We start from the raw sequence: 233,934 nt of genomic DNA, 5'->3' as shown, positions 1-233,934 counted from the left end.
GAGGAAAGCTCAAGCGATTTTCCTGGGCCAGAACCAAGCTTAGTTGTGATAGGGACCAAGTTTGCCCTCGGTGTCCAGTGTCTGTCACCTGGACCTTTGCCCCTGTCAGTTCTACCTGTCCCTGGGGTGGCATCCACGCCATCATATCCTTACTGTTCTCCAGGGTCATCAAATGCATCCCGCAGTTGCATGCTCTTGGAGTTAGCTGCACTTTAAAGGAGATCATAGTTTCACCTGGCTGGCTTGGTGGGTGGAGTATGAGACTCTTGATCTTGGAGTGGTGAGTTCAAGCCCCATATTGGCCAGAGAGATTACTTTAAAACAGCAGCAACAACGAAGTAAAAGGGATCAAACTTTAAAAATAAAAAGATGAAGTTGGTCAAAACAAGTGGCTTCTGCATCTTCTGGGACCACCTTTGAGGCTCCAGAGCCTCACCTGACTTTCCCAGAGAGAAGCAACAGACTCTACTGCTCTTAATGATTTTTTTTTAAGATTTTATTTATTTGAGAGCAAGAGAGAGAAGGAGCAGGGGGAGGGACAGAGGAAGAGACAGAAGTGGGCTCCCTGCTCACCGGGGCTTGATCCCGGGACCCCAGGATCATGACCTGAGCCGAAGGCAGACACTTAACTGACTGAGCCGCCCATGTTTCCCTCTTAATGATATTTGGATAGAATTTACAATTCTTCAAATCTCATTAATTCAATTTTATTTTCCTTCTATTTTGCCAACTTCCAGGAAGGTGAGGGAAATATACTATCATCTTCATTGCCTGAGAAGCAGGCAAAGTGAGCCATTTTAAAAACTGAAAATAACTGCTCCCACCTTGCGGGGCCTTTTCCCCCTGATAACTTTACACTGACTGAGAAAATTCCTGCTGGGGAAATTGATGCATCACCGCTTCTCATGTGAGCCTCACCTGCCTCTGAATAAATATTTAATTTCCCCAAAGCCATTCCTACAAATTGCCTTTTCATTTGCCAAGGATCTAAACCATCTTCCAGAGCAAGCCCGCACTCTCCCCCTTACTGATAACTGGGCTTATCTGTTTGCATTTCTACTTATCATCTGCTAGTCTGGCTTATCTCCTTATCAGATTGTGTGCTCTTTAACACACTGGACACCAGATGGCCCCCAGCAGAAGTGACTGCCTTATTACTCACCTATGGGCACAGTTTATGTGCCTCTGAACCCTAATCTATAAATATCAGGTCCCTAGTACATCTGAAATTTGTTTGGACTGGGCAAATAGGAAAAATTTAGTTTCTCTCTCCAGTTTTTAAAATCAAAATGTATAATATACTCCTAGAATAATTAACAAATTGTATATTTACACACAGTAAAACTGAATTATAGCTAGAAGCAACATCACTGAATCTTAATATTGGGGGGGGGGAAGCAAATCCCAGACTATATAGACCATAATTACACTTTTTCTAAAATTTAAAAATATTAAATCTACATCTTATTGGGGAGTTCCCTAAGCCACACTTGTTCATGTTCATGCTTGAATTCAATCCCTCTGGGCACAGCTAGTATTTATCCTTTCATTTCTCTGGCAATGAAATCATAGGTAGGTAGAACTGGTCTCACCAGGTTCCCTGAGTCCACTCTTCCTCAGCCCCTGATTCCTGGATGCCCCCCTTTCCCACACAGACCCCTCTTCATTTCCTTAGTGAGTACTGACTGAGGCTGAATCAACCCAGGATTCACCTGAACCTCCCCTACTCCGATATCACCTGCCCAGTTGGAATTAGGAAGCAGTGCCTTCTCCATAGCTCCCTCCTCACTGAAGTTTCCCTATTCTAGCTCAAGGCTTTAGGTTTTGAGGATCTAATTCTGGGTTTCTTGACTCGTGCTGTGGACCTCTTAAGATACCCCACTAACTCCTCTGGGATTGCTTGGTGCTGATTATATCCTGTATCTCAAAGGATTGCAGTCCCTTCCATGCTGTTCCATACACACCTGGTTTACCTCAGATGAAACGTGAACAATAGGACAGATCCCCAAAGGCCACCCTACTCAGTGAGTCTGGCCAAATCTGGACCCTCTTTCCTGACAGCCCAGAATCTTGCTACTGGGTGCCTTTTGCAGGCAAATTCACTAGTATGTTCCCCCTGCCCTGGCTCTTTCTGCTCATTTCCAGTCTCAGCTTATCTGTACCTTTCAGGTATGAAAGTTCTTCAGTAATAATTATTGTCACACACATCATTTCCAAAGGCTAATTATGTGCCCGATCTGCAATGGATGCTCTACCTCATTTTGCCAGATTCAGTGTACTTCTCCACTTCATTTTGTAAGTTAATTTCTTAAAGTCTTGTTTCCCGCCTCAGATTTTAAGAATGGTCTGCATTTCAAAAACAAAATCCAAAGGAATTTTTCACTTTCAAGATTATGCATTAAAAATGTCTCATGGTAACTACTATTTTCTCCAAATCAGTATTTAAGATTCTTTTGAAGCTCTGAAATGTTTCTGGACAACAAATGATAACCATCTGCTTCCAATCTTCCCTTCCTTTCCTACAGGAAACAGCTTTAACTTGTAGTGTAAATTACTGGGATTAGAGAAAATAAAGTATTTCCTGACAACGAGGGCTGCAAAAAAGTTGCACAAGGTAACTGAAGAGTCTCTGGATTAAGGATGCTAAAGGCCTTGATGAGGCATAGTCTCATGAATTATGTTTCCTCTTGTGTTAAATTCATTTCAGTTTTCTTCCAGAAGCCCAAATAATAAAACAAGAACTCTCCTCTCCTCCAGTTTGTTTTGTTGACTCAGCACTTCCATTTATTTGCTTTCCCACTGCCAGAATCCCTTAAATCTGAACAATTCCCACTATCAACATCCCTTGAATCTGAACAATTAAGCCTGACTTTTCTTTGGGGAAAATTTTCCTGCATTTTGCTTACTTTGCTTCCCTTTAAGGGGTGTGTGTGTGTGTGTGTATGTGTGTGTGTGTGTTCTAATTATTTCTCCAGTGAATAATATACACTTGATCCCTCCAAGTGTTGCATGAACTCAAGAATTTAAGCCTTCTAAAGACCATCAGCTCCATGAATAGACAATGTAATAGGTATGTTCAAGAAATCCCATGAGCTCCAAGTCCTCTCATTTTCAGGCTGCTGTGGCATCTGTTCCTGTAGTTTCTTCCCATAAGGGTGTCAGCCATGGGTACCTGGAACCCAAGGGGCTTCCAGACCTTGTCCCAGACAGGAAGGCTGGATTTCTCCTGGGAGCTGCTCCTGCAATCCAGAACCAGAGTGAGGAGGAGGCGAGTTTAGGTTTCCTTCCTTGATGGAGAAGTGTGTCCTTAGATACATGTTTTCGGTGAGGAAAGTGAGTCTGGAGAAATGTGGAGGCTTTGTTAAGTAAATTTCTCCAAAGAGTTTAAGTTCCTTTGGCTGGATTGGTGGGTTTAATGATTAGATCAGGGAATCTGGTGGTGTCTGCTGTGGTAGAAGGAAACAAATTTCTCCAAGACTATGCAATATCCTTAGGAGAGATTTGTTTCTGACTGAAACCCTCTCTAAGTTTGCAAACGAGTTAAAAGGGATATATATTCCCACCTTTAAACTTCAGACTGAAAAAATAAATAAAAATAAATAAATAAACTTCAGACTGCCAGGTCTCCGTTGTCCAGTATGGATTGAATTACTGGTAAAAACATCCCAGTTAAGAGTCCAAGGTGGCGGCTCCCGGTTAGGCAGACCTTCCTGTTTTCTTGCTCCTGGCTCGCTCCCCTTGGAAGGGATGCTGATACGAATGGGCGGCTTCTGCCTCTCCTGGGACCGCCTTTGAGACTCCAGAGCCTCACCTGACTTTCCCAGAGAGAGAGAGAGAGAGAGAGACAGAAGGAGGGAGGGAGGGAGAGAGGGAGGGAGAGGGAGGCAACAGACTCCTTCCGCTGTCCGCAGAGCAGTGTCCTGGGGCCAGAACGTTAGGGAGGGAGTGAGACCAGAGCTGTTGCCCAGAACCCGAGGAAGCGAGGAGTCAATTTGCCAGATAGAGGCGCGTCGCGGAGAACTCCAACTTTGGCGGGTAAGGATTGCGGGGCTCTAGGGCTGGGAGTGCCTGGGGCGCTGGGACGGGTACCGGGTCGCGGGTGCCATCCAGCCGGGACGTGGACTGAAGCCCGTGCGGGGCCGCGGGGCGCGGAGCTCTCCCTGGAGCGGGCGTGGCGCTGTCCGCAGCCCCCGGTGCTGAAACCGCACGGGCCGCGTCTAGGCGAGAAAGGGGCGGAAGCAAGGGCCGGCTCCGGCGTCTGTTCCCACCCCCGCGCACACACACCCCTCCAGCCGGGATCACAGGACAAAGCCGTCCCCTGTCCTAAGTTCATCGCACCCCTTACACTCGCGTCCGGCACCCGCGCTGGGCGGAGCCGAGCCGGGCTGAGCCGTCGGGGCTGGAGGCAAGAGGAATTCGGCTGGCTCTCGCTGGGGACAGGAGGGGGTCTGGGCCTGACACCACTCCCGGAGCGCCTCCCTAAGACATCCTGCGACCCAGAGGCCGGGCCCCATACCTCCATGGCCGCCCGTCCTGGAAGAGGCTCTTTGGCTGCCTCGTTTCTGCGGCTTCAGTTTGGGGACTAGCAGAGTGTCCCCGAGTCCACGCCGCGCCTGGGGAAGTTGTATCCGTGGCTTGGAAGGAGCGGGAGCTAGGGAGATCGGCGGGCCAAGGACAAGGGACCGCCTCCGCTAGACCCTACTCAGCCCGGGGGATCCAGAGACAGCTGGGCTGAGGAGAAGGTAAAGAGTTCAAATTATTTGGAGAAGTGGGCATTCACAGTTTCTCTTCTTTCTTCTTCTTTTTTAATGATAAAAATCATAATCCGCGGTCTTGGCCACGCTGGGCCTTGGGGCTTAGTGCTTGGGTATTGAGAAGAAGGGCAGCGGGCCCTCTGATCCCTTGCAATCCCCTAACCGGATAATCATACGGGCTCTCTGTCCTGGTCCTAGGGCTTTTCTCCGTAGCTCAGCTCCCATCCTCAGTCCGATTCCCTAGGGGGCTCTTTGGTTGTCCTGGCAATCCTGGACAGGAGCTGGGGCCGGGTGACTGGGGAGCTGGGAGGTTGTTTCATTTTTCTCCCCTTGTAACCCCTCAATTCACAACTGCCCTACTTTATGCTGTTTCAGAGATTTTAAACTTTATCTTTCTAAAGCGGGTGTCTCCAGCTAGAGGAGAAATGTGGCCTAGGATGAAGGGGAGGGAAGAGCAGAAAGGACCTGAAGCTGGCCCCTGGGACTCTCTCTCCGTGGGTCGGGTGCCTCCAACAAGCAATTTGCTTGCTCAGGACTCCCAGTGAGAGCTCTGCAACCTCTCTCCTGGAAACCAGGGCCAACGGTGAACACTCCTCACCAAATCTTCCAGAAGGGCTAACTGGGGTCAGCATGGTCCTTGGTACCCCAAACCACTGCGCAGGGGTGCTCCCACCTGGGTTTGGGCTCTCTCCCGGACTAGGCTGTCCAGATCCGTAACTTTTTCTAGGGACCTTGCGCCAGCACTGCCCTGCCCGCACTCCCTCCACCCCCCTCTCAGCTGCCTCCTGCTTGGTGGCAAGCACACCACACACACACACACACACACACACACATACACACACACTTTCATTCATAAAACTCAGTAACAATATCATCGTCTGGGCACGATGTCACTTACTCCCTTGGTGAGAAATCATTGGAAGGGGCGGTGAAAATTTGGGCCATGAGAGGGAAGGTGACTACAATTGCTGTTGCTCTCTGTGCCAGGTCTTGTGTGCCAAAGTCTTGGATTCTTGAAAATTCTGCCAGCCCAGGGAACCCAGCTGGGATTTCACTAAGCTGGTGGGAGCTCCTTTGGTAGGGATAGGGGTGGGGAAGACACAAACTGCCCTTCCTTCACGTGAATGCCCAAGCACAGGCACCTTTCCTTTTCAGCCTCTGTTCAGCCCTAAATGGGGTCCTTGCTGGCACGGGATGCCAGGCCAGGTGAATGGCTGCTCTGTGGGTAACTGACTGGTCAGAGCAAGATCTCAGTCGCTTTAGCTGGGACTTCGTCCAGGACTGCATGTGCCCCTTGTCTTTAATGTACCCGTTCTTATGCCTTTTCTATCCTCATTCACTATCTGCCAGCGATTGCTGCGTCTGGTTAATAATGAGGTTGCCATGGTGACCAATCTCCCATCCCTATGGTCCCCAGGAGGTAAACACTTGGAAGCTGCAGAGGCTCTTTGCTAGCTTCCCCAGATTGTGCATGGACTTTGGGTTTTCTGGGGGCATGGGGGAGGGATGGCAATGACCAGGCTCTGTGAACAGCACTCACACACACACACACACACACACACACACACACACTCCCTGCCTAGAGGCTAGTTCACCTGAAATCTTTTCTGATCCCTGCCAACCACTGTGCCCTCCTGATTCAGATGGTCAAACTTTTATTTTCCATCTCCAATTGCGTACACTGAGGCCAAGGGGTAAATGGTTTTCCCTCTGACCTAATTAATATTAGGTACACACTAACTACTCTTGAGTACAAATCACAAAGCTAAGTCCAGTGGGAGATAGAATTAATTAAACAAACACAAGCCATGCTCTCCGGATCTCATGGTGTTGGTGATAGACAAGCCTTTACAGTCCCTGTCAACTGGGCTCTGCTCTGGGCGGAAATAGAGGTAATTGATAGTGCCCTGACGGTAGAGAGAGGTGGGAGTGACTAACTCCCAAGGGCAGTCATATGGAGTTAAAATGTGAACTAGGAATTTCAACTGGTGAGAAAGAGGAGAAACCTCTAGACAGAGACTAGTGAGATCAAAGATGTGTGAAGCAGCCAGAAGAGGATAGATCCTACTGTGGTAATGTATAGACTTGGAACTTCGCAGAGGCTAGCCCATCCATTGTTTATGCAACATCTGAGGTTAGGAGGAACTGGGGGACCCTACATCATGGGAGGAATCTACTGGCCAGGACCTGTTATTCAGCCCTCACCTGGCCTGGAAGGGAGACTGAGAAATACAGGAAGTCCAAGGTGAAATTTAGTGAGTCAATAGGAGGGACAAGAAAATTCACAACACACTTAAGGAAAGCATGAGTAATTTGGTTTGAATGGAGCTTCCCTTTTAGGCTGACATGATCAGGGTTATGAAAAGCCTTGAATGTCAGTCTAAGACTGCATGCTTGAGAAAATGGGCAACCTCTGAAAGTTTCTGAGTGACATAATTCAAACCACCTTTTAGAAAGACCCTGCTACTGGTGCAGAAGATTCATTCATTCATTCATTCCATACTCACTGAGCACTTCTTAAGTGCCAAGCCTTGGAACCATTACAGAGGTGAGGCAACTATTTCAACAATCCTGGGGAGGGAGGCCAGGACCCCCATTCTCACTCCATTTCTGAATTAGTGAATGAATGATGGAAGAGGACAGAGGGAACAGACAGTTGGCAGTGTAATTGAGAAGACTTGGGGATTTTGGATCTGGGGAATTGAGGGAGAAGGAGGACTAGAGGCTTATTCTGGGTGATCAGTTGGCTTGGGTGTTCATAGTGTTAACCCAGACAGGGCTCCAGGGAGGAAGAGCATATTTGAGAGTAGTTGGAGTGGTGCCATTCTGGATAGTTTTGTACTAGTGATGCTCTTCGCTGCCTATGCTGCATCTCACACATTGCACCCTGGACTTAATCTCGTACTCAAAGCACTTTGTTTGCCCTCCTTTGCAGGACTTCACACATTACCTCTTGCATTATAACAATGCAGTGTAGGGGTTAAACTCAAACAGGCTTTTACTCCCTAGTTCTGCCACTGGGTGACTTTGAACAAGTTATTCAACCATTCTGAGTCTCAGTTTCTTCATGTGTAAATTGGAAGTAATAGCTATAATACCTGCTTCAGTGGGTTGTTGGGAGGAGTGAGTGAAGTAATTGGAGTGAATTTCTGAGCACAGCACCTGACACACCAAGTGCTCAAAGTTAGATATGAACATCTTATTACTTTTCATAATGACACCATACTTTATAATCACATCCCCAAAATTAATTTTCAAAAAAGAACACTCTACCTTTGTACCTGCAGCTAGGCTAATGAAACAAGTCCTTGGGGAAGAAAGGGAGGTTCTTTGCCTGACCATGTTGGTCCTGGGTGTGTGTGTGTGTGTGTGTGTGTGTGTGTGTGTATGTGTGTGTTGGGGGGAGAGATGGAACTCTGAGGAGAGTATCTATAGGGCTGGCTACAGAGATGTGGGTTCTCCAGCTCTAGCAACATCTGTAAAGCAATTTCATCCTCTTGGAGTCTCAACCTGAGCAGCTGAATCTTCTTGCAAAGCAGTCACTTAGAAATTGCGTACACATAGAGCAGAGGAAACCACTGTCACATTAATTCCAAGTCATCTCTGCGTAAAACCAAGACACTTTCTAGGCATGGGACACGCCTCTGTCTGGTGGTTGAGTAATATAATTGATAACCTTGTTACAATTTCAATGCATTCTCTTTCACCTCAAATTTCTTCCTGTTCTTGGGAACAATGTTAATTTTTTCTCAGACAAGAATTGAAAATCTGCAGCTGGCGTATTCGTACTTCCTTTTGCTTGTGTTATAAAAAGGCACAGAGTTCAGAAGAGAGAGAGAACTCTACCCCACAGCCATTCGGTGGTTCCTTGAGAAACCAGACACAACAACCCTAACTTGGACGCCTTTCTATCTTGGTGTGGGGACATTCCTGGGTTTGCCTATCCTCCACTCCACAGAAAAGGAAGAACACACATTCTGATCTCCGTTTTCCCTCATCACCTAGAAGTTCAATCTGACCACAACTAGACACAACCTCATGGTCTAAAAACTGAGCTGCTCTTCTGGACATTTATTGGGAAGATAGAAGCAGCTTTGTTACCTACTGGTCCCCAAAATTAACCTTGTTTCTTGCGAGACAGAGGATTGACTTTGTAAGCTCTAAACTAGATTGCCTGCTATAGTGCTACCTGTGTGAAACATGTGCCTTGGTTTGCTCAACTATAAAATAGAGATAATAAGAGTTCTCCTCATAGAGTTCTTATAAGGGTTAAAAGAGTTCTGATTTATGCAAAGCTATAGAACAGTGGCTGGCGCCCTATGACCCAGCAATTGCACTGTTGGGGATTTACCCCAAAGATACAGATGCAATGAAACACCGGGACACCTGCACCCTGATGTTTCTAGCAGCAATGTCCACAATAGCCAAACTGTGGAAGGAGCCTCGGTGTCCATCGAAAGATGAATGGATAAAGAAGATGTGGTCTATGTATACAATGGAATATTACTCAGCCATTAGAAACGACAAATACCCACCATTTACTTCAACGTGGATGGAACTGGAGGGTATTATGCTGAGTGAAGTAAGTCAATCGGAGACGGACAAACAGTGTATGTTCTCATTCATTTGGGGAATATGAATAATAGTGAAAGGGAATATAAGGGAAGGGAGAAGAAATGTGTGAGAAATATCAGAAAGGGAGACAGAACGTAAAGACTCCTAACTCTGGGAAATGAACTAGGGGTGGTGGAAGGGGAGGAGGGTGGGGCGTGGGGGTGAATGGGTGACGGGCCCTGAGGGGGACACTTGACGGGATGAGCACTGGGTGTTATTCTGTATGTTGGTAAATTGAACACCAATAAAAAATAAATTTATTATAAAAAAAAAGAACAGTGGCTGGCATAGTGTAAGCTCTCAAAAGTATGATCAATATCATTATTACTATTGTGATATTTGGCACTTCTCTACTTTTTACCCTTATATAATGTGAGTTTCTTGTAGCAGATACTGTTAGTTTTGCATTTTAAAAGAAGTTATTATATTAGATTTAATATGACTTCTGTAGATAGAATTCAGATGCCATAAAAGTCTTCCATTTAACGTATACATTTCAGCACTTTTAGTAATATTCACAGTTGTGCAATCATCACCACAACATGATTTTAAAACTTTTCGGTACTCCCAAAAGAAATCCTGTAGCTATTAGGAGTCGTTCTTTTTTTTGGTCACCCCCCATCTGAATCCCTTCCCCCAGTAACCACTAATCTATTTTCTCTCTCAATGAATTTGCCTATTCCGGACATTTTGTATTAATGGAATCATACAGCATGTGGCTCTTTGTGTCTTGCTTCATCCACTTAGCATGTTTTCAAGGTTCATATGTTGTAGCATATGCCAATATTTTATTCATTTTTATTCATTTTATTCATTTATTATTTTATTCATTTATTCATTTTCATTGCCAAATAACATTTCAATATGTAGACACACCACATTTTGTTTATCCAGTTATCAGCTGATGGACAATTAAGTTGTTTCCACTTTTTGGCTATTACAAATAATGCCGATATGAATATTCATGTACAAGTTGTGTATTTCATTTCTCTTAGGAATAGACTCAAGACCAAAATTATTGGATCATATGGAAACTATGTTTAGCATTTTGAGGAACTTCCCAACTGTTTTCCAACATGGTGGCATCATTTACATTCCTACCAGTAGTGTGTGAGGTTTCCAGTTTTCTCCATATCCTTTTCAACAGTTGTTATTATCTGCATTTTTAATAGCCTTTGTAATTGGTGGGCAGTAGAATCTCACCATGATTTTGATTTGCATTTCCCCATGACTAAATATGTTTATATTCATGTGTTAGTTGGCTCTTTGTATATCTTCTTCAGAGTCACGTGTACTCAAATCCTCTGCCCACTATTTAATCGGGTTGTCTTTTTATTATTGAGTTGTAAGTGTTCTTTATATATTCTAGATGTAAGACCCTTACTTATATATGATTTAGAAATATTTTCTCCTATTCTGTGGGTTGCCTTTTTTACTTTCCTTTTTTTTAATATTTTATTTATTTATTCATGAGAGACACACACAGAAAGAGAGGCCAAGACACAGGCAGAGGGGAAGCAGGCCCCATGCAGGGAGCCTGACGTGTGACTCGATCCCGGGTCTCTAGGATCAGGCCCTGGGCTGAAGGCGGCGCTAAACCGCGGAGCCACCAGGGCTGCCCCTTTTTTACTTTCCTAATGGTATTGTTTGATGTAGAGGCTTTTCATTTTGATGAAGTATAATCTATTTTTTCTCTTTTCATTTATGTTTTTGGTATCATATCTAAGAAACCATTGCCTAACTGAAGGCCTTAAAGATTTATTACTGTGTTTTCTTCTAGAAATCCTATAGTTTGAGCCCTTATGATCCATTTTGAGTTCATGTTTGTGTGTGATGTATATTCTTTTGCATGTGGATATTCAATTTCCCTAGTAATATTTGTTGAGAAGGCTGTTCCTTCTTCCATTAAATTATCTTGTTATCCTTATCAAAAACCAATTGATTGTAAAAGTGGGAGTTTATTTCTGGACTCTGAATTCTATTCCATTAATCTGTATACCTATCCTTATGCCAGTACCACACCATCTTGATTACTGTAACTTTGTAATACGATTTTGAAATCAGAATGTGTGAGCTTTCCAACTTTGTTCTTGTTTTTCAAGATTTCAAGATTGTTTTGGCTATCTGGGGTCCCTTGAATTTCTATGTAAATTTAGGATCATCTTGTCAATTTCCACAAAAATTCCAGCAGGGATTTTGATAAGGTTGTGTTGAATCTGTAGATAATTTGGGGAAGTATTGCCATATTAATAATATCAATCCTTCCAATCTGTGAACAGGAAATATCTCTCCATTTATTTATACCTTCAGTTTCTTTCAACAATGTCTTATAGTTTTCAGTGTACAAATCTTCAGTTTCCTTGGTTAAATTTCCTAGGTGTTTAGTGCTATTAAAAGTGGGATTGTGGTGGCTCAGCAGTTTAGCACCTGCCTTCGTCCCAGGGCATAATCCCAGAGTTCTGGGATCGAGTCCCACATCAGGCTCCCTGCATGGAGCCTGCTTCTCCCTCTGCCTGTGTCTCTGCCTCTGTGTGTGTGTATGATGAATAAATAAATAAAATCTTTTTAAAAAAATGAGATTGTTCTCTTAGTTTCATTTTCTAATTATTCACTGCCAGTGTATAGAAATACAATTGATTTCTGTATGCTGATCTTGTATCCTGCCATACCATTAAACTCATTTATTAGTTTTAATATTTTTTTAGTGAATTCCTTAGGATTTCCTATATCCCATATCATGTCATCTGCAATATAGTTTATTTTTTCTTTTCCAATCTGGATGCTTTTTTTGGTTTTTCTTGTCTAATTGCCCTGGCTAGCAGTATAATGTTGCATGGAGGTGATAAGAGTGAATATCTTTGTCTTGTTCTTGGTCTTAGGGGAACGCATTCAGTCTTTCACCATTAAGTATGAAGTTAGCTATGGTTTTGTCATAGATGCCCTTTATCAGTTTAACGAACTTCTATTCTTATTTGGTTGGTTGTTTTTATCATGAAAGCATGTTGGATTTTGTCATACAATTTTCTCATGTCTGTTGCATTCATCATATGGCTTTTGCCATTTAATTAATATGGTGCATTACATTGATTGATTTTGGATGTTAAATCAAATTTGCCTTCTTAGGATACATATCATTTGATCATGATGTAAAGCCCTTTTTATATATGGGTAGATTTTGATTGTAGTATTTTGTTGAGGCTCTATGCATCGTAATGTAATTTTCAAAGTGTCCTCTCATGTAAGTTCTGGGATTCAAGTTGTTTTTATTTATATTGTACAATGTCCAGTGAATTTTAACATTATATAGTTTTTCCGTTCTGTTTTTGAAGCTCTGGAATACTTTAATTCTTCCAGTAGGATCACATTCACACACAAACCAGGAGAGGACTGTAGGCACAATATTTATGCTCTACAGTTATATTTCATCATGGAACTTTTGGAATGGAAGGACCATTAATAATCAACCGAGGCTTGGTTTTCAGCTCTATTCCACAGAGTTCCCTAAGGAGTTCTGTGCACGTGTTAAGATTTTTAAATGTATTTTCCCAAACTTTAGTATACTGGATACCATGATCAAAATTAATTTTGGTGTCCCACTGATTGTCTTTTTTTTAAATTGTAGTATAGTTGATACACAATGTTACGTTAGTTTCAGGTATAGAACATAGTGATTTGACAACTTTATAGCCTATGCTATCCTTACCACAAGTGTAATACCATTTGTCAGGTGTACAACATAGTAACTTGACAACTGTATATCCTGTGCTATGCTCACCACAAGTATAATACCATCTGTCACCATACTACACTATTATAGTACACCCTTGACTATATTCCCTATGGTTTACCTTTGCTCTCCATAACTTATTCATTCCATAACTGGAAGCCTGTGTCTCCTACTCCCCTTTACCCATTTTTTCCCTACAACAACCATCAGTTCTTCTCTGTATTTATGAGTTTCTTTCTTTTTTAAATTTGTTTGTTTTTGATTCCATAATAAGTGAAATCATAGGGCATTTGTCTCTCTCTGTCTTATTTCAGTTAGCATTATACCATGTTGTCACAAATGGCAAGATGTCTTTCTTTATGGCTGAGTATCTATTGATGGTCACTTAGGTTGCTTTTGTATCTTCGCCATTGTAAATAATGCTGTAACGAACATAGAGGTGCACATAGCCTTTTGGATTAGTATTTCCACTTTTGAGGAGGAGGTAAATACCCACTAATTGTCTTTGTAAATGTTTTCAAATACATTTAAATAAAATAATACAAGTAAATGTTTTATTCATTGGGTTTCTGTGGAAGTTTTCACTTGCAGTAAGTCCGTGTCCATCATTAGATGAATAAACCAAAATGCTGGATCACTTGCCCAAATTGGAGGCTGAGCTAAGAAGAGAATCCAGCTTTCCTTTCACTTAATACAATGCCCTTGGCCACCTACATTGTCTTTCCAATACCATTTGCCTCAAACAAAAGATATTTTACTAGAGTTTCCCCCTACATAAGCCTAGGACTGCTTGAAAACACACAGGTCTCGTCCTTGCCTATAGTAATGTGTGTTCTGTTCCTTGTATTTGTTCTGTGGGCTGATTCACAGGTCTCAGAGTGATTAAGTAAGTGGCTTAGCATTGGATAGTTTCCTTTCATCCTGCAGTTTCCAGATTGGATAGGGAAAGAAGGGAAAGACAATTTGAAATGTACTTTTAAAAAAAGTTCCAAGGCATGTAGACCATGTGGGAGTTATTGACTTCTCTTTGGAGTTTAATTTGACAAAGCAAGGCTGTCCAACCTCACATTTACTGAGAATTTGCTGAGTGCTTTTGCCCAGAATGATGCTGAGAAAGTTGAGTTGTAGAGAACTGAAATGGATGAAACCCAGAGAGAAAATGGATGGTGCGTCACTAATGGGACCTGACAGCTAGCTGCTGGCCATATAGGAGTCATAACCTAAAACAATGATAATCAGAAAGTCCTGCAGTGAGTCAGAAGAGTATGCATTTCGGGCTCTTGGCACCCCTTTATTGTCTCAGCTACATTTAGGGATTGGAAAATGATAATGTTTCAAATGACACAAACTGAGCCAGGACTGGTTTTTCATGTTTAAGTCTTGTCTTAAAGACAAAAGGACAGAGCATGGACAATATTTTTTTAGTATGAAGAGAAAAGGACAGAACATAAACAATATTTTTTTAGTATGAAGAACTAGTCATCATAAGAAGGGACGAAGATTTTTTTTCCAGAAGCACATTTTAGTTTAGAAGAAAGAGATTTACATGTTTGTTCCTTTGTTGCTTACTTGCTCTCTCCCTTATAAAGTTCCATCCATTTTTAAGTAAGATAGAAATGTTCAGTGTGACTTATTCATGGAGCATTGTGAGAATCAAATGAGTTAATACACATTTAAAGTTATTGGAACAATACCAGGCAGAGAATAAATAGTAAATATACTGTTATCATTAGTATCATCATTGCAATTACTCACCTATTCCTCCTCCATTTATGCCACCCCCTTTTTATTACCCATCATGTGTATATACGCTGGTGTTTAAGAGGATAAAATATTTTTTAAGTAAAAGGAAATAGTTCTTGCCTTCAAGTCTTTTGGAGTTAATAAAGAAATGAGAAAAGTATGAGAATAACTGGAGTGCAGGTGAGCTGTGTTAGATTCCTGGCCTACTGGTGTCCAAGCCAAGATCAATGGAGAAAGTTAAAGATATGCACTAGAGCACAAAAATCACAACGAAATCCTTTAAGGTGCATAGCACAATGGCTAACACACGGTAAATGTTGAATAATGTCAAATAAATATTGTGATCACCTGAGAAGCCTCCTCAGACCTCCTTGGCCTCTGAGGCAGAATCAGTGTCTTCTCCTTCCACTTTGCTCCCCACCATGCCCCTACCTCTATTTCAGCTCCTCTGCACCCTACACCCCCCCACACTCTCCCCACCCCCATTTCCATTCCTGTTTCCCTCACACAGTTTTGTGATTTCAAAGACAGAGACCTATCTTCCTCACCTTCGTAATTTTCAGGGCCAAGCACGATGCCAAGTGTGCTTGAGGGTGGAGGCAGGGGGGAGAAAGCATGCTGGATTTAGTAATACTGTAAGGAAAATGGGAATTGTCTGAAATGATGTGCTGTTAGTTCCCTCCCCAGTTGAGCTCTAGAAAATTCACATTCATTTGAAAGATGCTCATAAACCACTCTTAGACTCACGCCTAGGATCCACTTCAAGGTCACCCTGGTAGTTGGCAGGATATATCTTCTTCCTGTGCTTGAAAATTAAAATTATAATCTAATCTCCTGCATTTCTAATCTCCTGCAGTGGGTGTGATAATCAAAACAAACCATGGACTTCAGGGTCAGACAGACCCAAGCCTGCAAAATCCGCATCACTATTACCTCTTGGGGCTCTTGAGGATTAATGAGTAATAGATATACAAGTGCCTTACACTCCAGGGGGCCTGCCTGGATGGCAAGTTTCATTTTCAACAGCATTTTCAACAGCCGCCTCAGGATCTTTGACTGTAATTTCACGATCTCATTTGTGAGTTCTCCCAGAGTTTGGGCCAGGAAATGTGAAAATTCATAGGGCAGTTGGGGAATCACCGAGGCTGTCAGGACTTAAAAACTGGTAAATAAGAGGGAAAAAATGTTTTATCCTACCTTTCCTGTATGAATTGAAGAGCCAATGTACCACTGAAGAGCCAAATAATAAAATTTTCTTTAAGAATATAGCAGCTAAGTGGTAGAGAAGAAATGATAGAACATCACCAATTTGCAACTTGAAATGGTAGGTCCAGGCAATGATTATCAATGGCTGTGAAATGTTCTTCCCAAAAAAAAATTTTTTTTGAACCCACGCTAGTCCAAACCTCTGAGTACAACTACCAATTTACAAAAAACATCATCAATTTGGAATTTGGCAAAAATCCATACTGTAGGAAACTCTGGAGTACAATTGTTTCTTCTATAAAGACAAAGAAGAGAAATGCATCAAAACTTTTGATTAGGGGTACCTGGGTCACTTAGCTGATTAAGCCTCTGCCTCTTGGTTTTGGTTTTGGCTCAGGTCATGATCTCTTGGGTTGTGAGATCAAGCCCCCCCCCCCCCCAACCACCACCACCACTGGGCTCCTGCTCAGAGTTGGAGGGTGGTCCTCTTGAAGATTCTCTCCCTCTACCCCTTCCCCCCTGCCCCTCCATGCACAAGCACTTTCTCTCCCTAAAATAAATCAATCTTAAAAAAAAAAAAACACTTTAGATTTAAAAATGCCAGTCAGCCAATCAGAATATGTGGACCTAGTTTGGATCCTGATTTTTAAAGGTATTTTTTTAAAAAAAGACAATGATTATGAGGTTTATCAACAATTGAGGGAAAAAAGATCTTATGACTTATCTTTAACATTTCTCTTTAATCACACACATTTTGCCTTGTCCTACCTGTTAGGGGCCCAAGTCAGGAGTACACATAACCCACATACCATTGTACCATTTGTCTAAATATCTAAAAAATATTCTCTTAGCTAAGGTAATTACCTCCCACCAAAACAAACAAAAAACCTAGAACCTTGGACAAGGACATTCCAGGGAGTGATTGAGGAGTGATTCCAAGGAAGAGAAGTGAGGGTCTTAAAAGAGACAATAAGGCAGGAAGGGAAAGCCACCCCAAGTGTACTTTATCAACTGATCAACCACTCTGAGCAACTGGCTTGATCCTTCAAGGACATCTCCAAACAGCCATGTAGAGTACCACTGAATTTTCTTCCTGAGGAATAGAAGATGGGAATATTTACTGCCAGTTCCTGAGTTCTGGTAGTCAAAAGTTGCCCAAAGGGGAGTTACTAACACTAGCACTTCTAGGTTTGTACATGTATCAGAATGGCACAAGCATCCTAGCATATGTTCTCTGGGGGAAGCAGGGAAGCCCCAGGAAAGGTGAACAATCCATGGTGTAGCTGAGGCAAGGTGCTGCTGGGTCACCCCACCTGCAACTGGTTTCCATAGCAACAGCTGGACTGATAGAAGGGCAGGAAGGATATGAGGTTAGAGAGCCAGAGATGACTGTGACAGAGACCAAACTAGTACACTGTCTATTCAAACATGCCTTATCCTCCTATCTTGACAAATCACTTTCACAATGACTAGAACGCCAGATTCAAATAACAATCTCTCAAGCCCCTTCGAGTTCAGCCTCAGAACATAGTGGCAGGGGGAGATTTGATCTCTGGTCTCCCAGCCATGGTCTGCCTCCTTCTCTGCCCAGCTCTGAGTCCACCCCATGTCACAAGGGGTCTTTCACACATGCCTGTGGACATGCTGCCCGCATCTCTGAGGTCCACATCCCTTCCCTCCAAACAGCTGCTCCTTGGCCACTTGGAGCTCTAGGGGAGTGCACACTGATGCCTGTCTCAGGCGAACAGATGAGATAAGAGGCCCACAAGGCCCTAGAATCAGCTCAGAGTCTCCTAAGCACAAAATGTGGGAGTCTTGGGCTTCCAGAGCATAGACTACAGCAGTGGGCAAGATTGTGAATGGGCAAGTCCCCTTGGCCTTATGGCTAGAAGAAACTCAGAGTAGAGTCCTTTATAGCCTGGGATCCCAAGCAGAGACCTCTCTTGCCCAGGCCAAAAGGCAATGCCAGTTCTTTGTCACCCATTAACTTTACACTATCAGGTTCTGGAGTCAGAGAGAACTTTGTCAATCCTGGCTCAGGCTATAAGGAACATTATGGAAATTATGTACCTGCTTCTCCACTTGTAAAAGGGAAGGAAGGGGGAGGCTATTTGTGAGTTAAAGGAGCAGTATTACACGAGCACCTACCCTGTTTTTGGCATATAGTAGCCCTCAATAAGGACCCCAGAAGAGCTGCCTCCATACAATAGCATATGAAGCCAGGGTTTGTACACCTGGGGATGGCTGAGGGAAGGGACACAGGCTGGAGCAATGAACTTTCTCTGATGCAATTTTCCTGGAAATGTACAAAAAGAATAATTTAATAGATTTCCTGCAGAGTCCCAAAACTTTTTTAAGACTTGCTCTAGATTCCACTGGATTGTAAGCTCCTTGAGGTCAGAGATGTATATCCTTCTCTGTAAAACCCCAGCTCTTTGCATATTGTCTCACATATAGTAAGTGCTCAATAAAAAAGCATTGGAAAGGGGCAACTGGGTAGCTCTGTGGTTAAGTGTCTACCTTCAGCTTAGGTCGTGATCCTAGGGTGTTGGGATCAAGTCCCACATTGGGCTCCCCGCAGGAGAGAGAAACACTCTCTGTGTGTTTCTCATGAATAAATAAATAAAATCTTTTTCTTTAAAAAAAAGCATTGGATGAACAATTTCAAATTGGCTTGTTGCTTTTTTAAAAAATATTCACCTCAGCTGAGGTTTTTAAAAAATATTTATTTATTCATGAGATACACAATACACACACACACACACAGAGAGAGAGAGAGAGAGAGAGAGAGAGAGAGAGGCACAGAGACACAGGCAGCGAGAGAAGCAGGCTCCATGCAGGGAGCCCGAGGCGGAACTCGATCCTGGGTCTCCAGGATCATGCCCTGGGCTGAAGGCAGAGCTAAACCACTGAGCCATCCAGGCTGCCCCTGGCTTATTGCTTTTAATGGAAGACATTTATTTCCTATGTTAGCTCTAAAGTTTCCATAGACGCCTCAAACTAGAATCATTCTCTTTCTCAAGCCTGCTTCCTCCTCCTGGATCCCTGCCTCAGTGTACAAGACCATCAATGCCCTAGACCAGCAGTCATGCATCATGCTCAGCACCTCCCTCCTCATCACCTTTTATACTTGATTAATTACCATGTCCCAGTGATTATATCCATTTGGTAGTTTTTTTTTAATTTATCTGATTCATTACCACAAATCTAGTTCAGGCAACTATACTCTCTCTCTCGAGATACTGCATCAGTATCTGCTTATCTCACATCAACTCATATTCCCTGAATATGTCCTCCTCAGTGCATCCAGAATGGCCTTTGCATATCTGACCACATCCCTGCTGAGCTCAGGGTAAAACTCAAGCTCCTTAACACAGCCTGGAGGACCCTCTGGTATCCATCATCTGTCCTACTAGACCATAAGACCCTTGAGAACAGTCTTCATCTTATAGTTCTTTGTATCTCCTGCAATCAACCAGAAACTCGCTGTTATATAGTGAATAAAGTTTTTAAAAACCAAAACAATTTTTGATCTATTGAGAAAAGTAAAAAATTTAAATCACAGACTTAATTCTCAAACATCAGAGATGAACCAAGACCACTGTACCGACAATTGCCCCCTGAGTAAACACACAGTGGGTTGACTGTGGTGAGCAGGACTATATCTGTGCTTTGGCATAGTATTCTAGGCTCCTTTCATTGTCCTTCCTTTGGATATGGAATTAATTTAGTCTTGGAGTGTGTCACTGGACTATTTCTCGAAATCACTTTCTCTGGAGCTGTCTCTACTGAGACAAGAATCCCTTGATTCTTTTGATCAAGAATAAGGGAACTGGCCAAGCTTTGTGTTCATCACACCAGCCCTGTGCTCACATCAGCTTTCTTTTCTCATCAATAATAGGGGCACCTTTCAGTGTCTGCTGAAGGGAGAGTATTCATGGTCTGATTTCTAGCACCAGGATCATGCCATTAACAGGTTTTACCTATTTCTTTGCTTGATCATGATGCTTAATATCTCTGAGTCTCAATTTAGTCATCTTTAAATGGGGATAAAAATTGTAAATATCTGATGAAGTTATTATGCAGATTAAATGAGATGAAGCATATTTGAGGATAACATCACATTGTAAAGGTTTTATGAATGTCAAGTATTGTTTGATTTTATGCTTTGTTTTAAAATGGTATTTGGGGAGCTACTAAAATATATGAAAACTAAGTGATAAAAATAAGTAGATGAGAAAACCAGGGCACTTGAGTGGCTCAGTTGGTAAAGCATCTGCCTTCATCTCAGGTCATGATCCTGGGGTCCTGGGATCGAGCCCCACATCAGGCTCTGCTCAGTGGAGAGTCTGCTTCTCCCCCTGACCCTCCCTCTGATCTTTCTCTCTCTTTAACTCTCTCTCTCAAATAAATAAATAAAATCTTAAAATAGAGAGAGAGAGAGAGAGAGAGAGAGAGAAAGAGAAAATGAAAGACAAGAGGAACATCACAGCACTCCACAGAATCATGAGGATTTAACTTGCTTAAATCAAATATCAACTTGGCCAATCCTTCATTCATTGGCTGGATCAGCATTTAGCTTTGAGCAGCTCTTCAGTATCACAGCATACACAGAGGAGTGAAAGACCTTGTTTGTGCTTCAGGCTGGGAAGAAGACCCCAAAGATACCCAATTAAAGTGCAATGTAGCTGGAACTATGGGAGAAATGGAAGAGGGTATGTGTGTGCCAAGGCTTGCCTGGGGAAATAGCACCGACCAACAATGAGCTGGGTTTGCAGCTGCTTCCCTGTCCTGATGTGATCTGCTTTGTGTTCATGTTTCAGCAACCACCTTGGGACTGAACTTGACAAAACAAGATGGCCAAGATTAACACCCAAGTCTCCCACCCTGTGGTAAGGACCATGGACAGAGATCTCGACCACGTTGAAAATGGCCTCAGCAGGTAAGACAGGCTTTTCATTTTATGCCCTTAAAATGAGTTGTTCCCATAGCTGATCTAGACAGTGGAGTAAAGAATGCCTTAGCCTGTGGCCAACCACAGATTGGAGGGTGCTGACTATTCACAGTGCTCCTTCTGACTTAAGCCATCTCACTTAAGCCTCATAAACCCACTGAAGTAGTTTTTATTCTCATTTTAGAGAGGTGGAAAATGAAGCTCAAAAGGTAATGTAACTTCTAAAAGGTAACAAAATGAAGACTCAGGGCACCTAGAGGCTCAGTCAGTCAAGCATCTGCCTTTGGCTCAGGTCATGATCTCAGAGTCCTGGGATTGTGCCCCACATTGGGGAATCCCTGCTCAGTGGGGAGTCTGCTTCTCCCTCTGTCCTTCCCTCCACTCAGGCACTTATCTCAATATCTCTCTTTCTCTCTCTCTCTCTCTCTCTCAAAAAAAAAAATAAATAAAAAATATTTTAAAAAATGAAGATTCAAATGCAGCATATAATTTTACTGTAAAAATTTTTCTAAACTGCCATACTTTCTTATGAACACAACAGACATTCATTGGACTCTCTGCACCAGCCATTATCCTCAGCGCTAGGGATGGAATATGCATCAGATGCTTTGTCCCTTGCTTCCAGCGGAAGGTCAGGATTCATGCTGTGTTCATGGTCTGCAGGGAATGGGCCACGCCTTGCCAATGAAGCCATTAGCCCCATCAATGACATCCCCACACAGGCAGCCATAGAGAAATCTGGGGCTTGAGTTCTACTTCTAGCCCTGTTCATAACTAACAGTAAACTGGGTAAAACCTACTTAATTTCTCCATGCCTCAGTTTCTTCAACTGCAAAATAGAGTAGCATCTTTTCCAAGCTCCTGGCACAATAGTGAGGAAGTGGGAGTGTATCTTTTTGGTGCAAATGGACTTACATTTTTATGTTCCTTAAATTCTCAGTGGGTTGCTTAAGTTGAACCATGAGAAACCTTATTTCCAATATTTATGTTATTGTTGTCCTATATATATAACAATGAAAACTTCTCGCTTCCATAAAAACTTCTCCCTCCCATGATAACTACATATTATCCAATGACAACAAACTGCAATGACAGTCTCTTGGTTCTCACTTCCCTGGTACTGGGCCCTCATCCACCATTTCTGCTCAGTTACCAATGTATATCACTTCCTCTCTCAGATGCACATTTTTTTTGTCTACATTATTTTTTAAAGATTTTATTTATTTATGTTTTTATTTATTCATTTATGAGATACACAGAGAGAGAGGCAAAGACATAGGCAGAGGGAGAAACAAACTCTCTGTGGGGAGCTGATGCAGGGCTTGATCCTAGGGCCCTGGGATATTATGACCTGAGCCAAAGGCAGATGGTCAACCACTAAGCCACCCAGGTGCCCCTCTGTCTAGATTCTTGGTCCCACTCCTTAGCTAATTCTGCTCATGAGTAATGGACAATCATTTCCAAAGAGATTGAGTTCCTATCATCACAAACTTATGTAGTCCTAGGACCCCACCTTTGGAGATTCAAGCAAAGAGAGGAATATCTCAAAGCATCCCAACAGATATTTATTGGCTCCAGTTATTTTAACAGGGTGCTGGGGCCCCAGGAATTTTTTCTTAAGGATTTTATTTATTTATTTATTCATGAGACAGAGAGAGAGAGAGAGAGAGAGAGAGAGAGAGAGGCAGAGACATAGGCAGAGGGAGAAGCAGGCTCCACGCAGGGAGCCCGATGTGGGACTCAATCCCGGGACTCCAGGATCATGCCCTGGGCTGAAGGTGGCACTAAACTGCTGAGCCACCCAGGCTGCCCGCCCCAGGAATTTTGATGTGACTCAGGACCATCCGAAATTCTCACTCTACTCAAATTTCTCCCTCCTAATTGGCCGACTGTCAATATACCATTGTCCCACCACTGGGGACTTATTCCTTTAGGTTAAGTCATTGCCCCTAATTTAAAAGAAGAAAAGAACACTCTTAGGACAGCTATCTGTGCATTGTGACTTTTGTATGCATTAATAGCTTCTTTTTCACACCTGTGCTAATAAACCTCTTGGGGCAGGGTATTCAAAGAAGATTTTGTGGAGGGGGAGGAAGGTCTATACATGTGACAAGCAGTAAAGTCAAGCCCCGTGGGCAGTACTGGGTTCCTGGGACCTGGGCCCAGTGGGAGAAGGAGAGAGGCTGTTAGGATCAGGGGGAGTTTGAGGCAAAATGGTGCCTCATTTGCTCCATTGCTCCTTTTGTGTTGAGTGGGATATAATCCGAGCATCTCATGGAGCTTCCAGACTCCCTGGGACTGAGAACAACAGGGTCTTAGTTTGGCTCTTTACAGTTAGATACTCAAGAAAAGGCAGGCCTGGTTAGAGGGCCGGGGCTCCTGCCCAGAATGCCTACTTGACCAGGTACCACTGTGGCCCAGCTCTGTCCTTTTCGTCTTGGCTCGGCCTCAGCCAGCAGCCTACAAGCCCAGTCCGGCATGTGGGCTATTCAAGAGAGCTCACTGAGTCTCCTGGAAGATTACCCTTTGCAAAATAAATGGCTAGCTCGATCAGTGGAAGCCACACAGACCCCAGCGACGGACTGCTGGATTCCAAGAGACTCTCTGTGAGCTCATGCTGGATTCATGCACACTCGGAGGGTCAGTCAGCCACACAGTCAGGGCTCTGAATTGATACCCCTCGATAATTCTATCTGCCATCTTCATGGATGGGAAATAGCCCTTCAGTCTCCTTCCATCCCCCACCCCCAACCAGCATGGTGACTAAGAGGCTCAGAGTCAGGCTGGGTGAGTTTGAACATTGGCTCTGCCACTGACCAGCTCTGGAAAGTTGTGCAACTGCTCCAAACTGCAGTTTCCTCATCTGAAAAATGGACTAGTCCTGACCTCATAGGGCTGTGGTGAGGTTAAAACAGGTGAAAGCTCTTGGCACAGTCCCTGCTGCGTAGGAAGTGCTCAGTCAGTGCTCTGTCAGTCTTGGAAACAATTCCGCATCCCGTGGGAGCTTCCCTGGTGTTCCAGGCTGCAAGCCTTCTCCTCCTCTGACCTCAGAGAGCTCCAGCTATCCTGACATCTGGATCTGGCCATTTCCTGCCTGTGACCAAGTCATACTTTCTCAGCCTGACTACTAGTCCAGTCTCATTAAGCCTCACTTGGAGCCTTGCCCAACCTCTCCCGTGGAAATAGCTTGTTGACAGATTAATACAGAATCCATAGAGATGCTGTGGAGATTGCAAAAGGAGAGAGAGAAAGAATGCTTCCTTCATGAGAGAGATGTTTGCTTTATGTTATGGAAGCAGGACTGTATTAACAGGTGGAAGTTTCTAGAATGGGTTCCTTGGTGTTACCAAGGATTGAGCATGCGTGTACAGGCTGAGGGTAGAACAGCCTTGGACCAGAGGTGGGGTCCAGGCCCCTCTTCTGCTTCCCAGCACAGCCCAGCATCTACATGCTGGCAGACTAGTTTTCTCTATAAGATCCGTTTGAACAAGGGACTCTGGCACATATACATAAGAATTTTAAAGTTTCAAATCACTACTTTTAGGGAGGAAACAGTTTTCAACAAACTATAGATCTTTAATTTAAAATTCAAATCCTTTTTGAGACACCTGGCTGGCTCAGTTGGTAGAGCTTGTGACTCTTGATCTCAGGGTTGTGAGTTCGAGCCCCACACTGGATGTAGAGATTAAACTTTTCAAAAATAATAAAACACAAAATTCAAATCTTTTTAGAAAGCTTATGGGAGAAATAATTGTGAATGTTTGTCCTTAAATATTAATCATTCTTTGTCCTTGATGATATTAAGAAGCTATGCTGAGAATCTGTGTGTCACTGTGACCCTTTGCTGAATGCCCCTAGGAGGGAGGAGAGATCATGTCCCCATCCCCTGAGATGTCCCCCAAATCTTTCACCAAATTGGAAATCCAGGTTTCTGTTTCTCCTTTTAAATTATTGGGATCACTCTCCTAGTGACAAGCCATAAGGAAGGATAGAAACGTGTCATTTGAACCAAAAAAGTCAAAATGCTGGAAATACCAGAAATAAAAATGTCTTGAATTTTTCTTTTCTATTTAGATCTGTTTAGTTGACTTGATTAGTTAAGAGCTGTCAGGCATATTTGAAAAGATAATGCAGTAGGGAAAGACTTCAGAATCTGCTACAGAGGAGTGCAGCAAGGACCGAGGGTACCTCAAATCTCAGATCAATCTCCTGGTGTAGCTATTTTAGGCGAGCTTTGGGGCACAGGGGTTTGTATCCTACAGAAAAGAAGCCTTCTTCATGCTGCTCTCTGAGCAGAGCCCAAAGCAATTATCACCAAAGAAAACCATTTTCAGCCTGCTACCCCAGGACCAAAGACAAAAGTGCACTCACTTCAGTTCCCTGGTCACATGTGGCCAGTGGCAGTGTATATCGGTCATTCATGTTCCTCAGGGCTTGCGAGGAGGGAAAGACAAGGGATCATCTTCTCCAACGTGTTCTCCAAGGTTTGTTTACGTCCCCGAAGTCACCGGGTGCTCCACAAAGTGCAAAGCTAATGACAAGTTGCATTTCTGATGAGTACCCCTGTCTTCTCCCAGTGACAGGGGAAACCTTTACCTCACAGACATGAGGTTCCTCTTTGTAAGAAAACTTAGAAGATGAACAATTTTCACAAGTTGAAATTACCTTGTCTTTGGAAACAGTCACACCATTGTGCTGTGCTGGTTGCTCTTGTTCCTGCTAATTACCACCTTCACGGAACTGCTTCCTGCACAGGCGTCATCTCTGTCGTCACCGCTGACAGTCGGAGTTGGCAAGCAGGAGGGCAGCTTCGGGGTTGTCCTGGCCTGATCAGTTCACTTGTTTTGTTTTGTTTTGTTTTGTTTTGTTTTGTTTTTAACAGAGAAGTCCCCGTCAGGTCCTTGCCCCCAGCCCCTCCGCCAGCTCTCGGCAGGACAGGGCCTGGCCCCCAGTCTCTCCTGCCTCTCTATTTCTCTGGAAGATTCTGGATCCCCATTCCTACTTTGGTTGCCAGAAGGTGCTCCCTTTATTCCGTACCTGTGTGTCCCTGGGGACTCAAAGTGTCACCTCAGACATCTGGTTCTTCTCTCTTCCCATCTCGTCTTCCATCTGCTTCATAAAATCCATGTCTCTGAGGAGTAACTAATTGGGTTTACTATCTAAATACCCCCACACACTTAACAAGGGAGAGCCTCAGGAGCTAGGAGACATCAGAGAATTTCAAGCATCAGAAACAAGTGGCAAGATGCGTTGAAAAGAAAGGCCCCTTTGGGTCCCTATTCTTCATGGCTAAATATGCCTTTTCTGGACTTGGCTGTTTGAACGATGCTTAAGTTGAAATGAAATCAATTATTCCTTTAGTTCCTTTTTGAAGACTATAAAACTTCAGGGAGGGTAGGGCACTTGGGTGGCTCACTGGTTGAGCATCTGCCTTTGGCTCAGGTCGTCATTCCTGGGTCCTGGGATCGAGTCCCACATTGGGCTCCCACTAGGATCCTGCTTCTCCCTCTGCCTATGTTTCCGCCTTTCTCTGTGTGTCTCTCGTGAATATATAAATAAAACCTTAAAAAAAAAACCTTCAGGGAGGGTAAGTGACCCACTCACAGAACACCTAGCTAATAGATGTTAGGGTAGGGATTTGAACCCAGGCCTCCTGGCTCCCCACTCTGCTGCCTGTCCTTCAGGTGAGTGTCCTAGCCCCCACATGCCAGCCCTCATCACCACCAGTAACGGTGCTGCTTTGGAGCTGCGTTGGAGTCTGGGGTGGGTTTTGCCCTCCTCACATCCTCATCAGCTCTGATGTCATTGATTCCTTTGCCACTAATGCAAATAAATCTGATCTCAGGATGTGCCCTCACGTAATTAACAGAGCGCAGACGAGGCAGGAATGCTGGGCCGACTTCTTGGTGCCCAGAGCTCCCTGAGGAACTGCAGGTGGGGACAGAACACTTTCACCCTTGGGATTGCCTCCGTGTCTTCCGGGCACACATACCCTGATGGAGCTGCAGCCCAGTGTTTGGTTGTTGCAGCCCTAACCCCACCAGATGCCAGCTGCTAGCATCCAGGGACTAGAGATATGGACTCACTCACTTGTCCCACTGCTCCCTCTTCTGGGAATGACCCTGGCACCTTGGAATGTGCATTCCACCTTCCTGGTATGCAGATTATTAGAAAGGCAAGGGGATCAGAGCTTCCTAACTGCAGCAGGACCTCTGGCAAGGTTTCTCATATGTGTAAGGACAAAACGTGAGTGGTCTTTTAAGGGTAGAGAGGGCCAATTCAAATAGATGGCTTGAAAATAAAGAGCCATGCCCAAATTGTATAGCCCGGTGGACCAGAGCCATGTCTAGTGGCATGCCGCAGGGCTCAGTCCTCAGCCATGTCCTATTAAATTTTGCTTTGACCAGTGCCATATGTGAAAATACAGAGAGTTGCTTCATGGAGTGGGTGAGACCAGGCTCTGACACGGGATGGAATGACATTCAAATATCAGCTTTGCCACTTGGCTGTATGGTCTTGGGGAAATTATTTAACCTCTCTGAACTCCAGTTTTCTCTCTTATAGAGTGGTTATGTGGATTAAATGACAAGATCAATGTGGCTGGCATACAGTAGATAGTCAAAAAATGGCATGTTCCTATGATTGCATGTGAATCAGATGGAGTTGGGAGGAAAGGCTAGTATGGCACCCCTGCATACCAAGGGCCCCAAAACATCCACCAGGGACTCAGATAAATGGAAAGGTCTAATACTGACTTCCAACAAATCAATTGTACATGCACAAGATAGGATCTTCTGGCTTAGCCGCAACCCATGTTCCAAGACTGGAATCAAACTCACAAACCTACAATGACCTCTGGCTTAGAGTCCAGGAACAGCAGAGTGGCCTCGGTCTCCAAGCCCAGTCAGGTGGGAATGCAGGAATCTGCTCACAGGAGCATGACCATTATGGGGAAGAGCCTTGAATCTGATGAGGCGTGGCCGGGTAAGCTAGGGGGTTCCAGCCTGGAAAAACAGATGTGGCATGGGTGTGAGAGGTGTCCCTTCCATGTCCCAGCTACACGAAGGTGGTCATATAGAAGATGAGGTGGCCTGACTCTGGTTCCAGCACCAAAAAAAATTAACCTTGGTCTGAGGAAGCTGAGGGAGGGAAGAACCTGCTACAAAGATGGCCCATGTGGGCCGTGGGACAGTAGCGAGTGCCCTGCGGCTGGAGATGGCAAGGATGTCGTACAAAGAGGGGTCAGCAGATCAGCGGCTGGGATGCAGGACTCTGCCTTCTAATCCCTCACCGAGGAGAGAAAGGGAGAGAGAGAGAGAGAGAGAGAGAGAGAGAGAGAGCCTTTTCCTGACGTTAATTATTGCTTACTTCCTCAACTGTGTTGCCACCTTGTTAAGAAGGCTGATTAGGTTGGAATAGGTCACGTGATGGAATTAATTTGTCCTGCCTGGGCTCTTCAAGACTCATAGAATGAAGTGTAAATCCCTAGGGGCCAATGCCTGGATGGCTTTTAATCAGGCTGATCAAATTTCAGCCCTGGGAGATTTTAAAAGACAGGGAACGAAAGGAAAATATGTCCAAACACATTGGTCTTATTCCAGGCAGTTTGACAAACACCAAGGCTCTGCTGGTGTGACCGGTGCTCGTACTGAATTGTGGGCATCGGTTCTATGTGTGCTCATGCTTTTCGCCCTGCGCTGCGCAGGTGAGGTCACTGGCACTGCAGGGGACAGAAGTTAGGGTTTGACACGAGGGCACAGGGGAAATGAATTTTCATGCAAAAGCAGTATACAAATGCACATGGAGGGCTAGGCCAATGCCATACGATATTCCAGGACACTCTTAAACACATACGAACTGGGCTCCTGGGAGGGCTGCCGGACAGGCACACAAATAACTGTGATTGTGGCGTACATGCGGTCTGGCCTTAGCAGATAGATCTCACTATGCAGACATGTGTTTGAACCAGAATCCTTTTCTGGAATCCCTGGGTAGAAACAGCTGCCGTGGCTCCCGCTGGCGGGCACCAGGCCACCCCACTCTGAGCTCCGATGGGGAGCATGTGCTGCTGGCCTGCCTCCTTAAGTCCACAGGCAGCAAGTAGCTGGATGGGCTACCTTCCTCTGTCAGGCTCGCTGGAGAGGAAAGGCCACGTTTATCCTAAAAGCAGGATCTGCTGGATCCTGCTGGTGCATGGACAGAGAGAGTGAAGACCGGTGCTGGCGGCTTTCCTCATTAAGTGGGACATCTGGCCATCTCATCCCTGAGTGTGTCCAGGAGGGGATGAGCTTGAAATCAATTTAGCCTGCTGCATATTTGATTTCCTAGGGTCCACTCGCGGGGTGAGGAGACTTCGTCAGAACTGCAGCAGGAGATCGCCATGGAGACCAGAGAACAGGCTGAGTCCAGGCAAAGCTCCTACACCAGCCAGGGGCAGGCCAGGTAACCGAGCAGGCTCAGCGCTCACCTTGGGAAGAGGGAAGCTGAGGCAGGAGGAAGGGAGCTGAGTCTCAGGAAGAAATGGGGGAGCAGTGGTGGAGGTGGGGTTGAAGATGTGGAGAAGAAAGGGGCAGGAGAAGAGCAGTCAGAAATCTATCACTGAGTAATAACCTCTCAGGTCAAGTGTCCTGAGCTGAGAAAAACCTAAGAAAAACTGTTATCTGAAATTGCTTTCATACAAAGTGATATCGAGGTACTTGCTTTCAAGTCTGGAAGAATTTAGAAAAAAGCCAAACCCGAAGGGTTCCAGAAAAAATTGAGAAAAAAGACCAGCCAGCTGCAGGAGACCCGTGGTGGACCTCTGTGGCGCCGTCTGAGGCAGCCTCTAGCAGGCCCTCACAGGTGCATGTCTAGGCTTCTGAGCACACGTCCTTGCAGGAGGATTTGAAAGATTATCTAGGCTCTGAGCTGTTGACGTCTGCACTCCAGCTTCAAGAGCCATGCCACCTCGAAGAAGTCATTTTACCTTTCCAGATCTCATCTGGAGACACCTCGAACAACGTAAGGGCTGCATCAGAGCCAGGTGCTGATTCACAACAGGTGCTCAACAAATGTGGGGCTTGTTATTTCCTTCCACCAAATTTTTTTAACCAATGCTATAGTTTTATATAGTCACGTGTTCTGCAGTTTTTGCTTAAGATTGTTGCAAAAATTAATTCTTCTAGTTATTCTCTGTATTTTGCATTGGAGAAATATTTATTTCCCTAGCCCCTTGTTGCTGGACATTTACATAATTTCAGTGCTTTTGTCTTACTAATAAAATGCTATCTTAAGGCTCATTGATTGCAAGGAAGAGGACACCTTCAAACCAGCTCATATTGAAAGGGCTGGGGGAGGGCCGAGGCAGGAGGCTGGTGCAAACTCAGACAGACCACCTCATGGAAAGGGAGCCAATGGGGCTCATGACAGGGGAGCAGGGGAAGCACCTGCCCTCTCCCTCTCATTTTCTCCTGGAGTGTCATGATCTTCCTGATTTTTTTTTTCTGCACATCTCTGTTTTGGGCTTTCTCTGTTCATATATCACCAGGCACAGGCTGAAAATAGGCTTTGCTATTTGCTATTTGAAACACCCAACCCCATCTTGGAATGGCTTTTAGTTCAGAAGCTTGAGTGACTCTCCTGGGCCTGTCAGCTGAACCTGGAGTTGGGAGTGTGACCTCGGCTCCAGCCCCTCAGCAGAGGGAGATTGGGGATGGGAGGAGTGTCCAGAGCAGAGTGGCTGAGCTGGGCAAGAACTTCAACATATGTCTGTAGCAGCAGCTGTAAACATCTCTGTGCATGGAACATCTTCTCTCTTTAATGTATTCTCTTAGGCAAAGTGCCCATGTATGTGATTAGGGTCAAGGCACGTGACAGCTTATGACCTCATTCTAGGCTGCTCAGAACTTATTTTATTGGAAACAGTGGCATGCACTGTAGGTGCCAAGTCAGGGCAACCAGAAACCAAGAAAACAGAGTTCAGGTTCTCTTCTCATTCCCCTTTTGAAGGATCAGGGAAGGCAGGAGGCACAGCTGAGGGAAGGCTGAAGCTAAGACAGGCTCTGGGGACAGGGACAGACTAGTACCAGGTGATGGAGACCACAGCAAGGTCTGGCTCCAGGAGAAGGAACTTATGCACAAGTCTGAGGAGGAAACACAATAAGACAAGGGTTAGGGAAAAAACGTACGTAAGTCATATCTGGGTACTTATTCCTCTAACCTTGTTCTAAATTTGATCACCATTTGCAAATTATTTTTTTTCCTATTCCTATGCTTACTAGTCATAACAAAGAGCTCTACAAAAGGAATGATAAGCAGAGAAGCTGCTAATGCCCATTTGAAAGATCATGCCTTTGGCAAAGTCCTAGTGTTAAAAGGGCAATGTTATATTGAAGATGATGCCCCCTATCTAGAGATCTCTGTCTCAGGCTGCAGATGATGGAGGAGAAGGGAGAGGGGAGGTGCACAACCAAGCCCAGGGCCCCCAGGACCTCCAAGACCTGTGTCCTGCCAGCCATCTCTGCTTCTGCCCCAGCCCTGGAAAAGAGGCCTTTCTATCTCTTTCCTCTCTGCACTGGCTGCCTGTCCACGGCCTTCCAGGGTATCTCGCCTGATCATCTCGCTGCGAGCATGGGCCACCAGGCACTTACATCGTGAGGCCCAGAGACCAGATTCCTTCCTGGAGCGTTTCCGCGGAGCCGAGCTCAAGGAGGTGTCCAGCCGAGAAAGCAATGCCCAGTCAAATGTGGGCAGCCAGGAGCCACCAGACAGGGGGAGAAGGTAAGGAACCAAATGGATGGGCCACCCGCACCAGGTGGGGTGGAGCAAGAAGCACTTCTTTGCTCCGGCAGCTTAGATCCACTGCGTGGGTGGCTCAGAGCACCAGTCTCATGACCCATAATTTGAAGAAGGTGTCTGTGGTTGGGGAATACTGCATGCTCTAACAGTTGCTGCCCCAAGTCTAAGATGGACCGCAGGAGAGGGAACCCCCTAACCAGAGTCCTCAGCCTCATTTGACCCTGCACACACTTTCCACCAGCACCCCATGGAACTAGAGCTTTTAAATGCATCTGGGGATGCCAGCCTCACCCATCTCTCTCCATCAAACAGGAAGCTTCTTGCTCAGAATCTGCTTTCTGAAAAGGGGGGTTACAAAGATCTTTGGGCTGAATTCTCTAAGTAATGCCAAGATTTACAAGATGTAAAGGTGAAAACAAGCATACTTGTTGCAGAAAAGATGATCCCTATATAATTGCTAGAGAAAATCCTGTGTTTTTTGTGTCAAATGAGCCAAGGAAGGGCTCAGGTGTGTCTCAAACAGGCATCCAAGGGCCCCTGGGAAGGGAAGGTCATGAAGCCTCCGAGGAAGTATGTGTAGGTGTGTGTTAAAGGTTTATTCTGGATTCTGCAGTAGATTGCAAAATATACAAGCATATTTAAGATAAAATATGAGAGTTCAAGGAAATTTCTTGCTAGCAACCACTCTAGGAGAGCCACATTTAGTCTTCCTGCTGGGAAAGGCCTAAGAATTGCTGGCTGAGATGTAAAGGCCTAGCATTCTTGGGCTCACATTTTCACCTGAGCGTGGACCACAAACTATTGGGATTTCTGGGCTTGGGAAGGGACCACAGAGGGCCTGGGTGCTGGTGGGGATGTGTGTAGGGAGATTCCAGGTTCCCAGGGTCAGGCATCCTAGACTGAGAGGGAGCTCCAAAGGTCTGCTGAGCCAGAAAGAAAGGAGGGATGACAGATAAGGAAGAAGAGAAGATAGAGGAGGAGGAGGAGGGGAGAGAGATTTGCTATGGAGCCAGTCAGACTGGCTTAGTTGCTGGTGGGCAAGCAAAACCTTCCTTTGCTAACTTGATCAAATTATCTTCTCTACAACCTTAGCCTAATGAAGATGAACATTGGCTTCTTTGTCCTTTTCCCAATGTGACCAGAGGAGCAGAGAGTTGAGCTAGGACTCCATCAGGGGCAAGTCCCTACTATGCCTCAGATGCCTGGTCACTCACCCAAGGGTTCAGAGTGGGCAGGTGCACGCAATGGTGTAGGATCATGGCTGATCAATCAAGGAGACTTCCTGGGGGAGGAAGACTTTGGATTTTCCAGGCGAATCTCTTTGGCATAGCAGTGTATGCAGAGACAGGTCTTGGTTGTTCTGCTGGCTTGCCCTTAAGAGATACCAGACACAGAAATGTGGTGAACACAGGCCACTGCATCTCAAGGAGCAACACTTTCCCAATTTCACAGGAGTTGGGAAATTCCCTGGGGGACTTTCCGATGATCAGAACCAACCCCCAAACAAGGAGTTAGAGCCACATCCTGGATGATGAGAGGGAGACTTGAGCAGGCGTGAGCAGAAGAACCAGAATGGCATTTGGTTCGGTGTTCAGCATCATAGAAGAAGAGGTGCCCTGAGAGCCAGGCAGGAGTACCATTGGCCACTGGCTTCGGTCCTGGCTGTCTTCTGTGAATGGTCTACAGTGGCGACAGGCAGCTGTGAGGCCAACTAGCTGTGTCAAAAACACATGTTTAGCAATTGAGCACTAGGAGATAATACCTTTTCCTAGAGAACACCATGAAGGACCATGGGATTTGGCTTTAAATAAACATGCAGTTTGGGTGCAAAACCAGCCTCTTGCTTTCTACCCAATCCTCATAGAGACCAGGGATGGCAGGCCCAGAAGTGTTAGGATTAATGCAGTGACAAGGGCCTAGGGCAGGATAGAGCCTCAAAACTGGGACAGTTCTGCCCACGGTCTATTTTTTGGCCCTGCAAGTCAGAAGCGGCTGCTGTGATTGTTTTCGGCAGGAGGGTTGGGGTGTGTGTATGTGTGTGTGTGGGGGGGTGGCTTCTGAGAGCCCTGCCTGTGCAGGTGAGGGGAGCAGGTTGCTGGGGCTGCTGAGTATGTGCATTCTGAAGGCACTCAGCCCGCATCACCTAAGTGCACCCCAAGGCAGGTGCCCCTCAACTTCACGTCTGTGCCCCTTGTAGCTCCTGGCGCCCTGCCGGGCATATGGTTAAATGGAACGAAATTGCGTGGAATATGAGGCTGGGACTGGGTGGGATTCACATAGCAACTCTCGTTTATTCAGAAGAACTCAGTTTAGCCAAATGTTCATCCTCTCTTCCCACAAAGCTTTATTTACTAGGGCTAATTAGTCCCCCAAATTTTTGTTGCGGATCCTTCAAGCTGTGTGGAAAGACCCAGGGGACCGGGCATGGGGGTTGCCTAGAATAACCACCTGGGGCTAATGATTCCCAGCAATTGGAACTGAGCTCAGATTCCCATGCTGCATTCTCTCTACTTTTCTCTAGTGGCTGGCCCCTGGCCAGAAACAACACCAACACCTGCAACAATTCAGAGGAGTGAGTACCTCTGCTTCCCAGCAGAGCCCCCTGCCTTCTCTGGTCCCACTGGCCACCTGCCTCCCTGTAGATGTCCCAGCCTCGCTCCCCCTGCTTAAACACCCTCCCCAAACACCACTAGATTAGAATCCTGTACCTTTCACCAAAATTCCATCCCCGTGGAAAAATGGGGAAGGGACCTGGTCCATTATGACTTTTTGGAGCAAGTCATTTTCTCTCTTTCCCTCATTTTTCTCATCTATAATGCAAAGGGGTTGAATTGCATAAATGTTTTAAGCTTTGATGTCCTCTAGCACTGTGTTTGAGGGTGCAAAATCGGAGTTCCTTTATGGAGCACGGATGCTCTCCTTCATGATGAGTATGCATTTTCCATTCTATGACCTCAAGCTCCAGGGTCCCCCAGTGAAATGCCCTTGTCATCAGGTCAGTCCAGGCCAATTTGGAGGGTGCGATCAAGACAGTGGGAAGAGGAAATTTAAATACTTCCAGAAGATAGCCTCTTGAAATGGTGGCCTGCTGTACTTTTTTTATCACCAGATGCTGAGCTGGAAGATCAATATGATGTGTGATTCTGGCAAGTGCCACTCAAGAGTCCAAGGAGGATGTGTGTGATCATATACGTGGGTTAGCACGTATGTGGGTGCACCATTCTCCAGCCTTCTTTATGGAATACCATGGGGGCAGGCGTGGGAGGAAGTCTCAGTTGAAGCTTAGGGAAAAACCCAGCAATATCAGCAGGAAGAAATCTGAATTTCCTGACTTGCAATTGAAAGAGAAATGTGCCAAGGCTTTTTCTTATTTTCCTTTGTTTCTTGGATAGAAGTTTCCCCCATTTCCCTCCGTGAAACTTAGTTGCATTTTGTTGGGTGGATATCAGATTCAGAGACCCAAAAGCCAGCAATCAAGGTAAATGAGATTATTTAATCTGCAAAACAGCAGCTATGTGCTTGATCTAAAGCCAAACTTGATATTAAACACCCTGGAAACCCCCAGTGTTGAGTCCCCGTAGTCAGAGATAGGCTCTGGGCACTGAAAACCACAGATGGAGGTCCTGCAGGCCTCTAGCCTTTTCTGTTCTGGGGCTGGGATGTGGGTGAGGATGGTGGTGGGGGGGTGGGGGTAGTGTTGGCTGCATCAGGCTCCTATACATCTTTTCAGATGGGTTCGGATCATGGATCCATGCTGCAGGCCAAGGACTGAGGGAGAAAATTGGGGACTGTCCCAAAATATGACCAGTTGGGCAGAGAGTTACAGAAATAATTCTTATGGATGCCCTTCCCCATTCTTCCAACACGTTTCTGGCATTTTCACTTAATCCTATGGGTCCTGCATAATTTTTCTCTGTTCCAGAGCAAACTGTACCCAGCCCAAACTGGCATTGTTTTTGCAGCTCTGTATAGGTCCTTCAGGGCAGAGCTGGGTGGATTCTGGGGTGCAGTGGAATGGTGCTGGGTTTTTCATAGGCCCACAGCAGGCTGATAACCAGGGGAAAGGCCAAGGCCTGTAACCCCCATGCCATACATCCTGGCCAGGTGTCAACTCCCTGCTGGTCTAAGCATACTCCATGAGCTTGTGGGCAGTGCCCTCTGCTGGTATCATGCATTAAGACTTCAGTGGCAGAAAACCCTTCGAGGGACACTTCATGGTAGATTGAAGAGGACAGGAGATGGGAGACTGTCCTTGCTCTTCTCATTTACCAAGTTTAATAACCTTTTCTTTTGATTCAATTCATTCATGTGTTCACTGTCAAAAACTTGGAAAACACAGAAAAGCACCCGTGAGCATATGCTTCATTTTAGTAATAGAATCCCATTATCAGAGATAACTCCTCTTAACATGTAGGGAAATATCCCTCCAAGTTTTTCTATGGATACTGAATAGATAGAAAGATTATATTATATATAAATAGATAATTATATACTGGTATATATTATAGTATAACTGTTATATGTTAATTATTTTTATTATTTAAATTATACATAATTACACATATGATATATATGCTATCAATTACAAGTACATATATATGATATATATGTTATCAATTTTTATACCATATACACATATAGTATATACATATATCATTATATATATGCTGGTTAAGTGCATTTGTATCCCTATTCAGCCACAAAGAGCTTTGTGACCTTAGGCAAGCTACCTGACCTTTCTGTACATTAGTCCCCTGATTTGTAAGATAGGGTTTGTACTAATGTCTTATGAGGTTGTGCAAAGACTATGTAAATACATGTACAGTGCTTAGAACAGAGCCTGGTATATAGTAAGTGCCCAATAAATACTGACTAGGGAGGTAAGCAGAACAATTTCATCACCACCTCTCTAAAATGGCTACATCCTAATCCCTGGAACCTGTGGAGAGGTTACCTTATATGGCAAATAGGACTTTGCAAATGTAATTAAATTTAAAGACCTTGGAGATTATCCTGGATTATCAGGTGGGCCCAATATAGTCACATGAGTCCTTAAAAGCAGAAAGAGGGGAAGAAGCGTGGGTCTGTGAGACAAGATGGAAGGAGGAAGAAGAGGAATTTTCATTGTGAGAAGAACCCAACCAGTAACTGCTGGCTTTGAAGAAGGAGAAAGGGTGACACAAAGCAAGGAATACAACAGCCTCTCAAAGCTGGGAGTAGCCTTCCATTTTTAGCAGCAAGAAGACAGATACTTTGGTCCTATAGTTTCAAGAAACTGAACACTGCCCATAACCCCAGTGAGTAGGAAACAGATTCTCTCCCAGGGCCTCCAGGAAGAAATGCAGCTTGCCCGCCCCTTGATTTTTGTCCAAACTTTTTCCAGAATTTTCATCTAGAGAACTATAAGATAACATATTTGGGTTGTTTGAAGCCTCTAAGTTCGTAGTAATTTGTTATGGCAGCAGTAGCAAACAAGTAATATAGCTTTTGATATCAGGAAGGGGGTTCTGCTGAAACAAATACCAAACAATGCAGGACTGGCTTCAGAACAGACCCCAGAAGAATTCTGAAAGCATAATTTAAAAATAAATAAAAGCCTAGATTGCTTTGAATAGGCTGGTAGTAGAAATATGGACATCAAAGCCTCTTCCAGTGAGGGCTCAGAAGGAAATGAGGAACATTACAGAGAAAACCTTAATTGGCCAACCACCTTGTGGCTTGAACCATTAGGAGGACCCAGGGCTTTAAGGATGCTGCTGGTGGAATGGTTCACCAGCAGCATCCTGCTGGGTAGCTCAGTGGCTGAGCATCTGCCTTTGGCTCAGGGTGTGATCCTCGGGTCCTGGGATTGAGTCCCATATCGGGCTCCCCACAGGGAGCCTGCTTCTCCCTCTGCCTATGTCTCTGCCTCCCTTTTTGTGTCTCTCATAAATGAATAAATAAAATCTTTTTTTTTAAAAAAAAAGGATGCTGCTGCTGAGGATTTGCAAAAAAAATGAGGAGAAGGCCATTGGAAACTGGAGAAATAGGACTATTGTTTTACGGTGGCAGAAAGCTTAGCACAACTACAACCTGCAGGCGGGTGGGAAACAGGACTTGTGGGCAATGAACTTGACAAAGGAGCTGAGGATATTTCCAACCAAGGTGTTGAAGGTCCAGGCTGGTGTCTTCTTGCTGCTTATGGTAAAACCCAAGAGGAGAGAGAGATAAATGGAAGGAAGAATTTGAAAGAAAAAGGAAACAGGACTTCATGGTTTTGCAAATTCTCAGCCTACTCAAAAGGGAAAGTTACTAAATTTAAAAAACTGTCAGGAAAGTGTGCTTTGAGAAAAAGTCGAGGGTGTGGCTTAACAGTCATTTGCTAATACCTCAGAAAGTTCAAAAGTTCTGAGTAGGGAACAAAAGACTCCCAGAAGAATTTAAGGATGTGACTCATAGCTCCCCTCTGCCATCCCAGCAGAAGCTAAAAATAGAGAAGGGATTTCTCAGACAGGTCTATGGAAGAGCCTCTTGTCTGGCACAGTGATTCCCTCTAATATACATGACCTGCAGTGTTCTAGAAGATTTCCTGCCAGCAGAAACACCACCAGCTTGGACCTGAAGGGACAGAAACAGTATGAAATGGAGGGAGATTATGGGACCCCTAAATTCTAGCTGCAGGAAACAGGTTGATTAGAATACTCAGTTATAAACAGGTGATTCCTTTAAGGAGGAAGAAAGGAGGGCTCAGAGGGCAAAGCTCTGAGCTCAGAGGGTGGAGGCATGAAAACTACCAAGGATTATTCTCAGGCCTTGAGACAGAATGGCTGGTGCCCTGCTGGATTTCAAAATTGCTTGGGACCAGTAACACTCTTGTCCTTTGGTTTTCTCCCTTTTTGAACTGGAATATCTATAATTAATATCCTATACCTGCCCTTGAATTGTATCTTTGGAACAGGTGATTTGTTTTAGTTTTGCAGGTTCACAAGTAGAGTGACTCATGCCCTAGGATGATTCACAGACAGAGTCTTGCCCCTACCTGATTTAGATGATAAGATTTGGGACTTTTGAGCTGATGAGATTTTAATAATACTTTCAGATTCTGAGTTGATGCTAGAATGGGATGAAACTTTGGGGGGGTCTTGGAATTAGGGTGAATGCATTTAGCCCACGGGATGGATGTAAATCTTTGAAGGCCAAGGGACAGACTGCAGTAGGTGGCATAATGGTTCCCCCCCCATGTCCATGCCTTAGTCCTCACCTCCTGTGACTAGGTTACTTCACACAGCAAAAAGGACTTTGCAAATGTAATTAAATCTCAGGACCTTGAGATGGGGAGATTATCCTGGACTATCAAGGTGGGCCCAGTCTAATCACGTGCATCCTTAAAAGTGCAGAAGCTTTCCAGCTGCAGAGAACCAGAGAGATGGCATCTTGAGAAGGACTCCGCCTGCTGTTGCTGGCTCTGAGCATAGAAGGAAGCCTCTAAAAGCTGGGCATGCCCTCAGCTTACAGCCAGCAAATAAATGAGGATATTGGTCCTCTACTTGCAAGGAATTAAATTCCACCAATAATCCAAATGAGCAGGAAACAGATTCTCTCCTGGAATCCTCAAAAAGAATCACAGAGCCCTGCCGACAACTCAATTTCAGCACGAGGCTCAATTTTCAGCCCATACCAGATTTATGACCTACAGATCTGCAGTTTGGGTTGTTTTAAGCCACTAAGGTGGTGACAGTTCTGGCAGCAATAGAAACCTCATGCAGCTGTTATTCTGAGCTTTTTTGCAGTCTGCTTTTAACTTGGCAAAATATTAGAAATGTTTTCCCATGTCCCCAAATACTCTTCCACATTACTTTGAGGAGCCTTGTAGAATTCCATTGTTGATGAATCTCCTCCTGTTGTAGGACCAGATTGCTTATGCTTTTGACCATTACAGCTAATGGTAGTGATTATTTTTCTGTACGCCTGTTTGCACACATCTTTGATTATTTCCTTAGGAATTGCTGTGTAAAGTATATTGGTCTTTTCCAATGAGTGTTTAATTGGCAGGTGCTTATTTCTCAACCTGTGCTTCCTCCAGGATGTGGAACAGGAAGATCAGAGAGGGGTCTCTGGATGATTCTCTATGGGCATTAATGCCTGCCTTGAAGAACTAATATAATTATTAACAGGCAACCTTTTTAAAAGTGTTAACCCTTAAAGATATGCCATAAAGAAGAGGAAGCCGAGTAAAGTCATGTGTTGAGGAGACACCTGCACTCATAGGACCTTCCTGTAGATGTGGATGGAAGGGGGCCATGCAGCCCCCAGCCTCACGGTCCAGAAACATCTGGATAAGTATCTGAACATGACTGCGTTTGCCTCAGATGACTCTTAAGATTTGCTGTTAATGGGGCAAACCTGTTTCTGCCTGTGTGTATTTTGCTTCCCTTCTCCTCCCTGGCTTCCTTATCAAGGGCCAGGATTTCATCTGCTACACGGGCGGGTTTTGAGAACAGCTACCAAGCCATCCCCTTCCCTTCAGAACAAAGAACTGTACATGAGCCTCTGAACCCCCAAGTGACTTTTCCGCTCTCAATATGTGGATGTGGGTTCATTTCCCATTACCTCAAAGTGTCTCTGGTCTCAAGCTCTTTGTGACTTCCCAGGGGCTCACGAAAGTCAGTCAGAAATGCTAGAACATTAGATTGGACCACTGTGTCTACCTGACTGCGTATGACATATGCTTTAATGGGGTGCTTTACCTCAAGCCCCAGGAATAATAATAGCAATAAAAGCAATAACCTCGCTTCATCCCAGTGTGCTAGAAATATCCATTTCCCACACCATACCCTCTCCTCCTTGTGACTGTGGCCCACTCTCTCCACTGTGGTAGTGTCCTTGGCCTATGAAAATTGCTAAATGTCCCCCCTGTGTCATCCAGTGACAAGGCGAAAAAGGAGGAGAAGGAGAAAAAGGAAGAGAAAGAGAAAAACTGCACAAAACAAGAGGAGTAAGTACTGAGAAGAGCTGCCTCCAACAAAGGGGTGTAGTGGTCCCCGCAGGCCTGACCTCTTCCTGGCTCCTGTGAGTCTGAGAACCATGTGGTCAGGCCTCAGCATCGGCCCTAGAGAGGGGCTGCCTAGCGTTGTGGGAGCACAGTGGTGCCAGGTGGGGATCAGGCTTCCTGAGATGGTGTGAGGGGCCCACCCCGCAGGCAGAGTCCCGCCCCAATTCAGAGCACCCAGAGGGGCTGTCCCTGTGAGCCCACTCCTGTGCAACCCCACCCCATATTCTGTTTGCCTGTCTGTACAGTTGGGGTGAGCTGAGGTCTACTCCCTGGCACTAGGAAATAATATATTCACAAACTTCACTCCACACCCAGGGGTGATATGTGTTGTGAACATTCCAAAGCCCTGTCAGTGAGCTGTTGATCCTGTACCTGCTGAGTCAAGGCAAAGGCAGAAAGGCATCCCAGGGTCTTCTCTGGGGCCTGGGAGCAGCTCTGCGGGCTAGGGCCAGCTTGTGGGACCTATGGGGCCAGGGAGAAGACACATGAATCCAAAGGAAACGAAGAATCTCCAATACTACCTATAAACACTAATCCTCAGAAAATCTTGAAAATAGAAACAGAAAGCACCCTAAGCTATTGCTTCCTCCAGTGTTGGCCCACATAACCTAGATGATTCCCATGTTAGTTGTTTTTTGATGAAGAGGCAGGATCCAAGTACTTGGATAGGAGTCTTCAGATCATCTGCGCAGATGCAGTTAGCTCCCGAATGCAGTCCAGAGAGGAGCTGGACTGCAGAACCAGTGGGCAGTGTTTAAATGCACATCTCAAGTCCCAGCCCTGGAGGGAATCTGGGTGGGCCCCAAGAATCAGTGTTCTCACAGAGCTCCCCCAGGTGGCTCCAACATTACCGTGCTATGCTGCAATTTACTCCCAGCATGCTGAAGGATGTAGGTTATACCACAGGCACATGGGAATGTTAGCACCATGGTTTTATGGTCAACTGTGGCTTTCTGGGAAGCTGAGCTAGGAGGGAAGGCCCTCCAATCTGCCCTCTCCCAGCCTGTCCTCTCACGCAGGGATAACCCATGTGTCCTTGAGTCTCTTGAGTTTAGCCTGCAGCTACCCTAGGGTCTCTAAGCTAGTCCAAATCTCTAAGACTGCCCAATGCTGTGATCTTTCAATATACTGCATTGTTTGTGTGTTGGTGTTTCCAGAAACAAGAAGGCCACCATGGTGATGGACCCCTCCAGCAACATGTACTATCGCTGGTTGACTCTCATTGCCCTGCCTGTCTTCTATAACTGGTGTCTGCTGGTGTGCAGGTAGGGGCATGGGGCAGGGTCACCATACAGGGAGGGGTGAGGGTGGAGGAGCAAGGAGGGGTGAGGCAGTCAGGACTCAAGATAGAGCTCTGGGTCCCACTCAGGGGCTGGATTTCTGGTCCCCACATGGCCACCATCCAACTGAGTGTCTTCATTTTTCCATCTCTGAGGAGGATCTAGAAGACCATCAGAGTTCTCTGAAGCACGGTGGGGGATCTGTGCTTGCTATGGGCAGCAAGGGTCCTGTCACCTTGGAACATTCTTAATCCAGCTGTAGGAGGAAGATGGAAGATGCAGGGGCGATTAGCTACTCTTCTGCAGGGAAATGGGTGGGGGCAGGGTGTTCCTGAGCAGCCTGCAGGACAAGGATGCAGGGGAAGGGCATAGTTCTCTGATTGTAAGCCCAAGCAAGTCGGAGTGCTGGGGTGCAAGCTGCTGCTCTTGTGAGAGCAGCCAGGGTGCTCCTGAGAAGGCCTGCAGGACAGGGATGAGGGTAGATGTGGGCTTCGGGAAGTGCCCCACAAATGCATTTCTGAGGTACAAGGCAAGCTGTTACTCTCCTGGGGAGAACTGGAGGCTCTGGAACTTTTCTAAGCAAACTATGGGAGGGAGGTACAGGGTGAGCTGCTACTCCTCTAGTAAGAGATTGGGGGAGGGAGGGGTTTAGGGTCTCAGGAAATCTGCTGCTTGGGAATACAGGGGCAGGATGCTGCTTCTCTGAGGGCCAGCTGGGGGCTTGGGCTTCTCTACAGGATTTGGGGTGCCAAGGGGCTATGTTCTGAGGGCAAACAGGACCCCCGGGCATCCCTGAGCAAGCTGCAGAACAGAGATGCAGGGTAAGCTGCTTGTTCTCTGTGGACAAGCAGGGGTGTTGGGGGCAGTTTATGAGTAAGTCCACAGGAGAGATGTAGGGATACCTGCCTCTCCTCTGGGGGGGTTGGTGGGAGTCTGTGTGGCATATCTGAGTGAGCTGCAAGGCAAGGATGCAAGGACGAGAGACTGTGTCCTAAGCATTAGGCTCTAGAGCCTTTCTGCGCAAGCCCATAAGACAGGCATGCAGGGGTGAGCAGCTGTTCTTCCCACAGTGGGTGAGGCTTTGGGTGCTCTGGAGGGGGAGGAGGAGGCTACTCTTCTGAAGGGGCAGGGGTTTGGGGAAGTTCCTGAGCAAGCAGTTTGAGGACAGAGGGGCAAACTGCTACTCTTCTAGAAGTACACAGGAGGCCTTGGGGGTTCTCTAAGCAAGCTTCGGGGTAGGATAAGGGGTGAGCTGCTACTCTCTGAAAACAAATGAGGGGGCTCAGGGCCCTTACGAGCAGCCCTTCTTCTGCAGTTGGTTGGGAGCGGTGCAGGGGAGGCAGGGGGCTTTGCACCAATCCTGAGCAAGCCTGCAAGACGTGCTACTGAGTTTAAGTGCGGGCTTTGGGGATTATCAGAATGAGGAAGGGAACTCCTGCTCTTCTGAGGATAAATGTGGGAGTGAGAAGGGGGAGAATTTGGGGCCCCTCCTAGCCCACCTGCAAGATGGGGATATGTGGGCCAGTTGCTCCTGTGTGAGTGGGGCTTCTGGGGATGCAGGAAAGTTACTATTCTGAGGAGGCAGCAGGGCCTCAGTTTCCTGAGTGAGCTGTAGGGTGGGGATGCAGGCACCAGCTGCTGGTCTTTTGAAGTGAAGAGGGGTATTTGGAGGGTATTGTCTATATGAGAAATAGTGAGTATAATGATCTAGAAAGTAGAAAATATTTACTGGCTTGTCCAGTTATTAGTTTCTGAGAAATTCTTCTAGTTTTGTTGGCATTTGACCCCAGAAAGGGCAAGTGCTCCATCTCTTCACATGACTCCACCAGTGAGGCCTAGACGCACTGCCCCTCCTGGGATCTCAGAGCATATGATCGAGAGGCAAAAGGGTTCATTCTTTGGGACAGAAAACCTCAGAGCTGGATCTCCTCATCAGAGCCTGGGGTGATAATGCTGGGGCCCAAACCCTGCAGGTGGGCTAACACAAAGATGAAAGCTGCAGGATTTAGCACAGAGATGGACCCTGCCTTAGACCAAGGCCTGGACATGCCCACTCCTTCCCTCACTTGCTTAGGGCCTGTTTTGATGAGCTGCAGTCTGAGCACGTGATGCTGTGGCTGCTCCTGGACTACTCGGCAGATTTCCTCTATGGCTTGGATGTGCTGGTGCGAGCCCGGACAGGTGAGTGGGCCCAGGCCCAGGGACTTCTCTGGGCCAGACCACAGACCCACCTCATGCATCAGGAGGGGGACCTTGGGGACCACAAGGTGGGTTCAGGAGATCCAGAATGGGTGACATTACCTCCCTCTGATTGCAAGAGTCCAGGCAGGTCTGGGGTAGCTCAAATAGTGAGGCGTGGTACTGCTCCCTCTACGATGGCCCTTGAGTAGAGGTCAGGATACCTGGGTACTGGTCCCTGCTGTCCCAACAAGCTGTGTGACCTTGAGCAAGTCAAGTTGTCTCTCTGGACCTCATTTGTATCACCTGTGAAATAAGGCCAAACTGTCATCTCTCAAAGGACCCCCTCCAGCAGTGATGGTTCAATATCTCAGGAAATAGGAGGGAGAACTCCATTGATCTTGGAGTTCCTTTTCCTGGACAGTTGGAGGATCCAGGACATGTTACTCTGGGGCTTTCAGATATAAGGAGGAAACAGGACCCAGGTTAATGATGACTTCCCTCAGATTGCCTCTGAACAAAAGTAGGGTTAAAACCCCCCGTGTCTGAGGGTCCAAGCTGTGCATCCTGTGGGCATCTTTTTGTAATCTGCACAAAGACATCACACCAGCTGGCAGAGGCCTGGCTTGTCACTTTCCAGATTTTTGAGCTAAAAACCATGCCATAGTTGTCAATAACCATCATCACATCACGGCAGCAAGCCTCCGTGTGGCTTCACAGCGTACAGAGCATTTCAAGCACCTTGTTTTCTCATTAGAACTGCTGCAGGAGATAGGAAGCACAGGCGTAATTATCTCCATCTTGCTGATTTAGAAACTGAAGCCCAGAGACACTGAGTGACTGGCCCAGAGTCTACAGTCACTACCCCACAGGGCCATACTGACACCCCCCACCACCACCGCTTCCACACACTGCACAGCATAACAACTTAGAAGACCTCTGGGGAGCCTGGGTGGCTCTAGCAGTTAAGCATCCATCTCTAGATTTCAGCTCAGGTCATGATCTTAGGGTTCTGGGATGGAACTATTCCTCACTCCTGGTTCAGAAGAGAGTCTGCTTGTCTCCCTCTCTCTTTGCCCCTCCCCCTGCTTATGTTCTCCCTCTCTTAATAAATAAATCTTAAAAAAAAAAGAAGGAAGAAGACCTCAAGTATGCAGCTTGAGGATTGCATGGGTAACTTAGCTAGTCCTGGTGGTCTGCCAATTTGTGGTCACGTAAGCCTACTAAGACACAAGAGCTCCCTGGGTGGCCCGACTCATTGAGCCAACTAACCTTGTTTTAACCAAGCTTCAATGGGACAAGTTATCCCCAGTCAGACAGTGATCTTGTCCCTTTTTGTTCTTGGGTACTGTCCCTGGTATTCTAGGATTCCACAGGAAGCCTCCTGTATAAGGCAGGTAAGTACAGAAACCAAGTGGCCATGGATCATACCTGAAAGGGAAAAAAAATCTTTAGAATCTAGAGAGGATATAATTAAGGAAGTAGGGAGGACCTATCATCTAACACCAGTCCACATTCAAATTTACCCAATTAATCTACATTTTTAACTGAATAAAAAAGGTAGGATATCATAAATGAGAAGTGCATTTTCATAGTAAGAGGTAAATGTGGTTTTTGAAGTTGTTTCTGTCATATATGTATAACTACGCCTTCTTTTTTTTAAGATTTTATTTATTTATTTATTCATAGACACACACACACACACACACAGAGAGAAGAGAGAGAGAGAGAGAGAGAGGCAGAGACATAGGCAGAGGGAGAAGCAGGCTCCACACAGGGAGCCCGACCTGGGACTCGATCCTGGGTCCTTAGGATCACAGCCCGGGCTGCAGGCAGCACTAAACCGCTGTGCTACCCAGGCTGCCCTAACTATGCTTTCTTTAATCACGGTGTAAAATATTTTCCTGTGGGCCATGGTCCAAAAAAAAAGTAGCCTCTTTAATGCCCAAGTGACCTCCATCTTTTTCTTTAGGCTTCCTGGAGCAAGGCTTGATGGTCAAGGATGCCCAGAGGCTGTGGAAGCATTACACAAAGACTGTGCACTTCAAGCTAGACATATTGTCCCTAGTTCCCACAGACCTGGCTTATTTTAAGTTGGGTGTAAACTACCCAGAACTGAGGTTCAACCGCCTACTGAAGTTTTCCCGGCTCTTTGAGTTCTTTGACCGCACGGAGACGAGAACCAACTACCCCAATTTGTTCAGGATCGGAAACTTGGTCTTATACATCCTTATCATCATTCACTGGAATGCTTGCATCTACTTTGCCATTTCCAAGTTCATTGGTTTCGGGACAGATTCCTGGGTCTATCCAAACATCTCAAACCCAGAGTATGGACGCCTCTCCAGGAAGTATATTTACAGTCTCTATTGGTCCACCTTGACCCTGACCACCATCGGAGAGACCCCACCCCCTGTAAAAGATGAGGAGTACGTGTTTGTGGTCATAGACTTCTTAGTGGGCGTCCTAATCTTCGCCACCATTGTTGGCAATGTGGGCTCCATGATCTCGAACATGAATGCTTCACGGGCCGAGTTCCAGGCCAAGATTGACTCCATCAAGCAGTACATGCAATTCCGCAAGGTGACCAAAGACTTGGAGACACGGGTGATCCGGTGGTTTGACTACCTGTGGGCCAACAAGAAGACGGTGGATGAGAAGGAGGTGCTGAAGAGTCTCCCAGACAAACTGAAGGCCGAGATCGCCATCAATGTGCACCTAGACACTCTGAAGAAGGTCCGCATCTTCCAGGACTGCGAGGCAGGGCTGCTGGTGGAGCTGGTGCTCAAGCTGCGGCCTGCAGTGTTCAGCCCAGGGGATTACATCTGCAAGAAGGGCGACATTGGAAGGGAGATGTACATCATCAAGGAGGGCAAGCTGGCTGTGGTGGCTGATGACGGGATCACCCAGTTCGTGGTCCTCAGTGACGGGAGTTACTTTGGGGAGATCAGCATCCTGAACATCAAAGGAAGCAAGTCAGGGAACCGAAGGACGGCCAACATCAGGAGCATCGGCTACTCAGACCTGTTCTGCCTGTCCAAGGATGACCTGATGGAGGCTCTCACTGAATACCCGGAAGCCAAGAAGGCCCTGGAGGAGAAGGGGCGGCAGATCCTGATGAAGGACAACCTGATCGACGAGGACGTGGCCAAGGCCGGGGCAGACCCCAAGGACATCGAGGAGAAGGTGGAGCACCTGGAGTCCTCCCTGGACACCCTGCAGACCAGGTTCGCCCGGCTCCTGGCCGAGTACAACGCAACCCAGATGAAAGTGAAACAGCGTCTCAGTCACCTGGAGCGCCAGGTGAAGGTCTCTGGGAGCGAACCCCTATCTGATGGGGGTATTCCTGGGGATGCCGCAAAAACAGAGATCAAAGAGCAATGAAATGCAGAGGTCTGTGTCCTGCTTCCCAGAGTCCGCCGTTGCTGCGATGCACTGTGGCCACCGCCGAGTGGCCCAGGACTCGGTGGGGTTGCATTCTTATTCTCCTTACCCTTTGCAAGATGTGTGGCCCTGGGAGAGAGCCTCAGTTTCTTCATTTAGGAAGGGGGACTCATCGCGTCAGCCCCCGTTAAGTGGCAGGTTATTGTGATGTCCACACGGGACGCTGCACAAGGCAGGGCTTTGTGCGATGTGAGGTGTCCCCAGTCCACGCATATGAGTGTGGGCACAGCACAATTATGTTTTTAATCCATGAGGAATTTTTAGACTTTTGAACTTTATTTTCTTGTAAATGGAAGATTATTTAGTCATCCACCCCCTTGCACACCCCACGCCACCACCTTCTGATAAGGGAGCTGTGACAATTTGAGTGCAATGTGGGATCTCAAATTCAACCTTACACGAGACAGTTTGGGGCACATTTCTGAATCTGGTCTCTCCTCGTGTGCTCTTTGGGATTCTAGAAATCCTGGCCTTTGATCGTGCTGTGATAAGCACAAGAGATGAAGCTAAGTCACCCCATTTGAGGTCAGTTTGAGCCCATGAAGCAAATCCAGATTCCCTGTCATCTGGCCCCCATGAAACTGGAATCTGTTTCATAGAAAAGATCATCTCGATGAGGGAAAGAAACATCTTCTATTTCACCAAAGGGGTTTGAAGACAGCCTCTCGCCTGATTCCTGAGTCAGGAACAGGGGCAGCCTGTTCTGGCTTGAGAGTTATGCTCAGGGGAGAGCCTTGCAGGTTGCAGGTTGGGATAGGGTCCTGAGTTAAGCAGAGCTGACTACTAGAACTTTTAGAAGATCAAACCCGTAGGCTGTCTCTGCAAACTGCCCCTCCACTCAGAGAGGAAGCCTCACTCACCCCTGGAATTATGTCCAGTGTGGCAAAGCTCTCAGCTTGCCAGTCACCGGAAGTGTACCCACTGTAGGACCTAGCTTTTTCTTTTTTTAATCCAGTAAATAGAATTCCATTTCCATTGTATATGATATTTCTATATTCAGTTTCTATGATTACAAGTTATAACCTTACTGGTCCATCCTTCACTTAAATACACATTGTAAATTACCGAAAGGTGAGTTATTCTTCTGATGCAGAGAAGCCATATGTACAGGTTTCCTTCTCTTTTTTTCTCCTCCCTTCCCTCCCTCTTTCTCTTCTCTTGTCTTCTTCTCTTCTCTTCTCTTCTCTTCTCTTCTCTTCTCTTCTCTTCTCTTCTCCTTTTCTCTTCTCTTCCCTTCCTTCCCTTCCCTTCTCTTCCCTTCTCTTCTGATTTCTCTTTCTCCTCCTCCTCTTTCTTCTCAGAAAAAAAAATGCCCCATTTTGCTTTAGGAACCTTGAAGTCTCTGTGGTCTGATGTTATAATCCATATGCTATATAACTGGGCCCTAATGTAGTTCATACAAAAGGTGCTGCATTTTCAAGTATGTATTTTGGATTTATATGAGTCTCTTCTGTTTTTAATATAGATCATTTGGCCATTTTAACGTTCTAAAATGAACTTAAAAGGACTATTAAAGGAAGATATGCTCTAAGCTCATATCATCAGCAAAGTGTAACTAGCAATGTATTCTCAAAATGCGTATGTTTTAAAAGCCTTAACTATTAATTATGCCTATGTTTATATTTGCACAGGAAAAATAGAGACCTGGATTAAAAATATATTGAATGACTCCTGCTTCATATTTTGTCAAAGGGAATATTTAGCTCTGGGATATGTGTCTAAGGCAGTGAGCCCGCTCTCCCCAGTAAAACAGGCACCAGTGTCTAGGGGACGGCACACACTTCATATGACGGGACATGCACAGCCAGAAGCAAGTGAGAAAAAGCAACCAAAGCTGCAACATTTGTCAGAGTAAATGAGTCAAACCATTCAAATATATAAGAAGTGGATCTCAGGCAGGACGCTAAGTGGCCTGGTATCATTCGTCCCAGTTTGCTGTGGGGGATAATCGGGCAGCTTGGAAAAGTATGCGTGGACAGAAAGCAAGAGGCAGACTCTTCCCAGAGTCTTCCTCTGTTTATGCCCAGGGAGTTGGGGTGGTGTGTAAGAAAGTGGCGCTTGGGGAGTTGGGCCTGAGTTTGTTCAAGTCCCAACACTGCCACTCAGGCAAATTACTTTACTTTTCTGGGCCTCACTTTCCTCATCTCAGAAATGGGAACGTTACTGCCCACATCACCTCACAGGGAAGGATACTGTGAATAAACTTTCAAACAGCACAGTATAAAGGGAATGGCCTGTGCAACCCCTTGGGTGCAGAAAACACCACATTGTTCTCCTTAAGGAATAAATGAAAACGATTTCATCTAGTTAGTCTCCAGCTGCCAAGATTGTTGGGAGGTTGAGTCCCTGGAAGTGTGTGTGTGTGTGGTGTGGTGTGTGTGTGTCTCAGGAGAGAAATTCCTTGAGACAGGAAGGGAGGAAAATATTGTTGAGCATCCCTCCAAGTATGGATGGATGCAGGCTGCTTGGCAGAAACCCAGGATGGTGGAAGGTGGCAGGATCTCAGATGAGAGGACTGGACTTTGGCTCTGAGGAACCCAGCCTGGCAAAGATCCCAGTGCCCCACGTTTGGAAATTCCCAAAGCTGCCAGAGAGCCAGGAACTACACAGAGCTGCACAAAGGGTTTCTTGTCAGTAACCAGTAAAAAATGGTGTCTGAATATATTTGTAACTCAACTGATTCATCATGAGGGACACCTGCTCCATTCCCCTGAAGCACGGGCTCTCAGAGATCTGATGCTACCAACTCACAAAGTTAAACAGGGCCAGGGATCTGTTATGGTTTTGTCAGGCAAACTCTGGTCTATCTCAGACCCTTCTTCCAGGAATGTATCAAAGAGAAGCCAAGGCAGCTCCCTTCTCTGGGTCTCAGGGCCATTAATAATACCCTGAGGAAGAAAAGGTAAAATGCAAGCTGTAATGAACAAAATGGAAAATAAAAATGCTTCTTTGAAGTGCAGGGCATGATTTTTGTCTAATAACATTGATTCTTATACCTGTGACCTAGCAGTGCTACTTCTGGCTCCATATTCTTGGAAAAATTTCAGATATGTGTACCCAGAGGCATATACAAATGTTTATTGCAACATTGTTTTTCATAGAAAACAGGAAATAACCTAAAGATCATAATCTAAGGACACATTAGGAAAATATATAATATTTTAGGTATTTCATCAAAGAGAATTTAATAGAGGGAATTAACCGAATGTGCTTTGGAGGGACGAGAGGGCAGAAAAGGAGCACCGAGGTTACCCAGAGAGAATAACTGCAGAAAGCAGCTGTTGCCCTTAGGGCTGGGGGAACAAAGGAGAAGGGGTGCTCAGAGGGGAGCCCCTCAGAGCTCAGAGCTGCAACTGAGACCTCTGAAGGGGAGTGCAGCTGGTGGTTACTGGTACCATAGGAGCTCAGGAATCTGGCAAAGATAGGACTGGGGACATTATCTGAAGAGGGGCGCTGCATGGTGGGACTGGTCCTGGGGCGTCCCTAAAGAAGTTCCCAAAGGCAGCTGTATGCAACTGCCAGGACAATCTGCTGCTGTTATGACTACATAACCAGGACAGCCAGCAACCAGGAAAAAGAAAGTCCCTTGTCCCCTCCTCTTCCTTCCAATAGTCCTCAGCTGTTGCCTAGTAGAAACTTCTAGGAAAGGGAAGACAGAGAGGAGGAAGTCTTGGATTTCATGGACCGAATATCTGCCACAGACTGGAGGCCCTACCTCGGATGTCTTGGAGGAGGTGATGAAGACCCTCTCCCCGCCAACAGATGTTTAAAAGCCTATCGTCAAAGTGTTTTCCTTTGTCCCGAATCTTTTTCCTTTTGAGAATGCAGAAATCCCTGAGGAAAGGCAGGATAGGAACAAGGGAAAGTATCGTTTCTCAAGCATCTCCTGTGGGAGGGCATCGTTCTTCATGCTGAAGTATACATTTCCTCAGTTAATAATCACTCCTGTTGGGAGTAACGTCTCTCTTTAGGCATTTTCTCTTTAAATATAATCAACATCATTCATTAATTGATTTTTAAAATGTACGCCTACTCTGTGCAAAGTAGTTTAAGAATTGTTTTTTTTTTGTTTTTGTTTTGTTTTGTTTTTTGGATGCCTGCGTGGTTCAATCAGTTAAGCAGCCAACTCTTGATTTCAGCTCAAGTCCTGATCTCAGGGTAATGAGATTGAGCCCTAAGTGGGGCTCCCCACTCAGCTTAGTGTCTGCTTGTCCTTCTCCCTCTGCTTCTCCCCCTGCTCTCTCTCTCTTTCAAATAAGTAAGTCAAATCTTTAAAAGAGAAAAGAATTGCTTTTCTAAAATTCATCTTTTAGAATGGCTAAATACAAGAAACTGGCGATGCCAAATGTTGTCAAGGATGTGAAGTGCCAAGAATTCTCATTCGTTGTCTGGTAGATATGCAAAATGGTACAGCTACTTTGGATAACAACGTGGTATATTTTTTAACGTTAAAAATACACTTAACATATGAGTACAAAGGGGACACATAAGGGAAATTTTAGAATGATGTGTGATACTGAGGTGGTGAGTATATGACTCTATGCATCTGTCCAAACTCATAGAACCATACATCACAAATAACGAACTTTAATGTATGCAAATTTTAAAATGTCAACTAAGATGTGGAACGATCCCGGGATGGAAAGACAATTGTGACAAATAGATTTAACTGCACTAAAAAATATATGATATAACCTCACTAAAGGATTTAGGGTAAAATGACCTAAGTAATTTTTGGTCAGGATAAGTCCTCTAACATTGTTCAACATTTACAAGATTGTTTTGGCTCTTCTGGGTCCCTTCCATTTTCATAAAAATTTTAGATCAGCTTGTCCATTTCTGCAAAGAAGGCAGCTGGGTTTTTATAGGGATTGCACTGGAGTATAGAACCATTTGGGGAGATATCACCATCTTATAACTAACTATTGAGTCTTCTGATCCGTAAATACTGGATGTCTTTCCATCTACTTGGGTTTTCTTTCTTTCTTTGAACAGTGTTTTGGATTTTCAGCATGGGAGTCTTGGACTTCTTTTGTTAAATATATTGCTAAGTATTTTATTACTTTTGATGCTATATTAAATGGAGTTTTCTTAATTTCATGTTTGGATTGTTCATTGTTTACACAAAAAAATATTGATTTTGTATCCTGTGTCCTTGCCGATCTGGTTTCCTCTAATTCTTTTATTTATTTATTTTTATTTTTTTCCCTCTAATTCTTTTGAATGGATTCCTTAGCCTTTTCTAAAACAAGATCTTGTTATCTGCAAATAGAGATGGTCTTACTTTTTCCTTTTCAGCATGAATGCCTTTATTTTTTTCGCTTGCTTACTTGCTATAACTAGAATCTCCAGTAAAATGTTTCATGGACATGATAGGAGACATCCTTGTCTCCTTGTTCCTGGTCTTTGGGGTAAAGTACTCAGTCTTTCATCAAGTAGAATATCAGCTGTGAGTTTTCAAAAATGCCCTTTGTCAGCATGAGGATATTCTCTTCTATACCTTGTCTGTTGAGTTTTGGGTGTTGAATTGGCTTGAATGAGTTTTCTGCCTCTCAGGAGATAATCATATGCTTTTTTGTCTTTTATTAACATAGTACCTTAATTGGTTTTTAGATGTTAAACTCACCTTGTATTCCTGGGATAAATCCCACTTGGTCACAGTGTATAACCTTTTCCATGTTACTAGATTCAGTGTGCTAGCATATTTTTTGGAGGATTTTAAAATCTATATTCATAAGAAATACTGGGCTGTAGTTTTTATTATTCTGAGTCTATGTCTTGTTTTGGTATTAGCAATACAGGGCTCATAGAATGAGTTTGGAATTTTTTTTCTCCTAATTTCTGTAAGAGTTTGTAAAGGATTCTTTAGATATTTGTTAAAATTTATTAGTGGAGACATCTGGGTCTAAGGATTTTTTTTTTATGGAATGTTTTAAAGTTACTAATTCTTTTTTTTTTATTGGTCTATGCGGATTTTCTATTTCTTTCTTGTTTCATTTGTTTCTTTCCAGAAATTTCTCCTTATCTCCCCAGTTATGTAGTTTGTTGAAATAAAGTAGTTCAGTTTCCTTTATAATCCTTATTATTTACCTAAAACCTAGGTAATGTCGTGATGTCTCCTCTCTCATTCCTAACTTTATTTTATTTCTTTTTAAACTTTTTATTTATTTATTTAAGAGAGAGAGAGAGAGAGAGAGAGAGAGAGAGAGAGAGAGAGAGAAACATGGTGGGGAGGGGCAGAGGGAGAGAGAGAAGCTGACTTCCCACTGATTAGGGAGCCTGACTCCATCCAGGCTTGATCCTAGGATCCTGAGATCATGACCTGAGCCAAAGGCAGACACCTACATGGCTGAGCCATCCAGGTGCCCCTCTCATTCCTGGTTTTAGTAATTTGAATCTTTCTCTCTCCTTTTTTCTTGGTCACTCTAGCTAAAGGTTTGTCAAAATTGTTAATACTTTAATCAATTTTTAGTTTTATTGAATTTTCTGTACCATTTTTCTACTTGTATTTCATTTGTTTCCATTCTAATTTTTATTATTTCCTTCTGCTTCTTTAGGTTTTGTTATTTCTCTAGTTTCTAAAGACAAAGTTCAGTGACTGATTCTAGTTCTTTCTTCTTTCTTAATATAGATGGTTCCAGCTATAAAATTTCCTCTAAGCACTGCATTAGCTGCATCCCAAAAATTTTCTTATGCTGAAGTTTTATTTTATTTTTCTTATGTTAAGCATGGAGCCTACTTTAAAATAAAATAATAAAATAAAATAAAATAATAAAATTAAATTAAATAAACACAGAGTGCCTGGGTGGGTCAATTGGTTAAGCATTTGACTCTTGATCTCAGCTCAGGTCTCGATGTCACAGTCATGAGTTCAAGCCTCACTTTGGGCTCCTTGCTGAGCATGGAGCCTACTTAAAAAAAAGAAAATAAAATAAAGTAAAATGTTTTCTCATTTTCCTTTTGAGTTCTCTTATGGCCCCTTGTTATTGAGGGCTGTGTTGTTTAATTTACGCCTACCTGTCATTTCCTTCTTTTGCAGATGTTTATTTTAGTACCATTGTGATCAAAGAACATACTTTGTATGACTTTGATCCTTTTTAATTTATTGAGTTTTTTAATGGCCTGCCACATACTCTATCCTAGAGAATGTTTCATGTATAATTAAGCAGTATGTACATGTGTTCTGATACTGTTGGGTGGAGTATTCTATAGATATATGTTAAGGTTAGTAGGTTTATAATGTTACTCATGTCTTCTATTTCCTTGTTGAGCTCCTGCCACATTGTTTTATCTGTCACTAAAATTGGAATATTAAGATCGTCAATTGTTATTATTATATTGTCCCTTTCTTAAATTCTGTCAATTTTGCCTCATATGTTTGGATGCATGATCTTTATGATTATTATATCTTCCTAATGGATTAACCCTCTTGTAAAATGTTCCTCTTTGTTAATAGTTTTTGTTTTGTTCTGTTTTAAGGTTTATTTTGTCTGATGTTACTGTAATCACTGCAGCACTTTGTTGGGTAGTGTTTCCATGGTGTACTTTTGTCCATTATTTTACCTTCAACCTATTCATACTTTCACTGAATTTTCAGTTTGTTTCTGTAAACAGCACATGGTGGGATTAAAAAATATCCACCAATCTCTGCTTTTGGTTAGAATGTTTAGTTTATTTAGATTTAATATGACTTGTGATAAGGTAGGACTTATGTCTGCCATTTTGCTATTCATTTTCTATATACTTTATATTTCTTTTGTTCCTCTCTTACTGTCTTCTTCCTGGAACATGGCTATGTTCTAGGATACTATTTTAATTCCCTTTTTTCTTTTAATCTGTAGCTATATCTATATCTGTATCTTTATCTATGCCTAGTGTTTGTCCTGGCCAATTCACCTAATTTCAGTGGTATGCACAAACTCTGCTCCAATCAATCAGTTTTATACTTGCTCCTTTATGCTGTTACTGCCATATACCATTATATCTTTTTTCATATTATGATACCGGCAGCACAGATGATATTGTTGTTTTATGTAGTTGTCTTTTAACAGAGAAGGGGTACAAACTGACTTTTACCTTGTATTTGTCTTTAGTTTTTATTCCTTTGTGTGAATTTGAGTGACTCTCCAGTGTCCTTTCATTTCAGCCTGAAGGACCCTCTTTAGTATTTCCAATAGGGTGGAGCTTCTGGCAATGAATTATCAGTTTGTTTATTTGGGAATATTTTGATTTCTCCTTTTTCAAAAGAGCTTTGCTGAGTATAGAATTCTGTATTTACAGCCTTTTTCTTTCACTACTTTGTATATGTGATCTTACTGTCTCCTAGCCCCCGCAGTTTTTGATGTGAAGACAGTTCTTAATTTTATTGAGGATCTCTTGTACATAACGGGTGGCTTCTTTCAGAGCTTTTAAGATTTTTTCCTTCCTTGGCTTCTGATAGTTTGATTATGATGTATCTAGGTGTGAATCTCTTTGAGTTTATCCTAGTTGGAGTTTATTGAAGTTCTTGGATAAAGAGCTTAGTGTTTTTCATCACATTGGGACATTCGTAGCCATTATTTCTTCAAATATTCTTCTGTACCTCGTCTCCTTCAGGGACTTCCAGTATGTCTATGTTGATATACTATATGGTGTCCTACAAACCTCTGAGGTTATGTTAATATTTCTTCATTCTTTTTGTTTTATTTTCCTCAGAATAGGCAATATCAATTGACCTATCCTAAAGTGTGAATTCTTTCCTCCACCAGCTCAATCCTGCTGTTGTACTTCTCTGGTATAACTTTTACTTCAGTTATTGCACTTTTTAATTATGGTATTTATGTTTGGTTCCTTTATAATAATTTCTATATCTTTATTGATATTCTCTTTCTGTTGCTCTTGTACTTTCCTTGAATTTTTGAGGTATGGTTTCCTTTAATTCTTTGAAAATATTTTCGTTCTTTGGACATATTTATAATAAGTGACTTAAAGTCTTTGTCCAGTAAGTCCAACATTTGTGTTTTCTTATGGACATTCTATCACTATGTTTTAGCCTGGTTTCTTTATTTGTCTCACAAATTTTTGTTTAAAACTGGACACTTAAAATAATACAATGTGGCAAATCTAGATATCAGATTTCCTCCTGCCCCAAAGTTCATTGTTACTTTTTGTTTGTTTAGTGACTTTCTTGGAATAATTCTGTAAAGTCTATATTCTTTGTCATTTTTAGCCACTAAAACACTTGCCTGGTTAGATGAGTGATTCACTAATGATTAGACAAATGTATTCTCAAATGCTGGAACTGATATGTCTTCCTGCCTTGATAGAGAGGGGTTGTGTGTGTATGTTGAGGCAGGTCTTCAATGCTTAGGCAGGCAGTTTACAATTCTGCCTGGGCCTTCACTCCTTGTTTGCTCAAAGTCAGCCAAAAATGAGAGATTATGGACTTTTCAAGTCTTTCCTGAGCATGTGTACAGTTGCACACGTGTGTGTCCTTTTAGATTCCCAGGATCTAAAGATTCTAGAATCTTCCCAGAAGCATGTCAGATCTTTCCAAAGTCCCTTAAGGGATAGCACTTCCTGATTATTTCCTCTTAAGTTACTTGGTCAATCTTTTCTTGGCTCCAATCAGTGTCACTACCTTAGGCAGCTGCAGTGTTAAACAATTGCTGCTGATTGCTTTTACGAAACACTTTGTGGTTGGGACCATTCCACGAGAGTAAGCTCTGAGTCAAGTTGATTAAAATCAAGTCCCAAGTGTGGAGCTTTTCAAATAGTGACATGTCTCTGGGGATACAGCTTTTTGAGGTGCTCCAAATCCCTTTGCCCCCTCTAGTAGCTGCCTGACTGTTGTTTTTCACAGCTATTATGGGGGCAAAGCTGTTGGTTTTCAAGACTACATATATTCTCTAATGAAAACACATATAAATATAAATATATCAAATTTAATGACCCAAAAAGGAATTGTGAAGTTGGCTGGTTCTAATCGCCAAAGTAACACTGTATATAGAGTACCTAGGTCCACATGTTTACAGAATCCCCTGGAAGGCTTATTGAAATACACATTGCTTGGTCCCACTTTCAGAGATTCTGATTTAGTTGGTTTAGTGTGGGGCCTGGGCATTTGCATTTTCTAGTAAGTACTGAGAGGATGTTAATGCTGCTAGTTGATGGGAAGGATACTTTCCCATCAGCACACTTCTAGGATACTTTCTTCCATCACACTGTGATGCATAGGGAATGCATAGCACCATATTTACTAACAAGCTTGGTGCCTTTTTCTCTTGACAATGTTCACTCTACAGTAGGATTGGGGCCCCATTCCTTATTATACTAAAACGTGATTATTAGAGGATCTGGAATTACATACCAGTCAACTGACAAATATTTATTGGAAGCCTGATCTTCATTCAGTGTTCATTACTATGCTAAATGAATTTTTAATAAGATTTTATTTTAAATATTTGAATTTTTATTTTAAATATTTTAAAAAGATTTATTTTAAATATTTAAATTCATGACAGACACAGAGGCAGATACATACGCAGAGAGAGAAGCAGGCTCCCTGTGGGGAGCCTGATGCAGGACTCGATTCCAGGACCCTGAGATCATGACCTGAGCCAAAGGCAGATAGATGCTCAACCACTGAGCCACCCAGGCATCCCTGTTATTCCTGTTCTTACAATGGCAACAACTACACTTACCTTTCATCTAAGTACACCACAATGTTGCCTTATTTTTGTGTGTGTGAGGTTCGCCATGATCCCTAGATCCTTTTCTTTTGTTATCTCAAATAGGAGGAAATTCCTAATTGTATTTTTCACAGTTCCTCTTCCTCCCCTTCCTCCTCCTTCTTTTGTTGACCTTTCTTTTTTTTCTGAGCGTTGAACCCGATGTGGGATTCAATCCTGGGACTCCAGGATCACACCCTGGGTGGAAGGCAGAAGCTCAACCGCTGAGCCACCCAGGCGTCCCTAAATGAATGAATTTTTGAAATTGGACTGACATCTATTTTTAAATGTTTGTGGGTTTAAATTTGTTTCTTTTTTTTAAAGCTTGTGATTAAAAACACTCTTGGCTTGATTAATGCTAATACGGCCATAGGGTTATCTGAACACTTTTGAGAACACTTGTGAGATACAAAGCAGGTCTTATTAATACTTTTGCTGGAATACAAGGTGTAAACTGGGGCTATCTCAGGTAAGCCAGGTATATTGGTCACCCTAATTTTAGAAAATAAGACATAAAAACATTTTCACATTCCCACAAGTTTGATTTTCTTGGCTTTAATTTTATACTAGGGTTAAGTCAATCTTTTTTTCTATTTATCTGAAGAAGTAGTAAAACGTGTTTTGTTAATAAATTCCTTTACTGAGGAGAAATAAAAGTCAGTAAATAAATTGAGCTTTGAACATAGTTTTATATTTATTTTTACTCCAAACTATTGCATCTCGTTTTTGGTGACATGGGGAGGCTTAAATCTAATTCTAAATGAGATTAGAGGATTCTTGTTTATTTTTTATCTCTAGTTAATATCTTTTCTTTTTAAAGCAAATTATAAATGCTTGCTTTTACACCTGAGGAATGTGAACTCTGGTAAGTGTTCTGTCTTATGGAGTTAGTTTTCATTTAAGAATTTTTTAAAAATAAAATTTAGGCTTCAAAATAAAATACATGCTTATAGTCAGTCCAATCTTTATCCTTGCTCAAGCAGAAATATTAAGGCTTACAGTTATATTAAAATCGGAAATTTCCTCCAAAACTTTTATTATATATATTTTTCCTATGAAAAAAATAGGAATCTGGGGAAGAAGTGTAAGGAGCTGATATGTGTTGAGTCTATGAATGCATATTTGTACAGTTTGTACAGTTGCAGGTCTGCAAGGGTGTTAGTAGTTTCTTCTTTTTGCTTATCTGTATTTTCAAAGTAGGGTTTTTTTTTTTTTTTAAGATTTTATTTATTTATTCATGAAAGACAGAGAGGCAGAGACCCAGGCAGAGGGAGAAGCAGGCTCCGTGCAGGGAGCCGACGTGGGGCTCGATCCCGGGACTCCAGGATCAGGCCCTGGGCTGAAGGCAGGCGCTAAGCCGCTGAGCCACCCGGGCTGCCCCCAAAGTAGGGTTTTAATTTTCGCTTGTTTCTGGTTACCTGTTCGGTTCCCTAAACGTCTCCTCGACACGCGGACTTGCACCACGGGAAGCGCGCTCGCCGCGGGGCACACGGCCCGAGCCTCTCACCCGGTGGCCGCTCTTCGGGGATAAGTCAGGGCCTCGGAAGACTCGGGATACTGAGGGCGAAAACGCCATCGCCCGATTAAGCGCAAAGTTCAAGAACTCCGCGCAGGAGACTCCCGCCGGGCTGAGAGCGGGGTCTCGCGGGAACCTCGGGGCAGAAACCAGCGCGAGGCCCTCAGGCGCCCCACTCCGCCGCCCGGGAGGCGCACCCCGAGGGGCGGGGCGGCCCGGCCGGGGCTCGCGGAGCGCGCATGCGCGGCGAGGGGGCGGGGCCGGGGCGGGGCTGCGCGCGACCTCCGGAGCGGCGGCGGCGGCGGCGGCGACAGCGGAGTTCGGGTTGCGGCGCGGGCGGCGGGTTCGCGGCCGGCCGGCTCAGGACGACCCAGACCCCGGCCACGGCCCGCGACTTGGTGACCAAGCGGCGGCGCTACTGCTGCGGGGCTCGGGCGCGCGGCCCGGCGGGACCGAGGACGGCGGGGCAGCAGGGCGCGGGCGCCGCGGGCCGGGGCGCGCCAGGTAGGTGGGCCAGGCTGGGCGGGGGGCGGCGCGGCGGGGCGGCAGCCGGGCGCCGGGATGCACCGGCGGGGCGCGGCGCGGCGCGCATCTCTACCGGGTGCACCGGACGGAGACGGCGCCCGCGGTTGTCATGGAAATCGGACAGCCTAGCGGTTCGCCGGCGGTTGCGTCTTTGGAGAACAATCCAAGCCTGGCCGACCCCTAGCTAGGAGGAGACCTGGGCGGTCTCGCGCTGAGGGGAGTGCGGAGCTGGAGCGGGTGATGGGGAGCCAGGATGCAGGACGCGGCGACCCCGAGGCCGCGTCTTGGCTCTTGCTTGGATCTAGTGACTTCAGACGCTGAAGGCCTCGCTGTGTCTCGGGTGTAAACATAACCGGGTAAAAATAAGCATGCATCTCAATCTCAGTAGGACATCTGGTCTCCATCCTCTCAACTCTTTCCTTTTCTGCGGGCCCATGCCCACCCGACCTCCGCCCCCCCCCCCCCCGCCCGATATTTCTGGCATCTTTGCTTTTTGTGTATTATTTCTTTCTGGCTGTGCTAGGCAGTTAGTTGAGGCCTGAGAAATTTGCAGGGAATCTGTGACCATCTCTGGAAAAGCCAGTCATGAATGTGTAGGCCATAGAAGATTGAAACACCCAAAACGTCAAAGGTAAATTTATGTCTTTGTGGGCGAAGGGATCGGGGATGGGCTTGCTTTCCCTTCCCCTTGTCGTCTGCCCTCTGACATTACATAATGTTGTGTTCCTCCCCGCCTCGAGTTCATCCATAATGACAGATCATGAAAGTATTTCTCTGGCTGAGAAAGAAGTGTAAGCATTTGCAAAGCCCATTTTCTTGTCTTTTGCTTTGCTACTGAAGGTGTTTTGGTTGAGAGGCTGCTTAAGAGTAAAATGCCCACAGGGCATCTAAACCGGGGGACTAGGGGGTGGGGTGGCAGTTTGAGTGTTGCAGTGAAATTCTGCTGGATTCGTCTTGGTTCATGGTGGGTTGGGTGGCCTGTGGGCAAGCCAGTGGGGGTGGGGCCTGAACAGGCTGTCTTGGGTGAATCCTGGGTCTGCCACTTGCTAACTTTGGTTCTTAATTTTCTCAACTCTGAAAGGTGAGAACAGAACCTGCCCTGCCATTTGTTTTGGGATGTAGATGCTGTTGGCATTGGTAAATGCACATAGAATAGGTTGTCCTAGAATTAAACTTGATTTTTCATTGGTTGAAAACAGGCTTTCTTTAAGAGAAATTTTGGTTTGGGATCTAGGCTAAGGCCTTGGTTTTGGGGGATTTTTGGTAAAATGTTTACATCTGGAAGATTCAATTCATCGATTTCTCTGAAGAAAGATGAATGATGGTGCCCATGTGGGGAGGCCAGTGTAGTGGTTCTGTTGGAGGGTAGCTGTCAGAAGACCATGATGCTGTCCCAGGGGTGGTTGTTGATTGTGAATGGAAACCCGCAAGGCCCTGTTCCTGTGGGGTCTTGTGAACACACCTCTGTAGCAACAAGCCAGAGTTCCTGGGAGGGTGTGCCCTGAACACAGGGCTTCAGTGAAAGGAAGCTGGACAGATGCAGGGAGAAAAGACGGCTTGTTTCTCCTGGCTTCAGCATCAGAATTGGCTCTGCTGATTCTAGCGGCTGCTTTACTTCTCAGGTTTTCATTAGGCTTATGCCATCTCAGTGTTTATCTGCTTTAGACTTGAAGTTGGGTAGGTTTGTGCCATTGTTTGGGAACCTGGATATGTTCTTGTATTGCTATTAAACTGAGTATTAGGATTTTTTTTTTAAAGGTTGCCTTAAGGAAAGGATGAAATAGAATAATATACACAAGAGGTTGTTGTGAATGGTAAAGCACCAGAGAGATGGGGTGTATATGGCTGAGAGAACCACTGACCCTGCAAGTTCTTTTAGCCAGCGGCCTACCTGGGAACATTTTGCTCAGTCAGCAAGGAATGGACAGAAAGGCACGTGGGACCAACAGACCCCTGACCCCCACCCCAAGCATCTCAAGAATCCAATAAGACAGAGGGGTGAGGAGACTTTAGACTGAGGTTGGACAGGAAGGACAGAAAGGCATGTGGGACCAACAGACCCCTGACCCCCACCCCAAGCATCTCAAGAATCCAATAAGACAGAGGGGTGAGGAGACTTTAGACTGAGGTTGGACCTGGTTTCTTATGAAAAATTCCTTTATTGATTATGTATTCCAGCAAAGTCCTCAGCATCATCAGCTACTCATGGTATCAGGATGTTTTGGCTTTCACTGAGGAAAAAAGAGGACAGATCTGCAGGGAAGGAGGCTTGATTATGTGGTTGCTTCTTTTGTAGAACTTGATTAATGGTCTGGTCTTGTGAGATCCTTCAAAACATATTTTTCTAGTGTTCTGGAAGAGAAGGTCTGTGAGGAGACTGTATTCTGGGGAGACCAGTATTAACACCAAGCAGTCCTGCTTTATTTTGTCTTTCTTGTGCTTTTAAGGAAAATACCACCATGAACTGAATACACAGAAATTTACCTATATTTTTATACTATGTACACCTTGCTTTTTTTAATTGTTAAAACAGTATTTCAGATTTACTGAAAAGTTGCAAGATTATTTCAAAGAATTTCCAGATATGCTTTACCCACATTCACCAAATGTTGACATTTGCTACATTTGCTTTATCCTTCTCTCTCTCTCTCTCTTTTTAAAGATTTTGTTTTTATTTATTCATGAGAGACACACACACAGAGAGAGAGAGGCAGAGACATAGGCAGAGGGAGAAGCAGCCTTCAGGCCGGGAGCCCAATGTGGGATTCGATCCCAGGACGCCAGGACCACGCCCCGGGCCAAAGGCAGCGCTAAACTGCAGAGCCACCCAGGCGTCCCTATCCTTCACTTGTATTTGTTTATGGGTGATTACTTTTTTTTCTGAACTGTTTAATGGTAACCGGCAGCCATGATGCCCTTTTACCTCTAACTACTTTATTGTGTATATCTTAAAAACAAGGACATTCTCTTACATAACAGTATAGTTATTAAAAATAAGGAAATCAAACATTGATACCAAACTATTATTTAGCTTACATATCTTTTTCAGGTTTTGTGAGTTGCTCCAATAATGTCTTTTGGAGCAAAAGAAAATCCAAGATTATACATTGTGTCAAATTGTCCTGTCTCTTTAGTGTCCTCTCATCTGGAACAGTTACTGAGTCTTTGTATTTTATGAAATTGACATTTTTAAAGACTGCCACCTGCTTTTTTGGATAATGTCTCCCAAGTGGGGTTTGCCTGCTTCCTTATGATTAGATTAAGATTATGTGCTTTTGGCAAGAGTAGCACAGGGATGACCCTGCAGCCATCTCAGCATGTCCCATCAGGAGGAGGCATATGCTGTTGATTAGTCCCATTCACTGGTCACGTTAACTTTGATCACTTGATTTAGGTAGTGTCTGCCTGGTTCCCTTAACAGAAAAATTACCATTTTCCCTTGGTAATTAATATGTATCTCATAGTAAGATAACTTGAGAATCTGTAAATATACTGTTACTCCCTGTACTTTGACTCACTAGTTTTAGAATCTGTTGATGATTCTTACCTGAACCAGTTATTATGCTGGCTGACAGATGGTAACTTTCTAATTCCATATTTCTTTCTATACTTACCAGAGGGAATTGTACTGAAAGGAAGGACATTTCTTTCTCCCTTGTTTATTCTTTGATTTACACCCCTGCTCTCATGAATTCCTGCTTTAATGCAATAGATTATAGTCTCTTACTCTCATTATTCATTTTTTTTTTGCTAAAATTGTCCCAGACTTGGCCTGTAGGAGCCCCTTATGTCCTTTTGACATGTCCTCATCATTCTTGAAGGACTTCTTCACTCTGACACAAAACCTTCGACACTCAGCTTACACCTTCCAGCCCTGGAATTAGCCATTTCTCCAGAGTCTTTGTTCCTTTTGATGGAGAATGGTATTTAAAAACCAAGATCTGGCTTCCAGGTGTGCTCATTGCTACTGAGGTGTTGCTGCTTCTAGGCCTTTTTAGTGGATATGTGTGTCTGTCCATTCACACATTGCAGAAAATTGTCTCTGATTTGCATTTTAAACTTAATGCATGAAAAGGTTTTTGTTTTTATTTCATTTTGACTTTGGTCTGTATTCCAGAGTTTGGGCTTATCACAATTTATTTAATTGTCCTTTATCAATGGACATATAGGTTATTTCCAATTTCACACTCTAAAGGTAGTGGAGAGGGGCACCTGGTGGCTCAGTGGTTGAGCATCTACTTTCGGCTCGGGTCATGTTCCCAGGGTCAAGTCCTGCATCAGGCTCTCTGCCTCTCTCTCTGTGTTTCTTGTGAATAAATAAATAAAATCTTAAAAAAAATGAAAATAGTGAAGAATTTGTGAATCAAATCATTAGGATTTGATGATCCTAATTTGATGATCATTTGAATGATCAAACAAATCATTTGTTAATACTTGCAAATATTGGGATCCCTGGGTGGCGCAGCGCTTTGGCGCCTGCCTTTGGCCCAGGGCGCGATCCTGGAGACCCGGGATTGAATCCCACGTCGGGCTCCCGGTGCATGGAGCCTGCTTCTCCCTCTGCCTATGTCTCTGCCTCTCTCTCTAGCTCTGTCTCTGTGTGACTATCGTAAATAAATTAAAAAAAAAAAATTAAAAAAAAATACTTGCAAATATTTCAGTCTTCTAGATCCCTAGAAGTAGAATTTCTGGGTCAAAGAGCAATTTTAAATGGACAGCTTTGCCAAATTGCCCCCATTTCCAAGAGGCTTTCACTTTGTACTTCTTCCATTAGAATGTGAAACTGCCTGTTTCTTTTTAACTCTGCCAACACTGAGGAGTATAAATCTTGTCAATTTTTGCCAATCTAATGGATAAAGAAGGCATTATTATTTTAATTACATTTCTCAAATTATCAGAAAATTGAAAACCTTTTCATATTTATACTTTTGCTTCTGTACATTATGTGTGTATATCCTTTGCATACTTTATCTTATTAGATTATTCTTTATATTACTACATTGTGGAAGTTACTGTAACTTTAGACTTTATTCCTGGGAGCCTTAGACATCTCCTTTAAGCATTATATATTTTTCATCCTAGAGGAAAAGGAAACTACCATTTTCTGAGCACCCTCTATATCCTAGGCCCTGGGCCAAGTGTTTATATGCATCCCCTGCAAGGTCTTGTTAGAAGGTGAGCTGTGGTCTGGAGGAGTCAGCTGAGTGAGATGTGATTAAGGTATCCACTGAAGAGTGGTTAGAAGAGCTTGGACTGGGGTTCAGACCCAGGCCTGTCTGGATCTAGTGCTATTTCCATTAAATCACTTAGCTTCTTCCACAGGATTTAAAAAATAAATATTCTACTTTATTGTATCAATGTAGGGATGGGGATTAATTACTCGGAGCCCCCAATATCAATAACTTCTATTTCTAGTATTTTGATTTATAGGGAAGGAACTTTGAGCATGCATTCACATCTTTCAAAACCATTTCTTTTATCTCTGGAATTATTGTGGACTCTGGAACCAAAGTCCCTGTGAGCCTCCAGCAGCTATGGGACTTTGGGCAGGTAGCTTCATCTTTCTGTATCTTGGTTTGTTCATCTGCAACTGCAGAGGCTTGTTAGGGGGTTGGGTGAGTTAATACACATCAAGTGCTTGGAATGACACCTGTGCCTGCCAGCACTCAGGGACGGGAACCTTTCTGATGAGTTCGTGTGGGCAGTGTGGAAGTTGGAATGAGAGCAGCCTTTTCTCTTCAGGTTTCACCATCCCTTTTTCATAAGCTGGCTGGGAAATGGGGAATCAGGGCCCCTGGGTGCCATGTGTTTGTCTCGTCAATATGGTCTCTGTGCACACCTTACGCATGCTCTTTCACATGCCTGCCAGCCCACCCAGCCGGCTCCTAGTGTTTGCTCACAGTTCTGCACCTAGGGCGGGTGAAACGCAGCAACCCTTTCTGCCTGGAATCTGAAAGTTCCCCTGGTGAAGGCCTTAGAAGCAGGAAGTCTCCGGGGGAGTGTCTACGGTGATAAAGACAAGTCCATTTTCTGCTATGGAGTCAGAAAGACGGAGGGGTGTCCCCTGGGACAGATGTCTGGAGGAAAGCATTTGGTGCCTTGCGGCTCCCTTCCTGGGATCAGTGCCTTTCCCTCAGACATCTGCTAATTCTCCTGGCCTGGAGTTGGTGCAGTGCCCTTCCTGTTGCCCTTACTAGGTAGAATTCTGAGGTCGGAAATCCTCTGCCACTCTTCCTGTCCACCACGCCCTTACACAGTGGCCCTTGCACTGCTGGGGTCAGCTGCCGTCTGATAAAATTCATTCACTCCAGGATGTGGGACTCCTTCCCTTGTCCCGTGTTGCCTGCATTTCAAATGGTTCATCCTCTAATCCACCAGTTAGAGTTTTCAAGCAGGATGACCTAGGTGTACAGATTCTGGAAGTGGCAGGTATACATTTCTGAAGAGTAGGGTCCTTTTAGAAAACAGGGATGCCTGGTTCAAGAGTTTCCTGGATTGTGGGGTGTGTCTCTTGGGGTACTTCTGGTTGCCAAGTAGACAGTAAGGTCATTTATTAATCTCCAAGAACTGGAGGGTCTACTCTATCAACAGTTTTGCAGTTTCAACAAGGACGTAGATTCTTCTCTCTCTGGCCATCACTGCTGGTATCATCCCAGAATCAGCCTTCTCATGTTGATGAGATGGTCCTTATGGTCAGTGGGACTGTGTGTTTCCCGGCTCCTGACACCAGCCCCTCCCTGGCCACAGCCCCTACCAGCTCTCCCTCTGGTCTGTGGGAGCAGTGAGGACCACATGGCTTCCCCGGGACCCAGGGCCGGAGGCTGTGAGAGTGCTGTGTGCTGATTGGCTTAAGAGTGTTCCTCGGTGTCTGGGCCCCAGGCCAACGGCATCAGCATCCCCTGAGACTTATTAGATGTGCAGGCTCAGGCCCCTCCCCAGCCTACTGGATTAGAAACTCTGGGATGGGGCCTAGCGCTCTGTTTTAGCAAGCCCTCCAGGTGATTCTGATGCAAGCTCCAGTTTGAGAATTGTTCGTAGTCTAATCAGGAACACCCCCATTCCTCACCTGGAGATGGGGCTGGCTTTTCCTGAATCCAGAGAGGCTTATTCCCAGAGTAGGAAGAAGGGAGATTGAGTGTTGGGTGGTCAGCCTGTAGTGTAAACAGAGGAGCCTGTGGGTGTCTTTACTCTTCATGGCCCCCCATGGCCTGTGCCCCAGTTCACTGGCGCAGCTGTTTCCCAGCCTCCATGCCTGCAGCCTCTCCAGCTTCTCTGAGAGTGGCTCACATCCTCCATGCAGGACTAAAAGGAAGCAACATGGTGATTTCCCAGCCCCAGGTTCTGTCTCTGGCCCAGTGGGGATAGGAGTCCCCTGGGCCAGCTGCTGAAGATCTAGACTGGCCCTTATGACTCACTCTCCAGAGCTATTCTGGAAGTAGGTTCTGATGTGTAGAGTGTGCTTACTCTGCTACTCCTTGCTCAGAAAGAAGTAGAAAATGGTACAGTTAGTAGGGACTTGGGAATGCTTCAGGAATTGCCCTGGAGACAGCCTAAGGGACTCCTTTCAGTGGCAGTTTATAGTTCTCTCTGGCTCCGCCCAGTGTGACCTTTTTTGCAAGTGCAACTCCAACTTTTAGGTGAAGAGAAATAGCCACCTTCATGATATTTCTTTTTTTTTTTCATGATATGATTTCTGAGCTCAAAATAGTTCAGTGTTTCAGATTTTTCCAGAAACTAGTGAGCTGAGATATTTTGGATTTTCTTGACTTTTCAAGGCTTTCCAAAGTATTTCTAGGTTTTCTTGACTTTTCAAGGTTCATCCTAACCCAAGAAGTCTCTGCTGTACCACATCAGTGCTAATTGCTGAGGAAGAGCACCTGAGGAAGAGATGGGGTGGGAAGGGTCCAGAACAGTGTTTTTCAAACAGCAGCGGTTTGTGAAATTAATTTGAGATTGTAACTAGCATTTAAACATTTTTTAAAAAATTAAAATATGCAAATACATGTCTTATAGGAATAGTAGGCATTTTTTGGTAAAACATGTCGTTATTTGCATGTGTTTTATGTTTGGGTATTGTTCCAATGTCCGTGTTTCCTACTGTGAGTTTCGGCAAAAATGTGTCGAATCTAAAGGTTGAGAAAGGAGAGGAGGGGGCTTCCGTGACTATGTAAGCACACACACATGCTGGGTGTTTTCCTGGGGAGAGGGCCTCTGGTCTTCATCAGAACCCTAGTGGAGGGTTGGGGGGTCTATGACTCACCATAAATGGAGAACTGCTGATCTGAAAGGGGACTTTTAGCAGTGTGGACCAGTGGGAATGAAGCTGGAGCCCAGGAAGACAGCAGGACAGAAAGTGTAGATGTTGTGGTCTTGCTCCAATTTACTGTCTGTGGTGTTTGACCACCTGGGCCAGATCCTCCTGGTGATGTTGAGGATCCTTGGCACGGCTACTCTGAGTGATGGGGAGGCAATGGCAGGGAATGGATGGATTTGTCAGAGGCTTGCAAGTTAACTCTGGATACCTGACCCCTCGTTCTCCTAACAGGGTGGATCAGCATGTCTGCCTACACCAAGAGAGTGAGAGAGAGGGAATGAGATGAATAGGTTGGTATCTGAATCCACCTTGTTTTGAAGCCGGCCCTGTTGGAGCCATTGCTAGCTGTGATTCCCTCTGCAATCCTTTGTGGCTTACCAGGACAACTTCCATGTTACTTTGGTTGCCTTTGGGATGCATGTGTTATACATTAATGCAGGTGTCCGTCTGGTTTGTGTCACAAAACATATGCATATCTTTGGGGTGTCTGTGTCTGGTTTTGAGGGGGACAACTTGGATTATGAGAAGAAAAAGTGATAGACCTGAACCTAAATCAGCTTTCTTCTTTGGGATATGGGGGAATTGTCTGGCCCACAGAGGGTTATGTGAGTTAAATAATGTAAGTAGGAGATTGTGCACTGTGATGCTCTGGGCCGGTGTAGTTGGCAAGTTACTATCCTGTGCGAGACTCAGTATTTTTCCTCTCAATTCTATGGTCTTGATAACCCTGTTTTCCCCATTTTTGCCCCTATTTTAAAAAAATGTAAAAAAAAAATGTATTCAGTTTTCTCAATATCCTTCAAGTCATGTCCATGCTTTAGAAAGTTTCTCTGTGGAAGAAAAATGGGATTTATAATATTTGAAAATTCTCTAAGATGAGATATCTTAGCTACTTTCCAGGGTTGCAGCCTGTTAAGCCACTCAGCTTGCTTATATGTTATTGGAAATACTTTTTTAAAGATTTATGAATTTTTAAATTGAAGTATAATTAATATAGGCGTTATATTAGTTTCAGGTGTACAACATAATGATTTAGTAATCCTGTGCATTATTCAGTGCTTACCATGATAAGTGCCATTACCATCTGTCACTAAGCAATGTTAATATGGCACTTCTAAAGTTTGTGATGGGGTCCTCTAGAACTTTCCTTTTGGGGAAAGTTCACTGCCCTACAGTCATTGCCATACCAATTCATTAGAATTCTTGAACTATAGCAGGAAAGAGCCTCCTATTATTTTTTCCATCCTCCCCACCCCCATCCCAAATACCATTTAGAACTTTCTTTAATAATAGAGGTGGCACATCAGGGAAATACAAATCAAAACCACAATGAGATACCACCTCACACCAGTGAGAATGGGGAAAATTAACAAGGCAGGAAACCACAAATGTTGGAGAGGATGCGGAGAAAAGGGAACCCTCTTACACTGTTGGTGGGAATGTGAACTGGTGCAGCCACTCTGGAAAACTGTGTGGAGGTTCCTCAAAGAATTAAAAATAGACCTGCCCTACGACCCAGCAATTGCACTGTTAGGGATTTACCCCAAAGATTCAGATGCAATGAAACGCCGGGACACCTGCACCCCGATGTTTCTAGCAGCCATGTCCACAATAGCCAAACTGTGGAAGGAGCCTCGGTGTCCATCGAAAGATGAATGGATAAAGAAGATGTGGTTTATGTATACAATGGAATATTCCTCAGCCATTAGAAACGACAAATACCCACCATCTGCTTCCACGTGGCTGGAACTGGAGGGTATTATGCTGAGTGAAGTAAGTCAATCGGAGAAGGACAAACAGTGTATGTTCTCATTCATTTGGGGAATATGAATAATAGTGAAAGGGAATATAAGGGAAGGGAGAAGAAATGTGTGGGAAATATCAGAAAGGGAGACAGAACATAAAGACTTCTACCTCTGGGAAACGAACTAGGGGTGGTGGAAGGGGAGGAGGGCGAGTGGTGGGGGTGAATGGGTGACGGGCCCTGAGGGGGACACTTGACGGGATGAGCACTGGGTGTTATTCTGTATGTTGCTAAACTGAACACCAATAAAATTTAATTTATTAAAAAAAATAATAGAGGTGGCAGGTAAAAACATAAGGAGCCTTTTCCATTATCTTATGTTGCAGGAAACCTTGTAGTTTTTGAAGTTGAACACACTGTGTATTCCTAAATTTACATTAATCACTATCCTATTAAGTATGTAAAACATTCTTTTGCACTGATGCACTTTCTGTCTCCCTCCATTAAAAGCATACCAACCATTAAAAAAAAATGTATTCAAAAGGCTAGAGCACATCCATCTCTGACTCCTGCCCAGGGTACCTCTGAGGGGAAATATTGCAGAAGAAGGTTCTGTGACGGGAGTGCCAGCAAAGGTCAGAGAAGGATGTGGGCAGAGGGGGAACAGGGAAGTGGGAGGGGCCCAGGTTCATAAAGTTTTGTGAGGTGGTCACTGACCCAGCTAAGCCTTCTACTGACACTTTTTTTTTTTAAAAGCACATAAAAACTTGTGATTGTGTGAATTGGATGTTGAATATTTTCACATTTCTTATTCATTGCTTTGGCTGTGTTCTGCATATACAAATGTTAAACAGTGATCACATTATATAATTGGGTGATAATCTAATGGCTGATAAAATGCAATAATAGAGCCCAATTAAGATGGGACTGTGTGCCAAGAAATGTTGAGATACCCCAGAATCCTCCAAACATTGTTACTCCCCTGGTTCTGAAGAGGAGGGAATGATGGGTGAGTACATTGGTCTAAGGGAAACACCTTGCTGGTAGTTTCCCTAGGGCAGCAGAGAAGCATGCATTTGGATTTTGCCCCTGACCTGTCAGTGACTTGGTAAAATCCTGCCCGAATCTGACCTCTTCCTTTCTTGCTCATCTAGGGAAGACAAATCCCTCATTTCTTTCTCCCTTGGTCACTAGTCCAACAGTGAAGCAGAGTCATGATCATGTCTGAGAGCCACAAGTTGGCATTGGGGACCCCCCCCCCCCACAGACACAGTGTTTAGGGAAGTACTTTTTTGGTCTGTGGCCTTGGAAATCAAGCTCCTGCCTCTAACTCATTCACTTCCTGGCTCTCCTGTGCAGTGGTTCAACAGCAGTTTCCTAGAGTACATACAAGTACATACACTTAATGCCAGAGACCCTGGAATACCCCAGATATGTCCATGGAGGTCGAAGCTGTCTGTATATCATGCAGACTAAACTCTTCCTGGTCAAGTAGAGTGCCCGGGGCCTTTCCCTGGCTCTTCCTCCCTGGACCCCTCCCCATACCTCCCTCCTGAGGCTGTTTGTGTATGTATAGTCCCCCTAGTACAGCTATGGGTTTTATGGTGACACTCAAATCTTTCCCATTTTCTGTGGACTGATGGAGGCTACTTTACTTCATAATGTTTTCCCCTGATAATGTATGCACTGCAGTTCAAATCTGGATTGTCTTTCTGGCAGTTTGATATCCTTCCCTAACTTCTTCACCTACCTTTCTGACATCCTTTTACTCTATTTTTGACCTTTTCATTTCCTGTTATCCATTCCTGACCTTTTACACAAAGGGTGCGTGGATTCAAGGTTATTAGTTCAAGCATAAACTGATGAAAAAGAATTGAAGACGGAGCTTCAGATGGATACAACTGTTCTGAATGCCATCCCTCCAAGAAGAGCCCTGAACAGATTTTGGGGATGCTTCCATCACTAGAAGCTGTCACATTCTTCATTTGTGTGTCTTTCTCCTTGAAACACTGCAGAGCCCATAAGACCAAGAACCTATCTTACTTGATAGGGCAAACAGTCTTCCACATAGTTGGCAACATACCAGTGATTTCCTAAGATACACATTTTGTGATGGTTGTTGTAGGCACCTTTAAACTAGATGGTAAAAACAAAACAAAAAAAATCCCTAGATGGTGTTTTGAATCACTTTACAGAGGAGAAAGATGTGTTTGCATTTTGAGTCAACTTGATTATTTAATCATTCCTTAAGTAGTCAAATATCTCAAATATATATAGTATATATATATATATTTCTCAAATATACTAAGAAATATATATATTCTTAGAAATATACTAAGTATATTCTCAAATATACTAGGAGTCAACCTTGTTGGTCACAGAAGAAAAGCCAGCAGAGTTTGTGAAGCAGTGAAAAGCCTTTTGCAGATTGGTTGCCTGGCTTAAAGAGAAAGGGTACTTCCACAATGGCAGTACCACTCCTACACCGACTTGGTTGTTAGGAAGCATCAGGCTACCCTGTCCAGTGTTCAGGTCTGTCCTCATTACCACAGCCAGCACAGCTTCAGCCCCTTCCACAGCAGAGTTTTCAGCTGCAGTGGAACAGACTCATTCCAAACAGGATTAGATGAGATCTTAAATGCCAGGGCAGTGATCACCATGTCATTCCTCGGAACTGGGAATCACAGGGTCTGACCAGCATTATATATCTATAGGTTGGCTGTTTTGTAAACTGTTAAAGATTGTACCCATATTTATTGACTCCTAGCAGCCCGTGGCTTAGACTGTGAACTGCATTTAATGGACTAACTGTAAAGGATAAAAACAGGGACTGTTTTTGCCTCATAACCTAGATTTGTCTGCACTAAATACACAAGCTGAGCTATTAAATGGTTGGGGCAGTAAACAGGAATTCTGTATATTAAAGCTTTTTGAGCTTGCTACTCAGGCCTACAAATAGGGTTGGTTGCCTTTTTTTAGGATTATAAATGTTGATTATATTGGGGAGAAACTGTTTTATAAAGTAACTCTACAACACCATGATTTCTATTATGCTTTTAAGGTCTGGTGAGAATGTACTCACTCTAGCCTGGAGCCCATGGTAAATTTGAGAATGCTTCATTTAAAGCATTCCTGACTCCTTCTGGAAAAAGGAGATTGTTAATGAACTTAAATCTAAAATAGTATCCTCCTCTATCCCTAGCTCTCAGCATTCCAGGATGGTGACATTTTCCACCATTGGATATAAATGGGGAATGATAAAATTGTTAGTATTAACATTTGGCTGCATATAACAGGAAAAAAAAATCTGGTGGAAAAGAGACTTAGTCAGGACAGGCATGTGTTTCTCACAGTCAGGACTTGTGTCCTACCTTCCCTGTGACGAGGCCCAGTGCCTCCTGTCTAGCGTGGTGGCTAGAGTGCAGCCAGCTCATGGGTCTTCCAGACACCAGACTGGAGGAAGGCAGACGTCCAGAGAACTCCTCATCAAATTTGTCTGTACGTCTTGTTGGCAAGTCCCGAACCCCTGGCCACACCTAGCTGCAAGGGAGGCGGACAACCCCAACTAAACATCAGAGTCCTGGGCCTGTCACTAAGGAGCAAGCAAAGAATAGACAGTGGAGGCAACCAGCTATGTCTTTCCTGCAAGTTGTCTTTTTTGGAAGGTTTTTATGCTTGTTGGTAAAATGTTGGCAGAATTTTTGGGAAACCTCTGGGGAGGCTGTAGGCATGGACAGCTAACTGAAAAGCTGAGTGCTTGAGACCTTTCTCATTTCCACATTGCTTTTATACCAGAGGCTGAAAGAGGTCACTCGATCCTCCTTCATTTCCTCATTTAAAACACAGAAATGTTTTTAAATTCTCAGAGTTCTGAATTAAATTTTCAGGGCCAGTGCTGAGGCTTACAGACCAGAGCTGCTTTCCACCAGTATTCCCTCTGGTGCCTCTGGACCTGTGCGTGCATCCAGAGGGAAGGGCTGCCTGTATGTAGGGGGGTGAATTTCAGGCAGCATGTGAGATTCAGGCAAGGACCTGTGTGGACAGGATACCCTGAGTGGGAAGGGGGAGGTCCGGGAGGAGGCAGGTAAGCTTCTCCCTGCACCCTCACCCCCCTGTGGTCTCCAGGGCTGGCTCATCCTTCCCTACCCTGATCCACCATCGACAGGTCCCCTCCCAAAGTATGGGGAGGGACAGTCTCACTAGATGAATTGAGGGTAGCACCTGGGTCTGTGTTTCTATCCTGCCTCTTTCCTTCCTTGTCCTGCTTTTCCTTTCAGGAAGGTGATCCTAAATGTCCACTCTCTTTTGGATGAAAGGGATTTAATAACCAATTTATTCTAGGTGTCCATAAAATTGGACGTGTTCTTCTTTTTGAGGCATTTGGGTTTGTTTTTTTTGTTTTTTGCTGTCTTTTTTTTTTTTTTAAGATTTTAGTTATTCATGAGAGAGACAGAGAGAGGGGCAGAGACAGAGGCAAGGGGAGAAGCAGACTCCCTGCAGGGAGCCGGATCCGGGACTCAATCCCAGGACCCCGGATCACAACCTGAGCTGAAGGCAGATGCTCAACCACTGAGCCACCCCAGGTGCCCTGAAGCATTTGGATTTTAAGAAGGATAAATATGCTGGCAGTTCCTAAACTCAAAAGAGAGCCTCTCCAACGGTCAGATATCAGACCAAGGAATAGGCATGGGTAGGAGAAGTTTGGGCCATTCTTTGCCTGTCATCGACATGGATGTAAGCATTTGTAAAGGTGGCTGGGCCAGCTGTTCTTGTCCTTTTCCTTCTACCATGATCTAGTGCATGGGCTCGACATACATGCCTCTCGTGTGCTCACACTCCACTCATGTGCTCGCACACACCATTCATGCATGTACTTACAGCTGCCACTTGCACATGTGCATACACATCTTTTCTGTACCACAAACACACCTTGCAAGGCAGTAGCTGCAGGAAGTTGAGCTCCCCTTAGGAGCCATGCTTTGCTTTCTGTCTGACTAGAATCCCTGGGACTTAGGGGTGTATATGTGCACGTATTCAAGAATTTTTACAAAGAAACACCCTAAATTCATGCCTCTGAAATGAGGAAATTTCTTTTTGTGTTTCCAAAACTAACAATGAAAATTTGCTAATCTGTAGTAATTTTTTCAAACCTTTAAAAAAAATTTAACTTCACATTTTAAAAAGGCAAGGGTTATCAAATGGCCCTTTCTCACCTTCTCTACCCCAGGAGTGGCTGCTGTAGGCAATGCATGAACATAATACCTTTCCTCACATCCCAGCAGGAATTGTTACTTCTTGAGCTATTGCTTCTCTTCCAGATTGTTTTGCTAATCAGTTCTTATTTGGTATGAACATAGGTTTTTTTTTTTTTTTCCATCTTTGAGAGTGAAATGTTCTACTTAAGGGAGGTGTCCATCAAACTTCATGGAACTACTTTCCTTCATGGGTGTCCATTTGTTATGTGGGACTTGTCTTCCTATTCCACAGGTGCCCATGCTGAGTTTCTGGCCCCAGAGAGCTAGATGCTGCACTTTTTCAGGGGAAACAAGTGATCGTTGGGACACCCTCTGTCTGCAGTATGAATGCAGAAAGTGAGGCCCTGGCAGTGGAGGGGGTGGGAGGAAGTGGTTTTGATTTCCATGTTTCATCTCCCACTCTCAAGGGAGTATGGTGGAGAAGAAAAGTACAGGCGAGGCAGAAGTTCTTGAAATATCACTGACTGTAGAAGGTGGCTGTCAGCACACTTCACTCGGCCACTGGCCCAGGTAACTCTTGCCAGGGACATAGCAGGCATTTGGGCAGCATCTGAGTTCAAGATGGCAACCACCAAAGGCCTTGAGATGCCTGACGTGGAACATCTGTGAAGCACAGAATAAGTCCTAGGTCAGGATTGTCAGCACTCAAGCTGTGCTCTGCCCAGTGTGAGTGACGCTCACTGTGAGACAAGATGGACGGATGGTGCAGATCTGGACTATCCAGGGGAAGGAGTGACACAAAGTGGACCTCGGTCAGGTGCTCACCCTTGGTGTTGGGGAACTTGATACTTCAGTTATCTGGCCTGGGTCTTTTGACCACATGCGCCCCCAAGTTGAGTGGCCTGAGAGAGCAGGTGCATGCACAGTTTTACCAGTGGAGTGTAATTAGGGGGTGAGTGCCAGGCCACCAAAAGGAATACAGCACCAAGGTGAGCTAATTTACTCCAGGCACCCCGAAGGGCTGGCACGTGTGGGGCTCAGTGCCTGGCTCACTTGCACCCCTGTTTGGGAGCCCTCTTACCTTCTCCTCCTTGGTGTGTAGTGCCTTGAGAGTAAATCCTTAGAAGTCTAGAGGAATCACTTAAAATGTTAAATTCTGCTTTACTGTGTTTTATGGGGAGGGGCATTGTGTCCCACAGTGGCAGTCACATTTATGAAGAGAGTTCTCTGGAGACGTGCCCAATGAACCTAACAGATCTGGGGTGTTGAAGGACACAAATGTCCTTCAGGGCAGGAACAGTAGCTCAGTTTTCTTTGTATCTCTAAGTATCCCACAGTGCCTGGTACAAAACAGGTGTGTAATCAGTGTTTCTTGAGTGAATGAATGAACAAAGCTATGATTTCATTGTCAAAAGTGTAAGAAAAGCCTCAGCCTGTCCCAGGAAGACAGCCCATTTCCCAGAGGTCAAGTTGGAGTTCATTCTAACTTAGGAGAGGGAAGTGAGATGGCAGCTTGTGGCACAGCTGTACCTCCAGTCACTTCTCAGGGTGAAACCGAACCTAGCAGCTTGTGTTCCTGGGCCTGGTATGTTCTCTCTGTGGCCTGTCAGTGGTGTCCTTGGCACACAGGCCTGTCAGCCAGCTGCTGGAACCTAGCAGCTGTTTCTGCTCCTCCGAGAAGGGACCACACCTTCTTTGGGCTTGATTATCTTGGATTTTTTTTTCTCTCTAAACCTAATCAACCTTTTTCCCGATGCACAGGGTTGAAAGTGTAGTACTAAAAGAGAAGCCCAGTAGGGTGCCCCCCTCCTTTCTTGGGTCTTAGGGACATCTCAGGACTTCATGGAGAGTTATGTGTCAAGAGTGGGGCGATAGCTCGAGCTGGGAATTTCAAGAGAAAAGTGTGGGGAGGACTGAGGGTAACGCATCAGGAAGGAGGCTGAGGAGAGGCAGCCTCAGCTTACTGAGGGGCTCAAGGTCCATCAGGCCCTTTAAAGTTTGGGACTTCATCCCGCACAGGAGCTTTTTCAGACTTTTTAAAAACCTTGTCTGGGGAGGGAGGGGCAAGATGGGGGAAGAGCAGGGTCCCCGAGTCACCTGTCCCCACCAAATTACCTAGATAACCTTCAAACCATCCTGAAAATTTACGAATTCGGCCTGAGATGTAAAGAGAGACCAGCTGGAATGCTACAGTGAGAAGAGTCCGCGCTTCTATCAAGGTAGGAAGACGGGGGAAAAGAAATAAAGAAACAAAAGGCCTCCGAGGGGGAGGGGCCCCGCGAGGAGCCGGGCTGAGGCCGGGGCGAGTGTCCCCAGGACAGGAGAGCCCCGTCCCGGAGGAGCAGGAGCTGCACCAACCTTCCCGGGCGGGCGGAAAGGGGCTCGCAGGGAGTTGGAGCAGGACCCAGGAGGGCGGGGATGCCCTCGGGCTCCCTGGGACACTAACAGACACCTGCGAGCGCAGGGGAGTGCTCCGAGCTCCCTAAGGGCTGCAGCGCGCACGGCGGGACCGACCGGAGCAGCTCGGAGGGGCTCGGGCGGCGGCTCCGCGGAGGGGGCTGCGGGGCGGGAGCGCGAATCCCACAGCGCAGGCCCCGGAGCACAGGGCGCCGGGACACAGCCCAGGATCCGGCCTCCCCCTGGGACAGGCAGAGGCCGGGAGGGCCCAGGACAGCGAAGGACGCTCCTGCCCCGAGCTGAGCAGATCAGCGGCCCCGCCCCGGAGCCTCCAGGCCCTGCGGACGGAGAGCCGAGAGCCCCGAGCCCCGTAGTTCCTGCGGAGGCTGAATCCAGGCTTCCAGAGTTGCCATAGCAACTGCGACTGTTCCTCCTGGGGCCTGACGGGGTAAACAACCCCCGCTGAGCCCTGCAGCAGGCAGGGGCAGAGCAGCTCCCCCAAGTGCTAACACCTGAAAATCAGCACAGCAGGCCCCTCCCCCAGAAGACCAGCTGGACGGACCAGTGATACTCCCCCGTGTTCCAATACAACTTGTTTTTGGCCACTCTGCACTGAGCAAAATGACTAGAAGGAAAACCTCACTTCAAAAGAAAGAATCAGAAACAGCCCTCTCTCCCACAGAGTTACAAAATCTGGATTACACTTCAATGTCAGAAAGCCAATTCAGAAGCACCATTATACAGCTACTGGTGGCTCTAGAAAAAAGCATTAAGGCCTCACGAGACTTCATGACTGCAGAATTTAGATCCAATCAGGCAGAAATTAAAAATCAATTGAATGAGATGCAATCCAAACTAGAAGTCCTAACAACGAGGGTTAACGAGGTGGAAGAACGAGTGAGTGACATAGAAGACAAGTTAATGGCAAAGAGGGAAACTGAGGAAAAAAGAGACAATCAATTAAGGGACCATGAAGACAGATTAAGGCAAATAAATGACACTCTAAGGAAGAAAAACCTACGTTTAATTGGGGTTCCCGAGGGCGCCGAAAGGGACAGAGGGCCAGAATATGTATTTGAACAAATCCTAGCTGAAAACTTTCCCAATCTGGGAAGGGAAACAGGCATTCAGATCCAGGAAATAGAGAGATCCCCCCCTAAAATCAATAAAAACCGTTCAACACCTCGACATCTAATAGTGAAGCTTGCAAATTCCAAAGATAAAGAGAAGATCCTTAAAGCAGCAAGAGACAAGAAGTCCCTGACTTTCATGGGGAGGAATATTAGGGTAACAGCAGACCTCTCCACAGAGACCTGGCAGGCCAGAAAGGGCTGGCAGGATATATTCAGGGTCCTAAATGAGAAGAACATGCAACCAAGAATACTTTATCCAGCAAGGCTCTCATTCAAAATGGAAGGAGAGATAAAGAGCTTCCAAGACAGGCAGGAACTGAAAGAATATGTGACCTCCAAACCAGCTCTGCAAGAAATTTTAAGGGGGACTCTTAAAACTCCCCTTTAAGAAGAAGTTCAAGTAACTCTGAACGTGAATGGGCTTAATGACCCCATCAAAAGGCGCAGAGTTTCAGACTGGATAAAAAAACAGGACCCATCTATTTGCTGTCTACAAGAGACTCATTTTAGACAGAAGGACACCTACAACCTGAAAATAAAAGGTTGGAGAACCATTTACCATTCAAATGGTTCTCAAAATATACCCTAAAAACTACAGAACACTTCTGAAAGAAATTGAGGAAGACACAAAGAGATGGAAAAATATTCCATGCTCATGGATTGGCAGAATTAATATTGTGAAAATGTCAATGTTACCCAGGGCAATTTACACGTATAATGCAATCCCTATCAAAATACCATGGACTTTCTTCAGAGACTTAGAACAAATTATTTTAAGATTTGTGTGGAATCAGAAAAGACCCCAAACAGCCAGGGGAATTTTAAAAAAAGAAAACCATATCTGGGGGCATCACAATGCCAGATTTCAGGTTGTACTACAAAGCTGTGTTCATCAAGACAGTGTGGTACTGGCACAAAAACAGACATATAGATCAATGGAACAGAACAGAGAACCCAGAAGTGGACCCTGAACTTTATGCTCAACTAATATACGATAAAGGAGGAAAGACGATCCACTAGAAGAAAGACAGTCTCTACCTTGTCTGTTTTGCTTATATCATTATTTTAAATGACAAAAGCAATTCCAGAGTCTTTTTAAGGGTTTGAGGAGACCCTTGCTTAGATGGTAATAGTTTTTATAACCGTACCTGTACTCTAGCCAGGTTTGTGGGCCAAGATGGACTCCCTCATTTCTGTTCAGTGGCATGGGCACTGCAGCTCACTGGGCCCAGATACAAGGTCCCCAGAACTCACCATGATGGCCGGGGAGCCGTGTCTGTGAAATGATAGAAATGAAACAGGATTAGGGAAGGATATTCTAGACCACCTGTGAAAACTGCGCCGGCTGTGAGGAGGCGAACTGTAGAAATAGGGGTTTCTAGAAACAAATATTAATTGTGTCAGGGTCTTCTCCCTGCAGTGAAACAGCTTCAGTTGGCCCTACCTCCTCCACAGACACACGCTCTCCTATGACCTTGTAGGGTCTTCACAAAGCAGTGCAGTGTAGACAGAAAACATAGTCAAGCCTTTTGGCCAGTGGCTGGGGGAGAGGGGTTGGTAGTGGTTGTGCTAAAACACTCTCCTCCTCCAACAGTTTGTGACTCTGGGGCTGGGAGCATAAATGTTACTGTGCCATATAATGTGGTGATGTAGTCAGGGAGAAAAACATGATGGAAGAGCAAGGCTGGGGAAGAGGGAAGTGAAGGGCAGAGAGTGAGAGACGCTGGCAGGGGCAAGGTGATGGATATTATTTCTAGTAGCAGGTGCAGCCTTAAAGATTTCCTCACCTGCTGGAGGTGATATTGACCTAGAGAAGCACCCCTTTAAAACCTCTACCCTCTTGTTAGTGGCTATAATACATTAATGTTACTTGGTGGGAGTCCTCAAAACCTCTTTGTATTTAGCTTTATGACATATTTGAGAACATTTTATGTTATGTTTCACAATAGGCATACCTGTTCATGGTTAACAAATTATAAGGTATAGCAGGATATATGGTAAAGTCTGCCTCCTACCCCAGCCATGCAGATCCAGCCACGCAGGTTCCCTCCCTGGAGACACTAATGCCATGTGTTTTTTCTGTGTTCTTCCCAAGATATTCCATGTATGCCAGCAGACTTATGTATGTACACAGTAAAAATTTTTTTTCACGCCCGCAGTATCACATTCCATGTCCACTGTACTCCTCACCATCTCCCCTTACTGTGTCTGGGTACTTACTGCAAAGAGTTTCTCTTTGTTTTGCCTAGCTGTACAGCATTCCCCTGCCAGGCTTTAACCAACACTCTCTTGAGCATGGTAGTCTGTTCCCGACCTGTGCTGGGCACTACTGTGTTAGCTCTTTGAAAGAGGCTCTTCTCCCCACCCTCTGTGCACCCTCTAGCTCTCAGGTATGGATCGAGTATTGCCATGGCTGGAAGGAGAGTGTGAGGTTGGGTGACATTTGGAAGTTCCTCCCCATTGATTGCGATTTTCATCTGGGCTATAACTTTTTCTTTGGAGAGTGAAGGGCTGCTAATGGTTAGATATTACTGTTTATAAGATATGCTTCTTTAAAATATTACCTTTAATTCTACACAGACCTTTTAAATCAATCCATAGCATCCTGAACAAGGCTAGTCAAGGCCTCCTTTGACCCCAGCTTTAAGAACAGTGGCTCTAAGGGACTTTGTGGGGCCCATCGCAGATCCAAGCTACCAGAGGTGCTGCAGATGGTTCTGGAGTGATGTATCAGACAGCCAGGACTGGGAATGCATTGTGCTTATGGAATGGAGCAGACTTCTAGTTGTGGCAGTGTCAGGCTGGGGCTGGTTCCGGCCATTCCCATCCAGCATATCGGTTGCTCCCATCACCGTGCAGTGTATCTGAGAGGGAAGTGAGCAACCTGGACACAGGCATTGTAAATACGTCTTGGAGTCATGTTGGATGGTCCTTGTCAGCTTCTCACTCTGGAAGACAGTCCTGGTAGTTCACCACAGTGAAGTGGGTGTGCAGTTACTCCCTGTGGCAACATTGTACAGGTGGAGGACATCTGGGAGGGGTCGTGGTGGGCTCCTCGGAGCATGCCCCCTTGTTAGCATTCATTTCTGTAGATTTCGGGGACACATGAAGTGACCATTGCCACACTGGCTCTGGGGATGCTCCAGAGCGCGAGACTTGATGGTAGCCCACCCCCAGAGGGTTTCTAGGTATATATGTCTTTGAGGCTGCTTACCAACCCCTGGGCAGGATTCAGCAGGATGCATCCAAGCCGTGAGGCCTCTGTGGGGGGAGCCAAGGGCTGGCGGATGTTAGATGATAGCCCCTGGGGTCAGCTGTGTGCAGTGCCAGTGGCTGAGGAGCACGAGGTGGGTCTTTCTTCCGGCCATGGCTCAGTCTTTATATAGTGCTGTCTTCTTTCTGCCCTGTTAGCTGTCAGCCAGTTCAGGGCCCTGGTCTCTGCTGGGTAAGCCCAGCTATTGCAGGAGATCAGAGAAGATGGGAGCAAAGAAGGCAGCTCTGGGGCCAGCAGATGACTGCTTTCAGGAAGTGAATGGGCTTCTTCTTTTTGTTCATATTTTCTCTAAAATACTTTTGAGGTTTTCTGGCTCCACCCTGAGTGCCTTTGTGGCTAAGGGCTGCTTGGCCTGGTGGAAAGTATGCTTGGGCAGGCCCAAGTCAGGGTGGCAGGGTCCTGGGGCAGCGCAGTCCTGACTCTGAAACTTTATGGGGGCAGAGAGGAGGCCAAAGAGCTGTCAGGATCGCGGGGCCTCCTCCACACAGAGCCCAGGAGGAGGCTGCTAAGAGCAGAGGAAGTGGAATTGTTGCACATTTTGCATTTCGACACTGGGACTCAACCCTCAAGAAGGAAAACCAAGTGTGGGGGTGCATGGTGCCAGGGCTGTAGAAATGAAAAGAAGAGGTCAGAGGGCCAGACGTTAACCGCCCTCTCTTTTGCTTGCCCAGCTGGCTCTTCTGGGCTGGCCCTGGCAGGGCAGAGTTCTCGGCCCCACACCAACTGCAGGGCCTATTGCTGTGGGCGATGGCCCTGTGAAGTTCTCGTGCTGTGTTTATTCAAGGTAAGAGGGCCCTGATGACAGCTCATGACCCCTAAGGCCAGGAGGGTCTAGTCTGTGAGATGTGACATCAGTAAAGCTAGCCATATGGATATCTGAGTTAATAATTGTACAAGGTGTTTAAGACAAATGCCTGTGACAGTATTGTACTTATATGGCAGGAGCTAAGAGTCCTTGCATAGCCCGGGAAACTCCCTTTGGGATGCAATTGAGAGAAGCAATAAATATGAAGGTGTTTTTTTAATGGAAGCAGGATAATTGCAGCACAAGGCTGTAGCTCTTCACACCACTTGTGGAGACTGGCTGGTGGTCCAGGGAGGATGGCACAGACCATCCTTCAGTGTTTGTGATTGTTTTAGTTTCTACTCTGCTGGGCGCCTTGCTGATTGCTTCACATGCAGTTCTCATTTAATCCCTTGTATTAGTTTCCTAGGGCTGCTGTAGCAAATTCTTGCACACTCGGTGGCTAAAAGCAACAGAAATTTATTCTTTCACAGTTCTGGGGGCTAGCAGTCTAAAATCGGTATCACAGGGTCCAAACCAAGGGTTTAGCAGTGCTGTGCTCTCCCCAGTAATGTTAGGGAAGAGGCTGTTTACCAGCCCCTATGCAGGATTCAGCAGGACACATCCAAGCTGTGAGGCCTTTCTGCAGAGAGCCAAGGGCTGGCAGATGTTAGAAGATAGACCATTCCTTGCCTTGTCCGGCTTCCCATGGCTGCTGGCATTCCTTGGCTCCTGACCCCCAACCCCCCATCTTCAGTGCCAGCTGTATAGTATCTTCTCTGTGACTTCTTTCTGCCTCTGTTTCATGGCTTTCTTCTGTCTGAAATCTCCCTTAGCCTCCTTCTTGTAAGGGCGTTTAAGATTGGAATTAGGGCCCACCCATGTAATCCAGGACAATCTCCCTATCTCAGGATCTTCAGTTAATTACATCTGCAAATATCTTTAGTTAATCACATCTGTGAAATAATACTCGCAGGTTCCAGGGATTGGAATGTGGACATCCCCATTACTTGCCCCACTTATGGGATATGGTATCCCACATCAGCCTTCAGAAGACATTCAGGGGATGTGTGAGGAAGCCAAGGCTGGGAGAGGCTGAGTAGCTCTTGGGTGGCCATGGTTCTTTTTTCTCTCTGCCTCTGCAGTAGGGGCCATTTTGTGATGTTGCTGGAAATGCTCTTGATAAATAGATAAGCCCTGTCATTTTCCTATGTTGTTACCTTGGTTTGAAAAAAATAAGAGCTTTGCGGCCAGGTGCCATGGGCTGCAACTTGTTAGGGACATGTTTGTTGAAAGAATGAATTTGTTTCACTGTGGCTGGGATGGTTTTGGGCAGCCTTGTTCTCATCTGTATGTTGATGATAGAACAACCTGGTGAAAATTAGTTGGTATCCCATGGGTGAAATGGCCCAGCATGGATGTCCCAACAAAGGCATGCGTGCTGAGTCCTTATTCAGTGTGAGTTCCCAGTCCCAGCCAGGGAGAAGTCACCTGAAGAAGGCCAGGTGACATGTAGCACTGGCGGTGTTAATCCCTGAAAGAAACAGTGCGTTGGGAGATGTGTAAATAGTTAACTCATTGATAGGACAAACATCAGTCTGATACCTACTTGTGCCCAACAGTCTGGAAGGCAGAAGGGAAAGAACAGCAAACAGAACATACTATTCTTGCCCTGGGTTGGGGGCTGGGGAGCCAGAGGACAGACATTTGAAAAGTCATTCCACTATTGCGGACTGAGGAAAGTTGCCTTGATATGAATGTGAACATACATGTGTATCACATATTTGTTAATATTCATATGTTATAAATAATGTGAAAATTGACAGTAATTCATGTTCCTGAGTCTGATACATATCTTCAGCTCATTCTCCTTCTTGCGCCCACCTCAGTGGCAGTTCAGAGTCCCCGATAACTCCCTGGGCCCAGTTAGCTCCTTCCCCAGAGTGGAGCCTGTGTCCTACTTCCTCTCTATACTGAGCCCCCTGCTCAGGTGGGTGTAGCCCTGGCTTCTGCCCAGCAGCCTGGCATCCGGGGCTCTGACCTCCCTTTGGTCATTTGGCTCCACGTCCAGCTCTGCCCACCTTGCTTAGTCTGTACGCTGGTCCCCCACAAGTCTTGTTCCTGCCTTTCCCCAGATGTTCAGGGAGGTCCCTTTCTTGTTGTGTTTCTTAAGCTAACCTTGTTGAGCACTCACTGTGTACCAGGGCCTGTTGGCTCAGGTGGGGTGACACATATTCCCTGTCCCGATTAGAAGCCACTAGGACTAGTGGAGCCTTGCTGAGTGCTAATCACTGTGCTCTGTCTCCATGTGCATCATTTTGTTTAATTCTTATAAGACCCTCGTGGATTTTTGTCTATCCTCCCATCTTGTGGATGAGAGAATTGGGCTGCAGAGAAGTTAAATTACCCAGCTGGTCAGTGGGAGAGCAGGAGTCACAGGTCTTTCTGTCCACAAAGCCCCTTACTCACCCTTACTTAAGTCAGATAGGCCTTGCTCAGTGATAGATCAGCCACCAAATGCACAGCAGCAAGGAAGTGCCAACCTCCCGCTGACAGGAGGTGACAGTGTCTGTCTGCATGCTTTTTGATGGGGACCCACAGTTTTATTTTCATCTCTCTTTTAAATACTTGTCTCACACTTGCATATGTTCTGGCAGTCATTGAGGGAGCAAGCCAGACTTTTGGACTCAGCCTCTTTGAGTAGAGCTGGGGAGACAGAGTTGCTTTGTTTTCTCCCTGGATGCCCAGAGCCCATGCTTACATTCCCCACCTTCTCCTTCATCTGTTGATCAGTCACCACTCTGTTTCCTTGATCTCTCCATCTGCTTATCTCCTTTCTCCTTTCCCTGTCTGTGTTACCAGTTAAGACTAAGAACCTGCAATGTTAGTGACCAACCCCCACCATGTGGTTGTGTCAGGTTCAGTAGAGACGCAGCATCATTGGTTGTCCTCCACTCTTGGAAATGAGCAGAAAGTCTCTTCTCAATCTCCATGGATAGTATTTGAGTGTTTGATGTAAAGCTTCTTTTTCTTTTCTTTCTTTTTTTTTTTTTTTTAAGATTTTTATTTATTTATTCATGAGTGACAGAGAGAGAGACTGAAAGGCAGAGACACAGGCAGAGGGAGAAGCAGGCTCCATGCAGGGAGCCCGACGTGGGACTTGATCCCAAGTCTCCAGGATCAGGCCCTGGGCCGAAGGCAGCACTAAACTGCTGAGCCACCTGGGCTGCCCTAAAGCTTCTTTTTCTTAAGTAACAGAAGATGTTTTTGCATATACCCGGCACACATACATTCATATTTGATATTCTTGTATATATGCATGTGGAAATACACACTTGATTTTTCTTGTATTAGCATTTTCCTTATTTTAAAATAGCAAAAGCCAAATGAGTTAAAAAAGCATTTGCCTATTTGCTTAGAAACTTAAATATCATCTTAAAGGTAATTTTTTATGAAAAGAATTATTCTCTAGGTTCCATATAACTTATAAATGGGCTTTTGGAATGCAGCCTGTTGATTGAACTGCCCAGAAGTTCAACCTCATCTTTGTGGAATTCCAGAACTGAGTTTTAAAATATTTCTCAGTGATAATGCTTTGTTCACTTTCCAATGCAATGAGACCATGAACTAACTTAATATGTGATTGCCCTAAATAAGTGGAATAATAGTAAAACATTGAGGTTTTATAGTAAGGAGGTGAGATACCCCAATTTTGATATCTCAGTAAAGAGAATAGAAAATCTGAAGGTGCCATGAGGGAAGTATAATAAAGGAAGGGAGGGAAATAAGACCCATACCAGAGTTATACCATGTGAGGTAAGGCTGGTGGGTCACATTTTTGGTCCTGAGATCTGTGGCATTTCTTTTCTGTTGGTCCTGAGCCTGAACCCAGCCTTCAGTTTGTGAAGGAGAAACAACACACACCCTTTTAAAATATATATATTTATTTTTATTTGAGAGAGAGGCAGAGGGAGAGGGAAGGAAGAGAATCCCAAGGAGCGATATCGCTGAGCATGGAGCCCAACTTGGGGCTTGATGTCATGACCCCAAGATCATGACCTGAGCCGAAACCAAGAGTTGGACGGCTAACCAACTGAGCCATCCAGGTGCCCTGAAACAACACACTCTTGAAAGCCATAAACCAAAGTCTCCAAGCAACTGGGCAAACCATTAGCTACTGTCATGAGTCAGCAGTGATCTATAGCTTAAGCTCTTGCTTGGTCCATGTCAGAATCAGCACTTTCTGGTTATTTGATGTCCTTATCTTTCCTGATAATCTTGTAATAAAGATTTCTCGGGAAGCATGGTGGCAAGAGCACTGGACCAAGAGCCCAAAGTTGGAAGACCTAGTCAGTAGTGTGACTCAAGGCAGGTCATAAAACATCTCTTTGCCTCAGGATTTTTCTCTGTAAAATCAGTAGACTGAAATTGAAGTTTGAGATACAGGAATCGGTTTTTGTGGTTGTAAAACGTGGCACCTATGAATTTAAGATAATTTGAAGAATAAATGTGTTTATATTCACCTCAGCTACAGCCACTTGGGAATTTGAATAATTTTGCATTTTACATTGTTAGTAAATACAAGAAAATCTGCATTATAATAGATGCATATTTCATGTAGTTATTCATGATAGAAATTCTAATGTAACATCGATTGTATAAAATTTGTGATAATAATTACCATTAATAAAAAAAAAGAAAGCCATAAACCAAAGGTCCACGGAGAATATCATTCTCTTTTTTTTAAAATATTTTTTTTATTGGAGTTCGATTTGCCAACATATAGCATAACAGCCAGTGCTCATCCCGTCAAGTACCCCCCTCAGTGCCTGTCACCCAGTCACCCTGTCCCCCTGCCCACCTCCCCTTCCACTGCCCCTTGTTCATTTCCCAGAGTTAGGAGTCTCTCATGTTCCATCACCCTTACTGATATTTCCCACTCATTTTCTCTCGTTTCCCCTATAATCCCTTTCACTATTTTTTATATTCCCTGAATGAATGAGACCATATAATGTTTGTCCTTCTCTGATTGACTTACTTTACTCAGCATAATACCCTCCAGTTCTATCCATGTTGAAGCAAATGGGTCGGTATTTGCCATTTTTAATGGCTGAGTAATATTCCATTGTGTTTGTGTGTGTATCTATATATCTATATCTATATCTATATCTATATCTATATCTATATCTATATCTATATCTATATCACATTGCCATATCACCCTGAATGCGCCCGATCTTGTCTGATTCCAGAAGCTAAGCAGAGTCGGACCTGGTTAGTTCTTGGATGGGAGAATATCATTCTCAATGGGGAAAAACTGAGAGCTTTTCCCTTAAGGTCAGGAACATGGCAGGGATGTCCACTATCACCACTGCTATTCAACATAGTACTAGACATCCTAGCTTCAGCAATCAGAAACAAAAAGAAGTAAAAGCCATCCAAATTGGCAAAGAAGAAGTCAAACTCTTACTCTTTGTAGATGACATGATACTCTATATGGAAAACCCAAAAGACTCCCAACCCAAACTTGCTAGAACTCATATAGCAATTTAGCAATGTGGCAGGATATAAAGTCAATGCACAGAAATCAGTTGTATTTCTATATATCAACAATGAGACAGAGGAAAGAAATTAAGGAGTCAGTCCCATTTACAATTGCACCCATAGCCATAAGATACCTAGGAATAAACATAACCAAAGAGGCAAAGAATCTGTACTCAGATAACCGTAGAGTGCTCATGAGAGAAATTGAGGAAAACACAAAGAAATGGAAAAACATTCCATGCTCATAGTTTGGAAGAACAAGTATTGTTATAATGTATATGCTACCTAGAGCAATCTAAACATTCAGTGCAGTCCCTACCAAAATACCATCAATTTATTTCATAGAGTTGGAACAAATCCTAAAATTTGTATGGAACCAGAAAAGACCCCGAAGAGCCAAAGAATGTTGAAAAAGAAAACCAAAACTGGAGGCATTGCAATTCCAGACTTCCAGCTCTGTTACAAAGCTGTAATTGTGAAGATAGTATGGTACTAGCATAAAAACAGATGCATAGATCAGTGGAACAGAGAACCCAGAAATGGACTATCAACTCTATGGTCAACTAATCTTTGACAAAGCAAGAAAGAATATCCAATGGAAAGAAGATAGTCTCTTCAACAAATAGTGTTGGGATAATTGGGCAGCCACATGAAGAAGAATGAAACTGAACCATTTTCTCGCACCCTACACAAAAATAGATTCAAAATGGATGAAAGACCTCAATGTGAGACAGGAATCCATCAAAATCCTAGAGGAGAAAACAAGCAGCAACCTTTGTGACCTCAGCCAGAGCAACTTCTTACTAGATGCATCTCCAAAGGCAAGGGAAACAGACAAAAATGAACTATTGGGACTTCATCAAGATAAAAGGCTTTTGCACGGCAAAGGAAAAAGTTGGCAAAACCAAAAGACAACTGGCAGAATAGGAGAAGGTATTTGCAAATGACATCAGATAAAGGGCTTATATCCAAAACCTGTAAGGAACTTATCAAACTCAACATCCAGAGAACAAATAACCCAATCAAGAAATGGGGAGAAGACATGAACAGACATTTCTCCAAAGAAGACATACAAATGGCCAACAGACACATGAAAAAAATACTCCATGTCACTCCACATCAGGGAAGTACAAATCAAAACCACAATGAGATAGCACCTCACACCAGTCAGAATGGCTAAAATTAAGAAGTCAGGAAATGACAGATGTTGGCAAGGATGCAGAGAAAGGGGAACCCTCATATGCTGTTGGTGGGAATGCAAGCTGGTGCAGCCACTCTAGAAAACAGTATGGAGGTTCCTCAAAAAGTTGAAATTGGAGCTACCCTATGACCCAGCAATTGCACTACTGAATATTTACCCCAAAGATACAGATATAGTGATCCAAAGGGGCACCTGCACCCCAATGTTCATAGCAGCAATGTCCACAATAGCCAAACTATGGAAAGAGCCCAGATGTCCATCAACAGATGAATGGATAAAGAAGATATGGTATATGTGTATGTGTGTGTGTGTGTGTGTGTGGACACACACACACAATGGAATACTACTGAGCCATCAAAAAATGAAATCTTGCCATTTGCAATGATGTGGATGGAACTAGAGGTTATTATGCTAAGTAAAATAAGTCGATCAGAGAAAGACAATTATCATATGATCTCACTTATGTGGAATTTAAGAAACAAAACAGGATCATAGGGGAAGAGAGTAAAAAATAAAACAAGACAAAATCAGAGAGGGAGACAAACCATGAGAGACTCTTAGTCATGGGAAACAAACTGAGGGTCGCTGGAGGGGGGAGGTGGGTTGATGGGGTAACTGGGTGATGGACATTGAGGAGGGCACGTGATGTAATGAGCACTGGGTGTTATATAAGACTGATGAGTCACCTCTACCTCTGAAACCCAGACTACATTACATGTTAATTAATTGAATTTGAATTTTAAAAAATTAAATAAAAAATATTTTTATTTGAGAGAGACTGAGATGGAAGGAAGAGAATCCCAAGGAGTGTCCCCACTGGGCATGGAGCCCGACTCGGGGCTTGATGTTATTACCCCGAGATAACGACCCAAGGTGAAACCAAGAGTCAGACGTCTAACCAACTTAGCTACCCAGGCACTAGGAAACAACACACCCTTGAAGCTGAAGAAGTCTATAACCCTTCATGGGTTCACAAGGGGGCCATAAATTCAGCTAAGACCAGTTGCAGGGCTCATGCCTGGACATTGAGGGCAGGAGGGACCTCTTGTCATCACAGACCCCTGTCACTAGGAACTCCCAGGCTTTGAGGATGCCTCTGGAGGTGGTGGCTGAGATGGCCGAGGAGCCAGCCCTGCAGAACACCTGTAAACAATCTGTGGAGAGGAAGTTCTGGGGGTTAGGGAGGGACCCAGACAGTGCTGCAACTTTCTCCACCACGGCAGCATATTACACTCAGCTGGGGGCTTTCGAGAAACATGGAAGGCTGCTTTCCACCCCCTACCCCCCAGTAAAGTAATGTGGAGGTAGGGCCAGCATTGGCATTTGTCACCTTTCCATTAGATGATTCTGAGGTGCAGTTGGAGTGGAGCAACTAGGCCCTGGGGCTTTGGAACTTGGGCTTCTGCACTGGGCCAGCTTGTTTTGAATCCCTGTGGCTGTGCTGAGCCAGTCTCTTACGTCCTGAGTCTCAGTCTTCCAGTGTCTCAGGCTAGAAAGTGAAACGAGGCCACGGGCACTGGTGCGGTGTACTCTGCCTGGCACCGGGGATGGCTTTGTGGTAGTAGTGGCTGATGATTACAGAACAGGCCCCTGGCCCCTCTCACTTGACGACTCACTTGCTGAAACCACGCTCTGGTTGTAGGTGCATCTCGACTCAGTGGCCTGTGGCTAGAGAGGACACTACCACATTGACAGGTCTCTAACTTCATAACCACAAAGCGTTGTTAGGGACCACTTGGCACCTGGAGCATATTTCCCCACTGTCCTAGCCCAGGGGTTGGCCATCTTTTTCTGGAAAGAGCCAGATAATATTTTAGGCTTTGTGGGCCATACAGGCTCTGTGGCAGCACCACCCAGCTCTGCTGTGATGGTGTGAAAGCCACCATAGACACTAGGGAAACAATTGGATGCAGCCATGTCCCATTAAAACTCTCCAAAAACAAATGTTGGGCAGGATTTGGCTGAGCCCTGTCCTAAATGGTCATTTCAACCTCTTGTCTCTACATCACCTCACCCCACTCCCTGCTGCTGGTCTTGCTTCCAGCAGCCTGGATTGCACTTGTGTGGACCACCCACCAGCATGGGTGCCACTCACGTGTTCTGAGGCCAGCCTCTCATACACCGCTCCCTGTCCCCAACAGTGGCCAGTCCCCAGGCTTCATTCTTCGGTGGCCTCTCACTTCCTCCCATGTCCCTGAAACATTCTCCTGACAGCTCCCAGAACTCCTCACTTTGGATTGCTCTCCTGCTTCACCCAGTCTGCTGGCCTAGTTTCTCCTCTACTCCCTGATACCTTTGGGACCCAGTCCTGGGTGGGACCTTTGCTCTGTTCCCTTCTCTAGTGCTGTCGTCCCCTCTGGTGGCTTACTTACCACTTCCAGGCAGCCAGTTCAGCAGTGCATTGCTCCAGTCTAGACATCTCCCCTGGACTCCAGGCTCTTGTATCCACTGCCTTCCTCACAGTAAGCACCTCACATGTGATATGTCCCAGACCAGACTCATTCTCGTGCTCACCCACTCTTCCTCACCTCAGCAAATCACCACACACTCTTGTGTTGCTTAGCTGTTCGGTGAAGCCTCAGAAGTGTCCTTGACAGCCCTTCCCTTTCTGTATCCTCTGTCAGGAAGTCCTGCTGGCTCCACCTGCTGAACACACATGCGTCTCCTTTCCCTGTGCCCTCACCTTTGCCTTCAGTTCTGCACCATCTGCAGGGCGTCTGCCCTTCCTGCTGCTCTTGCCCCTGCTTGGGCACTTTCTAGTGGAGCAGCCAGAGGACTTTTCAGAGCAAAATCACATGAGCTCACACCTCTGTTCAGAACCCTCAGAACTTCTCATGGATATGAAGCCATGGTCATGAGGCCCCACAGGGCATCCCCCTACCTCCCCCACCACCGCCCCCTGCCTCTATGCTCTCTCCTCCTACTGTCCCTATTCTAGCTTCAGGCAGGTTGCCCTGGCTTGCCTTCTGCCTGCCATCTCTTCCCCTAGATACCCATATGGCTTTCTTGCTCTCATAGCTTCCTTGGGTCTCTGCTCAAATGTCACCCTCTTAGAAGGCCAATCGTGACAACTCTGTTTAGAATTGCAATTCCCCCACCCCCTGTTTACCCTAGCAGTCTCTTCCACGATGGCTTGGGCACTCGCCCTGGGTACTTTAGAACCACAGCATTGGCACAGGATGAGCCCCTCATGAGACCGACACACCGGCAGCTGTTTACAGATCCCCAACAATAGGGTGGGGGCATATTTGCAGCAGGCCTCCTGTAGTGTAGCCAAGTGCCTGGTCTGGTGAGGGAGGGTGAGGGGGACGACTACAGGGAAGGCCTACTTGCTTCTTGATAGCAAAGGCTACTTTATTTCTTGTTAGGAACTTAGGAATTACAGCCACAAAGTCTTCTTAATGGCATTGATTATTAAGATTGTGTTCCTCTTAAACACATAAAGGAGTAACACATGGGCTGAGGCTGTGAGGCATTAACCCATCTGGAAGGATCTGTATCAGACCCACTGCCTCACATAGGATTTGTGACTGCCACTAAGACTTTCCTCAACCTTTTCTTTTTTCCTTTTTCCTCTCCTTTTCACTTCTTGAGGTTCTAGAATCCTACTTTTTGCCTTGTCATGTCCTTGGATTTTAAGGAGCCCAGCTCTGGACTTGGGGGCATGGTGGGGGAGTAAGGTGGGGGGTGATGAAACACAGGCGTGCCCCACTCTGAATGTCTCCTGAACTCATGACCTCCATCTGGATGCCTCCTGACAGGAGCCTTGCATGCCTGTACACACCCACTGCATAAAGGGGAGCAGGAAGCTCACCTGCCACCAGCTCTGAGCTCTAAGGGAACTGAGGGCCTGCCTGGTAGCTCTGTCCCCAAGTGGACAACCCTTCCCTTCCCCTCCATTGGAAAGCATGGCGGGAACTGGAACCCAGCACCTTGGGCCCATGCAAGGAGAGTTGATGGGGTGTTTCTCCCTTCTTGGCCAGGCACTTAAGGAGCAGAAGGAAAGAAATGTGATTCCAGGATTGTGGAAGAGGTGGTGGTCGATTGGGTGGTCACTTCTTTGGATATTGCCTCTGGTCAGGTGTGGTGCAGGGCCAGGCTGCAGGAGGAGCTGAAAGACATTTCCAAGGAAACCTTCACGGGTCTTCTTTGAATAGGTTTCTTTCTTTCTTTCTTTTTTTTTTTGAATAGGTTTCAATATGCTTTTCCTTCTTGCTATAACCCATTCAATCCGTAGTATCAGAAACCAGAATGATTTGGGCAAACTTTTTTTTTTTTAATTTTTATTTATTTATGATAGTCACACAGAGAGAGAGAGAGACAGAGACATAGGCAGAGGGAGAAGCAGGCTCCATGCACTGGGAGCCCGACGTGGGATTCGATCCCGGGTTTCCAGGATCGTGCCCTGGGCCAAAGGCAGGCGCTAAACCGCTGCGCCACCCAGGGATCCCTGGGCAAACTTTTGATTGGAGGTCACATTAAAACAGTGTTAGCGGGGCACCTGGGTGGCTTAGTGGTTGAGTGTCTGTCTTTGGCTCAGGTTATGATCCCGGGGTCCTAGGATCGAGTCCTGCATCGGGCTCCCCATGGGGAGTCTGCTTTTCCCTCTGCCTATATCTGCTTCTCTCTCTCTCTGTCTCTCATGAATAAATAAATAAAATCTTTTAAAAAATAAAACAGATTTAGCCATGAGTGTTAGATGTGTGCATATGTGTGTCTATAGCTCCACTGCAGATGGCCAATTGAATAATGTCCTGACCTAAGCCCTGTGAGAGACACTTTTTCGTTATTTTACAGCCATTTTGTGTAGGAGGAAAAGATGAATGCCTTTGTTGGGTTAAAAAGAAATATTTGAACTTTGAAAAGCTTTTTTTTTTTTCTTTAAACTTGGCAATCTCACTAAGCTTTCAGGAGAAAATGTAGAATCAAAATATATAATAGGTGGGAGTATGTATGTGCATTTTTTTTAACTTAAGATTTCTGTGGTATCTCGTCACATTTGGAATATTCTTATTAGGCCATCTGAGAGGTTTAAAGTCTTGCGGATGAAGGTGTGGATGATAGTGGGTGCTTTTGGACATTAGGCCTGTGAATCTGCTGTTTCTCAGAGGCTAAAACCTCAGGTTGAGCTTTTGGGAATCAGGGACAAGCTCAGTGTTTGCTGAGTGGACTGCAGGTGTGAAATGCTTAACCCGGGGATCTGCAATTTTCTTCTCCACCCCACCCCCAGTATCCCATAAACGTTGACGCTCTCAGCATGTTGTTGGCCCTATTAGTGGATTTGCCCCAGACTCCTCAGCCCCCAGGAGTGCCCAAGAACCCCTGTGTGGCTGAAGTCACAGCACGTGGAGATCAGGTTATAGATCTGCATTTCCACCCCATGCCAGGCAAACTGTTGGAGGGTCTGGCCGGGGTGCAGGGTGACTTAAGCGGGGACCACCTTGTGTGATGTTGAAAGTGCTGAGGAGGCCCCACTGACTGCGGCATCAGTACTGAGCTTGTATTTGAGAACTGCCTGTCCTTGTCCCTCCTCTGTGCCCCACAGGAGTGTGTTGGGAACCAAGAGTATCACCTGGGCCATGGCTCCTCCAATGAGAAAATAGAATTCTTTGTGATTCTATTTTTTTCTGTTTCTGTCCATACTCCCCTCCCCTCTGGACATCAGTAGAGAGCTGGGGGCTGTTGGCAGTGATAAGTAGGAGCCACGAGTGGGGTCCTTCATCAGGGGAGGAGGGTGCAACATACACAGCTGTACTGGAACCCAGCAGCCCCTGACAATTCCTCCAAAACCTGTCCAGAGCAGAAGGGTCAGTGGTGTGTATGTACACAGCAGCAGCACCGAGGCCAGGTCATGGCCGCAAGGCTAGTTGCTGCCTCTTGAGCTTTGGTGAATCAGTGGGTGCCTGTGACACCTTGCACCTTGGAGTGTCCTCCTGGCCCACTGACCATCCCATCTTCCCTGTGTTCATCCACTCATTCTTCATCTGTCCTTCTCAGGTCCAGGAGGGTCAACAGCTCCTATTTGCGTAGTGCATGGGGTGCTTTTTGTCTGTCCTTCTGTCTGTCTAGTCTCCCCTGGAAACAGAGAGGCATAGTTTACTTGTTTCTCAGAAGCTGAAAGCGACAACTTTTGTTAAATGCCTGCCCAAGGTCACACTGTATTAAAAAGCTGATCTGGGTCTTAAATATCTTGACTTCCCACTTCACCAGGAAGTGGAATGAAATGTTTGAGAGTTAATATTTATGATACTGGGAAAGATACAATTTATTCACTGGGGGACAGTTTCAAAACTTATTTGAGGCTATTACATGTCTTAAATAGTTACACACTATGAGGGTGTTCCTTACTTGTGGCATCACTCAAAAATTACAAACAGGTATAGAGACAAAAATCATGGCTTCTGTCTTGTCTTCCAGTTCCGCTCTCCAGAGGCCACCAGCAGGCCCAGCATTTTTGTGCATGCTCTTGGAGATGGTCTGTCATATATAGACATGTATGATTCTGGGTTCTCTTTCTTTGAAAACATGCATTAATTTAGGCTTATGTGGAAAGCCATACACATGGGTTATGAAATCACTGTGGCTTTATTTTAGTCTCTTTATTCTCTCTTTGTATTAATAGTATCTAATATTACCTTGCTGGCCTCAAGATCAACCTGTGGCTGAGTTGGATTTTGGTGTCCATGGCAGAGCAGTTGAGGGCTATCTTGCATCCTTCTAGGTGCTTGGTGGGTCTGTGGCAGGTTTTATTTTTTTAAGCAGGACTCCTACACACCAGGATATCCTCCAAGGTAATTAGAGGTGTGTTGTGTTCTTTGCAACATGGAAATCCCTTAGAAATCTTGGTGTTCTGTGCTCTGAAGAGCTTGGGGTGAGATGAGCCCTGACTGGTGCCATGTCACTGTTCACTCACTCCACAGATATCATTGAGGGTTGGAGCAGATAACTGGCCTGACTACTGTCTCCTGGCTGGTGAGTGACAGCTGAGATCCAAACCAGGCTCCTGACCCCAGGTCTTATCCTTCTTGTATTCTGTAAGGTACTAGGAGCCTGTAGACCCATTCAACCAGTCGTGGCCTAGAGTGCCACCACTCGGGCAGTTTGCCTTGTCCCTAGCAGTTCATAGACTCTCTTTGCACATTGCCATTGACATCAGCCTAAGTGAAGAGCAGAAAAATTGGTTTCATTACTTTAGAGTTATGGCTTTTAAGAAAACATTTATTTTATCGATAAAAAGCACTTCCAAATAATTTTTCTTATGTACTGAACTTGTCTGGTGCACTAGAGATAAAAAAATTTATGTTTCTTAGTCATTTAATCATTTAATAAAAGCTTGTTTGGGGCTGCTTCCATGGGTCAGCTCTGTGCTGAACACTAAAGGGTTAAAGATGGAGATGATTCAGTCCCTTCCCTTGAGGAGTTCCTAGGAGATGGAGATTTAGAGTGTATTAAAGGTGTTTTTCTTTATGGCTATAGGGAGGGCTGTGTCATAAAGAGCAGAGGGTGTTTCTGGCTGGGTGTGGGAGAAGCTTCACAGAGGAACTGTTATTTAAACTGGGCAAGCATGAGTAGGAATTGTCAAGCCCAAGCCCACAAGAACAGGAAGGGCATTCTAGATGGAGAGGAGACCAGAGTAAAGGCATGGAGATGTGTACGTGAAAGCCAGAGAGAAACTGCTTTCTCAGAGAGGTGGATGGTCCATGCCGGGTGAAGGGCTCTGGAGCGCATCCCCTGTGTGCTGAGAGAGCGCTGGAAGGGATTTCATTTAAGTCAGAGAGTTAGCCCGTCGGATCTCCAGGTTACAGAGAGCCTTCTAAAACCGGGTGGGCGGTACTTCAAGTACAAATCCTCTCTCTCCCCAGCTGTTGAAACTCAATTCTTGATCAACCAGGAAAGCAGAAGAGGTTGGAGAGGGAGGCTGGGCCTTGGATAAAGCAAAATCACAGGTGACACAAAAGGAATCAAAACGTAGTGCAAAAGGAGTTTAATCTGGGAAAAGTTATATGTAAAATTTAGCACATTGGACTATTACAGATATGTTGCTTTTCTGCTTTAAAGTGTCAGTGTTCGATTGCATGACCAAAAATGGTTATAGCTGTGGCAGACAGGGCTGTGTGGCGTGGGGGTGAGCCCAGCAGCCCACTCTGGGCTCCCTGTTTCCTTACTGGGGTGGGGGTTCCGGGAGGAAGGGAACAGCTCTCTTCATGGTGGGGAAGGGCCTGCTTCTGTAGGGGGCCCTGCGTGTCCCCCTCTGTTGCCAGCAGTTACAAATAACCGTAGAGTGCAGTTATCATGGTTTTAATTTTTTCCCACAGAAACCTCCTCATGGTTTCCCAAAGGCGAATCCACACGTTTAACCCACCCACGAGTAGTCAAGATTTGATGGTGGAATGGCTTTGTGGTAACAAGCCTGCCTTGCCATGAGGTTTTGCCCACGTTTTTCTCCTTAATAAAATGAGTCAGACTTGCCACCTGAATTTTTTTTTTAAATCTCAAAACTTTTGAAAGAATTTAATTAGAATGGGCACATAGGATAATGAAGATTCATACCATAGGAAACTTTTTTTTTTTTTTAAATCAAGATTGCAGAAAGCTTTTAAAGATTTGAGTCTTGATGGTTCCTAGAATTTGAATTTTGCTTATTCAGGGCTAGGTAACCCCAGCCTCCTGGTCAGGTATCGCTGGGCCGCATGCATCAGTGCCACCGGCACCTGGGCTCTGAGGTTCTGTATACACACACACTTGACTGGCTTCAGTCCAAACACCTCTCCACATTGGCAGGAGGTTGCCCTGCTTGTCTGAGGAGCACCTCGGGGCAGGAACTATCTCCAGCTGGGTCACACCCTTTATTGTGGGGACAAGCAGCACCCTTACCCTAACCCCCACCTCTGCCCCCGGGTTTCCAGTCCCCCACCCTGGAGTCAGGGAGGCCTTCACCAAAGCACTGTGGCCCAGCCCTGGGTGTGTGCAGGGAGGAAATGTCTGGAGGCTGAATTCTGCTGAGGGTGGGGTTCCAGGACACCTCCCTAGCGCCAGAGTAGAGTGGGGCCCACCTCCCTCTGAGTTCCTGGTTGCCAGGGTAGAAATTCTCACAGGGCCCTCTGGCCCATTCTTTTCTAGCCAGGTTTTTAATGGGTGCTTTTAATAGATTTATCGACCTTCATCAAGGCCTTATTTCCTGTTGTAAGTTTTCTCTGTTCTCTGGGTAGTTTTCAGCCCCTTCCCTGTTGTCTTGATCTAGTGGGTTGGCACAAGTGCTTCCAGAACCCTTATTTCTGAATGGATGGAAGTGTCAACAGGGATTTGGGAGTGTCACATGGCCTTGGTAGTAGTGATAGTAATAATGAGTAGCAGCAAACACTTGAGTAGCTTTTTGTGTGCCTCATAGTTTGTGGGGATGAAATTATAATGTCGTTGCAACAGCCAAAGTAGATGCTTCTTTGGCCAGTTTCAGACAGGGAAACTGAGGAGTAGGAGGTTGAGCCAGTTAGTGCTCGTTACGCCTAGCCTGGTGAGTGGCAGAGCAGGGATTGGAACACAGATGATCTGGCTCCAGACTGTGCTCCTGACTGTGGGGCAGGCCCCCTTCCAGGGATAGGAGGCATGCTCTACCCCTCCGTCTGCCATCTTGCCTCCTTCAGGTGCCCACATCAGCACACTCTTCACCTTTTGTCATGAGCAGGTGTGGTGGCATGTTCTGGTCATCCTGCTTGAGCTGGGGAAACCATGGTCTTAGTGACTGCTTCAAGCCCTGTTCCCCAATTCTAGGGGCATCTTTGCTTGCAGCCTTTCTCAAGGGTACTCAACACTGTTCGCAGACCACAGCCTAACAAGAAAGGTTTAACCAGGGCCTCAATTCCAGCAAATCTTGAGCTGTTTGGGCTGGCCATCACCCAGGACACAATGTTGGTGTTGAGGGAGCTTCCCTCCCTTTGTAAGACCTTGGTAGTCATAGTCCCTCCAAGAGTGACTGACTCTTCAGCCCAAAGTCTGGCTGACAAGCAGAGGCTTTCTCCCTCCACCACACCCTGCTCCCCATCCCCCACCTGTGACGATTTATGGAGGAGTGCTCTCCTGCCCAGGAGATCACAGTGGTGAGGGAGGACAGGCTGCAGACTCCTCTGACTCCTGTGGCCTGAGCCCCTGTATGGGAGGAGAGATCAGAGGTGGAGGATGGAATTTGAGCCAAGAGGACTAAAGCAGCCAGTTTAGCTCTTAGGGGTCCCAGTCTCTTAGGCCTTAAATAGGCTGGAGTAGGGGGTGGTTAAACACCATCTGCAGCCTCTAACCCTAGGTTATTATGCAGCCCTAATCTTCCAGACTCTAGGCTGGCTTTGTAGCCCATTTAGAAACTCCTTTGATCTCCTTAAAATAGGCTGGACTATTTTGGACATTGCTCTGTGTGAGAGGGATATGTGTTTAGTGCTAAAATAGGGTGTACTTTTTAATTTGTGTGTATTTCCTTTTCCTGTTCCATGCACACTGTGTTTAAGTCCCAGTGTCCTCCCTCCCACCCAAGAGGACAGCCTCAGGCCAGCTGAACAGACTGGTTTTGGTGAAGGCCTCCCTTCTCGTGGCAGGACCTGCTCGGTCCAGACTTGGGATGTCTCTGTGTCCAGGGGAGCTTTTACAACATTCCATTTCTTGTCTGCTGATCGAGGGCTCGGTCATTTGTCCAAGAGTCTGAGGGATTCCAGAGCAGAGGTGGCCAGCTGCAGAGTGGCTTTCTACCTGGCTCTGCTGCAGTTCCGGTCACAGTGGGGGTGGGGCAGCCCTCAGCCCAGATTCTGAATTAACTGTGGGCAGGTGTTGAGAGAGAGAGAGAGAGAGAGAGAGAGACACACACACACACACACACACACACACACACACACACACACACACACACACACACACACCCTGCAGCCCAGATTCTGAATTAACTGTGGGCAGGTGTTGAGAGAGAGAGAGAGAGAGACACACACACACACACACACACACACACACACACACACACACACACACACACACACACACACACACACACACACACACACACACACACACACACACACACACACACACACACACACACACACACACACACACACACACACACACACACACACACACACACACACACACACACACACACACACACACACACACACACACACACACACACCCCCTGCACCAAATGGTGGTGATCTCTCCTGACCTTTTTGTTGGTCACTGACACAGCTGTGAAGAGGGTGCCGCAGTAGAGGGGAGAGTGGGAGGCTGAGGAAGATGCAGCTCTCTGACTCCATTCTTCTGTCACTGAGTGTGGACATAGCTCACACCCTGGTCTTTCTCTTGTGCTTTTTCAGCGTATTGAAAAGAAGGAAGTCTGAGTTTTCATAGAGCATGAGGACTTCATTGGACACAGTTGTGTCAAGCTTCAGGCCTCTTTCTCAGCCAGGAAACTAGATCTAGAACTCACCTGGACAAATTGTTCCAGGCCTGGTGCTGGGCTCCGCCCCCAGGGAGGCAGCCCTAATCCTCCAGGCCCGTCCTACAAGCACCCAGGTGATGCTCATACTGGTCTCCAGAGTGCTCTTTGAGTTGTCTTGGACACTTATCCCTCTTCCACCCTCCACTAGAGATACTACTTCATTTTTATTACCTTCTGAAAACTAGGCTACTTCTTTCAGTGTTAACTGATAGCCTGGCTGACTCTAAGAGCGTGGGGTGGGGTTCGTGGCCCTGCTCTACTTGGCAGTTCTGATGGGGACACAGAATTTGCGGTGCTCTGGCAGGAGCTCCTTCCTCCTGCTTGTACCTCATGAGATGTCCCAAAGCTATCCTATCATGATGAGTTTAGCAAGGTGACTCAAAAACCAGGAGCCCAGCTGTTTCACCATTAGCTACATGCCAGTTCTCATTTACAGAGGCCTCGGAGATGAATGAATAGTTTGGTTGTTGGCATCTCTTCATGGGAATAACTGGCCTGAACCAGCTTGTTCCAGCCATGGGGACCAGAGTTGTGGTCCTGCTGTTTGTAAATTGGAAAGGTATGATGTGTTAGGATCTTCTCAAGTGTGCCAGGAGGCACAGAACCCACTTATAGCCCGTAATCCATATTGTCTATGACACAGGCAGGTGGTGAGGATGGGGTCCCATTTGGTTTACTTTGGTCCATAAAACATCTATCATGTGCCAGCTTCTCTGAAACAAATAACAGTCACAAATGGAATCTGAGGTACAGAGGATGCCAACAAACTTCTTTCCCCTTTTCTCTTTCCCAAGGGAGAGTCACCTAAAAAAGAAAAATGAACCCTGCCCAGTCTTCTTGGCTTCTGGTTGGCCACGGGGTTGAGCTGTTGCCATGTGGTGATCTCTAGGGCCCTTCATGCTTGGCCCTGGGCTAGACCAGGTTCTAAAACTGCCCCTCAGGCCTGTGGTTGGTGACTTCCTAGAAGGCCTTTCCCAGAGATGCTTTTATCTTCTCATGGCCTTAGAAATTGCATCCAAATAGCCTAGAGGGCCGGAGAGCTGCTTCCAGGGGTCTTGCCTGAGGTCAGTCTCTTCCAACAGGAGCTACAGGGCTCTCTCTTCCAGCAGTGCCAGCATCCTTCCCTTTGGGCTACCCTCTCAGCCTCTGGGAAGCAGAAAGCCTTTTTTTCCTGATTTGTGAGGGTACCTGGTGGAGCCCCCAGAGGGTCCTGCTCTCTCACTGTCTTGGACAGGTGGAAGACTCATCCCTAAGAGGTTGGCTCACATGCTAGGTATCGTGCCAGGCATATTTAAAGGATTTTGATTCACCAGCTACTGGTAAAGTGGTTATTATTCACTTCCAATTGCAGAGGAGGGAAGGGAGGTTCAGACATGGGTTCAGAATTTATCCAGTGTCCTGTCATGGTTTCTGTTGGTTCAGTGTAGATTTTGCTGTGGAAGGATTGTTTTTGTAACTTTACCTGTTAGTGCAAAGGAGCGCAGTCAGCGAAAATGTCGCATTGCTATCAGCTGTGGAGAGCAAGGCCCCAGGGTGGTCTTCCTCTCCTTTGGCTCTCTGTCCTCTCAGGCTGTCTTAGACCTAGGTAGGCTCCTGTTATGCTGGAGAGCAAGTGACCAAGGTGACCAGTCAGCCACTGTGCATTTACACATTTGGTCCCTTGCTTCTGGCCAGCAGCCTTTTTAGGCAGATTGTGTCCCCCCTGAGTAGCCAGTGCAGCCCCAGGCCCTCCATGGAACTGAATCTTTAACCAACCTGCCTTGTTCCAGGTGTAGTGCATGGTGCCCGTGTGTCTGTCTCCAGCCACATTCCCCTGTGCCAGCCTGGGGAGGGTGAGCAAGCAGATAGGGCCACTGCATGCCTTGGATCTGGACCCTTCTGGCAATAAGAATGAGGAGTGGTATGATGTGTGCCCCATCCTCACATGCCAGTCAGTCCATGGCTATGTGGGAGCCCTGGCAGGTGCATTTACAGCAGGCAGCACACCAGGTATTTGCTAGTTCACTTATTAATTACTTTTCAACTCCAAACTCTTTTGAGTTGGGGATCCTAACAAAACAGAATTTAAGTAGAGCACCTGTGACATTTTCTTGCATCTGGTGCTTCTATGGTGAGGTCATCGATGTCACTCAGTGTAAAGCCTCACCCCACAGGCGCCAAGGGTTTGTGAATAGGAGGGGTTGGAGGAGCATTGATGGACATGGTGTGGGGTCAAGATATCTTCTGAACATGCTCTAGAAGGAAAGAAACTGTGTGTCTTTCCCAAAAGCCTCAAGGCATTTGATGTGCTAGTGCCAGCTCGGTCAGTTGGCATGTCTCAAATGTACTGCAGTTGGTGATATGGGAGAGCTTGGTTCTTGTCTCATGGAGTTGAAGAATGAATATCATGGACACAGGAGAGTGAGTAAAGGGTTAGAAGTTTATTAAGTAAAGATACAGAGAAAGCTTTCAGGAGTGAGAGGGGTCCCGACAGGGTTGCCACTGAGGGCTTGTGGGATTGGTCTTTCATTAGGAGCCTAATCAGGGAACCTAAATCCTTTTAACATTATCTATTGACATCACCATTGAGTAAGGACTATTGATAACATCTTTAATGGCTTACTTCTTCTTTGGGGTCTGGTTGTTCTCTGTTGGTCATTAAGTAGCTGTTACAACAAGACACCCTCCCCACCCACACCTTAGGGCAGAGTAGTCTGGCTTATTCCCTTATCTCTAGTTTCTTTACACTTCATCATTTTGGGGATTTTTGTGAGACTGCTTCCCATGGCCCTATATCTAGCCCTGCCTAGCCCCATCTGTCCCTAACTCATTGACAGGTGAAACCCTCTCTTGTTTAGAGTCACTTATTCTGGTTGCCATCGGCCCCTGGCTAATCCCTTGGGTTCTTTATGGAACTGCATTTATTTGCCTTAAAGTTGGCATGTTTTACCTGTCTAAAGTGATTTTAGGTATAAAGATTCAATGACACTATTCCCTATATAATTTAATGCCATACTTCTCCATATGAAATGATCTTACTACATGAAGCCTCAATAGCAAATTTATGAGGAGACTTTATTATATCTCCAGGTGATCCAGCGTAAGCAAGCAGGCTTGTGTTTGGAGAGAATTCTAGGCATTTCGCTGTCCCTCCTAATAAACTGTGCTTTGCAGAATCCCAGGAAGGGGAGGAAAGTAACCACAGTCTGTAATGGGATGCTTGCTGGGCTTGAGCATTTGGTAGCTGGACCTCAGGGGTGTACCACCCCACCCCTACCTCCGGGCCAGGTTTTTTGTTCTATTTACTTGTTTGTTTGTTTGTTTGTTTGTTTTCTAGGTAGGCTTCATGCATAGTGTGGGGCCCAACACAGGGCCCAAACCCTTGACCTTGAGATTGTGACTTGAACTGAAATCAAGAATCAGACACTTAATCAACAGAGCCACGTAGGCACCCCCAGGCTTTCTTTTCTTTAGTGAAAGGTTGCAGCAACAAGCGCTTTTGCCTTTTTTTCCCCCTTTGCTTTGAGCCTACCATACTGGAGTTGGGTTATGTGAAATCTTTTGCTGGTTTATTAGCTCAACACTGTGTACTTTAAAAGCTTAATAGTTTTATTTATTTTTTCTTTTTAAAAAGATTTTGTTTGTTTGTTTGTGAAAGATAGGCAGAGGCATAGGCAGAAGGAGAAGCAGACTCCCTGCAGGGAGCCCAATGCGGGACTCGATCCCAGGAACCTGGGATCATGACCTGAGCCAAAGGCAGATGCTCAATCACTGAGCCACCCAAGTGCCCCAAAGCTTGAACAGTTTTAATACACAGAAGCAGCAGTAAAGAAAGAGGCAAAGCGGGTGATGTGAGGACCCTGTGTTCTGGTCCCTTTTCTCCCTGCTTTGTGCTTGTGACTCCTACATGATCACATTTTGGGGGTGAAGATCTTGGGGGTCTGGGTAAAATCACCACCCTCCCAGAGGAATGGCAAGTTGAGTTGCTGCTGAGCGCCGTCTTGGCCAAGTGTGGTTTAACTTATTGGTGCAAGTCACAGGTGGGCCCCAGTGGATGTCAAGGATCAGTCACGCCTGGTCCAGGCTGTGAGGGCCCCGCAAGGAGGGCAGGCTGGTGGGGGTTAAAAATGAAAGTTGTGCACTTCTGGACAGGTATAACTGCCTCTCTTGCAAGGTGGAAAGGGGCAGGCTGTGGGCAGCTGTGAGGTTCCCCCCATCATTTCTGCCTGAATGGAGTTATCTCCCAGTGGGCCTGGCTTGGGGGATGGATACCAGCAACCAGCAAGTCCACACTGATAGTGGGCAAGTGTGGTTGACATCCAGGTCTTGATCTAAAATGATAGGTGCATATGCTCTCATTTAAAAGAAATGGCATGGCTTCTGATTGAAGATTTAAAATTTTATTACACCTACTTTGCTTTTTTGAAAAGAAAAGTAAAAAGGTACATGAAAATATAAAGCAGGGATTTTGGATCTACTTCATTTTATTTTATTTTATTTATTTATTTTTGGATCTACTTCATTTTAATAAAAATTTTTGTTATGCGATACTTTATATGAAAACCCATAGGAAGAATAATACAAATAATGCCTTCAGCTTGACATTTTAATTCCTAGTAAAACTGAAACTACATGTACCTGCATCTCTCCCTGAGGTTACTACCATCTTCAATTTGCATTGTATTCTTTTTACCCACTTAAACCTTTGTATTTTGTGACTCTGTCTTCACAGAGTCTTGTTGATGGGGGATGAGAAGCAAGCACTACTTATTAATTCTCAGTTTGTCTTCAGACACTTGGGGTCAGAAACAGCTGTTCTGAATTTGGGCTTGTGGCTGCCCCAGGTGGTAAGGCAATGAATGGTCAAGTTCAGGGTGGAGCCAAGTCCTGATGGACTATGCTCCCTCCTCTTACTCTTCCCTCCTGCCTTGCTGTCATGGGAGCATGCTCCAGTGGGTGTGGGCCTTTCCAGGTTTCCATTGCAGAGCACAGGCTGGCCTTGTGTCCACCTTTGCTGCAGAGTTGGCTTCATTTGGGGAATTTCTATCTGCCACTGAGCATCCCCATGGTCTCTGCTTTAAACAACTTGTCTCTAACATGGCTCATGAGTCCTGCCCTAAAGATAGAAGCCCAGACCAGCTCTCTGTTTCCTCTCTTCCTGGGCTGTCCCAGCCTCCTGCTGGCTGCTCTGGTCCCATGGAGGGTAGGACAGGGATACTGTCTGCTGTGTAGCCATCCAGGATTTGGTGACCAAATGGCCTCTCTGTCAGATGGACTGTGTTTATGTTCAGTGAAGGCCTCCTTTCCACTCTCTGCTGGGAGCCTTTCCTTTTGCATAAAGAAGCTCTTGCTCCCCACTCATTCCCCCCCTTCATAGATGCCCCTTTGCCTCCTCACATAAACTGAAATATGGCTGGTTCTCCCTAGAAATCCAGAGGCCTCAAAATGGAGTAGGCATTCTTTTTCTCCTCATCCTACATCTCCTTCCAGAAGTGGACTTGACCCATGACTGTGCTGTTGTTTCCACTTCCTTTCACTGCCCTCTGTCATTCTAGGTTACCCTGGTCTCCAGAAAGGACTTGGCACCTGCCTCTGAAGTCCTGTTCCCTCCTTAATATCTCTCATGTCTCCAGGGATGACTAGCGTCACCACACCCACAGCTTTCTGTTTCCTGCCCTGTGGTTATTCCTGAAACTGCCCCCAGGTGACCTTCCCTGGGTCCCAGCCTTCTGCATTCCCACGTCCCCTTCTCCTGTGTAGCCTGGTCTTTGCTCCCTCTTACTCCTTGTCTGCCAGGCCTACTGGAACCTTGTGTCTGTTGGCCCTGTGGTGTAGAGATGGTCAAGCCGCAGTCACTACCCTATGAGCTGAGAGTGTGAGGTGTGACACATTTCATGTGATTAGGGTGATGGAGGGGATGTGTGCAGAGGACTGTGTGAGATTGGGGGAGGGGTGAGGTATTGCTTTCCCAGCAGAGTTTGGAGGGAGGCCAAGAAGAATTAGCCCCAGGAGCAGGGTGAGAAGGGTACTGCAGGAGGGCCCAAAACACTGTGTGTGTGTGTGTGTGTGTGTGTGTGTGTGTGTGTGTGTGTGTGTGTGAGAGAGAGAGAGAGAGAGAGAGAGAGAGAGAGATTGATTGATTTACTTATTTCCGTATGAGAGAGAGAGAGAGTGTGTGCGTGCAGGGGGAGGAGCAGAGGAAGAAAGAAAGAGAAACTCAAGCAGACTCTACACTGAGCAGAGCCTGATGAGGGGCTTGATCTCACAATCCCAAATCAGACCCAGGTTGATACCAAGAGTCAGACACTCAACTGACTGTCACCCAGGCACCCCTACAGCATGGTGATACTAAATAACCTCATGTGGGTACAGTTAATAAAATTTTGCATGCTTATTATAAAGAGTTTAGAAAAACATGGTCCAATAGATAAACAAGAAAATTACGGTACAACCACTAGTAGTGTTAACATTTTAATATATTTTCTTCTCATGTCTTCCACTTTGTGTGTGTGTGTGTCTGTGTGTTTGTGTACATCTGTGTATTTGTATTGGTAGATCTTAGAATTTTTTTTTTTGCTTGTCAGTCGTTGTAAACTCAGTGATTTCCGTTTAAAATTCTGCATAATGTTTCACCGTATAACCAAACCATAATTTACTGTGTCCCTAACAGGCATTTACGCTGCTATTAAATCTTGCAATTTATGGTGTAAAATACGTTACTACAAAAGTAGTGCTGCAAGTGAGTGCCTCAGTCTGAGATCCTGCTAGAGAGCAAGGACTTCAGTCTTCTGATCTCACTGTGGTGGAGCTCCTCCAGCAAAGGTTCCCCCACCCCTCCAACACATATACACAGTGGCTGAGCACATTCATGCTCTACTGTGCATCTGCTTTGTGCAGGGATGGCCTGGCCCAAAGGGGTGTGACCGCATTCCATTAACACTTCTTGCCTTTGCACCAGCAATGGCTGACCACTGCCACAACCACAAAGGGTTTCTGGAGCTTTGCCAGCCTCACCCTTGGCTGTGTAAGAGCTGGAGACATAGCCACATGGTACCTCCTTTGTAAGATATATTTTGGATTAAGTTAAAAAGTATGTGTCCCTGAAGGTGCTGATGCAGCAAATAAGATCATCATGCAGCCTGGCAAAGCATGAAATATGTTTACAATCTAATGTACAAATGAAAAAGCAGGATATGGTATCTGTTGTACACACTGATCTTATCTATAAAAACAAAAAGAGTTAACTTCAGTAAAGGTGTGATTATGAGTGAGGATTTCCTACTTTATTGTCCAGACTTAAACAGTAAGGGGACTATGGTAGTTTTTCTTTTTATAGTTCCTGAGCTTACTGTCCTTGGCTCACTACAGGGTCAGATTCCTTGAAAGCCACCAGGGCCGGTGGCACCACTAGGCTGCTGGACAGTTGGTGTGTGGTTGTCCCCCTGACCTGTGGGGTCAGCTGTCACTTAGGGACCACTGCCACTGCTCTTCTGGTGATGGGAACCCAGCTGCTTAATTTTGTTGATTTCAGAGTATAAGCATCTTATTAATGTTTGAAAGCATGTTGATTTTTTACATGAGGCTTTTGAGAACTTTCTTCATTCATCATCCTTTGAATGGGTTAATCCAGAGTTTTGTTGTCCTTGTAGAATATTCTTTACTTGAGGTAAGTCTGTAACTGAGGAAACAGAAATCTGTTGGGAACACCTTGTCTGAAGGACTAAAACAGGGCGTTTGCTAACCACCTAAATTCTCTCGTCTTCATAAAAATTATTTAAGTTTCATTGAAAGAGTGCTCTCTACAATAAGAGGAGGGGCACCTCCTGATGAGAAATCTAAATCAGAAACAGGACCACGTAGAACTTTTGAATCCCCACCTATGGTGGGAGATTTGCCACAGTCCCACAGAGTGGGCCACACTACTTTCCAGGGTCCCTGGCAGCAGATTTCTGGTCCCTGACTGCTCCCTCCAACGGAGGGCTCAGTTTCTAGCTTTTTCGTGTCTTTTTCTGGGGATCTTCATGGAGAACCGTAATTGTGTTAAGTGATTTGTCATTTCCTGGAATATTCTGTATGAATTGGGCCAAGTTTAAGGAAATGCCCATACATTGTGGGTGCTCTCTCAAGATGACCTAAGAATCCCATGCATCCTGGTGACACTTTGTGGAGCAGCAGGCGTGCTGTGAACTCTCCTGGGGCACTGAAAGTCTGGGGAAGTTTGAAAAATATTCCTCCTCGTCCAGCACCTTGCTTCCCTGTTGTCTCGTCTTCCCTCTTCTGCTCCCTTTTTTCCTGTCCTGCACCTTTCCCTGCTCTTAATTGCCTTTGGAAAGAGGAACCCCTTCCGTGTTTTCATCAGCCTGGTATCCCTTTCCCCCAAGCAGTGGTGCACCTTGATGGCCTGAAAGGTGGAAACCAGTAGATTTTTAGGGGAGCTGGAAGAAGGAAGACCTGGTTCAGGCCGGGCAGGAGCGCCCCAGGGTCGCCCAGAGGCCCTGCAACTTGGGCTGGGTAAATCAGGCCCAGCCTGCAGAGCTTTTAGATCACTGACTGGATTCCTGCAGAAGAGTTACATCAGAGGAGTCTAAGAATAGAAGTCAATTCTTAGAAGGCCCGGCTGCATGAAGGGCAAGGCAGCTGCTTCTCAAATGTCTGATTGCTCTACTTCTGACGGCCTCAGCCCGGTGGGAACTGTCATGTGAGGAGAATGTGTGCCTTGACCTGGAGCCGCTGCACTGGGGACCTCAGCCACCTGAGGTGGGTGTGGGGCAGACTGGAGCATTGGCCCCTAAGGAGGCTGTGGGGAGATAAAGTATAGGTTACCATTCCGGTTGAAGGAAAAAATGTAGGAGGGATGGGGAAGGTTGTTGACTCAGAGCTAAGATTATTTTTTTTAAGTAAATTTTTAAATTTTAGAATAGTTATAGGTTTACAGAAAAGTTACAAATACTGTTAACTAGCTCTGCCTCCCGACCCCCTGTGAACCCTGTTTCCCATATTGTTAACATCTTACATTGTTATATTAGTCACAGCTAATGAACCAATATTGATACATTATTTTTAACTAAACTCCATGCTTTCTTTAGATTTCCTTAGTTTTTTTTTTTTTTTTACCTAATGTCCTTTTCCTGTCCCCAGATCCTATCTAGGACACCATGTTACACTTGCTCGTCTTGCTTCCTTAGGATCCTCTGGGTTGTGAGAATTTCTGACTTCTCTTGCTTTTGGTGACCTTGACAGTTTTGAGGAGTACCATTTAGGTATTTATCACCCACCCTCCTTCTGGGTTTGTCTGGTGTTTTTCTGTTATACTGGGCATACGGATTTTGGAGAAGAGCACCGAGATGTAATGCTCTTCTGGTCATGTCACAGCAGGGCACACACTGTGGACGCTGAGGTCAGGTTTATCAGATTTCTCCCCTGGAAAGCTACCCTCCCCTACTCCTCTACAATGTTCTCTGCAGAAGGCAGTAGCCCTGTGTCACCCCCAGGTAAGGGGTGAGAGGCTTTACCTCTTTGAAGGGACAGGGGCATTTACATAAACTATTTGGAGTTCTTCTGTATAAGCGATTTGTCTCTTCTTCATTCATTTATTAATCCAGTCTCATTCATTTATATTAGTGTGGACTCATGGATATTTATTTTGTACTTAGGTTTATAATTCAGGTTTAGGTTATTTATTTTTTTATTCGCATTGTTTCAGCGTTGGCCGTTGGGAGCTCTTTTGTTGGCTCCTTTGACATACTCCCAGTATTATGGGGTTTTTTACTGGTTTGTTGTTTGTTTGTTTGTTTGTTTGTTGTCGTCGTTTTAGCACATCTTTCCTTTTTGATACCACAGAATACTCCAGGCTGGTCTTGTACATTTCCTGCCCCCGCCCCAGAGTCAGCCATTTCTCCAAAGAATCCTCATCCCTTTTACCTGAGATTGGTATTAGAAACTAAGATCTGGGCACTGAGTGGCAAAAAATATTGTAATTTCAGTTCCTATCTATTTAAGCAACAAAAGCAAAACATGTAAGTGGAAATATTAGCAAGGAATAACTGCAGATCTTTCTCCATTGACCAGCTCTGCCTCCTTTGTGGGCTCTACAGACACCATCTTATATTTGTAAACTGATACAGACCTCAGTCTGAGTTCCATTTCTGATATTGTCTCTGCAGTGGTGATATCTCTGTGCATAGGTTCTCACTCTGACTCTGAAGTCACACATTCTCTTGCTGTGTCCCAAATGAATGCTTCATGCTCCTTGAGTCTTGTAGTGGGTTTTGATTGAAAGCAGTGAAGTCTAAACCGAGAAAAGAACTCAGTGGAAGAGAAGTTTTAGACACATGATGAGCTGTGTAAACAGGAAGCAGAGCCAGAGCTCCTTAGAGGGAGGGTTGTTTGAGGCAGGGGTTCAGGGAGAGAAGTGTAGGGGTTGGAGCCAGCTCCTGCATCTGGGTGTGGGGGAGTGCTGTGGGATCTTGACATGAAAGCTACAAGTTCAGGGGACTGGAAGGAAGCCTTGCACCCCAACCTAAAGATTCCGGGCCCTTGCCTTTAAGTGAGTGCATGCCTGTGCATGTGTGTGAGTGTATATGTGATGTAGTTTTGGCTCTCAGCCTCATGGGGAGGCAGTTCTGAGCCTATTGCCCTAGCCCTGTGTGGGGTGCCAGTGGTATTAGAGAAGAAAGTGATGAGAGCAGAGAAACCTCAGAGAGAGAGAGAGAGGACAGAACTGAATGACCAGTTTGGTTGATGGATGGAAAGTGATGTCAGATCTGTCTGAGCACAGTGGGGCCCCAAAGAGAATCCAGGAGAAGCCAATTCTGAGGAGAATGTGTTCTTACGCTTCAGTAGGTGCCATGAGTCCACAGCTGGTGGCTAGTTGCCTTGAGGATGCTACATTGGGCCTCAAGAGAGTCCTTAGGGCCAGGGGAGAAAGATTTAGGCATCAGCTATTGGATGGCTCTGTGGGTAAAATTGGCATGGTGCAGGAGAGTGGAGGCACACACTGAGGACCAGGCCTGGCCTGCAACCCATCCCTGTCTTTGTGGTTGTCCTTGGTCAAAGGTCCTGTCACGCTGAATGACTGATGGGCACTGGTTCACTGAAGCACCAAATGGAGCTGTCATTTACACACCCTCTGTAGACACCATCAGTACCAAGTGATTTAGTGTCTTTTATCTTGGTGACTCTGGACCCTGTGTTGCAATCCTGAGGTGCCTGACTCCTTCGACAATCTCACTCGGAGGGAAATTTGGCCCTAAAGTTTTCTTCTTGGCAGAGAAAGAAAAGAGAAGTGGTCCCCTTTCTTCCTAAGGCTGAGAGGATGCACAGGAATGTGCCCTCCCCCCCCCCCTTTGGGCATATAACTTGCTTCCAGAAGGGAGATGGTTGGGGCATCTTTAACTATTTGAGTTTTTGTCCTTGGATGACATGGCATTTTGTGTAGGGTTTTTACATCTTTCCCTATGCAGCTGCCAAATTCAGACTGCCTTTTCCACTCCTTCCATTTGGAATTAGTATCTTCATAGGATCCATGTACATGTGGAGTGACATGGATAGTCAAGAAAGGCCCAGAACTCATTATAATGGTGGAGTGCAGTTAGTGGAATGTGATAGCTTTGGGGATAGTGTGCAAGGCTCCAGTGTGGGTGTGTCACCAGGACTTGTTGGTGGATTAGATGTGGGGGAGGGAAGGGCTCATAGAGGAGACCAGGAAGACTCCATATTTTTGGCATGGTGATGCTATCTGCTAAGGTGGAGGGAAGCTTAGAAGTGGAGCAAGAGGAACGAGGAACAGCACTGACAGCCCTAGAAAGTCAAGAATGTCCTATTGCAGTATTGTGTTTTCTGCTGGTTTCCTTTCTCTGACCATGCTGCACTTCACACAGAAGTCTCTAAAAAGAGAGAAAGTTTGAGATACAGTATCTGGCTCTGGAGGATGGAACCCCATGTGATGATGAAGACACCCATGTGGGAGGGGCTGTGTCCATGCTATGGTGGTCTTCTCAGTTGGGCCTCATAGAGGTACCCCAAGTCCTTGCACCTGTGGCATTATGGTTAAACATGGAGGGAGTGCTTGAGGATTCATACTCATTGGTTAGATATGAGGTACTTCCCGAGGTATCTGTCTGGTTTGGTCCTGACCCTTCATTGTCCTTGTGAGGATGGATGCCTTCATCTCATTCTGTTTGAAACTAGGATTTACTTCTCCTTGCCCTAGACTTACCGCTACCCTGTGACACAATGGCCTCCCAGTAGACAGGGTGGGAATCTAGAGACCCCTGTCAGTAATGACAGCTAGGTGCGGGGTGGACAGGTTGTGCCTGCCACAGGTCTGGCCAGAAAATGCTTTGAGATGAAAAATTCAGTCCTTTGAGTTTCACAATAGATCATGTAGGGTTTGTTTGTTTTCCAAAATTACTGTTTTACAATATGTGGACCCTTTCTTCTTAGAACAAAATAAAACACTTCCCAAAGAAAAGAAATGTTTGATGCTAATTTCACAATTAAAGTTATAGTTGGGGGGGAAAAAGTAAAATGAAGTTGTATTTCTTTATGGAGATGGAGGAAAAAAAATCAAAACCTAAACTGTATCATTCAGACAGTAGTAGTAGGAACAATAAGTTCTATCTGTATCTAATTGTAGCTGAGACCCTGCTAATCAAAAACAAATTGTATTTCCAAAAGGGAGGAGGAAGTGAGCTTTGTGCACTTCTAGAAGATTTTCACATTGAGTAGTAACATAGTCAGATGGTGGATTTTTTTTTCAAGATTTTATTTATTTATTCGTGAGGGACACAGAGAGAGAGGCAGAGACACAGGCAGAGGGAAAAGCAGACTCCCTGTGGGGAGCCTGATGTTGGACTCGATCCTAGGACCATGGGATCATGACCTGAGCCAAAGGCAGACGGTCAACCACTGAGCTGCCTAGGAGCCCCCTCTCCCATTTTTTTTAGTTTGGGGTAAAATCTCTATTTTCAGCAACTACCTTCCTAAAAGTATGCTGCTCCCTGACCTGGTAGCCCAGTAACATGTAAGGCAAGAGGGTTTCATGAGCAACCACCATGGACCCAGTGCAGGGTGGGGTCTGGGAAGCCAAAGGTAAACCAGGTGTCTGTGAGCTTGTATGGCCCTCATCCATTGGATGTTCTCTTTAAAGCATTCCCTCATATTTTCATCTGAATGGTTTGGTTTCCAAGCCAGCAGAGGGGAGCCAGGGAGAAGCAGCATACTTAAGTTGACAAAAACATTGAAACCTGATAACCTGATTACAGGTAAAGAGAGGAAAGCTGTCATAATGGGTAGATGTAACAACAGAAAAAGAGCAGCCAGCCAAGTGCATTTAATATAGAGATAAGCCCTGCACCCTGATAGAAGGCACATTTGTGAACAGTCACATACCGAGTTCCTCTTTATCCCCATACTATAGATGGGAAAGAGGGCCTCAGGAAAGGGACTGTCGGGGCATGCAAGTTAGGGACAGGATTGGATCTATGTTGTAGATCTCTTATTCAGGATAGCCCTTATTGTCAGGGAAGAATATATTTTATAACATTTTCTTCTAGCATGGTTTGCTTTTTTAAAAATTGCCACCCAACTGATATCTCACTGGCCAGAAGCAAGCAACTGCTAGAGATTTCCCTACTAGAACATCTCTCTTACTGTCTGAAGGGGTGGGCCCTGTTGATATGCTATCTTTGGGGGCCAGTACATCATGTCCCTTAACACTGATTTCCATCTCATGCCTAGAATTTTCCCTGCTTCAGCCAACTGGGAAGAAATCTCACAGGGGTGTGAGATTTCAGGGGACCCTTCAGGGATGACTCTTTTGGTAGCTTTGTGAAGGTTAGCAGTCAGGTCCTTGGGGAGTTTGAGGCATGGGCTGACTCTGGAAAGGGTGCCCCTGGGGCCTGTATAGAAGCACAGCCCTTGGACCTTTTGGCATCAGTTTGCTATCTGGAGGGACCCATAGGGGAAGCAGAGCCTATTGAGGAACCCTGTCCAGAGTAATGGGTTTGCTAAGTATTGACTTTGGGCTTTGTAAGTGATTGAGGATCTTTATTTTATAGATGGGGAGTCTGGGGCTGGGGGCGGGGGGCGGTGTTCCAGAGTCCAGTCCAGTTCTCAGCTGCTGCATGTCAGAGCCAGCATTGGAGCCATCCTACCTACTACCCCTGTCCATCAGGGAGAGATGGTTGGCTGCTGTTGTCACATTTCTAGCCCTCTCCTCAATTTGGATTCTGAGAATGCCATCTTTTTGCGGACTGGGCAACACTTGGTGACTTCTTCCAAGAATGTGCTGGCGACAATCTTTTCAACCATGCCTGGTTACCCCAAGCTAGTTGTTTTTTGGGAGAGATAAATACATTGCTCTCAGCTGTTGACTGGAATCCTTTTGGCCTTCTCAGCTGAGTGGTCCAGAATGAAATGAGCCTCTTATGTGTAGAGAGGGTTACTTGAGGGGTATTTATTTTTGAGGAATGTATGTGGTTCATCTGCTTACTTTGACCTCCTGATGATCTGATTTGTGATTGCGTGCCTGCCATGCATGATAACATTTCCTTACATTTACAAATGACTTGGTAGTCATGATATACATCTGGGTGACTGTTATTATTAATAAAAAGTGTATTTTTAAGGTATGGCTCCAGTTCCTCCTGGGGGAAGTTTCCTCTTAGAGTGTAAAATTCATATTCTGCTGGTTGATGCCACTTTCTTTTTTTTTTAATAAATTAATTTTTATTGGTGTTCGATTTACCAACATACAGAATAACACCCAGTGCTCATCCTGTCAAGTGTCCCCCTCAGTGCCCGTCACCCATTCACCCCCACCCCCCGCCCTCCTCCCCCTCCACCACCCCTAGTTCATTTCCCAGAGTTAGAAGTCTTTATGTTCTGTGTCCCTTTCTGATATTTCCCACACATTTCTTCTCCCTTCCCTTATATTCCCTTTCACTATTATTCATATTCCCCAAATGAATGAGAACATACACTGTTTGTCCTTCTCCGATTGATTTACTTCACTCAGCATAATACCCTCCAGTTCCATCCACGTTGAAGCAAATGGTGGGTATTTGTCATTTCTAATTGATGCCACTTTCTTAACATGGACTATTAGAGTGAAAGGAACTTGCACATAGTGTTTTGTTCTTTAATAGAAATTTAGGTATAAATTTTATCAGGATCTGCTTCTGGAATAGTAGTATTAGAGGTTCTGCAGACCTTCTCCTCAGCAAAACAACAATCATTGATAAAAACTGTTTTAAGAAAGTAATCAGTTAAAATATCTGGAAATTGCTTTAAAGGCATACAACAAATGAAGAAATATTTATTCAGGAAAACCAGCTAACTCAGTAATAACAGTAAGAGTTTGTAGCACTTGATCTGTGGCCCACTTTTTCCTGCCCAGTTCAGCATGGCAGAGGCTATACTCTTGGCTGGTTGTGGCCAAGATATGTGGCTCCCTCTCCCCTGGGCTTCCATCAAGGCCTGGTGGCGCAGCGGTTTGGCGCCGCCTGCAGCCTGGGGTGTGATCCTGGGGACCCTGGATCAAGTCCCACATCAGGCTCCCTGCATGGAGCCTGCTTCTCCCTCTGCCTGTTCCTCTGCCCCCCTCTCTCTGTGTGTCTCTATGAATAAAAAAAAAAAAAAAAAAAAAGCCTACAGTATCTCCCTGGGAGGGGCAAGCTGCCAGCGTTTCTCATTCCCCTTGAGCTCCGTGTTGCAGAGGTAAATTCCAGGAAAGTATAGTTAGCCTCTAGGGTGGAAGCTCTTTACCAAGCTGAGAATCTTCAGGCCCCAATTGCCCTGTCATCCCAGTTTGCATGTAGGGCAGAGGCTCAATTCGAGAAGAGTGAAGCCTAGAAGATCAAGGGCTACGCCCCCACCCAGCGTTGTTTGTAAAGTTGGCATGTCACTCTGAGAGAAGTGGGCCACTGTCCTTGACCCCAGCTCCAGGGCAGTGACTCAGAAAGGAGGTGAGAAGTAGGCCATAAGAACAGAAAGCTCTGAGGCTTCTCCCAAAGGTACTGAATTTATTTGTAACAGAGTGTGGGGAAGTTCAGACCTAACAGTACTCTCAGAAATGAGGAGATTTTGGTGGTAAGCAAGTAACAAAAGGCTGGTAGCTCCCTGAGAGCAAGTGTTGAAACTTCAGGCTAGAGACAACCAAGGAAAAAGACAGCTAGGAAGAACCTTCCTGGTCAGAACAGACCTCAAACATTGACATCAAAAATGACCCCTGCAAAAAGACCTATATTTAATTGGATCCGGTTGTGCAAAAGTTGATGCCCCAGAATATTATTGAAAACGGAACAACCAGCCAGCAACTCTTGGAGCCTCATTGCTGGGTGTGATGACATCAGAGACAGGCAGCCTAAAGGAGACCAGGAAGAGGAGCAGAGAGCCCTGATGAAACCGTTTTCATCCCAGGAACACTGTGCCTCCTGAGAACCACCACTGTAGGCTGCACTCTTGGGGTGGGGTGGAGTGGGGCGGGGCTAGACTTCACTATAAACTAGTACAGCCTACCCCTGAAAGAAGAAACAAAAACAAGCCCCTGGGGAGGAGAAGAACAGCATTTAGAGTTGCTGCAATATATTTAAAAGGTCCAGCTTTCAAGGAAAAAAAGATAAGACATGCAAAGAAATAAGAACGTGAGATGGGATTTTTAAAAAGGTACAGAAATTGTGTGGGAGAGGGCTGAGATGTTGGGCTTAACAGACCAAGACTTCAGAGCAGACATGATAAAGAATGATAAATATATTCAAAGAACTAAAGGAACATACTTAAGAAGCAAAGACTGACATGATGATGCATCTGACCAATTAGAGAATAAATCAGTAAAGATCTAGAAAGTATAAAAATGAACCAAATGGTTGGGGTGCCTGGCTGGCTCAGTCAGTAGAACATCTGACTCTTGATTTCAGGGTTGTGAGTTCAGTCCCCATGTTGGGCATGGAGCCTACTTAAAAACAACAAGAACTGAACCAAATGGAGATTCTGGAGTTGAACAATAAAATAAATGGTATGAAGAATTCACTAGAGGACCACATCACTAGTTGTTCACCATTGGAAGACAGAATTAATAAACTTGAAGATAGAGTGGTAGAGATTATGCATTTCATTTTAAAAAAAGATTTGAGTTAGAAAATGAGAATGAGTGGAGGGAGTCTAGAGGGAGAGAATCTTCAAGCAGACTCTTCACTGAGTGTGGAGCCCTACATGGGACTCCATCCCACAACCCTGAGATCACAAGCTGAGCTGAAAGCAAGAGTTGGACACTTAACCAACTGAGCCACCCAGGCACCCAAGGTTATGCATTTCAAATGATAAGGGAGGTGGGGAGAAATGAAAACAGAGCTTCAGAGAAATTTGGGATATCATTAAACATACCAACATACATATAGTACAAGTACCAGCAGGTGAGGAGAAAGGAACAGAAAAAAATATGAGAAGAAATAATGTCTGAAAACTTCCCAAATTTGATGAAAAATAATCTATACATTTAAGAAACATAGGAAACTCCAGTAGCATAAATATAAAGAGGTTCATATCCAAGCACATCATAGTAAAAGATGGTAAAAGAGAAAATCTTAAAAGCAACAAGGGAAAAATGAGATTGGACCAGAGAATCCCAGTAAGGTTAACAGTGGACATCCCCTAGACATGATGGAGGTGGGATGGAGAAGACAGGGGGATGGTGTATTCAAAGTCCTGAGGGAACAAAAATCCCACCAACCAAGGACCTTATATCCAGCAAAACTCCCTCTCAGTAATGTGAATGAAAGATGTTTTCAAATTAAAACCAAAAAAAAAAAAGGAATTTGTTGTTAGCAGACCTGTCTTACAGGACATTTAAAGGAAGTTCTTGCTGACAACAAATGACCACAGACGGTGGTTCAGATCCATATGAGAACACCGAGAATGCCAGGATTGGTTATTATATAAAAGACAGTATAAATGTGTGTCTCTCCCCCTTTCTCCTTTTAGCTGATTTAAAAAGCAATTTTATTAAGTGATATGTATACAATTATATTGTTGGGACTGTAACATTTAGAAGAGTAATGTATTTGTCAATAATAGCATAAAGGAGGCAAAGGGGAGCAAAGCTTTCTTGGAGTAAGGAAATTACACTGTGTTAGGTAACTTGAATCCACAGGATAAAAAGAAGAGAACCAGAAATAGTAAATAAGAAGGTTAATATTTCAAACTCTGTAAATACATACTTGCTTTCCTTCTCTCAGCTCCTTTAAAGATTTTTTTTTTTTTTGAGAGAGGTGGAGGGTGCACATCTGAGTGGGGGTAGGGAAGAGGTAGAGAGGGAGACAGAATCACAATCAGGCTCCACACTCAGCACAGAGCCTGATGTCAGGTTTAGTCTCATAACCCTGAGATCATGACCTGAGCCAAAATCAAGAGTTGGACGTCTAGCTGACTGAGCCACCCTGGTGCCCTGCCCTCACCTTCTTTAAAGACACGAAGTAATAGTAAAGAAATAGTGACAATATGTTTTTGGGTTTCTAATATATATAGATAATGATACATGTAACAATAATTGAACAAAAAGGAAAAGGGAATAGAACTGCATAGAAGGAATGTTGTCTTACTGGAATTGTGTGGATAAAGTAATTAAAGGTCACATTAGAAAATATTATCACTTAATGCAGAGGAGAACAATAAATGGGGAAGAGACAAAAAAGACAGAGATGCCTGTGCTCTTGCTCTTGTTCAGATTTTTTTTTTAAGATTTTATTTATTTATTCATGAGAGACACAGAGAGAGGCAGAGACATAGGAGAGGGAGAAGCAGGCTCCCTGCAGGGAACCTGATATGGGACTTGATCCCAGGACCCCAGGATCATGCCCTGAGCCGAAGACAGACGCTCAACCACTGAGCCCCCAGGTACTCCCAGATGGTTTTTATTATACAGGTACAAACTAAATATTTGAATTTGACTTTCTTTAATTCTGCATGAAAAGAAATTTTATCGGCCTTTCCTGGAGAGAGCCCTCATCTGGCTCCGGTTTATTCTAGGTCTTTTTGTCAAAGATATATTTTAAATGTTGCATTCAGGCCTGACCTGAAGGCTGTAAAGATATAGAGAGCAGGTGTGGAGTGAGAGAGAAGCTTGGGGCCTGGGATTGAGGTTTCCTGGCTCTGGTACTGAGTTATGACCTTGAACTGGTCATTTTTCCATCTCTGACATTGGATGTCAAATGTTAAAAGATTGCCCTGAGCACCCAGCGAGATAATGACTGGTTAGTGCTTGACCACAGGCTCCCCCCATCCCCATCCCAGCAGGTCAGTTGCCCAGAGGGGAGAGAAGGGATTCAGGTTCTCTGCCTCAGTGTGAGGATACTGCACCTCCTGCAAGCAGAAATGGGAGGGTCATTTTAGGACCTCTGGTCCTTGACTTCCTACTGGCAGCTGCCACCAACTCAGATGCTGGACATGGGCATTGCATTAGATTAGAGGACAAATTTGTCCCTCCCACCACCATTCATATGTTAAAGTCCTGATGCCCCAGTGTGTCTATATTTGGACATAGCCTCTCTAAAGAGGTAATTAAGGTTAAATGAAGTCATAAGGGCAGGGCCCTGATCCAGTACAGCTAGTACCCTTAGTAGAAGAAGAGACACAGAGGAGGGGCTCACAGATGAAAGGCCATGTGAGGACACAGCAAGAAGGCAGCCATCTGCATGCCCTGTAGAGAGGCCTCAGGAGATACCAACCTGCTAGCACCTGAGTTTTGGACCTCCAGTCTCCAGTACTGTGAGAACTTAGGTTTCTGTTGTTTAAGCCACTCAGTGCGTGGTGTTTTGTTTAAGCAGCTGGAACATCCTAACACATCTGTCTAGTGTGTTCTTTCTTGATACCCACCAGCATTACTGAAGTTGTGCCCCACTGAGGAACTGGGGAAGCAGTCCCACTCAAAACGTGTAAGCATGAAAGATAATTACAAATAAGGCTGTTTTGGAGATTGTTTTCTCTCTGTCCTCCTCCTGTTAATGATCAGCTGGGTGACAGAAGCCATCTAAGTGGTGCTGTCAACCTGCCAGAGGGGACTGTGGCTCTGGTTGGTGTTACCCAATTCCAGGTTTGTGTTGGATTTTGATCTCCTCCCTGTCTTCCCCCCAGAAACAGTAGTGGTGGATAATCACATGGTATTTTTAGAACTGCTTTGCAGTTTCTCTGTGCAAACCTTTCCCTGGGTACATGGTTTAATCCTCTCATCCAGCCTTGTTTAAGATCTGCAGAGTACTATATTTATTTGACTTTCTTTGAAATTTCCAAGCTTTTCAGAATGTTGCTGCAAGAAGTCTGATGCTTACAGAACTCTAGAACTTATACCTTAAAAGGCTTAGCCACTGGTATGTTTGTAGGCATTCTTACGACTTCTCTCTCCCCTTTTCTCCTAGACCTTCTAGGGCAGGGCAGCTAAAAACCCCCTTGGAATTAGTGTCAGAAAGTGCTTTTTTTTTTTTTTTAAATGAACCTGTATTTGTTGGTTTGTTTGTTTATTTTTAAATATTTTATTTATTCATGAGAGACACAGAAAGAGAGGCAGAGACACGGGCAGAGGGAGAAGCAGGCTCCCTGCAAGCAGCCCGATGAGTTACTCGATCCTGGATCCTGGGATCATGCCCTGAGCTGAAGGCAGACACTCAACTGCTGAGCCACCCAGGCGTCCCATAAACTTTGTTTTTTAGATCAGTTTTAGATTCATAGCCAAGTTGTACAGAAAGTACAGAGAGTTCTCATACACCCCTGGTCTCCACACAGTCTTTTGATTGTGCCCTTGTGATCTTCCAAGGACAGTTGGGGAAAGAGTCTCATTTTTAGAGAAGCAGTAAGTTTCTTTTCTTTCTTTCTTTCTTTTTTTTTAAATATTTATTTATTTATTTATTCATGAGAGATACAGAGAGAGAGGCAAAGACACAGGCAGAGGGAGAAGCAGGGCGCATGCAGGAAGCCCGATGCGGGACTTGATTCCCGGACTCTGGGATCACGCCCTGAGCCAAAGGCAGACGCCCAATCATTGAGCTACCCAGGCATCCCAGAGAAGCTGTAAGTTTCTAAGCTACATCAGTGACTTTCAGTGATCAGGTGGAGGGTGAGGGTGACAATCTGCCTGCCTCAGTCTTTGACTTGAATGTAACTTGGGCCTGGCACCCAGCAGACTGTCCCTGTGTCTGCTGTGGGCCCAGTGGAGCCACAAGAGAGGCCCTTAGTAGGCCCAGATCTAATTACTGGGGAAACCTTCCTACTCCTCACAACCTCAGGCTGTCTCATTCTCCAGAAAGAATGTGTCATTTAAAGATTTAAATGCTCATTGCTATCTTTTTAAAGCATTTTTTGCCTTTCTATCTCATCTGACACTTAGCAAGGCTTTGTGTCACTTAAATTTTACTTAGTAACCTTTGGTCTACAAAGCCTTCACGTCCACACTTTCTTAATTGAGATTTGCAACAAATCTAAGGTGAGACTGTCTCCCCAGCTTAATGACAGAGGACGCAGATTTAGAGTCAAGCCTTTCCACAGTGAAACAGCTGGCTGGTCGTTGGGGATGGAGATGGGATGGTGTGTTCCATGCAGTCTGCTCTAGGCCCAGTGTCCTAAAGGGGACATGTCTGCTTCTGGAGGGCTGGGTGCAAGCCTTATATCTGAATAATTAAATGTGTTTTATATATATACGAAAAAATACTTAACTGGTTCAAATATTACATGTAAATTTAAAGAAATTATTTAAAGAAAATTCCTTTTTTATTTAAAGAAAAATCTATAACTGTCAGTGTAAGGTCACAGTAGAAGTCATAATCCCTGTGTGCCTGCCATTTGGGAAGTACCCAATATCTGTGCTAACCTGTAAGATGACCAGGGAAACCAGAGTCCTGCTGTCTGTCCCAGCCTTGCTAGTTCTCCACGGCGTATCCTCACTGACACAGGGAGTAATGATTCTCTGTGGCTGAGGCAGGCTTTGTTGTGAGAAGCAAAACAGAGCAGAATGAACACAATTTAGACCATTTAGGGTACTCTAGCAGTGTAGATAGCAAACGGGGGATTAAAGGGGTATGGAGGAGGGGCTGCATCCATCAGAGGGAATGCTGAAGTGCCCAGAGTTGGTGGTCCTGAGATCTGATGGCTGAATTAAAACCTAAAGCAGACCAAGAGCCCAACAGCTTCGACTCTACACAAGTTATGTTTCAATGACATTTCTTTGCTCCTTATTTGTGTTTGATAAATATGCTGATGCACCAGGCGCTGCTTAGCCAAGCAATGCTAGGAGAATTCTGGCCTGATGCAGGGTATCTCTGGTCTGATCCAAGACCTCAGTTGTCTTCATGTATCTGTGCCTGCTCTCTTCCTGCATGGTATTCTGAAAAGATGTGAGTGTGTTCACACCTGCCTGATGGGTGTATATCTGGCCCCTATATAAAAGCCCAGTCCTCAATGACCCCTAGTGATGGGCTGGATAAGAGTCCTGGGAGTGTTAGGTGATACCTGTCTGGGGCTGGCTGAGTTCTCCAGATGAGAACATTGCATGTGGCGGAGGCCTACCCCTCTGACTCTATTGTCAGTGCCTTGGCCTGTGCTGAAGGAGGCAGGACCCAAAGCTGGCTGGCAGGAGGGCTTGAGGTGGCTTAGGAAATGTATGTCCTACATGCTAGCTTCCAGTTTTTTAGTTTTTCTACAGATCTCTTCTAGTGGGAGATGGGAGCAGTTCTAGAAAGTAAATTTTGAAGACACATTTTCCCTAGTCCCTTTATTACTTAGAGAATGTTAACAAGAATGTTAAAGAAAAAAAAAGAAAAAGAAAAAAAATAAAGAAAAAAGGTGAAAGCACAAGTAGAGATTTTAATTAGTTTTCGTTGTTACTGCGCTTGGTGATGGCAATTTTATATATGATATATGACAGGGAGGCATTTTATGGGGGCCTTTGTTACCAGTGTGTTCTTCACATTTCAGAACTTAGCTGCAGATTTGGGAGAAAAACCAAGTAATGGCAAACATACTTCTTGACATTTTCCTTGTTATTGCACAGATAGCCCGACTGGTTAGCATCCTCTTTCTAAAGAAAAGCACAACCAGCTTAGGAATCTTTCTGGAACAAGGCCACAGAAAAAGGGAAGATGTTCCTGGCAACTTTGTGTAGCAGCCTCACTACTGCTCGGCTTAGGGTGAGGTTATTTGGGTGAGTCCCCTTACAGGGGGAAGATGACCCTGGACTAAGGTGTTTGTGATAGACCTGAGTTGCTTGGCCTCTTCAGTTACCAGGTGGTGTTAGTTCTTTTTGTGGTTGTTGATGTCATTGGGTTTTATTTTATTTACAGAATTGAACAGTGCTTCTTTCCAGATAGTGGCATGTCCTAGCTTTAGGTTTAATTGTTGTGATGACAGAGTGACCTTTGGAACGCCCTGGAGACCTGCCAAGACAGGAGAGTTGTTTCTCAAGTGTCTGTTGTAGATGTTGCCCATCCCTTCTATGTCAGGTGCCATCTTGCCCCAGCTTATCCAGGTAAGCAAGAGGTTTGTTCTCAAAAGCCCAGTAGGAGAGTTTATGGAAGTACCAAGATTTTTCCTAGAGGGTTCTTCATGCCTACTAGTGAAGCCCAGCTCTGTGGTCTAGTATGAGTGGCTACCTCGAATTGACCCTGCCTGGTTCTCTAGTCTGTTCTCTCTGTCCTTTAGAATGCTGGGCTTCCCTGTTCCCTGAATTAATTGTCCTTGAGTGTGCCTGTGCCTTTTAAAGTGATATCTGTCCACGCTTGTCTGGATCATCTTTGACCAGACTTACCTCCCTCACAAGCCTAGGGCATGCATTTCATTTTGTCTTGTCTGAATGTCTTACTCCTTTGTTACATTGTGGGTCATTTCTGACTCACCTGTGTGTCCCCTTTAAGTATTTGGCTTGGCACCTCTTGAATGAGTGAATGAACAACTGCAGTTTAGATTGCAGGCCTCCATGAACACTCCTATCAGCAAATGTTGCGGGTCATTGGTGGCCAGGCTTGCCAGCTGAGCACAGAGACCTCCCCAGAGCTCCTCTCTGTCCTCTGCCCCTGCCCCTGGTTCTTCCTCTGTTGGCCTAATCTTCACTGGTAGTTGGGAAGGTGTGCCATGGCAGGTGTTGCTGTTGAGTACGAGGACACCAAGTGTCAGTAGGTGCCTCTTCCTGCCCAATTGAACTCACTCACTGCTCCAGGCCACACATGTGAGGGCTGTGAAGGGAAAACACTGATTAGCGAGAAAGCCCTGGAACCCCTCCTCACCCCTGTTAACCGGGAGGCAATCCTAGGGAGGGATCCTGATTTCTTCAGCTTTGGTCATGCACTCTCCTCCTTACAAGGAAGAACGCATGGGAGAAATATGTGAAAGAAAGGACTTTCTTTGGTGCCAGACTAACTTCCAGCTGATCAGCCAAAAAGCTGGTTTCCCTATCTCAATCCTACCATATCACATTGTCAGAGAAAACACACACACACACACACACACACACACACACACACACACCAAGAAAACCCAAACCAACCAAATAATGCAACTGAGTTAGCTAAAACTGTAAAACCTTTTCTCCAGAGAAGTCTCATGTAAAAATCAGGACTGCTTGCTTTTTATTTTATATGAAAATATGGAACACAAAAATCCTTTCAGAGTTTCTCTACATGCTCCACCCAACAGTGATTAGTTAAAACAGCATTTCTCTCTTGCATCTCAAGTAAGCTGATAATATACCATTTTGCCAGAGATTTACATATGGTAAAGCTTACAGAATGTGTGACCCACTTTGTTTCCAAGGTATGTAAAGACAGACTTCTCTCCCTAATTTTGGTTTGTTGGTGCAGAAGCCAAAATCAGCCTGGTTGGGTGCTGCCCACTTGGAGGCCTTGGGCAAGTCATCCTTAGTCTCCTGGCTTATTGCCTTGTTCCAGAAATAACTTTGTCCTCCCAGCATTTCATTGATCTGTGGTTGTTGCTTCACATTTATAGCCCTTTATGGAATTTTGTGGCTACTCAGAAAGCTTTATATTCTCTTGTGAAACCAACCTTGACACTTCTGAATTAGAAAACAAGCTTTCCTAGTGATTATAAAAATAAACTGAATCCTCCCAACTCATCATCTGAAACACATTGGAACTTTGAAATTATTATCAGTCCTGCTCTGTCAACAGTCTAGAAGGAAATCATGTATCAGGAGTGAGCCTCTAAGTGCCTCTTCGGGCCCATGTACCATCCTGCTGAAGGTGCTGAAGTGAGGATGGTAAAGCGTTCAACAGGGGCAAGGGGGAGGTACTGGGGTGCTGTGCGTGTGGTTGGATAGGAAACTCTGCATGGGGGATGCTGGCATGTAGATGCCTGACTTTGAAGTAAACCTATAGCTATCATATTAGATAAGCCCTAGGAGCTGGATCCTTCTTTGTTTTCTCAAAGCTCCATTGGAATTAGCATGGAGTTTTGAAAGTTGCCTGAGTATTTGGTTCTAGTAAACAGAACCAAAGCCTGGCTTCATGATTGCTCACTGACCTGGCATAATCCTGGAGCTTCCCATCCTGAAAAGGCTCAGGCAGCCTCAGGCCTGGATCTCACTAACCTCTCTGGGAGCTGGTGTGGGTGCCCAGCTTCCCTTCCAGGAGTGCATTCTGCTGTTAGGTTAACAAAAAGTACCAGCAAAGGAGCACGTGGGTAGCTCAGTCGGTTGAGTGTTCGACTCTTGATTTCGGCTCACGTCATGATCTCAAGAGTCCTGAGATTGAGCCCGGTGTCAGGCCCCACACTCAGCAGGGAGTCTGCTTGAGATTCTCTCTCCCTCTGCCCCTTCTGCTGCTTGCAATCTCTCTCTCTCTCTCTCTCTTTCTCTCTCTCTCTCTCAAATAAATACATAAATCTTTAAAACGTACCAGCAGGTCTTTGGGACTGTAGGATCTCCCAAGTAGGCTAACCTTGGTCAAGGCCTGTGTTTCTCTACACAGGGACTGCCATTTTAATGTGTATAGCCACTGTCCTGAGTAGTGAGCTGGTTCATTTCCTTGTACTGCTTCCGTTGACAAACCTCAATGAGGACGTGGGAGTTTCTGTAAAGAGAGGGAGGATGCATGTTTTATTCTTGAATTGTGGAATGTGTGTCATCAGTGTGAGCTGGGGACAGCGTGTTAACTGTTTCCCAAAGCCCCTTGACATATTCTTCATTTACTATAAACCAGGATATTCTACAGTGAATAAATAAAACCTGTTGGGAACAGTAAAGAGAAAGGAAAAAATTTAAAAAGCCACAGTAGTTGTAGAAAAAGAGTGGAGGAACCCCTACTAATCAGGTTACCATGTCACCACAGAAACTAGGTGTTGAGTCATGACTTACTGGTTCAGGGGTTCCCATCTACTTTTCTATTGAAACATACCACAGTATTTATGTAAGTCCTGTCTCCACCATCAGTTATAGAACATTACATATGTATATATTTTTTTAACTTTAGTATTAATATTGTTGACTAGGTTTTGTCTTTCTACCCTATTCATTAAGTTTTGTGTTTTTTGGTTTTATTTTGCCCCTCCCCCCAGTTTTGTAGGCTTTAAAATTTCTTTTGAAATATTTTAACAAAATATTGATAATATTTTTTTGAGGTACTTAATTTCAGCTTATGTAGAGGAAATCAAACATCAGTGATGTAACACAAGAAGTCCCCCCGCCATCCTGAAGTTCTCTCTTCTGCCTTCTCGAGGAAGGTCCATTTCCTCTCCAGTCTGTAGCTTAACATGAAGGCTGGAGTTTGGGTTAGAGAAGAGACTTTGTGACCACACGAGCCTTGTAAAGATGTGGGTGGGGGTGGAAAGGAAAAAATGGTGAGTTTGTCTTAGATCTGAAATGTTTTCTTCCTGGGGGTCCTGTAAAGAGGTGGAGGGAAGAAAGTAATATTCTAATAAACATTGTAAAATTAAAATAATATATGTGCAGGGCACCTGGTTGGCTCAGTTGGTTAAGCATCTACCTTTGGCTCAGGTCATGATCCTAGAGTCCTGGGATCAAGCCCTACATTGGCTCCCTGCCCAGCGGGGAGTCTGCTTCTCCCTCTCTCTCCCTCTGGCTGCTGCTCCCCCTGCTTGTGCTCTCTCTTTTGCGGTCTCTCTCAAATAAAATCTTTAAGAAAAAATATATGTGAAAGCACTTAAAAAATGAGGAACTAGCCAAGGGAAAGGATCGTGCCTTTTATTTGTATCTGGTTGTAGTTTGAATTAATGGGCCCTGCAGGTTGTTTTGCTTGTTGGAAAGTGTGCAAGACAATGAAGGGTTGGCTCGTTAGCTCAGGTCCTGACTTTGCTCCAAGGCTCATGACCTTGAAGAAGCTTGGGTCCCCTTGTAGGCCTGACTTCCATCTGTCCAGCAGTCCAGGGCAGGGGGGCGTGAGGAGGGGGAACCAGGGGGCACAGGCGGCACTTGCCAGCGGAATTGTTGCTCCTGCTCACAGGGCTGGGCTGCCCTTGAGGGTTTTCCACCTGAGGCATCTCTGGACAGGGTGTTTCTTTCCCTGGGTACCAGATGAGGCAGGTGAGCGGACAGAAGGCATCTGAGGCTGGGCACTTGTCTCCTTTCTTGACCTTCTACTCCTGCGAGCTGGAAACATGATGAGAAACTCCAGTAGCAGCAGATATGCCTGGAGTAGCATAAGGCTGTGTGACCAGACTGAAGGGAGGGAGGACAGACAGTGCTCTTCACGCGGGGAAGTGTTGCAGCCACTGTCTGGTTTGCCACCTCAGTGGCCCATAGCAGGAGCCCTTCACTGTGGAGACTCAAAGAAGGTGACCGGCATCTTTAGTATTGCATTTTTACACAGTGAGCCATAAAATTATGTTTTGCACTTTTTTCCCCTGTAACCCTCTTGATGTCATGAGGGAGCAAAACCACATGTCCCGCCATCTGGGACCCTGAGACTCCTTGGTCATGGTCCAGGGAGGTGTCAACATACCTCCCCTCATCTGCCCTGCTTGACAACTCATGTTTCTGGGGAATGGTGGCTGCTGGCCATTGTTATTTTGACCACATAGCTGCTGTGTAAACTAAGTGGCCTTTGTGGGCAGGAGAGGCCTCCTGGGGTCAGTCAGTTGTGTTTATGTGACAGTTCCTTTTTTTTTAAAAGATATTTATTTATTCATGAGAGACACCAAGAGAGGTAGAGACATAGGCAGAGGGAGAAGCAGGCTCCCTGTGGGGAGCCCGATGTGGGGCTTGATCCCAGGACCTGGGGATCACAACCTGAGCCAAAGGCAGACACTCAAACACTGAGTCACCCAGGTGCCCCTGTGTGAGGATTTCTGTGGCCACACCTGCCTCATCATGTTATTATAAACGTGAGTTCATTTATGTCCAGGTTTTGTAGTTGATGTATAGATCTCTTTTAGTTTTATAGTAGTTAAAGAGCTCCGAGAAGAGAGAGTTTGTACCTCATTTTATGTTTATGTTATCTATTTTAAACAATATAAGAAACATATACTTAACAGTGGGAGTTCTTCAACTTTTTTAAAGTTTGAGGACAACTTGCTACAGAATCTCTCCATCTGGATCCTAAAAGTTGTGGTGAGTTGTGAGGATTCTCTCCAGCCTCCCCCCTCACCCCTTTTGTGGGGATTCTCTCCCACCAAACTCATGGTCTCATGGGAGCACTCATGCTGCAGTGTGACCCCAGCCTCTGACCTGGGTGCACCTGGCCCAAGTTATACCCTTGGATTGCCTTCCCCAGAATGAGCTGCATTGGTAACTGATGGAGAGTCCATGCATTCAGCCTCTTCAGTGACTAGACCTAGGGAGTAAATTTGGGGGCTGTCGGCTGCCTTGACATCATCATGAGCACAGGTTCATTTTCAGGGAAGGGGAGAAAGACATGGGTAAACAGAGGAGAGCCCAGACAAATTGTGCCACTGACATTGGGGTCCTTCGGCCAGTTAAGCCACTCCCGTTCAAGTTTTAGAAGTCAATCCTAAACCTTTATGACAGATGTGCTTTTTTTTTAATTTTTATTTATTTATGATAGTCACACAGAGAGAGAGAGAGAGAGAGAGAGAGAGGCAGAGACATAAGCAGAGGGAGAAGCAGGCTCCATGCACCGGGAGCCCGACGTGGGATTCGATCCCGGGTCTCCAGGATCGCGCCCTGGGCCAAAGGCAGGCGCCAAACCTCTGCACCACCCAGGGATCCTGACAGATGTGCTTTTTTGCTCAAACTCCTCTGAATTGGCTTCTCCAGGCTGCAGCACAAGTGTTCTGGCTGTCGAGTATGATGTTTTGGCCATGATAGCAGGAGTACCCAGAACCTGCCCTCACCATGATGGCCTCTTCACTGAATCCTTAGGAACAGTGGGGTGAATGGACATACTGTCAGGGCAAGGCACTGGGAGTTGCTGTAGCTGGGTGTAAGCCACCACCCCTGGGAGGGCACGTGCTCTTTGCACTGTGATACTGAAAAAACGTTAAGCAGCTGTAGCCACACCCCTCCCACCACTCCTTGGGGGTAAAAGGACAGATCCCTCACAAAGGGGAGAGGGGAGAGAAGCAGAGTCAGGTAGGTGGCATCTTCCCTGGTGGCTGAAGAAAGTCAGGGCCCAGCTTCCAGGGGGCCAGCTCTGGTGGAGGGACTGGTGGAGGCAGGCACCAGGCCAGACGTTATAGTGTTGGGTTTGAGCAGGGAAAAAAAAGGGGGGAAGAGAAAGAGCAGTCTCAGGCAGTGAATGGGTCACACCCAGCTGATCGTTAGGGCTCAGGTCCCCAACCCAGCTCTAGAAGAGCCAGAGAGTTCTTACTTGCTGCATCTCCTGGAACCAAGCTTCCAGTAAGTGCCCTGGATGTAGGGAGCATCTCGTCTGAGATGATATCTTCCTTCATTGGCTGGTTGGTCCTTTGCAGACCTACAGTTGGAGTTAAGCTAACCCACGGGTCACGGGGAAGCTGTTGTCCTCATCTCTTTGATTGTTAGTCCTCCTGGAGCTGTATGTCTTCAGTGACAGGGGGAACTGATATACACTGGATGCAGTTCTTTTACACAGCTACTTAGGAATTTCTCTGGCGCTCCTGAGAGGCCTTCCTGGCTGACATATAGGCGAACTTTCAGTTAATTGTGTGAGGGCTTCAAGTGGCCAAGCTGACAATGGAGAAAGACATGAGACTTGTCAAAGTCATGGACATTTCTAGGAGAGAGAAGAATGCGTTGACACTGGTGTGCATTGTCTTCAGTAATAAACAGGCAGCTCTTACAATAGAATACAGTGATTAGTGCTTCCATTATCTTTGCTTGTGCTACTCTGGTAAACTTCTGTGGCAGTCAAGTGACAAATGAAGCCTGGTGCATGGGAGTGAGAGGACTGAATCAACACTGGGTTGATTCCCATCGAGAAAGAGCCTCCAGAATCCCTGGTTCTAGCACCTGGGGCACCCCTGCCAGTAAAGGGGGCAGGGACAGCAGGCCAGCCCTTCCATGAGGGAGGGTTTGGGAACATGTTTTACCAGCACCAGTGTGGTCCTAAGATTGTCCTCCATTCATGTTTCTGTTGCAATTCTGGTCATGCATTTCCTGACCAAGTCCCCCTGTTCATCTTTGTGTCCTTAAGGCCTGGTCTGTGAGAGACCCTTGTTGAAGAGATTGTCCATTTATAGAGAAGAAACAGCATGAAGCATAGAAGGAAAAAAACGTGCTTAAGAAAAGTGGCTTAAGAGATGTGGGGTGTGGGAGGGCTCAGAACAGCAGAGGCCACCAGAAGACCCCTTGGTGCAGGCCCCCTTTCTGCATCTGCTGCCCGCATTTCTCCCATATAAGCACTTACTATTAACACATCTCTCTCATCTCCTGGATGTGAGCCCCCAAACCACGGTTTGTGCCTGTGTTGCTTGACACAAATCCTTCTACGCACTTTTTCAGGGTTACTTATTTTCAGTCTAGTTCTAGCAGACAGTCCCCCAAAGTTCATGGCTTATATATGAGCCACAAGTCAGTTTTAAGCTGGACTGTCCCAAAGACCTTCTGGAGAGGCTGGTTTTTAGGAAGGACATACTGGAGGTGAGGCGACTGCCCTCCGATGTATTCCAAGGAAGAGCAGCCTCTAAGAGGTTGGCTGACCAGGGAGGTCGAAACAGCAAGCAAGCCAGGTAGGAGCCAGATGAAGATGCTGGCAGAAAGGTTCCTGGCCTCTCCAGTGCCGTGTAGAGACAGCTGCAGAGGGACTGTCAGAAACCAGGGCAGTGGGGCAGGGGTACTGAGGCAGGCTGGAGTCTGGATGTGTGGGGAAGGTAGAGTGGAAGGATCACCGATGAATTGGGTGTGGGGTACAAGAGGCAGAGTAGTTGAGGAGCTGGCACTGATTTTGTTTCTCGGCCTGAGCAAGTGGAAGGATGGAGCTGCCGTTGACTGAGATGGGAAAATGGGGGTGGGGGTGGGGGTTGGAGGGGAGCTGGAACCGTCTGGGCTTGTCCTGCTTCTGGGCCCTAGCCCCAGCTGAGGGGAATATGTGCGCACCCACCCAAGGTGACTGACTCCTCCCTCGGAGGCGGAGACATGCGGAATCTGGGTTAAGGCATTGTCTTATATCAGCTACCATATTCCTTAAATGGAGGAGGCAGGCTAGTTAATTAACTTGGGCCAACCCATTACCACTGCTGCCTGTTCTGTGTCACCAGCAGAGAACAGGGCTTGGGGAAGTGGAAAGCTGGAGAAAAACGGTGGCCAAGTGCAGGCCCCCCGGGTGGGGTGATTTGTGCCTGCAGGTGACAACACACTCCAGCCACACACAGATCTCTGGCCTGACTTTCTGAGGCATTTTTGTCCTGCATTTTGCCACCGGCTGCCCTGGGTAGGTTTGCAGCACACTCTTTGGTTAGCGGTGTTCTCGCAGTCGTACACTTAGAGGCACAGTGAACCTCTTTCCTGGGTCCAAGGCCCTGTGCAGCACAGAGACTGAGAAGTGGAAGAGCCTGGGTCCCTGCCTCAGAAGGGGAAGGAGGAAGCAGGCCTCCACAGAGGGAGGACTGTGGTGGGTGCTGGCCCTCAGAACAGGATCCTAATGGGTGTTCAGCCCCGAGGCACAGAGCAGCCACTCCTCTTCCCTGGAGGGCTGGGATGGGGTCCGACCCTGGAGCCCTTATATCAGCCAGCTTCTCATTTTACCATCGAGGAACTTGAGGCTCACAGAAGGTGCTTTGTGAAAGAGACGAGGCTCCCGGTGGCTGACCAGGTCTGACACCCACCACACTTCCTTTTGGAATGGCGCTCCATTCACCCATCCCTTCCCCATGGCAACCTTTGGGCCTGGGTGTTTGGTTTAGGTACCATGATCACTGTAAACTCTGTAAACTGAAGCACGGGCAAAGTGCTGTGGACCTGGGTGAAGAGTTCTGGCTGGAAAGTTGCGTAGAAATGTCAGTAAGCTCAGCTGGAGGGAAAGAAAGGCCTTCTCCAGGCTCATCGGTGGCCCCCTTAAAAGTGTGGCGTGGAATTAGATGCATTAGAGGTTAGGCAGAGCCAGGAGACTCGCATGCCTGATGCCAGTCTCTGCGCCAGGCTCTCTGTGGGGGTGTTACTCGTCTCTTTACATCCTGGTGAGGTGGGTATTGTTACTCCTGTTTTATGGATTGTGAAACTGAGGCTGAGGGGAGCTCAGTAGCTTCCACCCAGTCCCCCCAGAGAGGGGAGTGACACTAACTGAGCAAGTACATAGCCTCCCGCACCCAGCTCCGGGCCTCCACAGGGTTGACCCGAGGGTCTGGGTCGCACAAGGGCAGGTGCTAAGAACCCTTTGTGGAGCAGGCTGTCCGGGGCCTGCTGGGCTTGGGGCCAGAGGGACACTACAGGCCTCCCTGTCCTCTAGCCTTGTCTTCATTCCTGCGGCATCGGGCCTTTCCTGCCCAGTTAATACCTGAGCCTTGGAGGCAGGCAGCATTCCTGGCTTTTTATGGTAAGGAGGCATCTTTGACTTTGTTTAAAAGATTAAAATCTTTTCTAGGCAGTTGGCTTGTTTGAAAGAGAAAAAGATGAAAGATCTGCTTGTTTCCACTAATCTCATGCATTTTAGGGTAGGGAGGGGCACAGAGAGGTGAAGCAACCAGCGGAGGAAGAAGTCCCCAAAATGGGCAAATTATGATCAAGGAACCCTTGCTACTAAGTCCCAGCTTGGCCTAATTCCTGCTGCCCCTGCCTGCCAGAACCTGTGCCTCTGCTCTGCTTACAGTGGTTCATCCCATGCGTCACCCTTACCTGCTGTACACCAACTGGCGGTCTTCTCCACGGTTCAGCACCCTCCTAGGCTTTCTCAGCAGCCTGCTCAAGTTTGTGTTATTTAAGGAAGAATGCTTTTAGTGTGTCTCCCCACCCCAGTAGCACACTCCTCTGTTTACAACCATTCTGGCATTTCCTGTGCACCAAAACTTGACTCATTGCCCTTAAATTTCTGGGATGTCATGTAGAGGCACACATTCATTCATTTATTCCATATATAAGCCAGAGCTTTCTGCTGCCATTGCCTGCTGTTCTGGAATATTCAGAAGCCAGACCTTCCTGGTCCTTGCCCATCTACTGAATCTTCCTTTACTGGTAACTGACCTGGTCAGATGCCTGGGAACAGAACAGGAGCTGTTTTGGCACTGGACGCACTCAACCTCACACACCAGATCTCCCTTTGCCTAGACAGGAGCCTCTGACTTGCCCTTGGCCATTCTGGAGATAATGCTCCTATTCCTCTGCACTGGCCTTGCCCATCCCTGTTTTCGTAGCCACTGTGGCTCTGGCCCATTCACTTTTTGTCATGGGCAGCTGTACCCCACCCAGCCTGTGCCCACTTGAGGTTTGTGTCCATGTTGTAGTGTTTGTGTCCATGCTGTTGTTATTCTCTTATTTTCTGGGATTCAATGAATCCATGGGCCTGAAACCCCAAGGGTCCCAAGACGCCTCTTGGGTGTGGACCAGGTCTGAGTGGAGCCCTGGGTGGCCCCAATTCCCAGCTGGCTCCTGTTGGAATGAAGCTAACCTTGGGTGCCCGGTGGGAGAGATGGGTCTCTTTTTCTCTCCTGGTTGAACTAGCAGCTCTACAGTCACCTCAGAGAACTTGCTTTCTCAACATTAATGCCAGCTTCCATCCTAGCGTGTATCTGGGGTGGTAAGATCCAGGTCCAGCCAGGTGATATTGGGGTGGGGGAGGGACAGGAGAGATATCAAGGTGTCCTGAGCCTGATGTGGGATTAGAGGGGACAAAAGACTTTCTGGATTGATTGCTAAAGTGGGTTTTTTTTACTTCTCTGTGCTCTGTTCATTTCCTGGCCCCAGGTGGAGGTCTCCCTGCCACCTTTAAGCCCTTTTCTCATACCTCCTGTAGAGAATAAAGCAGTGTTCTTTCCTAAACACTGTATGTAAGTATGAACTAGTGGCTGTGAGTTTTATTTTCATCATGACCATTTATTGGGTGCCTAGAATGTGCCAGACTTTAGTCCAGGTAACTAATGTTAGTGGCTATAACAGCCACCTCCCAGATCTCAGTGGCTTCACACAACAAAGGTTATTTCATACTCAAGCTCAACTCCGTGTAGGAAGGGGTAGGGAGTGGGGGCTCTGTTCTGCCCAGACTCGAGGACCTAGTTTCTTTCTTTGGAGTCCTTCCCTTACCCTGGGCCTTGGAATCATTCATTCAGTGCTCTGCCTCCAGCCAGGAATCAGGAGGAAGGGTCCCTTGGAGGATCCCAAGCCCCCCAGTCTGTGTTCAGGCTTGAATGAGACACCTAGGAGGATATGGAAGAAGCAAGGAGTTTAAGTCTGGCATTCATAAGACACAAGGTACCCCGCTGCTCACCCCGTGGTCACACCAGGAAGTGCATTATCTTGGGGTACAGATTGGCTTGCCGTGTTAGGGAGACTGAGGCAGGGCTTTTGGCTGCTGGGCACTGGCTGTAGGCAGGGGGCTGCATGTGGGAAGTGGCAGCTGTCTCTCTCAAGTTATTATCAGGAGTGATGTGCCAGTGGGCACTGTGATGCCTTATTGATCTGTGATCATGGCTCTCCTGGATTGGGAGTTTTGATGGAAAACTTACTCTTTCTGACTCCTGTAGTAGCCTCCTCCTCAGGGGCTGCTGATTCATGCTCTGATTCACTCGAGCCTTTCGTCTGACTTTCTCTCCTTTGCTGCCTGTATTTGGAGAGCAGAGAGGCCCGGGGAAGGTTTGCTGGGAGCCTGTTCCCTGTCTACAGCGACAGTGACAGGGTGGGCTGGGGAGGCAGAGTGCCCCAGTTGTATTTGGGCTCTTTGCTTTTGGTCGATTCTGGTAGTTCATCCTTTACCTCCATGTGACCTTGAGGAAGTCACCTTGTCTGGACTTTGGTGATGTCATCTGTGCAACTCCTCTTTAAGGTTATCCTCAGAAGAACCGCCCCCCCCCCATTGTTAAGACAGATGAAAATGGAGTTTTGTGGCTAGTTCTTCCCACTCTGTTCCAGTTCAGCCGCTCTAAGAACTTACTGAGCCAGAGGGGCCTCCAGAACCCCTTCCATACCTAGGAGCCCATGTTCTGTGGAGGAGGAAGGCAGACCTTTTCCAAGACCGGCTTCCTGAGAAGCTTCTGACAGCCACTACCAATGTCACGAATGCCATGGACCTACATGAACCACCACATCCCTCCTGTCTTGCTTATGCTCCCTCTGCCATCGCCCCCTGCCCCCACACAGGTGGAAGGGACATTACTGGGTTTGCTACCAGGTTGATAATTGGTGTCTTCTTGTCAGGAAGGGTCTCATGTCTCTCACAGAGTGAGAAGAGGCAGTTAGTTTCATGAGTTACTGCTTCTTTCTTCTTGCCCCCAAGAAAAAAATTTCCAGTTCCTTGAACAACTCCTACATGCTCTCCTCTTTGATGTAAGTGCAGTTTTTCCTCCTAATGAGCTCTGGTCTTCAAATGGGGCCAGGAGGAAAACTGGGGACCTTGGGAATATAAGAATCCTTGACGAATTACTTTAAATTAATGAGACTAATCAGGAAAATCGAGTTCAGTTGCACAGATCAGATCTGTGTTCTGGGTCTTGATGACTTAAGTTGCAGATCCTAATTAAATGCCCTAAATAACCATGTAGTGGCTTCTGAGGTCCTCTTGACCCAAAAGCTTCTCTGGTCTGTGAACTCTGTGAAATGTAAAATTAATCTGTCAATATTCCCCTTTAAGCATTTCTATCCGCAGGCTCCTGTGATGCCTGTGACACCCTCTGCCCTCCTAGAAGGGACCCTGCAAGGGGAGAGGTAGCGGGTAAGGCAGGTCAGGGCATTTGAGAGCCTCCCTTGGGCTGGCAGGTAGTTGGGGTACAGTTGCCTTCTGTCAGGTGACATGTCTGCACTGTCCCAAGTGTAGGGGAGTGATCATAGTTTCATTACAGGCTGAGCAGGGCAGCCAGGCAGGGCAGTGGAATGCTGCAGACACTGGGAAGAAGGTCAAGAAAGAGGAGTGCCTTCTTTGAGCCGATTCATGCCCAGGGTGCTGCCTCTGCCTCTGGCCAGTGTGGGGTGCAACTTACAGTGATGCAAGAAGATGACCTTAAGTTGAGACAGGGACCTGTTCCCTGTGGTCACACCCCCAGCATGGGGCCACCTTCTCCATGTGGTCTCCTCCTGGATCTTTCCCTCTATGTCCAACCTTTTTTTTTTTTTTTTAAGATTTATTTATTTTAGAGCGAGTAAGCCAGATGTAGGGCTTGATCTCATGACCCTGTGATCACAACCTGAGCTGAAATCAAGAGGCAAGTGCTTAACCGACTGAGCGGCCCAGGTGCCGCAATCTGTGCGCTATCTTTTTAAATGACTATGATCAGAACACAAGTAGAATATTTCAGTAAAAACATGACGCAGAGCTGACATAAACATTTTCTCATGCTGTTGTCTTTATTGTAGTCATTAAAATAATTAAGCTTTTTATTGAAGTATAAAAATCACTCATGTACAGTTCAATGAATTTTACACAGTAAATTCAGTCTTAAAACCAGCACCCCAAACAGGAGACAGAGCATCACCAGAGAGCCCACAAGCCTTCTCCTGCCCCATGTGCCCTCTCCAGTCAGTACTCGTCCCTCAAGCATATCACTGTCTTGACTTTTGGCACTACGGACTCATTTGGCCTGTGCTTGAACTTTATAGAGATAGAATTCCCTAGATATTCTCTCATGTGACTGGCTTTTCCCCCTTGACATCATTTCTAAAAGCCATCTGTGTTGTTTTGTTTACAGCAGATGGATGCTTGGATTGTTGCTTGAGTTTGACTATTACAAATGTTAGGCTGTAAATGTTCTTTATACCTTTGTGAACATAAATATGCATTTCTGTTAGCAATTCCTCTCTGAGCTGTATACTAGGTCACGGTGTAGGTGTATGTTCAGCTTGACTAGGTACTGCTAGTTTTCCAGCATGGCTGAGCCATTTCATCCTCCACTGGCCGTGTCTTGGGGCCCCTTTTATTCTACATCCTTACCAAGACTTGGTATTTTCTTTCTTTTTTTTTTCTTCCATTTTTAGCTATTCTAATGAATGTGCAGGGATCACATGGTTGCAGTTAGTAGTTTCCTGATCACTAATGAGGTTGAAGAAATTGTCATGTGTTTATTAACTTTATCATGACCATTTTAACAGCCATGTGATAGTGTATTTTCTAGATATTCCAGAATCCACTTACTTGTAGCTGGGCATTTAGATTGGTTCCAGTGTTTGTCAGTATAAGTAATGCTACAATAAGCATCTTTGGCCTGATGACAAGAATTTTGTTTTTGTTAATAAATTTTGATATGTAATGTGATAAATAATTTGATAAATTTCTAAAATGCACATTCCATTTAAAAATGTTATCAACAATATAGGTGAACCCTATAGTTTCCCCTAGGTCTGCCAACAAAGCACGTACTCATGAGAAGAACAAACAAACCTCTTTTAGAAGACTACTTTAGATGAATATAAGGAGTATTTAGCATTCCTTTGTTATGAATGAGTTTGGACACTTTTCCAAAATGTTTATTACCACATGTATTCCTCTTTTATGAATTCATATCTTTACCACTTGCATTTTTAGTGAGGTGTTTTTTTGTTGATTTGTACAAGCATTATTATAAATTACAGATATTAGTACTGTAAGTACTTTCCCTGTTCTCTTTACCATTTTCATTGCATATTGTGACTTTGTATGCCTCTTGCTGTCAGTGGCCACTGCCCTCTCGGCTGAGGTGCCCAGGCGAACAGTCCCTAGGTGCTCCAGTGGGAGGGGGAGGAGCTCAACCTGCAAGAGAAACAGAGTTTGCCCGAGGGCCAAGCACACTTCTGCCTATCATCTGTACCCAGACTCCAGGTATTTCAGATAGCTCACACACTGGGTCCTGAGGTCTGCCCTGACAGTTTCTCTTGACTGAGTCGGAGCCTGGGTGTTCTGTTCCACAGGAAGGCACCCAAGGCCCACGCAGCCACGGCAGGGTAGAGCCCTCTTCTGTTTTTGCACATTTGGTTCTCGCAGCAGCCCTGTGAGACAAGTACAACCAGCCTCATCTTAGACACCAGAAAGCAGAGCCTCAGAGGGGCCCGGCAGTTTCTTCCAGGGCCTGACATTTGTGAGCAGGATGACTGGGACTCAGATTCTCAGCTCATTTTTCCTTAACCACATCCAAGCCACACAATGAATGCTTTAGGGCTGGTACGTGTTCCCTTGGATCACTCCTGGAAGAGGGGAGTGGGAATGTGCATTTTCTGTTTCTCATTCTTTTGGGCATCAGCAAAAACCTTTGCTTTTGAGCCAAAAGATTAGATTGTTGTGTGGAGCTCAAAGGAACTTATAGTAGCTCTTGGCTTCCCCATATCTTCCCCATATCTCTAGGCATCTCTGATAGCATAAGCGTTGCGTTATTATGCATTCTCAATAACTTCATATTTGACCAGATTGTTAAGTTTATAACTTTCTGTTTTTAGATGATGGATTTGGATGAGCTTCTATGAAGAAATGCCATGTGTCTCAACTAGTCCAAGAACAAACATGTCCAGTAAGTTGCTGGGTGAATGAATATTAACTTGAGAGCAAGAACACAGGCCCTTTGGGGGCACAGGTGTTGACAGACTTTGAGAAGACAGTGTCTGGATACGTGGAAACCTTTGAAAGGAGTGTCTTAAATCAGCTTTATTGTACCATCTAATTATCTTCACTTCTAAAGGTTGGTTCCTTCTAGAGACAGCAGGAATTGTAGCATAGAGGGCTAGAAAAACATGAAACTCACTTCTTACTGCTTAACCCACTTCTTAGAGCATAGTGTGTGTTCTGTGCCATGCCAGAGCATCTGGCTGAATCTGTCTGATTCAGCCTGTGTTGGCACTTTGCCCAGAGACTTCTGTATCCATAGCACAGCACTGTCCACTTGAGTAAGTCATGTGACACACACATGTATTATAGGAAAGCAAGCCCAAGACCAAAACACATGTGAAGTTTCTGTAGCTCTGGGAAGAAAGAGAACAGGTTGGAGAAAAGTGCCTTTGTCTCTCTAATGTTCTACTGTGCTGTTACAGCCAGTGGGCTGCAGACCTCTTTGTGTATATCATATCCTTCTGGCAGAGATGAATTGATTTAATTTAAAGATTCTAAGAGACTTGTCAACAGAAAAGGCTAATAAAACAAGAAAATTTCAAAAGCCATCTTTTATGATTATATCTAAACCATCATTTCATGTAGTATGTCTTTGTTGAAGAGATCATGATTTCCTTACATAATCCCATGAGCATATGTACTGGTGGTATTTGAGTGTTAGTGTTGAAGAGCATAGAGGAAGAGGTCACTCGACGGGGCCTAGATCATCTGACTCTCCATTCCTGGCTCCTCACTTGCCCATGTTAGACCCATACTGTCTCCATGAGAGCGCGGTCTCTCAGTCACCATCCATGTTTCATACCAGTATTTGTGCCTCTTTCTCAGGACTACTGCCACCTTAGGGGACTAGGGCTTGGTGACAGCGCTTCCCAGGGAATCAGGCGTGGTCTGACCCAGGAACAGGAAGCACAACATCACCAATGACATCATGACAGCAAGAGAGCACAGCCCTCGCCATGGCGCCAGGGCCCGTGCGATGCAGCGGGCTTCCACCATTGACGTGGCAGCCGACATGCTGGGCCTCTCTCTGGCAGGTGAGCCTCATAGGACCTGCACTGGGTTTCTGGTACACGGTCACAACACATAGGTCCCACACCATAGAGGAGCTGGGAGGGCCACACCTGCCTCCTGGGGTACCCTGAGGATAGTCACAATAAGCCCCCAGTGACTGCCCCAGGCTGGAGGGCACCCTGGTGTAGCATTCTTCTGGTTGAATCAGGGAATGGGGAGGGAGGAGGTCAGCTCTCTTCCTGGAAACTGCTTCCGTTGCAGTCTGCCCACTGGCAGTTTTCCAGCTTGGGTGGGCACCCCCACAGCTCATTTGCCAGTAGGCGATATGGGAATGTCCACAGTGCCCATCTGGCAAGTGCCTGTCTGGCAAGTGCCCAGGCCATGATCAAAGCCCTTCTTGTGAATATGCAGAGCTGAGTAGGGAGGGGGGTTTGGTCTAGGAGTCTGAGACTTCTTAGGAATCTCAGAAGCAAAATGTTTAGAAAATGAAGTGATCTCATATACCAGTTTCTGAAGTGGGGGTGGTGGGGAATAGAATGTTGAGTCTTTTGAATAAAACCTAAATGCCAGGAAAAGTTTATTAAGGGTGACTTTTTTTCCGGTCATTTCTTCTTTGTTCAGGAAATATACAAGATCCAGATGAGCCCATTTTAGAATTCAGCTTAGGTAAGTATCTTTTTTAATTTTTTGCTTAAAAATGTATGTTGCTTAAAAACAAAAGCAGGATCTTGGCATGAATTTGTATCAGAAAAGTCACTGCTGTTGAATTGTTTCTAAGATGAAGCCACGAGGCAGGTGTCAATGTCTTGTGCATGGGAGGGAACCTGGAAGCCTCAGGCCTTGGGTCTCTTCAGCATGCGTTTCCTCCAGGCTGGCAGTGGTCAGGGGGCAGGAGATAAGTGCCCACAAGTTGTAAGGACAGCCCCCCTCCTCGTAGGGCAGGGTTGGAGAGGTGTGAGAACTGGTTCAGGGTCAGGGTTGTCAGACCCAGCCATAAGGCCCTGTGCAGTTGAGTTTAGTTGTCTAGCCCTTATTCCCTGCTTTGTGAATGAAGGTGATGACACCTAGTGCTTTCTCACTTGGACAGCATCAGAATATACTAAATACTGCCCTGAATGCCCTAAACTTGTCCTAAAAAACTGTAGTAGAATGTGCTGGCTCTGGAATCAGGGAAGCACGGCATTACTGTGGCTTACCCAGAAGGTTCAACCACCTGGCCCACCAGTTGCAGATGGTTCTTTGCCTGAGCCTGACGTTAACCTGTGTTCCTCTTCCCCTTCCCTTGTCCCCTGGGCAGTGGTGAGCATTGGCCTATGGGCTGGCAGTGGTGGCCGGGAGGTGGTATGACTTAAAAGAAGCATCTCCTCAAGAGTCAGATGACCTGGATTCTAGTCCAGATTATTACAAACCAACCACACAGCCTTGAGTCTGTTGCTTGACCTTACTGGACCAGTTTCCTCATGTGCTGTAAGGGATGTTACCATTTGAGAGACAAAAAAGATCATGGTGCTTAAAGCAAAATCAGACAAACAACTTTGACAAATGACAAATATTTACAAATATAAGGGCATTATTCTCAAATTAATATTACACTTTGAAAGCATCCCCATTTCCAACCGAATGCCCCTAAACAAATTCAGAGGGTTTCCCAACTGTGACTTGATGGCTGGTTCTGCACTGGCAGGGAGTCCTGCATTTTGAACTAGGGACAGGAGGTTGGGAGAAGCAGCGTTTAATCCTGCTGGGATTCCCGCAGCTGCCCACTTCCAACCTCGAGCTTTATTGTTTTTCACAAGTTGTAATACTAACCCAAGAACCTCCAGTTTCACAAGTGAAAAGTGAACTTATTCCCACCCCCTTGTCTTAAGTCATCTCACATGTCAGGAAGAATAAGAAACAGAAACACACACACTGTGCAGTGAGACATTTTTGGAACCCCCAAAATGTAACCCATGAGGAGGAGGGAGCAGATGGAGAGGAGTGTGGTCACACCTTCATGGCTGTGAGGGTGCTGGATTTATCCCAAAGATACTGTGGAGTTTAGAGACAAAAGCAGGGACTTATTGGAAAGTTTGTGTAAGGAAGAGTTTGGGGTTCAAGTTCCCACCACACTGTCAGTCCTGCAGGGACTGGTGGTTACTCTTGTAAGAAACTTGGGAGGCAGAGAGACTCTGGGCTGAGGTCCATCAGCTCAGAGGAGAGTGTGATGAAGGGCCAGAAGTCTACTGAATAGCAGCCCCCACCAGGCCCTCCCCAGCCTTCTTCCTCTTCCCCTAATTTTGCCAGGCTTATTCTTCAGGAAGGAGGCTCTCACTCTGGAGAAAGTAAACCATTCACTTCCACTCCCCCCAAAGACATAAATGATGGCTTTCTGGACCCCAACCAAAAAGTAGGCTGGTCAGCCACTCAGGGACTGTTGTGGAACCCATCCAGCCCCCCTCATACTCAGCCTACTGATACCTCATTCTTAAAAATGAATGGGCATTCTTTTGTGCATATATAAAGATTGGTTACATGCATACTAGTTGCATCTTTATTCATAATAGCCAACACTGGAAACAACCCACATATCCAGCACCAGGAGAATTCATTATGGTACATGCATACAGTGGAATACCACTCAGCAAGGAAAAAGAAAAGGTACTGATACATACATGATGAATCTCAGAAGCATCGTGCAGAGTGAAAGAAGCCAATCCAAAAGGTTGTATATTTATGATTGTTTATGTGGAACTCAGGAAGACTAATCCACAGTGACAAAAGACCTATCAGTGGTTGTCTAGGAGTACTGGTGAAGACCAACTGGAAGGAGCACAGGGGACCCTTTGGGCAATGGAAATGTTCTCTCTCTCTCGACTGGTGGCTATATGGATGTATACATTTATCAAAAGTCATTGATCTCCACACTTTAAATGGGCATATTTTTTTACATATCCCTCAAAGTTGATTTAAAACAAAATGTGAGAATGGTTAAAGATTGAAGGCTTTTGTAGAAGGCCCACACATGAAAGAAGAAGTAGGAAAAAAACAGAACTTGGAAGAAATGCAGACATTAAAGAAAGTAGAAGAAAATGTCAAAAAAATAATTTATAGCCTCAAGAAAAGATGGCATATCCATAAGATAAGAACAGGATGCTGTTAAAAAAAAAGAAAGAAAAGAAAAACAAGGGCAATCTTAGAAACTTAAAATATTATTTTTAAAAAATACCTTAAAAAGTCAATAAACGCTGGAATATACTCAAGGAATTATCCCCAAAAGTAAAAATTTTGAAGCAAAATAGAAAATGGGAGAGAACTTGAAATGGAAAATTAGCAAATCCAGGAAGCCCGACATTTACAGGAAAAAAACAGAAAAGGGTGGAAGGGAGGGGAATTACCAAGAAATAAGAAGTCTGTTAGAACTGCAGTGTTTCTGGGTGACAAATGCCTACCAGGGCCCAGCATAATAATTGAAAAAGCCCCAGAACAAGGCACATCCTGGTGAGATTTCAGAGCACTGGGAATAAAATGAAGATCCTTAAACTTTCAGAAGGGGAAAGAAACAAAACAGGTCATATCCAAGGACTGGGGTCAGACTAGAGCAGAGGAGATTCTCAGGGACACTGGAACTTGACGATGGAAAGGGAGCACCTTTACTGTGAGTGGGAAAATATTTCCAATCTGGAATTCTCTACTCAGCCAGACAGTCAAATATGAGGGGAGAAAGAAACTTACTTCAGCTTTGCAGACTCTCAAACTTCTCCCACATCCTTTCTCTGGAAATGAGTGGAGGATGTGTTCCACCCAAACGAGGGAGTAAATTGAGAACAAGGAAGACATGGGAGCCAGAAAACAGGGCCCAGCACAAGAGAAAAGCGAAGGAAATCCCACTTAGCTCATAATAATATTCACTTAACTTTACTAATGCAGAATATGGATTTAACAAAAAAAACCTTGAGCTAAACTGATCGAGTATAGAGACAGGATGAGAGTTGATGTAACCAAGGTAAAAATCTTCACTCCTGTGATAGAAATCAGGATATTTCTGATTCTTGCAAATCAAGTATGGTACAATAGCCATTTGATTGAGGCACATGGGGAAAAACAGCTTAAAAGGTAAGGGTGAGTTTAATCTTAAGTTATTTTTACCACAATGGGGGGAAAAAAGAGGATTGAATGGTCAAATATTTTATGTTAAGTTTAAAATTAAGAAGGGCTCATTTTAAAACCTATAATAGACAAAACCTTAGAGGAAAATACCCTATCAGAGATAATCACAGTTGGCATTTTGGTATGGATCCTTCCAGAAATATTTTTTTATACCCACACAGTGCTATACAGAATTTTTAATGATTTTTTTTTTTTTTTTTGCCTGTAGGGGTGATGGGATTATCTACAAAAATGTCACGCTGGTATTTTTTTTCATGTGGCAAAATGTCATTGGTATCTTTTCATTGTAATAAACCTGGAATCTGCCCCATCACTTCGGATGCCTACGTAGACTCTACTGTATGGCTGTACCATGTTTATTGTAACCAATTTCCTGTTTAGATTCTTTCTAACTTGCCAATATAGACACCACCCCAGTGAATACATTTGTACATAGATCTTTCACACGTTTTGGTGATTATTTCCTTGAGGTAAATGCTTGGATACAGAATTGCAGTCAAAGAATACATAGTTGAAATCCATATTATTGCTTTTGCCTCAACAGCACTTATCCAGCTGAGATTACAGGTGATCTGATTGGAGAGATGAGGCATACATGCCAGAGACTCATGACTTCTCTGGGAATATGCCAAAGCAATGTAAGAAACAGACAGCAGATGTGACTTTGGGCTGCTGAGGGAAAGAGCCATGGAAGCCCTTGGGCTAGGAATAAACACTGAATGAGACTTAGCTGTCTAGGGGTTGGGTCTGAAGAGCAGTTACCTACAGGAGGGTGTGTTTTGAAGGTGGCTGTTGGCTGATTACCCCTTATCCTGACACCAGTCTTCCCAGCTTTAGCCACCTGTTATACCTCAATCTGTCCACTGTCACTTGTGCTTGAAAGACTCAAATGTTCCTGCTTCACGTGGGTATGAGAACCCACACCTGGCGAAGGGACAAGCTGAGAAAAACCAGGCCTTCAGTCACTTAAACATGAAGCTTAAGGGAGGACAAACAAGCAAGTGAAATGGTCAAATCCCTGACTCCTGCTGCACCAGACCTAGCAGAAGAAATCAAAGAGAATGTTCAAAATGAATAAAGCGTTAAAGCTTCTAGAAGAAAACAGAGGGTCACTCCCAACCTCAGGGTAGGCAAAGATTTCTCAGTGCAAAAAGCACTAACTCTGTACTTCAGTGTGCTATCACTGCCGTAACACAAATTACCATTGAACACCTTGAAACAACACAAACTTATTTACTTAGGTTAAAATCCAGTGGGTTCAGCGTGGTCTCTGCTTAAGCAGATTCTTGACAAGTTATAAAAAGGAACAACAAGCACATGGTGAAAAAATGCTTTGCATCATTAATCATCATGGAAATGCAAATTCAAGCACATCCATTAGAACAACTATAAAATAAAGACTAACCCTACCAAACGTTGGTGGGGATGCAGAACAGCTGGAACTCATATACATTGCTGATGGGAATGTAAAATGATGCAGCTACTTTAGAAAACATATCCCCTGCTATAACCCAGAAATGTCACTGTTAAGTACTTATGCAAAAGAAATGAAAGCCCATGGCCACAGAAAGACACAAACAGGAGTATTTATAGCTCCTTTATTTACAGTGGTTCACTGCCAGAACAACCCAATGTCCATTAATAGAATGGATAAATAAATTTTGATACATTCATACAATGGAATCTAACTCATCAGTTTGAAAAAAGAGAGTGATTATCAGTACATGCAACAATATAGATGAATCTCAAATTCAAGAAGAGATAAAAGTGATGGAAATCAGAAGTTGGTTGCAAAGGTAGAAGAATTGACTGGGAAGTGTGAGGGGGAAATTTCCAGTTTGGTGTTTTGAAAAAGTTTTTCATCTTGTTTTGGTGCTGGTTGTACAGGTGTGTGTGATTGTCAAAACTAATTGAATTGAAAACCTAAGCTCTTTGTATTTTATTATATCCAATAAATAATGAAAATTCATAAAGGCCTGTGAGAAGATAATACACATGGATAGAAAACTAAAATTGTTTTTCCAAAGCAAAAATCAATTTCTATATTTTAAATCACCAATGAGCATTTTTAAAAATGGAAATGATGAGGGCAGGAATCAGCAGAGTAAGGATCTCCAAAGAGCCTCTCCTCCATAAAGGGGCAGTGAGAACACTGGCAAAAATGGTCACAATCAGTTATTTTAGATCTCTGGAAACTGACCAAAGACTTGCCACAGTTTGGGGAGCATGTATTACTCCTCAAAAAAAAGGTAATTGTCCCTACAATTGTGTTGAACTTTGATTTACCATGTATTTCATCAGTTCTAAGATGTGTGTTTTCTCATGTTTTACTTTCTATTTAATCAGAAGGTGTCTTACAATCAATAGCGTATCATAATCTAATGGCTCCAGGTCCTTTCGCTTTCATAGTGCATTTCACAACAGATAGGGTGTTAGATTCAGTGGTAAAATGTGATCATTGTTCCTGTGGGTCACTTCTATGCTAGAATGATCTGAGTGTTGTCTATTTCAAAATGCTTATTAGTACAATAAATTTTGCAACTGAAACAGTTCCAAAGGAAACTGTTAGTTCCAAAAAGTAACATTTTTAGTAATCTGGCTTTTTTTTTTTCTTAAAGATTTTCTCTATTTACTCATGAGACACACACACACACACACACACACACAGAGAGAGAGAGAGAGAGAGAGAGAGAGAGAGAGAGAGAGGGGCAGACAGAGACACAGGCAGAGGGAGAAGCAGGCTCCATGCAGGGAGCCTGATGTGGGACTCGATCCCAGGTCTCCAGGATCACACCCTGGACTGAAGGCAGCACTAAACCCCTCAGCCACGTGGGCTGCCCAGTAATCTGGCATTTGATATGAATCTTATAAGGAGACTAGATGAGCAATGACATCTTTAAAAAAAAAAAACACGTTTGTGTTGCCACAGATTTTTAAATTTGCTTCCAACATGTATTCACACAGAGACCTTGGGATGCCACAGCTTAAGGCTGGCCACCACAGCCATAGGATGCAGGCATGTGTAGCTGTATCTTGATTTTATAAACTCTGTGGCTACTTAGCTCAACTGGTTAGTTCAGTTGGTTAAGGTCAAACATTATGGGTCATCAAACATTATGGGTCAGACCCCATGTGAGGTTGTGTTCTCTAACCTGTGGACACAGAAAGTGCTCTTCAGCTCAGTCTTCCACTGATAGTTAGGGCCTAGTTCTCATGGGAGTGGGAGACAGGTGGAGAAGAGATTGTTTCCAATGGAAAAGGCCATCTCCATGTGATGACTAATTGTCTCATCCCCTTAGTGTCATTGATTTTTTATTTGTTTGCTTTCTTTGGGTGTGTTTGGAACAGAGAACTAATTAGAGCCTGATTTTAAAGGATTTGTTTCTTTCCTATCTTGATTCCATAGCTTGCAGTGAGTTGCATACTCCATCGCTAGATCGAAAACCAAATAGTTTTGTAGCAGTGAGTGTAACCACCCCTCCTCAGGCATTCTGGACGAAACATGCACAGACGGAGATCATCGAGGTAGGTACTGCTGGCTCTGACCCTGAAGCTCTGCAATCTTTAAACATCGCACAATGTTTATAGGCTGCGGGTGACCTGAGCGCCCTCCATGGGATCCCAGTACATGGATGCTTTTCTTCACATTCATATCAGTAGCATTATATTTGCCATATCCCTTACAATTATGGATTAGCTATTGGCTGGTTGTTTTTAAACAATGATCCTATGAGGTTATTGCCTTTTAAGAGGTAAAGAGCTCATTCTTCCTTGTCATTTTCATTTGGCTGCTGCTTTTGGAGAATTGTGTTCATTAATCAAAGTTTGGAGAGCATTAACTATTAACCAGCCTTCTTACTGGACATACCCATATTTTTATTGGCTCTTTTTGTAGATCCTTTTGCATTGTGTTTTTTATATTTATATTTTACATTAAATTAAATGATGTGCATTCATCTTGGGACTTTTAGAAATCCCTTTTAGATAATTGAGCACCGTATATGAATTATGAAACTAAGTATAGAATCTGTGTGAGATTGTGCAGAATTTTGTTTGTGACATGAGCATTTATATTAATAGCCCCTCCCTAGGAGTCTCAAACAAACATAAACTGTGTTTCCTCCTCTTCCCCCTTCATATTCTGGAACCCTTTTTTATTCTCTTGAAAACTTATTTCCAAGTTCAAATCAACAATTTTGTTTTCGAAGCATTTGCTGAGCTCTGCCTGCATGGAGCACAGTGCCAGGCGCTGTGGTTGACACAAATACCTTGAAGGCCCAGTCCCTGCCTTCAAGGAGCTCCCCATCCTGTGAGTGGGGAGGCAGAGTGAGTATGGCCTCTTTCTACATAGCCGTGTAGGAGGGGGTGGAGTAGAGAGATGAGAGCAGCACCTGGGAGGTGGGAGGCAGGGAGCATCCAGCTCTGAGGATTGGAGAGGCTGCCTTGGTGGTGCTTAGTGAAATTCTGACTTAAGAGATCTGAGTGGGACTCAAGACTCTGCAGTTCTCACAAGCTCCCAGGTGATGCCATGCTGTCAGTCTGGGGACCACGTGTTGAAGAGCACACCAGAGTTGTGTGGTAGTTTTGCAAAGGCATGCAATAGGAAAGCATCATGTGGGTTTGGAGAATAACCTTATCCTGTTCTGTGTGTGCAGAAGGCCTAAGTGGAAGAACAAAGGAGAGAAGCCTTGATCATCAGGCCAGGATTTTGTATGGGCCAGTGCAGGCCTTTCAGAGAGGAGTCGCCTGACTAGATGTGTTTCAGGGAGGTCCTAAGTTGATAGTCATTTAGGGGAGTATGTAGGACCTGACTGGCAGTGGGAAGGAGTGAAGAGAAGGGGTGCATGTGACAGGCCCTGGAGGTGGGTATGTGGGGGCAGTTCATTGTTCCTGGGTGGTTGAGAATGATGGAGAAAGAAGCACCAAAGGAAACATTTGTAGCCTCCTTGAGAATAGAGCCAGAAGTAGCCGTAACCAAGGGCAGATGAAGAGTAAGGTTGGATGGGCTGCGGCCGCAGCAGGCCACCCAGGAGGTGCTGCCCAGTAGACCTTGAGAGACTAGATCTGCAGCTGCAGAGGGAGCAGAGCTAGAGGCATGGAACCCACAGTAGGCACAAACAGGAACATTAACCATTAGGCTGAGATAGTTAACCACCGCCTCAGAAAGAGAATATGTTATGGGACTCTGGGGGAGCAGGGCTAAGCTGCCAAAAATGGGCACCTGTGAGCTAGAAACTAACAGCTTGTCTTTTGAAAAGGATAGCCTTAAAAGGGTCATGTCTAATTATTCAACTATGGGATTCTGGAAATAAGAGATGACTTAAGCCATTCGTTTCTTTTTTCATCTGCCTTTGTACATCCTGAAGGAACAAGCCAAAGTAGTAGATCCAAATACATCACTCATCTAAAGTTGTAATACCAAGAATACATGTGGACATCCAACTTCTTTCACTTTGAGAATCCCTTCTAGTGAACGAGAGAATCCCTTAGAGTGAGCCCTCGGGTGTAGCTGTGCAGTGGGCTTGCCTGTGGTGGCTGCATCTGTAGAGGTCTGTCACACTACTTTGTCCTTGCTGAAAGTAGTGTTTGGGTTTGTTTGTAGGCATCCATGTAGGCTACCATGAGAGTCTGTGTTGATCCAAGTCAGTAAGAAGACTAGTGTCTCATTCTGAAAATGTTGGTGTGTTTCAAAAGCAATTACTTGGAAAAACATAACACTGTATTCTGATTTTTTTAAAAAAGATTTTATTTATTTATACAGGAGAGACACACACAGAGAGAGAGAGAGAGAGGCAGAGACACAGGCAGAGGGAGAAGCAGGCTCCATGCAGGGAACCTGATGTGGGACTCGATCCCGGGACTCCAGGAACATGCCCTGGGCCGAAGGCAGGCGCTAAACAGCTGAGCCACCCTGGGATCCCCTGTATTCTGATTTTATTCTCTTTTCTGTTCTAGGGAACCAACAATCCTATATTTCTAAGCAGTATTGCCTTCTTTCAAGACTCTCTCATCAATCAGATGACACAAATCAAACTCTCCGTGTATGATGTCAAAGATCGATCTCAGGGAACAGTTAAGTAACACGTTGTGGTTCATGAGATTTTGTTCCCTTTTTATAGAGTTCTGTAATCATCTAAGTGAGAGGTGAACACAGATTAACTTCACTGCTTTGCTCACAGATTAACTGATGTTCAAATGTATTTGTCTTTAGGAATTTCTTCTTGAGCATCCCTATTGGGCTCCTGAGATGGGGTCAGATGTGTTGTGGGCACCAGCCAGCTGGATTTCTCTAGGGCCTGATATTGGACCAGAAGTAAAGCAAGCGTACTAATGCCTTCTCTCCCCACTTTTCCTCAGATGTATTTACTGGGCTCTGGAACATTCATTGTCAAAGATCTGCTCCAGGACAGGCATCATAGGTTGCATTTAACACTAAGGTTGGTATTTAACTTTATTCCCTTGAAAGGATCTAGAATTATGCAGTCCAGGGACAGATGGCAGGAAAGGCCTCATTTCCTGCACAGAAAGAAAGCCCAGCCCCTCCCAAAGGCTGGGATAAGTGAGGAGGTGGTTACTCACTGAAGTGGGATTAAAACTCAGCCCATCAGAAGACCTTTAGGGAATGGCAATGTGCAATATCCATAGGAAACATAAGCCCTGTTGTATGCGGATCTAAAGGAAAACCTAGATACGTATTTGGTAATACTTAGCATTTTTGTCTATTATCTTTTCCCATTAGAATATGATCTACAAGGCAGCAGGGTTTTTGTCTACTTTGCTTCATTGCTGTATCCTAAGCATCTAGAACAGAGCCTGTTTTCAACAAACATCTATGGGAGGAAGGAAGGGGAATCCCCACTTTATCCCTGGAAGGGAGATGAAAGAGGTCAAAGATGTCAGCCCTTCCCAAATTCATTTCAGAGACAATTCTCATGGAAACCCTAACATGGTGTATTTTTTTTTTTTCCTCAAAGTCAGTTGGGAACCTAGTCCAAAACAGCAAGAAAGACTTAACAAAGGTTAATGACCTGCTGGATAGTGCACCATTCTAAGGCTGTAGTGGTAGTGGTGTTACAGGCATGGGCAGAGCGAGACCCCTGCTGTGGCCCTTGGTTTGCATAAAGAGCCTGATTCAGGCTGAAGGACAAGTCTTACAGAAGATGCAAGGGGTCATGTGGGGCAAAGGGCTGCTGAGAGGAAAATATTCAGGTATATCATATGCCAGAACTAATTCTAGTTGCATCAGAGTCAAATGTAAGAAATGGACATCATCCTTTTGAAAAGGGGCTACATAGGACTCTTGAGCAGAGAGCATGAGGAGGCACTTTTCTACAGATGAGAACAATAAGAAGAAGTCACAAAGGAAATTGTCAGTATATGTGAACACATAACAATTTTGGACCTTGCTAAATCAGACATCTTAAATAAAAAGCCAGAGGCTTTAAGGTATCACTGGGGCTTCCCTAGATGAGTCAGATGGGCCCAGGCAGCTGGCAGCCATCCTGAGGGATTTTAAGGGTGAAGCTGACTAGGGCTAGAGAGGCATTAACTTTATCATATCAGGATTCAAAGGCTTTGGGAAACCCTTAGCTTACTTGGGGTCCAGATCTAGGTCTTGGGTCTAATCACAGCTTATGGGTGGATGGGAGGGAGCAGAGGGGGCTTCATGCCAGAAGAAAGTCCTCCCCAGTCCGTGTTCTGAGACGTGTCCTCATCACTCTCTAGGGCAGGGGTCAGCCCAGGTGCTGATGGGTGCCTCCCAAACAAGCACTGGCTCTTCCCCTGCAACTGTACCCCAGGCACATCCATGCTTCTCTGGGGTGCTGTGTCCCCTCTCAGATGCTGCCCTTCCCTGTGCTTTCACGTTTCCTTGTGTTCCTCCCCCAGAGCCTGTGCATGTAGTAAATGCTGCTGACTGACTGGCAGGCCAGATCCTGGCACTCCCAGGACCCCTTGATGACCCAGGATGGCTGAGCTTTGCATTTAAGCAGAAAATGAAATGCAGGTACAATGACTCTTACCAAAGTACTTTGCCCACCGCAGATCTGCAGAGAGCGACCGCGTGGGTAACATCACTGTGATTGGCTGGCAGATGGAAGAGAAGTCAGACCAGCGGCCCCCTGTGACCCGGTCTCTGGACACTGTCAATGGGAGGGTGAGTGTGCCACCTTGCTCTTCTCTGTTAGAAGGAGTAGGAGGACCTGATGGACTTTGCCTCTGTGCTCAGCAAAGGGAAAGACAGGGCCCCCGAAGCAAAATGTGCCAGTGTCCGTAGGCACTTCTCAAAGTATCAAGAAGGGGGGTTACCTCAGGGAGCATGACATGCAAGGCTCTGCTGGGTGGGAGCCTATCTGGAGGAGCTGCAGTCAGGAGGGGAGAAGGTGGCTAGTGAGGGTATGGAATGAGACTTGGATTAGTTTGTTGTAGTTTCCCTCCCACGTACACCTGTGCCCTACAGCCACTGTATGCACATCTCCTATCTATACACCCTCTGCAGCCTCTCACATACCTCTCCTCCTCTCCATCTTCACTCTCTGTCACTCTGTCACCCATGCACAGTCGCTCACATAGGTCCCTCATGCTCTCAGACTACAGTTCTAACATACCAAACATTGGTAATTGGTCATTGCTGTAAAGTATAGAAATAACTCATTTTACCCAAAATAAGCCCAGGATGTCACCTGTGCAAACATTCCCAAGCGTCATCTCTTTCTTCCCCTCGTTCTGTATGTCACACCACCACAACACCAGGTGAAGTGACCTAGTCACTAGAAAATCGTGTGTGTGGCCCAAGTGCAGTGTACTGGCAAGTGGATTAATATGTGGCGTAGGCAACGTATTTACTGTAGAGTTAATGATGAATACAATTTTAAGAATTCTTTGATTATGCATAATGGATTCCATTTCTGCTGAGTGATTTAGAGTTGTCTGAGTCTCACTGTTTTTCTCTGCTTTTCTGCACACATTATTAGATGGTTCTACCCGTTGATGAGAGCTTGACAGAGGCACTGGGAATCCGATCCAAGTATGCTTCGTTGAGAAAAGACACTTTACTGAAATCGGGTAAACAGCTTCCTCCGTTGGTACTCTTGCCACTCTTGTGAGTGTCCCCTCAGGCCCATGCTGACCTTTTCCTCCCTGCCCGCTCTGATTGTCACGGCCAGGCATCCCTACTGTCACCTCCCTGCCACATTTCTAAGTGCCGTGCTTTTTGCCAGCATGTGGAGTTAGTAATACTCCAAGCAAGGGGAGGGGGTGGGGAGTCCCCTCCTTCATTTCACTCTCATTTTGCCTCGGGTTTGGTGACTGACAACCTCCCCACCCCAGCCCCTGCACCTGAGAGTTAGTTACACGTCCTGGGACAAGAAGATTGCATGTCTCAAGGGAGGAGCAGCCAGGCTCAGTCACTTGGTGGACTTTGGTTTAAAGGTTTTAATTTTCTTGAGATGAACAGTAAGAAGCACCATTGAAGGCCTGGGGAGGAGGGCACATGCGGCAGATGTGTAGCCAGCTCACACGCAGCCTCCATCTCCTCCACATCCCCCACCTCAGTGTTCGGCGGAGCCATCTGCCGCATGTACCGATTCCCCACCACGGATGGCAACCACCTGCGGATCCTGGAGCAGATGGCAGAGAGCGTCCTCTCCTTGCATGTGCCCCGGCAGTTTGTGAAGCTCTTGCTGGAAGAGGATGCGGCCAGGTGAGGCCATGTGGAGAGGCCAACCACCCATCATACCCTTCCTTTCCAGAAAGCTCTTAGATGTGGTGGGTAGAGCACTGGCAACAGAGGCCAGCTTCAGATCCAGCCTCTGCCACTTGTTTGCTCTGTGGCCTCAGCTTGCTGAAGCCTGCGTTTGCTCACCTATATCCTAGAGTTTCTGTGTGAGGCCTTCCCTTCCCCTCTCCTGTTCCCTCTCAGTGATGAGGAATGGCTGCTCATTCTTTGGTCCTGGCCACCTGGGTCAGTGGTTTTCTAGGGTAGGGCCAGAGTGATACAGGCTACAGAGAGCTAAGTATGACCCATTGGGACCCTCTGCTCCTTTGTATCTCTCAGCTCGAGGCATATTCCATCGATCCCATGGCAGAGAGAGGCCGGAGGGGTGGTTCAGTGCCGCAGATCGCAGAGCGTGTTGCCTGTGTTCCTCAGATGTCATTTCTCCTTGCTGTCATAAGACAGTGTTAATTACGAACACAATAGCATGAAACAATGCAGTCAGAATCTTACTATTTCAATACAGCCATTTTTTTTTATTTTTTTTAATACAGCCATTTTTAAAAATGTTTTTCTTGAAAAAAATTCAATGTAAGAATGACAATAATGCAATGAGCTGCTTTATCTATGTGTATAATTTCATAGTTATTTTAATTTTAAAACTTTCCTTTCAGCTTTTCCATATTTATACAGATTTTCCGAGCTACCTTGTATAGTTGCATAGGTCTTCAGTTTTCACTTATAATTTTAATTATGGCATAACTTCCCATTATTTGGTATACTAGATTATAACCTTAAAGAGTATACTCATTTCACCAGAGCTCTGGTTTTGAGGCTTTTGTTGTTGTTGTGTTTCATCATACCAGTTTCACACACGCGACTGGTGTTGTGCATGGTGTAAAAGGCTTCTTAATGAGTGAGACAGACTGTGGAAGACAGTCCCTCTGGAGCAGTGGGGATTGCTCTCAGAGCCCAAGCTGTGTGAGCAGCATGCAGAAATTAGAAGGGATGACGAGGATGACGGTGGTCAGGGCAGGCCTCTGTGAGATGGTGGCATTAAACTAACACCCGGAGCGCAAGAAGGAGCTGCATGAGAGACGGGCAGAGACACTGGAGAAGGTCCATCAGCAGCCGCAGCAGACGGGGCTCATGTACTCATGAACAGACCCACAGCCGCAGGGCCAGTTGGCCAGCAGTGAGCAAAGACATAGGTCTCACTGCAGCTCGTATGCATATTCTTTTACTTTGATTTTGCTAATTTCATAATAATAAAATGGTATAACTTTCTTTTTAACTTCAGACAATTCAGTAGATTCCATAAAGTTAACTTTTTTTCCCTCCAGAGGAAAGCATGCATAGTATAAAAACCAAACAGCGGGCAGCCACAGTGGCTCAGCGGTTTAGCGCTGCCTTCAGCCCAGGATGTGACCCTGGAGACCTGGGATCAAGTCCCATGTCGGGCTCCCTGCATGGAGCCTGCTTCTCCCTCTGCCTGTGTCTCTGCCTCTCTCTCTGTCTCTCATGAATAAATAAATAAAATCTTAAAAAAAAATAAATAGCGCCAGAAGGCTTTTAACAATGACGTAAGTCTTGGGGCCCTCTACTCTGTGATCTGCTTCCTAGAAACAACGCTTTCAGCTGTTTTGGTGTTTACCACTATATTTCTAAATAAACATATAGTGTACTCTCTTAACCAGTTTTGGGGATTGGCTACTGATTCCATGAGATGAGGATTTCAGGTCTTTTGTACTTTCCTCAGCTTCCTAATATGGTTATCCTTCTTTTCTTAAAGTCTATCTTGTGTTTTCATTATTCTGATTATGTAGCTATCATTTACTGCTGAGCTAAGACATTTATGTTTCAATTCTTAAACAGCTTTTATTTTTCTGGAGGTGACAGATCCTCTTTTTTCTTCTCTTCTCCCTTTCCCCTTTCCTTGCCTTCATGCTACTTTTAGATTTAGACAGCTCATTTCTCATGGAGACAGAGAAAGTAAGCACAGCCCCCTCTGGCCCTTGTCCCTGACCCCGAGGGACAGCACAGAAACAAAGGGGGCCAAGTGAGTGCAGCAGAGCGTGGCTGCCCAGTTCCCAGCAGCTGTGGATGTGGATCGCTGTGTGGGATCCTTATGTTCTGCGGCAGTATTCTTAGGGGCAGGGCAGGAAGGCCTGGCTTCCCCAGAACAGGGGGGCCATGAGAAGCTGTCTCACAATAGCCCCTGGGGGAGACAGGTAAGTGAGATGGCCTCAAGTACTTGCTTACAAGCCTCCACTCGTCTCATCTTCCATAAGAGTCTCACATCCTTCTGTCTGCCCAGATTCCAAAGGGCTGCCTGCGTGGCCCGTGTGAGTCCTGGCAGGAGCCACTCCCCTAGAGCCCCTCTGCTCCACCTAGTTCCCCCGACATTTGACAGGGTTTCTGTGAGAAGGGTCTCTGTGTTTTCCATGTTGTAGGTAGTCTGCCCTTCATACAGCCACTACCCCTAGAGTGGTCTGTTGTGCTGCCCCACCGCTTGCTCTGTAGATGTGTAGTGTAGCTGTGGTCTGAGGCCTCCCCTGGCATCGACAATACTTCTGCCTCCATTCTGTTCTCCTGCTTGGTTGGGACACCTGCGCCTCTCCCAGGGAAGCGAGGCGGCTCCGTGGCCTGATGTGCATGTGTGTCTTACTTGCAGAGTGTGTGAACTGGAGGAGTTGGGGGATCTCTCCCCTTGCTGGGAGAGCCTCCGGCGCCAGATTGTCACTCAGTACCAGACCATCATCCTCACGTACCAGGAGAACCTGACCGACCTCCATCAGTACAAAGGTGGGTGCTGGGTCTCCACTTTCCCAGCTGAAGCATGAGAACCTGGCTCAAATACTCTCGCCAGCAGACGCTCTAATGGATTTTTTTAAAAATAGATTTTCCTGTAGGTGTGAATTTTTTCGAATATGGATTTCTTAGATCTTAATTAAGAAGACAAGTATGTGATTTGCATTGAAAATTCCTTCTACGGTGTCGTCTGCCAAAGCAAGTAATGTAGGATGAAATTTAGGGGAGATGAAATCTCAGGCTGTTGGTTTGTGTTATTTTTTTGTCTTGGTCTTAAAATGCCCAAAGGAAATGCCCCAAAAGACATAAAGCATTTGCTTTGAGACAAAGTGGTTTCCTAGATTTCCCAGTTTAAATATTCAACAGTCCTGGGGATCCTTGGGTGGCTCAGCGGTTTAGCACCTGCCTTTGGCCCAGGGCGCAATCCGGGAGTCCCGGGATCGAGTCCCCCATCAGGCTCCCGGCATGGAGCCTGCTTCTCCCTTTGCCTGTGTCTCTGCCTCTCTCTCTCTCTCTCTCTCTCTCTGTCTATCATGAATAAATAAATAAATCTTTTAAAAAAATAAATATCCAACAGTCCTTGTATTGAACATCTGAATTGTCTGAGTGGAGCTCTCCATTTTAAGGCTCAAAAGAGAAAGTGAAGGGCAGCGTGGGTGGCTCAGCGGTTTAGCGCCGCCTTCAGCCCAGGGTGTGATTCTGGAGACCCGGGATCGAGTCCCACGTCGGGCTCCCTGCATGGAGCCTGCTTCTCCCTCTGCCTGTGTCTCTGCTCTCTCTCTCTCTCTCTCTCTCTCTCTCTCTCTCTCCGTGTCTCTCATGAATAAGTAAATAAAATCTTTAAAAAAGAGAGAGGAAAGTGAAGTACAGGCACCTCACCTTTCTTCTTAAAAGATCCTGTTTGATTTTCAAAATAATCTAAACATAGATTTAGAAGACTAATCTTAATTCCCTTTTTATTCCAAAATTGAATCAATTTTTTGGTTTTTCATTACTTTTCTTCTCTATCTTCAGATTCTTTCCACCTCCCCACTACATAATGGAATTTCAAGATTAAAAGAAAATCATAAGTCCTTAATATTAAGGTTTTGACATAGAACATATGAACCTCTCCATGAACTTGGCTGAGGAGAAGCCAGATACAGTTATGAGGACAAGATGATGGTGTGCTTGGGTTTGGTTTGAATCTGAAGGGCAGGTCTAAATGTATTGGCAGCAGATGACTAAAGAAATTTAGGGACCTCCCTGTGCTGGATACCTGTTACCTGGGAAAGCAGGAAATCCACAGGAGCTTGAGTTTCCAGAGCAGAGTATCTTAAGTGTCAGTGTGATCCCTAAAGATCTTGCTACAGTGCATATCTAGGATTTTGAAATGTAGATCTGCATTTCAAACAGGCTCTCAGGATGCCACTACTGCTGACCTCTGGGCCACCTGCAAGTAGCAAACCCTGAAAGACAATCTCCTCACACAAAATGCAAAGCAGACAATGGGTGGTCTGTATTTCATATACTGGTACAATTTAGCTTTTATCACTAGAGAGAAAGGTTATTTCTTCTCTTCTTCTGATTATCAGGTAATTTGTAATCCCTTTCTTTTCTAGGTGTGCAGTCCTTAATTAGTGTTGGATTCTGATCCTAGAAACAAGATTGTAGGTTTAGTTACAAACATCATCCAACCTCCTTAACCTCCCTGAGGATAATCAAGGGAACATGTTTAGGTTTGTGTTTGGAGGGCCAGAATCCATAGCTATGTAGCATTTGTTCATCTTGATAGATCTGAGGTGATGAGTAGATCTTTTCATCTCTTTGTGGGATTGAGATGTGTTGCTGTAGTTGAACCAATTTCTTAGATCTTGCATGATGGCAATCTCCAGGGTTGGAACAGGCAGTCCCTGGCAGGGGCCCATTTGCTTTATATAGTAGTGCTGACATCCTGTTGCACAAAATCAGTCTTTGTGTCAGACTTCTCAGTTGAGAGCTGAGTCACAGGAAGGCAGGGCACTGATAACCATAGCCTTCTGAAGCAGCCTCTACCCAGCTATGCTTACCACTTGAGCACCTGGAACCAGTCTTCTGACCAGTGAGCTGCCCTCCCTCCAGGGTTTCACCTACCTGCTATAATGGAAATGAAGTGTGCTCATGGTCAACTCAGAATTTCCTAGGCCACTCCCAGCATGTACCTGCTTACTCTCAGCAGCTTCCTGAAAATATCACTGTTCTCCTTGCTATTCCTGAATACAGGGTACATGTCAGTGGTCCTTGTTTTCTCCTATTCTGTTTCTCAGGTCCCTCGTTTAAAGCAAGCAGTTTGAAAGCAGATAAAAAGTTAGAATTTGTTCCCACAAACTTGCACATACAGAGGATGAGAGTTCAAGACGATGGGGGGTCAGGTAACTATTTTTCTGTTCCCTTGCTAAATCACACTGCACTTCCTTCCTCCCTGTGTGCCCGGTTCCCAGGCTGCCCCACATATGCCCAGCCTTCCCTGTGTGTTCTTCTGCCTGGCAACTCAGATAAGAGACATGTCATAGGACCTTTGTAAGGTCTGTGTCCCCTAGTCTCTGCCCTCCCTCTGTTCCTTCCCCTGGTCTATCCTCCCTCCAGCTTCCCTTTGTGTTTCTGGGACAGAAAGTTGCCTGGCAGTTATCCTTCCCAAGGAGGGATGCGAACTAGGCACTGCCAGAAATTGCTTCTGGCCGTTGAGACACCCCCTCTCTGCTGAAATGATGGTGCTGGGCCCCAGGACCCTCAGACAATCCAGGCTGTGGGACTGAGGGAACAGGCTGCCTGGAAACGGGCGGAGGGGCAGGGTCCCAGAGTTTCGTGCATCTCCCTGTAGCTGGCTCATCCACAGGCCTGAGCCCAGAGTAACGGAGAAGAGCTTTCTGTCATTCAGATCAGAACTACGACATTGTCACCATTGGAGCGCCAGCAGCACACTGCCAAGGTTTTAAGTCAGGAGGTCTCCGCAAAAAGCTGCACAAATTTGAAGAGACCAAGAAACAGTAAGTACTGAGAGGGTGTTCATGATTCTTGTACAGCTGTCTGGTGCTTCCCAGGTTAATAAATAAATAAATAATGTGACCGCAAAAACATCCAGCCATCCGATGTGCTTTTGTGTGGTGGGAGGAGCTGCCTCATGGCCCCTCTGCTTCTCTGTGTGTGACCAGCTGGGTGGTGATGAGGTCACCTGAGTAGTGGTCCTGCAAACGAACAGCAAATCAAAGTCCTCCTTGAAGGTGACTACCCTGTGTGGACTCTCTGCTGGCTCAGTTGTCCCTCAGAGCCCTTGGTCTGTCACACCGGGTGTGTGGTGTGTGTTGAACACCACAGAATGTGAAGCCTGCAAGAGATTGTCTCCTTTCCTAAAAGGACTGCAGTGGTAAACACTCTTTGTCTTAAGAAGGTTAGAGTAAGGTCGGGGGGTGGAAGGGGAATAGCACACAGCCGCAGTCCAAACAAAAAATTGTGGAGCATGCAGTGAGGTGTGGCTCAGGCATGGTGATTTGAGGACAGGAGCTGAGGGAGAGAGGGTTGGCCTTGCTGGTAGCCTGCTCAGTGCGGGTCCATGTGCTGGTGACCAAGGATGCAGGGTGATAGATATAGGTCAGGCCCTGAGGGGCTTCAGCCTTGCCTAGGAGAACATAAGTGAACAACACCATTTGGAGCAAGCAGTGCCATGCTTGGAGCAGGGGTGACAGGGAGAGAGCCATAAATCCCAGCTGTTGTGTTGGATATGTGGGAGGCATTGGTGATGTTCCAGAATGTCACCCGTCAAGATTTAAATAGATGAGGGAGGCAAGTGTAAGAAGTAGAGGCGATGAGTATAGATAGTCCTGTAAGATCCATGGACCATGGAGTAGAGGAAGTAGCACGCAGTGTCTGCTTGGGGAAAAGGATTATTACTTGATCATGTGGTCAGACTGATGGGGATGACAAAAGTGACAAGGTAAGAGAACGTTGATAGAGCAACCAGCAAGGTTCTGGAGCAAAGGCCAGACCAGGCAGGTAGTCCTAGAAGGGACAAGAGAAGGTGGGTGCAGAGAGATCTTTGAGGAGTAAAGAAACAAGCTGAAGATACCATGGATCAGCCTCTACAGAAGGTGGAGTTGAAAGACTGGGACTTACCAATGGAGACTGGAACAGTTGGAGGAAAGGTGAAGCCCATAGGCCCAGGGAGTATCAGGAGAATCGACAAGGCAGCCAGGTGGAGAGGAGAGCATTAGCACCTGCTGGGGAATCAGAGGCTATGTGTTGCCGTGGCCAGGAGTCAGGACATGGCTTGAAGAAACTGATCACATACTGGATCAAGGAAGGGTGAAAGGTCAGGCACAGTGGCCAATCATGGGCCCAAGGGGATCTCGGATGCAGCTAGGAGCTTTCACCCATGGTGTGCAGCTGGAGGGGTGAGCCAGCAGGTGGAAGAGAGCACACTATTAGAAATTGTCACTCACATGTGTGCACAGGATGCCCAGAGCCAAGGGAGCCCTCCAGGCAAGAGAAGGAAATAACAAAAAGGGCCAGTGGTTAGGAAGGGGAATTCCAGCCTTCAGGGTGGGGCAACGTTCCTGGGAGTCCCCCAGATAGCTCACTTGACCTTGATTGATCCCACCAAGGGGTCTTCCCCTGCCTAGACAAGCCAGGCAATCAGACTGGCCTGTTCCCTGGGAATTACAGTGAAAAGGAGGCTTCCTGTGCTCACCATAGCTCTGCACAGCCAGTCAAGAGATCGTGTGTCTGTCACTCCATTGCATGTGACTGTGTGGGGGATTTGAGGATGCCATGGGGGCCCCAGCAGGGAGAGCCCATCAGAAAGAGGGTGCCACTGTCCATCCCTGCCCCAGAAAGGTCCAGATGTTGATACCTGATTACTCTGTTAACTTCAGAACTTATTTCCAAAATGTCTCTGGAGTATTTTTCAAATCAATAATATAAATTTTCATTTAATTTCCTCCTAATGTTATAAAACCACCTGAAGAAATGATTTTCATTATTTGAACTATACTTTAAATGCAGACATAACTTGCCCACAGGTGGAATGTCTCCCTGGGCTTGCGCACAGACACTGGTATTGCTCTGATGAGTAAGCAAATGGGGCTCAGAAGTTTTATTGGCCCTGTCATGGGTGCCTCAACACGTAAATTTCAAGGAACTTTGTCAAAAGATAACTTGGCTTTTTAATTTTTTATTTTGCATTTGGTGTTTGCTAACTGCTAATATTTCGTTTTGGTTCTTTTCTTTAGCAGTTTTGAGGAGTGTTGGTGAGTTTTCTGTCTGTGGAGAGTGTTTGTTTGGGTCTTGCTCTCCTGTAGAGAAAGCCTGTGTTGTCCCCTCTTCTGTCAGGTGCCTCAGCCCTCTGTGCCACCGGGGGCCCCTGGTTATAGCCTCGTAGACAGAATTCTCCCTTCCAACTGCAATGTTCTTTGATAATGAATAGCCCGTCTTCAGCCTACCAGTTTACCTTCAAAATCTGGCAGCAGTTCCTTGCTGTGCGCGCTCTGAGAGAGGACTCTTTCTCCCAGGCCGGGCAAGTCCCCAGTGCTGGGATTTCAAGTCAACCCATTGGTATGGTTGGGAATCCCTTTCTGGCTTCTTTTATGACAGTCTTAGGGCTTTGATTTTCACTTTACCATCACCTCTTAGGGGAATGAAGCCAGCATCCATTTTAATGATAATTTAGGCGGATATTCCAAACAGTGTGACTTGGGCCAGTTATCCCCTGCTCCAAGGGCAAACCAAGAATTAAAATAACCAAGTGACTTTTCCTACCGAAGATGGCAGCCAAAAACCACTGTGTCTACTGCCTGGGGTCTCCACTACTGCCCCAGGCTCTCCCCCATCATGCTTAGCGTGCTTACTCAGGCACAGCTAGCACTCTACAGTGGCGCTTCGCTTGGTGACAGGCCCCAGGAGCACTTGCAGCCCATGAGAACTGCTGCCATCTCAGAACTGGTGAGGCTCAGCATCCATGGCTGGGCCCTGCCTAAGATGGCAGAGCTCTGCAAGGCATAGCTGGATGTGCTGAGGAGGGAACCTTCCACCCAGACTGAGACCTCCTGGGCTTTTCCCATTTTTAGGACGACATAGTTGAGCACATGTGCTTGTATATATACCATCATCCCTAACAACAGCTCTTTGAAATTTACTCTTCCACACCTGGGCCATATGCTTCCTGTGCGTAAGTCCCAGATTATTTTTATTAGAACTGACCTTAAGAACACAAGGTGAGTAGGGGGTGGTGCTTTCCTTCTGGGTTGGGGGACGGTATGTACTGCTTGAAGTGTACACAACCATCTACCATACACACATGTATATCTGCATGAAGCACACATTACACATGTGCTCGAAGTATTGGGGCCAGGGAAGAACAGATTTTTAAAAATCCTATTTGAGATTGTATTTTTATGACTCAATTGTCAAGTGGCAGCTATTCATTTGCAAGAGTGATTGCAGATTGGAAAGTAGTTGTGTGCACATTGTGCTGTGAAATTACTTCTCAGATCACGCAGGCTTCGTTGCGATCTGCTGCATGGGCTTCTGGCAAATCCATTGTGTTTTATCGTGGTGTGTGGGCTTGGGGTGTTTCTTTCTGGGGTGCTTTGGTTTTTGGGTTTTGCATGTTTACACCATAGTCTGTCAAGGGAGGTTTCTTGGGGACCTGTCTTCAGGGTCGAGAGCCCAGCAGGGGAGGGTCTCAAGTCCTTATATCCAAGGGAAGCCATGGAGGTTGTGCTCCTCCACCTTCTCCCTCCTACCCAAAACCCAAAGGGAAGCTAGCTCTTTGAGGGGACCAGTGAGGGCTGAGAAGGATGAGGACCAGTGAAGGATGAGAATCCCATTCCAGCTAGAGCTCACTACTTCAGATTCCAGGAGACATCCTCACTGGTGCCTCATACTACTCTCTGCTTTTGTTGGCTTTCTCATATAGTCTGAAAAATAAATTTATCCATTTACATTGATTTGGGATCCTAGCTGAGAGACTTGGGTTTATCATGTCCATCTAGAATGGCCAGACATGTTCTCCAGGCCCCACACAGCCGGGACATGGAGCCATTTCTCCCAAGGCTGGCACTTGTGCCTTGCAGGGACTGGGCTATAGCTTTGACATTAATCCTAAGATCCCATACTGCTTGGTGATGAAGGAAGGAGGAAGAACCAGGTTTTCAAAGCTGTTGAAGTGTCCAGGCCTGGCCTCTGGCTTAGCATGTTCTTTACCTCCTTGTCATCTGCTGAAATAATATTTTTTAAAGTAGAGGAGCGCTAGAGGAGGAAGTCTGGTTTTCAGGGTCAGAGGTGTAAGGGAGAATTATGGGTGTGTGCACAGAAAATTTGAAGATTGGCCAAATGGAGAAAGAGATTTCTTGTGGAAAGTCTGGTACCCACAGCAGTTTCCCTTCACTGTGATAAACTGACCCCTTCTGAGATCAGCAGACTCTATGCCTCCACCTCAGTACTGCTGATAAGGTGACAGGTGAGGTTCTTAGGTAGAAGGTTATGAGCATTTGGGTAATTATTGGATTCAATATCTGCATACACATTTGCATAAGAATACAGACAAAAAGAGAGACAAAAGACTTCATTGTGTTTTAATATTTCAACCCTTCTACCGTATAGAAGACAGAGAGAATCATAGACAGAATCTCTTGAGATTTGCTTTTACCCATCAACAGCTGGACTAACCTAGAAGAACATCTCTGAGTATCAGAATGCTTTACTTGGTGTTGGTTGTGGGCTGAGGTTGGGAGGCTGCTATCATCCTCATAGATTTGAGAAAACTCCTTAGAATCTGTTCTTATCCTTTTTAGTACACCATCCAGCTGCCAGTCCATAATCTACATACCACAGGACATCATCAGAGCAAAGGAGATCATTGCCCAGATCAATACCCTGAAAACCCAAGTGAGTTACTATGCAGAGCGGCTCTCGAGGGCGGCCAAGGACAGGTCTGCCACTGGCCTCGAAAGAACCCTCGCCATTCTGGCAGACAAGGTAGGAGGCACTACCCTGCAACATGTGGGATGGGGGCTCCCTTGGGTTTCTGGAAACCCTTGGACACCCCATGTGTGTGCTTCGAGCTATCCTACAAGAGGTGACATTGGCATGACCTTGAAGATCTAGCTTAAATTTTAGTTCCCCCAAAGGCCCAGGGAGGTTTGGTGATTTGCCTGTGGTCACAGAGCTGAATGGGGGCAGGCCCAGGACAGCACCCAGGGCATGTGATTTCAGCTGCTGCTTCATTCAAATGTGTCTCCCCTCAAGCCCACGGGGTCCATTGTGGAGGCTGGGATAGTTCCACAGCTTTCTTAGCAACTGCTTACTCAGTGCATTTTTTGCCAATTTTTATTGATTGGAATTTGAAAAAAAGAAACTGAGTTATTATACAGACATACCATAAGGGAAATGTAACTTCATTGGCTTACATAAAATCAATAAACCATTTTCTAGTTAGCTGTAATTTGATCCTGATTAAAAATATATATAGGGCCACCTGGGTGGCTCAGTTGATTAAGCATCTAAACTTGATTTTGGCTCAGGTCATGATCTCAGGGTTCTGGGATCAAACCCAGTGTCCGACTCTGCACTCAGCAGGGAGTCTGCTTGCAGTTTCTCTCCCTCTCCCTCTGCTCTTTGCCCCATGTGCATGTGTGCGCGCACACACACTCTCTCTTTCTCAAATAAACAAATATTAAAAATATATATATAAATATTAGTCCATACTGGGGAGGGAATTAGATATACCAGATCATTTTGATGGATGATGCTTTTTCAAATTACTCAGTCTCTCAACACACACATACACACATATGCATGCATACGCATACACACATGTATAGAAATTCTGATCACACTTCCCCACTCACACCCACTTTGCTAGGGTGAGGTGCCGTTCCTGATCATAATGTGTTATATCCTTCACATGTGTTCACTCAGCAAAAAAACTGAGAGCTAGGAATTAGATCTACTTGGAAAGGAAAGATAATGTTATGAGAAGGAAAATTATAAGCCACAAAACTCCTGCTGCATACAGAATTTCCCAGAACTCTAGCGCTGTGCTGAGAGTCCCACTACCCCAGAGGCCAGGGCTTCAAGTATGAGATAAAAAAGATAAGACATAAGTGATCAAATCAAATTTCTGCCTGTCCCCTGGAACTAGAGAAGACAGTCCAGGAAGTCAGTGAAGGCAAGGATACTGGGCTCTCTTCAGGCCCTTCCTTGAGTCATGTCAGGCTCAGAGGCAGGCAGGATCGAGGAATGTCAGAGATTTCTCGACCTCCCTCATTCTCCCTGTGTTCTCTAGTCCTTTTGTGGGAGCCTCAGCCGTGCCGAGGACTCTTGCACTATGGAGAAGGGTGTGCAGCTGGGTCTTGGGACAGTTCCTGAGCTCTTAAGAGATAACTGGCCTTGCAGCCCCTCTGCTGAGGGCTCAGCGGCTTTGGCTTGTGTGTACTGCAGACCCGGCAGCTGGTCACCGTGTGCGACTGCAAGCTGCTGGCCAACTCCATCCATGGGCTGAACGCGGCGCGGCCTGACTACATTGCTTCCAAGGCCTCCCCCACATCGAGTGAGGAGGAGCAGGTGATGCTTAGGAATGACCAGGACACCCTCATGGCTAGGTGGACGGGGAGGAACAGCCGGTCTTCTCTGCAGGTGGACTGGCACGAGGAGGAGTGGGTGAGTCTGCTGCCCGTGGCCCTCATTCTGCTGTGCTTGCGTTGAAAAATTCTAAGCCTCTTGCCAACCCCTCCCCCTAGAGATACCCTAACAGGCCGGCTGGTTGGTAGACAAGCTCCAAGCCTCCTTCCCGGATGGCTCTGGGGCCACCTGATTTAGGGAGGGAAGTGGCATTTTCACACTTTGTGTCCATCAGAGGGGCAGGGCTGCTGCAGGCCAGGCTGTGTCAGACCTGGTTGTAGAGGGGGTGATGTTCTCCATGGAGCCTTTACCCTGCTGGAGGCCTGTCTGCTAAAGACCAGTGAGGCCCCCTGCTTCCTCAAAGCTCTGCACCCAGTTAGCCCTTCTGGGGCCATGTGTATTTGGGGGGTGGGGGAGGAATTTGGAGATGCTACCTGACATTGTATGCCTTGCATTCTGCTTCCTCACGAGGTGGACCTGAGAGCTGCATCTGTCTCTCCTTAGGGAGTGACACCTCACACAACTCGTTTTTGTCATTTTGGGGGACTACCACTTGGAGGCATTTTTCTGTGAAGCACTGAATTTTTAGCAGCAGAGTGCTCCTCCAGGCCAGCCCTGGTGTCCTGTATTCTGTGTGGGTTTCTGCAAACCACTTCCAGCCCTGCTTCCCACATACCCACTCCTCACTCCCCATCTGCTTCCATTATCTTCCCTTAGCCCCCTCTGTGTTGAGTGGTTGTAGGAGGTCCACAGAAGAGGGGGGAGGGGGCAGCTGGCTCACTGGGCCCTGTGGCCCTGCTGCCAGCTCTGGAAGGCACTGGGAAGTCTTGTCCAGTCTCCATGACAGTTACTAGCAAATGCATCTCCAACTTTAAAAACAATGCAGTAGATTGATTTGTGTTTTGAAAAGCAAATACAAATGTGATGGGGAATTCTGAACTTTGATATTTCTAAATATGTGGCATTTTAATGATCACAGTGGCCCAGGGTAGGGGAAACAGTGGTGGGGGCGGGAGGGAAGGGGTTGTGTTCTGTTCTGTTTTTCCCCTCACTGGGAGAGCTGACCCAAATGGGCCTTTTTGGTTTGGAAGGAAAAAGTGTGGCTGAATGTAGACAAGAGCCTGGAGTGCATCATTCAGCGGGTGGACAAGCTGCTGCAGAAGGAGCGCCTACACGGCGAAGGCTGTGAGGATGTCTTCCCGTGCGCAGGCAGCTGTACCAGCAAGAAAGGTAACCGGGACAGCCACGCCTACTGGATCAAACCGGAAGACCCCTTCTGCGATGTCCCCTCCTCACCATGCCCCTCCACCATCTGCTCTGCTGCATGCCATCCTCACCTGACCACACGTGCGTATGCATCCATGCTTCCCATTCATCTGCCTCCACCTCATGCTGCGTCTGTGTGTCTGTCCGTGTCTGACTCCATGACCTCTTCCCGCCACGCAGACTGCAGGGAGGGCTGTCGGGCAGAGCCACGTGGCGCGGAGCTCGGAGCAGTGGGCGGTGAGGGCAGAAGCGCCTGTGGTCCGTGCCCATGGAGCCCGTGTGTGAATCAGAATCTGGCAAAGGCAGAATCTGGAGGCTGTCTTGGTTCTCACATCGGTGAGGATGGGGCTCCTGGGCTCTTCTGGTTGGTAAACCAGCCTGAGCACCTGAAGGAGGCCGAAACGCAGATGCTTTTCTCAGGAGATTGTTTATTGCCTCAGGGATTGGTAGAATCAAGGAAAAGCTGACTCACGTAGGGACACAGCTGGGGGAGAGTGCTAGCAGGCTCAGCACACTTGCCTAAAGGCCGCTTGGCATCAGCTGGTGTGCTGTTCTCCAGCAGGAGATGTTGCCGTGGGACTTGTTGGTGACTCAGTCAGGTGGTAGGACCCCCTCATGGGGCTAAGTTAGGTTCCTCTGTTCAGCAGCACCTCCAAGCAGGGTTCTCAGTAGATGCTGACATTGGCCTGAAGCAACAGGCTTCAGAAACAGTCTTCTGCCTGCGGAGGCATAGAGCACAACCAGATTACCTTGTCCTGCATATATCCCTAAAGCCGGGCACGCGTGCTTTCTCAACCAGCACATCCTTGGTCCCTGTCACTCAGGGCCGCCTTCCACCTTCTCCTGTAAGAGCTGTGGGGTGTCATGGGCCAGGCAGCTGAGGGCGGGCTGTAGACCTAGCTTCTGCTCTCCTTTGGGTGTGGTAAGCTGTAGTTCATAAGAACCAGGTATGCCAAGGTTAGCCCTTCAGACAGCAAGGACCTTTCATTTCTGAATTGGACAATTTTTGTTCAAGGCAGAATCGTGCTCCTTTATCAGAGCCTCTTGATAAATCCTTCATTTGTAACCTGCTCTTCACCCTTTCAATCTTCCTGCAGTCTGTTCCCAGGGCACAATTTCACTTGAGCCTCTGATTCAGCAGTGTTCATGTCCTCCACCCTTCCATCTGTGAAGGACTATAGTTTCAGTTCCCCAAACCTGTGATTGGTTTCGTGGAGCTGTTTTGTCCTGTTTGTCTTCTCATTTTTTTATGTAAATTGTGTTGTTTTTTTTTTTTTTAAATCTGAAAGCTCATTGCTCATTTCTCTTCAGTATTGTCTTGCTTGTAATTTTAATTTTTTTCTGCAGAATTAAAAGTGATTTATTGGAGTTTTTTAATGCCAAGAGAATTTATTAATCAGATATTCTGTAATATCCATAGCTTAAATGTTACTTTCCTTCTAGGCACATCCCATATTGGTCAAATGTAGACAAATTTAAATGCAGTTTTCAAGTTATTTAAATGAGCATTTATTTATGGTATTTAGGGTATGACTTGCGTTTGCCATGCAAATCAGCTCAGTTGTGATCATGGGAATATGAAGCATACATTTGAGAGAGTCTAACTTGGCTGATCAGTACTCAAAGAAATGTGTGAAACCGTATGCCACTAAATTAACTGCGATGATCCTTAATTTAAAAATCTTGAGCATAGCTAGGTAGCTGTTGAGAGCTGGACATGACCAGGAGGATCAGAAAGAACGAGACTGGGAGCTGTTTGTTTTACCCAGTGTGCCCTACCCTGAGAGGCCAGAGCTCAACTCCGTTGTGATTTTTTTATACCATTCCAATTTCCTGGGAATTGTTTTGTTTTGACCTAGTGAGCAGGTTGTGTTCACACCAGCTTATTATATATGAAGAACTCTGTGCCTCTTTGAAAAGCATCATGACTTTTCATTCTAGCTATGTATATTGTCCTAGGTTTTGGTTTTCATCTTTTGCTAAGGAGTCACCGTCCCTTCTAGCTTGCTCTCCCACAGAACTCATCAGAGCCTTGCCTGGCAGGCATGCATCACTGTAGGAATCACTGACAGGTCGCTGCCAGCTGGAACCACAGAGACTCCATGAGCCTGTCCTTCCTTCTCCTGCTTTCCGCACAAGTGCCCCACAACCCTCTGCATCACCACCCGCAGCCACCCCATCTGGTGGCTTCCATGACCTGCCATGCATGCACTCCCATCCTCTCCTCATTGCTGAAGAGCCATTCAAACCCCAGACCAGGTTGCTTTAACCTGCAGCCTGTGGGTTGTACCCTAGGTTCATATGCCCCTGTGATTATGTGCTAAGACAAGGAAGTATATAGTGGTCATCAAATCTCAGGGGACTCCATGGCCTAAGACAAGATGCAAGCCACTGGTCCAGAACTATCAAAGGAGACAGACACCTCCCCCAACACACACATACTCCCTGCTTTGATCGAAAGACTGAATTTACCCAGCTGAGTTTAACTCTTAATGCCTTTTCTGGAATGGTCACAACCCAGCTATTTGGAATCACCACAGAAGATCATGAAAGCAGGTTCCTCGACCTTCCTCTTCACTCAGACTCAGAGTTTTGGAGGAAGGGTAATGGGGAGGCACAGAAATCTGGATTTTTTTTTTTTTTGACCTGGGGTAACTGATTAGCTGAACAGAGGTCTAAGGATCACTGCTCTGCATCACTGCACACCACTATGGGTTTCTCTCTTTGTTAGATAGATGGTCTCGGGATATTTGGGCTCTTATGAAGAGGCTGAAGTCTTCAGCTCTCAAGGGCTTTTACTTTTGCTGTGTTCTATCCCCTTTGCCAGTTGAAGAAGTCACTGCTAAAGGTGATCAGAGAGGAAGGATCCCTTGCCACCCCCATCTCTGGACAATCCAGGTTGTAAACATCTCTACACAGCGGGTTCCAGCTATTTTGGGGGCTCTGCAACCACCCATTTCAGTACCCTGAAGACATAAAATGACCCCTTTTCAGACTTGTTTTCTTCCAGGTGGCATCCCCAGTTAACCAAGGAATTTTAGAGTTTTTAAGGGAAATACAAAGTTGAAATGAGTACTTCACTTGTTGAAATGAGACAGTATAGGTGATATTGAACTAAAATTGGCATTCTTTGAGTGACCTGGAGGGACATTGTAATTCTAAACTTCCCCCAAATCATAAAAGCTTTAAATTTGATTTAAATTTGAAAGATTGGCATAGATGTTCGTTGGTATATTGGTTTCATCACTGGATCCTAACCTTTGGGTCTCAGCATTTAGTCTGCAGCCCGGGTTCCACTCATGAGTCAGAGCAGTGAGCTCTGAATTGGGGATGATTGATTTGCTGGTCAGTCTCTCTCATTACAAGTGTGCTTCCAGATGTTGTGAGTCAACAACATGGGCTCCACCATATACAATGTGATCGATGCAGACACTTTATCACATTGTAATCTGTTAGTTTGCTTACTGGAAGAGCATTCTATGGTGAGCATTCTATGGTGAAGTCTTAGCAACATGAACGAATGAATCAGTGAGTGGGTCAGTGTTTACCACGAGGAGGGCTTGGCTGCCTCAGAGCAGCTGAGTACCTGCATGGGACCTCTCAGGGAAGAGGCAGGCAGACCTCTGACTTCTTCTCTGTTCAATTGAGCCACCTTACGGGCGGCTGCTGATGCAGTTGCTGTAAGCGTTGAGTTGTTCATGTTTGAACTTTGTGCTGCTCCTTAATCATCCGTGTCACCCTCCATTTCTGTGCAGATTGCAGCCCCCCTCCTGACGGGTCCAGCCCAGGTACGTGGTTTCCGTTCAAGGCTTCTGCAGATATCTTTTTAATCCTCAGGTAGTGTCTGTAGCTGAATTCTCCAAGATTGCCTATGCTTCCAGAGTTAGGAAAATATTTTAGGAGTTTCTTTATTTAAGGCAGGTAGCTACTTTTCTTAGGTTTGGTGAGGAACCAGTTGGGTTGGGGACTGTGGCCCAAAGCAGCCTACTACTTTTTTCACTTTCCCATCACAAAACCTTTTCAGATGATTCATGTCTGTGGGCGCGCTGGACTTCCTGACTCAGAGCAGTACATGTTTGTAAACAATATTTCCTGTGATTTCACCTGAACTTGTGAGCACTACTTGGAGGTGGTGTAGCCACCCGAATATTGCAGCACTCATAATCACACAACATCCTCTCTTCTGAGTCTGGATGCAGCTTAAAGTTCTTACTATGTATTGCTAACAGGCTCAGTTGGAGATAGTGCTAAAAATGGAATCTTTTTGCTGCCTTTGCATGTAGAAGTCAATGTTTACAGCTCTAGTTCAGGGGTCGGCAGACTACAACTCTGAACCAAATCCTGTTCACCACCTGTTCTTGTAAATAACATTTAATTGGAAATCACATCTACTCATTTACATATTGTCTATGACTGCTTCTGTGGGGGCAATACCAGAGTCAAGTAGGTGTGATGGATTCCATCATCCTCTAAGCCTAAAATATTTACTGTCTAACCTTTTACAGAAAAAGGGTGCCGACCCCTGCTCTAGTTCATGTTGAATTTCCTGGTTATGACTCATGGGTTCCCCAGAGTGAGCATGAGACCCCCAAATAATATGCTTTTGCTTATACCCCCCAAACAAGCTACCCAATCAGTCTGATGATTGCCTATTTCTGACTGGATATACATGGGAGGTAGCAGGACACCTGTTTTATATCTAGAGCACAGCAAACTGGTCATTTCGGGATTAACCAAACTCTCCCTGTCAGTTTTAGAAAACCCTCTCAGCTCATATAGCACCATGAATTTTATATCAGCTGTGTCATTTCTAGAAGCACTGGTGCCTTGTCCATAGTTAATGTCAATGGACTAAAATGGCCCCCTGCCAAGAGTTCCTTTGGCTTTTCCTGGAGAGCTATATTTTAATCTCAGTTAAAACACACATGCATTTTTTCTCTCACTCTTTCTTATTCTTCCTCTTACGCTCTCTCCCTTCTTCTCCTGTTAATGAGGAAGAAAATGCAAAAGCAGAGTATGGATTTGAAAAAGCTCTTCAGAGTTACCCAAAGTAGCATGGTCAATGGATTGGCCACCAGTCAGTGAGCATTAACAGATTAATAACTAGATGAGGAGCTTGCCCCCTAAAGTGAATCAGCTACATCACTAAGGACATTGTTTAGTTGAGCTGATTTTTTTTTTTATAGCAAGATTTTCTTGACAAAGGGAGAAGAATATGACCCCGTTACCGTATCTAACTTCCTGATATCTTTACTTAGCTAGGTCCTGGCAGAAATCTCATTTTTGTCCCTGAAATTCATTTTGTCTAGAAGTTTCTAATTATAGTTTTTCTTCGTATTCTCCCTGAATATATTTCCAGCCCCCAATCCCTTCTCTCTCCTTGGCAGAAACAGCCTGACACAATAGAAATTACATAGAGTTTTAGAGTTAGACACATACAAATGCTAGTTTTTTTTTTTTTTTAATGTGTCTGGGAAGACACTTAACCTCCCTGAGCCTGTTTCCTTACCTGTATTAATGATTCTCCCTCTGTGGATTAAATGAGAAAACAGTTGAAAGATAAAGCACTAACAGTTTTTTTTTAATTTTTTTTTTTTATTTATTTATGATAGTCACACACAGAGAGAGAGAGAGGGGTGCAGAGACATAGGCAGAGGGAGAAGCAGGCTCCATGCAGCAGGAGCCCGATGTGGGATTCGATCCCGGGTCTCCAGGATCGCGCCCTGGGCCAAAGGCAGGCGCCAAACCGCTGCGCCACCCAGGGATCCCGCACTAACAGTTTTTTTTTTTTTTTTTTTTTTTATGATAGTTACAGAGAGAGAGAGAGAGAGAGAGAGAGAGAGGCAGAGACACAGGCAGAGGGAGAAGCAGGCTCCATGCACCGGGAGCCTGATGTGGGATTCGATCCCGGGTCTCCAGGATCGCGCCCTGGGCCAAAGGCAGGCGCCAAACCGCTGCGCCACCCAGGGATCCCGCACTAACAGTTTTTACATACATGGTGGTTGGCACTCTTATTGTACTCTGGACGTGTCTGAGGCCTTTTCCAGATAGATGGCAGACACATCTCCTACCAAGACCCAGATCTCTTCTCCAGGACAAGCTCCCAGTGTTTTTTAACCATTCTTCCTTTATTTCCATTTGTTATTCAGGATTGTTTTTTTTTTTTTTCCCCTAATGGAACAAATCTAAATCATACTTAAATGGATTTTTTTTTAAGATTTTTATTTATTTAAGAAAGAGAACAAGAGAGCACAAGCAGGGGGAGGGGGAGGGGGAGAGGGAGAAGCAGGCTTCCCACTGAGCAGGGAGCTGGATCCCAGGATCCTGAGATCTTGAGCTGAAGGCAGACACTTAACCAAGTAGGCCATCCAGGAGCCTCTTAAATGGAATTTTTTTTTTTTTTTTGAGAGAGAAGTAGGTAAAGTCAACAGGTATTGCATGGAGATTGGCTTAGTTAGCTAAGACTGCTTGTACTTTCTGATAATTTTCAGATTAAAATGATAATTTGCATATTGCATATGTACATGCATGTTAAGTGGGAAAGCAAAGTAAAATTGGCAATACTTGTTCTACAAGCATTTATTTCTTAGCTAATGACTAACTTAGTCAATGCATCCCCAATTATTTGGCTATTAAAACTAAGCTACCATCGATCTTTTTAAATAGTTGCCACTGAATAAAATTTACATGTGTGCAACAGAGTTCTTTAAAAAACAAAAACATGACCTCTGAGATTTTTTAGAGGAAGAAAGAGACTTAGATGTTAACTAGCAGAGCTCTTCCGTTTTATCAGAAAGAACCCATGTAGCCGAGGATTCAAAAGACTTGTCCGTGGCCACCACTACTTAGCAGCAGCCCAGGCCCAAGACTCACATTGTCCACTTTTCGGTCCAGTGTTCTCTGTCACTATGAGTTCTTTGCTAAGACCTTTTCTGCTGTAGACTTTTTAAATCTAAGCCTACTTTTTTTTTTTTTTTGCAATACAGACACAAATCCTTGTCTATATGCAGTGTGCCTATATACAGTTAGATCATTTCTAAATTTTGAATGGCTACGTATACTTGAAAATCTACATTAACCAAACACTGAGTATAGGGAAGTCCTTTTGCAAGTTTCAGGCAATTATCTAAATTTGTTTCTCAACAAAGTGCTACTCATATATTTTGAGAGGAGTGGAGCTAGTCTCCCTTCTCTCTGGCTTTTTAGATTCTGTTTAAGGCAGAGCTTACCCTCTGGCAGCTGCATTGCTTGTGCAGCCCTGTGGCCTCTCCCCAATGCAATGATGTTGGTGGCTGTTCTGTGACCCGCACCTCATCCTAAGGGAGAGTGTGCTGTCCTGGCTCCACTCCCCACCTGTGCCACATTTGCTGTGGTTAGGCTCACCCAGTGGTGATGGTTAAATGCCTATTTCTGGGCTTAGTGACCTGTTATAAATAGAACTGATGAGGGCATGTCTTTTCTCTTTTAAATGCCTTCAAAATAGGAAAGCAAAAAAGAGCCAAGGCCCAAAATACCTTTAACTCTGTTTTTCTACCCTGAGTTCTATTTTTTAAAAATTGTTTTGGTACAGGGTCACAATTTCCTAGTATTTCTAAAAAAAAAAACTAAACCAGAAATAGAGGGTACCAGGCAGGACAGTCTTGCGGGTGGGGAAGAAAATGTGGGCAGAAGCAAGGGATATTCTGAGAATGGAAAACCTGGGAAACCGTCTGGAACACTCTTTCCTCCAGACATGGGAAGTGAGACTGTAACAGCCGCACACAGCTGCACAAGGATGGAGGTGTCCTTTGCTCTAGAAAGATGGGGGCCTCTGCCTTAATCGCTGGGTCAGGAGAAGCAAGATAACAGGTCACTTTTTTGAGGGCCCTTCTCTCCCTGGATGGTGGAACAGTGGTGACTTGCAGGTGACTCGCAGAAGCTTCTTTGTCATTTTCCTCAAAAGGAATAATCTTGAGCATTTAAGTGTACAGTCCCCAGTAGGGAAGGGAGACCAGACCTACATCAATGGCCCCCGGTTGGTCTGCTGGTTATTTACTGGAAAAGCTTCAGGCTAGAAGGTTGAAGACTGGGGTGGTTACAGGCAGAACTTGGTGCCACGCAGTTATGAGATGCAGAAGGGGTAGGGAGGGGGAGACAACAGGGCTGTAGGGCCACATAACTTACTAAAACATCTAGAACCTGTCTCTTAAAATCTTCCTCCTCAAATGACTCTTTCCTCATGACCAGGCGAATGGAGCGAGGCCCTTTACCCTCTGCTGACCACACTCACGGACTGCGTGGCCATGATGAGTGACAAGGCCAAGAAGGCAATGGTCTTCCTGCTCATGCAGGACAGTGCTCCCACCATAGCCACGTACCTGAGCCTGCAGTACCGCCGCGATGTGGTCTTCTGTCAAACCGTAAGCCCTGGGAGTGGTGTGCGGGAACCCACAGGCCCTTCTGCCCCTAGAAAACACAGACTTAAAAAATCTCTCACTTCACACTGAAAAAACAAGGATGGCAACACTTTCTCCTGTCTTTGGCTCTTAAATTTATTTAATAGAGAGGTCTAGATTTCTACCCGAAGGGAGGAATCCTACTTGATAAGTATTTAGGAGAGGGTCTGAGTCCATGCTTGCTTCTCCCTGAGGAAGTGGTGGGCATGGGCATGGGCACTGATCCCGCCCGAGGCGTGCTGGCTTCCAGACCGCACAGGCCTCTTGGCTGTCTTTCTTCTTACAAAGAAGTTTAGTGAGGGAGATACCAATGCTGTAGTCTGTTTTCTTGTTTATAAAACAGCAGGTGCCTTAGTTCTGCTGCTCATGCACAACTGTTATAATGGTTTTGGAGAAGGGAAGAGCTCAAATGAATGTCACAAGTTCGGTAGATGGCAGGTATCACATTAGTGAAGTGCACAGTGACAGAGGCTGGTTCTCTGAGGTTGTGCCGGCCCATCCCCACAGGAGATCTCCCACTGAGGTAGCTTACGGGGTGACTATGTTCTCTCTCATTTCTGTTCTTTGTTGTGATTGTTTCAGTTTCCAGCCAGAGCTGGTCTGGATCTGTGAGTAGATAGGCCATTTTCACTGTTGGGATTTAATTCTGGGCTTCTAGGGGGTTCTAGCCCAGGAGTAAGCCCAGGCAGTTTGGGTTAGAAGCTGAGCTAAAACCAAACCAGCCTTTGGGAGCAATAGGAGTGGCAAGCCTAGAATGCTATGTGGCCTCCCCATGGCCTGTAGCCTGCATGGCCTCAGAGCCAAACACCCCCCACATGCCAGATAGAGGAGGGGAAGAGGTACTGCTGCAGCCCAACCAGTGGAAGCAGAGAAACTCGGGGCCAGGGGCATGGCATGGGCTGGGAGCCACTTCGGAAATGTCTGCCCCCCACGCCTGTTCACCTTGTGTCTCCCCGACAGCTGACTGCTCTCATCTGTGGCTTCATCATCAAGCTGAGGAACTGCCTGCATGACGACGGCTTCCTACGGCAGCTATACACCATCGGGCTGCTGGCCCAGTTTGAGAGCCTGCTGAGCACTTACGGTGAGACTCCAGGGGCACCCCCTACACTTTTGAGATCCTGGGGTTCGTAAGCAGTGAGGACATATGTAATTCCCATTCTTTCTTCCTAGACATTTTTCTGACTACGCATACAGTACATGCTGATTAAAATAAATCCAGATATCATCAAAATGTGTAAGGACCAAATGAAAGTCCTGTATAGTTACACATTCACCCCTTCATTTGTTTTGTTGTTGGTTTTTACAATCAAAGATCTTTCTAATTTGAGGATGGTTGATAATCATTTAGCAGTAATTTCCTGTAGGCCATTTGGACCATTTCTGAATTACTCCTATGAAAACAGTGCTGCCATACATCTCTGCATGCAAGTGTGTATGCACCTGTGTGCCCATTTCTGCAGCCACTACATTATTAGAAGGAATATTTCTGGTTCAAATGGTAGGAATATTTTAAAATCTCAAAGATATTTCCCGAGTGCTCTTGAAAAAGACTCTCTTCTTTCATTTTCTGTTTATTTCTTCTAAGAGGGTAAAACTAGGGAATTTTTTAAAAAGCATTTGTCAATCTTTGGAGTTATGAGACATCCAATAAATACCAAGCCCTGTGGAGTGGAATGATCTGGCTACAGTGTGCTATTTGGCTATCCTTGTCCATCTCTGAAGTGCCAGCTCTGCCTTCCGAGGTCCCGTGCAGCCCGGTTCTCTCCCCACGCTGTCTGTCACCAGGAGGGGGCTGGAGACTGGCATATTTCTCCACCAGCAGCATTGCTGGATGTGGCTGCAGGGTTTTAGTAGCAGCCTTACCCACAGAGGAGTGAGTCCACTGGTGAAGAGGCTCAGAGAAACCCTCTCTCCTCACAGCCATGCCTGATCCTGTCACCTCCCGTCTGTGCCCAGCTCTGTGGCCGTTCTGAACCCACAGAAAGAGTGGCAGGTCCCTTCTACCTGACAGCCTTCCGTCCCTCTCTTGCATCCAGGTGAGGAGCTGGCCATGCTGGAGGACATGAGCCTTGGGATCATGGACCTGAGGAACGTGACCTTCAAAGTCACTCAGGCCGCTTCTAATGCATCGACTGACATGCTGCCCGTCATCACTGGAAATCGGTAGAAAGATTTTTTTAATCCTCAAAACTAGCACTGTGTTTTAATTTATGTTCATTACATGTGACGTGCTTTTCATTTTTGTTTTATTGCCTTTCATTCAGTTAAAAAACATTGATCTTCTACAGTAATTTCACGGGCCTTTAAAAGATTCATGACTAGCACTTTGTTTTTTGGTTTTTTTTTTGTTTGTTTGTTTTTTTAAAGATTTTATTTATTTATTCATGAGAATGCACAGAGAGGAGAGAGAGAGAGAGGCAGAGATACAGGCAGAGGGAGAAGCAGGCTTCATTCAGGGAGCCCGACGTGGGACTCGATCCAGGGTCTCCAGGATCACACCCTGGGCTGCAGGCGGCACTAAACCGCTGAGCCACCACTTTGGAAACCACTGAGCCAGACGGCCAGTCCCTACTCTTGTATCGAGGCCAGCTTGGTTTTCCTCTTCTCACTCGCCTCCTCTCCTGCCTCTCCCCTGTCACAGCCCTTACCCATCCTCTGCCTGTCTTCACTGTTTTGCAGGGATGGGTTTAACGTGCGGATCCCTCTGCCGGGCCCCCTGTTTGACGCCCTGCCCCGGGAGATCCAGAGCGGCATGCTGCTGCGGGTGCAGCCCGTCCTTTTCAATGTGGGCATCAATGAGCAGCAGACTCTGGCCGAGAGGTGGGTGCAGTGGTCACTTACCGCATATAGAAAATGTCCTTAGCCCTCTTCAGGTTCTGAGCACTGAAGAGACTTTGTCATCACTCCCTTCCTTTGGCCAGCATTCTTTAAGTGCAGCCGTACACCTAGCTCTATGTGTGGTGCTGGGGACACAAAGATGACCCAGATGTGGTCTGTATCCTCAAGAGACTTGGGCTGGTAGGAGAGAGATGGTGGGCACAAGGATGAAGATGAATGCAGGGAGTAGGGGCTCCTAACAGGAGACCCAGGGAGAAGGTCTGGGAGGGCTTCCTGGAGGGGATGATGGCTGAACGGAGTTTCAAAGAGTAAGTAGGAATTGGTCAGACGAAGAGGTGGAGGGAAGGCCTGACATCTCAGGCCAATAAGCCTGAACAAAAGCAGGTAGGGAGAAACCATGTGGTGGCTCGAGGCCAAGGCCCCAGGCCGGGATGGCCAGTGGTAGTGTTAGGCCTGTGTTTGAGGCTGAGAGCCTTGCCTTGATTGCAAAGGCCTGTGTCTTGTAAACTCCCTCTAGGTTCCCCTGCCAGGCAACAAGGAGAAGTCACATGTACGCATGTGTGCAAGTAAGTGTGTGCATGTGTTCAAGGTGTGACCAGAGCTAGAGGAGCCCACTCCAGGGAGAGTAGGCAGCATCAGGAGGCCGGCAGGGAGGTGTCCCAGGGAGGACAATAATGCTTCCTGTGTCTGGCAGCTGCCATTCCTGTTGACTGCAAGAGCAGTTTCTGGAAAGTGTTGAGGCAAGGCCATATCATAGTCAGCAGAGGGGCAGGTGGAGAGGATGAGACAGTGGGGATGGGGAAGACTTGGTGAGTGCCAGGTCTTTGCTCATTCATCTGCTTTTGGGCCACTCTCTTCTCAGCTGTGTCTTGGGGGCAGTCCCCAAGGGAGCAGGTGCCTAGAGGAAAAAACATTGCCGGCATCAGAGTGGATGGGCTGTGATGGACCCACAGGACGGAGTCCTGTGGATGGGAGTCCTAAAGGATGACACGGGTCCATGAAGAGGCTGATGTGCATGGAGGTCACTCAGCAGGGCAGTGGTGGAGCTGCACTGGGCATCCAGGCCTTAGACTTCAGAGCCTGCCTGTGTTAATGACCACCTTGTGTCTTCCTCAAGGGTGACTTTTCTCTGCCTCTGCCTTACACATCTGGCATGTCCTGGCTACCTGGGAGGTGTGCACAGGATGAAGCTGCATGGAGAGAAAAGAGCTAGGGCCTCACATACAGGGCAGGAGGAGCAGCTAGTCAGGCGTGGCAGCAGGCAGAGTGACTTCAGCTTCGAGTACAGGACTGTGTCCTTACTCCCCAGCCAGAGCCCCATTGCTGTCCCTGTCTCCTAAGCACCTCCAGGATGGGAGGACAAGGGCTTCCCAGTGAGTGGCCATGAGGCGTTTCTGTGCATGCCTTACTAGGGGACAGATGGAGTTCTGATTATCTTTTAGGCACATCTGTAACAAACATGCATGGTTTCTGCTAATGTTTAAATACATGTCACAGACACAGTAGAAATGGCCTGATGCTTGAGAGGAGGAAAGAGGTTTAAAGTTTAAATGTGCACAATAACTCTTGAGACGATCGACATTGTTAGCTTCAGTGCAGTGATGCTGATGCTAGAAGAAAGTGTCAGTAACTAATGGTGTCCCCATATGACTCCTGAAGGTTTGGAGATACATCTTTACAAGAAGTTATCAACGTGGAAAGTTTGGTGCGGTTAAATTCCTACTTTGAGCAGTTTAAGGAAGTATTGCCTGAGGATTGTAAGTATTTCCTCACTCACGGTAGGTTTCCTTTTCATTTATTGTCTATCCTGTGTCACCTTGGGTGTTTGAGCCTTTCCTGCCGCTTAGGCTGTCTGCTCACCCACCGTCCAGATGCTGCCTCCATGGGCACAGTTCTTCCTCTGATTCCCTGTTCTTCCTGGCAGCCTGGTCACCTACTCAGACTCTGCCTGGCTTGAATCCTCACCCACAGGAGAAGCTTCCTCAGGCGTGGCCTGTGCTGATTCTTCTCTGGTTGGTTCTCTTGCCACCTAGATAATGTGGGCTTTCTCATACATCAGCCCAGCCACTGGTGTCATTGAGGCCAGTGATGTGCATTGTGCTCCTGCTGGTAGGACAGGTGGGGGGTCGCAGAGGCAGGACCCCACTCAGCCCTGCACTGGTGTGAGCTCTCCACACACACCTCCCTCTGTGGCATTTAGAGTAAGATACCAGGCAGATACTTACTGCTGGATGTGGGAGGCAAGGGGGCCCGGCCCGTGTGCGGCTGTCCCTGGAGGCAGATGGAGTGACAGCAGCCATCACTCTGCAAACAGCCTTCTTTGGGCTTCTGGACTCAGGCAGGAGCCCAGGGCTCTCCACACTATCTGTAAATGGAGAATTCTCTCATGATTTCGTATTTACTGAGCACTTGCCCGGGATAAAGCACCACAGGACCTAGTGACAAATGAAACCAAACCCTGCCTGGTTAGGAATGGACTCTGCCTCTCTGTGCTCGCACTGCCCCAGCCATGAGGGGGCTCCCCAGGTGAAGGAGGCCAACTGGGTCCCTGGGTAGCCCCCGCATCCTCTAACGGGACTCCTAAGGAGGAAGATGGGAAAAGGCTTCATTCGCATTCCCAGGTCACTGTGTGCCAGGCATTGTGCTGTGCTAGGTGCACATTTCTGCGCTGACTCCCCACAACAATGCTTCGAGGTAGGCATTAGTATTGGTGGCACAGAAAGGTTGGCTTGGATCTGAGGCTTGGTGCTTAGATAGTCGGAGAGAGCCATGGGCACATGGTGGAGAGACAAAGGGCCTGCACTGGCTGTGACCACATGACCTGGTGACTGCTGATAGGCGGGGCTGGGGGGCGAGGAGAGCAGTCCAGGTGCCAATGGCCTTGTGATATGGGACAGGGGGCACAGATGAGGCCAGGTGGGGCACACCTGTCACCACCTTGGTCAGCAGCACGGGGTAACAGGGCTGTCTAGTGGTTGAGGTCACTGTGTGAAGAGGAAGGGGCTGAGGACAGAGCCTCTGGGGAAAGGCCCCGTGCGGAGGTGGCTTGTGAAGAAAAGATTCAGCAGAAGGGTGGGAGAGAGTCCTTGCAGGCAAAAGAGCAGCAGTGTTACCTGGGTGCCAAGGAGGGGGAAGGGGAGGGGTCCCTGGTGACTTCTGAGGCGCATTCAGTGTGGCGAGGGCTGCAGTCAGGGCAAGTAAGTGATGAAATGGCACTGCCTTGATGGGCCACTCTGCCCCAGAGATCAGCAGAGGTGTGAGATGGGTGATGGGGGAAGGAGCTAGGAAAACACCAGCTGTGAGATGGAGGAGCAGCTCAGGACTACGCATCACGGATCGCTGTGGACAGGCGGAAATACAAGCAGGCAGCCTCCATCTCCCCAGGGAACCGCAGAAGTGCCGGCCCTGACCACACACTGGAATTCGTTGGGGAGCCTGGACAGTCCTGATGCCTGGGCCCCACCCCAGAGTGGTGGGCATCAGCAGTTCCAGAAACTCCCTAGGTGGCCAGGGTTGGAAGCCGTAAGAGGCATGGAAGTAATTTAAGTGCTACCCATGCCAGTAGCCAAGGCCAGTCTCTAAGCGTACCCCGTTTTCTTGCTTAAGTCACCCTAAACTTCCAGCTTGGCTCATGCTACAGTGGCTTCAATAGGCCGCGGTCCTGGGTGTCCCACCAGCTCTCATGGACTCCCCCTGTCTTGCAGGTCTACCTCGATCTCGGAGCCAGACGTGCCTGCCGGAGCTGTTGCGTTTTCTGGGCCAGAACGTTCACGCCAGGAAGAATAAGAATGTCGACATTCTCTGGCAAGCCGCTGAGGTAGTACCCTTGTCATAGTGAGGAAAAGAACGTTATTGTTGCACTTGCTGCCAGTAATAATAATTATGATAATAAAGCACAATTGCAGCCAGGAGTCGAGAGAACAAATTTCTCCACAAAAACTTATGTCCCAAACTCTGGAAGACACTGAGAGGTGCCTGTGAGTTCATTACTTAGGGCTGTCTGAAGTCTGAGAAGCTTGACACAGACTCTGTCCCCTGGGGCATTTAATAAGCAGGCTGATGACAATTGTTACCTCCAGAAGCCTGGGCAATCGATAGCAGCTACAACTCACTGCCTCTTCTAATAGCTTCAGCAGTAGACCATGGTGACCTTCCTAGTCTCTTTACAGTTATTTTTTGTATATTGCAGTTTGGATCTCTTTTCCCAAGTACTTCCAGTATTTTCTCATAAATGTAATTGCAGAGGTCCATAGCTAGCCATTCACTCATCCCTGTCCAGAGGTGACTTTAACTGGTCTCCACGGCAGCACTGACCTGTCCGGTGTGGGCACTTGCACACATAGACTCAGGAGCACGAGTGATCCCCATATGGCGTTCCAGCTCCCAGCCTGGCCTGAGCGCAGGGGAGGAATGGACACCTGCCACTCTGCCCCTGGGGGAGGAGTAGACACCACACTGCCCACTCACACCTGGTTATCCCCTGGTTTGCAGAGCCCAGGCAGCAGTTAGGAAGGCTGTCTAACCCTCTTCCTTCCCCCCATTGCTTTCCTTAGCTACTCATTCTAGAGCTTTCCTGTTCTCTTCATCATGAACGTGTTCCTCTCAACCCTGGGTCTCTTCCATGGCAGCAGACAGTCCAGTTGGTCATGGTGCTTGCCAGCTATTTGGTAGACCCTGTGTTTGAGAGCCTGTCTTCATGGAGCCCTCTCTTTGAACACGCCCCCGCTTTGTGCCTTTGTCAGTGGCTGTGGCCACTGATGCCTTTCTGTCGGATGCAGCTGTGACAAGTGGATGTTCCCCTCTGTATATTCATGTGTTCATTGAGCCTACAGGTGCCCCAGCTGCTAAGACTTCATGCTCATGAAAACTGTGGGATAGGTCAGCCTGAGGAGCTCCCTTTCTGGGCTAGGCTACCCTTGGAATCTTTTCACAACAGAACACATTTGGAAGCACTGAGTGACAAGAAGCTTGAGGGGATTCATGGGCCTCATTTTTCAAATATTGTCCTGGTTCTGAGGTCACATCTGCCCTTGTTTGCTCAGGCCAAGCCTAACAAATAGAGTGTAGGGTGAGCTCATGCATGCTGGGGTGCCTCGGCAGGCAGAGGAGCCCCTTACTTTCTTAGTATATTTTTGGGGACTGCTAAAATCCTTTGGCTGGCCATGACAAACCTGCTACACAGATATCTTTGCAAGAATTCAGATATAGAGCAAGCCTTTCCTCATGTGGCACAGAAGGTGACACAGCCAGATCCCCCCACAGTGGCCCAGAGCAGCACCCCCTGATTCACTCTCCTTAGTACAAGTACGCAGATGGCCTTACAGATGTAAGTAGATGCTGAGACCCGTGCGTACCCCGTTTGGGAAGTGTGCTTCTCTTTTCCTCTTGCTAGACTGTAGTGATCCACCAATCCCCTGTGCCAGGTCAGAAAAGCAGCCCATCCAGTCCCACATTTTCTGTTCCCAGCAGAGGTTCAAGGTATAGATTTTCAGGTGGAAAAGTCTCAAAGGCCCTGGACACATCACCTCTTGTATTTTCCCCTTGAGGGTCCCCTGGGGAGAGAGGTATTTGTGCAATGCCAAGTCACTCAGCTATCAAGGCCGCCCATCCCCAGTCTGACCAGAGCTGCCCTCCTTTTCTGAATCTTATTTATTTTCATTTCTGTGTATAAATCCTGACTAAATAGTTCGGGTTTAGTCATTGGTCAGGTCTAGGCCTTCATTCCATGGATGGGGAGATCCGTCAGAGCCCCAAAGCTGGCTGATGGCCCCCTCGAGGATGGAGCCTGGCACTGCAGATGGCCCTCTTGTGCAAGAATGCACCTCTGGTCACCTCTGCCTGCCTTCTGGAATCTGATGTTCTGGATACCATGTCTCTGAATGTAAGCGTTTTTTGAAACTATTTGTGGTTCTGGCTTGTGCCATGTGTCTGGATCATGAACTCTGCAGCCTGTAGAATTCAGTGAGCAGGTCACGTGCACTCTCCCTTCATCAGCTATGGTTTTATGCATTTGGATTATATCACTCTTTGCTGAGTTTAGGGGATGCTTAGTGTCCTTTTTTTTTTTCCTTTCCTGTAAAAATTGTTTTTGCTCTCAAAAGAAGCCTGTCTTCCTCCTGATGGTCTTGGCCAAACTTGTTTGGGCCTTTTCTCTTTTGTCTTTCTCTAAACACCGTGCTTAGGACTACACTGTGCTCTCTCTAGTGGCATTCCTGGCAGTGGCTGCGCCTCTTGGCTCTGCTGGCCTGGGAAGCAGGTCCCATCTCCTGGGCCATCTGCAGGGGCTCTGATACTGCTCTGGAGTGTGATGGCTTATTGGAGTCCACTGTCATCTAGTTTTGATTTTTCACTGAATACCAATATTGTTCTCGAGGTGCGGTACCTGATACAGGTTCATAGGCCCTTATGTGAAGCTCTCGTGGGTAGATGTTTTGGAATTCCATATTTTAAGAAAGTGACATGGTACACGGTTGGTGCACATATGTGTAATATAGTGCATATCACCTATGTTTGATGTGGCATACATATGATTGAACAGACCCAGAGGTGTCTGGAGCAGCCCTCTGAAACAAACTCATTAATATTGCTTTATTGAGAAATATGAATGTTTATACAAAGTGGGATAAATGAAGATTGTAGTCTCACATCAGCTCAGATCTGATTGTGTTGCCAAATGAAGTTGCTGTAAACTTAAAAAGAAAAACAGTCTTCCATTCGAGGGCTTTCTGTCCATGGGGACTGGGTACCTAGAATTGTATCTAGTGGTGCAAAGAAAAGGCTCCCAAATGTCCTTCCTGTGGGGAGAGAAGGTGCCCTGGGGTGGCCTTTTCTCAGCCTGGAGGATGCCCCACTGTGAGCTCCCACTTCCTCTGCTTGTGAAGGGGAAAGTGCACTGACCTGTCCCCATGCACAGCCCTGAGTGAGGTGGATAGTGGAGGGCCTGTGGAGCGTGGTGGTCAGGAGGAGACTAAGGGGAAGCATTTCTGAACTATTCCCATCTGTGCAGGTGAGGAGAGAGCAGAGACCGTGGGTCTGTGCTGTGCCTTCCAGAAAGGCCTGGAGATTTGGCCAAGGGTGGAACATCCCAGGAGCTGCTCTGACCTCCTGAGCTGGTCTTTGCTGCCCTCCTCTGCCCAGGACCTGCAGCAAAGTTCTGAATGTGATGAGATGGCCTGGGCAGTTTGGAAGAAGGCACAGCTGGTAAGGTCAGCAGACAGGTGGTGATACCCCAGAAAAGAAGGGAGCCTAGGCCTTAACGGAGTGGCCTGTGGTAGGGGGAGTCACAGGAGGGATGGCCAGGGACAAAGGCCATCCCATGGGCAGTGATGTCATCTCTGCGGCCTTCTCTGGCAGGACGTGGAAGTGGAGGGAATGCCGGCCTGAGGAGTTGGCATTGCCAAATGCCACCCTTGGCCACCTGGAGCCTGTGTCCCACCCAAAGCTGTTGTTTGGAGTCTCCCTCTAAGCACAGCCTGTGTTCCTGTTGCAGATCTGCCGCCGCCTTAATGGGGTCCGGTTCACCAGCTGCAAGAGCGCCAAGGACCGCACGGCCATGTCGGTGACGCTGGAGCAGTGCTTGATCCTGCAGCACGAGCACGGCATGGCTCCACAGGTGTTCACCCAGGCCCTGGAGTGCATGCGCAGGTGAGTCCCGCTGCCCCCGCCGCCCGCCCCGCCTGCCCCGGGCTCCGTGTAAACTGCAGATGAGCCGGTCCTGCCGGGGCGCCCCCGGCCCAGGTCCCCTTGACTCCAGCTGGCATGCTCTAGTTTGACTTGGGAAAATTCACTGATGTCTGCCAAGTCAAACTGTCGATGGTCTCACATTGAGACCATGTTCTCTTTTAAGTCAAGGGGTACTAGAGAGCCAGCAGTCTCCATGAGCAGGACTGCTCTGAAATCGGGTGGTCTCGGGGCGAGCTTAGGAGTTAGGAAGTCGTGTGCAGCCGTGTGCAAGTGGTCTGGCACGTGGCTTTCCCTCGGCCCCCTGCCTTGCTGTGGGTGAGAATTAGGGCCAGAGCTTCCTCAGCAGGCATCGGCTGCTTCCACCATGCCTCTTAGCTCCTTCCAAACTTGAGTGAAGAAAACGCGTCTGCAGGTTGCACCGGTTTGCTCCGCTTCTTCTCTAGCCATCGACACAGTTTGCTTCTCTTAGCAAAGTGTCAAATGAGTGTCTTATGGTAACGGCAGCAGCCCCCCACCTGTCCGTGTGCCGTGGCGACCTCACCCTAATGATGTTCTGATTCTGAGGCAGCAGGCGTGTTTGCAGAATGAAACCCAGGACTAAAACTGTCTACTGTTGATCGATGCCTTGTTTCAAGCACTGCTGGGGAGCACCTTACCTCACATACCAAAAGAAAGGATAAGAAACCTGGTTTTCCCGTCTCCTTCAATGTAGCCACCAATGCTGTCCAAGTCTCGTTTCCAACAGTCACTCCTACTGAATGTTCTGTATCATTTGTCCTCTCACCAAATTCTTTGAAGCGTTCAATTCTCTTATCCTTTCTGTATGTTTCTGCCGTTTGACCTTCTCACAATAACCCACCAAAGTGATGCCTGAGCTCCTGCCTCTTGATAATAGCATTTTGTAGAAGTGGAATCGTGTTGTCCCTGTTTTTTCTTTCCACATTCATCCAAACCTCTCTGTTACCTCGGGGCTTCTATGTATGCACGTGGAGAAAGTTCACCGTCCTCCCTGTGCTGAGCCTCAGGGAAGCAGTGGAGACTCTCGACAGGGTGCTGGGAGGAACCACCTTGGTGAGATGCAGGCCTCCACCAGAGAAGAAACACGAAAAATGGAAGGGAGGGGATACCTGTGGTGGTTGGAGCAACGATTAGGATCAGGTCCACTCAGTAGACCAGGCTGTGGTGTTTGCAGTTGATGTGTAGACATCTGTCCAGTCCTGGCTTCTAAAACCAATTCAATGAGAACAAGGATTCATTCTGACTGCATCTGAGCACAGGGAGAAAGGGGCTCCTGAGAAAGACACACGGGCAGCCACCTCTGCTGTCCCATGGCCTGCCTTGGGGCTGTGTGTGGGGGCCCACATGTGCACAGAAAACCGCTGTGGTTTTCAACATGCACAGCCCTTTACCACCTAAGAAATGGATATTCCTTGAAGCAAAATTTAAAAATATGGATAAGCCCCTATACCAGCTGTTCTCACACCTTCACCTCAAAATCCTCCATATTCCCACTTTTGGACAAGTAACTGCTAATGTGTGACGCCTACTCTTCCTGATGTAGACACGTATATACAGTCACGTAGGTGTGTGATTAATACACACATTGGTTACCCAGTCCCTGAATAATACACAACACACATACATGCATGAACAGATGCAGTTACATGTGCAATTTTAGCCTGTTATTTTTGCCTACTTTTTTCATTTACCTGTTTTATGGGCATTTTTTCAGGTTAACAGAGACCTTGCCATTTTGAGCACACCATAATTCCCCAGTTTGCTGTCATTGAATAAGCTCTATGTAGTTTTTAGCACCTCAAACCAGGGTGTCGTGAATACCCTTAGGTATCCTCCTGTCCACATTTGCTGCATCGATCCCTTAGGTTAAACAGTATACACCTTAAAAAAAAAAAAAAAGTATACATCTTTGTAAGGCTTTTAATACAAACTGTCACACTCCTGCCCACTATCCTGAGCACCTGCTCATCCATCTGGGTGTTGTCGTGCCTATCACTCATCAGAGTGCTTCGGAGTCTGTAAAGTCAGTGTTGCATTCCTTTGTCCCAGGTGAGGACCCTGAGGTCCTGAGTAGAGAAAGACCTTCCTCCCTGGGCCTCCCTCTGCCTCTCTAAACCTCGACCCACCCACGTCCAATTATGAAAGTCTTTTTAACGTTTCCTATTTGTTTTTCTGAATTTTCTAAAATCTCTGCAGTAAACATATAATCTTACTTAATAATCATGTAAGATATTATTACATAAGAACCAAGCTCTATCACGGCCCTCCTACACCCACCCCCAGGAACCAGTAGCTCTAGCAGCCGGGGCTCCATGCTCACTACCACCTGTCTGCCTGACCATGTAGCAGCTCAGGCCATCACCGTGTTTGATTGTTTTAAGGTGATTTTCTGGATTCTTCCCTGTGGGGAAGACACGCATCTGTTCGTAGACAGCAAACCTGAGGTGGCTGGGACACTAGCCAGTATTTCTGGCTGTGGTCAGGACCTGTGGCTCAGCCGGGAGCCCAAAGGAGGCCGCAGAAAATACTGGCCATGCCTTGAGTGGAGGAATGCATTTTGGTTCTCTTGCTTTCTCGCTTGCATCTTACCAGATGGAAGAGTAGAGCATGCAGGCAAGGGTGTAGGGCGGAGAGAGGGGTGGGGTAAGGGCTGACACTCGGGCTGTGTTTCTCTCGAAGGCCCAGGGTGAGCAGTGGCCAGTGCTGTGCTAACAAATGTTTAACAACCAGCTCTCTGCCTCCACCACCACCAAAAAAAGCCCCGATCTATAGTGTTTGCCAGATTCTATGGCATAAATACTCCCACTGGGGCTTATTTCAGGCTACCAGTGTGACACCACGGAACATGGAGTTAAGAGGCGATGTGACATTGGAGCCAATGCCAGCACACCACTCATGGTGCCTCTCTGTCCCCAATCCAGGGGCTGAGACATTCACAGAGTGAGCTAAGTAGCCACAGTGACATCCCCCCAAGACTGCCATCGCTGGGAATGTGACAGTCAGTTGGAAAGTGTCCCCAGTCAGAATGGCACACCTGAACAGTGCCATTCCAGGCCTTCCAGGTTCCTCTGGGAAAGCCTAGGAGAATTCTGCTTGAGGGAGGACCTCATGCTACTCATCTCTGGGTGGATCCTCAGAGGCCACCTGCTGTGTCCCAGCATCTCTGCTTCTGTGTCACTGTTGCCACTTTGGTGACATTCATAGAGGATGTGGCTCCAGAGCTGTGTCACCTCAGTATATTTTGTCTGTGGTGCCAAAAGGGAAAATTGCAAAATTTCTGATGTGAGCTCGGTTGGATTCCATTGTTGGGGATCACCCTGCCCACTAGTAAATTTGAATGTTCAGGGCCACCAGCAACTCAGGCCCTGCCACTGCTTAGCCTGACAGCCGAGGTGAGTCTGGGGAGGGCTCTGCCTTTGACTGGTCTTGAGGCAAATGGTAATTGTCTGAGTGGTTCATCAAGAGGCAGCTCTGGCAAAGTCGGCCGCACGGCCCCCCGCTCAGGCATCTGTGAGAAGGTCAAACCACCCCCACCCTTCCCCCAATGGTTCTTCATGTTCAGCTTGCTTTTGGAAACCCATGTCTTGGCAGCATGTGAGAGCATGGCAGGGCAGCATGGAGTTGTGCTTGGCCAGCCGAGAGAGGGCGAACATGGAAAACCATTTAGTCAACCTACATGTGTTTGTTTTCGGTAGACGACAGTATTTTTTCTTATTTTCACTTCTCTTTCTCTCCTTTCTTCTTGTGACTGTGCTGGTTTTGTTTTGGTATCCCTTCCACACCCTTTTCTGCACATCACCTTTTCTTTCTGTTGTGGCTCCATCCCATTTTTTTTTTTATACCTTACCATTTGGTTCTCCTCTTTTTTTCCATACTTTTGATACAATCCATTGCATGTGTCTCCTTTTTTTTTTTTTTTTCTTTATTTCCTTTGCCTTTTTCTTTTCCTTTCTCCCAAACTTTTTCCTTTTCACAGCATTGGAACACGGGAGGTAGTCACCCAGAAGAACTTGAGCGGCCTGGTGCCCATCCGAGACTTAAGACTAGACCCCAGCCTCCTCTGTTCCATCCCTTTGTTAGCTCTGAGCCCCAATTTACTGATTGTGTGGCTCTTCCTGAGCATAGCCTACCTGGTGACCAAATTGCGTTGCAAATGAGTATCCTTGCGAAAAGTCAGTACTAAGTCACAAGAGAAACAAAAGTGCCAGAGTATGTCCAGCCACCTGTGTCCCTAACTGGACAGAAGGAATGTGTCAAAGCGTGGTCTGCCAAGAAATATTTCATGCCTTACAGTTTGATGTTCTGTTGTTCTGAACTGTAAATACCCATCAAATTATTTCACCAAGAGGACTCGTTCTTTTAAATTCCATCGAGTTTTCAGAGCTTGTAACACATTCTGACAGTGCCCTGTCGCTGCATTGTTTAGCTGGCCTGGAGTTACTTGTACCAAATCTCTCACCTTCTGATGTACAAATCTTCATTACCTGTATATCTCCTGTGCCCTGTTTCCGAGAGAAGGGGTTCTGTCTGAAGAGAGTTTGTGTATTTGATACTATTCTTTAATGTACCGCTAACCTTTCCTTTCCTTTTGAAGAGAAATGAAAAGGATAGATGCTTTATAACCGGCTCATCTAGATCTACCTATTTAATAGGACATGTACTTTCTGCTTTCATTTCAAAGCGTAGTCCCTGAACTCACAGTAGCAAACACTTTGCAGAATCATAACATTCCTCGCTTGTGTTTATGATTTCCAGTCTGAGATGACACAACGCTGTGACTGCAGTAGCACGTTGTACCAAGTCAGGCACATTAAAATAACATGCTGCATGTGACTTTTGAGATCTTTAGGGATCACTAAACTGATTACAGAAATTAGTGCGTATAGTAACAAAAGGCTGTTAAATACATTTATTTTTCATGAAGCAGTATTTTTCATTTTAAAAATCGCATCTTGAAATACAGATTAAAGTCCAGACATCTTTTCTCTCTGCCAAATCAAATGTGGTTAATAGTGATCATTTTGAAAATCAAAGAAAAATGAACCAAAACTGGAGGCCTAACCTTTGGGCACTTGTGATAGATGGAACATGCTTGGATTTGTGCTGTTAGCACTCTTCACTTAATGTGGCAATGCCCAGAAAATGGAATGGTTCTTAACCTTAACTTTCACATTTGGCAGAAGAGTAATTGAACGTGTGTAATGGTAACAATAAATTAGGTGGAAATGCCATAGATTCTGTATAAGAAATACTCAGTGGCTTCTCTGTTTTCCAGTTCAAACTATGCCATGCTTCTGGTTTTGACCGCCAGCTGGTTCCCCATGCACAGTATTTTATGAAAGTGGATTTCTTTTTACCAGTCTAGAAAAATCAGAGTGAATTTACAGAATCTGTCTTTTCCAGAAACTATACACACAAACCCAATCCACCACAAAATCTGCCCCCTCTGTTCCTCCCTCAAGATATCAAGAACTTACTCTGGGACTTCTCTGGTTTGACATCAGACTCTAGGAATGGTAGAAGTGGTTAGCAGTGAATGACAAACGCTGGACTCAGGATTCTAAGACTGTTCTCCTCATACTCTGGGAGGCCCTTCTTTTCCTAGACCCCCTGAGCACTGCAGGAGCCCTAGGGCAGGGTTCCTACCTGTAGTCTTCTCACGAGTGCCATGTGGCCACCGCGTCTCTTCTAGAACACCTGAGGCGGCCGTTCTGTGGCATAGCTCCTGACACCCTTCAGTAGGGAGTCTCACCGGATGCCCAGTGATAGGTGGTGTTAAGTTGTAGCAACACAACACTCGTCACTGTCTGATCCGTGATTCTTGAGAGGCATGTTCACCTCCTGCCTCCTTCACTTTGGGGCGCATGCATCAGCACCTGAAGACTGTTTAAGATCCTTTATTTGAAAGGGAGAAAGTAGAGTTCACAGGCCCTTTCAGCTCCTGTTCCACGGCCTCCCAGTCCCTGCTCTGGTTCAAGTGCCCCTGAAGCCCCTCGGTGGTGACACGTGCTTGTGCCCACCTCCAGGCCTGGCAGAGACTATGCACCGATGAGGGTGGCCCTTTGACTATAGACAGTGTGCCCCCCGCCGCTACCCGGACTTGTGGGCATTTCTGTCCCAGTCCCTTGAGACTCCTCCTGGGACCACCTCTCCACCCCCAGCAAAGGGAGGGCATGGCTACTAGAGAGGCCCCTCTGAGGAGGTCTCGTGGACGCCACAGCCTGCTCCTCGCTGCCATGGTGCCAGCCAGGCCTTCCTGCCCTGTGTAGATTTGGCTGCTAGGTTGACAGAGAAATAAGTTGGAAAGGAGGAAGATAAAGTTCTTTGTTTTTCTCTTCAGGGGCTGAGCCAAAAGGCAGTCATTCTAGCTGTCCGGTCATGAGGGCAGCACAAGAAAGAACACCAGGAGATCAGCCTAGACTCTGATTGTTGTTGCCACCTTTCTTCAGACCGTCTGAGGAAAGAGACCCAGTATGCTCACCCTTTGTGCTGAGTTTTAGCATCACTAAGGCTTTTTACTTAGGAAATAAGACTAAATATATATCTGAAAATATTTTCTGCTTTAGTGAAAAATAGGCTGGATGAAACAAACATGGGAAGGATGAATCACCAAAGAGAAGTCTGGTATTTGGTCATGGTTTTCAGGCTGCTGTTGAAGTGATGCTAGCAGCAGGTGGGACATTGTCAGTGGCCACCAACACTAGATATTCAGGATCACTGAGATCCCAGTGTATCCACATGAGTTCTAAAGTGGAAGATCCACACCAGAAAGGGAGAATCAGAGGAGTCCTCAAAATTAGTTGTCATCTGGGTTTCCATTCTAGTTTCTCATTCAAAAAAATGGATGTCCTTGAAAAGAAATAATTTACCTATAGAATAAAAAAAAAAATCATGGAGCTTTGAAATAGTTAAACCCCTCTTTCTAAAATCTATCCAAGACCTTTTCAATGGGTGCTATTGACACCCAAGAACTATGCAGCTGATGTGGTGGATAGAAGTGTTCTACCTTAGGACAGCAGGCTGGCCCTTGTGGCAGGAAACGCCAGTTAGCAGGACACACCCTCTCCCCTCTGCACACTTCAGTCTCAAGCCCTAGCACCAAGCTCCTGCAAATAAGTCATGGCAGCATTGGGGTGCCATCAGCCTCAGCAGTCAGATTTTGTAAATTCAAAAACATTTGAAGGAAAGTAAGTACGATTTGCTTTAAAAACTAAATCACATGGAAAGGGTAATCTTGATTACAATGTCGTGTGTCACCTATTTAGTCAGTTAAACCCATAATTAGCTTCTTTACCATGTGTAAATAAAAGATAATGGCAAAGTTGACAGATGATTCTTCTGTGCTCCTCAAAGCAGTTTGGCATTTACTAGTGATAGATGGCCTTTGAAAAGTGTGTACATTTCTATATAAATAGAGAAACCATATCTGAAATAGTTTGATAACATGAGAGCTTCCAAAGATAAAGTCAGACTAACTGTGCATAGGAACCTATAGCTTCTGCTTTACATGAGATTATATTTTTATCTGATTACTGGATGCTAGACAAACATGATCATCCTTTACCCTACAGGGTTCCCTGTTCATATGGCCTAGGCATTCAGCTCCAATGACACCTGTCTCACTGAGGGCTTGAGGCTCTGGTAACAAGAAAGCCTTGCTGAGTTACTAAATTATTTAATGACAAGCAGGTGGATACTTTTCTAAAATACCTGAGCTTACCTTTTGAATAAAATTACTGTCGTACCAAAAATATTTTACATGTTGTTGATAATGAGACTGTCATTTTCACTTTAAAAGGCTTGAGCAATTGCCACTGATATTTTTTTAAAATGCATGACATAATGGTCTTCATACAATTTGAAATATTTTTTTTAACTCACTCTTTCTTGGTAACTCCAAATTTTACATCTCATAATGGGGATTTTTGTACTAAATTTGATAACTAGCCGATTTAATTGCTAGTCTAAGAATAATATAAAAATGTAAAGTTCTACTGTGCTTATAGGAAGTCATTTATATTTAGAGTCGCTTTTGCCTGTTAATTTAATGTCTACAGCAGATCATTTCCCAGAGAACTCCCCTGATGCTCTCACTTGGGAATATGAGGCCTGCCTGATGGCTCATCCTCCTGTTCAGCATTTGCTGTGCCTGCTGGGTTGCCATGACAACCCTCCATCCAGTACAGCTGGGGATGATGCTGATAGCGGGTTCAGTAGGGAAGGGCACCTGTGGGCTCTCACTGGCTTAGTGGCCTGCCTATGAGAGGTGACCACAGTGAGGACAGCCCACCTGGAGAAGACTGCCATGGGGAGATCTCACTGGGCTCACTCCTTCATGATTGTTGTAGCCCAGACAGCTGTGCAGACTCACCGTGCCACCATTGCATGGGCTCCCTGATTGCTTTGCACCCAGGACAGCTATCTCCTCAGTGGGGATGGCATGTTAGAGCAGACTTCTCAGCCAGATGGCTTTGCTACATTCTGAATTCTGCAAGGAAAATGAACATTTTGAATTTGAGGTGATTAATAGCCATTGCTACTACAGAAAAATGCAGCTCCTGAAAGCTTTGGTAAGAGTAGCACTATTTCTCATTCTATTCAATTTGCGACGCCACAGAACCTTTGAACTGCTCATTATGAAAGAATTCTCAGATTACTAGACATGACATTCATGGAAACCTTCCACTTAAAAACAGAAGTTTGCTTCTACTTAGATATAGCGCTGCCTCTGGAAATGCCAGACTCGCAATCCCATCCAGCATGTGTCCATGTCTGTGCTTTTCTTAGTTGCCTTCCTCGTTCAGAAGCCTGCCATCTTGCGTGCGTATTGTTGTAAATGAGTCCAGCACCCATTAGAATTAATCAACCTTTTTTTTAATGCTATGAAAATAATCAACTCATTTCATCTTAGTTTAAGTCTTTTCTTTTTTTCCTTTTTTACTGCTGTCATTTCTTGTGCTTGTTTTTTTCCCCAGTGAGGGTTGTCGAAGAGAAAATACAATGAAGAATGTTGGAAGTCGCAAATATGCATTTAATTCCCTGCAGCTGAAGGCTTTCCCCAAGCATTACAGGCCTCCCGAAGGGACTTACGGAAAAGTTGAAACATGAACACACGGTTCCTCTAATTAGCTGTTACATACTAAATGTGGGTACCCTCTAGTGTCATATATGAATTCTTCACGAAGACCTGAAGGATTGGTTTTTATTTTTGTGTTTTAAAAAAAAATTCACTAAAAAGTCTATGGAGCATGTTTTTTCCCACTGGAATTAATAGGAGGTAATGTTTGGCTCAGTAGTGTGGATTGTAGCGACTGCCCATTTAAATAGCCTCAGCCATAACCACACAGATATCATTGATAGTTCCCTGTATGAATCAAGCTAGATATGTCTGAAATGCTAAAAGACTTTTTAAAATGCCCACTTAGGCAGCTGCACACCTAACGTATTTTTCTACTGAGTAACTCAAAATTGAGCATTGAATTACAGTCTACTTTTAAAAACTCTGAATGTAAAACAGTAAATAATATATTAAATTATTGGATCCTGGGCAGACCAATAGATGTTAAATGTTAACTCAAGCTTTGGGAAAGAAGCCAGCTCTAGCTCGTGCAGTGAGAGCAAATGGTTCCAATGAATTGTCCCATCTGTAACGGCACAGGTGAAATCAGAAGGTGAAGTGAGGGTCACTAAATAACGCCTGAGAACAGACTTCACTGGAAGGTAGTCTCTGCACAGTGGCTCCCACAGTGGGGCCCAGCTCTGCCCCTGATGCCTTGTAGAACAGGGTGTGTGCTGGAGAATGTGAAGCCAGCTGTCCTGTTCTCTTCAGCTCTGGGGCTGGTCCTGCACACGCCCCCTCCTTCCATCACTCCAGAACCCCCTCACTCATGAGGTGTCTGCTGCCTCTCAGATAGCAAGGGGGGATTTTTTTGTGTGTAGGTGCTGGAAGCCTAAATATTTTCAGAACAGATGTCCTTTCGTGGGTTTCCCAATTTATTGTCTTCTAGAAGACAATGCAATCATGTTGAATTGTCTGATGAAAGTGTCTCTTAGGTTTGCAGTACTTGTTACAGTCCTCTTCACATTCTCTTATGTAAGATGACTATTGAGAAAGTTGGATTTATCTCCTACAGTGAGATTTTGAAAGGGATTAATGGGCCATAAAACTTAGGAATTTCATAGAAAATTATGTCTGGTCATCTATTATAAGATGATGATGAGTCTTATCTGCACATAGCAGAGATTTTTTTCTTAGTTTATATGTTTATCAGTTTATCATGATGATTATGTTTACATGTTATTTAAAAGGCTGTAAAAGAAATCTATGTGGCACATACCCATGATGCTGATCCTAATGATTTAGGAAATTCCTACATCTAAATTTGAGGTATTATTCGTGGGCTCCTTTAGAAATGCCACTTGGAAACATGTAATGTATGTGGGCTGCTGAGGCCCAGGCAAGGCCACCCACCGGCAGGGACCCAGAGGGGTAGGTGCAGGTGAGGGTGGAACTGGATGGATGACCCTCCAGGCCCTACCTTCTCAGACAGAGCCTACTTCTCCTGATCCCTGGTTGGGTGTGAGAGGATATGGAGGACGCAGCAGGGAGTGATGGCACAGCTCACACATCTCCCACAGCTGGCTCACTGTGGAGAGTGCGCGCAGACACTGCTGTCCACCACCCCGCTGCAGAGGTGGCAGCGGCTGGTATCACCTTCTGCTGTGTTAGACCCCGCTCAAAGACAGTTTCCAGTATGGCTGATTGGGCCTCTCACCACTCCCCCATTTCATTTAATTTGTAATTTCTCTAGCATCTACCTATTTCCGTCTTTTCTTGTTTTAACATCACTACCTTTAAAAAATTCCCTTGTCTTTTTAAATTAAATGTTACCCATATTGTTTCCAGAATTTTATTTTATTTTATTTTATTTTTGGTCTGAAGAGCATTAAGTACCTGCATTTATCAAAAGGGAATACAGCAAATGTTGAGTCATCTGTTAGCAATTCTGCATGTGGCACCATTATGTGAATTATTTTAACGACTTTGGCTTCATGTTAAGGATCACCATAAAACTCTAAGACTTGGCTAATCGTGTAGAAAATGTGGAGGCGTCAGTATTCCATGTGAGCGCTCGGCCGGGCTGCGGCGAGAGAGCCTGGCTCAGCCTCCCCGGGGCCTCACGCCCTCCGCGCTTGCTCCGCGCCAGGGCTCCTGCCCGCCGGGGTGGCCGGGGCTCCTCCTGTGGGCCCGGAGCCTTGAGCTTCGGTTGCACAAGGAAAGCCGCTTCACAGGTTCCGGCCAGTGTTCCTGAGAAGGCCCCTCCTTTCAAAAGAAACGTGGAGACCCACTAGGAACGTGGGACGTGACATGGATTCTGTGTAAGCACGTGCAGCACAGTTGCCTTTGGTTTCCTTTAAAAATGTACAAATATTGTATAATACAGTTTTGTCCCCACACAATTGTATTTGCCAAGCTTAGTGCATTCAAGTACTTTTATTTATTTGTTTTGGGTGGGCAGTATTAATATATATAAACATATAGTTACTGTTTTATATATTCTTAGCTCAAAGCCATGTATGCTGTAAATGTGCTAGTCTTTAGAATGACAATAAATAACTGACAAGAACATTAAACTTGGTGTTGCCTGATTCATCCCGTTCCAATCAGTAGGAGGACTAGCGGTATGGCCGCAGCGGGCCGGGCCACCTCAGTGGCATTGCATCGAGCGCTCGGGAGTTTGTAAGCATGAGACCATGACAAACTTCTGTTTTATGACCTTGTTCCCATTTAATTTGAAGCAGAGGGGCAGTAGGGGTGGGATCAAGAGCATGGACTTCGGCTTCGGATAGAGCCAGCTCCAGTCCTGTGCTGCCACTCACTGGCTGGTGACTGAACAAGTTGCTTGCCCTCTCTGAGCCTTGGTTTTCTCACATGCGAAGCATGGACCCAACAGTATGTTCTTTGTAACATGCTTGTAAGATGCCCTGGCATTAAATGTTCTTCAGTGTAGCTGTTGTTACCGTCCCACGTCCATTAAGAGGTTGCGTCTTCTCTGTGGGTTGCCTGGTCATCTGTTTTGTGTGATTTGCTTAAAATGTAGTTCCATTAATGGTTGGTTTGTTGTAACAAGGACCTTTGCACCTTTTTCTCAGCCATGTGAGCAATGATTTCCTTTGGATGAATTCCTGGCAGCAGACACTTACAATTAAAAGATCATTTAAATTTTTTAACATTTTTGAATTTTTACTATTACTGAAGTGCTCCCAGAAAATTAACCTACCACCTATTAGCACATGCCTTTTTTCCTTTATTCTCAACTTCTGTTTGATAACTATGAAAATTGAACATCTTTTATACTTTTAGTGATATTTCTACTTTTGTGGCTTCATTGGAGTGTTGGTCTTTTTCATGTGCCTTGTTTCTAATATATATTAACTCCTCTGTCGTATGTAGCAGTTCTTAAAAACCTTCTCATTTGTCTTTGGTTTTGTTTATAGTAGGGAGTAAGAGAAGTTTTAAAGTTTTTATGTAATTAAATATGCTTGTATTTTTCTTTTTGGTGCTTGTTCTGAAATCCAGTCCTGGCTTCACCACTGAAGGTGACAGACTGGGTACCCATCCCTTGTCCTTGAGATGGATGAGGTGCTGTGCACTCAGTGAAGGACCACACTAGCCCATGCCACCCTGGATAGAAAGCTCCCTCCCCATTGCTAAGATCTGGCAAGTGGGAAATAACTTTGTCTTATTTTTATCATAGCTGTCAGTCTCCAAGCTTTGACAGATTCCTGAGAGCATAGGATCAGAATATCCACATTACAAATTCCCCCTTGGACTCCTCTTATATCTCAGCGCTATCTTTGTGATGATTCCTTCCTGGACCAGGCTCTTTGGTGGGCCGTTTCCGCAGTCCAGGCAGGTCTGAATTCAAATATAGACCTCTGCGGTATTTTCACGCTCTGTTGTATCATTTAATGACAAGCTGGGACAGGTTAAAGAGGATAGGAAACTTGCTTATGTTTCTACTCCTGGGAAGACGATGTCCACATCAGAGAGACAAATTTAGAAAGAAAGCGTTTCACTGCTACGTACCCCTTGCTGCTCACCCCTCTCTTGGCTTCCATGCCCTCACTCTGTCTCCTTGTTGTCCTCCACCCACCACTAACATCATGGTGTTCCCCATGTTTCTGTCCATAACTCTCCATCTCCTTTCAAATGCTCTTCCTGAAAAGTCTTAATCACTCCTATGGAATAAATTGCCACTTATTTGCTAATGACTCCCAGATTTCTAGGTCCTCCCCAGACTCTAGGTCCATATCCATCTATACACCCAGCCACCTCCTAGTCATTCTACTTGAGTGTCTACCTTGGGGTCTCATAGCCTATCACAAAGTCATGCTTTCTCTCCAAGCTGGCTGAGCCATCCTCTATTAAATGACCCTACCCTCCACCCAGTGGTCTTTTCTCTTGCCTTCCACATCTCATCAGCTACTAAGATCTGTATCTCATTACCCCTTCAGCCTATCCCATAATTCACCCCACACTCACAGCCCTAGTCCATGTCTTGTCCCCACCACCCCTCAGCCTTCTCACTGCTCCTTAAATGCCCATCTCAGGCCTGCCCTCCTCTATGATTTCTCTCCATAGAATGAGTTGGTCCCTTAAAAAAAAAAGTATTTTTCCTCATTTCCATTTTGAGTATAACTATCATATTGTGTATCTCCTACCCATCATATTACGTTTTACTTTGTCCAGCATGTTATTTTGTGTCTTCGACAGCAAACATAATGCCTGTCACTCAAAAACGTTTACTGAATGAAAGGATAACTTTTGGGAGGGAGGTGTTCAATTGAAATTTTTCTTATTTTACCACTAGATCATTGTTGCTTTTGTCTCTCTGTATAATCCGTCATTCTAAACAATGACAAGGAGCCAAAACTAACTGTCTCAAAGGAGAAAGCAAACAAGAGCAGCAGAGTGTGGCAAGCACCAGGATGGTAGTTTTCTCTCCTAGGGTAAGCGGTAAGCAGCAGGGTCTCTGAGGAAAGCCCAGTATCATAGCGGGTTCACACAATGTCCTTTTGATCTAGATGGTAGTGACATGATGATTTACTTTATAGTTATTTGTTAACATTATACACCCTGTGCACCTTTCTATATGGCTGTTATATTTAACAAAAATTAAATGTTAACCCATCATTATTCAATCAATAATCTGTGAAGAGAATTAAGAATATAGTTCTATTTATAATAGTATAAAAAAGGAATAAGATACTTGGAATTAACCGCATCAAGGAGGCAAAAGTCTTACACTGAAAACTACAAAATGTTGTAGAAAGAAGACACCAATAAATGGAAAGACATTCATGTGAATGGACTGAGAGATTTCGTATTGTTAAGATGCCAATACTTTCCAAGGTGATGTACAGATTCAGTGTACTCCCTATCAAAATTCCACTGGTGTCTTTTGCGGAGATAGGGAAATGCATCCTAAAATTCATCTGGCATCTCAAGGGACCTAGAATAGCCAAAACCCTCAAAAAATAACAGTTGGAGGTTGCACACTTCTTGATTTCCAAACTTATTACAAAGCTATAGTTATCAAAATAGTGTGGCACTGACATAAAGACAGACATATAGACCGACAGAAAAGAACAAAGGGCCCAGGAGTAAACCCTAGCATATGTGGTCACATGATTTTCATCAAGGACACCAAGATCATTTAATGAGCAAAGGGCAATCTTTTCAACAAATGGTGTTGGGAAAACTGGATATCCCCATCAAAAGAGTGAAATTGGACCTTACACTATGTACAGAATTAACTCCAACTTGATCAAAGACCTAAATGTAAGAACTAAAACTGTACAACTCCTTTTCCTAGAAGAAAATTTAGGGGAAGAACTTCATTGGATCAGTCAATCACTTGTTGGATATGACACCAAAAGGACAAGCAACAAAAAGTAAAAACAGATACACTGGACTGCATCAGAATTTAAAACAGCAATGGTGAACATAATCAACAGAGTGAAAAGAAATGGGAAAAAGTGCAGATGGTCTCCACTAAGGAGTTAATATCCAGCATATACTCAGAACCCCTAGAGCCCCACAACAGAAGAGCAGACAGCCCTATTTTACAAGGGGCAGAACTTTGAATAGACATTTCTCCAAAGAAGGTTTATAAAAAGCCAACAAACACATGAAATGATGCTCAACATTAGTACAACAGTGGTTGCCAGGGGTTGGGGGTACAGGGTAATGGGGAGTTGGTTAATGGGTGTACAGTTTCAGTTTCACAAGATGAATGAGCTCCAGAGATTGGCTGCATAACAAGGTAAATGTACTTAACACTATTGAACTATATACTTAAAAATACTTAAGATTGTATGCTTTATGTATATTTTACCACAGATAAAATTTTAAATAGTTACTAATAAAGGTATCCTAAGTTTCAAAGTGGATCACAGACCTATATGTAAATTAAAACTATAAAATTTTTACATGAAAACAAGAATAAATTTCTGTAAGTTTGAATTAGGTAATGATTTTTTTTAGATATACCAAGAGGAAAAAGATAAATTGGAATTTATCAAAATAATTGTGCTTCAAAAGACAGCAAGCATCAAGAGAGTGAAGACAGATCACCTTTGGGAGAAAAACATATGCCGATCATTTGTCTTTAAAGAACTTGTATACACAATATATAAAGTCTTCTTATAACACAGTAATAAAAAGACAGCTTGGAGCACCTGGGTGCTCAGAGGTTGACCATATGCCTTTGGCTCAGGTCCTGGGCCTGGGGTCCTGGCATCGAGTCTCCCATAAGGCTCCTTGCAAGGAGCCTGCTTCCTTCTCTGCCTATGTCTCTGCCTCTCTGTGTCTCTCATGAATAAATAAAATCTTTAAAAAACTCAATTGAAAAGTGGACAAAGGACTTGAATAGACATTTCTCCAAAGATCTACATAAGGCCAGAAAGCACATGGAAGCATGTTCAACATCAGTAGCCATTAGTGAAATGCTGATCAAAATCCCAATCAGATACCAGGTCATACCTAGTAGAATGTTTATAATCAAACAGATGAAAAACAACTGTTGCTGATGTGGACAAATTAAAATCCTCATGTTGTTGGTGGGAATGTAAAATGATGTAGTCACTGTGGAAAAGTTTGGCAGTTCATCAGGATGCTAAACATGGAGTTGTTATACCGTTGTTAGGTGTATACCCTGGAGAAATGAAACATATCCATGCAAAACTTGTTCGTGAATGTTTGTAGCATACTCTTAATACCCCAAAAGTGCAAACAACTCAAAGTCCCTCAACTGATAAATAAAATAGATCCATAAAATATGGCATATCTGTACTATGGAATTAGTATTCAGCAATAAAAAGGAACGGACAGATGCTATGTGTGGATGAAAATTGAAAACACGGTAAGTAAAAGCCAGTCACAAAAGGCCACATATAATTCCATTTTTGTGAAACGTCCAGAATGTGCAAATCTATAGACACAGAAAGTGTATTAACTGTTGCTGGGAACTGGAGGGAAAGGAGGGATGGGAGGAGTAACTGCTAATGGATATGGGTTTCCCTTGAGAATGTTCTGGAATTAGTGGTGATGGTTGCACAAACTTGTAACTATACTAAAAAAAAATTGTATGCTGTAAGTGTGAATCTTATGGAATGTGAATTTCTCCAAATGAAGCTGTCAATAAAGCTATTACTAAAAACAGAGGGTTCTATAAAATAAATTTAGTGTTTCTTACCAAAGTTCTTTTAATAAAAGTTGGAGCACTTAAATAGATATACAAGAGTTACTGGGGGAAAAAAATCCCCACAACAACAACCCATCATTTTCCCTTTCCCAGTGAGAAGCAGTATACATACACACACACACACACACACACACACACACACACACGAGCCCAGTGACACTGCAACAAGGACCAGTGTGCAGTCCTCACTTTAGGTGAACCTTTTAAAAAAGCAATTGAGCTACAGAACACCTTGACTGCTTATACTCCAAAGAACCGTGGCTGTAATGAAGTATAGTGTCTTCATTATTCTTCAGTACTGAAGAGAGAGGTGAAACAATCATATTGGACTCAATTGTATTAAATGATCAGAATAAAATTACTGTGATTCTAAACTTTTTCAAGCATTTCCTGGTTTTAACTCCTGCTTTGACTATGAACATCTATTGTTTCAGTTTGCTCTGAATCCTTTCTTTTCAGGATGAGGCCCACCACTTATCCAATGCGATTCTGTTGGGAGTTACTACAGTGCATAAGACCCAAGCCGGCCAACATCATGGGGCCCTCATCCCTTTTTCCACAGGGACTGGTCTGATTCAAGGGTGAACCAGGGAAGACAATTGTCCTTTTGTAGGATTTGATTAGTGAACCCTAGAAAAGGAGGTTAGCTCTCTTATTTTTGGATCACACGTCTTGAGGTACACTTTGGGCTGCCTGGTCTCTTTCCCATTATGTAGAGAAGGGACCAAGCAAAAATTGAAGCCAGAAACAAAAGTCACAAGATGGAGGCCAAGAGCCCTGGCAACATAACTAGAGGTTTGCATCCAGCTATGCCTACTGTTTGATATAAAGTTTTGAGGTTATTTAGTGAGTCCATGCAAATGAAACATTTCTTCTCCAAGGAATCAAACACAAATTTATTTCAGAACCATATAGGACAGATTGAGTAAAAGAAAGCTTTAGCTTTATCCTAAACTTTCCCGATAGACATTTTCTCCCCCGACTGCATGTTATCAATTTTCACAGTCCCATCAGTGGCCTTCGTAATATTCAAAAGGATGTGCAAATGTGTCATTTGGTTGAAGAATCAAGTTGGAAAATAACAATCTTTTCACTTTTTATGCTTTCAAAAAATTCTCAAACAGTATGATGCTCCCAGCTCATAGCTGTTCAATTAGATTTTTCCTTGAAAAGTTAACTTGGAGCAAGAGAATCATTTAGCTTATACATATTCAAAAACAGAACTCATCCATTTTCTCCATTGTTCATGGAGGGAAAAACTGGACCATCCCACTAGATACAGCAAAAAGTCTGTCTCCTATTTGGGCTTTTCTTTTGTAAGTGACTGGAGAAAACTTGTTCTCATTTTGGCTTCATCATGCTAGCATTCAATATCCTTTTCTTCCTCGGAATCTGGATCTGGCATCCAACTGAAAACAAATGTACAGTTAAATCAATTTTGTACAACACAATTAAACACAGCTTTGGTAAGGGGTCTCACTACATGACAGAAGTAAACCAGTTTCCAGCACAGTCAAAAAGGCAACTGTCAGAGCTACCAAAGGAAAAAAATAATAATAAAGATGACATTAAAAAGAAAAGTTCCATTTAAGGTCCCAATAAGGATTTTCTTCTTAAGTAGAATCCAAATTACACTTATGTCTTTCTCTGAACTACACTCAACATGTGTTCTAGCAAACTCAACTTTTTAATTCAGTTTTGCTTGGGTTAAGTTCAAATGTATTTGAAATTTTTAAATATGAAATAACAGCTATCTGGGGATTAAAAGGATTTAGTCATAGGATGATTGCATGTGCTTTGACTTACACCTCACAGTGCTGCCTCCTTGAAGGGTGGTAGGCTAGGTAGAGGGTTTCAAAGTCAATAAACAAGGCAGATTTGCATCTTGGAGGGCTAATAGTGAATGAGTCTTGGACAAAGGCTGTAAGAATCTATTAATCTGCTCAAATGTTTCCTGGACCACTCTTTTCAGTATCAGAGTACAAGTAATAGGTAAATAATATTACCTAATCCTTTTTTTCTGAATGATCTCACTGCAACCTATCTGTAATTAGTAAGTCATTCCATATTTAATTATGTATAGCTAATTTTAGCATAAGCTTTTCAAAAGCTTTACTTACCATTGATCTTTTACATTCAAAAAATGAGTATTTCAGAGCTTTGCAGTTTCCTTCCTTCAGACACTGTCGAGGGGATTTTCCTTCCTAGGACACAGAATACAGTATAAATATCTGGGAAATTTCCTCACAAAGCACAAAATCACTATCCTTTTGAAAGTAGTGCTTTTTGAAAAAAATTTAAAAATAGTAAATTATATGAGAAAATGCAGTTCATTTTGACTCGATGTTTGGGAAGAACAGGATAGAATAAAAAGATGTATCATAATTCTGGAGCACTTTGAGGGTGCCCTTGAGTTCTTGAAAACACTGGTGTCCATGGGATACTTTTCTTTAAAATGTTTATATAAAAAAAAAATCTCAAAACTAGTATTTTTTAGCTCCTTACAGGTAAGAAAGAGTAAAGGTGAAAGTAGTAATGGGATTTCTTAAGTGTTTTTAAATTTTTTACACTCCAGAATTTTTCAAGACAGAACAAAGTAGTGTGTGTGTGTGTGTGTGTGTGTGTGTGTGTGTGTCAGATGAGAGAGAGTGTGTGCACGTGCACACATGCATATGAGAAATTAGGCCTGCTGTCATGGGAAATGGGAGGGTTTGTTCTGGAAGGTCCCATCAAGTAACTTTAAAGCCTCTAGTTACATCCTTTTAATGCATGCAGTTTTACCTCCAACAGATCTCTGCACATTCCCACCCCAACGCCTGCAAAAGTCAAGCTCTCTAGTCTGAGAAGCACAACCACGTAGACGTGGAAGAGCAAAGGGAGATGTTAACAGAATTTATATATGTCTGTGAGAGGAGATCTGCCTGGGCCTGATGTGAAATGAACTCTTTAAGCAGTGAAAGTTGAAAAGATAGGATACTGCTACAAGAATATTCACAAAAGATATACTTATTTCTGATTCTTAAAATGAGACTTTTTAACCTGTAACTTAAAAATCAGACATGACAAAGCAACAACTGCAAAACTAGGTAAGAGCAAAAATTTAGTAGAATTTTTTTGAAGGTAAACATGGAATAAAAATTTTAATACTACCTTTTCATGATCTTAAAATATTCTGAACAAATACACTGTTGTATTCATAACACAAAGGCATTTAAAGACGTTGGAACATAGAAGCATCTACAAATAATAAACTTCACAATTCAAAGAGGCAAGATTAAAATTGAATTGCAGCAAAATTTCTTTTTGGATGCCCTATCCTGCTAAGTTGTCTATTAATAAACTAAGCCCTAACTTATTAAAAAAAACTCAGAATGGTCCTAAATCAGTTAATGGGAGGTTAAAAAATAAGTACTAGATATTCCCACCTAGATAGAGCTTTTATTTTTTTTTAGTTTTCCTTGCCTAGACCCGGCTTTTTTTTTTTTTTTAAGATTTTATTTATTCATGAGAGATACAGAAAGGGGGCAGAGACATAGTCAAAGGGAGAAGCAGGCTCCCCACAGGGAGCCAAATGCAAGACTCAATCCCAGGACCCCAGAATCATGCCTGAGCCAAAGGCAGATGCTCAACCACTGAGCCACCCAGGTGCCCCTAGACCAGGCTTTTACAACCAGGTAGCAGAAAAGATGTATGTGTACAAATGCTAACTGCCAGTGTGGGCCTGTCACAAAGCAGGAGAGCCATAGGGATAACAGAGGTGCTAAAGGGGTTCTGTTAATGTAAATATATAGAAAACACCTGGAAAAAGTAGACCAAACTTACATTTTCTGAATTACCTGAGGTTTAATGACATCAAAATGTGATATGCAATTTGTGAAGGAAAAAAATCAAAACCTTAACATTATTATTTCCATTAAAGAAATAAACCCATACTGCTTATAAACATTAGCCTTCTGCAGTCCTTGACAGTATAAAGGAAAATGATGAAACCGTCCTACTCAAGTTGAGTTCCAGTGTAAAATGGGTCAAACAATTTTGAGAATAAAAATGACCCTGTTCAGTGTTAATTTTAAAAGCTCAAACAGCCCTAAAGTCAGATCAGTTTAGAATTAGGTGCCCTAAAGTCAGATCAGTTTCAGTGTTAATAAAGAACCTAGCTAGAATACTTCCTACCTAAATAGAAACACTGGGTGCATTACCCAGGAAAAAGGTAACCCCAATTTCACCTGCTTTTCATCATCAAGGATTTCCCTTCAAGCAGATTTTGACACCTCAACCGCACAACTAAAACCACTTCTCCACACCTTTATTTTGCAAGTGCCAGTCACACTTCTGGTTTTTACTGTGAAAAATGCTACAGGGTACCGCATCTGTGGCATTCCTGATCCTCTGGAATCTTGCCACTTTCTAGTCTGTCTGCTTAGGTTCTAGATTTTAATGGCCACCTACACCCGTGAATCTCAAAAGTGAATCAGAACAGAGTAGCAAGCTTCCTTGCACTATGCTGGGGGAGCCCAAAATTTTGTAATGAGATGCTGTTGATGGGATATGTGTTACCCATATGAGTGAGAGTAAATAAAACTATACAAAAGACTGGAACTATAAACTGATGCTTCCCCAAACTATCTAAGATGTCATCTTTTTCATAAGCTTTTAAGCCATACTGTCAACAGCCTGCTGGGAAGATCTAAAAGAGGTCCTGGGTTAATTCATCCTCCTTCATCAAATGGCAGACTCTAGTTATCCCTTAACATTTAACTTCCTTTCTAGTGAGGCCTACGGCCGGGCTAGACTTCCCAGACACCCTAGCAACTAGGCTGGGTCACATGACTAAGTTCCAGCCAATGGAGTATGTGAGGAACTGAAATGTAAAACTTCTGGGTTGGTCTTTAAAAAGGCACGGGGCTGCACCCCTTCTTCGTTTATGATAAGATTTAGCTTCTTGTATACTGAAGTTCATACCATCCTTTCATAGGCAATCTTAGGTCATGAGTTGAGAATAATATCCTGTCTCCCATCATAGCACCTAAAACCACAAGATCAACAATGTCTAGGTTCAGGGAAGGCTGAGAGGAGCTGTCCAAGCCCTACTTATAAGCGCACACAAGAGCAAAAGAGAATTTTCTATCTTCTTTAAGGCAGTGTTATTCTGGATCTCTGTAATATGTACCTGAACCTATATCCTAGTCAATACACTCCCAAGCTCATTTGCCTTCTGAGGTCAAAATTAGTGATTCCCAAACATGGTTGTGCCCAAGAATCAACAAGGGATACTTTTATGGGTGTTGGGGTTGGAGGTACTGGAATCTATACATTTAAGCTCTCTGCCCCCATCTCCAGGTAATTCTAATGAAACCCAGAGGTCTGGGAGCTTCTTAATGGAGGCACAAAGGAAATAACTCATGACTGAGGTTTTTTGGACATAGTTTCAAACTTTTTGATCTCCCAGGAGTCATATAATCCTAAGAAGTCTATCCAAGAGATGCCTTTTGAATCTGCTTGTTCCTTGCTTTTCCTCTCCAGCCCCACTGGGGCTGACATCCTTATCATCATTACCCTGAGCTTCTCTGAGGCCTGGTATTTCCTTGACTTTCTCTCATTGCCAGCATCTATTTTGAATTCCTTCCTAGAATGAGGTCGAGCAGCTTTTTCAGTGGGTTAAAGACTGGCAAGGAGAGATTACAGCATCCATCTGTCAAAAGATCAGATTAACTTCTGTATACAAGAAGCTAAATCTTATCATAAACGAAGTGGCCACACAGGGCAGACGCAGACCTCAACAGAATGTCCCTTGGTCTTCAGAGTCCCTAGGAGGGGAGGGGTGGGCTGTAGCTGCCAGTGACACCATCTGAGAAGAGAGGATATTGTCCCAGATCTGCAAAACTCGATGTTCTGTCTCAGTACTGCCCTTTTACACTCCCCCTGAAGTTACGGTAAATTTAACACAAACTAAAAGCACTCCCATTTAAGGTACTTTTTATAATTATCATTTACTCCTAAGTGACCAACATCAATAAGGCCACAAACTTAAGTTTGTGGCATGTGTCCTGGTCATTATCTTGTCTAGTTTTCTCACTTTCTAAAGATCTAATTTCCATGCAGGAGGGAATGTGTCCCAATCATCTATGTGTCCCAAATTAGAGTTTGGCACTCAAATGTTTGCGGAATAAATTATTACAAAAATACAACTTGGGATCCTTCCTGCCCTCAGTATCTTCCTCCACTTCTAGAGTTTCTTTCCTCAGTCCCACTGTGTACTTTATTCTCTTGATTGCCATCCTCATGGCCTTCCTGATGCTGAATGTCAAGATAAATTCAGGGTCCTCACTCTGAGACACAAGGGCCTTCACACATGCCAACCTTCTTCTCAAGCCATCTGTCACATTCCCTATCCCCCAATAGAGCACTAGCTTCTCCTGGTCACATCTCCCTGACTTGCCCATGCTGTTCTTTCAGCTTCTCCCCTCAACCACCACATTCCCCACTCCTTTACTTGACAACCTACTACTCAACCTTTAAGACTCCTATCAAATGTCACCTCCTCTGTGAGAAGTTTCCAAATTCCCAAGAAAAATAAGTTGCTCTCCAGTGGACTCCCACGGGATGTTGTTCCTAAATCTAATCATCAAACAAATATTTACAAGATGCTTACACAGATGCTTATACTGTTGGAATTTAGACCCTTCCATGACTGTCCTTCCCATCAGACTGAGGTGATGTAGGGTATGACTGTAACCGATTCATCTTGGTATCACCAATGCCTGACATCATGCCTGCCACTTACCAGGCATTACTAAGAGCTGACTGTTTGCACCAATGAAGCAGTCGACTGGAAAAGCCCTGTGCAGGGAAGTGTAAAGTGTGAAGACAGGGCACCTCCGTTTCCTCATCCGTGTGAGAGGGACTAGAGAGCCTCTTAAGCCCATGACAACTCAAGTTTTAGGACAAATTGGGCAGCCAGTCCGGCTGACTGCTAAAATCAGTGAACCAAATGTAAATCCTGAATCAGCAGAAACACTGATACAGCTTTATGATGCATGTCCATTTTGGGATAGTCTTTCCCTTTGAAGAGCAGACTCTGAAATTACATCTCCAAATGCAAAAAATAATTGCACACAACTGATTGCCCTTTCATCAGGCCTTTGTAACTGGCAAAGGCACTTGCGTTTGCGTTGGGCGCTAAGCTAGAACCCAGCTTTGGACCTCAACCGTCAACTCTGGACCTCACCGCTTGCACTCTGCACTCAGGTTGAGAAGACATGATCGTAGTGAGGGGAGACTGCGGTGGAAGCAAGAGACAAAACAGTGAAGGAAAAAAAAAAATGGAGCTGCTTCGTTTACAACTTATTCAAGAAGGCACATAACTCCAACTCAGAAACGATTTCAAACCAAGAGAAAGTCAATATCTATTCAACCACAACGGAACAGAGAAAGGAGAAACTACTAGTCAATACAGCGTACCAGGTTTATGTTAATTCTCTGATAATTTAGATTCTCATTTTCTAGCACGCAGGAAACCGGCCTTATTCTCCTTTATACTTCCAGAACCTAGTGGAGTGGCAGGCAACATTTAATAAATGTTTCTTGAACCGAAATGGTTTATCTTTAAGAGAATCCAAAGGGGAGGTTTCCTGATCCCCAACCTAACACCGGAGGGAGTTGACGCTCCGAGAGCCGACCCGCCCAGGTTCACCAGGCTGGCGCCGTGATCTATCCCGAGGCTGGCTGGGTCACCTCCCCTGGGCGCCACCGCAGGCTGAGCGGGAGGCGTCGGTCGGGTCCTGCCTCCCCGGTGCCAGCGTCTCCTCACCCCGGGCGCCCGGCCGCGCTACCTGGAGCACACAGTCCGATTGCAGCAGACAGGCGCCCAGGTCCTCCTTCACGCCCGCGCACGCGCCGCCCTCCGGCTTGTCCTCGTAATAACGCGGCATGACTGCGTCCCCGCCCCAGCAGCCGAGAGCCGCTGGCGTCCGCAGCGGCAGCAACCCCTGCGGGGCGCAACGGCCACCCGCGGAGGGAAGGAACCGGAACTTGCAGCCACAACTTCCGGCGGGCCCCCGGAAAACTACGGGGCCCGAGAGGCCGCGCGCACGGCGGAAGTGGGTGCACGTGACGCGCCGCGCCCCCTGCGCTGGCTACGTTGCGGGAAGGGAAGTCGGCCCGGCGCCTGCTGGGTCTGGCTGCTGGCCGGAGGTGGTGGCGGGCTAGCTTGGACCTCTTGGAGGCCGCAGGGCGGCTCCAGGTGAGACCCGAGGACTGCTCCGTGCGCGCGCGGCTCGGGCTCGCCGGCGCCTTTTCCTCCGGCCCTTCAGGGCGCGCCGGCCCTCGGCCCCGGAGTGACCGTAGCCGCGTCCGGCTGCTCGGCCTGCGGTAGGGTTGCCAGATAAATAAGCCAACGACGCCCATTAACGCTTAAATTTCACATGAACGACCGACGGCGTTTCCGTGTATGTCCCACCCAATGTTTCGGACAGTCTTCTACTGAAAGTTATACTTGTATCTGAGATTGATTCGAATGTAACTGGGCGTCCTGTGTTTTCATCTGCTAAGTATGGCGACCTTCCCCGCAGCCCCGGGGTGACGGGGAGCCTCTGTAGCCGGCGAGGCGCCGTGGGCGACCGGGAGGCCGGGGGGCGGGGGGGGGGGCGGGGCGGGAACTGGGCGGCCGGCCTGTGAGGGCTGGACGGTGAGCTGCGCTCCCCGGGCTCCAGGCTGGGTCCACCGGCCTCCCACGCTGCCGTTCCCTCTGCTGAACTATTCACGGAGCAATGCACTATGGGCTTGAATTTTGTTTTTATATCATACTCCAGTGAAAGAGTTGCTTGGTGGTCTTGCACTGATGGACCCATGTGAATATGCCATTATTTTACCTCGTCGGTAACATTGTTTCTAATTGGCTTTTAAAACCGATTCCCTTAAAGGCCTGATGGTTTAGAGCACGGGAGTTTTGGCTCCATAGTCCTCTCTGTGCTCCTGAGGGGGTCCCTTCACCTCCCAGTGCTTTTCTTTCCGTCTCCCTCTCCTCCCTCCCTGTGGCTACCAGTGACTACTAGGGGGAGCTTCCCCAGGCTTGAGAGAGGTGAAGCGTGGGAAACCTACAGACCCTGTAGACGTGCTGTGAGGGTTCGGAAGGGTGTGGCGCTGCCCTTGCCTGACGCGCAGCCGACAGTTCTTGAGCCCCCAGATAAGCCTCAGAACCACCTCCATTAGCTTTTGACCCCTGACATTTACCAAGGATTGGGGCGGAAATGTAGGATGGCATCCCTCCTGAATATCTCAGAAGAGGATACAAGAGGATATCCTTGTAAAAGATTTTTTTTTTTTTCTTCCATCTAGGAAGATGTTACCGAGTACTTCAGTGAATTCCCTAGTGCAGGGGAACGGAGTGTTGAATTCCAGAGATGCAGCAAGACACACGGCTGGAGCAAAACGCTACAAATACCTGAGAAGACTTTTTCGTTTTCGGCAGATGGACTTTGAGTTTGCTGCATGGCAGATGCTCTACCTATTTACTTCCCCACAGAGAGTTTACAGAAATTTTCATTACCGAAAGCAGACAAAGGATCAGTGGGCCAGAGATGACCCTGCTTTCTTGGTCCTCTTAAGTATTTGGCTCTGTGGTAAGTGTTAGTTTTTCTGTAATAGAGTTGAAGAACAGACTGGTTTGTTTTTGTTTTTTTTTAAAGATTGTATTTATTTATTAGAGGATGCAGGGAAAGGGGCAGAGGGAAAAGGAGAAGCAGGCTCCCCACTGAGCAGGGAGCCCAACAGGGGGCTCTATCCCAAGACCCAAGGTCATGGCCTGAGCCGAAGGCAGACACTTAATCAACTGAGCCACCCTGGTGCCCCGAAACTTAGTGTTTTAGATTGTACTTGTCGTTTGCAAAATCTTTTGTTATAAACATATTGTGGGTCAGGATTTAGGATATTTGAAGCTGTTTCTTCTTTTCTGAAGCCTCAAAAATCTCACAGGAAAGAGTGTTGTTTTTTCTGGTTTCGGAGGTCCCAGGCAGATGCCAGAGTAAATTGTTTCTTCGGAACATGGAAAAGCAAAAGATAGAGTCACTCCGTGTCTTTTAACTGCTATGATAAAGAAGTTGATACCAAATGCAGACTTACTGTGAAAAGGACTATCAAGATGGGAAATTGCATTTCATGGGCAAATCTAGAGTGATAGTGCTAAAAGTACCAGTGCAAACTTGTGAAACTACTTTTAAATTCTCCAATAATGTAGTGAGAGAGTCCTAACCATCTTTAGGGTATTAAATGTATGAGATTTTTTTCACCTTTACCTGGGCTTAAATATGTGACTGCCTTTTCAGAACCTGTCCTGAATTTATCACACAAATCTTTCTTTCAGTGTCCACTATAGGATTTGGTTTTGTTCTGGACATGGGATTTTTTGAAACGATAAAGCTTCTCCTTTGGGTTGTATTCATAGATTGTGTAGGCGTTGGTCTTCTCATATCAACTTTAATGTGGTAAGTATCATAATTTTGATTTTTCAAGTCCTGCTGTAGAGCCTGCATTTGCTTCCTTTAGAGATACAGTAGCTGATGTGCCCTGAAAGCATGAGTTTAAATTTTTTTTTATTATTGAAATATAGTTGACACAATGTTACATTAGTTCCAGGTGTACAACATAGAGATTTGAGATGTATATACATTATGATATGCTCACCAAGATAAGTGTAGTTACCATTTGTCACCTTACAGTGTTGTTATAAAATTGACAGTATTCCCTATGCTGTACTTTTTATCTCTGTGTCTGATTTATTTTATAACTAGAAGTTTGTATCTCTTAATCCCCTCCACCTATACCACCCATTCCTTAAACTCTCCTCTTCTCTACCAGTTTGTTCTCTATATTTATGAACCGGTTTGTTTTTTGTTCATTTTGTTTTTTAGACCCACATATAAGTGAAATGATATAGTGTTTGTCTTTTTGTCTTTCCTGACTTATCTTGCATATCATTATACCCTCTAGGTCCATCTATGTTGTCACTAATAGTAAGATCTCATTGTTTTTTATGACTGAGTGATATTCCTGTGTGTGTGTGTGTGGTGTGTGTATGTGTATACACCCTGTTTCTTCTTTATTCCTTCAACTATTGATGAATACTTCAGTTGCTTCTATATCTTGATCATTGTAAATAATGTTGCGATGGACATTGGGGTGCATATAGCTTTTCAAATTAGTGTTTTTATTTTCTTTGAATAAATACCCAGTACTGGTTCTGTTTTTAATTTTTTGATGAACTGCCATACTGTTTTCCACAGTGGTTGCTCCAGATTACATTCCCACCAGCAGTGCACAAGGGTTCCCTTTTCTGCACATCCTTGTCAACACTAGTTATTTCTTGTCTTTTCAATACTAGCTGTTATGACAGGTGTAAGGTGATATCCCATTGTACTTTTGATTTGCATTTCCCTGATGCTAAGTAATGCTGAGCATTACTTTTCATGTATCTGTTGGCTTTTTGACTGTGTTCTTTTAAAAAAAAACCTATTCGGGTCATCTGTCCATTTTTTATTTGGATTTTTTTTCTTTATTGTTGAATTGTATAGTTCTTAATATATTTGGGATACTAGCCCCTTATCAGATATATCATTTGCAAATCCTTTCTCCTATCCACTGGATTGCTTTTTTATTTTGTCTGTGATTTTCTTTGTTGTGCAAAGCTCTTTATTTTGGTTTAGTCCCAGTAGTTTATTTTTGCTTTTGTTTCCCTTGCCTGAGGAGATAAATCCATAAGAATGTTGCTGAGGCCAATATCCAAAAAATTACTGTTTATATTTTCTTTAGGAGCATTGTGGCTTCATTTCTCATATTTATCTTTAATCCATTTTGAATTTCTTTTTCTGTATGATGTAAGAAAATGGTCCATTTTCATTCTTTTGCATGTAATTGTCCAGGTTTTTTCACACTATTTATTGATGAGACTGTCTTCCCCACTGTATATGTTTTTCTCCTTTGTCATAGGTTAATTGTCCATGTGTTAGTTTGTTTTTTGGGTCTATATCCGGTTCCATTGATCTGTCTGGTTTTGTTTTTGTTTTTTGTTTTTGTTTTTAGAGAGAGAGAATGAGAGCAAGCGGGAGTAGGGGTGCAGAGGAGGGGGGAGAGAGAGAATCTTAAGCAGGCTCCATGCCTAGCATGAAGTCTGACAGGGGACTTGATCTCATGACTCTGAGATCATGACCTGAGCCAAAATCAAGAGTCAGACACTTAACCAACTGAGCCACCCAAGCACCCCCAATCTGTTTTTGTGCCAGTACTATACAGTTTTAATTACTGTAGCTTTGTAGTATATATTGATATCTGGATTGTGATACCTCTAGCTTTGTTTCTCTTTCTCAAGATTGCGTTGGCTATTTGGGGTCTTTTGTGGTTCCATACAAATTATAGAATTCTTTAATTCTCTAAAAAATATTATTGGTGTATTGATAGAAATTGTATTGAATCTGTAGATCACTTTGAGTAGTATGGACATTTTAACAATATTGATTCTTCCAATCCACAATCATGGAGTATCTTTCCACGTGTGTGTCCTCTTCAATTTCTTTCATTAGTGTCTTACAGTTTTTAGAGTATAGGGTTTTTATCTCCTTGGTTAAATTTCTTCCTAGGTATTTTTTTGGTGCAATTATAAATGGGGTTATTTTCTTAGTTTCTCTTTCTACTGCTTCATTATTAGTGTACAGAAGCACAAGAGATTTCTGTATATTTTGTGTCCTGTAACTTCACTGAATTTATTGATTAGTTCTAATAGTTTTTTGGTGGAGTCTTCCAGGCTTTCTATATATAGTATCATATATCTGCAAATAGAAACATTTGTACTTCTTCCTTACTGATTTGCATGCTTTTATTTTTCTTGTCTGATTGCTTTGGCTAGGACTTCCAGTACTATGTTGAATAAAAGTGGTGAGAATGTATGTTCTTGTTTTGTTCCTGATCCTAAAAGAAAAGCTTTCAGCCTTTCACCATTAAGTATGATGTTAGCTGTGGGTTTGTCATTTATAGCCTTCGTTATATTAGGTACATTATCTCTCAACCCATTTTGTTGGTAGCTTTATCATGAACTAATGTTGAATTTTGTTAGATGCTTTTTCTGCATCTATTGAGATGATCATGATTTTCATCTTCCATTTTGTTAACATGTATCACATTAAATGATTTGCACATAATTGAACCATCCTTGCATCCCTAGAATAAATCCCACTTCAAGTGGAATATCCTTTTAATGTATTACTGAATTTGGTTTGCTAATACTTTGTTGAGTATTTTTGGATCTTTGTACATCAAGGATATTAGCCTATAGTTTGCCTATTTTGTAATGTCTTTGTCTGATTTTGGTACCAGGGTAATGATTTCCTGGTAGAACTGATTTGAAAAATATCCTTTCTCTTTGTTTTTTTTTGCAGTAGTTTCAGAAGAATAGGTGTTAACTCTGCTGTAGATGTTTGGTAGAATTCACCTCTGAAACCATCTGGTCCTGGACTCTTGTTTTTTTGGGAGTATTTTGATTACCAATTCAAATCCATTACTTACAATAATACATTTTTTTCAGACTTTGTATTCCTGATTCAGTTTTGGAAGGTTGTATATTTCTACAAATTTATCCTTTTTTTTTTTTGGCTGTCTAATTTGTTGGCATATATTTTTTCACAATAATCTCTTGTAATCCTTTGTATTTCTCTGGTGTCAGTTGTTACTTCTCTTTCATTTCTGATTTTACTTATTTGGGTTCTGTCTCCTTTTTGATGACTCTGGCTGAATGTTTTATCAATTTTGTTTATTTTTTCAAAGAACAAGTTCTTGGTTTCGTTGATCTTTTCTATTGTTTTTTCAGTTCCTGTTTCATTTCTTTCTACTCCAGTTTTTATTACTTCCTTCTTCTGTTATGTTTAGGTTCTGCTTGTTCTTTGCCCATACCTTTAGGTTTAAAGTTAGATGGTTTATTTGAAATTTTTGTTCTTTCTTGAGGTATGCCTGTTAGAACATCCCTCTGGCAATTGCTTTTGCTGTGTCCCAAAGATTTTTGGAACATTGTTTCCATTTTCATTTGTCTCAGGAACTTTGTCTCTTTGGTTTTGTTGTTGTAGTTGATGATAATGACCTGTTATTTTAGTAAAAGGTTGTTTAGCCTGTGCATGTTTGTGGGATTTTTCCATTTTTTCTTGTAATGGATTTCTAGTTTCATACCATATGGTTGGAAAAAATGCTTGATGTGATTTCAGTCTTCCTAAATTTATTGAGATTTGTGTTCTGGTCTAAACTGTGGTCTGTTCTGGAGAATATGTCCTATGCACTTGAAAAGATTATGTATTCTGCTGGTTTTGGGGGGAATATTCTGTATATGTGTATCTAATATGTTGTCCTTCCTTACCGATTTTCTGTGTGGATGACCTATCCATTGATGTAAGCGGGGTATTAAAGTCCCCTATTTTGTGTTACTATCTATTTCTCTCTTTATGTCTGTTAGTATTTGCTTTATGTATTTCAGTATTCTCATAGTTGGGTGCATAGTTATTTATAATTGCTAAATTCCCTTGTTGGATGGAACCTTTTATCATTATGTAATGCTTTTATGTAACGCCTTGTTTTGTCTCTTGTTACAGTCTTTGTTTTAAAAGCTATTTTTGTGTGAAAGAAGTATTGCTTCCCTGGCCGGCCTGTCTGTCTTTTTTTTTTTTGGCTTCCATCTGCATAGAATATCTTTTTCCATCCCTTCATATTCAGTCTGTAGGAGTCTGTAGGTCTGAAGGTAGCCTTATTGTCAGCATATAGTTGAGTCTTGTTTTCTTATCCATTCAGTTACCCTGTCTTTTCTTTCTTTTTTTTTTTTTTTTTACATTTTTAATTCCTGTTAACATACAATATTACGCTGGTTTCAGGTGTACAAAAGAGTGATTCAGCACTTCCATACAACACCCTGTGCTCATCACAAGTGCGCTCTTTAATCCCCATCACCTCTTTTACCCAAGCCCCCCTTCCCCTCTCTGGTAACTATCAGTTCTCTATAATTAAGAGTTTTTTTCTTAATTTGTCTCTTCTTATATTGTTTCCTTTGCTTGTTTTGCTTCATAAATTCCACACAAGTGAAATCATATGTTGTCTTTCTCCGACCTATTTTGATTAGAATTATACTCTCTAGCTCCATCCATATTGTTGCAAATGACAAGATTTCTTTCTTTTTTATGGCTGAATAATAGTTCATTGTGTGTATGTGATCTCCTTTATCCATTCATCAATCCATGGACATTTGGGCTGCTTCCATATCTTGGCTGTTATAAATAATGCTTCTATAAACATAGGGGTGCATGTATCCCTTTGAATTAGTGTTCTTGTATTCTTTTGGTAAATACCCAATAATGCGATTGCTGGATCATAGGGCAGTTCATTTTTTAACTTTTTGAGGAACTTCCATACTGTCTTCCACAGTGGCTGCACTAGTTTACACTCCTACCAACAATGCAGAAGGGTTTCTTTTTCTCCACATCCTTGCCAACACCTGTTGTTTCTTGTGTTGTTGATTTTAGCCATTCTGACAGGTGAGAGGGATTTGCATTTCCCTGATGATGAGTGACATTGAGCGGCTTTTCATGTGTCTTTTGGCCATCTGGAGATATATCTTCTTTGGAAAAATGCCTGTTCATGTCTTCTACTCATTTTTTAATTTGATTATTGGTATTTTGGGTGTTGAGTTTTATGAGTTCTTTATATTGGATACTGACCCTTTATTGGATAGGTCATTTGCAAATATCTCCCATTCAATAGGTTGCCTTTTAGTTTGTTGATTGTTTCATTCACTATGCAGAAGATTTTAAGTTGATGTAGTCCCAGTAGTTTATTTTTGCTTTATTTTTCCATTGTCTTAGGAGACCAAGAAGTTGCTATGATCAGTGTCAGCAAAGTTACTGCCTATGTTCTCTTATAGAAATTTTATGATACCAGGTCTGAACATTTTGGTCTTTAATCTGTTTTGAATTTATTTTTGTGTATGGTGTAAGAAAGATGGTCCAGTTTCATTCTTCACTGTCCAGTTTTCCCAACACCATTTGTTGAAGAGATGGTCTTTTTCTCCTGCTTTGTCAAAGATTGACTATATAGTTGTGGGTTCATTTCTCGGTTCCCATCCTGTTCCATTGGTCTATGTGTCTATGTTTGTGCCAGTATCATACTGTCTTGACCACTACAGCTTTGTGTAGTATAACTTGAAATCTGGAATTGTAATGCCTCCAGCTTTGTGGTTTCTTTTCCCAGCTCACTTTGGCTAGTTAAGGTCTCGTGGTTCCATACAAATTTTTGGATTGTTTATTACAGTTCTGTAAAAGGTGCTGTTGGTATTTTGATAGATCGCATTAATGTGTAGATTGCTTTGGTATGAATGAAAATAGTATGAATATTTTAACACTATTTGTTTTTCCAATCCATGAGCATGGAACGTCTTTCCATTTCTTTGTGTCGTCTTCAATTTCTTTCATTGATGTTTTTAAGTTTTCAGAGCACGGTCTTTTACCTCTTTGGTTGATTCCTAGATATCTTATTATTTGGGGTGCATTTGCAAATGGGTTTTCTTAGTTTCTCTTACTGTTACTTCATTATTGGGTAGAGAAATGCAACAAATTTCTGTATATTGATTTGTATCCTGCAATGTGACTGAATTCATTTATCAGTTCTGGCAGTTTTTTGGTGGAATCTTTCAGATTTTCTATTTATTGTATCAATTCATCTGCAAATGCTTAAAGTTTTACTTCTTCCTTACCAGTTTGAATACCTTTTATTTCTTTTTATTGTTTGATTGCTTTGGCTAGACTTCCAGTACACCATGTCTTTTGATTGGAGCATTTAAACATTTACCTTGAAAGTAGCTATTGGTAGGTTTGTTCTTATTCCTATCTTGTTAGGTTTTTTTTGTTTTTTGTTTTGTTTTGTTTTGTTTTTCTGTAGTTCTTTTGTACCTTTTCTTGCTCTCTTCTTTGTATTGATGACATTTTTTTTAGTGTTATGCTTGGATTCTTTTTCTCTACTTTTTGTCTATCACACGTTTTGGTTTGTGCTTACTATGAGGTTCATATGTAACATTCTATGTATATAGCAGTTTCTTGGTTACTTAAGTTGGAACACATTCTAAAATCACTACATTTTTACTCCCCCTCCATTTTTCATGTCGATTTTACAACTTTTTTTTCTAAGTCTGATAACTAATTTTTGGATATAATTGGCTTTACTACTTTTGTTTTTTAAGCTTCATACTAACTTTATAAGTGAGTGATCTACTCCCTTTATTATATGTTTGCTTTTACTTGCAAAATTTTTTTCTTTCGCATTTTTTAGTTGTGGCCCTTTTTTTTTCTGCTTAAAGAGATCCTTTAACATTTCAAGGTCAGTTTAGTGCTGGTGAACTCCTTTTGTCTGGGAAGCTCTTATCTCTCCTTCAATTCTGAATGTTAACCTTGCTGGGTTAAGTATTCTTGGTTGTAGGTTTTTTCCTTTGAGCACTTTGAATGTATCATGCCTGCGAGGTTCTGCTGAAAAATCAACTGAATGCCTTATTGGCCTTCTTTTGTAACCAGTTGTTTTTCTCTTGGCTGCATTAAGATTCTCTTTATTTTAATCTTTTACATTTTAATTCTTACTTGCATTGGTGTTAGCCTTCATGGGTTCATCTTGTTTAGGCTCTCTGTGCTGCTGGACCTGGATATCTGTGCTTCCTTCCCCTGGTCAGGGATGTTTCCAGTGATTATTTCTTCAAGTAAGTTTTTTTGCGCCCCCCCCCCCTCTGGGATTCTTATAATGCAAATGTCAATATGCTTGATATTGTCCCAAAGACTTCTTAATCTATCCTTATTTTTGTTTTTAATTATTTCTTTTTGTTCAGTTTTGCTGCTTTCCATTTCCTGCCTTCTGCATTGCTAGTCCGTTTTTCTGTGTCTTAGTTTGCTGCTGTTTCTCTTTAGTGTGGTTTGCATTTCAGTTACTGTAGTCTTCAGCTCTGATTGGTTCTTATATTTTCTTCTATCTGTTGAAGTTCTCACTAGGTTCACCCTCTCTTGTTTCAAGTCTGGTGAGCTTCTTGTTGACCATTACTTTGTACTATTTATCAGGTACATTGTTTATCTTGTTATTTCACTTAGAGTATATTCCTCTATCTCCTTATTTTGTTTTACTTTCTGTATTTGTTTCCATGAATTAGGCAGAACAGCTCCTTCTCCTGTTCTTGAAGGACTGGTCTTGTGTTGGACTGTCCCATGTAGAGTTGTGTATGCCTTTTGGCTTTGGCTGGCTGGAACTGTAGCAGGCATGGCTAGAATGGGGTCTCTGGGTGTGCCACATGGGGCATACCCTAGCAGGACGCCTGAAACTAAAGTGGGCCTGGGCTGGCAGTGCCCTGCTGGGAAAGCTGGATTCGAACTAGGCTGGTGATTCCAGGGTGCTCTGCACAGTGGGGGCCTTGGTGGGAGAATTGGAGCTAAAGTTGCTGTGGCTAGGGGTGTGGGGCTCATTCAAGTGCTGGGCAGTTAGGGCATCTGTGCCCTGTTGCAGTCTGAGTGATGGGGCATGGTGGGGGTTGGAGGGACATAAGCAGTGGTGCTTACCGGCCCCTTTGGCCCCAGAATGTGTTCCCACAGGCCATGGCCATTTGACTGAGGGTTAGTTTTTTTATATTCTAGTTGTGTTTTAAACCACTGCTCTTGGGATCCCTGGGTGGCGCAGCGGTTTGGCGCCTGCCTTTGGCCCAGGGCGTGATCCTGGAGACCCGGGATCGAATCCCACATCGGGCTCCCGGTGCATGGAGCCTGCTTCTACCTCTGCCTTTGTCTCTGCCTCTCTCTCTCTCTCTCTCTCTCTCTCTCTCTCTCTGTGTGTGTGTGACTATCATAAATAAATAAAAATTAAAAAAAAAATAAAATAAAATAAACCACTGCTCTTTTGTGTGCACCTCAGTGGGAGTTGGGCTGGTGTGGGATAGGGTCCCAGGGTTCACTGAAGTGGCAGGCCAGCTGGGGTGGCCGTATCCTGCGCTCCCATCTACGCTGTCAGTGTTGGGCCTGGTGGGGGAGGGAACATACACAGTGGCACCTGCCAGCCCTCTGAACCCTGGAGACCAGTTCCTCAGGTCCCAGCCATTTGGCAGATGCTCAAGGACTGGTTCCTTTGAATCCTAGTTGCCCTTTTACAGTGGGGCTTTTTTCCATGCGTTAGGGTGGTATAGTCTATTCCTGGTTCCTTGGTTCTATCCCCACCCCTCACAGTTGACAGCATCAAGTGGGGGGTTCCTATTGTTTCTGTGCCTCTGTCTCTCATGTTCTCTGTGTGGTCCCTCTGTCCTTTGTTGTGCAGAAGCTGTTCAGTCAGCCCTCAGTTCTTTTTCTGGAAGAATTACTCTATATGTGGGTATAGGTTTGGTTTGTCCATGGAGGGGAGTTCAGAGTCCCTCCATCGCCATCTTGGACGGTCTCCTGAAAGCATCAATTTTGATTGCTAGGATTATGAGAACCTGCCCTCCCGTGTCACTATTTGTATCAGAAAATAAGAGGTGGTCTGTATTGTCAAAGTGCAGCAAATAAGTGAACTGAAATAATGATTATATTAACAAAGTCCCTGGTTTTGCAAAAATATTATGCAGTTAGCCAATTCTTCTTACATTGGATGATGGCATGGTTTTCACCTTTATTTGTCAGTGGGTCACTTCTAGATGTTTAAGCTATAGAGGATTATTTTATGGAATCTTACTCTGAATATCAGATTTTAAATGAAGGACATTTGAAAAAGGATTTGTTAAACTTGGTGCCGTCTTGCTGAGACACACAGGTTTTACTGGACAGGTACATAGTCTGACTTCTGGGTTTGGTTTAACAACGGGTAGTGTACTGAGTAGAAATGTATAAATCCAGCATTTGGTTTTTCCATTTTCTCATAGATGCAGGCTCCAATATGGTTGGCATGCCAGATGAGGGGATTGGATGTTTTAAGTGAGTTCATAAAAGGCCAGTGTTTGAGTAGAGGTTGTGGGCATCATGTATCAGAGAATACACTACGGAAATTTTAGTCTCCGAGAGGCCTAGGCTCACATGCCAGCTCATTAGTCCCAGTCTAACTGTAACTCTTAGTCCCAGTTTCTTTTGTAAAATGGAGTTAGTGATCTAATTTGTAAGATATTTGAAAAGATTGTGGTATAAAAAGTACCTGGTATATAGGAAGTGCTCAATAAATAGTAGTTATTAACATTTTAAATAAAGTCCTGAGACTTTAACCTCTGATAGCAATGTGTTCATTTGTAACGCCTTACTAGTATAAGTTTTGTATGTGCTTGGGAGTCAATAAATGGTATGTGTCATTAATTTGGAATTCTAACATTTGGGGTAAAAAGAATACTACTAACTAATAGAAGTTACATATTCATTATCAAAAAGCATGGCAGATGAAACAGTTTCAGTAAATAGGGCTTTCAAAGGAATAGATTGTAGCAGGCATTCCATCATTATAACATTGACTCTATAGGGCCATAGAAATCAAGTCATACTGGAGTTTAGCACCTTTAGTTTGAGTCCATATTAGTTAAGTAGAAAAGGACTGGGTGGGGGGTGCTGAGGTGGTTTAGTCGGGTAAGTTTCCAACTCTTAATCTCAGCTCAAGTCTTGATCTCAGGGTTGTGAGTTCAAGCTCCATGTTAGGCATGGAGCCTACTCATTAAAAAAAAGAAAAGGGACTGACTCAGTATATTTTTCAAAACCTGTATTTTGTTGCATTGTGTTGTGAACTGTGTTAGAAATGATGACATGAGTTGCTGTCCTCCCAGATGTGCCAAGGAATCAGCAGGAGGAGGTGTTTGGGGGAGATGGGATCATTGAGTCCTGATGCACAAGAACGACATCCTGGGTCTAGTGGTGCAGGGTGACACTCACCAGCTCAAGAAGATACATGACTATAGAATGTGGCCTTCAGTGCAGTTCAGAAAAAAGAATTGGACTTTATCTCATAGCTTGCATATGTTGGTTGGGGAGAGGAGGAGAGGTGGAGAACATGGAGGCTTTGGAATAAGGAAATATCAGATTTACACTTGAAGTAAAGTCTTCTGTGGCTGTGAAGGAGCTGAAGGAGAGTGGTGTGGCTGGATACAACTGTGGGGGTCTGCATAAGAGCAGAGCAGGCCCAGACAGTGTGATGAACTCAGGAAGAGAGGAGAGAGATGGCAGATCCATATCTGAGAACATTCTACGATAATCGGGTATGATGAGGGTAGGAAAAAGTGGCAGGTGCAGATGAAGCATTCTATGTCAGACATGCTGAGTTCTGGTGTCTTGAGGACTTCAGTGGAAATAAAGGTAGAGTAGACATTGGGGTAGATGACTCTGAACCTACCAGTCTGGGCCAAGATGAGAATATTATTGGCATTATTAAATGTGGAGGTGGGAGGTGAAAACTACAGATGTCTTGAGCTCTCCCAGAAGGCATGTCTGTGTTCCAGAGGTAAGACTCAGAGTGAAGACAGAAGCCTGGAAAGTGCCCATTTAAGGAATAAGCAAAGGGGTAGGAGCAGCAGGAGGAAAACCACAGAATGAGAGCTCTTGAGTCGTGAGCTAAAAGCTTTTTCATCCACTCATCAGTTAACTGAGCTGGTAGGCTATGCTGCAGAACAAGGACAGAAGCTTGAAGAATTGTTCTAATGGCTAGAGAGGTTACTGGCAGCCCTTCCCTTACCGGTTCCTCCTGATTCCTTGAGCTTTTAATGGAGAGGTGACCTATTAGGTGTGAGGCTTGGACCTATTCTGTGTCTGCATTCATTTCTTGGAGGGGGGAGGGGTCTTATGCAGGCCCATGGCTTTAAATATTTATACATGGATGAGTTTGTATCTCCCATTTTCAACCTCTCCTCTACATTCCAGACTTTATATACTTCTTACTCCATGTTAACCAGCATCTTCAACATCACAGGTTACATCCAAACTCCTGCACTGCCCCAAACTGATCTTGCTCAACCAATCCTCCATTGGTTTCAGACAGAAATCTTGGTATCCTTGACTGTTCATCTTTTATCTTATTCCACATGCAGTACTAACACAGATCCTGTTGGTGCTGCCCTCCAACCATAGCATTTCCCCCATGTCACTACCTCTACTGCTACCACCCCTGCTCATCTCTCATTCGCCGTAGCCTCCCCCACGGGTGTCCCTGTTTCCCTCTTGTCCCTGTAACCTGTTCTCAGTCAAATCCAGTCTCAGGAAACCGTGTCAAAACAGTGAGTCAGATATCCTTCTGGGAACTGCAGTGACTCCTTATCTCATCGAGAATAAAAGCCAAAAGTCTTAAAATGGCCACAGGCTCCATAAGCTCTGGCTCCCTACTTCATGTCCTGCTGCTTTTCTCACTTGTTCCAAGCAGGTGGCTTCCTCACCCAGCCTCAAACAGGCCACACCCTGCCCCCTCCTCCGTCCTCCTCCAGTTCTGTGTTCAGACTCCTTTCTGCCTGGAATGAGGGTAATTCCCATCCCTGCCCTTGGGTCCTGACCCAGGTGTTAACCTTCATAGGACTATCCTGTTTAACACTGCATTTCAACTTTATATTTTCTATCCTTCCTTATTGCTGAGTTTTTCTCCATATATGCCATCTGATGACTCCAACTAGGTGGAAGGCAGAGATCTGTTTTGCTCATCACATTGTCTCCAGTATCTAGAATACTGCTTGGAATTAATCTTATTATATTATGAAAGAAATTTTAACTTTGCTCTTTAGGTTTATCTCTAACAAGTATTTAGTGAAACGGCAAAGCAGAGACTATGATGTGGAATGGGGCTATGCCTTTGATGTGCATCTGAATGCTTTTTATCCTCTCCTAGTCATTCTGCATTTTATCCAGCTTTTCTTCATCAACCGTAAGTAGCAGTTACTTCTTAAATGAACATCAAAAAGTCACCATTATATGCCCTGAAAAGAGATTCATTGTACACCTCTCTTCTGCAGATGTTATCCTGACGGATACATTCATTGGATATTTAGTTGGAAATACCTTATGGTTGGTGGCAGTTGGCTATTACATCTATGTAACCTTCCTAGGATACAGTGGTAAGTCATGGTACAGTTTTGATTGAGAACATAGGTGGGAGGTGGGGTGGTTTTGCTGTAATAACATAATTAGCTTACTTTAATCTTCACAGTTAGATTTACTTAACCCCTTTTTTCAGACGAGGGTACAGAAACTAATGGTCATGCAGCTAAAAAGTGGCATGGTTGGTATGTAACAAGTTTTATAATTTTAAGGAGCCATGTTAAACCATGTTGATATTTCCAGGTTACTTGTAGGAACCCACACCCCATTTCCTTTCCTCCCTGACTTTCCCATTCTTGGTCCCAGCATGGGCTTAGAGTGGGGCATGAGTTGGAGCTGACATATGGTCACATAGGTAAAGGCACCCTTATGAATGTATTTCAAGGTGTTAAACCTTTGCCTCCCTTTGTTTTTACGATCACTGTGTGGTTCTACAGATGGTCACAAATCAGGCCCAACCTCTGCTGGCCTGAGGACGCAGTTTGCAAATTTACTGTTAAATCCTGCTAGAAGTTTCTTTTTCGTAGTATGAATGAAAAACATAATCCGGCTTGTCCTTTCTTGTCACTCTGGATGATGAGAACCTTGCTGTAAATACACACCCCTGGTGCTCAAGTATGACTAGCTCCTCTGGTCAGCCGTGAGGAGGTGGCGGCACCAGCAGCAGAGCAAGTAGCAGACTCTGGCTTTAGAGCAGCGTTTCCCCAATTCAGAACATGCAGGGGGGTTTTTTGTTGTTTTTGGCTTCACCTGTTGTAATAACGTTCAGAATGTTCATTAGTCATATTTCCTTTTTTTAAAAAATAAATTTTTCTTTTACAGCATTGCCATTTTTGAAAAATACAGTTATTCTTCTTTATCCGTTTGCACCTCTCATTCTGCTCTACGGCCTGTCACTAGCACTAGGATGGAACTTTACCCACACACTGTGTTCCTTCTATAAGTACAGAGTGAAATGAAAGCAGTATTGAAACTATTCCATCCTCCCCAGCAGCAAGCACTCTGGGTGAAATGATTTCTTCCAAAACTTGTAAATAAACTATCTTTGTAGATATCTTCAGGTGTAAAGTTTGCAAATTTGAGAAAATACATATGTTGACACCATTGTCAAGGTACATTCCTTAAAACTAATTAAATGTACATTTCTATAATAAATATTTTTTAAACTAAAGCATGTATTTTATTCATTCTAATAAAGCTTTAAGTATTTTTGAAAGAAATCCCATTTGGAGAACTTGATGATCATCATATGCTCCCCACCACTGTTACTGACAAGGTACGTAGTCTGACCCCCTTTTCTAAGAGGTTGTATTTTAAACATTTGTGTAGACCACGTGATTCTAGGATAACCTTCGAAAGTCTCCTTGACCTGTAACGTAACTCAAAGATGAATCACTGTACGATAGGACATAAAATCATCATTTACAACATTTTCTATACAAAATATATTCGATTGAAGTGGTGCATGGTGGCTACTCTCCTTAGTATACGTGAGAGTGAGTGAACACTTATATAACCCTGATAATCAGTGTCTTTTCCTTTGAAGTCCTCTCCAAAACCCACGTAACTAAAAATAGTTTTAGTTTTAGGTAAATTCCTGTATCAGTGTTGAAACTAATAATAAAACTTACTACTCATTAAGTTTTATCTATTTTTATTAGAAGGAATCTTGAATTCAACATGGCTTCTTAAACTTCTTTATTCCAAACACATGAACGGTTGTGGCACAGAGAAACAGTAATGAAAGGCACAGTCAACAGGACCAGTTATTAGGTTTTCAATTATAGCAGCAAATTTGAAAATGACTTCCTTTAAAAATCTAACAGGCACCTAAAATACTACTACAGATATTACCATTCACCCAATGAAAACATTTTCAGGAAAATATGTACAATACATTTAAGGAGAAAAAAAAATTCTGGTACAATCTGGAAAAGCAATTCCTCAAGCACCTTTTCTTAAGGGGTGCTTCTAGAAACATCTACAACCTTTCCGAACAGTGTTCTCAATGAGAAACACATTAGCTTTTCATTCCATAAATGAAACATTATGTTCAGTCAACTGATTTTTAAATCTTTGTTAGAAAACATCACTGTCTTTACTGAAATGAAAAGTGTTAAATCTGCTTACCTTACAGTGCTATCCATATCAGCCATTTTTAAGGCTCAAAGAATAAGTCTTCAAAAGGTATTTTCAACCAATATCAGCAAACACTAAGCATTTCAAATAATAGATGTCTAACCAAACTACTGAACTTTTGACTCCGGAGGGATTTGCTAATTATTAATAAATAGCAAAAAAAAAAAAAAAAAAAAACCCAGGAGCAAGTGACACAAAGTAGCCTGCCTCATGTCCAAGAGTGTCATTAGCTATTCCCCACAACAAACAACCCTTACTTGGAGAACAAATTTAGCACCACTATTAACATTTTTACTGCAATATGAACAACACCGAGAATGGTACTTTTCACAAAGTGCTTTCCATTCAATACCCAGCTTACTTTCTTGGACAATGTCTTCTAAATTGTTCACACACACACACACACACACACACACACACACACACACACACACTGGACTGCCAGCTCTTTCCTGTTTGTTTCCTTGAAAATGATCTAGTTAGTGCCCCAAAAAGGTGGAGTATTTCAGGCAAGAAGGTATTGATGACAGGGATATATATATAACAAGTCCTTTTTTTTTTTTTTAATACTGTGGTCATAGTCTTTTCAGCATTGTATGTTCACATGCATTAAAGAAATAAGCATACTGGTTATCATGTCATATATCAAAAGTAGTAATTAAAACTGTACAGCTATCAAATTTCACACACTATAAATAATGCTACATAGCTTGGAAAAATTTACTTTTCTATAAAAGAAAGAGCTGGGTTATCTGAGTTCCCCTAGAACACGAAGATGATTATGACTTCCAATTTCTAACTTTCTGACAGTCTTAGCCTCTATTTTCTTCCCTTTAGCTCTGCTGTTCTTCTATAAAGGGTATGGCAATAGAGTAAAAATAAATACAAACCAAAATAAAATACAAACTTCATTAGCAATTAATGTCTTAGAGGTATTTTGGAAAATATTTGCAAAGTACAAAAATTTGGTTGGCACATACAGGATTTGATCCGTGCTTACACAATAACGTAAATAAGTTTTAGTTTTTTAAGAAAAAGTATGTTCTTCGATGCAGAGTAGATTATCCGATCTCTAAAGGCAGATTTTTTTTCCTCTCCTAATCCTTCTTTAAAAATGCCACTGTTCATCAACTTTTAATAATATACTGAGCAGGCTCAGAGCAGACTAAATCAGTACAAAGTATTACCTTTCCCAGGAAAAAGATTCCATATACACTGGGTCCTCATTCTGGAATGAGAACAATCCCGTTCTAGCAGTTTCTTTACAGAACATTGCTAAGATACTCAAGTTTTTGGCAACAAACTTCCAATCAATACTACTTGAGATTCTCTGGCAGAGAAACCCCAGAGGAGGCCCAACAGGTAGAAGTTTGCTAGTGTAAGACTTGATTCATGTGGTTATAGAGATCTCTAAGTTAACTATAGGCAATCAAGGGTGAAGACTTTTCCCACTCCCCTCTTTGAAATACAATGTTTTTCTATTGCTGCATAACAAATCACCACAAATTCAGAGGCTTAACACAATACCTATTTATTATCTCACAGTTCTGCAGGCCAGAAGTCAGGGCAGGCTTGATTCGAGTTCTCTCAGCGTAGGGTCTCACAAGGCTGGAATCACGGTGTTGGCAGGGCTGGGCTCTCATCTGCTGGAGAAGACTATTTGCAAGCTCGCTCAAGTTGTTGACTAATCAAGTTTCGGTGGCTGTAGGACTGTACTTCCCATTCCCTTGGCTGTCGGCTGAGGCCTCTCTTGGCTCCTTCCAGGCAACTGTGGTGCCTCCCATCTCAAATCAGCAGTGGTGCCTTGAGTCCGTCTGCTTTGCATCTCTAACTTATGCTACCAGCCTGAGAATGGCTTTGAAAGGGCTCACACAGATTAGCTGCCCCCAGATAATCTCCCTTTCACTATATAACATAATTATGAGTGATATTGTATAGGTAAGACTGCTTCCGCCCACATGCAAAGGGCCAGGCGATCATCCACAGTACCTGAGGGTCATCTGTAGAATTCTGGCTACTACAAACCCACCCTGCTGTCAAGTAGAGCAGTCTCTCCAAATATGCTCTTTCCATGGTAAGCAAACTTGTCTTTGAGGATAGCATGGTTGGGAGACAACATTTCGTGATGACAAATCAAAAAGAAGCCCCTCAGAACACTGCAGAAGGTTCTTGAAATGAAGACCCCTTCTGATCACTCATGGTGCAACCACTGATCTGAAAAGCTGCACCCTTCTCAAAGACCTCTCCATGGTTGTATGCGTCTACAGCCTGCCTGCAAAATAATCCATGTGCATTCATTTTTTCCAAAGCTTTTCGATCTCACTGCCTGAAACCATTGTTCTTGACTACACAGTACAGCACCAAGCGCGCTGAAATAACACAAGAGGGGCAGCACGGGGGGCCCAGCGGTTTAGCACTGCCTTTGGCCCAGGGCCTGATCCTGGAGTCCCAGGATCAAATCCCGTGTCAGGCTCCCTGCATGGAGCCTGCTTCTCCCTCTGCCTGTGTCTCTGCCTCGCTCTGTCTCTCTCTTTAATAAATAAAATCTTAAATAATATATACAGCACGTGAGACCCAGAGACCTCAGAAATCTGGGGTCTTAGAATCCCAGAAATAATCCTCAACCTTCTCAGTGACAATACTCCTCAATGCACTGTGATACATTCTGCATGCCTGCTCTTGCCCTCCTCATCAGAAGTCATTACTCTGGTTTCTAAAGTTTTCACACCAGTGCTCTTGACACAGTGCTGTCCCTCCAGAACTTTCTGTAGTGACTGCAGGTTCTGTATCTGTGCTGTCCTGTCCAGGCTAACAAGCACCTGAACTGCAGCTGCTGTGACTGAAGAGCTGAAGGTTTTCTTAGTTTAAATTTACGTGGTCACCCTGCGTCTCCTTGCTGCCATATGGGACAGGGCAGCTCTGGGGCCAGAACAGCTTATAGGAAATAAACGCTAGATGCAAACCATGATTTATTTCTCTCTATGTTATTATATACTGGACACCACTGGACATTATCCCCACTCACGATTCTGATTAAAAAAAGTGGTTCAGTGTTGAGGCCAACTGTACACTCCCCTCAGTTCCAGGTTCTATCCCCAGACTTCACTCCCCAGCTACTCCTGAGGGCTGCCGCCTGCTTGAGGAAGACAGGACTGTTTCCATTTCTAAGGGTCTCCGGAGGAAGTGGGGGAAGGGAGAGACCGACAATGAGATGATCGGAGCACCTCTGCACCAGAGATGAAGGGCGGGTTGCAGGCTTGCCCCCGCCCAGCTTGAAGCCTGGCACGTGGGAGAATGTGCATGTGCACACGCGTACATGCGCGCGCACACACACACTCCACATGAACAACCCAAAACGGGACGGCTGGGGGGGAGGGGGAGAAGGGGGCAAGGACCGTAGGTAAAGGGAGTTAAAGAAAGGTGTGTGGGCTGGAGCAGCTGGTCCCCAGGGACCGGCAGACCCGGCCGGAGGCTGCCCCTCGCCCCGCACTCCTGCCCCGGCACTCCTGGCCAAAAATTCATGGGGGGGGGGCACGGAGACTGAAAGCTGGGGGGATGTGGCTCAAAGGAGCCTTGGGGATGGGAGGGGAGCTGAGGCCGGGAGCGGAGGCTGAGCGTGAACACAGGGAGGAGCTGGCTAGTGAGGCTCCCCAGTCCAAAGGCAGAGCCGCCGCCGAAGCAGGGCGAGGAGCTGCAGCCACCATCCACCCCCACCACCACCCCCACCTCCCCACCCCGGGTTTCCAGAGCACAGTCCTTCTCCCCAAAGCCAGGGCGGGCTACCGTGCAAGCAGGGAGGCCAGAGGACTTCGCAGCCCACCCC

At 45.1% G+C, this 233,934-nt stretch overlaps 4 protein-coding genes across 13 annotated transcripts; 3 read left to right on the top strand and 1 right to left on the bottom strand.

Annotated features, from left to right (window-relative positions):
* The first annotated feature begins 20,900 nt into the window (after positions 1 to 20,900).
* On the top strand, positions 20,901 to 47,647 carry CNGA3 (cyclic nucleotide gated channel subunit alpha 3). 3 transcript variants are annotated; one of them, XM_055328124.1, is made up of 8 exons: positions 20,901 to 20,986; positions 29,327 to 29,440; positions 31,577 to 31,756; positions 34,296 to 34,346; positions 40,724 to 40,748; positions 41,970 to 42,070; positions 44,160 to 44,266; positions 46,236 to 47,647. In XM_055328124.1, exons 1-8 carry the CDS (start codon positions 20,901 to 20,903, stop codon positions 47,645 to 47,647), a joined length of 2,076 nt encoding a protein of 691 aa, XP_055184099.1. The 3 variants fall into 3 exon arrangements, with proteins under 3 accessions (XP_055184099.1, XP_055184097.1, XP_055184100.1); XM_055328122.1 differs by having other exon boundaries at positions 40,680 to 40,748; positions 41,963 to 42,070; XM_055328125.1 differs by lacking the exons at positions 34,296 to 34,346; positions 40,724 to 40,748 and having other exon boundaries at positions 41,963 to 42,070.
* Positions 47,648 to 60,249: 12,602 nt separating this feature from the next.
* On the top strand, positions 60,250 to 199,783 carry INPP4A (inositol polyphosphate-4-phosphatase type I A). Of its 7 annotated transcripts, none has more exons than XM_055328119.1 (26): positions 60,250 to 60,436; positions 140,425 to 140,495; positions 141,416 to 141,624; positions 142,223 to 142,267; positions 149,157 to 149,275; positions 151,706 to 151,822; positions 152,108 to 152,187; positions 153,794 to 153,905; positions 154,723 to 154,813; positions 155,303 to 155,450; positions 158,137 to 158,267; positions 160,559 to 160,663; positions 161,170 to 161,278; positions 163,517 to 163,534; positions 166,079 to 166,262; positions 167,727 to 167,945; positions 168,998 to 169,136; positions 172,928 to 172,960; positions 177,399 to 177,571; positions 178,568 to 178,691; positions 179,647 to 179,773; positions 180,290 to 180,430; positions 182,108 to 182,205; positions 184,153 to 184,265; positions 187,938 to 188,092; positions 197,125 to 199,783. In XM_055328119.1, the coding sequence occupies exons 3-26, from the start codon at positions 141,519 to 141,521 to the stop codon at positions 197,255 to 197,257; spliced, it is 2,820 nt and encodes a 939-aa protein (XP_055184094.1). In that variant the 5' UTR covers positions 60,250 to 60,436; positions 140,425 to 140,495; positions 141,416 to 141,518; the 3' UTR covers positions 197,258 to 199,783. The 7 variants fall into 7 exon arrangements, with proteins under 7 accessions (XP_055184094.1, XP_055184090.1, XP_055184091.1 ...); XM_055328115.1 differs by having other exon boundaries at positions 168,998 to 169,253; XM_055328116.1 differs by having other exon boundaries at positions 140,425 to 140,663; positions 168,998 to 169,253.
* Positions 199,784 to 205,799: 6,016 nt separating this feature from the next.
* Positions 205,800 to 212,957, bottom strand: LOC129511252 (cytochrome c oxidase assembly factor 5). The gene is made up of 3 exons (XM_055327782.1): positions 212,751 to 212,957; positions 207,039 to 207,122; positions 205,800 to 206,327 (listed from the first exon to the last, which is right to left on the bottom strand). Exons 1-3 carry the CDS (start codon positions 212,847 to 212,849, stop codon positions 206,286 to 206,288), a joined length of 225 nt encoding a protein of 74 aa, XP_055183757.1. The 5' UTR covers positions 212,850 to 212,957; the 3' UTR covers positions 205,800 to 206,285.
* A 77-nt stretch (positions 212,958 to 213,034) lies between these two features.
* Positions 213,035 to 229,143, top strand: UNC50 (unc-50 inner nuclear membrane RNA binding protein). Of its 2 annotated transcripts, none has more exons than XM_055329347.1 (6): positions 213,035 to 213,160; positions 214,255 to 214,538; positions 215,279 to 215,399; positions 227,660 to 227,799; positions 227,888 to 227,989; positions 228,795 to 229,143. In XM_055329347.1, the coding sequence occupies exons 2-6, from the start codon at positions 214,259 to 214,261 to the stop codon at positions 228,929 to 228,931; spliced, it is 780 nt and encodes a 259-aa protein (XP_055185322.1). In that variant the 5' UTR covers positions 213,035 to 213,160; positions 214,255 to 214,258; the 3' UTR covers positions 228,932 to 229,143. The 2 variants fall into 2 exon arrangements, with proteins under 2 accessions (XP_055185322.1, XP_055185321.1); XM_055329346.1 differs by lacking the exon at positions 213,035 to 213,160 and adding an exon at positions 213,180 to 213,365.
* Positions 229,144 to 233,934: the final 4,791 nt, after the last annotated feature.

This window comes from Nyctereutes procyonoides, unplaced genomic scaffold (assembly GCF_905146905.1).
Source record: "Nyctereutes procyonoides isolate TBG_1078 unplaced genomic scaffold, NYPRO_anot_genome, whole genome shotgun sequence".
Classification (NCBI taxonomy): Eukaryota; Metazoa; Chordata; class Mammalia; order Carnivora; family Canidae; genus Nyctereutes; species Nyctereutes procyonoides.
Note: the sequence above shows the minus strand (reverse complement) of the source record. Positions and strands in the feature narration are given on the sequence as shown.

Coding starts and splice junctions, on each gene's coding strand:
- LOC129511252 (XM_055327782.1), bottom strand. CDS start 212,849: ATGCCGCGTTATTACGAGGACAAGCCGGAGGGCGGCGCGTGCGCGGGC. Junction 207,123..212,750: donor AATCGGACTGTGTGCTCCAG/GTAGCGCGGCCG, acceptor TCTGTGTCCTAG/GAAGGAAAATCCCCTCGACA. Junction 206,328..207,038: donor TTGAATGTAAAAGATCAATG/GTAAGTAAAGCT, acceptor ATTTGTTTTCAG/TTGGATGCCAGATCCAGATT.
- UNC50 (XM_055329347.1), top strand. CDS start 214,259: ATGTTACCGAGTACTTCAGTGAATTCCCTAGTGCAGGGGAACGGAGTG. Junction 214,539..215,278: donor CTTAAGTATTTGGCTCTGTG/GTAAGTGTTAGT, acceptor TCTTTCTTTCAG/TGTCCACTATAGGATTTGGT. Junction 227,990..228,794: donor AACCTTCCTAGGATACAGTG/GTAAGTCATGGT, acceptor TTTCTTTTACAG/CATTGCCATTTTTGAAAAAT.
- INPP4A (XM_055328115.1), top strand. CDS start 141,519: ATGACAGCAAGAGAGCACAGCCCTCGCCATGGCGCCAGGGCCCGTGCG. Junction 142,268..149,156: donor CATTTTAGAATTCAGCTTAG/GTAAGTATCTTT, acceptor TTGATTCCATAG/CTTGCAGTGAGTTGCATACT. Junction 179,774..180,289: donor CCCGTCATCACTGGAAATCG/GTAGAAAGATTT, acceptor ACTGTTTTGCAG/GGATGGGTTTAACGTGCGGA.
- CNGA3 (XM_055328122.1), top strand. CDS start 20,901: ATGGCCAAGATTAACACCCAAGTCTCCCACCCTGTGGTAAGGACCATG. Junction 34,347..40,679: donor ACCTGCAACAATTCAGAGGA/GTGAGTACCTCT, acceptor TGTGTCATCCAG/TGACAAGGCGAAAAAGGAGG. Junction 44,267..46,235: donor GCTGGTGCGAGCCCGGACAG/GTGAGTGGGCCC, acceptor CTTTTTCTTTAG/GCTTCCTGGAGCAAGGCTTG.